This window comes from Coturnix japonica, chromosome Z (assembly GCF_054131305.1).
Source record: "Coturnix japonica strain WE chromosome Z, WE-NBRP24, whole genome shotgun sequence".
Lineage (NCBI taxonomy): Eukaryota > Metazoa > Chordata > Aves > Galliformes > Phasianidae > Coturnix > Coturnix japonica.
The window spans coordinates 3,663,594-3,907,857 of NC_140702.1; the positions used below are offsets into that span (position 1 = coordinate 3,663,594).

General features: G+C 47.3%; 15 protein-coding genes and 6 long non-coding RNA genes across 24 annotated transcripts; 6 read left to right on the top strand and 15 right to left on the bottom strand.

Moving 5' to 3' along the window:
- Positions 1-2,035: 2,035 nt before the first annotated feature.
- Positions 2,036-4,229, top strand: LOC146753555 (uncharacterized). The gene is made up of 6 exons (XM_085530615.1): positions 2,036-2,155; positions 2,322-2,399; positions 2,584-2,665; positions 2,936-3,062; positions 3,260-3,405; positions 3,725-4,229. The coding sequence occupies exons 1-6, from the start codon at positions 2,042-2,044 to the stop codon at positions 4,153-4,155; spliced, it is 978 nt and encodes a 325-aa protein (XP_085386741.1). The 5' UTR covers positions 2,036-2,041; the 3' UTR covers positions 4,156-4,229.
- Positions 4,230-10,381: 6,152 nt separating this feature from the next.
- Positions 10,382-12,721, top strand: LOC146753556 (obscurin-like). The gene is made up of 2 exons (XM_085529384.1): positions 10,382-11,962; positions 12,363-12,721. The coding sequence occupies exons 1-2, from the start codon at positions 11,752-11,754 to the stop codon at positions 12,719-12,721; spliced, it is 570 nt and encodes a 189-aa protein (XP_085385510.1). The 5' UTR covers positions 10,382-11,751.
- Positions 12,722-18,306: 5,585 nt separating this feature from the next.
- Positions 18,307-145,507, top strand: LOC146753557 (uncharacterized). Its single transcript, XR_014940050.1, has 3 exons — positions 18,307-18,464; positions 145,234-145,306; positions 145,434-145,507. It is a non-coding gene; the product is annotated as an uncharacterized LOC146753557 (long non-coding RNA).
- On the bottom strand, positions 40,409-70,370 carry LOC146753558 (uncharacterized). Its single transcript, XM_085529251.1, has 5 exons — positions 69,264-70,370; positions 68,113-69,063; positions 66,394-66,480; positions 41,801-42,791; positions 40,409-40,476 (listed from the first exon to the last, which is right to left on the bottom strand). Exons 1-5 carry the CDS (start codon positions 69,993-69,995, stop codon positions 40,409-40,411), a joined length of 2,829 nt encoding a protein of 942 aa, XP_085385377.1. The 5' UTR covers positions 69,996-70,370.
- On the bottom strand, positions 72,747-79,023 carry LOC146753559 (uncharacterized). Its single transcript, XR_014940037.1, has 3 exons — positions 78,881-79,023; positions 74,376-74,514; positions 72,747-73,347 (listed from the first exon to the last, which is right to left on the bottom strand). It is a non-coding gene; the product is annotated as an uncharacterized LOC146753559 (long non-coding RNA).
- Positions 100,477-103,360, bottom strand: LOC146753560 (uncharacterized). Its single transcript, XM_085530614.1, has 5 exons — positions 102,884-103,360; positions 102,619-102,700; positions 102,222-102,348; positions 101,879-102,024; positions 100,477-101,559 (listed from the first exon to the last, which is right to left on the bottom strand). Exons 1-5 carry the CDS (start codon positions 103,121-103,123, stop codon positions 101,135-101,137), a joined length of 1,020 nt encoding a protein of 339 aa, XP_085386740.1. The 5' UTR covers positions 103,124-103,360; the 3' UTR covers positions 100,477-101,134.
- LOC146753561 (rho GTPase-activating protein 32-like) lies at positions 119,607-122,843 on the bottom strand. Of its 2 annotated transcripts, XR_014940032.1 has the most exons (3): positions 122,592-122,843; positions 121,291-122,272; positions 119,607-120,429 (listed from the first exon to the last, which is right to left on the bottom strand). XR_014940032.1 is itself a non-coding variant. In XM_085530619.1 (2 exons), exons 1-2 carry the CDS (start codon positions 122,755-122,757, stop codon positions 121,842-121,844), a joined length of 597 nt encoding a protein of 198 aa, XP_085386745.1. In that variant the 5' UTR covers positions 122,758-122,843; the 3' UTR covers positions 121,180-121,841. The 2 variants fall into 2 exon arrangements, 1 of the variants encoding a protein (XP_085386745.1); XM_085530619.1 differs by lacking the exon at positions 119,607-120,429 and having other exon boundaries at positions 121,180-122,272.
- LOC146753562 (rho GTPase-activating protein 32-like) lies at positions 122,896-123,956 on the bottom strand. Its single transcript, XM_085529252.1, has 4 exons — positions 123,843-123,956; positions 123,599-123,676; positions 123,333-123,414; positions 122,896-123,062 (listed from the first exon to the last, which is right to left on the bottom strand). The coding sequence occupies exons 1-4, from the start codon at positions 123,954-123,956 to the stop codon at positions 122,914-122,916; spliced, it is 423 nt and encodes a 140-aa protein (XP_085385378.1). The 3' UTR covers positions 122,896-122,913.
- Positions 124,335-127,029, bottom strand: LOC146753563 (uncharacterized). Its single transcript, XR_014940049.1, has 3 exons — positions 126,899-127,029; positions 125,682-125,788; positions 124,335-124,587 (listed from the first exon to the last, which is right to left on the bottom strand). It is a non-coding gene; the product is annotated as an uncharacterized LOC146753563 (long non-coding RNA).
- LOC146753564 (obscurin-like) lies at positions 139,199-140,113 on the top strand. The gene is made up of 2 exons (XM_085529253.1): positions 139,199-139,532; positions 139,743-140,113. The coding sequence occupies exons 1-2, from the start codon at positions 139,199-139,201 to the stop codon at positions 140,048-140,050; spliced, it is 642 nt and encodes a 213-aa protein (XP_085385379.1). The 3' UTR covers positions 140,051-140,113.
- A 348-nt stretch (positions 145,508-145,855) lies between the features above and the next one.
- LOC146753565 (rho GTPase-activating protein 32-like) lies at positions 145,856-150,464 on the top strand. Its single transcript, XM_085530611.1, has 12 exons — positions 145,856-145,974; positions 146,087-146,164; positions 146,342-146,423; positions 146,694-146,837; positions 147,263-147,365; positions 147,526-147,658; positions 148,155-148,237; positions 148,345-148,452; positions 148,704-148,840; positions 149,029-149,221; positions 149,583-149,728; positions 149,952-150,464. The coding sequence occupies exons 1-12, from the start codon at positions 145,861-145,863 to the stop codon at positions 150,371-150,373; spliced, it is 1,743 nt and encodes a 580-aa protein (XP_085386737.1). The 5' UTR covers positions 145,856-145,860; the 3' UTR covers positions 150,374-150,464.
- Positions 150,465-157,381: 6,917 nt separating this feature from the next.
- Positions 157,382-162,094, top strand: LOC146753566 (rho GTPase-activating protein 32-like). The gene is made up of 5 exons (XM_085530618.1): positions 157,382-157,505; positions 159,244-159,389; positions 159,891-160,092; positions 160,267-160,412; positions 160,655-162,094. The coding sequence occupies exons 2-5, from the start codon at positions 159,365-159,367 to the stop codon at positions 160,987-160,989; spliced, it is 708 nt and encodes a 235-aa protein (XP_085386744.1). The 5' UTR covers positions 157,382-157,505; positions 159,244-159,364; the 3' UTR covers positions 160,990-162,094.
- Positions 162,095-168,203: 6,109 nt separating this feature from the next.
- On the bottom strand, positions 168,204-179,325 carry LOC146753567 (rho GTPase-activating protein 32-like). 2 transcript variants are annotated; one of them, XM_085530626.1, is made up of 7 exons: positions 179,200-179,325; positions 178,628-178,707; positions 178,158-178,265; positions 177,753-177,892; positions 177,067-177,268; positions 176,560-176,705; positions 168,204-168,684 (listed from the first exon to the last, which is right to left on the bottom strand). In XM_085530626.1, the coding sequence occupies exons 1-7, from the start codon at positions 179,317-179,319 to the stop codon at positions 168,263-168,265; spliced, it is 1,218 nt and encodes a 405-aa protein (XP_085386752.1). In that variant the 5' UTR covers positions 179,320-179,325; the 3' UTR covers positions 168,204-168,262. The 2 variants fall into 2 exon arrangements, 1 of the variants encoding a protein (XP_085386752.1); XR_014940034.1 differs by lacking the exons at positions 176,560-176,705; positions 177,067-177,268; positions 177,753-177,892; ... (1 more) ...; positions 178,628-178,707; positions 179,200-179,325 and adding an exon at positions 175,252-176,230 and having other exon boundaries at positions 168,595-168,684.
- Positions 179,326-179,488: 163 nt separating this feature from the next.
- LOC146753568 (rho GTPase-activating protein 32-like) lies at positions 179,489-181,011 on the bottom strand. The gene is made up of 5 exons (XM_085529385.1): positions 180,893-181,011; positions 180,703-180,780; positions 180,437-180,518; positions 180,017-180,160; positions 179,489-179,595 (listed from the first exon to the last, which is right to left on the bottom strand). The coding sequence occupies exons 1-5, from the start codon at positions 181,004-181,006 to the stop codon at positions 179,489-179,491; spliced, it is 525 nt and encodes a 174-aa protein (XP_085385511.1). The 5' UTR covers positions 181,007-181,011.
- A 542-nt stretch (positions 181,012-181,553) lies between these two features.
- On the bottom strand, positions 181,554-187,946 carry LOC146753569 (uncharacterized). Its single transcript, XR_014940038.1, has 5 exons — positions 187,786-187,946; positions 184,156-184,251; positions 183,268-183,397; positions 182,716-182,822; positions 181,554-181,633 (listed from the first exon to the last, which is right to left on the bottom strand). It is a non-coding gene; the product is annotated as an uncharacterized LOC146753569 (long non-coding RNA).
- Positions 187,947-195,527: 7,581 nt separating this feature from the next.
- LOC146753570 (obscurin-like protein 1) lies at positions 195,528-231,217 on the bottom strand. Its single transcript, XM_085529386.1, has 4 exons — positions 230,932-231,217; positions 196,793-197,077; positions 195,943-196,209; positions 195,528-195,541 (listed from the first exon to the last, which is right to left on the bottom strand). Exons 1-4 carry the CDS (start codon positions 231,047-231,049, stop codon positions 195,528-195,530), a joined length of 684 nt encoding a protein of 227 aa, XP_085385512.1. The 5' UTR covers positions 231,050-231,217.
- Positions 202,897-206,027, bottom strand: LOC146753571 (obscurin-like protein 1). Its single transcript, XM_085530620.1, has 2 exons — positions 205,722-206,027; positions 202,897-203,670 (listed from the first exon to the last, which is right to left on the bottom strand). Exons 1-2 carry the CDS (start codon positions 205,858-205,860, stop codon positions 203,222-203,224), a joined length of 588 nt encoding a protein of 195 aa, XP_085386746.1. The 5' UTR covers positions 205,861-206,027; the 3' UTR covers positions 202,897-203,221.
- Positions 213,280-215,354, bottom strand: LOC146753572 (uncharacterized). Its single transcript, XM_085530616.1, has 5 exons — positions 215,052-215,354; positions 214,808-214,889; positions 214,436-214,562; positions 214,093-214,238; positions 213,280-213,773 (listed from the first exon to the last, which is right to left on the bottom strand). Exons 1-5 carry the CDS (start codon positions 215,100-215,102, stop codon positions 213,364-213,366), a joined length of 816 nt encoding a protein of 271 aa, XP_085386742.1. The 5' UTR covers positions 215,103-215,354; the 3' UTR covers positions 213,280-213,363.
- LOC146753573 (uncharacterized) lies at positions 215,706-217,465 on the bottom strand. 2 transcript variants are annotated; one of them, XR_014940051.1, is made up of 3 exons: positions 217,255-217,465; positions 216,066-216,138; positions 215,706-215,938 (listed from the first exon to the last, which is right to left on the bottom strand). It is a non-coding gene; the product is annotated as an uncharacterized LOC146753573 (long non-coding RNA). The 2 variants fall into 2 exon arrangements; XR_014940052.1 differs by lacking the exon at positions 217,255-217,465 and adding an exon at positions 216,503-216,804.
- On the bottom strand, positions 223,263-226,217 carry LOC146753574 (uncharacterized). Its single transcript, XR_014940045.1, has 3 exons — positions 225,156-226,217; positions 224,438-224,532; positions 223,263-223,541 (listed from the first exon to the last, which is right to left on the bottom strand). It is a non-coding gene; the product is annotated as an uncharacterized LOC146753574 (long non-coding RNA).
- Positions 231,218-232,179: 962 nt separating the features above from the next.
- Positions 232,180-235,811, bottom strand: LOC146753575 (obscurin-like protein 1). The gene is made up of 3 exons (XM_085530622.1): positions 235,568-235,811; positions 233,378-233,653; positions 232,180-232,481 (listed from the first exon to the last, which is right to left on the bottom strand). The coding sequence occupies exons 2-3, from the start codon at positions 233,463-233,465 to the stop codon at positions 232,186-232,188; spliced, it is 384 nt and encodes a 127-aa protein (XP_085386748.1). The 5' UTR covers positions 233,466-233,653; positions 235,568-235,811; the 3' UTR covers positions 232,180-232,185.
- Positions 235,812-244,264: the final 8,453 nt, after the last annotated feature.

Genomic DNA, 244,264 nt, shown 5'->3' on the forward strand with positions numbered 1-244,264 from the left:
CCCCCTCCCGTGTTGGATTTTCTGGGCTTTGAGACACGTCTTCCAGATGCACTTTGTGTTATTTCTGATGTGTTGACCTGTTAAGCTGCAGCCCCAAATGAGGATTCAAGTACTACCATTGGGACTGTAGTATTTCTTGCTAAACAGAATTCGTGTGCACCCTTGTCTTTCGTCTGCACAAAGGATCTTGTAATCATCTCTGTCTGTGTTTCTTTTAGACCCAGAGATGGAGCAGAGTGGAACACAGACTTGGGTGGATCTTCATTCAGGAGCAGGGACACGTCATGCTCATCTGAGGTGTCTGGCTGACAACAAGAGCAGTGAGGTAAGTTTCATAGGGTCGCGTGCCCATTTTATTTTATTTTTAATTCATGATGCATAGAGGCGTTCCCCAGACAAAGTGAGCATTTCTCAACTGGACTTTCTAGAAATGAGCTAGGCAGTGAAAATGGGCTTGAAGCATTCCTAAGAGCCCCGCAAGAGAATGCTGAGAGTTAATCTGGCACCCTCGTTTGGAAACGTCCGTTGTCTGTCAGCTCTTCAGCTGTGCCCTAACACCTCCCATTGCGCTGCCACACCAGGATAGAATTCCAAGCCCACACTGAGTCCTGGAATGTTGTGGTGCCGTGTTGGAATCAGACGTGACCACGTGGTCTTGGCTCCCCGCCTTGTGGGGGGTCATGGTGGACCAGGCTGTTGGCCGTTGGAGATGTCATAAGCGGCTGGAATGAGGGGAGGAGCGGTGCGTTCTGTGTTCCTTTGTGTGTGAGCTAGTGGTCGGAGTGGTTGGTTGCGTTGTGGTTCTTGTGCCTTTAGTGCCGTTAGTGCTGTTAGTTAGTGTTGTTAGTTAGTGTTGTTAGTTAGTGTTGTTAGTTAGTGTTGTTAGTTAGTGTTGTTAGTTAGTGCCGTTAGTTAGTGTTGTTAGTTAGTGTTGTTAGTTAGTGTTGTTAGTTAGTGTTGTTAGTTAGTGTTGTTAGTTAGTGCCTTTAGTTATTGCATTTAGTGCCTTTTTCTTCTCACTGTCGTGTGCAGCAGCTTGTAGGTAAGTTGAGCTGGCGTGGGATGGATGGGTGGGCAGTGAGGTGTTGAGAACTGCTGGCTGTTTGAGCTCACAGCACCATATTGCTTACTCTTGACCATCAGATGTAATTTTCCCCTGGTACACACGTTCCAAAGGGGGTATCAGTAAAGTTGGCACCTGTCCCGTGCTTCTTCCATTGTCTTTGCTCAGTAGTGGAAGCATTGTAAAGTTGCTGGGTGGACAGGCATCACGTAGCCTGAGACTCAGCATGTCTTGCAGCAAGTGGATGGGACGGTTGTGCTGTGTGTGTTATTCCATGGCTGTCTTAGCCCTGCTCACTGACCTGCTCTTTCTCTCTCCTCTCCTCGCCCTCCACCCACTGCCTCGGTGCAGCTTTTGCTCTCATTCCATCTGAGCAAAGCGACAAGGAACTGCTGCAGAGAGCTTGAGGTGATCTCACTGCCAGGTACGTGCCATGATGTGTCCCCCCGCATGGTTTTGCCGCATGGTATGTGAATGTAGTTCTGAAGAAGTCTGTCCATACTGTGCTGTGTGAATAGAGAAAACAGAAGTGTGTTTCTGCTCTGTTCCAGCTGTTCACACTTGCTGTGATGGGTGCTGCGTGCAGTGAGATCAGCCGTGAGCCTGAGGTGGCGGCGACGGAGGTACAGTATGAAGCTCTGTCTGGTCTTTGTTCCCTGTGTTGAGCCATTAGAAGGAGCTGCAGATGTACTCTCCTGCAGGAAAGAATGGGCCAAAAAGGGCCTGGCCAGCTGTCTGCGCCAGTGTCATTGCTGATTAGTCTGGGTAGAGAGAGATGCATCTTTGCATGGCCTAGCAATGCACGCCAGAAAGGGAAATAACTGTGATGAGATGTGCAGCTCCTTCTGAAGTGCTCCTGATAAGGACGGAGCACATTTGCTGCAGCTTTCTTTGCAGATGTGCTCCTCACCTTGAAATCTTCCTGGTTTGTCCTCAGCTCCTGACCACGGCCTGTTCTCTGTTTTGCAGGCTGATAACATGCGGAAGCCGCAGCTGGTGCGTGCTGTGTCATCTTTAAACGTACCAGCAATTGCGGCAGCCCATGTTATCAAGAGCCACGTCGCCCAGGGGCGGGATGAGCTCTCTCTGGAGGTAAGCAGTTCCAGGCATTCCTTGTTGTTGTGCACAGAGAGTATTATAGGGTGTGAATACCTCGGGAATACTCGCATATTTTTTGTCGTAGAAGGCCGCCGTTGTTTTACCTGTGCTTTCCTTCCAGCTGTGCTGAAGCTGGGATTGATGTTTCAATCTTTTGCAGGTTGGAGACATCGTGTGCGTTGTCGATATGCCACCAAAGGAGATGAGCCCCTTTTGGAGAGGCAAGCGTGGCTTTGAGGTAGGCACACATTTTTGACTAGAGAGCACAGCTTCAGTAGAGTCGGGAATCTCCGGTTGGAGCTGCTCTGCCTGCACAGGATGGCTGCTGGACGCAAACGGTTGCCCTGTGTCGGTGTCAGAGGACCTTCCCTTTGGCTCTGGGCTTGGGCTAATGCCCACCTGTCTTTTTGTTCTTATTACAGGTTGGTTTTTTCCCTGGTGAGTGCGTGGAACTCATCAGGGGAAAACTGCCCGAGTCCATCCTCAATTCCATGCCAAAGCCAGGTGTGTATTTTACATTTGACATCGAGGGTTAGTATAATGGGGTCTGAACGTGGCTTTCAGGGGGTTCGTTAATGCTCAAGTTCAGCAAGCATAGCAAGAGAACTGCATTAAGCTCCTTGGGCACCTCCAGGGATGGGGAAAATCCGTTCTTGCGTGTCCTTGTTGCGAACAAGCTTTCTGTTGTTACGTGCTCTGTTGAATGTGTTGCACTCGGCCTCGTCCAATCGAGCCAGGGCTGAAATGAACTTGTTTTTTTGTTTTGTTTTGCAGAGCCAAAGAAACGGGGCAAGTTCATCTCCTGCCTTCGTTCCGTGTTGAAGGCATGCCCCAGGAGAGCGAAGCAGCCTGAGCCTCCAACATTCTCGGGATCCATGTCCCTGCTTGACATCGTTGAGAGGTACTTAGCCAACAGGACTTGAGGGCTGAGCTGTAGGAATGGAAGCATCCTCTGCTGTTTGAAACAGAGCGCGTTTCTAAGCTGTGTTTCAGCAGAAAGCAGGCATTGCCAGGAACAGGCAACTATTGGCAAGGGTTCGGTGCAGCTCTTCCCTCACCCTGCACCACGACTGACAGCATGCTCTGTTTTCTCTGCAGAATGAGTTCTCCCAGTAAGAGGGCAGAGTCAGCAGCTTGCAGTTGGCGTTCCTGCTTCTGCCTGGGCAAACCATCCCCTGTGGCCAAACGCCAACTGCAGCGCAGTGCCAGGGAGCCCTCTGAAGCTGAAGTCTTGGTCCTGGCAGGTAAGGGTGCAAATCCAGCTTTCAAAACACTGCTTGTCAGCAACACAGGTAGAATTCATGCTTTCAGTGGGCTTGTACATTATTCTGGCGTTCAAGCCTGTGCCTGACATCTTCAGTTTATCCCAGTCTTTCCCAAATGAGTCTCTTGTCAACACAAGAGGTGGAGCTGCACGAGGATCACTTTCAAGACAGTGACTCTGTTGCTAGAAGCCTATTTGCTTCTGCCCACCACTACTACATAGCTAAATGGCAAGAACCTCCTTCATGGTTCATCTTGTGAAACTTCGACACTAACCGCTGTGCATCTATTCCTTCCTAGGTGACCCAAGCCCCTGTATATCTCCAAGACGCCAGGCATGTTACGATGCAGCATCCTGTGCTTCCATCAATGAAGAACTGTTACTAAGCACAGGATGCTACAGTTCAGATGAGAGCCTTCCGTATAACATCAGTTATAAAGAGAAGAATGCCATCATCGTTGAAGCCCTCGTTCATCCCATACCTGCTGAAGCTGCTGACCTGAGCCTGCCAGACTCCACAGGCACCAGCCTGGACCCAGTGCCTTTCGAGGACACCCCAGCCCAAGCACAGCCCGAGTGCCCCGACAGCAGCACCACCATGCAGGCTCACGTCAGCATTACAGAGGAGAAGCCAAACATCTTGGAGGGGGAGGTAGAATCAGGCCAAGAGTCCCAGGCTCCGGGCAACAGCACGACTTCTGAGACAGTCTCGTCAGACAACAGAGAATGAGTCCCATCTTTCCTCCAGACCTCACACCCCCTCCTTTTTCCTATTGAATAAAGGCACGCTCGTGCTCAATCAACGCCTTGACTGAATTCTGAGTTTTCATTCGCAGAGATTGGGATGAGTACAAGAAACGTCAAGGCAGCTCAGCTTGCAACACTCTGGCTGTGGGCTGCGTGCAGGGACACTGTAACCATACAGGGAAAGGCATCCACTGCTTCCTAAAGCTGTAGTCCAGCCCTGCTACTGCTCTGTGGCACAAAGCCCTGAGGGATGTTCCATATTGTTAACCTAAGTGAAGCCAGCTTCATGCACTGTGTTTTGTTGTTGCTGGGTGAGAGGGGGATGCACGTTGGTGAGAAGATGAGCATTGCTGGATCTGCCACGAGTGTCCCTTCTGCCTCTAAGAATATGTCCTAAGTAGGATGTGAACACTGCTGGCACTTCCTCATTGCATGTGCTTGGAGGATCTTCAGTTCTTGCACATTTCAGGATGTCTGTCAGTGACTACGAGGAAATTCTCAAGTACTAGGAATTCCATGAAACAGTTGGAACGGGTAAGTGTCATCTTTGTACAGAAACAGCACGCCTAACAGTCTGTCTCAGCACTCTAGAATTAATCTGAGAATAGATTAACAGCTCTTGTCAGTTCTCTAAGTCAGGTTTCATTTGGATAAACTTGAAATTGGATTTTTGAAACCAGTTGGAAATTGATGGTGCTGATTACCTCTTCCTCTAATTAAAGCATTACACACAGTGTATGCTAGGTACTCTGCTTTACCTGTAATATTATATTAGAGAAGAATTCACACTCAACTGTAAGCATCTGTGTTTTGATTTGTAGGTGGTTTTGCAAAGGTAAAATTTGGGCAGCTTTTTATTACTGGTGAAAGAGTTGCACTAAAAGTCATGGAGAAAATTACTTTAGGGGTAAGTGAAAATGCATTTAGATATGATAATATCTTCTGTTGGAGTTGTGGAGTTCTCAAGAACACGGGGGCAGGTGGGATGGTACATAGGAATGCAGCCTACTGGTCCCATTGCCTTTTGAAAGATGCTGTAGAGCTGGAAAAAGTTTAACGGAGCACCACAAATCTTGTTCCTTGTTGTTCAGAGGGCAGTATTCTCTGGCTTTAAAATGGAAAAAGTTATTACATCATTACATTACATTATTGCTACATTATTCCATTATTACAGCAACTTTACCAAAATACCAATGAAAATGCTGAATGTTTTACTTTTCATTTTTCACAGCTCTGTTTCAGAATTTCTATGGGAGTGATGTCAGTCATTGCTGAGTTGATGTTGAATTGTGTACTGTCCCATATGTGCTTGTTCTGTTCCACAGCAGTCAGATGTGGTACCTGGTATATCACAGTAGTTAGCGATTTCATCGCTTGCTTTTATGGTCTCTTAAGGATGACTTGCCTCATGCTAAAACAGAAATTGATGCCATGAAGAACTGAAGTCATCAACGTGTTTGCCCATTGTATCATGTAAGAGAGTCATCAAAGAAATATTTATAGTCTTAGAGGTAAGAAATAGTTTCTGCTTTCTGTGCTGTCTTTCTTACTTATCTTTCTCTGATACTCTCTAAATGCATTTTCAGATAACCTTATCTTACAGGGAAGCTGTTTGATTGCATTGTTTCTAAGGACCGCCTTTCAGAAGAGGAAGCTCCAGTCTTTTTTTGACAGACTGTTTCAGCAATTGCTGATGTTCACAGTCAGGGTTATGCCCAGAGACCTCAAACCAGTGAGCATGAACTGCAGTCAGTCTTCCATAAATAATAATGAATCTGTTTTTATTTTTCTTTTGGGGGAGAAAGCTACAGTTCTCCACTCCATTCCAGTGGATTGCAGGAGAGAACTGAAGTGGGGAGAAGTAACACAAAGTAGAACTCATGGGTTGAGATAGAATTTGGTACTGAGATAGAGAAAAGGATAATAGTTATGATGAATGCAAAAGCAATTGCTCGCCACCTACCAATCAGTGCCCAGTTAGCCTCCTAGTAGTGGAAGAGATTTACATAATGTACTACCCCTTCAAAACTCCTTCCACAATATGTCATATAGTATGGAATATCCTTTGGCCAGTTTAAGTCAGCTGTCCTAGTTCTGTTCCTTCTCACTTCCTTGGGCTCTCAGCTGAGATTGACTGTGGCTCTGTACAACGCTGCCTGGCAGCAGCTGTAAGCATCACTGCGCTATCTCCATTGTTTCTCTAGAATGAAAACGTTGTATTGTATCAGACACTGAAGAAGATAATTCAGTCCCAGCTGAAGCTCAGACATCCTTCATTATCTTGTGCTTAGGATTCTTTCCCTACAGGAAATGTTAGATAATTATTGCTATTTGGTACTGTGTTGTGTAGCTGAGCTGGATTTTGTTATCCTTGAAGAAGTATCTTCCTCTGAAAGGGGAGTAAAACATGATGCTCCTAATGAGCGGAGCAGAGACACAGATCTGATCTGAGTGTTGGTTTCACATTTTTGTGATGCTCTTTGCTGCAGTTTGTATCTAGAGAGAAGCCCTTGTGGTGTCAGTCTGTTGTGTAACCTGCTCTAGTTTTGTGCCTCAAGGAAGAGTGATCCTTTAAACAAATGGTGGCTGTACAGAGGGAATGGGGTGAGATGCATTCCTCTGGCCCCATCCAATGGATTTTCTGTCACTGAAGACTTGAAGCACAGGTTAGGTACTGGAAGGCTTGAATATTTCCTCACCAATAGGTTAGAGCTTGGCATTTTGTAAGCTGCTGGTATCTCTCAGTAAAGCAAATCATTACAGCACGAGCATTTTCCTAGGCATCTTATGAAATCCCTCTATCTAAGGCTACTGGATGGCACTCTATACAAACATCTTTCTCCCCAGCTTCTCTTCTCTGAGTGGGAGCTTCAGCCCCCTGCACAGGCTGGAGGTCATCCACAGAACTTGCTTCAGGTTGTTATCCTTCCTGGCCAAAAACCAGATACAGTATTGTAGATGTGGTGCAATGAGTGTTGAAGCAGGAATGACTTGTCCTGGTCTGGTTGTGCTGCTTTTTAATGCAGCTGATGATCTTGTTGTACTTCTTTTCTGTCAGAGCACACTGCTGGCTTGCATTCAGCCTGTGGTCTCTCACCACTTGTCCTCCTAGTCCCCAGGTCCTTTCCAACAGATACAAGCTAGTATTTCCCACCTGGGATATTGGAAGATGGGAACTTGCCAGCAGTCAGTGAAGATCTCTGAGACAGCGAGAGCGAGCGAGCTTTGAGTAGACTGGGAACCACTGTCCACAGCAGGAAAGAAGAGAAAATATGTTTCCTTGGGCACTTGGGTGGAAATCATTCCTGACTGCTTTCTCATCCACCAGGAAAATCTGCTGATTGACAATTTGAAGCTGATAGACTTTGGACTCTGTGCAAAGCCAAAGGTAAGAGGATGTGTTAAATCAAATACAATGTGCCCCCAAGTAATGCATGTTTGAGCACCGTATGCAACAGGGGCTTGTCCAAACAAACACCCTAAAATCAAGCTGTTTCTGTGGCTGACATGTCATTGCATCTTGTTTGGAATGGCCTGAACTGTGTGAGAGTGGTTAACAGATTGCTCAGAAGCACAGGTAGATAATTTTCTCTAGCTAGGCTCCCTGTATTCATAGTCTAAGCTGTAGATAATCTTGTAGGTATATCACCTGTCTTATGCAAGGGTCTGCAATAGGAGCATGAGGTTGGTGTGCCTAAGGGACCTTCTAAGGAACTGTATGTAGGATGAGATTGTGGATAGAATTAAATGACTTTTGCAGGTGATGTACGGATCCTGTGATTGCATATGCTTGAACTGAATTGTTTCTTGATCTTAAAACTGATTTCCAGAAGCCTTTATTAACATGTAAGATGGGTGCTGGTAAGAAAGAATGGGAAGACTACCTTACTGATTCCAAGAGAATTACTTATCCTCAAATGATTTTTCCAGGCCAAAGTTAGAGCCTCACACAGGTAATCGAGACCAACAGGCTGTTGTTGCACAATCAACAGGCACAATCTAGATGATCAGCTGAGGAAGATAAAGCATCATGCCAAGGGTACTAGATAAGTGAGCAGCTTGAGATCTGCACATTTATGTGATGCTATTGGTCTTAGACAATATTTGCTTAGTGAGATCACATTGAATGAAAGCAAAATAGAAGATGAATGAAAATATACACAAGAGAAGAAGCCTCTGAGGATTCTGAAGTGTTATGACCAGAAGACATAAACTCTGTTAAAGCAAACGTTTCTCTCTCTTCTTTGTGTTCTTCCAGGGAGGCCTTGATTACCGCCTGAACACATGCTGTGGAAGCCCAGCTTATGCAGCACCAGAGCTAATCCAGGGCAAAGCGTCTATTGGCTCAGAGGGATGTAGAGCGGTGTTTGTTTTCCCCTCTTTCCCTTCCCTCTCCACAGAGCATTGAAAGGCAGTGGAGCTCAGGTAGGCTCTCTTGGTTTCCCTTCTGAATTCTGCTAGGTTGCATTGCTTGGTAGCTCTCAGAAGCTGTCAGTGGCCACAGACTAGAAAAGTGCAATTGGTCTCAGTTCACACAGCTGGCTGGTTTGTCTCTGGCTAATCCTGAACTGCCTCAAGCGACTGCTTTGGGGCTCTACAGAACAGCAGCTTCAGAGATCTCTTTCTATGACTAAGTTTTTGAAAGAGCAATTTGCTCTGTTAATTATCCATCATTTTTGTGCAGTCTGTTTTGTCAGACTTGTCTTTAGCTTCCAAGTTGTATGTGAAGACTTGTTTGCACTGTAATGCACAATGTACTAAAAATTGAGAGATGAAAATGTGAAGAGTTTTTCCAGCTTTGATTTCATGTCTGGAATTTTGGAACCCACTACTTGCAGTTGTTAATCTGTCCAAACTGGTCTGGTTTGGAATGCCCTCATCTTTTTTGAATCGCTCTGCTGTTAAAGGCGGAGCAATTCCTACAAGTGCCATGGCCCCACTGTTGTTCTAATTCTTGTTTCTTTGTTTTCCACACACTGCTTTTCAAGCCTCATTTTTCATTACAGTCGATGTGAGAATTGCACTATGAGGTGTTTAAACCTTGTTGTGCCTCTACATAAAGAGAACAGCAGCAAAGCCTGACAGGTGACTGTGCTGACAGCTTTCGTAGCCAGTAACACGTAACTGTGCTAAATCCCTTGTGACAGATTTGATTTCATTTTTGCCAGTGAAATCCTTGTAAAAGAAACTGCAGCAGTGTGATGAGCTAAGGTGAAGATGCTGGTTTTAGTAGTGCTCTAAGCTGAGTGGAATGGCAATTGAATTAGGGTTATATGCTTTCTCTGGGACAATAACATTGTTGAGATGTTGGGTTGGGTCCAGAGGAGGGCCACTGTGATGATCAGAGGGCTGGAGCATCTCTCCTATAAGGAAAGGTGGAGGGATCTGGGCTTGTTTAGCCTGGAGAAGAGCAGGCTGCGGGGAGACCTCATTTTGGCCTTTCAGTACTTGAAGGGAGCATATAAACAGGAGGGGGAATGGCTGTGTATGAGGGTGGATAGTGATAGGACAAGGGGGAATGGTTTTAAACTGAGACCGCAGAGGTTTAGGTTGGATCTTAGGAGGAAGTTGTCCACCCAGAGGGTGGTGACGCACTGGAACAGGTTGCCGAAAGAGGCTGTGGATGCCCCATCCCTGCAGGCATTCAAGGCCAGGCTCTATGTGGCTCTGGGCGGCCAGGTATGATGGTTGGCAACCCTGCACATAGCAGGGGGTTGGAACTGGATGATCTTTGAGATTCTTTTCAACCCAGGCCATTCTATGACTGTACAGTTCCATACTGGAACAAATATAAAATGCTAACTATGTAAAACATGGAGTCAAACCTGTGTGATTTGTCCACACCAGGAGGTGATTAGAAAACAATTTGTAAGCTACAAAGCTGCTTGCATGAAAGGAAAAGAAAATAAAACTACAAGAAAAAGGGAAAACCTTTCTTCCTGAAAATAGGAAGAATAATGGACCTGACATGAAATTTGGGTGAAGCTGCCTGATTTTATGAAGCTATTGCCATTATTTTCTTGGTGCTGTGTTTCCCAAATGAGTGGTTTCTGGCTCTGCTGCAGCACCAGTCTGCATGTGAACATCAGGTCTATTCACCATCTGGGAAGATTAGAACTTCCCTTCTCCCACCAGCACCACTGAATTACAGTTATTCAGTGGTTAAACAAAGGAATCCTGAAAGAAGGGTTTACAGCTGTCATGTTATCTGAAGTGCTTGGGGCATTCTGATGCTATTAAGCTCTATGTATTAACACGTTCAGAAAGAAAAGGTAGGCATCTGATTGTTGTGACAGTTTCTAAGTGATTTGGAAAGCTGTACCACCCAACCACTCCTTCTATTTGATGGAGGTGACAAAGCTCAGTTTAATTTCTGACTGCTGTTTAAATTCTGAAGCTGGAGCTGGTTCCTGGAGCAGAAGAAGCTCGGAAGCTGTCCCTCCTACAAGCAGGCACCTCTGAGCAAAATATGACATCTCAATTTCTGATGGTAAGGTCAGGAGATCTGATTCCAGCATCTAGCTTTCGGCTTCATGCTATGTTAGTGGGACCTTTGGCACCTAGCACTGACCAACAGCAACTGACAGGCTGGTAACAGTGCACCCCAAAACAGTTATGCGTCTATTTATGTAATGAGGGAAAACTGTATCGCATTGAGATTTCCTATTTTTACTCTTTGCAGATCTAACTAGCTGCTGGAAGAATGCTGTACGCCATGTTCACACCATCTTCAATGAGTTGGATGAGTCTGTTGTTGGCATTTTAATACCATTGACCAGGCAGGCAATATGTATGGAGTATTTGGCTCTCTCTACAGTCATGAATATTTGAGTATCTTCAACATGTGGCACATTGCTTCCATTTCAGGCTGCCCAGAGAAGCTGTGGATGCCTGTCCTTGGTGTTGAAGGCGAGGTTGGATGGGTGATGGGCAGCCTGAGCTGGTTAGTGGGCAGCCAGCCCATGGCAGGGTGTTTAGAACTGGATGATCTTGAAGGTTTCTTCCAACCCAAGCCCTCCCATGATCCTATGATTCTGTGATTTCATTCAGGTTTATTAAGATGAGATGAGTTCTCCTAAATGTGCTGTTCTCCATATGCTTATAATTGGAGTCTAGATGGGTGACTTAAACCAGACACCAGACTTTCTGGTGGCCAAAATGAAATGAAATCAATCCTTTACTGTGTCAGTAGTCTGTAACTAGAGCCCATCAGGTAATTCCCAGCCTCCTGCCTGTATCAGTGGCTGCACACAGTGAAAAAGTCTGATGGGATTTTAACCTGTAAAATGTTCCAAAGCAACCAGAGGGTGAATATATTCACTATGCAAATACCTGCAGGAATAAGCTTGTCATGTATGTCCTCAGGTAGCACAGTAGTTAATGGTGGGACTCAGTAGGTCATGCTGCAAGTTGTGTCTGCTGATCTTGAAGGTCTTTTCCAGCCTAAATGACCTTATGCTAATATTTCTGTATTTATTTCTGTTCAGCTCCCAGAAAACCTCCCACCCAGCCCCCAGCTGACCCCGTGGTGAAAAATAAAACAGAAACCTCAGTGACGCTGGCATGGTCCCCTCCGAAGATGCACCGCCCCATTCCAATCGATGGCTACATTGTGGAAGGCAATAAACTAACTGGCTTCACCTGGGTGAGGTGCCACGAGTCTCATGTCCCCGTCCCAGAGTTCACGGTGAGCAATCTGTCTGAAGAGGCTGATGATCAGTTCCGAGTGTCTGCAGTCAATGCGCATGGACAGAGCCCGTCTCTGGAATTCCCAGGGAGCGTGCACCTTGGTAAGCACAAAAACCCCAATGGAAATTGGGTCAGTGTGTGCTGAGCAGATGTGTTGGTTCCCTAAAGATGTTTCCTTTGACTTGAAGGATAGTAGTGCATTAACACACCAAAGGCTTTCCCTTATTCCTAGTTCTCCTATCTCCTATCAACCTCCAGCTACCACTAAAGTGATACAAGTTCTGTTTCTGTGACAGAGACATGAATATCCTTATCTTTTGATATCTCACATGTGCAAGAGGCAGAACTTTCTGTAACAGATCTTAAGCACAGAAGTGCTTCTTCCAGCACTCATGCAAAGGGAGAAGTAGAAATGTCCCTATGATTTAATCTTCCATCTCTAAATGAGATACCAGACTTGCATCTAAAGAGCATTAAGACATCCATGTTGTTCTTCCTCAGACCCAGTCCTGGCTGTGAAATCCCCCCTAACAACTGGTGAAGCTGTACCTGGAGGGGATGCCATGTTTACTATTGACCTTACAACAACGTGTTGCGGCACTTGGTACCTCAGTGGTAAAGTCTTACAGGAAAGCGAGACCTGCATCATCAAGAGAACCCAAACTACTCACAGCCTAATCATAAAGAACGTCACCAAGAACGATGATGGAGCAGAAGTGAAATTTGTTGCCAAAAATGTTGATGTCAGCAGCAAGATGAGAGTGAGAGGTATTTGCTTTGATCCTTCTCCTTTTCTCTTCCAGTCAAGGCATAGTTGCTGTGATCTGATGATTAGAACTGGGGCTGCAGGCATTCACTGACTGTACCAAATACCTGAAATTGCATCCCATGGACTGACCTGAGTCCTGGTAATGACCTAAACATGATAGCACTGAGTGTAGGGTAAGCCAGTCTACCCAGCTGCTTGGTATCTGAACCAGATTGCTTCATGCCAGCTGATGAATGTCTGCAGTTCACAGCTATTGGCCGGAGCATTCAGTCACCAGGTTTACCACTGCATCACCATAGAGCAGTACTTTCAGCTCCAGGTTCAGACAGCCTTTCTGATTGCACTGGAATAGTTTAGAAGTAGGGGAGCAATCATTCCAATAATATCAATCAGCTTTGCATGACCAAATATAACAAATAAACATTCGTGATGGGAGGACCTGTTTGTCATTCGGTGGAAACCTCTGCAGAAGCATGTTTAGAGCATTCTTAATCAGTAGAAGGAGATGTTTGGTTGATTTTTACTTAGTAAATCAGGCAAGAAGACCAAATGAAATATCTTGAATTGCTCAGCACTGACATGTAGAAGAGACCTGTGAAGAGTCACAGGGATGTTTACTTAGCTGTCATTCCATGGTGGGCTTTTTCTTACACAGATGTAGAGAGAAACTGAACTTTCCCACACAGGTCTCTGTTTTGCTGCAGGGTGTAGGTCTGATCTCTGAGATCCACACGCTGGGCCTTGATTGCAATAAATGAGAGCCCTTTGTTTGCTCCAGTGGAAGACTTTCCATTTCTGCAGTACCCTCTGCAGATGACACAAATGCAAATGCACCTTCTTCCCAGCAACAATTGACTTTTTTTTTCACACTGAGTGTGCATGAGGCTCTTCATCATATTCTGCTGGCTTGTCACCCTTGTTGATCCATGGGGAAACAACAAAGCCCTAGAGTAGTGTATGCAGTTTGGCATTGGAGAGCTTACTTAATTGCTTCTTCTCAAAGAACAAACTCCAGAGAGGCATGGAGACAGCTCCAAACAGAATTGAATAATGGGTATAAATTTAAGGAGAGCAGAACACCCTGCCAAGGCTTGTCAGCTAGTCTTAATTTTGCTTTTCTTCTCTTTCTTTGTCACGATAGCATAATATTTCATACTGGCAGTTCTGCCCACAGAATTAACTGGCACAGGCTGCCCGGGGAGGTGGTGGGATCCCTGGAGGTGTTCAGGACCAGTTCTTGGGACCAGTGCTTTTTTACATGGTTATCAGTGACGCCAATGATGCAATGGAGTGCACCCTCTGCTGTTTGCTGAGTGGTGCGGCTGATGCAGTGGAAGGAAGGGATGCCATTCAGAGGGAGCTCAACTGAGAGGTTGGCCTAGGTGAATCTAAAGAGGTGGAACACAGCAAAGTGCAAGTTTTGCACTTGGGCTGGAGGAATCCCAGGCATTTCTACAGCCTGGGAGGAGCAGTCCTTAAGAGAAGCCCCGCAGAGAAGGACCTGGGGGTCCTGGTGGATGAAAAACAGAACGTGAGCCATCAGCGTGCTCTTGCAGCTCAGAGAGCAAATGGTCCCCTGGGCTCCATCAGAAGAGGGGATGGCCAGCAGAGACAGGGAGGTGAGTGATCTTCATGATCCTTGAGGTCCCTTCCAACACGGGCCATTCTATGATTCTGTGATTACACTTGCTGTCAGAAATAACGGCAGCTGTACAGAAGCTGGATATATTGTGGGACAGTTCTTGTAACCAGCTGATTTTAAGACTCTGCCAGAGTTGAGAGTCTAAATTGCATGTCAGAAGAAAACTGGGAAAGTGGTTATTGCTCATTCTTTTTCATTTGCTGATTCTTTCTTTAGGGTTCCTTTTCCAAAGGAGATTCTGGTGATGGAAGCAGTTGAAGAAAGAACCAAAGCAGCTCTTGCCAAGAGTGCTTGAAGTCCCTCTGGAGAGAAGCAAAGAACTTGGGCTTCCTCTGGGATGCTCCCCACCATGTCTCAGGAAGGAGACAACTTCTGTTCCACTTTCTGCTCTGTGTGTGGAAAGGTACGTCTGGGTTTCTTCTGCTTGTTTTTTCTTTCTTTTTCTGGCTTTGAAGGAGAAGGGGTGGAGCAAGGGGAGACCCACTGGTCATTTGTCACCTCAAGAACAGGATGGATTCTGCATTGACTGTGAAAAACCTGGGCTAGTAGCATGGGCATGTTTCAGGCTGGACTCTTCCTTTTGCTGCTTGGTTTCCTTTTGGCTACAGGGAGACAGCTGTCTAAAGGTGTGTTTTCAAACCCACTCTCCAAAACCATGTTTCACTGTTGCAGGTGGTTCAGTGTGCTCTTGCAGTGCAGATGCTGTAGTTTGCTGTAGAATCTGACTGGTTTCTGTTCCTAGGGGAGGACTGGGAGGAGGTAGTGAGAAGAGAATTCAATGCCTGAGGTGTATCTTAGTGGGAAATGTTGGCATGAGGTGCTGAAAGTCTTGAGCTGTCAAAGGCCAGTGAGGCTCAGACTCCTTAACCTGCTGGAGCAGGGTGGAAGCAAGGAGTGGGCACTGCCGTCCCACCAGCTGCACTTGGTTCTGGTCTGCCAGGTCTGTGCTGGCCTGGATTTCTTCTGAGAAGTTTGTTGGAGCTGCTTGGAGTAGTGAAGGGTGGGGAAGAAGTGCTGCTCAAGAGCTAAGGCTCCGCTTGATCATTTTGGATGGATTTAACCATGATATCTGAAGACATAGTTTTCATCAGAATGATCCCAGCATTGTGCAAGTGTCTCAGCTGAAGCCCCTGAGCAGATGTGTGAGAGCACCCTCCTACTCCAGCTGAGCCATAGGAAAGCTGACTGTGCCCAGTAATTACAGCTTCTGCAGATTGAATGTGCTTCCAAGTGTTTTCCTTAGTGATCAATCATGTCCCAGCACTGTGATATTCCATCTCTGGCTCAATCTGGAGCATCTCTGCAAACCTTGGGTGCTGGAGGGCACATGGTGAGTGCGTGGACAGGGTGGCACAAACGTGTGCGTGTGCTGAGGAGTTGGGTTGCACACAGGTGCACACAAAGGGGTGTTTGTGGAAGGTGTAGGCACGTACGTGTTCCCAGGGGTGGTTTGCACACGTCTGTGAATGCAAAGGAGGGCACATGATGCGGTGCGTGCATGGGGGTGTGCAAAGCAGGCAGGGTGGCACACGGGTGTGCATGTGCACGTGGATAGGGAAAGGCGGGGGATACAGGTTGACCTGTGCTGAGGTGAGTGGGGGCTCACGGTGTTGCTCAGTGGTAGATTCGTTCACACTGAGTGCTAACAGGAAACTCGCACACCCTTTTTGTTTCAGCTGTGCCAGCGCTGTGATCCCTTGCTGCTGGGATGGGGTGTTGGAAGGACGGTGTGCGTGCTGAGCTCCCATCTCTTGCAGGAATCAAGTGTAGAGCAAAAGGGATGTTTGGGCCAGGTGACTGTAAGAAGGCAGGCTGCTTTGGATGGTGGCAGCTGATGGAAACAGGTGCTCTGGGAACCATTCAGCTTTTAACAGAAGTCAGGGGTCATGCAGCAAGAGCAACTAAATTTTCAAATGGCTTCAGATGTGCACACCAAGTACGTCTGCCCTGCCGTGCCATCTCTGCATCTCTTTGATGAAAGCATTTTCATGACCACGTGTTGGGCCTGTTTGCTTGTAGAAGGAGGGATGTTAGGTGCAGTTCTCACTGAGAACTTCTGCTAGGATTTCTGTGTAATTTGAATCATGAGTGTTAGCACAGTGAGTTGAAGGAGGGCCCCGGAAGCAAATTTGGTGCTGTTGAAGCTCTGTGCAATGAGCAGGTGGGAGGTAACACGTGCTGGCAGGTGTGGAAACAACTTTGGGATTGAGGTGTGGAGGAAAGGGAAGGGAAGGGAAGGGAAGGGAAGGGAAGGGAAGGGAAGGGAAGGGAAGGGAAGGGAAGGGAAGGGAAGGGAAGGGAAGGGAAGGGAAGGGAAGGGAAGGGAAGGGAAGGGAAGGGAAGGGAAGGGAAGGGAAGGAAAAGGAAAAGGAAAAGGAAAAGGAAAAGGAAAAGGAAAAGGAAAAGGAAAAGGAAAAGGAAAGGACAAAGCGGATGGCAAAGAGCTTCCTGGGGAGGCTTGGTGCTTGCTTGGGGTTGGATCTGATCAACTTCTTGTTTGCTGGTGTCCATCTGGTGTTTGTGGAGTAGTTTTCATCCCAGGGTCTGTATGGTAGGATTGGGGCTTGAGCCAGGCCAGGGCAAATCCAGTGTGCTTTGCTCTCGTTCTTAGTGCTTGTTTTTGCTCAGGAGGGCAGGTGGAATCCTCACGGAGCAAGGCCTGCAAATGGGGTTTATGGAGGAAGGTCCTGCAGGCCTTGTGTGAGACCCATGGAGCTGCAGCGAGGCTGCATCTTTGTAAAACAAGGGAAATGCACAGAGATCTGAAGGTGGGTTTTTATGCTGGAGGGGATGTGCATGCTCGATTACATGTGTGTTGTCCGCCTACTGTAGGTGGGTTGGCTTGGAAAGGTGGTACCGTGTTTCTGTTGTCGGGAGAAGCGGATATCAACTCTTCTCTCTATTGAAAGATTTAACAAAAGAGCCTCTCCGTGCTTCTTAGCGTATGAATCACAGAATCATTTCCCAGGATTGGGAAAGACCTAAAAGATCATCTAGTCCAACCGTTCTCCTATTACCACTAGCTCCCACTAATACACGTACCTCAACACAACATCCAGTCATTCCTTGAACACCCCCAGGGTGGGTGACTCCACCACCTCCCTGGGCAGTCCATTCCAGTGCCTGGCCACCCTTTCTGAGAAGTAATATTTCCTAATGTCCAGCCTGAACCTCTCCTGCTGCAGCTTAAAACCATTCCCTCTAGTTCTATCAATAATGACACGAGAGAAGAGGCCGACCCCCAGCTCACTGCAACCTCCCTTCAGGAAGTTATAGAGAGCAATGAGGTCTCCCCTGAGCCATCTCTTCTCCAGGCTGGACATTCCCAGCTCCTGCAGCATCTCCTCATATGGCCCCATTGTGCTCCAGACCCCTCACCAGCTTTGTTGCCCTTCTTTGAACACGTTCCAATGCCTCAGTGTCTTTTTTGCAGTGAGGGGCCACAAACTGGACACAGAACTCGAGTTGTGGCCTCACCAGTGCTGAGTACAGGGGGACAGTCACCTCTCTGCTCCTGCTGGCGTCACTGTTTCTGATGCAAAATGTATGTAAGTGTCACATGTGTGACATCCTTTTTGATGGAGTTCTGTGACTGGAGTTCAATGGATTTGAGAGCTGACTTGAAGCCTGTGGGCATCACCCAGGAGTTGGGGTGAGAGGATGAGGCGCAGGAACAGGAACCTCTTTGGTCGTTATTAACTCCCAATTTTTTGGTCAGGAATCTCTGTGTGTTTCTTTATCATGTAAAGAACAGAGTCATTGTGCAGCTTGTGAATGAATTGATTCACGCCTACTGATTGGTGCTGTTCTCTACAGGGAGCTGCAATGGAAATGGACACTTGTGGTCCACTGTCCAGCCCCCTCCCGTGTTGGATTTTCTGGGCTTTGAGACACGTCTTCCAGATGCACTTTGTTTTATTTCTGATGTGTTGACCTGTTGAGCTCCAGCCCCAAATGAGGATACAAGTACTACCACCACAGTCCATTGGGACTGTAGTATTTCTTGCTAAACAAAATTCGTGTGCACCCTTGTCTTTCGTCTGCACAAAGGATCTTGTAATCATCTCTGTCTGTGTTTCTTTTAGAGCCAGAGATGGAGCAGAGAGGAACACAGACTTGGGTGGATCTTCATTCAGGAGCAGGGACACGTCATGCTCATCTGAGGTGTCTGGCTGACAGCAAGAGCAGAGAGGTAAGTTTCATAGGGTCGCGTGCCCATTTTATTTTATTTTTAATTCATGATGCATAGAGGCGTTCCCCAGACAAAGTGAGCATTTCTCAACTGGACTTTCTAGAAATGAGCTAGGCAGTGAAAATGGGTTTGAAGCATTCCTAAGAGCCCCGCAAGAGAATGCTGAGAGTTAATCTGGCACCCTCCTTTGGAAACGTCCGTTGTCTGTCAGCTCTTCAGCTGTGCCCTAACACCTCCCATTGCGCTGCCACACCAGGATAGAATTCCAAGCCCACACTGAGTCCTGGAATGTTGTGGTGCCGTGTTGGAATCAGATGTGACCACGTGGTCTTGGCTCCCCGCCTTGTGGGGGGTCATGGTGGACCAGGCTGTTGGCCGTTGGTGATGTCATAAGCGTCTGGAATGAGGGGAGGAGCGGTGCGTTCTGTGTTCCTTTGTGGGTGAGCTAGTTTTTACCCAGACGCTTGCCGAGTGCTCCAAGTTGCTCTGAAGCTTCTGGCACGCTTAATCACCATCACTTTCTTCCCCTCTCCTGCTGCCTGGTCTCTCTTCGTCATCGGTATCCAGCAGGAGATCACGAAGCCCTGGAGGCACGGTGGTATCCAGCTCATCATCTGAAACTTCTTCCACCAGATTGGAAGGAACCAGTCCTCTTGTGCCGTCTGTCAGCTCTCCCAGAAACCAGCCATCCTCATCCATGTCTCCACAGATGTAAACGTATTGTCCAGCTGTCAGTGGAAGCACGTTTTCTGGGTCCTCATTCAGGCCCTCAAAAGCATTGTAGCTGTGACGAGCTATGAATCTTCGTATTGGTGGTGATGGTCTGCGACAATGCATGATGCAGACTGCCGCTGTCCAAACGTTCGGCTCCCCCAGCTTTTCCTGGGGGTTGGAGCATTCCCGTTTGGGATTTCCGTGCGGCCTCAGCTTTGTCCCCATCTCCTGGAGCTGTGTGCAGTTTTCCTCCAGACGCTTGCCGAGTGCTCCAAGTTTGATGTCAGCCTGCTGGACACTCTGCAGCTTCTGGCACGCTTCATCACCATCACTTTCTGCCCCACTCCTGCTGCCTGGTCTCTCTTCGTCATCGGTATCCAGCAGGAGATCACGAAGCCCTGGAGGCACGGTGGTATCCACGCCATCATCCGAAACTTCGCATATATATATATCATTTATATTATTTTATATAGTACATAATATATAGTATTATGTATATAGTATACTTATACATAAAGTATATGTATATATATATGCAGACTGCCACTGTCCAAACGTTCGGCTCCCCCAGCTTTTCCTGGGGGTTGGAGCATTCCCGTTTGGGATTTCCTTGTGGCCTCAGCTTTGTCCCCATCTCCTGGAGCTGTGTGAAGTTTTTACCCAGACGCTTGCCGAGTGCTCCAAGTTGCTCTGAAGCTTCTGGCACGCTTCATCACCATCACTTTCTGCCCCTCTCCTGCTGCCTGGTCTCTCTTCGTCATCGGTATCAAACAGGAGATCACGAAGCCCTGGAGGCACGGTGGTATCCAGCTCATCATCTGAAACTTCTTCCACCAGATTGGAAGGAACCAGTCCTCTTGTGCCGTCTGTCAGCTCTCCCAGAAACCAGCCATCCTCATCCATGTCTCCACAGATGTAAACGTATTGTCCAGCTGTCAGTGGAAGCTCGTTTTCTGGGTCCTCATTCGGGCCCTCAAAAGGATTGTAGCTGTGACGAGCTATGAATCTTCGTATTGGTGGTGATGGTCTGCGACAATGCATAATCAGACTGCCGCTGTCCAAACGTTCGGCTCCCCCAGCTTTTCCTGTGGGTTGGAGCATTCCCGTTTGGGATTTCCGTGCGGCCTCAGCTTTGTCCCCATCTCCTGGAGCTTTGTGCAGTTTTCCTCCAGACGCTTGCCGAGTGCTCCAAGTTTGATGTCAGCCTGCTGGACACTCTGCAGCTTCTGGCACGCTTCATCACCATCACTTTCTGCCCCTCTCCTGCTGCCTGGTCTCTCTTCGTCATCGGTATCCAGCAGGAGATCACGAAGCCCTGGAGGCACGGTGGTATCCAGCTCATCATCTGAAACTTCTTCCACCAGATTGGAAGGAACCAGTCCTCTTGTGCCGTCTGTCAGCTCTCCCAGAAACCAGCCATCCTCATCCATGTCTCCACAGATTTAAACGTATTGTCCAGCTGTCAGTGGAAGCTCGTTTTCTGGGTCCTCATTCGGGCCCTCAAAAGGATTGTAGCTGTGACGAGCTATGAATCTTCGTATTGGTGGTGATGGTCTGCGACAATGCATGATGCAGACTGCCGCTGTCCAAACGTTCGGCTCCCCCAGCTTTTCCTGGGGGTTGGAGCATTCCCGTTTGGGATTTCCGTGCGGCCTCAGCTTTGTCCCCATCTCCTGGAGCTGTGTGCAGTTTTCCTCCAGACGCTTGCCGAGTGCTCCAAGTTTGATGTCAGCCTGCTGGACACTCTGCAGCTTCTGGCACGCTTCATCACCATCACTTTCTGCCCCTCTCCTGCTGCCTGGTCTCTCTTCGTCATCGGTATCCAGCAGGAGATCACGAAGCCCTGGAGGCACGGTGGTATCCAGCTCATCATCTGAAACTTCTTCCACCAGATTGGAAGGAACCAGTCCTCTTGTGCCGTCTGTCAGCTCTCCCAGAAACCAGCCATCCTCATCCATGTCTCCACAGATGTAAACATATTGTCCAGCTGTCAGTGGAAGCTCGTTTTCTGGGTCCTCATTCGGGCCCTCAAAAGGATTGTAGCTGTGACGAGCTATGAATCTTCGTATTGGTGGTGATGGTCTGCGACAATGCATGATGCAGACTGCCGCTGTCCAAACGTTCGGCTCCCCCAGCTTTTCCTGGGGGTTGGAGCATTCCCGTTTGGGATTTCCGTGCGGCCTCAGCTTTGTCCCCATCTCCTGGAGCTGTGTGCAGTTTTCCTCCAGACGCTTGCCGAGTGCTCCAAGTTTGATGTCAGCCTGCTGGACACTCTGCAGCTTCTGGCACGCTTCATCACCATCACTTTCTGCCCCTCTCCTGCTGCCTGGTCTCTCTTCGTCATCGGTATCCAGCAGGAGATCACGAAGCCCTGGAGGCACGGTGGTATCCAGCTCATCATCTGAAACTTCTTCCACCAGATTGGAAGGAACCAGTCCTCTTGTGCCGTCTGTCAGCTCTCCCAGAAACCAGCCATCCTCATCCATGTCTCCACAGATGTAAACGTATTGTCCAGCTGTCAGTGGAAGCTCGTTTTCTGGGTCCTCATTCGGGCCCTCAAAAGGATTGTAGCTGTGACGAGCTATGAATCTTCGTATTGGTGGTGATGGTCTGCGACAATGCATGATGCAGACTGCCGCTGTCCAAACGTTCGGCTCCCCCAGCTTTTCCTGGGTGTTGGAGCATTCCCGTTTGGGATTTCCGTGCGGCCTCAGCTTTGTCCCCATCTCCTGGAGCTGTGTGCAGTTTTCCTCCAGACGCTTGCCGAGTGCTCCAAGTTTGATGTCAGCCTGCTGGACACTCTGCAGCTTCTGGCACGCTTCATCACCATCACTTTCTGCCACTCTCCTGCTGCCTGGTCTCTCTTCGTCATCGGTATCCAGCAGGAGATCACGAAGCCCTGGAGGCACGGTGGTATCCACGCCATCATCCGAAACTTCGCATATATATATATCATTTATATTATTTTATATAGTACATAATATATAGTATTATGTATATAGTATACTTATACATATAATATATGTATATATATATGCAGACTGCCACTGTCCAAACGTTCGGCTCCCCCAGCTTTTCCTGGGGGTTGGAGCATTCCTGTTTGGGATTTCGGTGTGGCCACAGCTTTGTCCCCATCTCCTGGAGCTGTGTGAAGTTTTTACCCAGACGCTTGCCGAGTGCTCCAAGTTGCTCTGAAGCTTCTGGCACGCTTAATCACCATCACTTTCTGCCCCTCTCTTGCTGCCTGGTCTCTCTTCGTCATCAGTATCCAGCAGGAGATCACGAAGCCCTGGAGGCACGGTGGTATCCAGCTCATCATCTGAAACTTCTTCCACCAGATTGGAAGGAACCAGTCCTCTTGTGCCGTCTGTCAGCTCTCCCAGAAACCAGCCATCCTCATCCATGTCTCCACAGATGTAAACGTATTGTCCAGCTGTCAGTGGAAGCTCGTTTTCTGGGTCCTCATTCGGGCCCTCAAAAGGATTGTAGCTGTGACGAGCTATGAATCTTCGTATTGGTGGTGATGGTCTGCGACAATGCATGATGCAGACTGCCGCTGTCCAAACGTTCGGCTCCCCCAGCTTTTCGTGGGGGTTGGAGCATTCCCGTTTGGGATTTCCGTGCGGCCTCAGCTTTGTCCCCATCTCCTGGAGCTGTGTGCAGTTTTCCTCCAGACGCTTGCCGAGTGCTCCAAGTTTGATGTCAGCCTGCTGGACACTCTGCAGCTTCTGGCACGTTTAATCACCATCACTTTCTGCCCCTCTCCTGCTACCTGGTCTCTCTTCGTCATCGGTATCCAGCAGGAGATCACGAAGCCCTGGAGGCACGGTGGTATCCACGCCATCATCCGAAACTTCACATATATATATATCATTTATATTATTTTATATAGTACATAATATATAGTATTATGTATATAGTATACTTATACATATAATATATGTATATATAAATGCAGACTGCTACTGTCCAAACGTTCGGCTCCCCCAGCTTTTCCTGGGGGTTGGAGCATTCCCGTTTGGGATTTCGGTGTGGCCACAGCTTTGTCCCCATCTCCTGGAGCTGTGTGAAGTTTTTACCCAGACGCTTGCCGAGTGCTCCAAGTTGCTCTGAAGCTTCTGGCACGCTTAATCACCATCACTTTCTGCCCCTCTCCTGCTGCCTGGTCTCTCTTCGTCATCAGTATCCAGCAGGAGATCACGAAGCCCTGGAGGCACGGTGGTATCCAGCTCATCATCTGAAACTTCTTCCACCAGATTGGAAGGAACCAGTCCTCTTGTGCCGTCTGTCAGCTCTCCCAGAAACCAGCCATCCTCATCCATGTCTCCACAGATGTAAACGTATTGTCCAGCTGTCAGTGGAAGCTCGTTTTCTGGGTCCTCATTCGGGCCCTCAAAAGGATTGTAGCTGTGACGAGCTATGAATCTTCGTATTGGTGGTGATGGTCTGCGACAATGCATGATGCAGACTGCCGCTGTCCAAACGTCCGGCTCCCCCAGCTTTTCCTGGGGGTTGGAGCATTCCCGTTTGGGATTTCCGTGCGGCCTCAGCTTTGTCCCCATCTCCTGGAGCTGTGTGCAGTTTTCCTCCAGATGCTTGCCGAGTGCTCCAAGTTTGATGTCAGCCTGCTGGACACTCTGCAGCTTCTGGCACGCTTCATCACCATCACTTTCTGCCCCTCTCCTGCTGCCTGGTTTCTCTTCGTCATCGGTATCCAGCAGGAGATCACGAAGCCCTGGAGGCACGGTGGTATCCAGCTCATCATCTGAAACTTCTTCCACCAGATTGGAAGGAACCAGTCCTCTTGTGCCGTCTGTCAGCTCTCCCAGAAACCAGCCATCCTCATCCATGTCTCCACAGATGTAAACGTATTGTCCAGCTGTCAGTGGAAGCTCGTTTTCTGGGTCCTCATTCGGGCCCTCAAAAGGATTGTAGCTGTGACGAGCTATGAATCTTCGTATTGGTGGTGATGGTCTGCGACAATGCATGATGCAGACTGCCGCTGTCCAAACGTTCGGCTCCCCCAGCTTTTCCTGGGGGTTGGAGCATTCCCGTTTGGGATTTCCGTGCTGCCTCAGCTTTGTCCCCATCTCCTGGAGCTGTGTGCAGTTTTCCTCCAGACGCTTGCCGAGTGCTCCAAGTTTGATGTCAGCCTGCTGGACACTCTGCAGCTTCTGGCACGCTTCATCACCATCACTTTCTGCCCCTCTCCTGCTGCCTGGTCTCTCTTCGTCATCGGTATCCAGCAGGAGATCACGGAGCCCTGGAGGCACGGTGGTATCCAGCTCATCATCTGAAACTTCTTCCACCAGATTGGAAGGAACCAGTCCTCTTGTGCCGTCTGTCAGCTCTCCCAGAAACCAGCCATCCTCATCCATGTCTCCACAGATGTAAACGTATTGTCCAGCTGTCAGTGGAAGCTCGTTTTCTGGGTCCTCATTCGGGCCCTCAAAAGGATTGTAGCTGTGACGAGCTATGAATCTTCGTATTGGTGGTGATGGTCTGCGACAATGCATGATGCAGACTGCCGCTGTCCAAACGTTCGGCTCCCCCAGCTTTTCCTGGGGGTTGGAGCATTCCCGTTTGGGATTTCCGTGCGGCCTCAGCTTTGTCCCCATCTCCTGGAGCTGTGTGCAGTTTTCCTCCAAACGCTTGCCGAGTGCTCCAAGTTTGATGTCAGCCTGCTGGACACTCTGCAGCTTCTGGCACGCTTCATCACCATCACTTTCTGCCCCTCTCCTGCTGCCTGGTCTCTCTTCGTCATCGGTATCCAGCAGGAGATCACGAAGCCCTGGAGGCACGGTGGTATCCACGCCATCATCCGAAACTTCGCATATATATATATCATTTATATTATTTTATATAGTACATAATACATAGTATTATGTATATAGTATACTTATACATATAATATATGTATATATATATGCAGACTGCCACTGTCCAAACGTTCGGCTCCCCCAGCTTTTCCTGGGGGTTGGAGCATTCCCGTTTGGGATTTCGGTGTGGCCACAGCTTTGTCCCCATCTCCTGGAGCTGTGTGAAGTTTTTACCCAGACGCTTGCCGAGTGCTCCAAGTTGCTCTGAAGCTTCTGGCACGCTTAATCACCATCACTTTCTGCCCCTCTCCTGCTGCCTGGTCTCTCTTCGTCATCAGTATCCAGCAGGAGATCACGAAGCCCTGGAGGCACGGTGGTATCCAGCTCATCATCTGAAACTTCTTCCACCAGATTGGAAGGAACCAGTCCTCTTGTGCCGTCTGTCAGCTCTCCCAGAAACCAGCCATCCTCATCCATGTCTCCACAGATGTAAACGTATTGTCCAGCTGTCAGTGGAAGCTCGTTTTCTGGGTCCTCATTCGGGCCCTCAAAAGGATTGTAGCTGTGACGAGCTATGAATCTTCGTATTGGTGGTGATGGTCTGCGACAATGCATAATCAGACTGCCGCTGTCCAAACGTTCGGCTCCCCCAGCTTTTCCTGGGGGTTGGAGCATTCCCGTTTGGGATTTCCGTGCGGCCTCAGCTTTGTCCCCATCTCCTGGAGCTGTGTGCAGTTTTCCTCCAGACGCTTGCCGAGTGCTCCAAGTTTGATGTCAGCCTGCTGGACACTCTGCAGCTTCTGGCACGCTTCATCACCATCACTTTCTGCCCCTCTCCTGCTGCCTGGTCTCTCTTCGTCATCGGTATCCAGCAGGAGATCACGAAGCCCTGGAGGCACGGTGGTATCCAGCTCATCATCTGAAACTTCTTCCACCAGATTGGAAGGAACCAGTCCTCTTGTGCCGTCTGTCAGCTCTCCCAGAAACCAGCCATCCTCATCCATGTCTCCACAGATGTAAACGTATTGTCCAGCTGTCAGTGGAAGCTCGTTTTCTGGGTCCTCATTCGGGCCCTCAAAAGGATTGTAGCTGTGACGAGCTATGAATCTTCGTATTGGTGGTGATGGTCTGCGACAATGCATGATGCAGACTGCCGCTGTCCAAACGTTCGGCTCCCCCAGCTTTTCCTGGGGGTTGGAGCATTCCCGTTTGGGATTTCCGTGCGGCCTCAGCTTTGTCCCCATCTCCTGGAGCTGTGTGCAGTTTTCCTCCAGACGCTTGCCGAGTGCTCCAAGTTTGATGTCAGCCTGCTGGACACTCTGCAGCTTCTGGCACGCTTCATCACCATCACTTTCTGCCCCTCTCCTGCTGCCTGGTCTCTCTTCGTCATCGGTATCCAGCAGGAGATCACGAAGCCCTGGAGGCACGGTGGTATCCAGCTCATCATCTGAAACTTCTTCCACCAGATTGGAAGGAACCAGTCCTCTTGTGCCGTCTGTCAGCTCTCCCAGAAACCAGCCATCCTCATCCATGTCTCCACAGATGTAAACGTATTGTCCAGCTGTCAGTGGAAGCTCGTTTTCTGGGTCCTCATTCGGGCCCTCAAAAGGATTGTAGCTGTGACGAGCTATGAATCTTCGTATTGGTGGTGATGGTCTGCGACAATGCATGATGCAGACTGCCGCTGTCCAAACGTTCGGCTCCCCCAGCTTTTCCTGGGGGTTGGAGCATTCCCGTTTGGGATTTCCGTGCGGCCTCAGCTTTGTCCCCATCTCCTGGAGCTGTGTGCAGTTTTCCTCCTGACGCTTGCCGAGTGCTCCAAGTTTGATGTCAGCCTGCTGGACACTCTGCAGCTTCTGGCACGCTTCATCACCATCACTTTCTGCCCCTCTCCTGCTGCCTGGTCTCTCTTCGTCATCGGTATCCAGCAGGAGATCACGAAGCCCTGGAGGCACGGTGGTATCCACGCCATCATCCGAAACTTCACATATATATATATCATTTATATTATTTTATATAGTACATAATATATAGTATTATGTATATAGTATACTTATACATATAATATATGTATATATAAATGCAGACTGCTACTGTCCAAACGTTCGGCTCCCCCAGATTTTCCTGGGGGTTGGAGCATTCCCGTTTGGGATTTCGGTGTGGCCACAGCTTTGTCCCCATCTCCTGGAGCTGTGTGAAGTTTTTACCCAGACGCTTGCCGAGTGCTCCAAGTTGCTCTGAAGCTTCTGGCACGCTTAATCACCGTCACTTTCTGCCCCTCTCCTGCTGCCTGGTCTCTCTTCGTCATCAGTATCCAGCAGGAGATCACGAAGCCCTGGAGGCACGGTGGTATCCAGCTCATCATCTGAAACTTCTTCCACCAGATTGGAAGGAACCAGTCCTCTTGTGCCGTCTGTCAGCTCTCCCAGAAACCAGCCATCCTCATCCATGTCTCCACAGATGTAAACGTATTGTCCAGCTGTCAGTGGAAGCTCGTTTTCTGGGTCCTCATTCGGGCCCTCAAAAGGATTGTAGCTGTGACGAGCTATGAATCTTCGTATTGGTGGTGATGGTCTGCGACAATGCATGATGCAGACTGCCGCTGTCCAAACGTTCGGCTCCCCCAGCTTTTCCTGGGGTTTGGAGCATTCCCGTTTGGGATTTCCGTGCGGCCTCAGCTTTGTCCCCATCTCCTGGAGCTGTGTGCAGTTTTCCTCCAGACGCTTGCCGAGTGCTCCAAGTTTGATGTCAGCCTGCTGGACACTCTGCAGCTTCTGGCACGCTTCATCACCATCACTTTCTGCCCCTCTCCTGCTGCCTGGTCTCTCTTCGTCATCGGTATCCAGCAGGAGATCACGAAGCCCTGGAGGCACGGTGGTATCCAGCTCATCATCTGAAACTTCTTCACCAGATTGGAAGGAACCAGTCCTCTTGTGCCGTCTGTCAGCTCTCCCAGAAACCAGCCATCCTCATCCATGTCTCCACAGATGTAAACGTATTGTCCAGCTGTCAGTGGAAGCTCCTTTTCTGGGTCCTCATTCTGGCCCTCAAAAGCATTGTAGCTGTGACGAGCTATGAATCTTCGTATTGGTGGTGATGGTCTGCGACAATGCATGATGCAGACTGCCGCTGTCCAAACGTTCGGCTCCCCCAGCTTTTCCTGGGGGTTGGAGCATTCCCGTTTGGGATTTCCGTGCGGCCTCAGCTTTGTCCCCATCTCCTGGAGCTGTGTGCAGTTTTCCTCCAGACGCTTGCCGAGTGCTCCAAGTTTGATGTCAGCCTGCTGGACACTCTGCAGCTTCTGGCACGCTTCATCACCATCACTTTCTGCCCCTCTCCTGCTGCCTGGTCTCTCTTCGTCATCGGTATCCAGCAGGAGATCACGAAGCCCTGGAGGCACGGTGGTATCTAGCTCATCATCTGAAACTTCTTCCACCAGATTGGAAGGAACCAGTCCTCTTGTGCCGTCTGTCAGCTCTCCCAGAAACCAGCCATCCTCATCCATGTCTCCACAGATGTAAACGTATTGTCCAGCTGTCAGTGGAAGCTCGTTTTCTGGGTCCTCATTCGGGCCCTCAAAAGGATTGTAGCTGTGACGAGCTATGAATCTTCGTATTGGTGGTGATGGTCTGCGACAATGCATGATGCAGACTGCCGCTGTCCAAACGTTCGGCTCCCCCAGCTTTTCCTGGGGGTTGGAGCATTCCCGTTTGGGATTTCCGTGCGGCCTCAGCTTTGTCCCCATCTCCTGGAGCTGTGTGCAGTTTTCCTCCAGACGCTTGCCGAGTGCTCCAAGTTTGATGTCAGCCTGCTGGACACTCTGCAGCTTCTGGCACGCTTCATCACCATCACTTTCTGCCCCTCTCCTGCTGCCTGGTCTCTCTTCGTCATCGGTATCCAGCAGGAGATCACGAAGCCCTGGAGGCACGGTGGTATCCAGCTCATCATCTGAAACTTCTTCCACCAGATTGGAAGGAACCAGTCCTCTTGTGCCGTCTGTCAGCTCTCCCAGAAACCAGCCATCCTCATCCATGTCTCCACAGATGTAAACGTATTGTCCAGCTGTCAGTGGAAGCTCGTTTTCTGGGTCCTCATTCGGGCCCTCAAAAGCATTGTAGCTGTGACGAGCTATGAATCTTCGTATTGGTGGTGATGGTCTGCGACAATGCATGATGCAGACTGCCGCTGTCCAAACGTTCGGCTCCCCCAGCTTTTCCTGGGGGTTGGAGCATTCCCGTTTGGGATTTCCGTGCGGCCTCAGCTTTGTCCCCATCTCCTGGAGCTGTGTGCAGTTTTCCTCCAGACGCTTGCCGAGTGCTCCAAGTTTGATGTCAGCCTGCTGGACACTCTGCAGCTTCTGGCACGCTTCATCACCATCACTTTCTGCCCCTCTCCTGCTGCCTGGTCTCTCTTCGTCATCGGTATCCAGCAGGAGATCAAGAAGCCCTGGAGGCACGGTGGTATCCAGCTCATCATCTGAAACTTCTTCCACCAGATTGGAAGGAACCAGTCCTCTTGTGCCGTCTGTCAGCTCTCCCAGAAACCAGCCATCCTCATCCATGTCTCCACAGATGTAAACGTATTGTCCAGCTGTCAGTGGAAGCTCGTTTTCTGGGTCCTCATTCGGGCCCTCAAAAGGATTGTAGCTGTGACGAGCTATGAATCTTCGTATTGGTGGTGATGGTCTGCGACAATGCATGATGCAGACTGCCGCTGTCCAAACGTTCGGCTCCCCCAGCTTTTCCTGGGGGTTGGAGCATTCCCGTTTGGGATTTCCGTGCGGCCTCAGCTTTGTCCCCATCTCCTGGAGCTGTGTGCAGTTTTCCTCCAGACGCTTGCCGAGTGCTCCAAGTTTGATGTCAGGCTGCTGGACACTCTGCAGCTTCTGGCACGCTTCATCACCATCACTTTCTGCCCCTCTCCTGCTGCCTGGTCTCTCTTCGTCATCGGTATCCAGCAGGAGATCACGAAGCCTTGGAGGCACGGTGGTATCCACGCCATCATCCGAAACTTCACATATATATATATCATTTATATTATTTTATATAGTACATAATATATAGTATTATGTATATAGTATACTTATACATATAATATATGTATATATATATGCAGACTGCCACTGTCCAAACGTTCGGCTCCCCCAGCTTTTCCTGGGGGTTGGAGCATTCCCGTTTGGGATTTCGGTATGGCCACAGCTTTGTCCCCATCTCCTGGAGCTGTTTGAAGTTTTTACCCAGACGCTTGCCGAGTGCTCCAAGTTGCTCTGAAGCTTCTGGCACGCTTAATCACCATCACTTTCTGCCCCTCTCCTGCTGCCTGGTCTCTCTTCGTCATCAGTATCCAGCAGGAGATCACGAAGCCCTGGAGGCACGGTGGTATCCAGCTCATCATCTGAAACTTCTTCCACCAGATTGGAAGGAACCAGTCCTCTTGTGCCGTCTGTCAGCTCTCCCAGAAACCAGCCATCCTCATCCATGTCTCCACAGATGTAAACGTATTGTCCAGCTGTCAGTGGAAGCTCGTTTTCTGGGTCCTCATTCGGGCCCTCAAAAGGATTGTAGCTGTGACGAGCTATGAATCTTCGTATTGGTGGTGATGGTCTGCGACAATGCATGATGCAGACTGCCGCTGTCCAAACTTTCGGCTCCCCCAGCTTTTCCTGAGGGTTGGAGCATTCCCGTTTGGGATTTCCGTGCGGCCTCAGCTTTGTCCCCATCTCCTGGAGCTGTGTGCAGTTTTCCTCCAGACGCTTGCCGAGTGCTCCAAGTTTGATGTCAGCCTGCTGGACACTCTGCAGCTTCTGGCACGCTTCATCACCATCACTTTCTGCCCCTCTCCTGCTGCCTGGTCTCTCTTCGTCATCGGTATCCAGCAGGAGATCACGAAGCCCTGGAGGCACGGTGGTATCCACGCCATCATCCGAAACTTCACATATATATATATCATTTATATTATTTTATATAGTACATAATATATAGTATTATGTATATAGTATACTTATACATATAATATATGTATATATATATGCAGACTGCCACTGTCCAAACGTTCGGCTCCCCCAGCTTTTCCTGGGGGTTGGAGCATTCCCGTTTGGGATTTCGGTGTGGCCACAGCTTTGTCCCCATCTCCTGGAGCTGTGTGAAGTTTTTACCCAGACGCTTGCCGAGTGCTCCAAGTTGCTCTGAAGCTTCTGGCACGCTTCATCACCATCACTTTCTGCCCCTCTCCTGCTGCCTGGTCTCTCTTCGTCATCAGTATCCAGCAGGAGATCACGAAGCCCTGGAGGCACGGTGGTATCCAGCTCATCATCTGAAACTTCTTCCACCAGATTGGAAGGAACCAGTCCTCTTGTGCCGTCTGTCAGCTCTCCCAGAAACCAGCCATCCTCATCCATGTCTCCACAGATGTAAACGTATTGTCCAGCTGTCAGTGGAAGCTCGTTTTCTGGGTCCTCATTCGGGCCCTCAAAAGGATTGTAGCTGTGACGAGCTATGAATCTTCGTATTGGTGGTGATGGTCTGCGACAATGCATGATGCAGACTGCCGCTGTCCAAACGTTTGGCTCCCCCAGCTTTTCCTGGGGGTTGGAGCATTCCCGTTTGGGATTTCCGTGCGGCCTCAGCTTTGTCCCCATCTCCTGGAGCTGTGTGCAGTTTTCCTCCTGACGCTTGCCGAGTGCTCCAAGTTTGATGTCAGCCTGCTGGACACTCTGCAGCTTCTGGCACGCTTCATCACCATCACTTTCTGCCCCTCTCCTGCTGCCTGGTCTCTCTTCGTCATCGGTATCCAGCAGGAGATCACGAAGCCCTGGAGGCACGGTGGTATCCACGCCATCATCCGAAACTTCACATATATATATATCATTTATATTATTTTATATAGTACATAATATATAGTATTATGTATATAGTATACTTATACATATAATATATGTATATATATATGCAGACTGCCACTGTCCAAACGTTCGGCTCCCCCAGCTTTTCCTGGGGGTTGGAGCATTCCCGTTTGGGATTTCGGTGTGGCCACAGCTTTGTCCCCATCTCCTGGAGCTGTGTGAAGTTTTTACCCAGATTCTTGCCGAGTGCTCCAAGTTGCTCTGAAGCTTCTGGCACGCTTCATCACCATCACTTTCTGCCCCTCTCCTGCTGCCTGGTCTCTCTTCGTCATCAGTATCCAGCAGGAGATCACGAAGCCCTGGAGGCACGGTGGTATCCAGCTCATCATCTGAAACTTCTTCCACCAGATTGGAAGGAACCAGTCCTCTTGTGCCGTCTGTCAGCTCTCCCAGAAACCAGCCATCCTCATCCATGTCTCCACAGATGTAAACGTATTGTCCAGCTGTCAGTGGAAGCTCGTTTTCTGGGTCCTCATTCGGGCCCTCAAAAGGATTGTAGCTGTGACGAGCTATGAATCTTCGTATTGGTGGTGATGGTCTGCGACAATGCATGATGCAGACTGCCGCTGTCCAAACGTTCGGCCCACCCAGCTTTTCCTGGGGGTTGGAGCATTCCCGTTTGGGATTTCCGTGCGGCCTCAGCTTTGTCCCCATCTCCTGGAGCTGTGTGCAGTTTTCCTCCAGACGCTTGCCGAGTGCTCCAAGTTTTATGTCAGCCTGCTGGACACTCTGCAGCTTCTGGCACGCTTCATCACCATCACTTTCTGCCCCTCTCCTGCTGCCTGGTCTCTCTTCGTCATCGGTATCCAGCAGGAGATCACGAAGCCCTGGAGGCACGGTGGTATCCAGCTCATCATCGGAAACTTCTTCCACCAGATTGGAAGGAACCAGTCCTCTTGTGCCGTCTGTCAGCTCTCCCAGAAACCAGCCATCCTCATCCATGTCTCCACAGATGTAAACGTATTGTCCAGCTGTCAGTGGAAGCTCGTTTTCTGGGTCCTCATTCGGGCCCTCAAAAGCATTGTAGCTGTGACGAGCTATGAATCTTCGTATTGGTGGTGATGGTCTGCGACAATGCATGATGCAGACTGCCGCTGTCCAAACGTTCGGCTCCCCCAGCTTTTCCTGGGGGTTGGAGCATTCCCGTTTGGGATTTCCGTGCGGCCTCAGCTTTGTCCCCATCTCCTGGAGCTGTGTGCAGTTTTCCTCCAGACGCTTGCCGAGTGCTCCAAGTTTGATGTCAGCCTGCTGGACACTCTGCAGCTTCTGGCACGCTTCATCACCATCACTTTCTGCCCCTCTCCTGCTGCCTGGTCTCTCTTCGTCATCGGTATCCAGCAGGAGATCACGAAGCCCTGGAGGCACGGTGGTATCCAGCTCATCATCTGAAACTTCTTCCACCAGATTGGAAGGAACCAATCCTCTTGTGCCGTCTGTCAGCTCTCCCAGAAACCAGCCATCCTCATCCATGTCTCCACAGATGTAAACGTATTGTCCAGCTGTCAGTGGAAGCTCGTTTTCTGGGTCCTCATTCGGGCCCTCAAAAGGATTGTAGCTGTGACGAGCTATGAATCTTCGTATTGGTGGTGATGGTCTGCGACAATGCATGATGCAGACTGCCGCTGTCCAAACGTTTGGCTCCCCCAGCTTTTCCTGGGGGTTGGAGCATTCCCGTTTGGGATTTCCGTGCGGCCTCAGCTTTGTCCCCATCTCCTGGAGCTGTGTGCAGTTTTCCTCCAGACGCTTGCCGAGTGCTTCAAGTTTGATGTCAGCCTGCTGGACACTCTGCAGCTTCTGGCACGCTTCATCACCATCACTTTCTGCCCCTCTCCTGCTGCCTGGTCTCTCTTCGTCATCGGTATCCAGCAGGAGATCACGAAGCCCTGGAGGCACGGTGGTATCCAGCTCATCATCTGAAACTTCTTCCACCAGATTGGAAGGAACCAGTCCTCTTGTGCCGTCTGTCAGCTCTCCCAGAAACCAGCCATCCTCATCCATGTCTCCACAGATGTAAACGTATTGTCCAGCTGTCAGTGGAAGCTCGTTTTCTGGGTCCTCATTCGGGCCCTCAAAAGGATTGTAGCTGTGACGAGCTATGAATCTTCGTATTGGTGGTGATGGTCTGCGACAATGCATGATGCAGACTGCCGCTGTCCAAACGTTCGGCTCCCCCAGCTTTTCCTGGGGGTTGGAGCATTCCCGTTTGGGATTTCCGTGCGGCCTCAGCTTTGTCCCCATCTCCTGGAGCTGTGTGCAGTTTTCCTCCAGACGCTTGCCGAGTGCTCCAAGTTTGATGTCAGCCTGCTGGACACTCTGCAGCTTCTGGCACGCTTCATCACCATCACTTTCTGCCCCTCTCCTGCTGCCTGGTCTCTCTTCGTCATCGGTATCCAGCAGGAGATCACGAAGCCCTGGAGGCACGGTGGTATCCAGCTCATCATCTGAAACTTCTTCCACCAGATTGGAAGGAACCAATCCTCTTGTGCCGTCTGTCAGCTCTCCCAGAAACCAGCCATCCTCATCCATGTCTCCACAGATGTAAACGTATTGTCCAGCTGTCAGTGGAAGCTCGTTTTCTGGGTCCTCATTCGGGCCCTCAAAAGGATTGTAGCTGTGACGAGCTATGAATCTTCGTATTGGTGGTGATGGTCTGCGACAATGCATGATGCAGACTGCCGCTGTCCAAACGTTTGGCTCCCCCAGCTTTTCCTGGGGGTTGGAGCATTCCCGTTTGGGATTTCCGTGCGGCCTCAGCTTTGTCCCCATCTCCTGGAGCTGTGTGCAGTTTTCCTCCAGACGCTTGCCGAGTGCTTCAAGTTTGATGTCAGCCTGCTGGACACTCTGCAGCTTCTGGCACGCTTCATCACCATCACTTTCTGCCCCTCTCCTGCTGCCTGGTCTCTCTTCGTCATCGGTATCCAGCAGGAGATCACGAAGCCCTGGAGGCACGGTGGTATCCAGCTCATCATCTGAAACTTCTTCCACCAGATTGGAAGGAACCAGTCCTCTTGTGCCGTCTGTCAGCTCTCCCAGAAACCAGCCATCCTCATCCATGTCTCCACAGATGTAAACGTATTGTCCAGCTGTCAGTGGAAGCTCGTTTTCTGGGTCCTCATTCGGGCCCTCAAAAGGATTGTAGCTGTGACGAGCTATGAATCTTCGTATTGGTGGTGATGGTCTGCGACAATGCATGATGCAGACTGCCGCTGTCCAAACGTTCGGCTCCCCCAGCTTTTCCTGGGGGTTGGAGCATTCCCGTTTGGGATTTCCGTGCGGCCTCAGCTTTGTCCCCATCTCCTGGAGCTGTGTGCAGTTTTCCTCCAGACGCTTGCCGAGTGCTCCAAGTTTGATGTCAGCCTGCTGGACACTCTGCAGCTTCTGGCACGCTTCATCACCATCACTTTCTGCCCCTCTCCTGCTGCCTGGTCTCTCTTCGTCATCGGTATCCAGCAGGAGATCACGAAGCCCTGGAGGCACGGTGGTATCCACGCCATCATCCGAAACTTCGCATATATATATATCATTTATATTATTTTATATAGTACATAATATATAGTATTATGTATATAGTATACTTATACATATAATATATGTATATATATATGCAGACTGCCACTGTCCAAACGTTCGGCTCCCCCAGCTTTTCCTGGGGGTTGGAGCATTCCCGTTTGGGATTTCGGTGTGGCCACAGCTTTGTCCCCATCTCCTGGAGCTGTGTGAAGTTTTTACCCAGACGCTTGCCGAGTGCTCCAAGTTGCTCTGAAGCTTCTGGCACGCTTAATCACCATCACTTTCTGCCCCTCTCCTGCTGCCTGGTCTCTCTTCGTCATCAGTATCCAGCAGGAGATCACGAAGCCCTGGAGGCACGGTGGTATCCAGCTCATCATCTGAAACTTCTTCCACCAGATTGGAAGGAACCAGTCCTCTTGTGCCATCTGTCAGCTCTCCCAGAAACCAGCCATCCTCATCCATGTCTCCACAGATGTAAACGTATTGTCCAGCTGTCAGTGGAAGCTCGTTTTCTGGGTCCTCATTCGGGCCCTCAAAAGGATTGTAGCTGTGACGAGCTATGAATCTTCGTATTGGTGGTGATGGTCTGCGACAATGCATGATGCAGACTGCCGCTGTCCAAACGTTCGGCTCCCCCAGCTTTTCCTGGGGGTTGGAGCATTCCCGTTTGGGATTTCCGTGCGGCCTCAGCTTTGTCCCCATCTCCTGGAGCTGTGTGCAGTTTTCCTCCAGACGCTTGCCGAGTGCTCCAAGTTTGATGTCAGCCTGCTGGACACTCTGCAGCTTCTGGCACGCTTCATCACCATCACTTTCTGCCCCTCTCCTGCTGCCTGGTCTCTCTTCGTCATCGGTATCCAGCAGGAGATCACGAAGCCCTGGAGGCACGGTGGTATCCAGCTCATCATCTGAAACTTCTTCCACCAGATTGGAAGGAACCAGTCCTCTTGTGCCGTCTGTCAGCTCTCCCAGAAACCAGCCATCCTCATCCATGTCTCCACAGATGTAAACGTATTGTCCAGCTGTCAGTGGAAGCTCGTTTTCTGGGTCCTCATTTGGGCCCTCAAAAGGATTGTAGCTGTGACGAGCTATGAATCTTCGTATTGGTGGTGATGGTCTGCGACAATGCATGATGCAGACTGCCGCTGTCCAAACGTTCGGCTCCCCCAGCTTTTCCTGGGGGTTGGAGCATTCCCGTTTGGGATTTCCGTGCGGCCTCAGCTTTGTCCCCATCTCCTGGAGCTGTGTGCAGTTTTCCTCCAGACGCTTGCCGAGTGCTCCAAGTTTGATGTCAGCCTGCTGGACACTCTGCAGCTTCTGGCACGCTTCATCACCATCACTTTCTGCCCCTCTCCTGCTGCCTGGTCTCTCTTCGTCATCGGTATCCAGCAGGAGATCACGAAGCCCTGGAGGCACGGTGGTATCCACGCCATCATCCGAAACTTCGCATATATATATATCATTTATATTATTTTATATAGTACATAATATATAGTATTATGTATATACTATACTTATACATATAATATATGTATATATATATGCAGACTGCCACTGTCCAAACGTTCGGCTCCCCCAGCTTTTCATGGGGGTTGGAGCATTCCCGTTTGGGATTTCGGTGTGGCCACAGCTTTGTCCCCATCTCCTGGAGCTGTGTGAAGTTTTTACCCAGACGCTTGCCGAGTGCTCCAAGTTGCTCTGAAGCTTCTGGCACGCTTAATCACCATCACTTTCTGCCCCTCTCCTGCTGCCTGGTCTCTCTTCGTCATCAGTATCCAGCAGGAGATCACGAAGCCCTGGAGGCACGGTGGTATCCAGCTCATCATCTGAAACTTCTTCCACCAGATTGGAAGGAACCAGTCCTCTTGTGCCGTCTGTCAGCTCTCCCAGAAACCAGCCATCCTCATCCATGTCTCCACAGATGTAAACGTATTGTCCAGCTGTCAGTGGAAGCTCGTTTTCTGGGTCCTCATTCGGGCCCTCAAAAGGATTGTAGCTGTGACGAGCTATGAATCTTCGTATTGGTGGTGATGGTCTGCGACAATGCATGATGCAGACTGCCGCTGTCCAAACGTTCGGCTCCCCCAGCTTTTCCTGGGGGTTGGAGCATTCCCGTTTGGGATTTCCGTGCGGCCTCAGCTTTGTCCCCATCTCCTGGAGCTGTGTGCAGTTTTCCTCCAGACGCTTGCCGAGTGCTCCAAGTTTGATGTCAGCCTGCTGGACACTCTGCAGCTTCTGGCACGCTTCATCACCATCACTTTCTGCCCCTCTCCTGCTGCCTGGTCTCTCTTCGTCATCGGTATCCAGCAGGAGATCACGAAGCCCTGGAGGCACAGTGGTATCCAGCTCATCATCTGAAACTTCTTCCACCAGATTGGAAGGAACCAGTCCTCTTGTGCCGTCTGTCAGCTCTCCCAGAAACCAGCCATCCTCATCCATGTCTCCACAGATGTAAACGTATTGTCCAGCTGTCAGTGGAAGCTCGTTTTCTGGGTCCTCATTCGGGCCCTCAAAAGGATTGTAGCTGTGACGAGCTATGAATCTTCGTATTGGTGGTGATGGTCTGCGACAATGCATGATGCAGACTGCCGCTGTCCAAACGTTCGGCTCCCCCAGCTTTTCCTGGGGGTTGGAGCATTCCCGTTTGGGATTTCCGTGCGGCCTCAGCTTTGTCCCCATCTCCTGGAGCTGTGTGCAGTTTTCCTCCAGACGCTTGCCGAGTGCTCCAAGTTTGATGTCAGCCTGCTGGACACTCTGCAGCTTCTGGCACGCTTCATCACCATCACTTTCTGCCCCTCTCCTGCTGCCTGGTCTCTCTTCGTCATCGGTATCCAGCAGGAGATCACGAAGCCCTGGAGGCACGGTGGTATCCACGCCATCATCCGAAACTTCACATATATATATATCATTTATATTATTTTATATAGTACATAATATATAGTATTATGTATATAGTATACTTATACATATAATATATGTATATATATATGCAGACTGCCACTGTCCAAACGTTCGGCTCCCCCAGCTTTTCCTGGGGGTTGGAGCATTCCCGTTTGGGATTTCGGTGTGGCCACAGCTTTGTCCCCATCTCCTGGAGCTGTGTGAAGTTTTTACCCAGACGCTTGCCGAGTGCTCCAAGTTGCTCTGAAGCTTCTGGCACGCTTAATCACCATCACTTTCTGCCCCTCTCCTGCTGCCTGGTCTCTCTTCGTCATCAGTATCCAGCAGGAGATCACGAAGCCCTGGAGGCACGGTGGTATCCAGCTCATCATCTGAAACTTCTTCCACCAGATTGGAAGGAACCAGTCCTCTTGTGCCGTCTGTCAGCTCTCCCAGAAACCAGCCATCCTCATCCATGTCTCCACAGATGTAAACGTATTGTCCAGCTGTCAGTGGAAGCTCGTTTTCTGGGTCCTCATTCGGGCCCTCAAAAGGATTGTAGCTGTGACGAGCTATGAATCTTCGTATTGGTGGTGATGGTCTGCGACAATGCATGATGCAGACTGCCGCTGTCCAAACGTTCGGCTCCCCCAGCTTTTCCTGGGGGTTGGAGCATTCCCGTTTGGGATTTCCGTGCGGCCTCAGCTTTGTCCCCATCTCCTGGAGCTGTGTGCAGTTTTCCTCCAGACGCTTGCCGAGTGCTCCAAGTTTGATGTCAGCCTGCTGGACACTCTGCAGCTTCTGGCACGCTTCATCACCATCACTTTCTGCCCCTCTCCTGCTGCCTGGTCTCTCTTCGTCATCGGTATCCAGCAGGAGATCACGAAGCCCTGGAGGCACGGTGGTATCCAGCTCATCATCTGAAACTTCTTCCACCAGATTGGAAGGAACCAGTCCTCTTGTGCCGTCTGTCAGCTCTCCCAGAAACCAGCCATCCTCATCCATGTCTCCACAGATGTAAACGTATTGTCCAGCTGTCAGTGGAAGCTCGTTTTCTGGGTCCTCATTCGGGCCCTCAAAAGCATTGTAGCTGTGACGAGCTATGAATCTTCGTATTGGTGGTGATGGTCTGCGACAATGCATGATGCAGACTGCCGCTGTCCAAACGTTCGGCTCCCCCAGCTTTTCCTGGGGGTTGGAGCATTCCCGTTTGGGATTTCCGTGCGGCCTCAGCTTTGTCCCCATCTCCTGGAGCTGTGTGCAGTTTTCCTCCAGACGCTTGCCGAGTGCTCCAAGTTTGATGTCAGCCTGCTGGACACTCTGCAGCTTCTGGCACGCTTAATCACCATCACTTTCTGCCCCTCTCCTGCTGCCTGGTCTCTCTTCGTCATCGGTATCCAGCAGGAGATCACGAAGCCCTGGAGGCACGGTGGTATCCAGCTCATCATCTGAAACTTCTTCCACCAGATTGGAAGGAACCAGTCCTCTTGTGCCGTCTGTCAGCTCTCCCAGAAACCAGCCATCCTCATCCATGTCTCCACAGATGTAAACGTATTGTCCAGCTGTCAGTGGAAGCTCGTTTTCTGGGTCCTCATTCGGGCCCTCAAAAGGATTGTAGCTGTGACGAGCTATGAATCTTCGTATTGGTGGTGATGGTCTGCGACAATGCATGATGCAGACTGCCGCTGTCCAAACGTTCGGCTCCCCCAGCTTTTCCTGGGGGTTGGAGCATTCCCGTTTGGGATTTCCGTGCGGCCTCAGCTTTGTCCCCATCTCCTGGAGCTGTGTGCAGTTTTCCTCCAGACGCTTGCCGAGTGCTCCAAGTTTGATGTCAGCCTGCTGGACACTCTGCAGCTTCTGGCACGCTTCATCACCATCACTTTCTGCCCCTCTCCTGCTGCCTGGTCTCTCTTCGTCATCGGTATCCAGCAGGAGATCACGAAGCCCTGGAGGCACGGTGGTATCCACGCCATCATCCGAAACTTCGCATATATATATATCATTTATATTATTTTATATAGTACATAATATATAGTATTATGTATATAGTATACTTATACATATAATATATGTATATATATATGCAGACTGCCACTGTCCAAACGTTCGGCTCCCCCAGCTTTTCATGGGGGTTGGAGCATTCCCGTTTGGGATTTCGGTGTGGCCACAGCTTTGTCCCCATCTCCTGGAGCTGTGTGAAGTTTTTACCCAGACGCTTGCCGAGTGCTCCAAGTTGCTCTGAAGCTTCTGGCACGCTTAATCACCATCACTTTCTGCCCCTCTCCTGCTGCCTGGTCTCTCTTCGTCATCAGTATCCAGCAGGAGATCACGAAGCCCTGGAGGCACGGTGGTATCCAGCTCATCATCTGAAACTTCTTCCACCAGATTGGAAGGAACCAGTCCTCTTGTGCCGTCTGTCAGCTCTCCCAGAAACCAGCCATCCTCATCCATGTCTCCACAGATGTAAACGTATTGTCCAGCTGTCAGTGGAAGCTCGTTTTCTGGGTCCTCATTCGGGCCCTCAAAAGGATTGTAGCTGTGACGAGCTATGAATCTTCGTATTGGTGGTGATGGTCTGCGACAATGCATGATGCAGACTGCCGCTGTCCAAACGTTCGGCTCCCCCAGCTTTTCCTGAGGGTTGGAGCATTCCCGTTTGGGATTTCCGTGCGGCCTCAGCTTTGTCCCCATCTCCTGGAGCTGTGTGCAGTTTTCCTCCAGACGCTTGCCGAGTGCTCCAAGTTTGATGTCAGCCTGCTGGACACTCTGCAGCTTCTGGCACGCTTCATCACCATCACTTTCTGCTCCTCTCCTGCTGCCTGGTCTCTCTTCGTCATCGGTATCCAGCAGGAGATCACGAAGCCCTGGAGGCACGGTGGTATCCAGCTCATCATCTGAAACTTCTTCCACCAGATTGGAAGGAACCAGTCCTCTTGTGCCGTCTGTCAGCTCTCCCAGAAACCAGCCATCCTCATCCATGTCTCCACAGATGTAAACGTATTGTCCAGCTGTCAGTGGAAGCTCGTTTTCTGGGTCCTCATTCGGGCCCTCAAAAGGATTGTAGCTGTGACGAGCTATGAATCTTCGTATTGGTGGTGATGGTCTGCGACAATGCATGATGCAGACTGCCGCTGTCCAAACGTTCTGCTCCCCCAGCTTTTCCTGGGGGTTGGAGCATTCCCGTTTGGGATTTCCGTGCGGCCTCAGCTTTGTCCCCATCTCCTGGAGCTGTGTGCAGTTTTCCTCCAGACGCTTGCCGAGTGCTCCAAGTTTGATGTCAGCCTGCTGGACACTCTGCAGCTTCTGGCACGCTTCATCACCATCACTTTCTGCCCCTCTCCTGCTGCCTGGTCTCTCTTCGTCATCGGTATCCAGCAGGAGATCACGAAGCCCTGGAGGCACGGTGGTATCCAGCTCATCATCTGAAACTTCTTCCACCAGATTGGAAGGAACCAGTCCTCTTGTGCCGTCTGTCAGCTCTCCCAGAAACCAGCCATCCTCATCCATGTCTCCACAGATGTAAACGTATTGTCCAGCTGTCAGTGGAAGCTCGTTTTCTGGGTCCTCATTCGGGCCCTCAAAAGGATTGTAGCTGTGATGAGCTATGAATCTTCGTATTGGTGGTGATGGTCTGCGACAATGCATGATGCAGACTGCCGCTGTCCAAACGTTCGGCTCCCCCAGCTTTTCCTGGGGGTTGGAGCATTCCCGTTTGGGATTTCCGTGCGGCCTCAGCTTTGTCCCCATCTTCTGGAGCTGTGTGCAGTTTTCCTCCAGACGCTTGCCGAGTGCTCCAAGTTTGATGTCAGCCTGCTGGACACTCTGCAGCTTCTGGCACGCTTCATCACCATCACTTTCTGCCCCTCTCCTGCTGCCTGGTCTCTCTTCGTCATCGGTATCCAGCAGGAGATCACGAAGCCCTGGAGGCACGGTGGTATCCAGCTCATCATCTGAAACTTCTTCCACCAGATTGGAAGGAACCAGTCCTCTTGTGCCGTCTGTCAGCTCTCCCAGAAACCAGCCATCCTCATCCATGTCTCCACAGATGTAAACGTATTGTCCAGCTGTCAGTGGAAGCTCGTTTTCTGGGTCCTCATTCGGGCCCTCAAAAGGATTGTAGCTGTGACGAGCTATGAATCTTCGTATTGGTGGTGATGGTCTGCGACAATGCATGATGCAGACTGCCGCTGTCCAAACGTTCGACTCCCCCAGCTTTTCCTGGGGGTTGGAGCATTCCCGTTTGGGATTTCCGTGCGGCCTCAGCTTTGTCCCCATCTCCTGGAGCTGTGTGCAGTTTTCCTCCAGACGCTTGCCGAGTGCTCCAAGTTTGATGTCAGCCTGCTGGACACTCTGCAGCTTCTGGCACGCTTCATCACCATCACTTTCTGCCCCTCTCCTGCTGCCTGGTCTCTCTTCGTCATCGGTATCCAGCAGGAGATCACGAAGCCCTGGAGGCACGGTGGTATCCACGCCATCATCCGAAACTTCGCATATATATATATCATTTATATTATTTTATATAGTACATAATATATAGTATTATGTATATAGTATACTTATACATATAATATATGTATATATATATGCAGACTGCCACTGTCCAAACGTTCGGCTCCCCCAGCTTTTCATGGGGGTTGGAGCATTCCCGTTTGGGATTTCGGTGTGGCCACAGCTTTGTCCCCATCTCCTGGAGCTGTGTGAAGTTTTTACCCAGACGCTTGCCGAGTGCTCCAAGTTGCTCTGAAGCTTCTGGCACGCTTAATCACCATCACTTTCTGCCCCTCTCCTGCTGCCTGGTCTCTCTTCGTCATCAGTATCCAGCAGGAGATCACGAAGCCCTGGAGGCACGGTGGTCTCCAGCTCATCATCTGAAACTTCTTCCACCAGATTGGAAGGAACCAGTCCTCTTGTGCCGTCTGTCAGCTCTCCCAGAAACCAGCCATCCTCATCCATGTCTCCACAGATGTAAACGTATTGTCCAGCTGTCAGTGGAAGCTCGTTTTCTGGGTCCTCATTCGGGCCCTCAAAAGGATTGTAGCTGTGACGAGCTATGAATCTTCGTATTGGTGGTGATGGTCTGCGACAATGCATGATGCAGACTGCCGCTGTCCAAACGTTCGGCTCCCCCAGCTTTTCCTGAGGGTTGGAGCATTCCCGTTTGGGATTTCCGTGCGGCCTCAGCTTTGTCCCCATCTCCTGGAGCTGTGTGCAGTTTTCCTCCAGACGCTTGCCGAGTGCTCCAAGTTTGATGTCAGCCTGCTGGACACTCTGCAGCTTCTGGCACGCTTCATCACCATCACTTTCTGCTCCTCTCCTGCTGCCTGGTCTCTCTTCGTCATCGGTATCCAGCAGGAGATCACGAAGCCCTGGAGGCACGGTGGTATCCAGCTCATCATCTGAAACTTCTTCCACCAGATTGGAAGGAACCAGTCCTCTTGTGCCGTCTGTCAGCTCTCCCAGAAACCAGCCATCCTCATCCATGTCTCCACAGATGTAAACGTATTGTCCAGCTGTCAGTGGAAGCTCGTTTTCTGGGTCCTCATTCGGGCCCTCAAAAGGATTGTAGCTGTGACGAGCTATGAATCTTCGTATTGGTGGTGATGGTCTGCGACAATGCATGATGCAGACTGCCGCTGTCCAAACGTTCTGCTCCCCCAGCTTTTCCTGGGGGTTGGAGCATTCCCGTTTGGGATTTCCGTGCGGCCTCAGCTTTGTCCCCATCTCCTGGAGCTGTGTGCAGTTTTCCTCCAGACGCTTGCCGAGTGCTCCAAGTTTGATGTCAGCCTGCTGGACACTCTGCAGCTTCTGGCACGCTTCATCACCATCACTTTCTGCCCCTCTCCTGCTGCCTGGTCTCTCTTCGTCATCGGTATCCAGCAGGAGATCACGAAGCCCTGGAGGCACGGTGGTATCCAGCTCATCATCTGAAACTTCTTCCACCAGATTGGAAGGAACCAGTCCTCTTGTGCCGTCTGTCAGCTCTCCCAGAAACCAGCCATCCTCATCCATGTCTCCACAGATGTAAACATATTGTCCAGCTGTCAGTGGAAGCTCCTTTTCTGGGTCCTCATTCGGGCCCTCAAAAGGATTGTAGCTGTGACGAGCTATGAATCTTCGTATTGGTGGTGATGGTCTGCGACAATGCATGATGCAGACTGCCGCTGTCCAAACGTTCGGCTCCCCCAGCTTTTCCTGGGGGTTGGAGCATTCCTGTTTGGGATTTCCGTGCGGCCTCAGCTTTGTCCCCATCTCCTGGAGCTGTGTGCAGTTTTCCTCCAGACGCTTGCCGAGTGCTCCAAGTTTGATGTCAGCCTGCTGGACACTCTGCAGCTTCTGGCACGCTTCATCACCATCACTTTCTGCCCCTCTCCTGCTGCCTGGTCTCTCTTCGTCATCGGTATCCAGCAGGAGATCACGAAGCCCTGGAGGCACGGTGGTATCCAGCTCATCATCTGAAACTTCTTCCACCAGATTGGAAGGAACCAGTCCTCTTGTGCCGTCTGTCAGCTCTCCCAGAAACCAGCCATCCTCATCCATGTCTCCACAGATGTAAACGTATTGTCCAGCTGTCAGTGGAAGCTCGTTTTCTGGGTCCTCATTCGGGCCCTCAAAAGGATTGTAGCTGTGATGAGCTATGAATCTTCGTATTGGTGGTGATGGTCTGCGACAATGCATGATGCAGACTGCCGCTGTCCAAACGTTCGGCTCCCCCAGCTTTTCCTGGGGGTTGGAGCATTCCCGTTTGGGATTTCCGTGCGGCCTCAGCTTTGTCCCCATCTTCTGGAGCTGTGTGCAGTTTTCCTCCAGACGCTTGCCGAGTGCTCCAAGTTTGATGTCAGCCTGCTGGACACTCTGCAGCTTCTGGCACGCTTCATCACCATCACTTTCTGCCCCTCTCCTGCTGCCTGGTCTCTCTTCGTCATCGGTATCCAGCAGGAGATCACGAAGCCCTGGAGGCACGGTGGTATCCAGCTCATCATCTGAAACTTCTTCCACCAGATTGGAAGGAACCAGTCCTCTTGTGCCGTCTGTCAGCTCTCCCAGAAACCAGCCATCCTCATCCATGTCTCCACAGATGTAAACGTATTGTCCAGCTGTCAGTGGAAGCTCGTTTTCTGGGTCCTCATTCGGGCCCTCAAAAGGATTGTAGCTGTGACGAGCTATGAATCTTCGTATTGGTGGTGATGGTCTGCGACAATGCATGATGCAGACTGCCGCTGTCCAAACGTTCGACTCCCCCAGCTTTTCCTGGGGGTTGGAGCATTCCCGTTTGGGATTTCCGTGCGGCCTCAGCTTTGTCCCCATCTCCTGGAGCTGTGTGCAGTTTTCCTCCAGACGCTTGCCGAGTGCTCCAAGTTTTATGTCAGCCTGCTGGACACTCTGCAGCTTCTGGCACGCTTCATCACCATCACTTTCTGCCCCTCTCCTGCTGCCTGGTCTCTCTTCGTCATCGGTATCCAGCAGGAGATCACGAAGCCCTGGAGGCACGGTGGTATCCACGCCATCATCCGAAACTTCGCATATATATATATCATTTATATTATTTTATGTAGTACATAATATATAGTATTATGTATATAGTATACTTATACATATAATATATGTATATATATATGCAGACTGCCACTGTCAAAACGTTCGGCTCCCCCAGCTTTTCCTGGGGGTTGGAGCATTCCCGTTTGGGATTTCGGTGTGGCCACAGCTTTGTCCCCATCTCCTGGAGCTGTGTGAAGTTTTTACCCAGACGCTTGCCGAGTGCTCCAAGTTGCTCTGAAGCTTCTGGCACGCTTAATCACCATCACTTTCTGCCCCTCTCCTGCTGCCTGGTCTCTCTTCGTCATCAGTATCCAGCAGGAGATCACGAAGCCCTGGAGGCACGGTGGTATCCAGCTCATCATCTGAAACTTCTTCCACCAGATTGGAAGGAACCAGTCCTCTTGTGCCGTCTGTCAGCTCTCCCAGAAACCAGCCATCCTCATCCATGTCTCCACAGATGTAAACGTATTGTCCAGCTGTCAGTGGAAGCTCGTTTTCTGGGTCCTCATTCGGGCCCTCAAAAGGATTGTAGCTGTGACGAGCTATGAATCTTCGTATTGGTGGTGATGGTCTGCGACAATGCATGATGCAGACTGCCGCTGTCCAAACGTTCGGCTCCCCCAGCTTTTCCTGGGGGTTGGAGCATTCCCGTTTGGGATTTCCGTGCGGCCTCAGCTTTGTCCCCATCTCCTGGAGCTGTGTGCAGTTTTCCTCCAGACGCTTGCCGAGTGCTCCAAGTTTGATGTCAGCCTGCTGGACACTCTGCAGCTTCTGGCACGCTTCATCACCATCACTTTCTGCCCCTCTCCTGCTGCCTGGTCTCTCTTCGTCATCGGTATCCAGCAGGAGATCACGAAGCCCTGGAGGCACGGTGGTATCCAGCTCATCATCTGAAACTTCTTCCACCAGATTGGAAGGAACCAGTCCTCTTGTGCCGTCTGTCAGCTCTCCCAGAAACCAGCCATCCTCATCCATGTCTCCACAGATGTAAACGTATTGTCCAGCTGTCAGTGGAAGCTCGTTTTCTGGGTCCTCATTCGGGCCCTCAAAAGGATTGTAGCTGTGACGAGCTATGAATCTTCGTATTGGTGGTGATGGTCTGCGACAATGCATGATGCAGACTGCCGCTGTCCAAACGTTCGGCTCCCCCAGCTTTTCCTGGGGGTTGGAGCATTCCCGTTTGGGATTTCCGTGCGGCCTCAGCTTTGTCCCCATCTCCTGGAGCTGTGTGCAGTTTTCCTCCAGACGCTTGCCGAGTGCTCCAAGTTTGATGTCAGCCTGCTGGACACTCTGCAGCTTCTGGCACGCTTAATCACCATCACTTTCTGCCCCTCTCCTGCTGCCTGGTCTCTCTTCGTCATCGGTATCCAGCAGGAGATCACGAAGCCCTGGAGGCACGGTGGTATCCAGCTCATCATCTGAAACTTCTTCCACCAGATTGGAAGGAACCAGTCCTCTTGTGCCGTCTGTCAGCTCTCCCAGAAACCAGCCATCCTCATCCATGTCTCCACAGATGTAAACGTATTGTCCAGCTGTCAGTGGAAGCTCGTTTTCTGGGTCCTCATTCGGGCCCTCAAAAGGATTGTAGCTGTGACGAGCTATGAATCTTCGTATTGGTGGTGATGGTCTGCGACAATGCATGATGCAGACTGCCGCTGTCCAAACGTTCGGCTCCCCCAGCTTTTCCTGGGGGTTGGAGCATTCCCGTTTGGGATTTCCGTGCGGCCTCAGCTTTGTCCCCATCTCCTGGAGCTGTGTGCAGTTTTCCTCCAGACGCTTGCCGAGTGCTCCAAGTTTGATGTCAGCCTGCTGGACACTCTGCAGCTTCTGGCACGCTTCATCACCATCACTTTCTGCCCCTCTCCTGCTGCCTGGTCTCTCTTCGTCATCGGTATCCAGCAGGAGATCACGAAGCCCTGGAGGCACGGTGGTATCCAGCTCATCATCTGAAACTTCTTCCACCAGATTGGAAGGAACCAGTCCTCTTGTGCCGTTTGTCAGCTCTCCCAGAAACCAGCCATCCTCATCCATGTCTCCACAGATGTAAACGTATTGTCCAGCTGTCAGTGGAAGCTCGTTTTCTGGGTCCTCATTCGGGCCCTCAAAAGGATTGTAGCTGTGACGAGCTATGAATCTTCGTATTGGTGGTGATGGTCTGCGACAATGCATGATGCAGACTGCCGCTGTCCAAACGTTCGGCTCCCCCAGCTTTTCCTGGGGGTTGGAGCATTCCCGTTTGGGATTTCCGTGCGGCCTCAGCTTTGTCCCCATCTCCTGGAGCTGTGTGCAGTTTTCCTCCAGACGCTTGCCGAGTGCTCCAAGTTTGATGTCAGCCTGCTGGACACTCTGCAGCTTCTGGCACGCTTCATCACCATCACTTTCTGCCCCTCTCCTGCTGCCTGGTCTCTCTTCGTCATCGGTATCCAGCAGGAGATCACGAAGCCCTGGAGGCACGGTGGTATCCAGCTCATCATCTGAAACTTCTTCCACCAGATTGGAAGGAACCAGTCCTCTTGTGCCGTCTGTCAGCTCTCCCAGAAACCAGCCATCCTCATCCATGTCTCCACAGATGTAAACGTATTGTCCAGCTGTCAGTGGAAGCTCGTTTTCTGGGTCCTCATTCGGGCCCTCAAAAGGATTGTAGCTGTGACGAGCTATGAATCTTCGTATTGGTGGTGATGGTCTGCGACAATGCATGATGCAGACTGCTGCTGTCCAAACGTTCGGCTCCCCCAGCTTTTCCTGGGGGTTGGAGCATTCCCGTTTGGGATTTCCGTGCGGCCTCAGCTTTGTCCCCATCTCCTGGAGCTGTGTGCAGTTTTCCTCCAGACGCTTGCCGAGTGCTCCAAGTTTGATGTCAGCCTGCTGGACACTCTGCAGCTTCTGGCACGCTTCATCACCATCACTTTCTGCCCCTCTCCTGCTGCCTGGTCTCTCTTCGTCATCGGTATCCAGCAGGAGATCACGAAGCCCTGGAGGCACGGTGGTATCCAGCTCATCATCTGAAACTTCTTCCACCAGATTGGAAGGAACCAGTCCTCTTGTGCCGTCTGTCAGCTCTCCCAGAAACCAGCCATCCTCATCCATGTCTCCACAGATGTAAACGTATTGTCCAGCTGTCAGTGGAAGCTCGTTTTCTGGGTCCTCATTCGGGCCCTCAAAAGGATTGTAGCTGTGACGAGCTATGAATCTTCGTATTGGTGGTGATGGTCTGCGACAATGCATGATGCAGACTGCCGCTGTCCAAACGTTCGGCTCCCCCAGCTTTTCCTGGGGGTTGGAGCATTCCCGTTTGGGATTTCCGTGCGGCCTCAGCTTTGTCCCCATCTCCTGGAGCTGTGTGCAGTTTTCCTCCAGACGCTTGCCGAGTGCTCCAAGTTTGATGTCAGCCTGCTGGACACTCTGCAGCTTCTGGCACGCTTCATCACCATCACTTTCTGCCCCTCTCCTGCTGCCTGGTCTCTCTTCGTCATCGGTATCCAGCAGGAGATCACGAAGCCCTGGAGGCACGGTGGTCTCCAGCTCATCATCTGAAACTTCTTCCACCAGATTGGAAGGAACCAGTCCTCTTGTGCCGTCTGTCAGCTCTCCCAGAAACCAGCCATCCTCATCCATGTCTCCACAGATGTAAACGTATTGTCCAGCTGTCAGTGGAAGCTCGTTTTCTGGGTCCTCATTCGGGCCCTCAAAAGGATTGTAGCTGTGACGAGCTATGAATCTTCGTATTGGTGGTGATGGTCTGTGACAATGCATGATGCAGACTGCCGCTGTCCAAACGTTTGGCTCCCCCAGCTTTTCCTGGGGGTTGGAGCATTCCCGTTTGGGATTTCCGTGCGGCCTCAGCTTTGTCCCCATCTCCTGGAGCTGTGTGCAGTTTTCCTCCAGACGCTTGCCGAGTGCTCCAAGTTTGATGTCAGGCTGCTGGACACTCTGCAGCTTCTGGCACGCTTCATCACCATCACTTTCTGCCCCTCTCCTGCTGCCTGGTCTCTCTTCGTCATCGGTATCCAGCAGGAGATCACGAAGCCCTGGAGGCACGGTGGTATCCAGCTCATCATCTGAAACTTCTTCCACCAGATTGGAAGGAACCAGTCCTCTTGTGCCGTCTGTCAGCTCTCCCAGAAACCAGCCATCCTCATCCATGTCTCCACAGATGTAAACGTATTGTCCAGCTGTCAGTGGAAGCTCGTTTTCTCGTCCTCATTCGGGCCCTCAAAAGGATTGTAGCTGTGACGAGCTATGAATCTTCGTATTGGTGGTGATGGTCTGCGACAATGCATGATGCAGACTGCCGCTGTCCAAACGTTCGGCTCCCCCAGCTTTTCCTGGGGGTTGGAGCATTCCCGTTTGGGATTTCCGTGCGGCCTCAGCTTTGTCCCCATCTCCTGGAGCTGTGTGCAGTTTTCCTCCAGACGCTTGCCGAGTGCTCCAAGTTTGATGTCAGCCTGCTGGACACTCTGCAGCTTCTGGCACGCTTCATCACCATCACTTTCTGCCCCTCTCCTGCTGCCTGGTCTCTCTTCGTCATCGGTATCCAGCAGGAGATCACGAAGCCCTGGAGGCACGGTGGTATCCACGCCATCATCCGAAACTTCGCATATATATATATCATTTATATTATTTTATATAGTACATAATATATAGTATTATGTATAAAGTATACTTATACATATATTATATGTATATATATATGCAGACTGCCACTGTCCAAACGTTCGGCTCCCCCAGCTTTTCCTGGGTGTTGGAGCATTCCCGTTTGGGATTTCGGTGTGGCCTCAGCTTTGTCCCCATCTCCTGGAGCTGTGTGAAGTTTTTACCCAGATGCTTGCCGAGTGCTCCAAGTTGCTCTGAAGCTTCTGGCACGCTTAATCACCATCACTTTCTGCCCCTCTCCTGCTGCCTGGTCTCTCTTCGTCATCGGTATCCAGCAGGAGATCACGAAGCCCTGGAGGCACGGTGGTATCCAGCTCATCATCTGAAACTTCTTCCACCAGATTGGAAGGAACCAGTCCTCTTGTGCCGTCTGTCAGCTCTCCCAGAAACCAGCCATCCTCATCCATGTCTCCACAGATGTAAACGTATTGTCCAGCTGTCAGTGGAAGCTCGTTTTCTGGGTCCTCATTCGGGCCCTCAAAAGGATTGTAGCTGTGACGAGCTATGAATCTTCGTATTGGTGGTGATGGTCTGCGACAATGCATGATGCAGACTGCCGCTGTCCAAACGTTCGGCTCCCCCAGCTTTTCCTGGGGGTTGGAGCATTCCCGTTTGGGATTTCCGTGCGGCCTCAGCTTTGTCCCCATCTCCTGGAGCTGTGTGCAGTTTTCCTCCAGACGCTTGCCGAGTGCTCCAAGTTTGATGTCAGCCTGCTGGACACTCTGCAGCTTCTGGCACGCTTCATCACCATCACTTTCTGCCCCTCTCCTGCTGCCTGGTCTCTCTTCGTCATCGGTATCCAGCAGGAGATCACGAAGCCCTGGAGGCACGGTGGTCTCCAGCTCATCATCTGAAACTTCTTCCACCAGATTGGAAGGAACCAGTCCTCTTGTGCCGTCTGTCAGCTCTCCCAGAAACCAGCCATCCTCATCCATGTCTCCACAGATGTAAACGTATTGTCCAGCTGTCAGTGGAAGCTCGTTTTCTGGGTCCTCATTCGGGCCCTCAAAAGGATTGTAGCTGTGACGAGCTATGAATCTTTGTATTGGTGGTGATGGTCTGTGACAATGCATGATGCAGACTGCCGCTGTCCAAACGTTTGGCTCCCCCAGCTTTTCCTGGGGGTTGGAGCATTCCCGTTTGGGATTTCCGTGCGGCCTCAGCTTTGTCCCCATCTCCTGGAGCTGTGTGCAGTTTTCCTCCAGACGCTTGCCGAGTGCTCCAAGTTTGATGTCAGCCTGCTGGACACTCTGCAGCTTCTGGCACGCTTCATCACCATCACTTTCTGCCCCTCTCCTGCTGCCTGGTCTCTCTTCGTCATCGGTATCCAGCAGGAGATCACGAAGCCCTGGAGGCACGGTGGTATCCAGCTCATCATCTGAAACTTCTTCCACCAGATTGGAAGGAACCAGTCCTCTTGTGCCGTCTGTCAGCTCTCCCAGAAACCAGCCATCCTCATCCATGTCTCCACAGATGTAAACGTATTGTCCAGCTGTCAGTGGAAGCTCGTTTTCTCGTCCTCATTCGGGCCCTCAAAAGGATTGTAGCTGTGACGAGCTATGAATCTTCGTATTGGTGGTGATGGTCTGCGACAATGCATGATGCAGACTGCCGCTGTCCAAACGTTCGGCTCCCCCAGCTTTTCCTGGGGGTTGGAGCATTCCCGTTTGGGATTTCCGTGCGGCCTCAGCTTTGTCCCCATCTCCTGGAGCTGTGTGCAGTTTTCCTCCAGACGCTTGCCGAGTGCTCCAAGTTTGATGTCAGCCTGCTGGACACTCTGCAGCTTCTGGCACGCTTCATCACCATCACTTTCTGCCCCTCTCCTGCTGCCTGGTCTCTCTTCGTCATCGGTATCCAGCAGGAGATCACGAAGCCCTGGAGGCACGGTGGTATCCACGCCATCATCCGAAACTTCGCATATATATATATCATTTATATTATTTTATATAGTACATAATATATAGTATTATGTATAAAGTATACTTATACATATATTATATGTATATATATATGCAGACTGCCACTGTCCAAACGTTCGGCTCCCCCAGCTTTTCCTGGGTGTTGGAGCATTCCCGTTTGGGATTTCGGTGTGGCCTCAGCTTTGTCCCCATCTCCTGGAGCTGTGTGAAGTTTTTACCCAGATGCTTGCCGAGTGCTCCAAGTTGCTCTGAAGCTTCTGGCACGCTTAATCACCATCACTTTCTGCCCCTCTCCTGCTGCCTGGTCTCTCTTCGTCATCGGTATCCAGCAGGAGATCACGAAGCCCTGGAGGCACGGTGGTATCCAGCTCATCATCTGAAACTTCTTCCACCAGATTGGAAGGAACCAGTCCTCTTGTGCCGTCTGTCAGCTCTCCCAGAAACCAGCCATCCTCATCCATGTCTCCACAGATGTAAACGTATTGTCCAGCTGTCAGTGGAAGCTCGTTTTCTGGGTCCTCATTCGGGCCCTCAAAAGGATTGTAGCTGTGACGAGCTATGAATCTTCGTATTGGTGGTGATGGTCTGCGACAATGCATGATGCAGACTGCCGCTGTCCAAACGTTCGGCTCCCCCAGCTTTTCCTGGGGGTTGGAGCATTCCCGTTTGGGATTTCCGTGCGGCCTCAGCTTTGTCCCCATCTCCTGGAGCTGTGTGCAGTTTTCCTCCAGACGCTTGCCGAGTGCTCCAAGTTTGATGTCAGGCTGCTGGACACTCTGCAGCTTCTGGCACGCTTCATCACCATCACTTTCTGCCCCTCTCCTGCTGCCTGGTCTCTCTTCGTCATCGGTATCCAGCAGGAGATCACGAAGCCCTGGAGGCACGGTGGTATCCAGCTCATCATCTGAAACTTCTTCCACCAGATTGGAAGGAACCAGTCCTCTTGTGCCGTCTGTCAGCTCTCCCAGAAACCAGCCATCCTCATCCATGTCTCCACAGATGTAAACGTATTGTCCAGCTGTCAGTGGAAGCTCGTTTTCTGGGTCCTCATTCGGGCCCTCAAAAGGATTGTAGCTGTGACGAGCTATGAATCTTTGTATTGGTGGTGATGGTCTGTGACAATGCATGATGCAGACTGCCGCTGTCCAAACGTTTGGCTCCCCCAGCTTTTCCTGGGGGTTGGAGCATTCCCGTTTGGGATTTCCGTGCGGCCTCAGCTTTGTCCCCATCTCCTGGAGCTGTGTGCAGTTTTCCTCCAGACGCTTGCCGAGTGCTCCAAGTTTGATGTCAGCCTGCTGGACACTCTGCAGCTTCTGGCACGCTTCATCACCATCACTTTCTGCCCCTCTCCTGCTGCCTGGTCTCTCTTCGTCATCGGTATCCAGCAGGAGATCACGAAGCCCTGGAGGCACGGTGGTATCCAGCTCATCATCTGAAACTTCTTCCACCAGATTGGAAGGAACCAGTCCTCTTGTGCCGTCTGTCAGCTCTCCCAGAAACCAGCCATCCTCATCCATGTCTCCACAGATGTAAACGTATTGTCCAGCTGTCAGTGGAAGCTCGTTTTCTCGTCCTCATTCGGGCCCTCAAAAGGATTGTAGCTGTGACGAGCTATGAATCTTCGTATTGGTGGTGATGGTCTGCGACAATGCATGATGCAGACTGCCGCTGTCCAAACGTTCGGCTCCCCCAGCTTTTCCTGGGGGTTGGAGCATTCCCGTTTGGGATTTCCGTGCGGCCTCAGCTTTGTCCCCATCTCCTGGAGCTGTGTGCAGTTTTCCTCCAGACGCTTGCCGAGTGCTCCAAGTTTGATGTCAGCCTGCTGGACACTCTGCAGCTTCTGGCACGCTTCATCACCATCACTTTCTGCCCCTCTCCTGCTGCCTGGTCTCTCTTCGTCATCGGTATCCAGCAGGAGATCACGAAGCCCTGGAGGCACGGTGGTATCCACGCCATCATCCGAAACTTCGCATATATATATATCATTTATATTATTTTATATAGTACATAATATATAGTATTATGTATAAAGTATACTTATACATATATTATATGTATATATATATGCAGACTGCCACTGTCCAAACGTTCGGCTCCCCCAGCTTTTCCTGGGTGTTGGAGCATTCCCGTTTGGGATTTCGGTGTGGCCTCAGCTTTGTCCCCATCTCCTGGAGCTGTGTGAAGTTTTTACCCAGATGCTTGCCGAGTGCTCCAAGTTGCTCTGAAGCTTCTGGCACGCTTAATCACCATCACTTTCTGCCCCTCTCCTGCTGCCTGGTCTCTCTTCGTCATCGGTATCCAGCAGGAGATCACGAAGCCCTGGAGGCACGGTGGTATCCAGCTCATCATCTGAAACTTCTTCCACCAGATTGGAAGGAACCAGTCCTCTTGTGCCGTCTGTCAGCTCTCCCAGAAACCAGCCATCCTCATCCATGTCTCCACAGATGTAAACGTATTGTCCAGCTGTCAGTGGAAGCTCGTTTTCTGGGTCCTCATTCGGGCCCTCAAAAGGATTGTAGCTGTGACGAGCTATGAATCTTCGTATTGGTGGTGATGGTCTGCGACAATGCATGATGCAGACTGCCGCTGTCCAAACGTTCGGCTCCCCCAGCTTTTCCTGGGGGTTGGAGCATTCCCGTTTGGGATTTCCGTGCGGCCTCAGCTTTGTCCCCATCTCCTGGAGCTGTGTGCAGTTTTCCTCCAGACGCTTGCCGAGTGCTCCAAGTTTGATGTCAGGCTGCTGGACACTCTGCAGCTTCTGGCACGCTTCATCACCATCACTTTCTGCCCCTCTCCTGCTGCCTGGTCTCTCTTCGTCATCGGTATCCAGCAGGAGATCACGAAGCCCTGGAGGCACGGTGGTATCCAGCTCATCATCTGAAACTTCTTCCACCAGATTGGAAGGAACCAGTCCTCTTGTGCCGTCTGTCAGCTCTCCCAGAAACCAGCCATCCTCATCCATGTCTCCACAGATGTAAACGTATTGTCCAGCTGTCAGTGGAAGCTCATTTTCTGGGTCCTCATTCGGGCCCTCAAAAGGATTGTAGCTGTGACGAGCTATGAATCTTCGTATTGGTGGTGATGGTCTGCGACAATGCATGATGCAGACTGCCGCTGTCCAAACGTTCGGCTCCCCCAGCTTTTCCTGGGGGTTGGAGCATTCCCGTTTGGGATTTCCGTGCGGCCTCAGCTTTGTCCCCATCTCCTGGAGCTGTGTGCAGTTTTCCTCCAGACTCTTGCCGAGTGCTCCAAGTTTGATGTCAGCCTGCTGGACACTCTGCAGCTTCTGGCACGCTTCATCACCATCACTTTCTGCCCCTCTCCTGCTGCCTGGTCTCTCTTCGTCATCGGTATCCAGCAGGAGATCACGAAGCCCTGGAGGCACGGTGGTATCCAGCTCATCATCTGAAACTTCTTCCACCAGATTGGAAGGAACCAGTCCTCTTGTGCCGTCTGTCAGCTCTCCCAGAAACCAGCCATCCTCATCCATGTCTCCACAGATGTAAACGTATTGTCCAGCTGTCAGTGGAAGCTCGTTTTCTGGGTCCTCATTCGGGCCCTCAAAAGGATTGTAGCTGTGACGAGCTATGAATCTTCGTATTGGTGGTGATGGTCTGCGACAATGCATGATGCAGACTGCTGCTGTCCAAACGTTCGGCTCCCCCAGCTTTTCCTGGGGGTTGGAGCATTCCCGTTTGGGATTTCCGTGCGGCCTCAGCTTTGTCCCCATCTCCTGGAGCTGTGTGCAGTTTTCCTCCAGACGCTTGCCGAGTGCTCCAAGTTTGATGTCAGCCTGCTGGACACTCTGCAGCTTCTGGCACGCTTCATCACCATCACTTTCTGCCCCTCTCCTGCTGCCTGGTCTCTCTTCGTCATCGGTATCCAGCAGGAGATCACGAAGCCCTGGAGGCACGGTGGTATCCAGCTCATCATCTGAAACTTCTTCCACCAGATTGGAAGGAACCAGTCCTCTTGTGCCGTCTGTCAGCTCTCCCAGAAACCAGCCATCCTCATCCATGTCTCCACAGATGTAAACGTATTGTCCAGCTGTCAGTGGAAGCTCGTTTTCTGGGTCCTCATTCGGGCCCTCAAAAGGATTGTAGCTGTGACGAGCTATGAATCTTCGTATTGGTGGTGATGGTCTGCGACAATGCATGATGCAGACTGCCGCTGTCCAAACGTTTGGCTCCCCCAGCTTTTCCTGGGGGTTGGAGCATTCCCGTTTGGGATTTCCGTGCGGCCTCAGCTTTGTCCCCATCTCCTGGAGCTGTGTGCAGTTTTCCTCCAGACGCTTGCCGAGTGCTCCAAGTTTGATGTCAGCCTGCTGGACACTCTGCAGCTTCTGGCACGCTTCATCACCATCACTTTCTGCCCCTCTCCTGCTGCCTGGTCTCTCTTCGTCATCGGTAACCAGCAGGAGATCACGAAGCCCTGGAGGCACGGTGGTATCCAGCTCATCATCTGAAACTTCTTCCACCAGATTGGAAGGAACCAGTCCTCTTGTGCCGTCTGTCAGCTCTCCCAGAACCAGCCATCCTCATCCATGTCTCCACAGATGTAAACGTATTGTCCAGCTGTCAGTGGAAGCTCGTTTTCTGGGTCCTCATTCGGGCCCTCAAAAGGATTGTAGCTGTGACGAGCTATGAATCTTCGTATTGGTGGTGATGGTCTGCGACAATGCATGATGCAGACTGCCGCTGTCCAAACGTTCGGCTCCCCCAGCTTTTCCTGGGGGTTGGAGCATTCCCGTTTGGGATTTCCGTGCGGCCTCAGCTTTGTCCCCATCTCCTGGAGCTGTGTGCAGTTTTCCTCCAGACGCTTGCCGAGTGCTCCAAGTTTGATGTCAGCCTGCTGGACACTCTGCAGCTTCTGGCACGCTTCATCACCATCACTTTCTGCCCCTCTCCTCCTGCCTGGTCTCTCTTCGTCATCGGTATCCAGCAGGAGATCACGAAGCCCTGGAGGCACGGTGGTATCCACGCCATCATCCGAAACTTCGCATATATATATATCATTTATATTATTTTATATAGTACATAATATATAGTATTATGTATATAGTATACTTATACATATATTATATGTATATATATATGCAGACTGCCACTGTCCAAACGTTCGGCTCCCCCAGCTTTTCCTGGGGGTTGGAGCATTCCCGTTTGGGATTTCGGTGTGGCCTCAGCTTTTTCCCCATCTCCTGGAGCTGTGTGAAGTTTTTACCCAGACGCTTGCCGAGTGCTCCAAGTTGCTCTGAAGCTTCTGGCACGCTTCATCACCATCACTTTCTGCCCCTCTCCTGCTGCCTGGTCTCTCTTCGTCATCGGTATCCAGCAGGAGATCACGAAGCCCTGGAGGCACGGTGGTATCCAGCTCATCATCTGAAACTTCTTCCACCAGATTGGAAGGAACCAGTCCTCTTGTGCCGTCTGTCAGCTCTCCCAGAAACCAGCCATCCTCATCCATGTCTCCACAGATGTAAACGTATTGTCCAGCTGTCAGTGGAAGCTCGTTTTCTGGGTCCTCATTCGGGCCCTCAAAAGGATTGTAGCTGTGACGAGCTATGAATCTTCGTATTGGTGGTGATGGTCTGCGACAATGCATGATGCAGACTGCCGCTGTCCAAACGTTCGGCTCCCCCAGCTTTTCCTGGGGGTTGGAGCATTCCCGTTTGGGATTTCCGTGCGGCCTCAGCTTTGTCCCCATCTCCTGGAGCTGTGTGCAGTTTTCCTCCAGACGCTTGCCGAGTGCTCCAAGTTTGATGTCAGGCTGCTGGACACTCTGCAGCTTCTGGCACGCTTCATCACCATCACTTTCTGCCCCTCTCCTGCTGCCTGGTCTCTCTTCGTCATCGGTATCCAGCAGGAGATCACGAAGCCCTGGAGGCACGGTGGTATCCAGCTCATCATCTGAAACTTCTTCCACCAGATTGGAAGGAACCAGTCCTCTTGTGCCGTCTGTCAGCTCTCCCAGAAACCAGCCATCCTCATCCATGTCTCCACAGATGTAAACGTATTGTCCAGCTGTCAGTGGAAGCTCGTTTTCTGGGTCCTCATTCGGGCCCTCAAAAGGATTGTAGCTGTGACGAGCTATGAATCTTCGTATTGGTGGTGATGGTCTGCGACAATGCATGATGCAGACTGCCGCTGTCCAAACGTTCGGCTCCCCCAGCTTTTCCTGGGGGTTGGAGCATTCCCGTTTGGGATTTCCGTGCGGCCTCAGCTTTGTCCCCATCTCCTGGAGCTGTGTGCAGTTTTCCTCCAGACGCTTGCCGAGTGCTCCAAGTTTGATGTCAGGCTGCTGGACACTCTGCAGCTTCTGGCACGCTTCATCACCATCACTTTCTGCCCCTCTCCTGCTGCCTGGTCTCTCTTCGTCATCGGTATCCAGCAGGAGATCACGAAGCCCTGGAGGCACGGTGGTATCCACGCCATCATCCGAAACTTCGCATATATATATATCATTTATATTATTTTATATAGTACATAATATATAGTATTATGTATATAGTATACTTATACATATAATATATGTATATATATATGCAGACTGCCACTGTCCAAACGTTCGGCTCCCCCAGCTTTTCCTGGGGGTTGGAGCATTCCCGTTTGGGATTTCGGTGTGGCCACAGCTTTGTCCCCATCTCCTGGAGCTGTGTGAAGTTTTTATCCAGACGCTTGCCGAGTGCTCCAAGTTGCTCTGAAGCTTCTGGCACGCTTAATCACCATCACTTTCTGCCCCTCTCCTGCTGCCTGGTCTCTCTTCGTCATCGGTATCCAGCAGGAGATCACGAAGCCCTGGAGGCACGGTGGTATCCAGCTCATCATCTGAAACTTCTTCCACCAGATTGGAAGGAACCAGTCCTCTTGTGCCGTCTGTCAGCTCTCCCAGAAACCAGCTATCCTCATCCATGTCTCCACAGATGTAAACGTATTGTCCAGCTGTCAGTGGAAGCTCGTTTTCTGGGTCCTCATTCGGGCCCTCAAAAGCATTGTAGCTGTGACGAGCTATGAATCTTCGTATTGGTGGTGATGGTCTGCGACAATGCATGATGCAGACTGCCGCTGTCCAAACGTTCGGCTCCCCCAGCTTTTCCTGGGGGTTGGAGCATTCCCGTTTGGGATTTCCGTGTGGCCTCAGCTTTGTCCCCATCTCCTGGAGCTGTGTGCAGTTTTCCTCCAGACGCTTGCCGAGTGCTCCAAGTTTGATGTCAGCCTCCTGGACACTCTTCAGCTTCTGGCACGCTTCATCACCATCACTTTCTGCCCCTCTCCTGCTGCCTGGTCTCTCTTCGTCATCGGTATCCAGCAGGAGATCACGAAGCCCTGGAGGCACGGTGGTATCCAGCTCATCATCTGAAACTTCTTCCACCAGATTGGAAGGAACCAGTCCTCTTGTGCCGTCTGTCAGCTCTCCCAGAAACCAGCCATCCTCATCCATGTCTCCACAGATGTAAACGTATTGTCCAGCTGTCAGTGGAAGCTCGTTTTCTGGGTCCTCATTCGGGCCCTCAAAAGGATTGTAGCTGTGACGAGCTATGAATCTTCGTATTGGTGGTGATGGTCTGCGACAATGCATGATGCAGACTGCCGCTGTCCAAACGTTCGGCTCCCCCAGCTTTTCCTGGGGGTTGGAGCATTCCCGTTTGGGATTTCCGTGCGGCCTCAGCTTTGTCCCCATCTCCTGGAGCTGTGTGCAGTTTTCCTCCAGACGCTTGCCGAGTGCTCCAAGTTTGATGTCAGCCTGCTGGACACTCTGCAGCTTCTGGCACGCTTCATCACCATCACTTTCTGCCCCTCTCCTGCTGCCTGGTCTCTCTTCGTCATCGGTATCCAGCAGGAGATCACGAAGCCCTGGAGGCACGGTGGTATCCACGCCATCATCCGAAACTTCGCATATATATATATCATTTATATTATTTTATATAGTACATAATATATAGTATTATGTATATAGTATACTTATACATATAATATATGTATATATATATGCAGACTGCCACTGTCCAAACGTTCGGCTCCCCCAGCTTTTCCTGGGGGTTGGAGCATTCCCGTTTGGGATTTCGGTGTGGCCACAGCTTTGTCCCCATCTCCTGGAGCTGTGTGAAGTTTTTACCCAGACGCTTGCCGAGTGCTCCAAGTTGCTCTGAAGCTTCTGGCACGCTTAATCACCATCACTTTCTGCCCCTCTCCTGCTGCCTGGTCTCTCTTCGTCATCGGTATCCAGCAGGAGATCACGAAGCCCTGGAGGCACGGTGGTATCCAGCTCATCATCTGAAACTTCTTCCACCAGATTGGAAGGAACCAGTCCTCTTGTGCCGTCTGTCAGCTCTCCCAGAAACCAGCTATCCTCATCCATGTCTCCACAGATGTAAACGTATTGTCCAGCTGTCAGTGGAAGCTCGTTTTCTGGGTCCTCATTCGGGCCCTCAAAAGCATTGTAGCTGTGACGAGCTATGAATCTTCGTATTGGTGGTGATGGTCTGCGACAATGCATGATGCAGACTGCCGCTGTCCAAACGTTCGGCTCCCCCAGCTTTTCCTGGGGGTTGGAGCATTCCCGTTTGGGATTTCCGTGTGGCCTCAGCTTTGTCCCCATCTCCTGGAGCTGTGTGCAGTTTTCCTCCAGACGCTTGCCGAGTGCTCCAAGTTTGATGTCAGCCTCCTGGACACTCTTCAGCTTCTGGCACGCTTCATCACCATCACTTTCTGCCCCTCTCCTGCTGCCTGGTCTCTCTTCGTCATCGGTATCCAGCAGGAGATCACGAAGCCCTGGAGGCACGGTGGTATCCAGCTCATCATCTGAAACTTCTTCCACCAGATTGGAAGGAACCAGTCCTCTTGTGCCGTCTGTCAGCTCTCCCAGAAACCAGCCATCCTCATCCATGTCTCCACAGATGTAAACGTATTGTCCAGCTGTCAGTAGAAGCTCGTTTTCTGGGTCCTCATTCGGGCCCTCAAAAGGATTGTAGCTGTGACGAGCTATGAATCTTTGTATTGGTGGTGATGGTCTGCGACAATGCATGATGCAGACTGCCGCTGTCCAAACGTTCGGCTCCCCCAGCTTTTCCTGGGGGTTGGAGCATTCCCGTTTGGGATTTCCGTGCGGCCTCAGCTTTGTCCCCATCTCCTGGAGCTGTGTGCAGTTTTCCTCCAGACGCTTGCCGAGTGCTCCAAGTTTTATGTCAGCCTGCTGGACACTCTGCAGCTTCTGGCACGCTTCATCACCATCACTTTCTGCCCCTCTCCTGCTGCCTGGTCTCTCTTCGTCATCGGTATCCAGCAGGAGATCACAAAGCCTTGGAGGCACGGTGGTATCCAGCTCATCATCTGAAACTTCTTCCACCAGATTGGAAGGAACCAGTCCTCTTGTGCAGTCTGTCAGCTCTCCCAGAAACCAGCCATCCTCATCCATGTCTCCACAGATGTAAACGTATTGTCCAGCTGTCAGTGGAAGCTCGTTTTCTGGTTCCTCATTCGGGCCCTCAAAAGGATTGTAGCTGTGACGAGCTATGAATCTTCGTATTGGTGGTGATGGTCTGCGACAATGCATGATGCAGACTGCCGCTGTCCAAACGTTCGGCTCCCCCAGCTTTTCCTGGGGGTTGGAGCATTCCCGTTTGGGATTTCCGTGCGGCCTCAGCTTTGTCCCCATCTCCTGGAGCTGTGTGCAGTTTTCCTCCAGACGCTTGCCGAGTGCTCCAAGTTTGATGTCAGCCTGCTGGACACTCTGCAGCTTCTGGCACGCTTCATCACCATCACTTTCTGCCCCTCTCCTGCTGCCTGGTCTCTCTTCGTCATCGGTATCCAGCAGGAGATCACGAAGCCCTGGAGGCACGGTGGTATCCAGCTCATCATCTGAAACTTCTTCCACCAGATTGGAAGGAACCAGTCCTCTTGTGCCGTCTGTCAGCTCTCCCAGAAACCAGCCATCCTCATCCATGTCTCCACAGATGTAAACGTATTGTCCAGCTGTCAGTGGAAGCTCGTTTTCTGGGTCCTCATTCGGGCCCTCAAAAGGATTGTAGCTGTGACGAGCTATGAATCTTCGTATTGGTGGTGATGGTCTGCGACAATGCATGATGCAGACTGCCGCTGTCCAAACGTTCGGCTCCCCCAGCTTTTCCTGGGGGTTGGAGCATTCCCGTTTGGGATTTCCGTGCGGCCTCAGCTTTGTCCCCATCTCCTGGAGCTGTGTGCAGTTTTCCTCCAGACGCTTGCCGAGTGCTCCAAGTTTGATGTCAGCCTGCTGGACACTCTGCAAGAGAAGGGCTTCATAGAGCAGCAGCTGTGGAGGGAGCAGGAGAAACAGCATGAGAACCAAGGACACCTCTAGGAAAAGAATGAGTAGCTCGAGGCTTTCAAAGTAGGTCTTTGACCAGGAACTGTTATTGCAGTAGCTTTCCTCCAATTGGTGTGTATGGTTTATAAACGCCCTCGTCTGTCTGCTATAAAAGCATGGCTTTTCGGGCAGTCGATCGACGCCGCCGTATTTAACCATATTGCTGTCTGGCTGTTTGTCCTAGCGCGCTGACCTTTTGCCTTCAGGTTTGCAAACTACTGTCTCAGGAACCAGAGTTATTAGGCATTATCCAGGTTATCGTGTGCTTCTTATTGTTAATAGATTGGATGTGAAACCAATAGGTTCTAATGGTACCAATGGTGCTGGAATCTGCGGGATTAATCATTGAATGTATTAGTAATGCTCGGTTATGATGCTATTAGCCTATCTTAATTTAAAGCCTTTTCTTAATTTGCAAAGGCAAAACCTGGAAAGGAATCTCAGGCAAAGGGATGACCCCGTATCACAGAATGGTGATTACATCTTACTCTTCCACCCAGCTAACAGGGATTTTTCCAATAGGACCGCTCATCTCTTGAGAGGAAGGCGCACGCTCATAGAACTGAATGGGAGAGTTGATTTCATTTTCCAAGCAGGTGTTCCACTTGGGCTCTGTATCACGCACTGGCCATGCGGATATGGAGTCCAATGGGAAGAAATCGTTCAGAGCCTGAATGCAGGAGAGAATGTGTGGTGGGTGAGAGAGGAAAGGTGCACTTTGAAGCAGGGGACGCCCTGCTGGCACTGCCTGTCGCATCCACCACCAACACGGTTTGCTCTTTCTCCTGCTCCACAGCTGCTGCTCTGTCAAGTCCTTCTCTTGATCCATGGCTGCTGCCATTCTTCTGGGATTACAACAGGGGGCTGGGAGGGAGGTTTTGGGCAGAGGGAGGGAGGGAGGGAAGTTGATTGGGGGTGGGAGTTGGAGGGGGTGGGATCAGAAAGGATTGTTAGGGTGGGAAATGGTTGGGTGGGAATACTGTCATTTCTTGACTGTTTGCTACGTTCCATGATTAAATGTCTTTGCCATATTTCTGCCTGCCTGCCTGCGGCCGTTCCTTCAGTTCCAAAGCCCACCTCCCCAGGCCCCCGGGCCCACCTTCAGGGCAATGTGGCTTCAGGGCAGCAGAAAGGGCAGTGTCCCAGATCTGCCACCACCATTGGACCCATCCCTCCCCTCCTCAGTCAGTTCTGCGTGGGAATGGAGGGATGAGAAAGGGGGATGGATGGCAATTCTAATTAAGGGAGAGCTGAGTGGCTCAGCCTGGAGTGGAGGAGGCTCACTGCCATCCCAGACACAGCCATCAGTCCCCAGGTGCAGAGAGGACTGAGCCAGGCTGCACCCTGCAGCACCCAGCAGCAGGAGCAGAGTCTGAGGCCTGCCTAGGTCGTGTGGCTGCGCTGCAGGCTGAGCTATGGAGAAAGCCCCACTTGGAGATTTCTTCGCTCCCTGAATGTTCCCCCCTTTCTCCATCTTGCTCTGCTCCATCCCCAGCCGCAGCCCGGCGTCCCCGACATGTTGCTGTGCTTGCAGAGCTGGACTTGGCCCTTGACCTGTACAGGCCCCTGTCCCCACCTGTCGGATATCCACCTTGCCTTCTCACCCCTCTCTCTAGATCCAGTTCATGCCCCATCTATCTCACCTCCATGTCCCACCTACGTCCTCTCTACGTCTTTTGCTCTCCCCCAAACCACCCTCACGGTGCCTTACCTCCTGGCAGCCTCAGGGAAGGAGCACCCGGTGCCCTGAGCCCACAGGCCCAGCCCTGCACAGCACTGCACACACCACTGTCATGGCGGCGCCCGGGGCTGCCGCACAGCATCCTGGGAGTGGTAGTTCCTGCAGCTCCCAGCAGGCCCAGGCGAGGGCAAAGGGGAGCAGTGCTGTCAGCCGGGAGCTCGCCCAGAGAGCCCGATGTTCGGAGCACTTCACACCAGGAACTTTGGACTCGGCTGCTTCTGGCCACAACGTCCCTGAGCTGCTCAGGAAGCACAACTGTCTCACCCTCTGAGAGCTGGGCTGTGCAAAGGAGGCTGCAGTTGCAGGCTCAGCTCTGCCCTGTTCCAGCAATGCACTTCCTTACAACTGGAGCACTGGCACGCTTGCTTCTTGCTTCAACGGAGCAATCGCCCACCGCTTTGCACACCTCTGTGCTCGTGACAATGGACACCACCCCATCCCTGCACACACACACACACACACACACACACACGGAATCACAGAATCACAGAATGACCCGGGTTGGAAGGGACCTCAAGGATCATGTAGTTCCAACCCCCCTGCCTAGCAGGGCCACCAAACATACACCTTTACTAGATCAGGTTGCCCAGGGCCCCGTCCAACCTGGTCTTTAACACCTCCAAGGACGGGGCATCCACAACCTCCCTGGGCAGCCTGTTCCAGGGCCTAACCACTCTCCTAGTGAAGAACTTCCTCCTAACATCCAACCTAAATCTTCCCTCTTTTAACTTAAAACCATTTCCCCTAGTCCTGCTATTATCAGCCCTTTCAAAGAGTTTACTCCCCTCCTAGGAGTAAGTTCCCTTCAGGTATTGAAAGGCTGCAATGAGGTCACCCCGCAACCTTCTCTTCTCCAGGCTGAACAAACCCAACTCCCTCAGCCTGTCCTCATAGGGGAGGTGCTCCAGCCCCCTGATCATCTTCGTGGCCCTCCTCTGGACCCATTCCAAAATCTCCATGTCATTCTTGTACTGAGGGCTCCACACCTGGACACAGTACTCCAGATGGGGCCTCACAAGAGCAGAGTAGAGAGGGACAATCAACTCCCTTTACCTGCCGACCACCCCTCTCCTGATGGAGCCCAGGATCCCGTTTGCTTTCCGGGTTGCCAGAGCGCACTGCTGGCTCATGTTAAGTTTCTCATCTATCAGGACCCCTAGGTCTTTTTCAGCCGAGCTGCTCTCAAGGACAACTCCTCCCAGCCTGTACAGGTGCCTGGGGTTCTTCCGGCCCAAGTGCAAAACCTTGCACTTTGCCGTGTTGAACCTCATTAGGTTCACCCGAGCCCAGCTTTCCAGCCTGTCAAGGTTCCTCTGAATTGCATCCGTTCCCTCCACCGAATCGACTGCACCACTCAGCTTGGTGTCATCAGCAAACTTGCTGAGGGTGCACTCCATTCCCTCATCGATGTCATTAAAGATGTTAAAGAGCACCGGTCCCAAGACAGACCCTTGAGGGACACCGCTCGTTACCAGCCTCCACCTGGACATAGAGCCATTGACCACCACCCTCTGTCTGCGTCCTTTCAACCAATTGCTTATCCATCTAGTTGTCCACCCATCAATTCCACTTCCCTCCAATTTGGAGATGAGGATGAGATGGGGGACCATGTCAAAGGCCTTGCTCAGGTCCAGGTAAATGACATCGGTCGCCTTCCCTTCGTCCACCAACGCCATCACTCCATCATAGAAGGCCACAAGATTAGTTAAGCATGACCTTCCCCTGGTGAAGCCGTGCTGGCTGTCTAGGATTACGTGCTCGTTCTTTATGTGATCAAGCCTGTTGTCCAGGAGGATCTGTTCCATAATCTTCCCAGGCACGGAGGTGAGACTCACCGGCCTGTAGTTACCTGGGTCCTCCCTGCTCCCCTTCTTGTAAATGGAAGTGACGTGACCCTTCCTCCAATCGTCCGGGAACTCACCTGACAGCCACACACACTTACCACCGCGTCCTTGCACACCCTCTTCCCACAGAGTCCAGAGCACATTAATGTCTTCTGACACTCACACTCAGAGAGAAAATGTCAAGGGGGAGCATGAGCATGTACATAAAGGATGTACGGACCTACAGTTAAGGATGTGGTTGTGCATCTGAGTCTGTGCCTGCAGACAATGCAAGCGCTATGCATTGTCAACCAATGGAAATGATCAAACAGCTGCTTTGGGACAGACTGTCTGTAGGGCTCAGGCAGTGTGGCCTTCCAAGGTACTTCAGGTGTCTCAAAGAACAGAGGCAAGCAGTGATGATTCCTTTCTCTCTCGATTTTAATACTTGAAGGTAGAGCGCTTGAGAAAGACTTTGGAGGCTTTCCTCAGCCTCCTCCTTTCCTTGTACCTTTACAAAAGCGGACTGCCAAAAACCAAGAAGACTGGACACACTTTTTGGGTTTGGTTGTTTTTATTTTTTTTAGAATATTATAATATATATAATATATATTATATATTATACATAATATATATATAGTATATAGTACATAATTATATACTATATATATATAATATATAATATTTGTTGTTGTTGTTTTGGTGTATTTTGTGAATTTTTTTGTTTTTTTTTTTTTTTAATCCAGTCCAATGTAATAAATCCTCAGTCATACAAGGGATGAATTTTTAAGGTCTTGCTGCTGATGGACCACACTCCACTTGAACATCAAGTGGAGCAGGAGGTAGCCTTCATCCAGAAAGGTGGAATCTTGATAAGATGTTGATGTCTTATGGAGAGGAATTTCGGTGTCCCCCAGGCTAAGCCAACACACAGGCACAGATTTCTGGATGGTGACCATCACTTTCTGCCCCTCTCCTGCTGCCTGGTCACTCTTCGTCATCGGTATCCAGCAGGAGATCACGAAGCCCTGGAGGCACGGTGGTATCCAGCTCATCATCTGAAACTTCTTCCACCAGATTGGAAGGAACCAGTCCTCTTGTGCCGTCTGTCAGCTCTCCCAGAAACCAGCCATCCTCATCCATGTCTCCACAGATGTAAACATATTGTCCAGCTGTCAGTGGAAGCTCGTTTTCTGGGTCCTCATTCAGGCCCTCAAAAGCATTGTAGCTGTGACGAGCTATGAATCTTCGTATTGGTGGTGATGGTCTGCGACAATGCATGATGCAGACTGCCGCTGTCCAAACGTTCGGCTCCCCCAGCTTTTCCTGGGGGTTGGAGCATTCCCGTTTGGGATTTCCGTGCGGCCTCAGCTTTGTCCCCATCTCCTGGAGCTGTGTGCAGTTTTCCTCCAGACGCTTGCCGAGTGCTCCAAGTTTGATGTCAGCCTGCTGGACACTCTGCAGCTTCTGGCACGCTTCATCACCATCACTTTCTGCCCCTCTCCTGCTGCCTGGTCTCTCTTCGTCATCGGTATCCAGCAGGAGATCACGAAGCCCTGGAGGCACGGTGGTATCCAGCTCATCATCTGAAACTTCTTCCACCAGATTGGAAGGAACCAGTCCTCTTGTGCCGTCTGTCAGCTCTCCCAGAAACCAGCCATCCTCATCCATGTCTCCACAGATGTAAACGTATTGTCCAGCTGTCAGTGGAAGCTCGTTTTCTGGGTCCTCATTCGGGCCCTCAAAAGGATTGTAGCTGTGACGAGCTATGAATCTTCGTATTGGTGGTGATGGTCTGCGACAATGCATAATCAGACTGCCGCTGTCCAAACGTTCGGCTCCCCCAGCTTTTCCTGGGGGTTGGAGCATTCCCGTTTGGGATTTCCGTGCGGCCTCAGCTTTGTCCCCATCTCCTGGAGCTGTGTGCAATTTTCCTCCAGACGCTTGCCGAGTGCTCCAAGTTTGACGTCAGCCTGCTGGACACTCTGCAGCTTCTGGCACGCTTCTGGGCCTTCAGGGTGGTTGTGGGCCTTCAGGGCCTGGCACTGCCTCTCCAGGTTGCTCAGGGCCTCTTGTTGCTCTGCAGCCTGAACACCCACCTCTGCTACAGCCCGACGGCAGGCCCTGGCCCCGCTGCAGGAGGCGGGTGGCTGCCCCTCCACGTGCTCCAGGATGTAGTGCAGGAAGCGCCTTCTCTGCTCCTGCAGCTCACACTGGAGGTGCTTGCTCTCCACGGCCTGCTCTCCACGGGACTTCCAGCAGAGCTGCCGCTGGACTTGCTGCTGCATTCTGCGCTCCGCTCTGCTGCTGCCGCTCCTCAGCAGCGCCTCCGCCAGCTGCCGCTGCAGATGCCATGCGTGGCGGATGGTGTCGTTGCGCCGCTTCTGCAGCAGCTCCGTCATCTGGCGCAGCTGGGCCTCCTTCTCCCGCAGCAGTTGGCGAATCTCTGCTTCCCACTGCCTCAAGCTCTGCTCCCGCAGGCGCTGCAGCTTTGACACCCGCACCCGCTCCCACTTGGAGCGCAGTTTGTCGGCCAGCAGCTGCCGCTCCCGCTCTGCCGCCTCCTGCCGCTCACGTCTCTCAGCAGCGCAGCGGCGCTGCAGCTCCTGGGAGCGGAGCCACTCACCCTCCAGCTGGGCCTGCAGTGCCTTCAGCTCCTGCCTCTTCTCCTCCCGCTGCGCAGGGCAGGCGGGGGGCTGTGCCGGGCCCCGGCGGGGTGAGGGCCGGCTTCCAGGGAGCCCCAGGTCTTCCTTGGCTGTCTCTGGCACCTAGAACCAGAAAATCATACCATAACAGAATGGTCTGTGTAGGAAGGGGCCTTCAAGACTCTCCCGTTCCAAGCCCATGCCAAGGGCAGGGACAGCTTCCACTAGCTCACGTTGCCCAGAGGTGCCTCCAGTGGTGTCCGCGGAGCCTCCCCTCCCTCCCCAGGCTGAACAATCCCCACTCTCTCAGTGTGTCATCTCACCTGGACGTGAGCGTCCTTCATGGCCGGTCGACTGGAGCCCTGCTCTGCACAGTGGCGGCGCAGAGCTCCTTCTCCGTCCTGGGAGCAGGACATTCCGTTGCGGAGCTCGTCTTCCAAGCTGCCCACGACGTACTGGTTGAAGAGCCTCCTCTCCAGCTCCAGCTGCTGCTGGAGGTGGCGGCTGCAGGCGGGCTGCTCCCCATCCGTCTCCCAGCGCAGCTTGCTGAGGACGTCCTGCAGCTGGGCATGGGCCGCCTCGCTGCGGCTGGGGGGGTTCCTCAGCACCTTGGCCAGCTGCTGCTGCAGCTCCCGAGCCTGGCGCAGGGCTGCATCGCACTCCCGCTGCAGCAGCTCCTTTGTGGCGCGCAGCTCGGCCTCCTTCCAGCGCAGCAGCTGCCGGGTCACCGTCGCCCGCTGCCGCTGCTCCCACTCCTTCAGCTGCTGCTCTTCCTGGGCCTGCTGCTTCTCCCAGGCACAATGCAGTTGGTCGGCCAGCAGCTGCCGCTCCCGCTCTGCCGCCTCCTGCAGCTCACATCTCTCGGCAGCCCAGCGGCGCTGCAGCTCCTGGCAGTGGAGCCGCTCGCCCTCCAGCTGGGCCTGCAGCACCTCCAGCTCCCAGCTCTTCTCCTCCTGCTGCGCAGCGCAGGCTGCGGGCTGTGCCGGGCCCCGGCGGGGAGAGGGCCGGCTGCACTTGCCTTGTCCCCGTCCCGCACTGCCTCGCAGCACGGCCATGGCAAGATCTGAAGCTGAAGAGACCTTCGGCCTCCAAAAGCTCTGGCCAAAGGCCACCAACAATCGCTCTGCTCTCACTCGTGGGGTCTGCAAGGACAGCTGCCCCTGACCCCGTAGCGCCCACTGCCTCTCGTCCCTGTCGCAAGGGTGTGCAGACAGTGAATGCCTTGGGTGTGCTGCGCCAGCACCTTCTGTGCTGTGTGCTGGCCCAGCTCATAGTGGAGGGCGGGGCAGTGGCCTTCAGCTATTGGACAGTGAGGCCTTCTGGCCCAGCTCATAGTGGAGGGCGGGGCAGTGGCCTTCTGTGCTAGATTCTGCTCATAGATTCCACGTGTGAGAGGTAGATGTGTTTTTGCGGCGGAATTTGTCAGTATTATCAAGCTCATCTGGAGTTATATGTTCAGTGGTGCCACGCTTATTTGGAATTGTTTTAATTATTTTTTAAAGAAACTAAGGAGTATTTAAAAACCAAACAGATGGAAACACACACAAAGATGAAAGGAAACAAACAACAACAACAACAAATCCTTCCCTCCCCAACCAATCCAGACTCCGATCTTTCACTGGAATCACTTGATAAGCATTAACCCTTGGCAGCTGGCTTTGCCGTAATTGCTTCCCAGAGCTTGGCCTGCGTGCTTCTTAACAATATTATCTCTGGGTGGCTGTGGGTGGTGATGTCAGTCCTGAGATCGGTTCAACTTCACACTGGGGTTAACACAGTTTGTACAGGTCGTCCTGGCTCACCAGCACTCCCTGCACTGTGGTACCATTCCTTTTGACACCTTCATTCCTTGCTTTTATCCACCTGATGATGACTGACGTGTAACTATCCATGGTATCTCCAACTTCCTAACAAACTGGGATTTGAATCAAGGGACCTATCTGCTATCAGTTAGATGTGGTCACAGAAGAAACCCATCATAAAGCCCTTTGCAACGTGATGTAGTGTCATGGAGTCATTGATTGTAACACCAGTCCAGAAGGCCCATTGGGAACACGGTTGTTGGAAAGTGTCTAAGTTTTGATGAGAGATGTGAATGTGCTGGGGTCACCCTCTTGTAATTTATATGGTGGGGTGCCCTACGCACTCTGTTCTCTGAAATTTCTATAGACTATATCAATACCTGAACTGGCCAAATCAGTCTTTATCCTGAACCATTTGGATTGCCTTCGAGATGCTCAAATGGAAAATTCTATTTGTATTTAGCCTTGGAGCAATGTTCAGAGTTGTAGCGTGGTATAGTGATAGTGCTGCCCAAATCGAGTGTTCAGCTCAGTTCAGAGCTGACTGCTGGACCGAGAATCTCTACGATATTAGAGAACATATTTGCTCTATAAATTGTCCTGGCAAAACATAAAGTCATCTTTGAAAACACCACCTGGCAAGTCCACATGTTGTCAAACTGGACTAGACATGCTTTTGAAGAATTAAACTCACAAGTGCAACAAGCATTGCAAATGGCACTGCAACAACACTTAGTGCTTGATATGTTAAAACTTAACAGAGTGCATGTGGCATGCAAAGTGTAATCAAAGGGTAATGTATTTCTGTTCGTAATGCTACAGCCTTCCTAGAAGAAGCTTGAAGACAAGAGATCATAGAGCAAACATCTGAACTGTTCCACTCGGACCATCCTCTGACATTCTGGATGCTTCTCCTAACCAGGATTTCCTGCATATTGCACTTTAAAAAGCACTATGTTCTGGGAATGAACACTGACGTCACTCGACACCATGTGCAGCGGATGGGTGATCACCGTGTGAGCTGTGGAGGCTGCTGTGCAGGGCTGGGGATGGCACCTCCCCCATCTTAACTTAGAGGCCAGATGGGGATTGATTGGGAAATAAATTCCAAACTCACATTAAAATAAGTTTTGTATTGGCTCTGGTGTTCCGAACAATGTATATCTGGCAGTAACCTCCACCTGTGGTGCAGCAGTTTGGGCAGTGATGTTGGCAGTGTTTGGCAGATGCTGCTAGTGAGCTGTGTCTGCAGGGGCAGCACGAGTGCCACTCTGCTCTGCTCCCAGATTTATAAAAACGATGGAACTCAGGTTGGAACAGATGGAAGAATTCACTGGGTCTGACGTCTTCTGCAGATCTGCAGTCGGTTCATGGAGCTGAAACAATTCATCTCCTCATTGCTCCTGAAAAAGATTTTGCATAAAACAGTTGATATGTGATCACTGAAAATTGGAGAGTTACAGCAACACAGGAAAGAATTTACAGAAAATGGCTTATTTTATGAGGAAAAACTTGCATTACTTCAGGAGTTTGGTGTAATTCTGTCTCCCGGCAGAAAGTTCCCAAGGTACAGACAGAAAAATCTTGGCAAAAATCATCAGGTACTGCACTTTCACTTGACTAAGTGCTATTGAGACATTGTATAGTGGAATCTGCAGGAAAGGTTGTGAGGGGATTTCCCCAAGGAGAAGTGAGATTTCAGGAACGGGACACACTCAGAAAACCCAGAATGATATTGAGGCAAATGTAAAAACGGCTGCTACAAAGCCAGTGATAACAAGAAAGAATTCACTTCCAGGAGTTTTTCAGAGCCCAGTTAAAAAGATTCACGGCACTGGCTGTAGGATCCTCTTTATTTCAAACAATCTGGATTTCTGAGCTAATTTTAGTTTACTTCCAATGAGAGCTGTGATTCAAACCAAGGTATTTCACAAGAAAACACCACTTTCCCAGAGTTCAGATTTGTTCCTAAGAAATCCCAACAAATCCCGGAGCTCTGGAAATAAGGAACTATAAGGGAAACAATGGCTGAGCTCGTATGTCTGCTTTGGGAAACCAAACAATCCCATTAAGTAACGCCCCCATGAAAGCCAGCAGCACTCTTCCACTGACGCAGTAAAGATCCCTGTTGCATACTGGTGATGGATTGGCTGCAATGGAAACCTCTTTTCTAAAGGTTAACAATCCCCCCAAAGCCTGGACTGCCTCATGGCTGTAACTCGTTATCTATCTGGAAAATGTCAGGTTGGCCGGTGTCCATTGTCACATGCAGCATTAAGTGTCCCGAGGTCTTTACCAAGGAAAATGTTTGTCACAGACAGGTAACTGCCAGCAAAGAACGTCCAGCATTGTCTGCACTGGAGCAAGCAAACAGCAAAGCAGAGCTTTTGACAAAGGACAAAGAGAAAAGTTCCCATGTGTACTGATCTCTACAAGAACCAACAGAATAATGGCAAGAAGGGATTACCTTATATCAGAGAGGTGTTGCAGTACAACAGGAGCTTCTCTGTATTTTGAATGTCCAGCCTGCAGTAACAAAGCAAGGTGGCACAGCGATGGAAAAAGGACTCGTTACTGCAGGCTGCCAGGACGGGCTGCAAGGGACCTGCAAAAGAAAAGGGTTTTTAAATGGCTGCACAGATGTTGGGGCAGAACAAATAAACTGGTGACTGATGGCTTTTCAGGGCTTTATATGCAACCGGAATAACTGGGTTGGTTCTGGGCACATGGTGCACAACTCAGGTAGAACTAGGAATGGCGTGGCATTGACTGCACCTACAAACCACCGAGTGCCGTCCTCCTGAAGTGGAGTACATCTCATCAAGCATTATACGACACACTGAAGGCAACAGTATTTGTGGGCACCTGCTAGATGACACTGTCAGGTGAACAAACTGACCAACAGCAAATGCCTTCAGTGCAGAAGTGGCACCGTGTGAAGAGGCAGCAGCCCGTGCAGCCTCTGTCTGCAGCGTGTGCACCAAAAAGCCATCCTGAACACAGTCCTGCCTGTCAGTAAGACCCCAGAGATAGAGTCAGCAACTAAAGAGACCAAGTGACAGAAAGCATACTATGGATTTACAGTCCAGCTCGTGTCTAGCAGTTTGAGGCATGTTTTGTCAGAGCAGCCCAATGCTTTGGTCCATTAGTGCTTCAGAACAGAAGCAGACAGCAACTTGTCTATAGGCAACTGATTCTACCAAAGAGAAAAGCACTGCAGAAAGTCTTATCTCCAGCTGCTGAGAAATCAATTCCCAGTCCTACCTCCATTCAATTAAGCATGACTCCTCCTTCTCCAAGGAGGATCCTCTATGAGGAGCAACATGGCAAAACGTGACCCTCTCACGTTACTCCACTATCCTTCAAACCAAGGCATCTAGCATCTCAAGCTTGGATTCTGGCAGGCAACAGGTTAGGAGGCAGTGGGTTCTTTCCTCACCAATCAGATCTTACAGCCGCACTGACCTTCCTATTTAGCAAAGCCAGACCCAAATCTCTCTTGTGCAATATTATGGCTGGTTTTGAAACTTGCAGCACATCCCTGTAATGGGGGCCGTGTGTTTCCCACATAGCTGGATTTGGGCTTTGGCATGAAAATTTGCAGTTGCTTTCTTTGGAACAGCAACAACCTACCTGTTAAGGGAGCTTGATGAAGATTTTCCACTCTCTGAGTACGATCTGACACAGCATCTGTTCCACAGCTTTTAGCAGGCCACTGGTGAGATGATACACTCACATTGGAGTTATTACATTTCATTTCTCAAATTTCATTCTGTTAAAGACAGTGTTTCAATTAAGAGAATGTACAGGTATTCCATAGGTACTTGAAGGAAATCTAAGCAATGATCCCTACAGTCTCGCTGTATAAAACTCCGCTGAGAGTCTGAAAAAAAATTCAGGAGTTAACTGCTGGAATAATTCAAGATCTGCCCACGCTGTACAGAACACTGAGTCTGTTCTTTTGCACTTTACTTGGAGAATGTTCCATCCTATAACTTCTGCTCTCAATTGTAACACATGATTTTTTATAAAAAGAAAGATAACAAGTCAGCTCTTCAGTGTGCACATTGATGAAACTTGGTGAAATACAACTTTAAGAAAAGGTAATTTGAAAACTTCAATATTCTTATCAGAATCTCTGCTATTAGTTACCGTTCCAATGTTCTGATCTGATGATGATTCTCTCAGAGCTGTTTTGTCACTCCCCCCCTCAAATGCACTTCAAGTGCTTTAGGAGCATCACTGGAATTTTGAATAAACTCGATATATCTTAGCAAAGCTGCTACAGCTGCACAACTGAAGTACTTTGGAAAAAAAAGAAATCTTTAATGAACGCTGAACAGTGTTATTTAATTATAATCCAGGTAATTAAATTAATTAAACCAAGGAAATCACCTTCCAGTCAGTCAGCTCTCACCAGGGAAATTGCTTCCCTGCCAAGCAGATGCAACCAACACAAGCTGCTACATCACTCTAGGGCCCCACTGAGTCTTCCCAAGGGGTCTCCAAAGGCTTCCCTGTTGACTTCTGGGAACCTGGGAACACTCACATGGAAGCCAGTGCCCCCTAATGTGCCCCAGACGTTTCTCAGGGCCCCACAATTAGCTCTACAGACATCCAGACATGCCCCAGAGCAAGTATGTGTGCTGTAGGGAGCCCAAGAGACATTCCAGAGCACCCTAGTACTCCTCAGTGCACTCATGGATGCTTCACCTGTCTCTAAATATGCCCTACTGGACTTTGTTTTCTCTTCTGGAGCTTTCCTTAGTTCTCAGCTTTGCTTTCTCATGCCATTTATTTCGCTCCACAGCTTTTGCTCGCAATATTCTCTCTTGCATTCCCACCTTCCAACAGAATCACAGAATTGTAGGGGTTGGAAGGGACCTCTAGTGATCATTGAGTCCAACCCCCCTGCCATGGCAGGTTCCCTACACCACGTTGCACAGGTAGGTGTTCAGGCGGGTCTTGAATATCTCCAGAGAAGGAGACTCCACCACCTCCCTGGGCAGCCTGTTCCAGTGCTCCGTCACCCTCACCGTAAAGAGGTTCTTGCACACATTTGTGCGGAACTTCCTATGCAGAAGTTTCAGCCCATTACCCCTAGTCCTGTCCCCACGCACTACTGAAAAGAGACCAGCCGTGCCACTATGGCCCCCACACCTCAGGTATTTATAAACCTGGATCAAATCCCCTCTCAGCACCGCCAACGACAACCCTCTGCACTCTGCCAGTCAGACAGTTCACGACCCACTTCACTGTCCACTCATCTATCCCATGCTTCCTCAGCTTTGTTATAAGGATGTCATGGGGGACAATATCAAAAGCCTTTCTTAAATCAAGGTAGACTACATCTGCCACTCTCCCCCTATCCACCCAGCCAGTGACATCTTCATAAAAGGCCACCAGGTTGGTCAAGCACGACCTCCCCTTGGTGAACCCATGCTGAGTACTCCTGATAACCTGCTTTACTCCCAGTTCTCTGGAGATGGCAACCAGCACAAGCTGTTCCATCACCTTCCCTGGGATAAAGGTGAGGCTGACTGGCCTATAGTTACCTGGGTCCTCCTTCTTGCCATTTTTTAAAGACCGGAGTGACACTGGTCATCCTCCAGTCTTCAGACACCTCCCCAGTTTCCAAGGCCTCTGAATGACTACAGAGAGCGGCTCAGCAATGACCTCCACCAGCTCTCTCAGCACCCGTGGATGCACCCCATCAGGTCCCATGGATTTATGGAACTTAATGTTTCCTAGGCACTCACGGACCACCTCTTCCCTGACTAAAGGGAAATCTCCCATTCCCCAGACTCTCTCATTAACCTCCAGGTTCTGGGATTCCTCAGGGAATGCCTTTTCACTAAAGACAGAAGCAAAGAAAGCATACAGTATTTCCGCCTTCTCAGCATCCTCTGTTACCAGAACCCGTTCCTCTGTTACCGACCCCTCCAACCCCCCCTTGTTTTTTGTTTATTAGCAAACTATTAACATACTACAAAATAATAGCACTAATTACATAAGTAACATCATCATGCCAGCATCCCGACCACCTGCTTTAGAGATTTCTCCTTCATTTTGTGTAACACTTCAAACACTGCAAAGAAACAAAGCAAGTGCAGAAACAGGACGCCACTTCCCTCAGGATTTTACAGTCTCACTCATGTCTGACAGATGGAGGCCCTGACAACAAGAGCTGTGTCTGTCCATAACAAGGACTCACCTCTGCAGGTGCAGGGGCAGCTCTCAGAGAAGCCTTCTTCATTTCTGCTTTCTTCTCTTTTTGTCTTTTGACTGGGAGCTGGTGTCAATCTGCCTGAGGGAAGGGAGGCCCCTTCAGAGGGATCTAGATAAGCTGGATCAACCTCACTGGGCTGAGGTGAATGGGATGAGGTTCAGTGAGGCCAAATGCCAGGTCCTGCACTTTGGCCACAATAACCCCATGCAGCGCTATAGGCTTGGGGCTGAGTGGCTGCAGGACTGTGCAGAGGAAATGGACCTGGGGCTGTTGGTCGATGCTCAGCTGAACATGAGCCAACAGTGTGCCCAGGTGGCCAAGAAGGCCAACGGCATCCTGGCCTGTATAAGAAATAGTGTGGCCAGCAGGAGCAGAGAGGTAATCATCCCCTTGGACTCAACACTGGGGAGGCTGCGCCTCAAGTCTTATGTTCAGTTTTGGGTTCCTCGCTACAAGAAAGTCATTGAGGCACTGGAACTTGTATGTGGAAGTCTGTCCCTTGAGCAGCTCCCATTCATCATCAGCTCCCATTCTGAACCCCACTGTGCAAAACAGCAAAACTTCTACTGCAAATGGCTGCAGTCACCAAAGCTCAGCCCACGATCCAGGTATCAGCCTTCTCCCTTCTGTTTTCCATCTTAGCCCATAGTTTTGCTTCCAGAAATGGAACTCCTCTTTAACAGCCAAAACACAAACTAATACATCACTTTCACTGCTCCTTCCTGCACCCCCAAATTAATGGTTACCTGACATCCCCTACAGCACAGCACCTGCTCACAAGTATCATTCAAACTCTATTCTTTCATACTTCTTGATAGAGGACAGTAAAAACTCCCTTCTGCATGGCGGTAAGGACAGTCTGTCCCCATCACATCCCTCTGTGTGCTGAAAGCTGCCATTGGATCTCTTGCAGCCTGCTGGCTGCTGCTCACTAACACAGGGAACTGCACCACACTGATTCTAAAGAGAGAAAGGAAGAAACTCTGGTGGGAATGGGCACCCAAGGATTGCAGAGATGCTGCAGATTGTGACAGAGATGGAATATCACAGTGCTGGGACATGATTGATCACTAAGGAAAACACTTGGAAGCACATTCAATCTGCAGAAGCTGAAATAACTTGGCACAGTCAGCTTTCCTATGGCTCAGCTTGAGGAGGCGGGTGCTCTCAGACATCTGCTCAGGGGCTTCAGCTGAGACACTTGCACAATGCTGGGATCATTCTGATGGAAACTATGTCTTCAGATATCATGGTTAAATCCATCCAAAATGATCAAGCAGAGCCTTAGCTCTTGAGCAGCACTTCTTCCCCACCTTTCACTACTCCAAGCAGCTCCAACAAACTTCTCAGAAGAAATCCAGGCCAGCACAGACCTGGAAGACCAGAACCAAGTGCAGCTGGTGGGACGGCAGTGCCCACTCCTTGCTTCCACCCTGCTCCAGCAGGTTAAGGAGTCTGAGCCTCACTGGCCTTTGACAGCTCAAGACTTTCAGCACCTCATGCCAACATTTCTCACTAAGATACACCTCAGGCATTGAATTCTCTTCTCACTACCTCCTCCCAGTCCTTCCCTAGGAACAGAAACCATTCAGATTCTACAGCAAACTACAGCATCTGCCCTGCAAGAGCACACTGAACCACCTGCAACAATGAAACATGGTTTTGGAGAGTGGGTTTGAAAACACACCTTTAGACAGCTGTCTCCCTGTAGACAAAAGGAAACCAAGCAGCAAAAGAAGAGTCCAGCCTGAAACATGCCCATGCTACTAGCCCAGGTTTTTCACAGTCAATGCAGAATCCATCCTGCTCTTGAGGTAACAAATGACCAGTGGGTCTCCCCTTGCTCCACCCCTTCTCCTTCAAAGCCAGAAAAAGAAAGAAAAAACAAGCAGAAGAAACCCAGACGTACCTTTCCACACACAGAGCAGAAAGTGGAACAGCAGTTGTCTCCTTCCTGACACATGGTGGGGAGCATCCCAGAGGAAGCCCAAGTTCTTTGCTTCTCTCCACAGGGACTTCAAGCACTCTTGGCAAGAGCTGCTTTGGTTCTTTCTTCAACTGCTTCCATCACCAGAATCTCCTTTGGAAAAGGAACCCTACAGAAAGAATCAGCAAATGAAAAAGAATGAGCAATAACCACTTTCCCAGCTTTCTTCTGACATGCAATTTAGACTCTCAACTCTGGCAAGGTCTTAAAATCAGCTGGTTACAAGAACTGTCCCACAATATATCCAGCTTCTGTACAGCTGCCGTTATTTCTGACAGCGAGTGTAATCACAGAATCATAGAATGGCCCGGGTTGGAAGGGACCTCAAGGATCATGAAGATCAATCACCTCCCTGTCCCTGCTGGCCATCCCCTCTTCTGATGGAGCCCAGGGGACCATTTGCTCTCTGAGCTGCAAGAGCACGCTGATGGCTCACGTTCTGTTTTTCATCCACCAGGACCCCCAGGTCCTTCTCTGTGGGGCTTCTCTTAAGGACTGCTCCTCCCAGGCTGTAGAAATGCCTGGGATTCCTCCAGCCCAAGTGCAAAACCTTGCACTTTGCTGTGTTCTACCTCATTAGATTCACCTAGGCCAACCTCTCGGTTGAGCTCCCTCTGAATGGCATCCCTTCCTTCCACTGCATCAGCCGCACCACTCAGCAAACAGCAGAGGGTGCACTCCATTGCATCATTGGTGTCACTGATAACCATGTAAAAAAGCACTGGTCCCAAGACAGACTCCTGCATGACACCACTTGTTATCAGCCTTCACCTGGACATCGAACCATGAATCACCACCCTCTGTCTGTGGCCTTTCAACCAATCCCTTATCCACCAGGTGGTCCACCTGTCAAATCCACATCCCTCCAGTTTAGAGATAAGGATGTGGTGGAGGGCCATGTCAAAGATCTTGCTCAAGTTCATGTCAATGACATCAGTTTCCTTCCTTTTGTCCACAAATGCTGACACTCCATCATAGAAGGCCACCAGATTGGTTAGGCATGGCCTTCCCCTGCTAAAGCCACGCTGGCTGTCTTGGATCACATGCTCATTCCTTATGAGATCAAGCATGTCTTTGAGGCAGATCTGTTCTTCACCCTCTTCATTACAGTTACACATTTGAATCAAATAATTGGTGTTGCTGTCACAAAGAAAACCTCTTTGTCTTCTACTCCTGCTGCACTTCTGTGCTTTCACCAGCAGCAAAGGGAGAGGCCACCTCCTAGATCCAAATTTTAAGAAACCAACACCCAATAGGTGTCATCTGAAGTAAAATAGCAGAGAAATTAAGATGACTCTTCTGCATCCAGCTTGGATCACTCCCTCACTCAGGCACTCCACCATCAGATCAAGGAGATGCTGCCTTCAGCTTAGAGAATGTATGGGAAATCACAGCCTGAACCTCTGATTAATCAGCTGAGGCAAGTGTTGGGTCAGCTGCGGGAGCACAGGTGAGAGTAATCTAGCTGTGCTCCCAGAAGGGGTGGACCTCGACTGCACCTCCTCTGAGACCTCATTTAAGGGCTGACCACCACTGAGGCAGCATCTCTTGGAGATTGCTCCCCAGTTGAGACTGCCTCAGCTTTCTGGTCAAGGCATCAACATTGGTGAGTTTTCCTTTGCTAACAACCTTTGACTATTTACCACCACCTTGGTTAACATCTTTTTATTAGCCACCCTTACAGAGACCATAAGGGTTTGGGCTTCCAAACTCTCAGCAAGCATTTGGATCAGCCAGCTTCCTGCTGGGGAGCCCCCTGCATCACTGCTGCCTCCTTTGGTACCGTACCCGCAGATGCTCCAGAGCTCATTAGCATGGGCTTCCTTCCTCCCCTCAGCAGCTGCTCCTGCACTCACCTTCATTCCTGCTCAGATACCGGCCACTTCCAGCACCAGCTGACCTGCAAGACACAGAAAGGAAAGGTGGGAGTCATGCAAATCCCCATGAAGCCCAAGGCTGCATCACCACCACGTATGGCAGCCTCGGAAGTCAGCTGCAACTACATCCTTTGTCAGAATGGAAACAGGAATCGTCAGTTAAGTGTGACCTCTGAACTCATTGCCACCATCAGAAACAGGCACTGAAATCGCTCACTTCACTGACTCTGGTACCTCCAAATTCTTTTACTTTTAGGAAAATGCGGACACGGAATTGAAGGACACTAGAAAAGTGACATCTACTTCCCCGTAGGTGGTTAAACTTGGAAGCAGGACTTGAGCAAGAAAAGCTTCTCAGCTCAGAATCACGGAATTATCAAGATTGGAAAAGACCTAGAAGATCATCTGGTCCAACCATTACCAATACTTCCCGGATAAATCATATTCCATACACCACATCCAAACGTTTCTTGAACACTCCCATGGTCGGTGACTCCACCACCTCCCTGGCAGTGCATTCCAATGCCTGACTACCCTTTCCGAGAAGTAATATTTCCTAATGTCCAGCCTGAATCTTCCCTGGCACAGCTTAAAACCATTCCCTCTAGTTCTATCACTGATTACTCGAGAGAAGAGGCCAAACCCCAGCTCACTACAACCTAACTTCAGGAAGTTACAGAGAGTTATAAGGTCTCTCCTGAGCCTCCTCTTCTACAGGCTGAACAATCCCAACACCTTCAGCTGCTCCTTGTAAGCTTTGTGCTCCAGACCCCTTACTACCTTCGTAGCTGAAGATGTTCCAGAACCGTAAGGTTTTCTTGCATGGAGGGGCCAAAAACTGAGTAGGTCAGACCTCCTTCTCTCCATCATTGCTGTCATGTGGAAGGGTGTCCTTGGAACTGCAGTGACTCATGCATCCTAACTGCACTCCATTGATGGAAGGACACCGTGCATCATTGCAACTTGCCGGTGGGTTCCTGAGTTGGCAAGGGCTCGATTCGCCTGGAAGAAGTAGACACACAGCAGTTAGTGTAAACTTTAACTATCCAAGAGGGCAAAGGCTTGGTGCTGCCGGTCAAGCAGGTTTTAAGCAGCTTGCGAGACTCATTTGAGAAAGACAGGAGTCAACCAAAGATGTCAGGCACGGGCTTGAACGCAGGAATACAGAAGGAGGTACAAGCCCACTGAAAGCATGAATTCTACCTGTGTAGCTGACAAGCAGTGTTTTGAAAGCTGGGTTTGCACCCTTACCTGCAGGACCAAGACTTCTGCTTCGGAGGGCTCCCTGGCACTGCTCTGCAGTTGGTGTTTGGCCACAGGGGATGGTCTGTGCAGGCAGAAGCAGGAACGCCAACTGCCAGCTGCTGACTCTGCCCTCTTACTGGGAGAACTCAGTCTGGAGAGAGAAAACAGAGCATGCTGTCAGTCATGGTGCAGGGTGAGTGATGAGCTGCACCGAGCCCTTGCCTATATTTGCCTGTTCCCGGCACTGCCTGCTTTCTGCTGAAACACAGCTTAGAAACACGCTCTGTTTCAAACAGCAGAGGATGCTTCCATTCCTACAGCTCAGCCCTCATGTCCTGCTGGCTACATTCCTCTCAACCATGTCAAGCAAGATGCGGAGCATGTATGTGAGCAAAGTCTCAGCAGCAGGAAAGGACAGGAGCCGGCAGGTGTAACTGCTTTCTGAGGAAACGGTGCTCACAAGTCATCACTGAATGCTCTCTTGTGGGTCAGCTTCGGAGAAGGTAAAAAGTCCTTCACAGAGCGCTCCATGGACAGACTGCTGTGTCTGCTGGGGGACCTGGTTAGGTCTCTGATTCTTACGTTAAAACCTCCTCGGCCTCAGCTCACTGCCATCTTTAATTTCTAGTGCCAGCAAGTCCAACCAACAGCTCTGCTTACAGGAGAAGCACAATTGGTTTCATGTGCGTGGCCCTGAAATCTGGAAAACCCCAATGTTTCCAGGTACAGCCAGCACAGACCAGGATAGACACCAGCGTGGCTCTCTGCATCTCATGAGTGCCTGCCAATCAGGAAGGAAATGCACCTTGTGTGGCTCCACTGAGCCCGTAGGACAACTGTTTTTTAGTTGAGTGCTTGGAGATACAATGGACAAAAAATAAACCAATAGAAATCACCTGAACAATGATGATAGCGGCTGGAAAGGGAATTCCTCTTTCTTTACCTTTCAGATGGAAAATCAATGATTGCGTCGAAGTTCCTCAGTACAGCTGCAGGCCCTTCCTCCACTTGTATCTTGCTGCTCCGTGTTGCAACAGGAGAGCTGCTCTGGCCTCTCCTCTCAGCCTGTGCCTCCTGCACGGTGAGCAGCTTTGTGGATGGAGGAGACACCAACACAGACTTGGGCCCTGCCAGAGAACTGTGCTCTGCAAGGGAAAACCACAGGTAAGACAGAGGATCAGAAAGCAGCAGCACAACCATCCCAGTTCTGCATTTCTCTCAGACTTGCTTATCTGAGACATTGGAAGAAGAGGACCTCAAAATAACCATGTGCTCAGATGTATGCTCGTGGCAAAGGACACAGCCACAATTAAGAGCAACTCACTATACTGAAACAGGCAAACAAAAACCCTAGAAAAACTAGGGGGCAGGGATCTCAGAAAGCTTTGCTGCAACATTTCAATCAAGCTTCACCTGCTTGCAAAAAATCTTAACAGCAGTGACCGTTTTCTCCATGTAAGGTTTAGGTTTGGACACACTAAGGATCCAGGAATGGGGCACCATATTCTAATCTAAGCCCAGAAGCCTGCTGTCTCCTCGAGAGTAATAGAATTTTCAAAGGTCTTGGCGAAGCCCTGGATTGGATGAAGCTGTCAGATCAAGATCAAGCTAATGGAGGAAGACACTCACCTGCTCACTCTCCCACGGCTGGTGTGGATTTGGAGCAGAAGATGACATCTGTGTGGCTGATGAGGTATTCCACAACATATGACTGTCTGCAGCTCCATGCAGGCAGCTTCATCACTGGCGCAGGAAGATTGGCTCTGCTGGGATCTGAAGAAAAGGCAGATCTTACAAGGCATTTCCCCAAGGTCATTTCCCCAAGTCTGAATTTCTGTAGCCAAAAACTGGGCTCTGGAGACTTCCGCAGTGGGCAAACAGCGATGCCACTGACAAAATTCTCCTGGATGATCAGGGACACAGCAGTCCCAGCTAAACAAGTGAGTAGAAACTGTCATCTAGAAATTGTGCACCTGGGGTTGGGGGAGAGCAGAACTAAGCATCGTGTTGAAACGGAAAAAGAAGTTTACCTTACTATGTGGACATGCAGAGAGAGATGGGGCTCTGCAGCCTGGAGAAGACTCCAAGGAGACCTTAGAGTGGCCTTCCAGTATCTGAAGAGGGCCTACAGGGAAGGCTGGGGAGGGACTTTTCATCCGGGCAGGTAGCAACAGAATGAGGGCAAATGGCTTTAAATGGGAAGAAGGTAGATTTGGATTGGATATTAGGAAGAAATTCTTTACTGTGGGTTTGGTGAGACACCAGAGCAGGTTGCCCAGCAAGGTTGTGAATGCCTCCTCCCTGGAAGCATTCAAAGCCAGGCTGGGTAGGACGTTCCAGCAACCTGGTCTACAGGGAGGTATCCCTGCCTATAGCTTGGGTGTGGGACTACGTCATCTTCAAGAACCCTTCCAATCCAAGCCATTCTATGCTTCTATTTTCATGAGGCTATTTTTGTTCTCTGATTTGTTGTGCTTCCTGAGTAGAATAATCTTGCCCAGAACTTGCCTAGAAGATGCAGTTAAACTTGCTGAAGCCCAATGCCACAGACTGCTGGACTTTAGCCCAGCTGAGAGTAAGGAAGGCCACAGAGCTTACTCTAACTGCAAGAGAAGGAAGTCAGAAAGAAGAAATGGACAGACTCTGCAAGCACTGACAGATCTTACAGCCCTGATGACTGGAGAAAAGAGATAACACCACCAAGAGATAACAAAAGGAATCCATCCAGAGCAGAAAAATCTCAAACCTCAATAGTACTATTGGTCTACGTGGCTGAGCGAGAGGTTGGGAACATGCAGCCAAAGGGACAGGATCAAAGGCCTCCCTGAAATCTAGAAAGATTACATCCTTTGCCTTCATACACTGAGTGGGTGGCCTTATCATAGAACAAGATTTGATGACCAAGACTGGTTGCACACATGCTCCCTCACCGATGTTTAGGCCACCAGACTGTTTACCCGGGCAGAGCTTCAGCACACAGAGGCATTTTGACCAGAACCTTGTGCTGAACTCTAAAACTTACCCCCAGGCTTCCTGACTCTGTGGTACTGGCACGTCCTGTTTGGGATCGAAATCTCAAGGGAATGTGCTTGCCACGAGCCTTCTTAGACTGAAGCAAGAGATAGGTTGCCACAACTGGTCGTAATTCCGCTAGAAAACAAGAGGATTTAGATCTCTTCAGAAACATTGTCAGAACAAAGAAAATTTCTGCATGTCTGCCATATTTTCCCCTTGATGTGCAACCTTCACGTCTGATCACATTAGGGTAGTTTCAGGCGTCAGATGATTCTTACAATATGTCTGAGATCAAGAAGCAGACTATTCTCGTTTCTGCTTGAAAGTCAGTGTATTGTACAATTGCTGGAAGTGAAAACTAAAGCTGGTGCCAGAATCTCTCTACTGAAGTGAATGGCAAAGCTCCTACTAATTCAGTTTGTACAGCATTTCAGCTGGACTCCCATTTCTGGGGGCAAGTTTCAGCCCAGCTCCAAGGAGCATCGACATTCAGCTGGATTTTCAGCAGCTTTTTGACTACTATGAGAACCGTGGGTACAATGCTTGACAGACTCAGTGTAGTATAAAAAGCTTGAATTACTTATCAGGCATTAGAAGTCCTTTGAGTTAAGACTGTGAAAATATCACAGACTTGAACTGAAGAACTTTTTCCCCTTGTAGGTCGATTGTTCTCTTTATTCCCTGTACCTAAAGAAAAGTAACAGTGACTCCACAAATGATCTCGCCTACATAAAACTTACATTTTACATCTAGTCTTGCTAAGGTTATATGGAAATCTTAACAATCCTTCAAATGCTACCACTTTCTATTTAATAGAAAGACAACTCAATTGCAAGAGACAACTTTCAGATTCAGGTTAAAGCCAGAGTACCCATCATGTTTTAAATCTCTTCTACACCTTGGAATGTTATTATTGACATTTATACAGCATCTCTAGCAGCACTCAGTTCAGCTTTTCCCATTTATTTTTTAAAGTTACTGGAATTAATTTCTTTCCTGAAGTATTTGTGAACTGTAATTCCCCAAATTTATTTGGTTGTCTTACCTGATGTGTTGATATTTTCCACCTATTAGTGAAATATTTCAAAGCAGTGAGTAAAGCCAGCATGTGACATCTGCTGTTCATCCATCAGTTTCTGTTTTGAGTCTGCCTGGACTTCCAGAGATTCATAAGGATTTCAGCATGGTAAAACATAGCTGAAAGGCTGAGAAACAAAATTAATGGAGAAAAAAGGAATAAATGTGAACTTCAGAAATGTAGTTATTAGGTAGACTACGATGTTCTGCAGTGGTACCTTGCCTCTGAAAGGTTTGAAATATTTCATGTTTGAGAATATGTGAGTGTTAGAGTCTGTTCATACAGTAAGGTTATTTACTGCAGGAGTGGGCTTAAATACAGAGAATTACTGACATACGTTTCTTACCTCTGATGTTAATGCTGATCTACTCTCTCTTCTCTTGTTGTGAAACACAGAAAGCTGTTACACAGTCTTCATCAAGGTGTCCCAGCTGCAAGAATAAGACCTATACTGAGGAAACAGCTTTCAAGTCATCTCACAGCCCAATCTCACCGTGGTAGTGTTCTGCTGTGCAGCAGTCAATAATTAGCCATGATTTCAGATTCTTTTTAAAATAGTTAGTGTTATGGCTACATATTACAAGGAGTAAACAGAAAGAGTCGTCCAACTTCAGCAACTAGTCCCTCTGTGGCAATAGGTCCTGAGTTCTGAATTCAAGCAGAAAAGCCTGTCAGCAGATGAGACCTTTTACTAGAGCAGAAGTGACGCTTCTCTCTCTTCTTGATTCCTAGTTCCATGGCGTGCACAGCATGCTGTGCTGCATGCACAGCACAGCTGTTCTGCAGAGCAACAGTGGCACCCAGTGACCAACAGCAGCCATTGTCTGCAAATACACAGCAACTTCCCAGGATCTGCAGCAACAATCTCCCCACACACTCCACTTCACACAGACACTATGACCCTGATTAGACTCGAGCAGCAGACTGAAAACAAGTCAGAGTTTTAGATTCCAGGATATTTGAGGTTCTATAATGTGTGAAATTCAGTTACACAACAGTGCCTAGGCAGCACTGATACCCTCTGGTATCCTCCTGTAGAGTGCCATCATATTGTCATCATCCAAAGGAAAAACCCACACAGCAGAGCATACAGCAGTACACCCATGCTCCAAATATCTGCCTGAAAAAGACAAGCTTACACACCTGAAGCACCTCAAATGGCTTCCTGACAGACCGGATTGTCTGCCCTTGCCAAAGTCCACATATAGCCCATGAAAAGCTGGCTCTTTCCCTCAGGAAAAAAAAACCTTATCATCCCAGAGAAAGCATATAACCCTCATTCAATTGCCCTTCCACTCAGCTTAGAGCACTACTAAAACCAGCATCTTCACCTTAGCTCATCACACTGCTGCAGTTCCTTTTACAAGGATTTCACTGGCAAAAATGAAATCAAAGCCGTCACAAGGGATTTAGCACAGTTACGTGCTACTGGCTACAAGAGCTGTCAGCACAGTCACCTGTCAGGCTTTGCTGCTGTTCTCTTTACGTAGAGGCACAACAAGGTTCAGACACTTCACAGTGCAATTCTCACTTGGACTGTAAAGAAAAAGGAGGCTTGAAAAGCAGCGTGTGGAAAACAAAGAAACAAGAATTAGAACAACAGTGGGGCCATGGCACTTGTAGGAATTGCTCCGCCTTTAACAGCAGAGCGATTCAAGAAGGATGAGGGCATTGCAAACCAGACCAGTTTGGACAGATTAACAACTGCAAGTAGTGGGTTCCAAAATTCCAGACATCTCTCAGTTTTTAGTACACTGTGCATTACAATGGAAACAAGTCTTCACCTACAACTTGGAAGCTAAAGACACGTCTGACAAAACAGACTGCACAAAAATGATGGATAATTAACAGAGCAAATTGCTCTTTCAAAAACTTAGTAATAGAAAGAGATCTCTGAAGCTGCTGTTCTGTAGAGCCCCAAAGCAGTCGCTTGAGGCAGTTCAGGATTAGCCAGAGACAAACCAGCCAGCTGTGTGAACTGAGACCAATTGCACTTTTCTAGTCTGTGGCCACTGACAGCTTCTGAGAGCTACCAAGCAATGCAACCTAGCAGAATTCAGAAGGGAAACCAAGAGAGCCTACCTGAGCTCCACTGCCTTTCAATGCTCTGTGCAGAGGGAAGGGAAAGAGGGGAAAACAAACACCGCTCTACATCCCTCTGAGCCAACAGACGCTTTGCCCTGGATTAGCTCTGGTGCTGCATAAGCTGGGCTTCCACAGCATGTGTTCAGGCGGTAATCAAGGCCTCCCTGGAATAACACAAAAAAGAGAGAGAAACGTTTGCTTTAACAGAGTTTATGTCTTCTGGTCATAACACTTCAGAAGCCTCAGAGGCTTCTTCTCCTGTGTATATTTTCATTCATCTTTGATTTTGCTTTCATTCAATGTGACCTCACTAAGCAAATATTGTCTAAGACCATGAGTATCACATGAATGTGCAGATCTCAAGCTGCTCACTTATCTAGTACCCTTGGCATGATGCTTTATTTTCCTCAGCTGATCAAACAGCCTGTTGGTCTAAATTACCTGTGAGAGGCTCTAAGTCTGGCCAGGAAAACTCATTTGATGACAAGTAACTCTTTTGGAATCAGTAAGTCAGACTTCCCATTCTTTCGTACCCATCTTACATGTTAATAAAGGCTTCTGGAAATCAGAACAATTCAGTTCAAGCATATGCAATCACAGGATCCGTACGTCACCTGCAAAAGTCATTTTATTCTATCCAACCCCATGCTCCTATTACAGAACCTTGCATAAGACAGGTGATATACCTACAAAATTAGCTACAGTTCAGACTTTGCAAAACTGGGACTCTATGTATAGAAAATAATCTACCTGTGCTTCTGAGCAATCTGTTAACCACTCTCACACAGTTCAGGCCATTCCAAACAAGATGCAATGACATGTCAGCCACAGAAACAGCTTGATTTTAGGGTGTTTGTTTGGACAAGCCCCTGTTGCATACGGTGGTCAAACATGCATTACTTGGGGGCACATTGTATTTGATTTAACACATCCTCTTACCTTTGGCTTTGCACAGAGTCCAAAGTCTATCAGCTTCAAATTGTCAGTCAGCAGATTATCCCGGTGGATGAGAAAGCAGTCAGGAATGATTTCCACCCAAATGCCCAAGGAAACATCTTTTCTCTTCTCTTATTTCCTGCTGTGGACAGTGGTTCCCAGTCTACTCAAAGCTCGCTCGCTCTCGCTGTCTCAGAGATCTTCACTGACTGCTGGCAAGTTCCCATCTTCCAATATCCCAGGTGGGAAATACTAGCTTGTATCTGTTGGAAAGGACCTGGGGACTAGGAGGACAAGTGGTGAGTCTTCAGAACTGCTCATATCAGGGGCCTTTTCATTGTTGACAGTGGCCCAGGGGGCATCTCTCACCACAAAGCCCTTGGATGGGGCCTTGGACTCTTCATGGGAGGAGGGCTTCATATACACTTGCATTGCCTCATTGTCCACCACATCTGCAAGATATTCTTTTTCCAAGTTCAGGATGTGATCAATAGCTTCTTCCACATTCTCAGGGAGTCCTGTCACAGTCACGCAGTTGGGGTCAGGAGCTCCGCTCTGGGGAAAACGAATATCCACCTTGAACTCGTCCATGATTTTGCGGATGGCTTTGCGTGGGTTATGATGAACTCCACAATATCTGTCTGTGTCTGCAGCTCCACGCAGGCAGCTTCATTGCTGGCGCAGGCAGAAGGGCTCTGCTGGGATCTGAAGAAAAGGCAGATCTTACAAGTCATTTCCCCAAGATCATTTCCCCAAGTCTGAATTTCTGTAGCCAAAAACTGTCAAGCTGGGCACTGGAGACTTCCGCAGTGGGCAAACAGCGATGCCACTGACAAAATTATCCTGGATGATCAGGGACACAGCAGTCCCAGCTAAACAAGTGAGTAGAAACTGTCATCTAGAAATTGTGCCCCTGGGGTTGGGGGAGAGCAGAACTAAGCATCGTGTTGAAACGGAAAAAGAAGTTTACCTTAAGAGGTTTGGAGCCCACACAATTGCTAAGTTCTTAGCGTCCATGCTGGTGACGGAGCAGTTCCTGGCCAGAGATGCAAGGTGCCTCATTAAATACTGCAGAGTCCTGGAAAACAAGAGAGGCACCAAAAAGGAAGCCGTGCTGCAGTGCACAAAACAAACCTCACTTCCTGCTGGTTGTTGTCATTGCTACCATCCCTGAATATGAAGTACATAAAACATTCCCAGTGCCACCACGCTGCAGCACCAAGCCCTGCAAAGCACAGCCGCAGCCATCGGCTGCACCAACCGTGCTCTCGTGCCAAGGAACTGACCCAATCAATTGACCCAATGCAGCCTTCAGCCGCTGCAGCGTGCACAGGCATGAGGTTGCAGGTGTGAGACAACACCTGGAATCGCATCATCGCCCTCTGAAAGGCAGCAGGGCTGAGCTCAGCAGATCGAGTGCAGCACTGACCTGTAGTGAGGAGCGGGCAGCTGCTGGATGGCATCCTTCATTCTGTGCACCCGCTCCTCCTCTGCAGCACCAGCAGTGTCCTGGAAAAAGGCAGGAAGGGATTTAGACACCAGTCAGGCTGGAGAGCTGCCACAGGTTTGGGAAATGTGGGGACAGCGCGCTGGTGGTCAGCACCGAGGCAGACTCGATGCCTTCCAAGAAGCATCAGTGGAACACAGCAACACGCAGCCTGTGCCATCAAGGCCAAGCAGTGCAAGCTCTGGGGGGCTTTACAGCCTGATTGCGCAGTGCAGCTTCTTACAGCAGCCATTTGTCTTCAATTTGCTGTTAACCCCATTCTCGCTTATAAAGCCAAGTGTACTTTCACCATTTGTGGAAACAGGTCTTATATTAGGAAGATTATTAGAAATGTCATCCCAAATATTTGTTTTTAAACAGTGTCTCAGGGAATACTCAGGACTTCTCTCTACATTCCTACTAATCCCATCCTCATTTTCTTCCATTTCCTCTGCGTTTGATAGATGTACTTTTGTATCATCTGTGTAATTAGTGCAGCCTTCTTCATCTGGTATTCTCCAGGTATTTTCCACACTCGCATTTAAGTTATTGTGATCAGGAAGGACACAGAGACTTGGAAGAACAATTTCAGGTTTGGGTTCTTTTAGGTCGACGTTAAGTTCCACATCTCCAAATTCACCTTTACTTTCTAACTTATTACTTGATTCTGTCACACAAGATGAAACACAAAGACTCTTCAATTCTTCACTGAGGTCATCTTCTGACACTTCTGCCACAACGGATGGAGCTTTCGCAGATTCATTAATTTCACCAAACAGCTGCTTCAGCTCTGCTAAAATGTTTTTAAAATTTGTTTCCAACTCCCGTTTCTCTTTTTCAATCCACATCCTTTCGTATCTTTCTTCCCACGGCTTTAGACTTAACTGCTTGTCAGCACTGTGGGATTCCTCATTTTCTTCTAGGGCTTCCTGATGAGAAATTTCTGCTTTGTCAGTCTGCTTTTCATGTGCTGTATTTTCTATCAAGTTGGTAGTTTCTAAAATATATTTATCCTTAAATAAGCAGATAAAGACAGAAAAATTGCCATGAAAAATGAAATTACCGTTAAGCCATATAATTTACATTGCAAACTCATCCCCCCATACAACAACAACAACAACAAAAAAACCAAAAAAACTAAAAAACACCAAAAAACCCCAAAAAGAAACAACAAGAATTTGACTTTACTCTTGATTTGTCAACTTCATTCTCCATTTCAGAATACCTGTTTAAATTGGGAGCCTCTTTCTTTGGCTTCCTGCATCTTCAGTTTTTTCACAGCTTTCTTAAGAAGCCTCTTGAACCTGCACAACAAATCAGTCAAGAAAATAAGCAAAGGAACTAGGTATCTATTTGTCATGCTTGTACAAGAAAAGCATAGCTATGGCTTGCTTCATTTTTAACATGCTCAACAGGCCAGAAGTTAATAAGAAAAACCAGCATTTCAATGCAATAGATCACCTGGAGGGTCCAAATTTCACCTCAACAGAGGAAAAAAAGACTTCCCTCCCCGAAGTGCAAGGCAGCCTACATTTGCTCTTCTTATGGCAGCTACAGAAAATCATAGGCTCATGTACCAGAACTGTCTTGCAAGAACTGATGTGAGATCTGAATTTGTTCAGAGAGTTAAACACACCTACTTTTACATTCAAGTTCCTTAAAGCCTGACTTCTAACTTACACGAGCTCTCTTTCAAATACTAGTGAACCATACCTGTCACATTCCTGCCGCAGTTCAGTATTTCTTTCCATTTCCTCGTCAAGATATGCTTCAAGCGATCGTTTCAATTCCATCAGCGTCTTCACTTTCTTTCCTTCATCCTTACACTTTCAAAAAACAAACAAATAAAAATACATGATACACTCAGCACAGGACAGTACACATAGCAACTGCAGATAGCACATATCCATCCCTTTGCCACATTCAGCAGAACACTGAGGCACAGGATTCTTGTGAACATTTAAATCACTTCAGGCTTCACACAAGCGGGCCAATACCTAGGGATACCAATTAACGCCCCTGCTGAAGCAAATGCTCCTCTGCCTTTTTATTGGGCTTCGTGCCATATAGCTGGAAAAAAGATGCTAGAGAACAGCTTCCGCAGTTCCTCTGCTAATAGGTCAGCTTGCACAGGTAGCCACAGCCCTGGAGAACACTGCACACTCTACAGCATTCATTCCAATGACCAGCAGGCTCTTGTGGAAGAGTCTGCTTTTCTGGAATTCACCAGTGTCTTCTCAGTCATTACATATTTGTGCATATCTTATTTGTGGGTGTTTACTAATTTAGTTGCTGTTCCTCGTGGTGTTTTTTCAGACAAACCACAGGAGAGCTGGCAACTAGTTCTGTAGTTTGCATTTGCACCTTATTTATTCTGCAAGGGTTTTAAGCTCCTGTTATTCTGAAAACCTGCAGCAGTTCCTCCATACACTGCTCTGAAAATAAGGGGTGTTTTAATCCTGCTTGGAAATCAAGGGGTCAGACAATAACCAGAAGGAAATCAAATAAAGAACACAGGAACTGCTGTGTTGCTCCATGTGCTCAACTGGTATCAAACCACACAGTCTTTCTGATAGCACAACTCCGAGATATACTCTTGGCTTTTATTCAATTCCTTCATGACTCCCAAATCACAATAGTACTCAGGGCCTGAGTAGCAGGGATATAAAATCAGAGTATGTAAGAACTCAAGAAAATGTCAGCATTGCTCTGATTCCAATTCATTCAAGCCTTCATTTCTCTTAGCAAATGAACAATAACAGATGATATTTCATCATCTGTGACACTGGCCTCTCCCATATGTACAAAGGATTTTCTATAACACCATTATGAGCATTGACACTGCCAATCCTACCTTCTCAGTGACTTGTTGAAGCTTGGAAGTTAGCATTGCAGATTCTGTCTTGAGTAAATTCAGCTGTCCATTGTACTGAAATACTGTCTGTGTTAAGGTTTCCTCACTCAGTTTAAGTTCCTTCTGAAGATAATCATCATCATTTCCCTTCCTGGCGTGCATTGCCAGGCCATGCAAAGATGCATCTCTCTCTACCCAGACTAATCAGCAATGGCACTGGCGCAGACAGCTGGCCAGGCCCTTTTTGGCCCATTCTTTCCTGCAGGAGAGTACATCTGCAGCTCCTTCTAATGGCTCAACACAGGGAACAAAGACAAGCCAGAGCTTCATACTGTACCTCCGTCACCGCCACCTCAGGCTCACGGCTGATCTCACTGCACGCAGCACCCATCACAGCAAGTGTGAACAGCTGGAACAGAGCAGAAACACACTTCTGTTTTCTCTATTCACACAGCCATGGAATAACGCACACAGCACAACCATCCCATCCACTTGCTGCATGACATGCTGAGTCTCAGGCTACGTGATGCCTGTCCACCCGGCAACTTTACGATGCTTCCTCAACTCAGCAAAGAAAACAACGGAAGAAGCACGGGACGGGTGCCACCTTTACAGATATCCCCTGCCTGCTTTGCACACCCCCATGCACGAACTGCATCGTGTGCCCTCCTTTGCATTCACAGACGTGTGCAAACCATCCCTGGGAACACCTACGTGCCTACACCTTCCACAAACACCCCTTTGTGTGCACCTGTGTGCAACCCAACTCCTCAGCACACGCACACGTTTGTGCCACCCTGTCCACGCACTCACCACGTGCCCTCCAGCATCACTGCTGCCTCCTCTGGTACCGGACCCGCAGATGCTTCAGAGCTCATTAGCACGGACTCAGCTGGGCCCTGTGCTGTGCAGTGTCTGTATTGATGAGCTGGATGAGGGCACTGAGGGCACCTCAGTAAGTTCGAGATTACACCAAAGTGGCTGCGAGTGTGGATCTGCCTGGAGGTAGCGAGGCCCTACTGAGGGACAGACTGGAGAGCTGGGCTGAAGACAATGGGATGAGGTTCAACAAGAACAAATGCCAGGTCCTGCACTTTGTCCACAATAACCCCATGCAGCGCTATAGGCTTGGGGCTGAGTGGCTGCAGGGCTGTGCAGAGGAAATAGACCTGGGGCTGTTGGTCGATGCTCAGCTGAACATGAGCCAACAGTGTGTCCAGGTGGCCAAGAAGGCCAACGGCATCCTGGCCTGTATAAGAAATAGTGTGGCCAGCAGGAGCAGAGAGGTAATCATCTCCTTGGACTCAACACTGGGGAGGCTGTGCCTCAAGTCTTATGTTCAGTTTTGGGCTCCTCGCTTCAAGAAAGTCATTGAGGCACTGGATCTTGTACGTGGAAGTCTGTCCCTTGAGCAGCTCCCATTCATCATCAGCTCACATTCTGAACCCCACTGCGCAAAACAGCAAAACTTCTACTGCAAATGGCTGCAGTCACCAAAGCTCAGCCCACGATCCAGGTATCAGCCTTCTCCCTTCTGTTTTCCATCTTAGCCCATAGTTTTACTCCAAAAAATGGAACTCCACTTCAACAGCCAAAACACAAACGGTGGCGCAGTGGTAGTTATACCACATTGCAACACCAGGGCCCGGGGTTCGAATCCCCCTTGTGGCACAAGTGGTAGAAGTGCCGCTCTGCTACACAGGGGCTCGAATCCCGGGAGTTGGACTCGATGATCTCTAAGGTCCCTTCCAACACGCACGAGACTATTACTATTGCTATTACAAACTAATACAACACTTTTCACTGCTCCTTCCTTCACCCCCAAATTAATGGTTACCTGACCTCCCCCACCCGCTCTGGCGACAGTGTTGTGAGGCGGCCCCGCGCTGACTGCAGCTCGGCCCCTCTGCAACCCGCACCTGGTGGAGGCTCTGAGGTTTTCTCATGGAAGATCTGGCAGCATAAGGGCCCTCAGCTCTCAACACTGGGAAAGCAGAAAAATGGCATCGGAAGACATTGCTAAGCTTGCAGAATCACTTACTTCTTTACTGTGGGTGTGGTGAGACACCGGAGCAGGTTGCCCTGCAAGGTTGTGAATGCCTCCTCGCTGGAAGCATTCAAAGCCAGGCTGGGTAGGACTTCGTAGAATGGCTTGAGTTGTGGACAGAGTTACCCAGGGCTGTGAGAACAGCTGAATGATTGTTGAGAACTGGTCAACTCGTGAGCCTGAGACCTGGGATCCTCCATCCTAGGGTGGAACTTTACTGGAGCACGTGGATGCCACCAAAACAAAAGGACTGTGTACAATAGACTGAGAGTTTGCTGAGTTTCTTGGTTAACAGAAAGCACAACTAACTCAGCAGCAAGTGACGTATTTGGGATAGGAGATGACAGCTGGACTTTGAACCTTAAGGACTGCCAAGAAAGAAGCCATCTGCTCAACCCCTGAGCTGCAAACTCTTTCCTTAGCAGAAATGTAGAGATCCAGAGAATCGTAGAATGGCTTGAGTTGGAAGGGACCTTCAAGACCATCAAGTTCCAAGTCGCAAAGTTGCAACTCACCAGATCCAACTGTCCAGGGCCTCACTCGACCCAGCCTTGAATACAAGCAGGGATGAGGCATCCCTACCTCCTGTCTTATCCACTGCCCCTCTCTCCTCAGTTGGCTGCAAACTTCCTGAAGGTGCGCCCAGTTCCATTCTCTTGGTCACTAAGAAAGATGTTGAAGTGCACTGGTCCCCAGGTGGACCCCTGAGAGACACCACTTGTCAGCAGCCTCTGAAGAAATGGATTATCACTTCCATTCTGCGAGGATGCCAGTGGTCCAGGAAAGATTTCAGAAAATACTTAGGCTTCTTTGGGTACATGCACTTAAATAACCAGTGAACGGCATCAGAAGAACCTCGTACGAGACAAGAGTGACTTAACAGTTGTTTCACTGGAATCCGCTTCTTTGGGTCTACCTAGTGGGCAGCAACACTTGAGCTGTTACTGATATCATTGAAAAGAACTGGAGACAATTGTTCTATTCCTAAGAGCTTCAAGGTACCTAGAAGCACAAATAGAAACCAGCAGTATTTCATCACTTCACCAAAAGGAAGGTCAAACACCTGAGCTGTGAAGAGCAGTTACAGAACCCATGGTTACAGCAAATGTTCCACCAGCATTTTGTATTTATGTGACTGCCTAGATGTATCTGAAATGCATACTTAGCATGTTCAGCTTTCTTTAGGAGACATCTTTTGCTTACAGATCGGTTTTAGTTATACAGTACAATTAAGAACATTCAAGTGCAAGCTGCTTGAAGACTAAGTAATTATTAAAATATTAATTGTTTCCAATACCTGTGAAAAGGTGATAACAGAGGATTGCTTAAAGGTGGCTAATATAGAGATATTGACCAAGATGGTGAGAAACAGTCAAAGGTTATTAACAAAGAAAACTCACCAATGATGATGCCTGGACAGGATAGCTGAGGCAGTTTCCACTGGGGAGCAGTCTCCAACAGATGCTGTCTCTGTGGTGGTCAGCCCTTAAATGAGGTCTCAGAGAGGGTGGAGTCAAAGTCGACCCCTTCTGGGAGCACAGCTAGATTACTCTCACCTGTGCTCCCACAGCTGACCCAACAATTGCCTCATCTGATTAATCAGTGGTTCAAGCTGTGATTTCCCATACAACCTGTCACTAGTACCATGTTTTTATTTGAGAATTTTCAGCACATGGCAACGCTAACCTTTTCTTCAAGGATTCAAGGCATGAAACAATTTAACTTATTTAAGCCCTGAATATTTTCTAAGTACTGCATCAGTGTTTTGAGCTTATGCAGCAGCATTTTGTAGATCACTCTGAGTAGAAGCAGCTCTTTTACCTGTAGCAGTTGGTTAAATAGTAGGGCACTGCCAGGTAAAATCCATTTTGGACAGTGTATTTTCCTCTCTGCAATAAAAATAAAATAAAATATAATAACTAAAATAAAAGAGGATTTAGAATGAACACTGAAAAATTATTTGGACGATACTGACATTACTTTCCACATGTAGGAACAGACATATGCAAAATCAGCCTTAAGAATCACTTGGATAAATTCAATGGTAAAATTAACATGTGCTTGGCTGACGGCAATGCTGGAAGGCAAATTGCTAACATGAGCTACAAAACGCATAAGATCACACCAGACACACTTTGTTCTAACAACAGTTATGGCATATAGTCCATTTCCTTCAGTATTCTGCTGAATACAAAGTCCTGCTTACAAATGGACCAAGTTTCAGTGTACAGCAGAGATTGTACCAGACTAAAAAGCCCCGTCATTCAATTCATGTGCTCAGGTTGTTATGCACTCAGAAAGGAAAAAGAACTAACTGTTGAATTCTGAAGGCAATCTGTGGGGTCCTACATTACCTCCTGATTCTGGAAGAGGAAATTCTAATAGCAAATGCAGAACTTTGCTCTTTGTAGACATGAGAAGTGCTGGCATTTAGTAACATTCATTTCTGGGAAATCAAATGTTGTGTCTCTATTTTTACTACAGATAGTATAGGGAGCAGCCAGTTAGAGAACCAGATACAAAAAATCCAGCCCATTGGCAAGAAAATACTTCTCCTTAAATTCTGCATGCTATCATGGTATAGAATCAGGCTACAGTGCCACATAGGCCAACCAAGCATAGAACCAAATCCACAAAATACTGGCAGACAAAGCAGCAAAAACAGGGACAATATTCAGCAGACAGGCCTTTCTACCCACAGCTCAGCATGTATGCAATCATAGGATCCTGCAAAATCATTTTATTCTATCCACAATCTCATCCTACATACAGTTCCTTAGAAGGTCCCTTAGGCACACCAACCCCATGCTCCTATTACAGACTCTTGCATAAGACAGGTGATATACCTACAAAATTATCTACAGCTTAGACTACGAAAACAGGGAGTCTAGCTACAGAAAATAATCTACCTGTGCTTCTGAGCAATCTGTTAACCACTCTCACACAGTTCAGGCCATTCCAAACAAGATGCAATGACATGTCAGCCACAGAAACAGCTTGATTTTAGGGTGTTTGTTTGGACAAGCCCCTGTTGCATACGGTGGTCAAACATGCATTACTTGGGGGCACACTGTATTTGATTTAACACATCCTCTTACCTTTGGCTTTGCACAGAGTCCAAAGTCTCTCAGCTTCAAATTGTCAATCAGCAGATTATCCCGGTGGATGAGAAAGCAGTCAGGAATGATTTCCACCCAAGTGCCCAAGGAAACATATTTTCTCTTCTCTTCTTTCCTGCTGTGGACAGTCGTTCCCAGTCTACTCAAAGCTCGCTCGCTCTCGCTGTCTCAGAGATCTTCACTGACAGCTGGCAAGTACAACAAGATCATCAGCTGCATTAAAAAGCAGCACAACCAGACCAGGACAAGTCATTCCTGCTTCAACACTCATTGCACCACATGTACAATACTGTATCTGGTTTTTGGCCAGGAAGGATAACAACCTGAAGCAAGTTCTGTGGATGACCTCCAGCCTGTGCAGGGGGCTGAAGCTCCCACTCAGAGAAGAGAAGCTGGGGAGAAAGATGTTTGTTCAGAGTGCAGAGGAACCTCATGGCAGCTTCTCAGTGCCTACGGGGTGGGGAGAGGGGGTGCGTATGAAGATTGACTGAGGCTCTGGCCAGCAGGTCACGATGGGATAGTGACAGGAAACAGTCATACACCAAAACAGCAGACTAGATAGAAGGAAATAGCTTTCCAAGCACTGAACATATTACCCAGAGAGAACATGCAGTCTCATCCCTCGGGCATGTGCTTTTTTTTCAGTGGGGAAAGGTTCTATAGATATAGGGATTTCCTAAGACGCCTTGGAAAATGCACATGTTGTAATGATTTGCTTTACTGAGAGATACCAGAAGCTTTCAAAATGCCAAGCTCTAACCTACTGGTGAGGAAACATTCAAGCCTTCCAGTACCTAACCTGTGCTTCAAGACTTCAGTGACAGAAAATCCATTGGATGGGGCCAGAGGAATGCATCTCACCCCATACCCTCTGTACAGCCACCATTTGTTTAAAGGATCACTCTTCCTTGAGGCACAAAACTAGAGCAGGTTACACAACAGACTGACACCACAAGGGCTTCTCTCTAGATACAAACTGCAGCAAAGAACATCACAAAAATGTGAAACCAACACTCAGATCAGATCTGTGTCTCCGCTCCGCTCATTAGGAACATCATGTTTTACTCCCCTTTCAGAGGAAGACACTTCTTCAAGGATAACATAATCCAGCTCAGCTACATGACACAGTACCAAGTAGCAGTAATTATCTAACATTTCCTGTAGGGAAACAATCCTAAGCACAAGTTATTGTCTGAGTTTCGGCTGGAACTGAATGATTTTCTTCAGTGTCCGATTTAATACTACGTTTTCATTCTAGAGAAACAATGGAGATAGCGCAGTGATGCTTACAGCTGCTGCCAGGCAGCGTTGTACAGAGCCACAGTCAATCTCAGCTGAGAGCCCAAGGAAGTGAGAAGGAACAGAACTAGGACAGCTGACTTAAACTGGCCAAAGGATATTCCATACTATATGACATATTGTGGAAGGAGTTTTGAAGGGGGTAGAACTTCATGTCAATCTCGACCACTACTAGGAGGCTAACTGGACACTGATTGGTAGGTGGTGAGCAATTGCTTTTGCATTCATCATAACTATTATCCTTTTCTCTATCTCAGTAAATAATTCTATCTCAACACATGAGTTCTACTTTGTGTTTTTTTTTCCCCCTTCAATTCTCTCCTGCAATCCACTGGAATGGAGTGGAGTACTGTAACTTTCTCCCCCAACAGAAAATGCGTAATGCTTTAATTAGAGGAAGAGGTAATCAGCACCATCAATTTCCAACTGGTTTCAGAAATTCCATTTCAAGTTTATCCAAATTAAACCTGACTTAGAGAACTGACAGGAGCTGTCAATCTATTCTCAGATTAATTCTAGAGTGGTGAGACAGACTGTTAGGCGTGCTGTTTCTGTACAAAGATGACACTTACCCGTTCCAACTGTTTCATGGAATTCCTAGTACTTGAGAATTTCCTCGTAGTCACTGACAGACATCCTGAATGTGCAAGAACTGAAGATCCTCCAAGCACGTGCAATGAGGAAGTGCCAGCAGTGTTCACATCCTACTTAGGACATATTCTTAGAGGCAGAAGGGACACTCGTGGCAGATCCAGCAATGCTCATCTTCTCACCAACGTGCATCCCCCTCTCACCCAGCAACAACAAAACACAGTGCATGAAGCTGGCTTCACTTAGGTTAACAATATGGAACATCCCTCAGGGCTTTGTGCCACAGAGCAGTAGCAGGGCTGGACTACAGCTTTAGGAAGCAGTGGATGCCTTTCCCTGTATGGTTACAGTTTCCCTGCACGCACCCCACAGCCAGAGCGTTGCAAGCCGAGCTGCCTTGCTGTTTCTTGCATTCATCCCAGTCTTTGTGAATGAAAACTCGGAATGCAGTCAAGGCGTTGATTGAGCACGAGTGTGCCTTTATTCAATAGGAGAAAGGAGGGAATGAAAGGTCTGGGGTAAAGATGGGACACGTCCTCTGATGTTAAGGGGAAAGTGGCTCAGAGCTTGAGCTGCTGCCTGGTGCCTGGGACTGGAGGCCTGACTCCAAGTCCCCCTCCATGAGGCTCGGCTGCTCTTCAGTAACGCTGTCCTGGTCCTGCTTGGAGGTGTTGCTGTCGAGGCAGTCGGGCTGCACTTGGGCTGGGCTGTCCTGGAAAGGCACCAGGCCACAGTCCAGGCTTGTAACTGTGGCATCTGGTAGGCTCAGGTCAGGAGCTTCTGGAGGGATGGGATGAATGAGGGCTTCAACAACGATGACATTCTTCTCTGCATAACTGATGTTATATGGAAGGCTTTCATCAGAACTGCAGCATCCTGTGCTTCTCAACAGCTCTTCATTGATGGAATCACTGGATGCATGATCGTAACATGCCCTGCGTCTTGGGGATATACAAGGGCTCGGGTCACCTAGGAAGGAGTAGATGCACAACGGTTAGTGTCGAACGTTCACAAGATGAACCATTAAAGAGGTTCTTGACACTTGGCTATGTAGTGGTGGTGGGGAGAAGCCAATAAGCTTCTAGCAACAGTGTCACTGTCTTGAAAGTGATCCTCGTGCAGGCCCAGCTCTTGTGTTGACAAGAGACTCATTTGGGAAAGACAGGGGTCAACCAAAGATGTCAGGCATGGGCTTGAACGCCAGAAGGAAGTACAAGCCCACTAAAAGCATGAATTCTACCTGTGTTGCTGACAAGCAGTGTTTTGAAAGCTGGATTTGCACCCTTACCTGCCAGGACCAAGACTTCTGCTTCAGAGGGCTCCCTGGCACTGCTCTGCAGTTGGCGTTCGGCCACAGGGGATGGTTTGCCCAGGCAGAAGCAGGAACGCCAACTGCAAGCTGCTGACTCTGCCCTCTTACTGGGAGTACTCATTCTGCAGAGAAAACAGAGCATGCTGTCAGTCATGGTGCAGGGTGAGGGAAGAGCTGCACTGAGCCCTTGCCAATTGTTGCCTGTTCCTGGCACTGCCTGCTTTCTGCTGAAACACAGCTTAGAAATGCGCTCTGTTTCAAACAGCAGAGGCTGCTTCCATTCCTACAGCTCAGCCCTCAAGTCCTGCTGGCTAAATACCTCTCAACGATGTCAAGCAAGGACATGGATCCAGAGAATGTCGTTGGTTCCGGCTGCTTTGCTCTCCTGGGGTGGGCCTTCACCAGGGAACGAAGGCGGGTGATGAGTTTGCCCCGTTTCCTTGCCACTGAGCAACAAAACAAAGAAACCAGTTCATTTCAGGCTTGGCTCAGTTGGACGTGGCTGAGTGCAATGCATTCGACAGAGCACGTAACAACAGGAATTACATTCCCAACAAGGACACACGAGAACGGATTTTCCTCATCCCTGGAGGTGCCCAAGGAGCTTAATGCAGTTCTCTTGCTAAGCTTGCTGAACTTGGGCATTTACAAACCCCCTGAAAGCCACATTCTGTCTACATTTTACTAACCCGCGTTGACAAATGTAAAATACGTACCTGGAATTGGCAAGGAATTCACCAGTGACTCGGGAAGTTTTCCCCTGATGAGTTCCACGCACTCACCAGGGAAAAAACCAACCTGTAATAAGAACAAAAAGACAGGTGGGCATTAGCGCAAGCCCAGAGCCAAAGGGAAGGTCCTCTGACATCGGCACAGGGCAACTGTTTGTGGCAAGAAGCCATCCTGTGCAGGCAGAGCAGCTCCAACTTGAGATTCCCAATTCTGCTGAAGTTGAAATTATAGTCGGAAGCGTGTGCCTACCTCAAAGCCACGCTTGCCTCTCCACCAGGGGCTCATCTCCTTTGGTGGCATATCAACAATGCACACGATGTCTCCAACCTGCAAAAGATGAAACATCAATCCCAGCTTCAGCACAGCTGGCAGGAAAGAACAGCTCAAATAACTGCCTTCTTGTGTGCTGCAGAATATCCTCAAGCTTGACAGCAAACTCCTCCCAACCCAGAACAAGTCTAAGCTGCAACAGAACCTTCGAATCTTCATCTCACATGATATACTAAAGGTGTCTGAGACTATTCCTGCTGTGTTCACAGCTTATGCTACTTTCCCATGCATGACAACAAGGAACGCTTGGAACTGCTTACCTCCAGAGAGAGCTCATCCGGCCCCTGGGCGACGTGGCACTTGATAACATGGGCTGCCGCAATCGCTGGTATGTTAACAGATGAAATAGCACGCACCAGCTGCGGCTCCCGCATGTTATCAGCCTGCAAAACAGAGCACAGGCCGTGGTCAGGAGCTGAGGACAAACCAGGAGGATTTCAAGGTGAGGAGCACATCTGCAGAGAAAGCTGAAGCAAATGCGCTCTATCCTTATCAGGAGCACTTCAGAAGGAGCTGCATGTCTCATCACAGTTATTTCTCTTCCTGGCGTGCATTGCCAGGACATGCAAAGATGCATCTCTCTCTACCCAGACTAATCAGCAACGGCATTGGCGCAGAAAGTTAGCCAGGCCCTTTTGGGCCCATTCTTTCCTGCAGAAGATTACACCTGCAGCTCCTTCTAATGGCTCAACTCGGAAAAAAGAACAGCCAGAGCTTCATACTGTACCTCCGTCGCCGCCACCTCAGGCTCACGGCTGATCCCACTGCACGCGACGCCCATCACAGCAAATGTGAAGAGCTGGAACAGAGCAGAAACACACTTCTGTTTTCTCTATTCACACAGCACAGTATGGACAGACTTCCTCAGAGCTACCCGCACATACCCTGCAGCAAAACCATGCGGGGGGACAAAACATGGCACGTACCTGGCAGTGAGATCACCTCAAGCTATCTGCAGCAGTTCCTTGTCGCTTTGCTCAGATCGAATGAGAGCAAAAGCTGCACCGAGGCAGTGGGCGGAGGGCGAGGAGAGGAGAGAGAAAGAGCAGGTCAGTGAGCAGGGCTAAGACAGTCATGGAATAACACACACAGCACAACCGTCCCATCCACTTGCTGCAAGACATGCTTAGTTTCAGGCTACGTGATTCCTGTCCGCCCAGCAACTTTACGATGCTTCCAAAATTGAGCAAAGAAGACAATGGAAGAAGCACGGGACAGGTGTCAACTTTACTGATACCCCCTTTGGAACGTGTGTACCAGGGGAAAATTACGTCTGATGGTCAAGAGTAAGCAATACGGTGCTGTGAGCTCAAACAGCCAGCAGTTCTCAACACCTCACTGCCCACCCATCCATCCCACACCAGCTCAACTTACCTACAAGCTGCTGCACACGATGGTGTGAAGAAAAAGGCAATAAAGTCACTAACTAACTAACTAACTAACTAACTAACTAACTAACTAACTAACTAACTAACGGCACTAACTAACTAACGACTCTAACTAACTAACGTCACTAACTAACAACACTAACAACACTAACTAACAACACTAACTAACAACACTAACAACACTAACTAACAACACTAACTAACAACACTAACTAACAACACTAACTAACAACACTAACTAACTAACAACACTAACTAATTAACGACACTAAAGGCACAAGAACAACAAGTCAACAACCACTCCGACCACTAGCTCACCCACAAAGGAACACAGAGCGCACCGCTCCTCCCCTCATTCCAGACGCTTATGACATCACCAACGGCCAACAGCCTGGTCCACCATGACCCCCCACAAGGCGGGGAGCCAAGACCACGTGGTCACATCTGATTCCTACACGGCACCACAACATTCCAGGACTCAGTGTGGGCTTGGAATTCTATCCTGGTGTGGCAGCGCAATGGGAGGTGTTAGGGCACAGCTGAAGAGCTGACAGACAACGGACGTTTCCAAAGGAGGGTGCCAGATTAACTCTCAGCATTCTCTTGCGGGGCTCTTAGGAATGCTTCAAACCCATTTTCACTGCCTAGCTCATTTCTAGAAAGTCCAGTTGAGAAATGCTCACTTTGTCTGGGGAACGCCTCTATGCATCATGAATGAAAAATAAAATAAAATGGGCACGCGACCCTATGAAACTTACCTCTCTGCTCTTGCTGTCAGCCAGACACCTCAGATGAGCATGACGTGTCCCTGCTCCTGAATGAAGATTCACCCAAGTCTGTGTTCCTCTCTGCTCCATCTCTGGGTCTAAAAGAAACACAGGCAGAGATGATTACAAGATCCTTTGTGCAGACGAAAGACAAGGGTGCACACGAATTCTGTTTAGCAAGAAATACTACAGTCCCAATGGACTGCTGTGGTAGTACTTGAATCCTCATTTGGGGCTGGAGCTCAACAGGTCAACACATCAGAAATAACACAAAGTGCATCTGGAAGACGTGTCTCAAAGCCCAGAAAATCCAACACGGGAGGGGGCTGGACAGTGGACCACAAGTGTCCATTTCCATTGCAGCTCCCTGTAGAGAACAGCACCAATCAGCAGGCGTGAATCAATTCATTCACAAGCTGCACAATGACTCTGTTCTTTACATGATAAAGAAACACACAGAGATTCCTGACCAAAAAGTTGGGAGTTTAATAACGACCAAAGAGGTTCCTGTTCCTACGCCTCATCCTCTCACCCCAACTCCTGGATGATGCCCACAGGCTTCAAGTCAGCTCTCAAATCCATTGAACTCCAGTCACAGAACTCCATCAAAAAGGATGTCACACATGTGACACTTACATACATTTTGCATCAGAAACAGTGACGCCAGCAGGAGCAGAGAGGTGACTGTACCCCTGTACTCAGCACTGGTGAGGCCACAGCTCGAATTCTGTTTCCAGTTTGTGGCCCCTCACTGCAAAAAAGACACTGAGGCATTGGAACGTGTTCAAAGAAGGGCAACAAAGCTGGTGAGGGGTCTGGAGCACAATGGGGCCATATGAGGAGAGGCTGCAGGAGATGGGAATGTCCAGCCTGGAGAAGAGATGGCTCAGGGGAGACCTCATTGCTCTCTATAACTTCCTGAAGGGAGGTTGCAGTGAGCTGGGGGTCGGCCTCTTCTCTCGTGTCATTACTGATAGAACTAGAGGGAATGGTTTCAAGCTGCGGCAGGAGAGGTTCAGGCTGGACATTAGGAAATATTACTTCTCAGAAAGGGTGGCCAGGCACTGGAATGGACTGCCCAGGGAGGTGGTGGAGTCACCCACCCTGGGGGTGTTCAAGGAACGTCTGCAGAAATCCCTGCTGAAATCCTGACCTCTGCCACAGGTGGCTGAGTGACACAAAAGCTGTGTCCTTGGTTCCCGGCCTTACCTTCCCATGCTGTTCATCTTGCTCTGCAGCTCCTGCTCTGAATAGTCTTCTTATATTCCCATGTGATGTACCCTGAAATACATCATTTAGTGAGTCTGAACAAAACAGAAGACATTAATTGGAACTGTGAAGAAATGTTTTTTGCACTTTACTTGGAGAATGTTACATGCTATACCTTCTTTTCTCAATTGTAACACATGATTTTTTATAAAAAGAAACATAGCAAGTCAGCTTTTCAGTGTGCACATTGATGAAACTTGGTGAAATACAACTTCAGAAAAAGGTAATTTGAAAATATAAATATTCTTTTCAGAATCTCTGCTATTAGTTACCGTTCCCATGTTCTGATTTGATGATGATTCTCTCAGAGCTGTTTTGTCACTCCCCCCCTCAAATGCACTTCAAGTGCTTTAGGAGCATCACTGGAATTTTGAATAAACTTGATATATTTTAGCAAAGCTGCTACAGATGCATGACTGAAGTACTTTGGAAAAATATAATCTTGATTGAACAATGAACAGTGTTATTTAATTATAATCCAGGTAATTAAATTAATTAAACCAAGGGAATCACCTCCCAGTCAGTCAGCTCCCACCAGGGAAATCGCTTCCCTGCCAAGCAGATGCAACCAACACAAGCTGCTACATCACTCTAGGGCCCCACCGAGTCTTCCCAAGGGGTCTCCAAAGGCTTCCCTGTTGACTTCTGGGAACCTGGGAACACTTACATGGAAGCCAGTGCCACCTAATGTGCCCCAGAGGTCTCTCAGGGCCCCGCAATTAGCTCTACAGACATCCAGACATGCCCCAGAGCAAGTATGTGTGCTGTAGGGAGCCCAAGAGACATTCCAGAGCACCCTAGTACTCCTCAGTGAGCTCAAGGGTTCTTCACCTGTCTCTAAATATGCCCTACTGGACTTTGTTTTCTCTTCTGGAGCCCTCCTTGGTTATCAGCTTTGCTTTCTCATGCCATTTATCTCACTCCACAGCTTTTGCTCAGAATATTCTTTCTTGCATTCCCACATTCCAACAGAATCACAGAATTGTAGGGGTTGGAAGGGACCTCTAGAGATCATCGAGTCCAACCCCCCTGCCAATGCAGGCTCCCTACACCACGTTGCACAGGAAGGTGTTCAGGCGGGTCTTGAATATCTCCAGAGAAGGAGACTCCACCACCTCCCTGGGCAGCCTGTTCCAGTGCTCCGTCACCCTCACCATAAAGAAGTTATAGTGCACATTCATGTGGAACTTCCTATGCACAAGTTTCACCCCATTACCCCTAGTCCTGTCCCCACGCACTACTGAAAAGAGACCAGCCGTGCCACTATGGCCCCCACACCTCAGGTATTTATAAACCTGGATCAAATCCCCTCTCAGCACTGCCAACGACAACCCTCTGCACTCTGCCAGTCAGACAGTTCTTGACCCAATTCACTGTACACTCATCTATTCCATGCTTCCTCAGCTTTGTTATAAGGATGTCATGGGGGACAATATCAAAATCCTTTCTGAAATCAAGGTAGACTACATCTGCCACTCTCCCCCTATCCACCCAGCCAGTGACATCTTCATAAAAGGCCACCAGGTTGGTCAAGCACGACCTCCCCTTGGTGAACCCATGCTGAGTACTCCTGATAACCTGCTTTACTCCCAGTTCTCTGGAGATGGCATCCAGCACAAGCTGTTCCATCACATTCCCTGGGACAGAGGTGAGGCTGACTGGCCTATAGTTACCTGGGTCCTCCTTCTTGCCATTTTTTAAAGACCGGAGTGACACTGGTCATCCTCCAGTCTTCAGACACCTCCCCAGTTTCCAAGGCCTCTGAATGACTACAGAGAGCGGCTCAGCAATGACCTCCACCAGCTCTCTCAGCACCCGTGGATGCACCCCATCAGGTCCCAAGGATTTATGGACCTTAATGTTTCCTAGGCACTCACGGACCACCTCTTCCCTGACTAAAGGGAAATCTCCCATTCCCCAGACTCTCTCATTAACCTCCATGTTCTGGGATTCCTCAGGGAGAGCCTTTTCACTAAAGACAGAAGCAAAGAAAGCATACAGTATTTCCGCCTTCTCAGCATCCTCTGTTACCAGAATGCCTTCCTCCCCCCCTTGTCTTTTGTTTATTAGCAAACTATTAACATACTACAAAATAATAGCACTAATTACATAAGTAACATCATCATGCCAGCATCCCGACCACCTGCTTTAGAGATTTATCCTTCATTTTGTGTAACACTTCAAACACTGCAAAGAAACAAAGCAAGTGCAGAAACAGGACGCCACTTCCCTCAGGATTTTACATTCTCATTCATGTCTGACAGATGGAGGCCCTGACAACAAGAGCTGTGTCTGTCCATAACAAGGACTCACCTCTGCAGGTGCAGGGGCAGCTCTCAGAGAAGCCTTCTTCATTTCTGCTTTCTTCTCTTTTTGTCTTTTGTCTGGGAGCTGGTGTCAATCTGCCTGAGGGAAGGGAGGCCCCTTCAGAGGGATCTAGATAAGCTGGATCAACCTCACTGGGCTGAGGTGAATGGGATGAGGTTCAGTGAGGCCAAATGCCAGGTCCTGCACTTTGGCCACAATAACCCCATGCAGCGCTATAGGCTTGGGGCTGAGTGGCTGCAGGGCTGTGCAGAGGAAATGGACCTGGGGCTGTTGGTCGATGCTCAGCTGAACATGAGCCAAAAGTGTGCCCAGGTGGCCAAGAAGGCCAACGGCATCCTGGCCTGTATAAGAAATAGTGTGGCCAGCAGGAGCAGAGAGGTAATCATCCCCTTGGACTCAACACTGGGGAGGCTGCGCCTCAAGTCTTATGTTCAGTTTTGGGCTCCTCGCTTCAAGAAAGTCATTGAGGCACTGGATCTTGTACGTGGAAGTCTGTCCCTTGAGCAGCTCCCATTCATCATCAGCTCCCATTATGAACCCCACTGTGCAAAACTTCTACTGCAAATGGCTGCAGTCACCAAAGCTCAGGCCACGATCCAGGTATCAGCCTTCTCCCTTCTGTTTTCCATCTTAGCCCATAGTTTTGCTCCCCAAAATGGAACTGCACTCCAACAGTCAAAACACAAACTAATACATCACTTTCACTGCTCCTTCCCGCACCCCCATAGGAATGGTTACCTGACATCCCCTACAGCACAGCACCTGCTCACTAGAAATATTCAAACTCTATTCTTTCATACTTCTTGAGACAGGACGGTAAAAACTCACATCTGCATGATAGTAAGGACAGTCTGTCCCCATCACATCCCTCTGTGTGCTGAAAGCTGCCATTGGATCTCTTGCAGCCTGCTGGCTGCTGCTCACAAACACAGGGAACTGCACCACACTGATTCTAAAGAGAGAAAGGAAGAAACGCTGGTGGGAATGAGCACCCAAGGTTTGCAGAGATGCTCCAGATTGTGCCAGAGATGGAATATCACAGTGCTGGGACATGATTGATCACTAAGGAAAACACTTGGAAGCACATTCAATCAGCAGAAGCTGTAATTACTGGGCACAGTCAGCTTTCCTATGGCTCAGCTGGAGTAGGAGGGTGCTCTCACACATCTGCTCAGGGGCTTCAGCTGAGACACTTGCACAATGCTGGGATCATTCTGATGGAAACTATGTCTTCAGATACCATGGTTAAATCCATCCAAAATGATCAAGCGGAGCCTTAGCTCTTGAGCAGCACTTCTTCCCCACCCTTCACTACTCCAAGCAGCTCCAACAAACTTCTCAGAAGAAATCCAGGCCAGCACAGACCTGGCAGACCAGAACCAAGTGCAGCTGGTGGGACGGCAGTGCCCACTCCTTGCTTCCACCCTGCTCCAGCAGGTTAAGGAGTCTGAGCCTCACTGGCTTTTGAGAGCTCAAGACTTTCAGCACCTCATGCCAACATTTCTCACTAAGATACACCTCAGGCATTGAATTCTCTTCTCACTACCTCCTCCCAGTCCTTCCCTAGGAACAGAAACCAGTCAGATTCTACAGCAAACTACAGCATCTGCACTGCAAGAGCACACTGAACCACCTGCAACAATGAAACATGGTTTTGGAGAGTGGGTTTGAAAACACACCTTTAGACAGCTGTCTCCCTGTAGCCAAAAGGAAACCAAGCAGCAAAAGAAGAGTCCAGCCTGAAACATGCCCATGCTACTAGCCCAGGTTTTTCACAGTGAATGCAGAATCCATCCTGTTCATGAGCTAACAAATGACCAGTGGGTCTCCCCTTGCTCCACGCCTTCTCCTTCAAAGCCAGAAAAAGAAAGAAAAAACAAGCAGAAGAAACCCAGACGTACCTTTCCACACACAGAGCAGAAAGTGGAACAGCAGTTGTCTCCTTCCTGAGACATGGTGGGGAGCATCCCAGAGGAAGCCCAAGTTCTTTGCTTCTCTCCACAGGGACTTCAAGCACTCTTGGCAAGAGCTGCTTTGGTTCTCTCTTCAACTGCTTCCATCACCAGAATCTCCTTTGGAAAAGGAACACTAAAGAAAGAATCAGCAAATGAAAAAGAATGAGCAATAACCACTTTCCCAGCTTTACTCTGACATGCAATTAAGACTCTCGACTCGGGCAAGGTCTTAAAATCAGCTGGTTACAAGAACTGTCCCACAATATATCCAGCTTCTGTACAGCTGCCGTTATTTCTGACAGCGAGTGTAATCACAGAATCATAGAATGGCCCGGGTTGGAAGGGACCTCAAGGATCATGAAGATCAATCACCTCCCTGTCCCTGCTGGCCATCCCCTCTTCTGATGGAGCCCAGGGGACCATTTGCTCTCTGAGCTGCAAGAGCACGCTGATGGCTCACGTTCTGTTTTTCATCCACCAGGACCCCCAGGTCCTTCTCTGCGGGGCTTCTCTTAAGGACTGCTCCTCCCAGTCTGTAGAAATTCCTGGGATTCCTCCAGCCCAAGTGCAAAACCTTGCACTTTGCTGTGTTCAACCTCATTAGATTCACCTAGGCCAACCTCTCGGCTGAGCTCCCTCTGAATGGCATCCCTTCCTTCCACTGCATCAGCCGCACCACTCAGCAAACAGCAGAGGGTGCACTCCATTGCATCACTGGTGTCACTGATAACCATGTAAAAAAGCACTGGTCCCAAGAACTGGTCCTGAACACCTCCAGGGATCCCACCACCTCCCTGGGCAGCCTGTGCCAGTTAATTCTGTGTGCAGAACTGCCAGTATGAAATATTATGCTATCGTGACAAAGAGAGAGAAGAAAAGCAAAATTAAGACTAGCTGACAAGCCTTGGCAGGGTGTTCTGCTTTCCTTAAATTTATACCCATTATTCAGTTCTCCTTGGAGCTGTCTCCATACCTCTCTGGAGTTTGTTCTTTGAGAAGAAGCAATTAAGTAAGCTCTCCAATGCCAAAGTGCAGACACTACTCTAGGGCTTTCTCATCTCTCCATGGATCAACAAGGGTGACAAGCCAGCAGAATATGATGAGGAGACTCATGCACACTCAGTGAAAAAAAAACAACACAATTGTTGCTGGGAAGAAGGTGCATTTGCATTTGTGTCATCTGCAGAGGGTACTGCAGAAATGGAAAGTCTTCCACTGGAGCAAACAAAGGGCTCTCATTTATTGCAATCAAGGCCCAGCGTGTGGATCTCAGAGATCAGACCTACACCCTGCAGCAAAACAGACTTTCCCTGTGTGGGAAAGTTCAGTTTCTCTCTACATCTGTGTAAGAAAAAGCCCACCATGGAATGACAGCTAAGTAAACATCCCTGTGACTCTTCACAGGTCTCTTCTACATTTGGGATCACTGCTACAAAAAGAGTTGTTGACATCATCTCTCGTGGCCACCCTGAGAGAAGAGCAGGAAGGCTGGGATGCTCTTTTTCCTATCTTTCCCTTGATTTCCTCTATATCCCAGGGACAAATCACAGGACAGAACACAGAAATCAAATGGCTCTACAAAGCAGATTGGCCAGTTCAAGTCAAAACAGCCACTGAAAACACCCCAGATGCTGTCTGACAACAGCTGGACTGTCGGGGAGTCAGGTGAATGCAGTCTGCTGGCCCTGGGCAGGAAGAGGACAGCCCAGACTGTCACATACCTTTCACTGAAAGATGATAGAGCATTTTATCCCCTCACAGATGCACTGACAACTTCCAGCATCATCCATTGAGACGCTGTGAATTTTCAGGGTGTGTTTCTTCCCCACAATGTGCAGTTCATATTTTTCACTGGCCTTGAGCTCCTTCCCATCCTTCATCCACTCCACAGTAGCGCCTGTGTCTGAAAGCTCAGCCTGCAGTTTGGCTTCCTCACGCAGCCGAGCGGAGATCTTTTCTACATCTTTGCTCTTATTGGTAAATCTCACTGCAGCACCTGTCAGGAGCAAAGGCCTCGTTATTTCAATTGCTATCAGGCTAACCTGGTCAATGTTTGCTGCAACACCTCTGAAAATGTATCACCTTCTGTTCCTGCACTCATCATTGAGTCAGTGCTGAGCAATTCAAGATATTTCATTTGGTCTTCTTGCCGGATTTACTAAGTAAAACTCAACCAAACATCTCCTTCTACTGATTAAGAATTCTCTAAACATGCTTCTGCAGAGGTTTCCACCCAATGACAAACAGGTCCTCCCATCATGAATGTTTATTTGTTCTATTTGGTCATGCAAATCTGATTGAAAGAGTTATTATTGGAATGATTGCTCCCCTACTTCTAAACTATTCCAGTGCAATCAGAAAGGCTGTCTGAACCTGGAGCTGAAAGTACTGCTCTATGGTGATGCAGTGGTAAACCTGCTGACTGAATGCACTGGCCAAGAGCTGTGAACTGCAGACATTCATCAGCTGGCATGAAGCAATCTGGTTCAGATACCAAGCAGCTGGGTAGACTGGCTTACCCTACACTCAGTGCTATCATGTTTAGGTCATTACCAGGACTCACGTCAGTCCATGGGATGCAATTTCAGGTATTTGGTACAGTCAGTGAATGCCTGCAGCCACAGTTCTAATCATCAGATCACAGCAACTATGCCTTGAATGGAAGAGGAAAGGAGAAGGATCAAAGCAAATACCTCTCACTCTCATCTTGGTGCTGACATCAACATTCTTGGCAACAAATTTCACTTCTGCTCCATCATCGTTCTTGGGGACGTTCTTTATGATTAGGCTGTGAGTAGTTTGGGTTCTCTTGATGATGCAGGTCTCGCTTTCCTGTTAGACTTTACCAATGAGGTACCAAGTGCCGCAACACGTTGTTGTAAGGTCAATAGTAAACGTGGCATCCCCTCCAGGTACAGCTTCACCAGTTGTTAGGGGGGATTTCACAGCCAGGACTGGTTCTGAGGAAGAACAACATGTTTGTCTTAATGCTCTTTAGATGCAAGTCTGGTATCTCATTTAGAGATGGAAGATTAAATCATAGGGACATTTCTATTTCTCCCTTTGCATGAGTGCTGGAAGAGGCACTTCTATGCTCAAGATCTGTTACAGAAAGTTCTGCCTCTTGCACATGTGAGATATCAAAACATAAGTATATTCATGTCTCTCTCACAGAAACAGAAATTGTATCACTTTAGTGGTAGCTGGAGGTTGATAGGAGAACTAGGAAGAAGGGAAAGCCTTTGGTGTGTTAATGCACTACTATCCTTAAAGTCAAAGGAAACATCTTAAGGGAACCAACACAGCTGCTCAGCACACACTGACCCATTTCCATTGGGGTTTTTGTGCTTACCAAGGTGCACGCTCCCTGGGAATTCCAGAGACGGGCTCTGTCCATGCGCATTGACTGCAGACACTCGGAACTGATCATCAGCCTCTTCAGACAGATTGCTCACCATGAACTCTGGGACGGGGACATGAGACTCGTGGCACCTCACCCACGTGAAGCCAGTTAGTTTATTGGGTTCCACAATGTAGCCATTGATTGGAATGGGGCTGTGCATCTTCGGAGGGGACCATGCCAGCGTCACTGAGCTTTCTGTTTTATTTTTCACCACGGGGTCAGCTGGGGGCTGGGTGGGAGGTTTTCTGGGAGCTGAACAGAAATAAATACAGAAATATTAGCATAAGGTCATGTAGGCTGGAAAAGACCTTCAAGATCAGCAGACTCAACTTTCAGCATGACCTAGTGAGTCCCACCATTAACTACTGTGCTACCTGAGGACATACATGACAAGCTTATTCCTGCAGGTATTTGCATAGTGAATATATTCACCCTCTGGTTGCTTTGGAACATTTTAGAGGTTAAAATCCCATCAGACTTTTTCACTGTGTGCAGCCACTGATACAGGCAGGAGGCTGGGAATTACCTGATGGGCTCTAGTGACAGACTACTGACACAGTAAAGGATTGATTTCATTTCATTTTGGCCATCAGAAAGTTTGGTGTCTGGTTTCAGTAATCCAATTATAATTTAAGTCTGCAATTATAATCATATGGAGAACAGCGCATTTAGGAGAACTCATCTCATCTTAATAAACCTGAATGAAATCACAGAATCATAGGATCACGGGAGGGCTTGGGTTGGAAGAAACCTTCAAGATCATCCAGTTCTAAACACCCTGCCATGGGCTGGCTGCCCACTAACCAGCTCAGGCTGCCCATCACCCATCCAGCCTCGCCTTCAACACCAAGGACAGGCATCCACAGCTTCTCTGGGCAGCCTGAAATGGAAGCAATGAGCCACACGTTGAAGACACTCAAATATTCATGACTGCAGATAGAGCCAAATACTCCATGCATATTGCCTGCCTGGTAAATGGTATTAAAATGCCAACAATAGACTCATCCAGCACATTGAAAATGGTGTGAACATGGCGTACAGGATTCTTCCAGCAGCTAGTTAGATCTGCAAAGAGTAAAAATAGGAAATCTCAATGGGATACAATTTTCCCTCATAACATAAAGAGACACGTAACTGCTTTGGGGTGCACTGTTACCAGCCTGTCAGTTGCTGTTGGTCAGTGCTGGATGCCAAAGGTCCCACTAACACAGCATGAAGCCGAAAGCTAGACGCTGGAATCAGATCTCCTGACCTTACCATCAGAAATTGAGATGTCATATTTTGCTCAGAGGTGCCTGCTTGTAGGAGGGACAGCTTCCGAGCTTTTTCTGCTCAAGGAACCAGCTCAAGCTTCAGGATTTAAACAGCAGTCAGAAATTAAACTGAGCTTTGTCACCTCCATCAAATAGAAGGAGTGGTTGGGTGGTACAGCTTTCCAAATCACTTAGAAACTGTCACAACAATCAGATGCCGACCTTTTCTTTTTGAACTTGTTAATACATAGAGCTTAATAGCATCAGAATGCCCCAAGCACTTCAGATAACATGACAGCTGTAAACCCTTCTTTAAGGATTCCTTTGTTTAACCACTGAGTAACTGTAATTCAGTGGTGCTGGTGGGAGAAGGGAAGTCCTAATCTTCCCAGATGGTGAATAGAGTTGATGTTCACATGCAGACTGGTGCTGCAGCACAGCCAGAAACCAATCATTTGGGAAACACAGCACCAAGAAAATAATGGGAATAGCTTCATAAAATCAGGCAGCTTCACCCAAATTTCATGTCAGGTCCATTATTCTTCCTATTTTCAGGAAGAAAGGTTTTCCCTTTTTCTTGTAGTATCATTTTCTTTTCCTTTCATGCAAGCAGCTTTGTAGCTTACAAATTGTTTTCTAATCACCTCCTGGTGTGGACAAATCACACAGGTTTGACTCCATGTTTTACATAGTTAGCATTTTATATTTGTTCCAGTATGGAACTGTACAGCCATAGAATGGCCTGGGTTGAAAAGGATCTCAAAGATCATCCAGTTCCAACCCCCTGCTATGTGCAGGGTAGCCAACCATCATACCTGGCTGCCCAGAGCCACATCCAGCCTGGCCTTGAATGCCTGCAGGGATGGGGCATCCACAGCCTCCTTGGGCAACCTGTTCCAGTGCGTCACCACCCTCTGGGTGGAAAACTTCCTCCTAAGATCCAACCTAAACCTCCGCGGTCTCAGTTTAAAACCATTCCCCCTTGTCCTATCACTATCCACCCTCATACACAGCCATTCCCCCTCCTGTTTATATGCTCCCTTCAAGTACTGAAAGGCCACAATGAGGTCTCCACGCAGCCTGCTCTTCTCCAGGCTAAACAAGCCCAGATCCCTCCACCTTTCCTTATAGGAGAGATGCTCCAGCCCTCTGATCATCACAGTGGCCCTCCTCTGGACCCAACCCAACATCTCAACAACGTTATTGTCCACAGAAAGCATATAACCCTCATTCAATTGCCATTCCACTCAGCTTAGAGCACTACTAAAACCAGCATCTTCACCTTAGCTCATCACACTGCTGCAGTTCCTTTTACAAGGATTTCACTGGCAAAAATGAAATCAAAGCCGTCACAAGGGATTTAGCACAGTTACGTGTTACTGGCTACGAGAGCTGTCAGCACAGTCACCTGTCAGGCTTTGCTGCTGTTCTCTTTATGCAGAGGCACAACAAGGTTCAGACACTTCACAGTGCAGTTCTCACTTGGACTGTAAAGAAAAAGGAGGCTTGAAAAGCAGTGTGTGGAAAACAAAGAAACAAGAATTAGAACAACAGTGGGGACATGGCACTTGTAGGAATTGCTCCGCCTTTAACAGCAGAGCGATTCAAAAAGGATGAGGGCATTGCAAACCAGACCAGTTTGGTCAGATTAACAACTGCAAGTAGTGGCTTCCAAAATTCCAGACATGAAATCAAAGCTGGAAAAACTCTTCACATTTTCATCTCTCAAGTTTTAGTACATTGTGCATTACAGTGCAAACAAGTCTTCACATACAACTTGGAAGCTAAGGACAAGTCTGACAAAACAGACTGCACAAAAATGATGGATAATTAACAGAGCAAATTGCTCTTTCAAAAACTTAGTAATAGAAAGAGATCTCTGAAGCTGCTGTTCTGTAGAGCCCCAAAGCAGTCGCTTGAGGCAGTTCAGGATTAGCCAGAGACAAACCAGCCAGCTGTGTGAACTGAGACCAATTGCACTTTTCTAGTCTGTGGCCACTGACAGCTTCTGAGAGCTACCAAGCAATGCAACCTAGCAGAATTCAGAAGGGAAACCAAGAGAGCCTACCTGAGCTCCACTGCCTTGAAATGCTCTGTGGAGAGGGAAGGGAAAGAGGGGAAAACAAACACCGCTCTACATCCCTCTGAGCCAATAGACGCTTTGCCCTGGATTAGCTCTGGTGCTGCATAAGCTGGGCTTCCACAGCATGTGTTCAGGCGGTAATCAAGGCCTCCCTGGAAGAACACAAATAAGAGAGAGAAACGTTTGTTTTAACAGAGTTTATGTCTTCTGGTCATAACACTTCAGAAGCCTCAGAGGCTTCTTCTCTTGTGTATATTTTCATTCATCTTCTATTTTGCTTTCATTCAATGTGATCTCACTAAGCAAATATTGTCTAAGACCAATAGCATCACATAAATGTGCAGATCTCAAGCTGCTCACTTATCTAGTACCCTTGGCATGATGCTTTATCTTCTTCAGCTGATCATCTAGATTGTGCCTGTTGATTCTGCAACAACAGCCTGTTGGTCTCGATTACCTGTGTGAGGCTCTAACTTTGGCCAGGAAAAATCATTTGAGGATAAGTAATTCTCTTGGAATCAGTAAGGCAGTCTTCCCTTTCTTTCTTACCAGCACCCATCTTACATGTTAATAAAGGCTTCTGGAAATCAGTTTTAAGATCAAGAAACAATTCAGTTCAAGCATATGCAATCACAGGATCCGTACATCACCTGCAAAAGTCATTTTATTCTATCCACAATCTCATCCTACATACAGATCCTTAGAAGGTTCCTTAGGCACACCAACCTCATGCTCCTATTGCAGACCCTTGCATAAGACAGGTGATATACCTACAAGATTATCTACAGCTTAGACTATGAAAACAGGGAGTCTAGCTAGAGAAAATAATCTACCTGTGCTTCTGAGCAATCTGTTAACCACTCTCACACAGTTCAGGCCATTCCAAACAAGATGCAATGACATGTCAGCCACAGAAACAGCTTGATTTTAGGGTGTTTGTTTGGACAAGCCCCTGTTGCATAGGGTGGTCAAACATGCATTACTTGGGGGCACATTGTATTTGATTTAACACATCCTCTTACCTTTGGCTTTGCACAGAGTCCAAAGTCTATCAGCTTCAAATTGTCAATCAGCAGATTTTCCCGGTGGATGAGAAAGCAGTCAGGAATGATTTCCACCCAAGTGCCCAAGGAAACATATTTTCTCTTCTCTTATTTCCTGCTGTGGACAGTGGTTCCCAGTCTACTCAAAGCTCGCTCGCTCTCGCTGTCTCAGAGATCTTCACTGACTGCTGGCAAGTTCCCATCTTCCAATATCCCAGGTGGGAAACACTAGCTTGTATCTGTTGGAAAGGACCTGGGGACTAGGAGGACAAGTGGTGAGAGACCACAGGCTGAATGCAAGCCAGCAGTGTGCTCTGACAGAAAAGAAGTACAACAAGATCATCAGCTGCATTAAAAAGCAGCACAACCAGACCAGGACAAGTCATTCCTGCTTCAACACTCATTGCACCACATCTACAATACTGTATCTGGTTTTTGGCCAGGAAGGATAACAACCTGAAACAAACTCTTTGGATGACCTCTAGCCTGTGCAGGGGGCTGAAGCTCCCACTCAGAGAAGAGAAGCTGGGGAGAAAGATGTTTGTTCAGGGTGCCTTCCAGTAGCCTTAGATAGAGGGATTTCATAAGATGCCTAGGAAAATGCTCGTGCTGTAATTATTTGCTTTACTGAGTGATACCAGCAGCTTACAAAATGCCAAGCTCTAACCTATTGGTGAGGAAATATTCAAGCCATCCAGTACCTAACCTGTGCTTCAAGTCTTCAGTGACAGAAAATCCATTGGATGGGGCCAGAGGAATGCATCTCACCCCATACCCTCTGTATAGCCACCATTTGTTTAAAGGATCACTCTTCCTTGAGGCACAAAACTAGAGCAGGTTACACAACAGACTGACACCACAAGGGCTTCTCTCTAGATACAAACTGCAGCAAAGAGCATCACAAAAATGTGAAACCAACACTCAGATCAGATCTGTGTCTCTGCTCCGCTCATTAGGAGCATCATGTTTTACTCCCCTTTCAGAGGAAGATACTTCTTCAAGGATAACAAAATCCAGCTCAGCTACACAACACAGTACCAAATAGCAATAATTATCTAACATTTCCTGTAGGGAAAGAATCCTAAGCACAAGATAATGAAGGATGTCTGAGCTTCAGCTGGGACTGAATTATCTTCTTCAGTGTTTGATACAATACAACGTTTTCATTCTAGAGAAACAATGGAGATAGCGCAGTGATGCTTACAGCTGCTGCCAGGCAGCGTTGTACAGAGCCACAGTCAATCTCAGCTGAGAGCCCAAGGAAGTGAGAAGGAACAGAACTAGGACAGCTGACTTAAACTGGCCAAAGGATATTCCATACTATATGACATATTGTGGAAGGAGTTTTGAAGGGGTAGAACATTATATAAATCTCTTCCACTACTAGGAGGCTAACTGGACACTGATTGGTAGGTGGTGAGCAATTGCTTTTGCATTCATCATAACTATTATCCTTTTCTCTATCTCAGTACCAAATTCTATCTCAACCCATGAGTTCTACTTTGTGTTGTTTTTTCCCCCTTCAGTTCTCTCCTGCAATCCACTGGAATGGAGTGGAGAACTGTAGCTTTCTCCCCCAAAAGAAAAATAAAAACACATTCATTATTATTTATGGAAGACTGACTGCAGTTCATGCTCACTGGTTTGAGGTCTCTGGGCATAACCCTGACTGTGAACATCAGCAATTGCTGAAACAATCTGTCAAAAAAAGACTGGAGCTTCCTCTTCTGAAAGGCGGTCCTTAGAAACAATGTCATCAAACAGCTTCCCTGTAAGATAAGGTTATCTGAAAATGCATTTAGAGAGTATCAGAGAAAGATAAGTAACAATGACAGCACAGAGAGCAGAAACTATTTCTTACCTCTAAGACTATAAATATTTCTTTGATGACTCTCTTACATGATCCAATGGGCAAACACGTTGATGACTTCACTTCTTCATGGCATCAATTTCTGTTTATCATGAGGCAAGTCATCCTTAAGAGACCATAAAAGCAAGCGATGAAATCGCTAACTACTGTGACACACCAGGTACCACATCTGACTGCTGTGGAACAGAACAAGCACATATGGGACAGTACACAATTCAACATCAACTCAACAATGACTGACATCACTCCCATAGAAATTCTGAAACAGAGCTGTGAAAAATGAAAAGTAAAACATTCAGCATTTTCATTGGCATTTTGGTAAAGTTGCTGTAATAATGGAATAATGTAGCAATAATGTAATGTAATGATGTAATAACTTTTTCCATTTTAAAGCCAGAGAATACTGCCCTCTGAACAACAAGGAACAAGATTTGTGGTGCTCTGTTAAACTTTTTCCAGCTCTACAGCATCTTTCAAAAGGCAATGGGACCAGTAGGCTGCATTCCTATGTACCATCCCACCTGCCCCCGTGTTCTTGAGAACTCCACAACTCCAACAGAAGATATTCTCATATTTAAATGCCTTTTGGCTTACCCCTAAAGTAACTTTCTACATGATTTTTATTGCAACATTTTCACCAGTAAGAAGATGCCGCCCGAGTTTTACCTTTGCAAAACCACCTACAAATCAAAACGCAGATGCTTACAGTTGAGTGTGAATTCTTCTCTAATATAATATTACAGGTAAAGCAGAGTACCTATCATACACTGTGTGTAATGTTTTAATTAGAGGAAGAGGTAATCAGCACCATCAATTTCCAACTGGTTTCAAAAATTCAATGTCATGTTTATACAAATGAAACCTGACTTAGAGAACTGACAAGAGCTGTCAATCTATTCTCAGATTAATTCTAGAGTGGTGAGACAGACTGTTAGGCGTGCTGTTTCTGTACAAAGATGACACTTACCCGTTCCAACTGTTTCATGGAATTCCTAGTACTTGAGAATTTCCTTGTAGTCACTGACAGACATCCTGAAATGTGCAAGAACTGAAGATCCTCCAAGCACGTGCAATGAGGAAGTGCCAGCAGTGTTCACATCCTACTTAGGACATATTCTTAGAGGCAGAAGGGACACTCGTGGCAGATCCAGCAATGCTCATCTTCTCACCAATGTGCATCCCCCTCTCACCCAGCAACAACAAAACACAGTGCGTGAAGCTGGCTTCACTTAGGTTAACAATATGGAACATCCCTCAGGGCTTTGTGCCACAGAGCAGTAGCAGGGCTGGACTACAGCTTGAGGAAGCAGTGGAAGCCTTTCCCTGTATGGTTACAGTGTCCCTGCATGCACCCCACAGCCAGAGCGTTGCAAGCTGAGCTGCCTTGACGTTTCTTGTACTCATCCCAATCTCTGCGAATGAAAACTCAGAATTCAGTCAAGGCGTTGATTGAGCACAAGCGTGCCTTTATTCAATAGGAAAAAGGAGGGGGCGTGAGGTCTGGAGGAAAGATGGGACTCATTCTCTGTTGTCTGACGAGAGTGTCTCAGAAGTCGTGCTGTTGCCCAGAGCCTGGGACTCTTGCCCTGATTCTACCTCCCCCTCCAAGATGTTTGGCTTCTCCTCTGTAATGCTGACCTGAGCCTGCATGGTTGTGCTGCTGTCGGGGCACTCGGGCTGTGCTTGGGCTGGGGTGTCCTCGAAAGGCACTGGGTCCAGGCTGGTGCCTGAGGAGTCTGGCAGGCTCAGGTCAGCAGCTTCAGCAGGTATGGGATGAACGAGGGCTTCAACGATGATGGCATTCTTCTCTTTATAACTGATGTTATACGGAAGGCTTTCATCTGAACTGCAGCATCCTGTGCTTAGTAACAGTTCTTCATTGATGGAAGCACAGGATGCTGCATCGTAACATGCCTGGCGTCTTGGAGATATACAGGGGCTTGGGTCACCTAGGAAGGAATAGATGCACAGCGGTTAGTGTCGAAGTTTCACAAGATGAACCATGAAGGAGGTTCTTGCCATTTAGCTATGTAGTGGTGGTGGGCAGAAGCAAATAGGCTTCTAGCAACAGAGTCACTGTCTTGAAAGTGATCCTCGTGCAGCTCCAGCTCTTGTGTTGACAAAAGACTCATTTGGGAAAGACTGGGATAAACTGAAGATGTCAGGCACAGGCTTGAACGCCAGAAGGATGTACAAGCCCACTGAAAGCATGAATTCTACCTGTGTTGCTGACAAGCAGTGTTTTGAAAGCTGGATTTGCACCCTTACCTGCCAGGACCAAGACTTCAGCTTCAGAGGGCTCCCTGGCACTGCGCTGCAGTTGGCGTTTGGCCACAGGGGATGGTTTGCCCAGGCAGAAGCAGGATCGCCAACTGCAAGCTGCTGACTCTGCCCTCTTACTGGGAGAACTCAGTCTGGAGAGAAAACAGAGCATGCTGTCAGTCGTGGTGCAGGGTGAGGGAAGAGCTGCACCGAACCCTTGCCAATAGTTGCCTGTTCCTGGCAATGCCTGCTTTCTGCTGAAACACAGCTTAGAAACGTTGCTCTGTTTCAAACAGCAGAGGATGCTTCCATTCCTACAGCTCAGCCCTCAAGTCCTGTTGGCTAAGTACCTCTCAACGATGTCAAGCAGGGACATGGATCCCGAGAATGTTGGAGGCTCAGGCTGCTTCGCTCTCCTGGGGCATGCCTTCAACACGGAACGAAGGCAGGAGATGAACTTGCCCCGTTTCTTTGGCTCTGCAAAACAAAACAAAGAAACAAGTTCATTTCAGCCCTGGCTCGGTTGGACGAGGCCGAGTGCAACACATTCAACAGAGCACGTAACAACAGAAAGCTTGTTCGCAACAAGGACACGCAAGAACGGATTTTCCCCATCCCTGGAGGTGCCCAAGGAGCTTAATGCAGTTCTCTTGCTATGCTTGCTGAACTTGAGCATTAACGAACCCCCTGAAAGCCACGTTCAGACCCCATTATACTAACCCTCGATGTCAAATGTAAAATACACACCTGGCTTTGGCAAGGAATTCAGGATGGACTCGGGCAGTTTTCCCCTGATGAGTTCCACGCACTCACCAGGGAAAAAACCAACCTGTAATAAGAACAAAAAGACAGGTGGGCATTAGCCCAAGCCCAGAGCCAAAGGGAAGGTCCTCTGACACCGACACAGGGCCACTGTTTGCATCCAGAAGCCATCCTGTGCAGGCAGAGCAGCTCCAACCGGAGATTCCCGACTCTACTGAAGCTGTGCTCTCTAGTCAAAAATGTGTGCCTACCTCAAAGCCACGCTTGCCTCTCCACCAGGGGCTCATCTCCTTTGGTGGCATATCAACAACGCACACGATGTCTCCAACCTGCAAAAGATTGAAACATCAATCCCAGCTTCAGCACAGCTGGAAGGAAAGCACAGGTAAAACAACGGCGGCCTTCTACGACAAAAAATATGCGAGTATTCCCGAGGTATTCACACCCTATAATACTCTCTGTGCACAACAACAAGGAATGCCTGGAACTGCTTACCTCCAGAGAGAGCTCATCCCGCCCCTGGGCGACGTGGCACTTGATAACATGGGCTGCCGCAATCGCTGGTATGTTAACAGATGAAATAGCACGCACCAGCTGCGGCTCCCGCATGTTATCAGCCTGCAAAACAGAGCACAGGCCGTGGTCAGGAGCTGAGGACAAACCAGGAGGATTTCAAGGTGAGGAGCACATCTGCAGAGAAAGCTGAAGCAAATGCGCTCTATCCTTATCAGGAGCACTTCAGAAGGAGCTGCACATCTCATCACAGTTATTTCCCTTTCTGGCGTGCATTGCCAGGCCATGCAAAGATGCATCTCTCTCTACCCAGACTAATCAGCAATGGCACTGGCGCAGACAGCTGGCCAGGCCCTTTTTGGCCCATTCTTTCCTGCAGGAGAGTACATCTGCAGCTCCTTCTAATGGCTCAACACAGGGAACAAAGACCAGACGGAGCTTCATACTGTACCTCCGTCGCCGCCACCTCAGGCTCACGGCTGATCTCACTGCACGCAGCACCCATCACAGCAAGTGTGAATGAACAGCTGGAACAGAGCAGAAACACACTTCTGTTTTCTCTATTCACACAGCACAGTATGGACAGACTTCTTCAGAACTACATTCACATACCATGCGGCAAAACCATGCGGGGGGACACATCATGGCACGTACCTGGCAGTGAGATCACCTCAAGCTCTCTGCAGCAGTTCCTTGTCGCTTTGCTCAGATGATATGAGAGCAAAAGCTGCACCGAGGCAGTGGGCGGAGGGTGAGGAGAGGAGAGAGAAAGAGCAGGTCAGTGAGCAGGGCTAAGAGAGCCATGGAATAACACAAACAGCACAACTGTCCCATCCACTTGCTGCAAGACATGCTGAGTCTCAGGCTACGTGATGCCTGTCCGCCCAGCAACTTTACAATGCTTCCACTACTAAGCAAAGACAATGGAAGAAGCACGGGACAGGTGCCAACTTTACTGATACCCCCTTTGGAACGTGTGTACCGGGGGAAAATTACATCTGATGGTCAAGAGTAAGCAATACGGTGCTGTGAGCTCAAACAGCCAGCAGTTCTCAACACCTCACTGCCCACCCATCCATCCCACGCCAGCTCAGCTTACCTACAAGCTGCTGCACACGACGGTGAGAAGAAAAAGGCACTAAAAGCAATAACTAAAGGCACTAACTAACAACACTAACTAACAACACTAACAACACTAACTAACAACACTAACAACACTAACTAACAACACTAACTAACAACACTAACTAACAACACTAACTAACAACACTAAATAACAACACTAACTAACAACACTAACTAACAACACTAACTAACAGCACTAACAGCACTAAAAACACAAGAACAACAACGCAACCAACCACTCCGACCACTAGCTCACCCACAAAGGAACACAGAACGCACCGCTCCTCCCCTCATTCCAGCCGCTTATGACATCACCAACGGCCAACAGCCTGGTCCACCATGACCCCCCACAAGGCGGGGAGCCAAGACCACGTGGTCACATCTGATTCCAACACGGCACCACAACATTCCAGGACTCAGTGTGGGCTTGGAATTCTATCCTGGTGTGGCAGCGCAATGGGAGGTGTTAGGGCACAGCTGAAGAGCTGACAGACAACGGACGTTTCCAAAGGAGGGTGCCAGATTAACTCTCAGCATTCTCTTGCGGGGCTCTTAGGGATGCTTCAAACCCATTTTCACTGCCTAGCTCATTTCTAGAAAGTCCAGTTGAGAAATGCTCACTTTGTCTGGGGAACGCCTCTATGCATCATGAATGAAAAATAAAATAAAATGGGCACGCGACCCTATGAAACTTACCTCTCTGCTCTTGTTGTCAGCCAGACACCTCAGATGAGCATGACGTGTCCCTGCTCCTGAATGAAGATCCACCCAAGTCTGTGTTCCTCTCTGCTCCATCTCTGGCTCTAAAAGAAACACAGACAGAGATGATTACAAGATCCTTTGTGCAGACGAAAGACAAGGGTGCACACGAATTCTGTTTAGCAAGAAATACTACAGTCCCAATGGACTGCTGTGGTAGTACTTGAATCCTCCTTTGGGGCTGGAGCTCAACAGGTCAACACATCAGAAATAACACAAAGTGCATCTGGAAGACGTGTCTCAAAGCCCAGAAAATCCAACACAAGAGGGGGCTGGACAGTGGACCACAAGTGTCCATTTCCATTGCAGCTCCCTGTAGAGAACAGCACCAATCAGCAGGCGTGAATCAATTCATTCACAAGCTGCACAATGACTCTGTTCTTTACATGATAAAGAAACACACAGAGATTCCTGACCAAAAAGTTGGGAGTTAAGAACGACCAAAGAGGTTCCTGTTCCTACGCCTCATCCTCTCACCCCAACTCCTGGCTGATGCCCACAGGCTTCAAGTCAGCTCTCAAATCCATTGAACTCCATTCACAGAACTCCATCAAAAAGGATGTCACACATGTGACACTTACATACATTTTGCATCAGAAACAGTGACGCCAGCAGGAGCAGAGAGGTGACTGTACCCCTGTACTCAGCACTGGTGAGGCCACAACTCGAATTCTGTTTCCAGTTTGTGGCCCCTCACTGCAAAAAAGACACTGAGGCATTGGAACGTGTTCAAAGAAGGGCAACAAAGCTGGTGAGGGGTCTGGAGCACAATGGGGCCATATAAGAAGAGGCTGCGGGAGCTGGGAATGTCCAGCCTGGAGAAGAGGTGGCTCAGGGGAAACCTCATTGCTCTCTATAACTTCCTGAAGGGAGGTTGCAGTGAGCTGGGGGTCGGCCTCTTCTCTCGTGTCATTACTGATAGAACTAGAGGGAATGGTTTCAAGCTGCGGCAGGGGAGGTTCAGGCTGGACATTAGGAAATATTACTTCTCAGAAAGGGTGGCCAGGCACTGGAATGGACTGCCCAGGGAGGTGGTGGAGTCACCCACCCTGGGGGTGTTCAAGGAACGTCTGCAGAAATCCCTGCTGAAATCCTGACCTCTGCCACAGGTGGCTGAGTGACACAAAAGCTGTGTCCTTGGTTCCCGGCCTTACCTTCCCATGCTGTTCATCTTGCTCTGCAGCTCCTGTTCTGAATAGTCTTCTTATATTCCCATGTGATGTACCCTGAAATACATCATTTAGTGAGTCTGAACAAAACATAAGACATTATCATCAAATCAGCTCTTCAGTGTGCACATTGATGAAACTTGGTGAAATACAACTTTAGGAAAAGGACATTTGAAAATCTAAATATTCTTATCAGAATCTCTGCTATTAGTTACCGGTCCAATGTTCTGATTTGATGATGATTCTCTCAGAGCTGTTTTTTCACTCCCCACCTCAAATGCACTTCAAGTGCTTTAGGAGCATCACTGGAATTTTGAATAAACTCAATATATTTTAGCGAAGCTGCTACAGCTGCACAACTGAAGTACTTTGGAGCTGCACAACTGAAGTACTTTGGAAAAAAAGTAATCTGTAATGAATGCTGAACAGTGTTATTTAATTATAATCCAGGTAATTAAATTAACTAAACCAAGGAAATCACCTCCCAGTCAGTCAGCTTCAAACCGGGAAATCGCTTCCCTGCCAAGCAGATGCAACCGACACAAGCTGCTACATCACTCTAGGGCCCCACTGAGTCTTCTCAAGGGGTCTCCAAAGGCTTCCCTGTTGACTTCTGGGAACCTGGGAACACTCACATGGAAGCCAGTGCCCCCTAATGTGCCCCAGAGGTTTCTCAGGGCCCCGCAATTAGCTCTACAGACATCCAGACATGCCCCAGAGCTAGTATGTGTGCTGTAGGGAGCCCAAGAGACATTCCAGAGCACCCAAGTACTCCTCAGTGCGCTCAATGGTTCTTCACCTGTCTCTAAATATGCCCTATTGGACTTCGTTTTCTCTTCTGGAGCCCTCCTTGGTTATCAGCTTTGCTTTCTCATGCCATTTATCTCACTCCACAGCTTTTGCTCAGAATATTCTTTCTTGAATTCCCACAATCCAACAGAATCACAGAATTGTAGGGGTTGGAAGGGACCTCTAGAGATCATCGAGTCCAACCCCCCTGCCAATGCAGGCTCCCTACACCACGTTGCACAGGTAGGTGTTCAGGCGCGTCTTGAATATCTCCAGAGAAGGAGACTCCACCACCTCCCTGGGCAGCCTGTTCCAGTGCTCCGTCACCCTCACCATAAAGAAGTTATAGTGCACATTCATGTGGAACTTCCTATGCACAAGTTTCACCCCATTACCCCTAGTCCTGTCCCCACGCACTACTGAAAAGAGACCAGCCGTGCCACTATGGCCCCCACACCTCAGGTATTTATAAACCTGAATCAAATCCCCTCTCAGCACCGCCAACGACAACCCTCTGCACTCTGCCAGTCAGACAGTTCTCGACCCACTTCACTGTCCACTCATCTATCCCATACTTCCTCAGCTTTGTTATAAGGATGTCATGGGGGACAATATCAAAAGCCTTTCTGAAATCAAGGTAGACTACATCTACCACTCTCCCCCCATCCACCCAGCCAGTGACATCTTCATAAAAGGCCACCAGGTTGGTCGAGCACGACCTCCCCTTGGTGAACCCATTCTGAGGACTCCTGATAACCTCCTTTTCTCCCAGTTGTCTGGAGATGGCAACCAGCACAATCTGTTCCATCACATTCCCTGGGACAGAGGTGAGGCTGACTGGCCTATAATTACCTGGGTCATCTTTCTTGCCCTTTTTGAAGTCCGGAGTGACACTGGTCGTCCTCCAGTCTTCAGGCACCTCCCCAGTTCTCAAAGACCTCTGGAAGATTACAGAGAGCGGCTCAGCAATGACCTTTACCAGCTCTCTCAGCACCCGTGGATGCAACCCATCAGGTCCAATGGATTTATGGACCTTAATGTTTCCTAGGCACTCACGGACCACCTCTTCCCTGACTAAAGGGAAACCTCCCATTCTCCAGACTCTCTCATTAACCTCCAGGATCTGGGATTTCTGAAGGAGAGCCTTTTCACTAAAGACAATAGCAAAGAAGGCATTCAGTATTTCCGCCTTCTCGGCATACTCTATTACCAGAACACCTTCCTCCCCCCCTTGTTTTTTGTTTATTAGCAAACTATTAACATACTATAAAATAACAGCACTCATAACACAAGTAATATCATCATGCCAGCATCCCGACCACCTGCTATAGAGATTTCTCCTTCATTTAGTGCAACACTTCAAACACTGCAAAGAAACGAAGCAAGTGCAGAAACAGGACACAACTTCCCTCAGGATTTTACATTCTCATTCATGTCTGACAGATGGAGGCCCTGACAACAAGAGCTGTGTCTGTCCATAACAAGGACTCACCTCTGCAGGTGCAGGGGCAGCTCTCAGAGAAGCCTTCTTCATTTCTGCTTTCTTCTGTTTTGGTCTTTCGACTGGGAGCTGGTGTCAATCTGCCTGAGGGTAGGGAGGCCCCTTCAGAGGGATCCAGATAAGCCGGATCAACCTCACTGGGCTGAGGTGAATGGGATGTGGTACACCCAGGCCAAGTGCCAGGTCCTGCACTTTGGTCACAATAACCCCATGCAGCGCTATAGGCTTGGGGCTGAGTGGCTGCAGGACTGTGCAGAGGAAATGGACCTGGGGCTGTTGGTCGATGCTCAGCTGAACATGAGCCAACAGTGTGCCCAGGTGGCCAAGAAGGCCAACGGCATCCTGGCCTGTATAAGAAATAGTGTGGCCAGCAGGAGCAGAGAGGTAATCATCCCCTTGGACTCAACACTGGGGAGGCTGCGCCTCAAGTCTTATGTTCAGTTTTGGGCTCCTCGCTACAAGAAAGTCATTGAGGCACTGGAACTTGTATGTGGAAGTCTGTCCCTCGAGCAGCTCCCATTCATCATCAGCTCCCATTATGAACCCCACTGTGCAAAACAGCAAAACTTCTACTGCAAATGGCTGCAGTCACCAAAGCTCAGCCCACGATCCAGGTATCAGCCTTCTCCCTTCTGTTTTCCATCTTAGCCCATAGTTTTGCTCCCAAAAATGGAACTGCACTCCAACAGTCAAAACACAAACTAATACATCACTTTCACTGCTCCTTCCTGCACCCCCAAATTAATGGTTACCTGACATCCCCTACAGCACAGCACCTGCTCACAAGTAACATTCAAACTCTATTCTTTCATACTTCTTGAGAGAGGACAGTAAAAACTCCCTTCTGCATGGCGGTAAGGACAGTCTGTCCCCATCACATCCCTCTGTGTGCTGAAATCTGCCATTGGATCTCTTGCAGCGTGCTGGCTGCTGCTCACAAACACAGGGAACTGCACCACACTGATTCTAAAGAGAGAAAGGAAGAAATGCTGGTGGGAATGGGCACCCAAGGATTGCAGAGATGCTCCAGATTGTGCAAGAGATGGAATCTCAGAGTGCTGGGACATGATTGATCACTAAGGAAAACACTTGGAAGCACATTCAATCTGCAGAAGCTGTAATTACTGGGCACAGTCAGCTTTCCTATGGCTCAGCTGGAGTAGGAGGGTGCTCTCACACATCTGCTCAGGGGCTTCAGCTGAGACACTTGCACAATGCTGGGATCATTCTGATGGAAACTATGTCTTCAGATACCATGGTTAAATCCATCCAAAATGAACAAGCGGAGCCTTAGCTCTTGAGCAGCACTTCTTCCCCACCCTTCACTACTCCAAGCAGCTCCAACAAACTTCTCAGAAGAAATCCAGGCCAGCACAGACCTGGCAGACCAGAACCAAGTGCAGCCTGTGGGACGGCAGTGCCCACTCCTTGCTTCCACCCTGCTCCAGCAGGTTAAGGAGTCTGAGCATCACTGGCCTTTGACAGCTCAAGACTTTCAGCACACCATGCCAACATTTCTCACTAAGATACACCTCAGGCATTGAATTCTCTTCTCACTACCTCCTCCCAGTCCTCTCCTAGGAACAGAAACCATTCAGATTCTACAGCAAACTACAGCTTCTGCACTGCAAGAGCACACTGAACCACCTGCAACAATGAAACATGGTTTTGGAGAGTGGGTTTGAAAACACACCTTTAGACAGCTGTCTCCCTGTAGCCAAAAGGAAACCAAGCAGCAAAAGAAGAGTCCAGCCTGAAACATGCCCATGCTACTAGCCCAGGTTTTTCACAGTGAATGTAAAATCCATTCTGTTCTTGAGGTAACAAATGACCAGTGGGTCTCCCCTTGCTCCACCCCTTCTCCTGCAAAGCCAGAAAAAGAAAGAAAAAACAAGCAGAAGAAACCCAGACGTACCTTTCCACACACAGAGCAGAAAGTGGAACAGCAGTTGGTCTCCTTCCTGAGACATGCTGGGGAGCATCCCAGAGGAAGCCCAAGTTCTTTGCTTCTCTCCACAGGGACTTCAAGCACTCTTCGCAAGAGCTGCTTTGGTTCTTTCTTCAACTGCTTCCATCACCAGAATCTCCTTTGGAAAAGGAACACTAAAGAAAGAATCAGCAAATGAGAAAGAATGAGCAATAACCACTTTCCCAGCTTTCTTCTGACATGCAATTAAGACTCACGACTTGGGCAAGGTCTTAAAATCAGCTGGTTACAAGAACTGTCCCACAATATATCCAGCTTCTGTACAGCTGCCATTATTTCTGTCAGTGAGCGTAATCACAGAATCATAGAATGGCCTGGGTTGGAAGGGACCTCAAGGATCATGAAGATCAATCGCCTCCCTGTCCCTGCTGGCCATCCCCTCTTCTGATGGAGCCCAGGGGACCATTTGCTCTCTGAGCTGCAAGAGCACGCTGATGGCTCACGTTCTGTTTTTCATCCACCAGGACCCCCAGGTCCTTCTCTGCGGGGCTTCTCTTAAGGACTGCTCCTCCCAGGCTGTAGAAATGCCTGGGATTCCTCCAGCCCAAGTGCAAAACCTTGCACTTTGCTGTCTTGAACCTCATTAGATTCACCTAGGCCAACCTCTCGGTTGAGCTCCCTCTGAATGGCATCCCTTCCTTCCACTGCATCAGCCCCACCACTCAGCAAACAGCAGAGGGTGCACTCCATTGCATCATTGGTGTCACTGATAACCATGTTAAAAAGCACTGGTCCCAAGACAGACTCCTGGATGACACCACTTGTTATCAGCCTTCACCTGGACATCGAACCATGAATCACCACCCTCTGTCTGTGGCCTTTCAACCAATCCCTTATCCACCAGGTGGTCCACCTGTCAAATCCACATCCCTCCAGTTTAGAGATAAGGATGTGGTGGAGGGCCATGTCAAAGACTTCGCTCAAGTCCAGGTCAATGAAATCTGTTACTTTCCTTTTGTCCACAAATGCCGTCACTCCATCATAGAAGACCACCAGATTGGTTAGGCATGGCCCTCCCCTGCTAAAGCCACGCTGGCTGTCTTGGATCACATGCTCATTCCTTATATGATCAAGCATGTCTTTGAGGCAGATCTGTTCTTCAGCATTTTCATCACAGTTCTACATTTGAATCAAATAATCGGTGTTGCTGCCACCAAGAAAACCTCTTTGTCTTCTACTCCTGCTGCAGCTTTCACCAGCAGCAAAGGGAGAGGCCACCTCCTAGATCCAAATTTTAAGAAACCAACACCCAATAGGTGTCATCTGAAGTAAAATAGCAGAGAAATCAAGATGACTCTTCTGCATCCAGCTTGGATCACTCCCTCACTCAGGCACACCACCATCAGATCAAGGAGATGCTGCCTTCAGCTTAGAGATTGTATGGGAAATCACACCTTGAACCTCTGATTAATCAGCTGAGGCAAGTGTTGGGTCAGCTGCGGGAGCACAGGTGAGAGTAATGGAGCTGTGCTCACAGAAGGGGTGGACCTCGACTCCACCTCCTCTGAGACCTCATTTAAAGGCTGACCACCACTGAGGCAGCATCTCTTGCAGATTGCTCCCCAGTTGAGACTGCCTCAGCTTTCTGGTCAAAACATTGACATTGGTGAGTTTTCCTTTGCTAACAACCTTTGACTATTTACCACCATCTTGGTTAACATCTTTTTATTAGCCACCCTTACAGAGACCATAAGGGTTTGGGCTTCCAAACTCTCAGCAAGCATTTGGATCAGCCAGCTTCCTGCTGCGGAGCCCCCTGCATCACTGCTGCCTCCTTTGGTACCGTACCTGCAGATGCTTCAGAGCTCATTAGCATGGACTTCCTTCCTCCCCTCAGCAGCTGCTCCTGCACTCACCTTCATTCCTACTCAGATACCGGCCGCTTCCAGCACCAGCTGACCTGCAAGACACAGAAAGGAAAGGTGGGAGTCATGCAAATCCCCAAGAAGCCCAAGGCTGCATCACCACCACGTATGGCAGCCTCAGGAAGTCAGCTGCAACTACAGCCTTTGTCAGAATGGAAACAGGAATCGTCAATTAAGTGTGACCTCTGAACTCATTGCCACCATCAGAAACAGGCACTGAAATCGCTCACTTCACTGCAGCTGGTTACCTCCAAATTCTTTTACTTTTAGGAAAATGCGGACACGGAATTGAAGGACACTAGAAAAGTGACATCTACTTCCCCATAGGTGGTTAAACTTGGAAGCAGGACTTGAGCAAGAAAAGCTTCTCAGCTCAGAATCACAGAATTATCAAGGTTGGAAAAGACCTAGAAGATCATCTGGTCCAACCATTGCCAATACTTCCCGGATAAATCATATTCCATACATCACATCCAAACGTTTCTTGAACACTCCCATGGTCGGTGACTCCACCACCTCTCTGGGCAGTTCATTCCAGTGCCTGACTACCCTTTCTGAGAAGTAATATTTCCTAATGTCCAGCCTGAATCTTCCCTGGCGCAGCTTAAAACCATTCCCTCTAGTTCTATCACTGATTACTCGAGAGAAGAGGCCAACCCCCAGCTCACTACAACCTCCCTTCAGGAAGTTATAGAGAGTTACAAGGTCTCCCCTGAGCCTCCTCTTCTACAGGCTGAACAATCCCAACACCTTCAGCTGCTCCTTGTAAGGCCTGTGCTCCAAATCCCTCACTACCTTCGTAGGTGAAGACATTCCAGAACCGCAAGGTTTTCCTGCATGGAGAGGCTCAAAACTGAATAGGTCAGACCTCCTCCTCTCCATCATTGCTGTCACGTGGAAGGCTGTCCTTGGAACTGCAGTGACTCATGCATCCTAACTGCACTCCATTGATGGAAGCACACCGTGCATCATCGCTACTTGCCGGGGTGTTCCTGCACTGGCAAGGGATGGATTCACCTGGAAAGAGTAGATACACAGCAGTTAGTGTGAACTTTCACTATCCAAGGAGGCAAAGGCTTGGTGCTGCCTGTCAAGCAGGTTTCAAGCAGCTTGCGAGACTCATTTGGGAAAGACAAGTGTCAACCAAAGATGTCAGGCATGGGCTCGAACGCAGGAATACAGAAGGAGGTACAAGCCCACTGAAAGCATGAATTCTACCTGTGTTGCTGACAAGCAGTGCTTTGAAAGCTGGATTTGCACCCTTACCTGCCAGGACCAAGACTTCAGCTTCAGAGGGCTCCCTGGCACTGCTCTGCAGTTGGTTCTCGGCCACAGGGGATGGTTTGCCCAGGCAGAAGCAGGAACGCCAACTGCCAGCTGGTGACTCTGCCCTCTTACTGGGAGAACTTGGTCTGTAGAGAGAAAACAGAGCATGCTGTCAGTCGTGGTGCAGGGTGAGGGAAGAGCTGCACTGAGCCCTTGCCAATAGTTGCCTGTTCCCAGCACTACCTGGTTTCTGCTGAAACACAGCTTAGAAACGCGCTCTGTTTCAAACAGCAGAGGACGCTTCCATTCCTACAGCTCAGCCCTCAAGTCCTGCTGGCTACATTTGCTTTTCTCTGGGGCTGGATTCTATATGAATTTGGTCTTGTCCCACATAACACAGCCAAACAACTTCTCAGCCTGACATTTTATTGAGTCTGGCCCTCCAGAATAATTGGTGCACTAACAAGCTCGCAACATGCTTGATTAAAGCACGGAATTAAAAAGAAAGTCAGCCAAACAGAGGGTCACATAGAACAAGAAATGACAAATAAACACTCCTGAAAGGCAACGTTCTGCAAACAGAGGGAACGGTGCGGAACAGGCTGGGTAGGGTTTATTCCACATCGAGCACAACAAAATCTGCACTAAAATGGGATGGGGGAATTCCATTCCACCACCAAATACAGGTGTCTCCAAGAGGCAAAAAAGAAAAAAAGAAAAAGAAAAAAAACAACCCAGAAGTTTGAACTTCAGAAGTTCAGTTCCTTTTCCCATTTCTGTTACTGTGAAGAAAATAATGCCATTTGTGTCCAAACTAAGGGCAAAAGAAATAAGTAACTCACATGACAAATGCACAGGTGTTGAATCTTCAGCATCCATTAAATCCAAGTTCCTTGTTTTTGTGGGTTTTTGTGTGTGTGTTCTGCTTTGTGTTGTGGCATTTATTTATTTATTTTTTTTGTTATTTTTTAGTCAAAAGTTATTAGCAAAGGAAAACTCACCAATGTCGATGCCTTGACCAGAAAGCTGAGGTAGTCTCAACTGGGAAGCAGTCCCCACGTCCCCCTCTGCCCCCCCCACAACGGCCACTCCCACGCACTGCGGCTCAGCCAATCGGGGCCGGCGGAGCTGCCGCTGCCCAATGGGAGGCCGGGGGAGGCCGGCGCTGGGACGGGGAGAGGAGAGAAGAGACAGAGGCAGCACTGAGGTGGGATGGGCTGATGGGGAGTGCGGGGAGGACAGGGGGGTGTGGGGCTGTGGGGGGGCAGAGGGGGATGTGGGGCTGCAATGTGTCAGCGTCAGGAGCACAGGTGAAGGCAGCTGAGCTGTGTGAGCAGTTGTGTTTGAGTCTGGCTGCAGCTCTCTTAGACCCCACTGAAGGGCTGAGTGCCACTGGGAAAGGATCTCTGTGTGGAGATTGCTTCTACTAGAGGTAGTTCTATCAGACTGTTCTATAGAGCTGTGCAGGGGCTGTAAAAGGAGCTGAGGGGGACTCTAGTGGGGATATGGGGCTGTGGTGGGCCATAGGAGGACTAGGGGCTCTAGGGGGCTGTGAGGGTGTGTAGGGGTTGTGGGGAGCTATTGGAGGATATGGGCAGGTATGGGGCTTTAAGGGGTGGTGTATGGAGAGATAGAGGGTTGTGGGGGCCTTAGGGTGATATGGGGCTACTGGGGGCTGTCGGGGGCAAGTATGGGGAGGAATATGGAGTTGTAACAGATTGTGGGGGTGTAGGTGTGGTATATATATATCTATATATATAGATCTGTCATTGTCTTCATTCAAAGAAATCTGAAAATTAGGAGTCCCAGCTGATAGTAAAGACTACCCAGAGGGATGGGATGACCATATGGACTGTGCTGAGGATGCTTTATAATGTGTGATAAACACTGTGAAGCAGTGTTGCTCCAGGAAATGGCCCAATACGACACAGAAGCAACTTTAAATATCTTCCAGTCACAAGCTGTTCATATCTAATGTCTATTTTACCCAATGTTTTCCAGTTCCAGAAGCAGAGGATGCCTTTATCAACAAGCAGAAGGTGCAGAAGGAGGTGAAGGCTGCACCAACAGAAAATGCCACGCTGAACTGCGAGGTGGCCCAGGAGAAGACGGAGGTGAAGTGGTACAAGGAGGGGAAACTGATCACCTGGTGCAAGAAGTTCAGGGTGGAGTCAGAGGGCAAACAGCGTCGGCTGGTGGTGAGCCAGGTGGAGAAGAAAGATGCAGGGGAGTACAGCTGCGAGGCTGCTGGCCAGAAACTCACCTTCAAGATTCATGTCACAGGTAAGACAGGTGTTGTCTGAAATACAGCAGAGAACAGTAAAGTAAAATCTAGTTTCTATTATACAGTGATCCAGTTGCAGTAGTCTGTGCTGAGGATTTTTCCCTATACTTGATTGCCTGGGTTTCTAGAAAGTATTTGGTTTTAGTATGGCACAAAGACCTGTTTCAGTCTGTCTGTAGAATAATAATTACTGATATATGTACAGTGGAAGCAATATTCAAGATATTATTCAAATCTCTCCTGTGCCTGTGATCCCAAACTGTAATTCTTGTTCACCGAAACATTTGACTAAGATAAGTATGTGCAGTGAGGCTGGAGTGCATGTTGTACGTGCAGCCTTTCATGGCAGGAGAAGCAGGAACTTCTCCTAGTAGTACACTGACTTTTTCCTATGCCTTTATGTTGGAGGCTGCATCTGGATAGGTGAGTCTGCTACTCACAGTAAGAGACCTGGTAGAGCTGATTATTCCCAGAACTCAAAGTAAAATAGATATCTGCAAATCACACACAAAGAAGAAAGGACTGCGTTGGTGAGCATATTTCCTTTGTGCCTTTGACAGTCACAGTTGTGGCAATGGTAGAGGCCATGAGGAGTCTGTTCAGGAAGCCAGGAGTACTGTTCTGGGTCATGAAAAGGCAGCCAGTGGTTTGACTATCACACGTTTATGTGTTTTGATGTTTCACAGTGGGTCTTAAGTAAAAGGAACTCAGGTTTTGGTTGCCTGCAGGACAGATGTTCTTTTGGGTTCAATATGTTTGCATAGTGACTTGCAACCATGGGACTGGTGTTCAAGGACCCTCTTGGTTCCTTCAGTTCCTCGGTTCTTTCTTGCCTAGATTTGACACTTAGTTTTAACAGAAGAGCTGATATTCTCTAGTGAAGGCTATTAGTTTGGGCACAAGTGGTAACCTAAACCTGTTCCAACCTGTACATACAAAGCTGCAAGATGGTCTCATTTCAGTCCCTCAGTCAATACTTTTTCTTTTCTTCCCTCAGAGCCAAAACCTGTGTTTATAAACCAGGAGAAGGTGCAGAAAGAGGTGAGTGCTGCCCTGGCAGCAAGTGCCTCCCTGAGCTGTGAAGTAGCACAGGATCCAACCGAAGTAAAATGGTACAAGGATGGAAGACTGCTTGCCTCCTCCAGAAAGTTCAGAATGGAATCTGTGGGCAAAACACGGCGTCTGGTTGTGGAGCAGCTGGAGAAGAAAGATGCTGGAGAATACATCTGCGAGGCTGCTGGCCAGAAGATGACCTTCAAGTTGGAAACAACTGGTGAGCATTCGCTTTGGGAGCACTAAGCAGCTTTGGTGGGATGTGGATGTGAGGGAATGGGTGGTTTCATTGACATGAGAGAACAGGCAGTGATGCTGTGAAACCAGTTGGATGATGCTCAGCCTGGCCATGTGCCTCAGAGCTCTTTGCTCAAGGAAGCCAAGTGTGGTTGTGGGTTTGCTCTCAAGAGCACAGTTTGGTAGGGATGAGTTGGCGGTTGGACTAGATGACCTTAGTGGTCTTTTCCAGCCTTAGTGCATTTTTTTTTTCTATTATTTTTTAATGATGTTTTAAGGCATTTTGAGGTGATAGGTGTAGTGTTCATGTGCAGTAATGCTGACGTGAGTAAGTAGGGTGATAATGTAAGGGTTTTTTACATTCCTTCTAAATCTCTGCTTTCTCTCCTTCCATCCTTCTTAAAGAGCAATCCATTAATCTAGTAAAGGAGCTGTGTGATGAGGATGTGACTGAGCCTGAAGAAGCCAAATTTGAATGTGAGATATCCATTCCTTCTGTGAAACCTCCCAAGTGGTATCTACGTGGGGAAGTCTTACAGGCTGGTGGAAACTTGATTATGCAGCAAGAAGGCACCATCCACCGGCTGACCATACTGAAAACCACCACTGATATGACAGGCACCATTCAGTTCTCAATTGGCAAATCCAAATCCACAGCCAATCTGCTCGTCAGAGGTAACATATCCTGGCTTGGTTTACATCATGAAGATGGAGAATTAATTAATGTACAGTACCCCTTCACTGGGGTCTTTGAAATATTGTGTGTGTGTCTGGAGGGTCTGCTCTATTTCCAGTTCAAAGTCGTTGGACACTAAATGAGACAGCTGCATCTCAGTAAAAGATCTGTATGAATAGTTGTGATGTGCTTACTATTCAGATCTACAGAGCTGAGGTTTTGTCCTTAGCTATAGCAAAGAAGTCAAATCAGGTGAAATTAATTGTATTTCTGAAGTAGACAAGTTGAAGTTTGGTAGCACCTAAATTTGATGCAGTTTGTCATTGATTTCATCTGAAAGAAACTTCCAGGCTTTTTATCTGCTGTTGTCCCCAGTGTAAGAGTCTCCATTCACATCCTAAAGTACTTGTTATATTTTCAGCTCACTCTTATTTGAATAAAAGCCTCAAAAATTGGGAGCAATTTAATAAGCACAGAACAAGAGCTGGACCTTGCATTTGGTAGTTAATATACAATATTACTTTATAGAAATGTAGTCAATGGCATTCCCTATAGGCAATCATTTGTTTTATCTTTAGAGTGGTTCAAAGAACCACTTTGAACCTGACATTAATTGGAGTGGAATAGATGCAAGAGACTTTCCTCTTCTTCCAATTGTCCTCATCCTTTCTTCTCTTCCACCCCTGCTTTGCAGATTACCATATACAAATCACCAGGAAGTTGGAGGACAAGACAGCTTTGGAATGTCATTCTGTCATCCTGTCCTGTGACTTCAGGCCTTCTCCAAAGGTTGTGAAATGGTTCAAGGGCCACACACCCATCGAGCCCTCTGAGAAGTACAAGATCAAGAGGGATAAGCATTCAGCAGAGCTCAAGATTCTGAAGCTGAAGCCCGATGATGCTGGTGTGTACAAGTGCAAGGCAGGAATTGCAGAGACTGAGGCCACGCTGACAGTTGAAGGTATGAGCAGGGAGGGTGGCCTCTTCCATGTCCTATTTCACCTCAGATTTCTCTTCTTGAGGTTGATTTCTGCCGTTCTCTCCTGCTAACTTTATAAATGTATAATCTTCACTGAGAAGATTACACAAAGATCATCTAGTCCAACCATTCTACCACATCCCAGTATGATTTATAGTAACAGTGGTAACAGTTCACCTTGTTTCCCCACAGCCCGCAATGTAGAAGTGACGAAGCACCTGCAGGATGTGGAAATTGAACAAGAGAGCTCTGCTGTCTTCTCCTGCGAGCTGTCCCATGATGACGAGGATGTGGAATGGTTCCTGAATGGCAACCTCCTTTACACCAACAATTACAATGACATCAAGAACGTTGGCAATTGCTGCACACTGACAATGAGTCAGGTTAAGCCTGAGGATGCTGGCACAGTGACAGTGAAGTCAGACAAGGTGTCAGAAAGCGCGCGCCTGAAGGTGAGAGGTGGGTCTGATCACACCCCTCCTGGATGTAAGAGATGCTAAGGAGCTCCAGTTCATTCTGTTGTGCAGCAGTCCTGCTTCTAAAGCTCACCTCTCTGGGGTGACAAGTCATCAGGGGCTTCTTCCAGTGGAAGGTTCCATTGCAGCAGATATCAACGAAGGAGGATGGTTTTGGTGTCCTGCCAAAGCATTCCATTGCTTTTTATCATCGTTTTACTTAACACAAGGAGAGTTACAAGAGCAGTTTCTTTTACTGCTTCAGTAACATGCAGTGTCAATGCTGTTGCCCCAAGGATTTATGACTGCTGGGAGAGATCATTCAGTGTGTGTTTTGCCTCTGGAATGACTAATGACCAGGCTGTGAACAACCTGATCTAGCTGTGAATGTCCCTGTTTATTGCAGGGGAGCTGGGCTAGATGGCCTTTAAGGGTCTCGTCCAATTCTAAGGATACTGTGATTCTAATCTGCTCTCCCCAGCAATTAAGCTCTTTTATTCTATGCGCTCAGAGTTTGAAGGATTTCCTCTTTCTCCTTTCCTTTGCATTTGGTGGATGTTTTTTCCCCAGTATAAACATCTGATGTGTGAAATAGAAGATAGATAAAAGGAGTCAATAAAAGAGGAAAATCAAAAGTGTTCAGCAGCTTATCCTCTTAATCCTGTGGCCTGCTGTATGAGCTCTGCTCCATGTGAGGGCAATGCCAGCTCTCCAGCTTTAGAAGAGCTGCATCCCAATTACTTCATATGATATCAGTCCCACCCACAGCAATGCAGGCTGTCCCTCCTGTTCCCTGTATTCTCCTACTGATTAGTTCAGAATTCCTTAAAGCGCATTCTGTCAAGAGACATGAAACCGCTTTAGGTTCTATATTGGTGTTGTCAGTACTGGTAAAGATTTATTGATCTCTCCTTAAAAAGCTGAAAGCAACTGGAAATGTCTCAACTTCTGTATCACATTGTTGTGTTTTGCCTGTTTAATTGCAGAGAAGCCTGCTGTCTTCATGAAGTCCTTGGATGATGTTTTTGGTGAGGAGCGGGGTGTGATTAAATTGGAATGTGAAGTCTCTAAAGAGAAGGTCAAACCAGTGTGGAAAAAGGACGGTGTTGTGCTCACTTCTGGCAACAAGTATGAGCTGCTACAGTCTGGGAAGACCCTATGTCCCCTTATCAATGACCTCGAGAAGCCAGATGCAGGTTTATATACCTGTGATATTGGCACAGATGTTGCCAAGTCAAAGGTCGGCGTTCAGGGTAAGTACTGTGGAAAGTAAAGGAGTGCTGAAAGCACATTCAGTGTGGTCACTATGTCTTACACCTATTCCCCCACGAGCCTTAATAGTTTCTACAATAGAACTGTATTTCTGCAATTTAGCACAGTGATGTCTGCAAAATTCCCATTGCTTTTGATGTAAATGTATCTCCTTTTGCCATGAAAATCACCAAACACATCAAGAATGTCCTGGAAATGTTTCCTTTCTAAACATCCCTAAAATGTAGAAATGGTTTGAACATCAGTAGGGGTAGGATGGTAACAAATGAGCTAATAGAAACATTTAATTTCTTGTCATAGGCAAAACCCTTTTCCTCACGCAGCATCCTAGAGTTGTCCTCTCTGTTAGGTTTTTCCCTCTGTAGCTCATTGAATCTTCATTCTGCTCCATGGACTGAGCTGCTCTAATTGTAGTTCTTCCAGAGCAAAGCCAAGAGATTCACGTCTCTTTTTTTTATAGCTTTCTGGTAATTCTGAGTGGAGAATATCTTAGAGAATACATCAGTAAGGAACGCAGCCATGTTCTGCAAATCCTGAGTTAAAACACCAGTACTGCTACTCACGTCAATCACACATGCCTTTTCTCCATATAAACCTCATACTAACCTATCTCTTATCTTCCAGAGCGGAATATTGGCATTACCAAACGGCTGAAAAACACTGAAATCCAGGAGGGAGAAGAGTGTACTTTTGAATGCATTCTGTCCCATGAAAGCATTGATGAGTTCAAGTGGACACTGAATGGAAGCAGAGTGGAAAGTGGTGGGCGATTTAAAGCTTCTAACGTGGGTTGGTAAGAGACTCTCCTTATCAAAAGTGTGACTCCTACTGATGCTGGGGAAGTCGTTTTTATTGCCCATGGTCTAACCTCCACATCCTCTCTGTCTGTGAAAGGTAATGAGATGGGAGAGATTCTGGGGTCTGATTCCTTCAACTGTCTTCTGATAAGATTGTCATGAGAGCTAACTCATAATATGGTTAAAGTGAATAGCAACCTTCTACTTGAACCTTGAAGCACTGAGAATTTCTCTTAAAAATAAGTAAAAGGAGGAACCACTTTACACAAATGTGAGAACTACCCAAAGCACTGGGGTAGTGTTGGAAATGGGCATCTCACTACAGCTTGTTCCATTACCAGTAAATCAGGAATGATCTGTTGAGGGAACTGTGGGAGCAAATATCCTCTAAGTATAAGCTGAAGCGATGGCCTTCACATCATCTAGCTGTACGTCAAATTCCTATCTAGAACATGTACATCTGAGAGCATCCTCTGAGGCTCCCATTGTGATGAGTGGAGAGAAGGAAGAGGCAGTTTTCAGACATGGTTCCATCCTCAATGGGGTAGATTTAAGAGAGAATTAATGGTGCCTGGAATTCTATTGTCTGTACTTTACAGATTACTGCTGGCTGTAGGATGGCCTCTGTTGCAAGTGCCTCTCTAACTTATCTCCAGAATGTAGTTGCTTGTATTTTGAGAGAGGTATTCTACCCTAAGTGTATGTTACTCAAAAAGCATGTTTTCTTTCAGAAAAACCTACTGAGGTAACAAAACAGCTGGAGGATAAGACAGCAGCAGCAGGGCAGGACATCAGCCTGAGCCGTGAGCTGTCGAAACCTGATGTGAACATCAGGTGGTACAAGGATGGCAAAGCACTCAGAAAAAGCCAGAAGCCGGGAACCAAGGACACAGCTTTTGTGTCACTCAGCCACCTGTGGCAGAGGTCAGGATTTCAGCAGGGATTTCTGCAGACGTTCCTTGAACACCCCCAGGGTGGGTGACTCCACCACCTCCCTGGGCAGTCCATTCCAGTGCCTGGCCACCCTTTCTGAGAAGTAATATTTCCTAATGTCCAGGTTCCTGAACCTCCCCTGCCGCAGCTTGAAACCATTCCCTCTAGTTCTATCAGTAATGATATGAGAGAAGAGGCCGACCCCCAGCTCACTGCAACCTCCCTTCAGGAAGTTATAGAGAGCAATGAGGTCTCCCCTGAGCCATCTCTTCTCCAGGCTGGACATTCCCATCTCCTGCAGCCTCTCCTCATATGGCCCCATTGTGCTCCAGACCCCTCACCAGCTTTGTTGCCCTTCTTTGAACACGTTCCAATGCCTCAGTGTCTTTTTTGCAGTGAGGGGCCACAAACTGGAAACAGAATTTGACTTGTGGCCTCACCAGTGCTGAGTACAGGGGGACAGTCACCTCTCTGCTCCTGCTGGCGTCACTGTTTCTGATGCAAAATGTATGTAAGTGTCACATGTGTGACATCCTTTTTGATGGAGTTCTGTGACTGGAGTTCAATGGATTTGAGAGCTGACTTGAAGCCTGTGGGCATCACCCAGGAGTTGGGGTGAGAGGATGAGGCGTAGGAACAGGAACCTCTTTGGTCGTTATTAACTCCCAACTTTTTGGTCAGGAATCTCTGTGTGTTTCTTTATCATGTAAAGAACAGAGTCATTGTGCAGCTTGTGAATGAATTGATTCACGCCTGCTGATTGGTGCTGTTCTCTACAGGGAGCTGCAATGGAAATGGACACTTGTGGTCCACTGTCCAGCCCCCTCCCGTGTTGGATTTTCTGGGCTTTGAGACACGTCTTCCAGATGCACTTTGTGGTATTTCTGATGTGTGACCTGTTGAGCTCCAGCCCCAAATGAGGATTCAAGTACTACCACCGCAGTCCATTGGGACTGTAGTATTTCTTGCTAAACAGAATTCGTGTGCACCCTTGTCTTTCGTCTGCACAAAGGATCTTGTAATCATCTCTGTCTGTGTTTCTTTTAGACCCAGAGATGGAGCAGAGAGGAACACAGACTTGGGTGGATCTTCATTCAGGAGCAGGGACACGTCATGCTCACCTGAGGTGTCTGGCTGACAGCAAGAGCAGAGAGGTAAGTTTCATAGGGTCGCGTGCCCATTTTATTTTATTTTTCATTCATGATGCATAGAGGCGTTCCCCAGACAAAGTGAGCATTTCTCAACTGGACTTTCTAGAAATGAGCTAGGCAGTGAAAATGGGTTTGAAGCATTCCTAAGAGCCCCGCAAGAGAATGCTGAGAGTTAATCTGGCACCCTCCTTTGGAAACGTCCGGTGTCTGTCAGCTCTTCAGCTGTGCCCTAACACCTCCCATTGCGCTGCCACACCAGGATAGAATTCCAAGCCCACACTGAGTCCTGGAATGTTGTGGTGCCGTGTTGGAATCAGATGTGACCACGTGGTCTTGGCTCCCCGCCTTGTGGGGGGTCATGGTGGACCAGGCTGTTGGCCGTTGGTGATGTCATAAGCGGCTGGAATGAGGGGAGGAGCGGTGCGTTCTGTGTTCCTTTGTGGGTGAGCTAGTGGTCGGAGTGGTTGGTTGTCTTCTTGTTCTTGTGCCTTTAGTGCCGTTAGTTAGTTAGTTCTGTTTGTTAGTTAGTTCCGTTAGTTAGTTAGTGACTTTAGTTAGTTAGTGCCGTTAGTTAGTTAGTGTTGTTAGTTAGTTAGTGTTGTTAGTTAGTTAGTGTTGTTAGTTAGTTAGTGTTGTTAGTTAGTTAGTTAGTTAGTTCCGTTAGTGTTTTTTTCTTCACACCATCGTGTGCAGCAGCTTGTAGGTAAGTTGAGCTGGCGTGGGATGGATGGGTGGGCAGTGAGGTGTTGAGAACTGCTGGCTGTCGGAGCTCACAGCACCGTATTGCTTACTCTGGACCATCAGACGTAATTTTCCCCTGGTACACACGTTCCAAAGGGGGTATCAGTAAAGTTGGCACCTGTCCCGTGCTTCTTCCATTGTTTTTGCTCAGTAGTGGAAGCATTGTAAAGTTGCTGGGTGGACAGGCATCACGTAGCCTGAGACTCAGCATGTCTTGCAGCAAGTGAATGGGACGGTTGTGCTGTGTGTGTTATTCCATGGCTGTCTTAGCCCTGCTCACTGACCTGCTCTTTCTCTCTCCTCTCCTCGCCCTCCGCCCACTGCCTCGGTGCAGCTTTTGCTCTCATATCATCTGAGCAAAGCGACAAGGAACTGCTGCAGATAGCTTGAGGTGATCTCACTGCCAGGTACGTGCCATGTTTTGTCCCCCCGCATGGTTTTGCCGCAGGGTATGCGCGGGTAGTTCTGAGGAAGTCTGTCCATACTGTGCTGTGTGAATAGAGAAAACAGAAGTGTGTTTCTGCTCTGTTCCAGAGTCTTCACACTTGCTGTGATGGGCGTCACGTGCAGTGGGATCAGCCGTGAGCCTGAGGTGGCGGCGATGGAGGTACAGTATGAAGCTCTGGCTGGTCTTTGTTCCCTGTGTTGAGCCATTAGAAGGAGCTGCAGGTGTACTCTCCTGCAGGAAAGAATGGGCCAAAAGGGCCTGGCCACCTGTCTGTGCCAGTGCCATTGCTGATTAGTCTGGGTAGAGAGAGATACATCTTTGCATGGCCTGGCAATGCACGCCAGAAAGGGAAACAACTGTGATGAGACGTGCAGCTCCTTCTGAAGTGCTCCTGATAAGGACGGAGTGCATTTGCTGCAGCTTTCTCTGCAGATGTGCTCCTCACGTTGAAATCCTCTTGGTTTGTCCTCATCTCCTGACCACGGCCTGTGCTCTGTTTTGCAGGCTGATAACATGCGGAAGCCGCAGCTGGAGCGTGCTATGTCATCTTTAAACGTACCAGCGATTGCGGCAGCCCATGTTATCAAGAGCCACGTCGCCCAGGGGCCGGATGAGCTCTCCCTTGAGGTAAGCAGTTCCAGGCGTTCCTTGTTGTCATGCATAGAAGAAGGCAGTCGTTTGAGCTGTGTTTTCCTTCCAGAATTGCTGAATGTGGGATTTATGTTTCAATCTCTTGCAGGTTGGAGATTTGGTGAGCATTATTGATATGCCACCAAAGGAGCAGAGCCCCTTTTGGAGAGGCAAGCGTGGCTTTGAGGTAGGCACACGTTTCCGACTAGAGAGCACAACTTGAGTAGAGTCAGGAATCTCAGGTTGTAGTTGCTCTGCCTGCACGGGATGGCATCTGGATGCAAACAGTTGCCCTGTGTTGGTGTCAGAGGCTTTGGCTCTGGGCTTGGGCTAATGCCCACCTGTCTTTTTGTTCTTGTTACAGGTTGGGCTTTTCCCTAGTGAGTGCGTTGAACTCATCAGGGGAAAAGTTCCCGAGTCCCTCCTCAACTCATTGCCAGAGCCAGGTACGTATGTTACATTTGATAATTTGGGTTAGTAAAATGGGATCAAAATGTGGGTTTCAGGGGATTTGTTAATGCCCAAGTTCAGCAAGCTTAGCAAGAGAACTGCATTAAGCTCCTTGGGCACCTCCAGGGATGGGGAAAATCTGTTCTTGAGTGTCCTTGTTGGGAATGCACTTCCCGTTGTTACATGCTCTGTCAAATGCATTATGTTTGGCCTCGTCCAACCGATCCAAGCCTGAAATGAACTGGTTTCTTTGTTTTGTTGTGCAGTGCCAAGGAGACGGGGCAAGCTCCTCCCCTTCCTTCGTTCCCTGGTGAAGGCCCGCCCCAGGAGAGCGACGGAGCCGGAGCCGAAGAAGGAAGGGGTGTTTGGGTGTGACCTGGGGGAGCACCTTCTGCGCTCTGGGCATGATGGTAAGATTCCTGAGATCTTCCTCCGTTGGGCATCTAAAGGTGAAAGGGAGATCATATTTAGCAATTGTTTCAGCCTGAAAATGCAGGAAGCCTTCTGGCCACAGAGAGCATCCTGCATCCTTTTCCTAGCTCTTCTGGTCATGAGATTGGACTCCTCAATTTCCCAGGGAGCTGTGATGGGTCATGCAGTGTCTGTGGCTTTGCCAGAATTACTTTCTCCAGGCTGCTGATAGGTCATGCCATTTCTGTATAGCCAGGAACATGTCTTTGTGCATTTTCCTCTCAGCTGTCTCTGCCAGCTTTCTCCTCTAAGGAGGAAGCAAGGGGTAGCCTGGCTGGGCTTAGAGGATGGGACGTGCGAAGGTCACGGCTTGAAGCAGGACTTGAGTAAGAAGCTGAGCTAACCGCTGTCTCTTGTTCTTTAGTCCCCCAGGTCCTGCAGAGCTGCTCTGAATTCATTGAGCAGCATGGCGTAGTCCAGGGGATATACCGCCTGTCCGGCGTGGCGTCCAAGATCCAGCGACTACGGTAAGAGTGCTGTGACTGACACAGCTGTCAGTAGGGGCCCGTGCCATGCTGCGGGTGCTCAGTGGAACCCCTTCCTTTTCTTGACTGTTTTTTGTGTGGCTGTGGACTTGTTTTCATCTTTCTCAAAGCCCTCTGCCCAATTCTGTGTCCTTCTCTGCAGCCATGAATTCGATACAGAGCAGGTGCCTGAGCTCAGCGTCCGAGAAATTCACAGTGTGAGCTCCCTCTGTAAGATGTACTTCAGGGAGCTCCCGAACCCTCTCCTGACTGAGCAGCTGTATGGGAAGTTCTCGGTAAGCACAGGGCAACGTTTTGGAAATGACACGTACCTGTTCCCTGTGCATCCTGGCTAGTGGTTGCAGCAGTGCCCCAGCTCTGAGGTCTTCTTTCTGTTAGCCCCATGAGGCATGTCTTTGCCACATCCTGCCTCTCACTGATGGCACTTGTGGTGGTGCCAGGAGGTGCTTATTTAAGCTGTTCACAATGGTTGTGATAATTCCCTTTCCTTTGCTGTTCCCAATCTATTGGTAGAATGGGGTTAATAGCATCTTGGAGACAAATGCCTGTTGCAAGGAGCTGCGCTGCACAATCAGGCAGTAAAGCCCCCCATAGCTTGCACTGCTTGGCCTTGATGGCACAGGCTGCGTGCTGCTGTGTTCCCCTGATGCCTCTTGGAAGGCATCGAGTCTGCCTCGGTGCTGACCACCAGCGTGCTGTCCCCATGGTTCCCAAACCTGTGGCAGCTATCTATGCTGACTGGTGTTTGAATCCCTTCCTGTCTTTTTCCAGGACGCTGTTTGCGCTGCTGCAGAGGAGGAGCGGGTGCAGAGAATGAAGAACACCATCCAGCAGCTGCCCGCTCCTCACTACAGGTCAGTACTGCGCTCGGTCTGCTGAGCTGGATGAAGTGATGTTTGTTTTGTGCACTGCAGCACGGCTTGCTTTTTGATGCTGAACATCTGCCTCTCTTGTTTTCCAGGACTCTGCAATATTTAATGAAACACCTGGCATCTCTGGCAGGCAGCTGCTCAGTCACCAGCATGGACGCTAAGAACTTAGCGATTGTGTGGGCTCCAAACCTCTTAAGGTAAACTTCTTTTTCCATTTCAACACAATGCTTAGTTCTGCTCTCCTCCAACCCCAGGGGCACAATTTCTAGATGACAGTTTCTACTCACTTGTTTAGCTGGGACTGCTGTATCCCTGATCATCCAGGAGAATTTCGTCAGTGGCTTCACTGTTTGCCCACTGCGAAAGTCTCCAGAGCCCAACTTGACAGTTTTTGGCTACAGAAATTCAGACTTGGGGAAATGACTTGTAAGGTCTGCCTTTTCTTCAGATCCCAGCAGAGCCCTTCTGCCTGCGCCAGCGAAGCTGCCTGTAAGGAGCTGCAGACACAGACAGATATTGTGGAGTTCATCATAACCCACGCAGATGTCCTCTTCAGCTCCAAATCCACATCAGCCGTGGGAGAGGGTGAGCGTCTTCCTCCGTTAGCTTGATGTTGATCTGACACCTTGATCCAATACAGACCTTCTCCAAGACCCCTGAAAATGCTTTGCTGTCGAGGAGACAGGATGAGCAAGTGTGAAGGAAATGCAGAACTGGGATGGCTGTGCTGCTGCTTTCTGATCCTCCGTCTTACCTGTGGTTTTCCCTTGCAGGGCACATTTCTCTGGCCGGGCCCAAGTCTGTGCCTCCTGCTACAAAGCTGCTCACGCTGCAGGAAGCACAGGCTCAGAGGAAAGGCCAGAGCAGCTCTCCCACTGTGACATGGAGCAGCGAGATTGAAGTGGAAGAAGGCCCCGAAGCTGTACCGGGGACCTTCCACACAGTCATTGATTTTCCATCTAAAAGGTAAAGAGGACTTCCCTTTCCAGCCCCTATCTTCATTGGTCGGGTGGGTTTTACTGGTTTAATTTTTGTCCATTATATATATATGAGCCTGCCAGCTCCTGTCCTGTCTGGCTGTGTAGCCTTTACTCACATGCTCTGCATCTTGATTGACATCATTGAGAGGAATGTAGCCAGCAGGACTTGAAGGCAGAGCTGTAGGAATGGAAGCATCCTCTGCTGTTTGAAACACAGCGCGTTTCTAAGCTATGTTTCAGCAGAAAGCAGGCATTGCCACGAACGGGCAACAATTGGCAAGGGCTCAGTGCAGCTCTTCCCTCACCCTGCACCACGACTGACAGCATGCTCTGTTTTCTCTCTCCAGACCAAGTTCTCCCAGTAAGAGGGCAGAGTCACCAGCTGGCAGTTGGTGTTCATGCTTCTGCCTGCACAGATCATCCCCTCAGGCTGAACACCAACTCCAGAGCAGTGCCAGGGAGCCCTCTGAAGCAGAAGTCTTGGTCCTGGCAGGTAAGGGTGCAAACCCAGCTTTCAAAACACTACTTGTCAGCAACACAGGTTGGACTAGGGCCCTGGGCAACCTGATCTAGTAAATGTGTATGTTTGGTGGCCCTGCTAGGCAGGGGGGTTGGAACTACATGATGCTTGACATCCCATTCAACCCGGGTCATTCTGTGATTCTGTGATCTTGTGAACGTATGACACTAACCCCTGTGCATCTACTCCTTCCTAGGTGACTCGAGCCCTTGTCTACCCCGAAGCTGCAGGGCATTTGATGATGGCGCATCCTGTGCTTCCATCAATGTGGAGCTGTTAGGAAGCACAGGATGCTACAGTTGTACTGACAGCCTTCCATATGTAATCAGCAATGGAGAGAAGAACATCATCGTCGTCCAAGCTCTCATTCATCCCATCCCACCTGAAGCTGCTGACCTGAGCCTGCCAGACAATACAAGCACCAACCTGGATTGTGACCCAGTGCCTTTCAAGGACAGCACAGCCCAAGCACAGCCCGAGTGCCCCGAAAGTGACACCACCATGCAGGCTCAGGTCAGCGTCACAGAGGAGAAGCCGAGCATCTTGGAGGGGGGCATAGAATCAGGCCAAGAGACAGAGGATCCGGGCAACATCACGATCTCTGAGCAACTCTCATGATGACAAAAGAGGATGAGTCCCTTCTTTCCACCAGACCTCACACCCCCTCCTTTGTCCCATTGAATAAAGGCACGCTTGTGCTCAATCAACACCTTGACTGAATTCTGAGTTTTCATTCGCAGAGATTGGGATGAGTGCAAGAAACATCAAGGCAGCTCAGCTTGCAACGCTCTGGCTGTGGGGTGTGTGCAGGGACACTGTAACCATACAGGGAAAGGCTTCCACTGCTTCCTAAAGCTGTAGTCCAGCCCTGCTACTGCTCTGTGGCACAAAGCCCTGAGGGATGTTCCATATTGTTAACCTAAGTGAAGCCAGCTTCATGCACTGTGTTTTGTTGTTGCTGGGTGAGAGGGGGATGCACGTTGGTGAGAAGATGAGCATTGCTGGATCTGCCACGAGTGTCCCTTCTGCCTCTAAGAATATGTCCTAAGTAGGATGTGAACACTGCTGGCACTTCCTCATTGCACGTGCTTGGAGGATCTTCAGTTCTTGCACATTTCAGGATGTCTGTCAACGACTACGAGGAAATTCTCAAGTACTAGGAATTCCATGAAACAGTTGGAACGGGTAAGTGTCATCTTTGTACAGAAACAGCACGCCTAACAGTCTGTCTCACCACTCTAGAATTAATCTGAGAATACATTGACAGCTCTTGTCAGTTCTCTAAGTCAGGTTTCATTTGGATAAACTTGAAATTGGATTTCTGAAACCAGTTGGAAATTGATGGTGCTGATTACCTCTTCCTCTAATTGAAGCATTACATACAGTGTATGCTAGGTACTCTGCTTTACCTGTAATGTTATATTAGAGAAGAATTCACACTCAACTGTAAGCATCTGTGTTTTGATTTGTAGGTGGTTTTGCAAAGGTAAAACTCGGGCGGCATCTTCTTACTGGTGAAAAAGTTGCACTAAAAATCATGGAGAAAGTTACTTTAGGGGTAAGCCAAAAGGAATTTAAATATGATAATATCTTCTGTTGGAGTTGTGGAGTTCTCAAGAACACGGGGGCAGGTGGGATGGTACATAGGAATGCAGCTTACTGGTCCCATTGCCTTTTGAAAGATGCTGTAGAGCTGGAAAAAGTTTAACAGAGCACCACAAATCTTGTTGCTGGTTGTTCAGAGGGCAGTATTCTCTGGCTGTAAAATGGAGGAAGTTATTACATCATTACATTACATTACATTATTATTGCACATATTATTTCCACAATATGTCATATAGTATGGAATATCCTTTGGCCAGTTTAAGTCAGCTGTCCTAGTTCTGTTCCTTCTCACTTCCTTGGGCTCTCAGCTGAGATTGACTGTGGCTCTGTACAACGCTGCCTGGCAGCAGCTGTAAGCATCACTGCGCTATCTCCATTGTTTCTCTAGAATGAATCGTAGTATTATATTAGACACTGAAGAAGATAATTCAGTCCCAGCTGAAACTCAGACAATAACTTGTGCTTAGGATTCTTTCCCTACAGGAAATGTTAGATAATTATTGCTATGTGGTACTGTGTTCTGTAGCTGAGCTGGATTTTGTTATCCTTGAAGAAGCATCTTCCTCTGAAAGGGGAGTAAAACATGATGCTCCTAATGAGTGGAGCAGAGACACAGATCTGATCTGAGTGTTGGTTTCACATTTTTGTGATGCTCTTTGCTGCAGTTTGTATCTAGAGAGAAGCCCTTGTGGTGTCAGTCTGTTGTGTAACCTGCTCTAGTTTTGTGCCTCAAGGAAGAGTGATCCTTTAAACAAATGGTGGCTGTACAGAGGGTATGGGGTGAGATGCATTCCTCTGGCCCCATCCAATGGATTTTCTGTCACTGAAGACTTGAAGCACAGGTTAGGTACTGGAAGGCTTGAATATTTCCTCACCAATAGGTTAGAGCTTGGCATTTTGTAAGCTGCTGGTATCTCGGAGTAAAGCAAATCATTAAAGCACGAGCATTTTCCTAGGCATCTTATGAAATCCCTCTATCTAAGGCTACTGGAAGGCACTCTGAACAAACATCTTTCTCCCCAGCTTCTCTTCTCTGAGTGGGAGCTTCAGCCCCCTGCACAGGCTGGATGTCATCCACAGAGTTTGTTTCAGGTTGTTATCCTTCCTGGCCAAAAACCAGATACAGTATTGTAGATGTGGTGCAATGAGTGTTGAAGCAGGAATGACTTGTCCTGGTCTGGTTGTGCTGCTTTTTAATGCAGCTGATGATCTTGTTGTTCTTTTCTGTCAGAGCACACTGCTGGCTTGCATTCAGCCTGTGGTCTCTCACCACTTGTCCTCCTAGTCCCCAGGTCCTTTCCAACAGATACAAGCTAGTATTTCCCACCTGGGATATTGGAAGATGGGAACTTGCCAGCAGTCAGTGAAGATCTCTGAGACAGCGAGAGCGAGTGAGCTTTGAGTAGACTGGGAACCACTGTCCACAGCAGGAAAGAAGAGAAGAGAAAAGATGTTTCCTTGGGCACTTGGGTGGAAATCATTCCTGACTGCTTTGTCATCCACCGGGAAAATCTGCTGATTGACAATTTAAAGCTGTTTTCATAGTCTGAGCTGTAGATAATCTTGTAGGTATATCACCTGTCTTATGCAAGGGTCTGTAATAGGAGCATGGGGTTGGTGTGTCTAAGGAACCTTCTAAGGAACTGTATGTAGGATGAGATTGTGGATAGAATAAAATGACTTTTGCAGGTGACATACGGATCCTCTGATTGCATATGCCTGAACTGAATTGTTCCTTGATCTTAAAACTGATTTCCAGAAGCCTTTATTAACATGTAAGATGGGTGCTGGTAAGAAAGAACAGGAAGACTGCCTTACTGATTCCAAGTGAATTACCTATCCTCAAATGATTTTTCCTGGCCAAAGTTAGAGCCTCTCACAGGTAATCGAGACAAACAGGCTGTTGTTGCACAATCAACAGGCACAATCTAGATGATCAGCTGAGGAAGATAAAGCATCATGCCAAGGGTACTAGATAAGTGAGCAGCTTGAGATCTGCACATTTATGTGATGCTCATGGTCTTAGACAATATTTGGTTAGTGAGGTCACATTGAATGAAAACAAAATCTAAGGTGAATGAAAACATACACAGGAGAAGAAGCCTCTGAGGCTTCTGAAGTGTTATGACCAGAAGACATAAACTCTGTTACAGCAAACATTTCTCTCTATTTTTTGTGTTCTTCCAGGGAGGCCTTGATTACCGCCTGAACACATGCTGTGGAAGCCCAGCTTATGCAGCACCAGAGCTAATCCAGGGCAAAGCGTCTATTGGCTCAGAGGGATGTAGAGCAGTGTTTGTTTTCCCCTCTTTCCCTTCCCTCTCCACAGAGCATTTCAAGGCAGTGGAGCTCAGGTAGGCTCTCTTGGTTTCCCTTCTGAATTCTGCTAGGTTGCATTGCTTGGTAGCTCTCAGAAGCTGTCAGTGGCCACAGACTAGAAAAGTGCAATTGGTCTCAGTTCACACAACTGGCTGGTTTGTCTCTGGCTAATCCTGAACTGCCTCAAGCGACTGCTTTGGGGCTCTACAGAACAGCAGCTTCAGAGATCTCTTTCTATTACTAAGTTTTTGAAAGAGCAATTTGCTCTGTTAATTCTCCATCATTTTTGTGCAGTCTGTTTTGTCAGACTTCTCTTTAGCTTCCAAGTTGTATGTGAAGACTTGTTTGCACTGTAATGCACAATGTACTAAAAACTGAGAGATGAAAATGTGAAGAGTTTTTCCATCTTTGATTTCATGTCTGGAATTTAGGAACCCACTACTTGCAGTTGTCAATCTGTCCAAACTGGTCTGGTTTGGAATGCCCTCATCCTTCTTGAATCGCTCTGCTGTTAAAGACGGAGCAATTCCTACAAGTGCCATGGCCCCACTGTTGTTCTAATTCTTGTTTCTTTGTTTTCCACACACTGCTTTTCAAGCCTCCTTTTTCTTTACAGTCCAAGTGAGAATTGCACTGTGAGGTGTCTGAACCTTGTTGTGCCTCTACATAAAGGGAACAGCAGCAAAGCCTGACAGGTGACTATGCTGACAGCTCTCGTAGCCAGTAACACGTAACTGTGCTAAAAATCCCTTGTGACGGCTTTGATTTCATTTTTCCAGTGAAATCCTTGTAAAAGGAACTGCAGCAGTGTGATGAGCTAAGGTGAAGATGCTGGTTTTAGTAGTGCTCTAAGCTGAGTGGAAGAACAATTGAATGAGGGTTATATGCTTTCTCTGGGACAATAAGGTTTTTTTTTCCTGAGGGAAAGAGCCAGCTTTTCATGGGCTATATGTGGGCTTTGGCAAGGGCAGACAATCCAGTCTGTCAGGAAGCCATTTGAGGTGCTTCAGGTTTGTAAGCTTGTCTTTTTGTTTTTCAGGCGGATATTTGGAGCATGGGTGTACTGCTGTATGCTCTGCTGTGTGGGTTTTCCCTTTGGATGATGACAATATGATGGGACTCTACAGGAGGATACCAGTGGGTATCAGTGGTGCTAGAATACACTGAGAAGGGAAATAGCTGAGCTTGACAAGAGGCCTTGCTTTTCGGATGGCAGAACATGCTGAGCTGTGGGTAGAAAGGCCTGTCTGCTGAATATTGTGCCTGTTTTTGCTGCTTTGTCTACCAGTATTTTGTGGATTTGGTTCTACGCTTGGTTGGCCTATGTGGCACTGTAGCCTGATTCTATACCATGATAGCATACAGAATTTAAGGAGAAGTATTTTCTTGCCAATGGGCTGGATTTTTGGTATCTGGTTCTTCAACTGGCTACTCCCTGTACTATCTGTAGTAAAAATACAAACACAACATTTGATTTCCCAGAAATGAATGTTACTAAATGCCATCTCTTCTCATGTCTACGAAGAGCAAAGTTCTGCATTTGCTATTAGAATTTCCTCTTCCAGAATCAGGAGGTAATGTAGGACCCCACAGATTGCCTTCAGAATTCAACAGTTAGTTGTGTTTCTTTTCGGAGAACTTAATCAGAATGCAGTATAAAAATTGATAATCTCATGGGTATTAAGTTACAGGCTTGCTATTTCTGCACTGAATTTGTTTTTATTTTACATGGCCGTGATCTGAAAGTTGCTTGAAACGCAGGCACCTCGGCACTGTTGTGTAACTGAATTTCACACATTATAGGTCCTGAAATATCCTGGAATCTAAAACTCTGACTTGTTTTCAGTCTGCTGCTTGAGTCTATTCAGGGTCATAGTGTCTGTGTGCAGTGGAGTGTGTGGGGAGATTGTTGCTGCAGATCCTGGGAAGTTGCTGTGTATTTGCAGACAATGGCTGCTGTTGGTCACTGGGTGCCACTGTTGCTCTGAAGAACAGCTGTGCTGTGCATGCAGCACAGCATGCTGTGCACGCCATGGAACTAGGAATCAAGAAGAGAGAGAAGCGTCACTTCTGCTCTAGTAAAAGTTCTCATCTGCTGACAGGCTTTTGTACTTGAATTCAGAACTCAGGACCTGTTGCCACAGAGGGACTAGTTGCTGAAGTTGGATGACTCTTTCTGTTTACTCCTTGTAATATGTAGCCGTAACACTAACTATTTAAAAAAGAATCTGAAATCATGGCTAATTATTGACTGCTGCACAGCAGAACACTACCATGGTGAGATTGGGCTGTGAGATGACTTGAAAGCTGTTTCCTCAGTATAGGTCTTATTCTTGCAGCTGGGACACCTTGATGAAGACTGTGTAACAGCTTTCTGTGTTTCACAACAAGAGAAGAGAGAGTAGATCAGCATTAACATCAGAGGTAAGAAACGTATGTCAGTAATTCTCTGTATTTAAGCCCACTCCTACGGTAAATAACCTTACTGTATGAACAGACTCTAACACACACTTATTCTCAAACATGAAATATTTCAAACCTTTCAGAGGAAAGGTACCACTGCACAACTTCATAGTCTACCTAATAACTACATTTCTGAAGTTCACATTTATTCCTTTTTTCTCCTTTAGTTGTGTTTTCTCCTTTAATTGTGTTTTCTCAGCCTTTCTGTTATATTCTACCATGCAGAAATCCTTATGAATCTCTGCAACTGATGAACAGCAGATGTCACATGCTGGCTTAACTCACTGCTTTGAAATGTTTCACTGATAGGTGGAAAATATCAACATGTCAGGTAAGACAACCAAGCAAATTTGGGGAGTTACTGTTCACAAATACTTCAGAAAATAAATTAATTCCAGTAACTTTTGAAAATAAATGGGAAAAGCTGAACTGAGTGCTGCTAGAGATGCTGTATAAATGTCAATAATAACATTCCAAGGTGTAGAAGAGATTTAAAACATGATGGGTACTCTGGCTTTATCCTGAATCTGAAAGTTGTCTCTTGCAATTGAGTTGTCTTTCTATTAAATAGAAAGTGGTAGAATTTGAAGGATTGTTAAGATTTCCATATAACTTTAGTAAGACTAGATGTAAAATGTAAGTTTTATCTAGGCGAGATTATTAGTGGGGTCACTTTTCTTTAGGTACAGGGAATAAAGAGTACTATCGACCTACAAGTGGAAAAAGTTCTTCAGTTCAAGTCTGTGATATTTTCACAGTCTTAACTCAAAGGACTTCTAATGCCTGATAAGTAATTCAAGCTTTTTATACTACACTGAGTCTGTCAAGCATTGTACCCACGGTTCTCATAGTAGTCAAAAAGCTGCTGAAAATCCAGCTGAATGTCAATGCTCCTTGGAGCTGGGCTGAAACTTGCCCCCAGAAATGGGAGTCCAGCTGAAATGCTGTACAAACTGAATTAGTAGGAGCTTTGCCATTCACTTCAGTTGAGAGATTCTGGCACCAGCTTTAGTTTTCACTTCCAGCAATTGTACAATACACTAACTTTCAAGTAAAAACGAGCGTAGTCTGCTTCTTTATCTCAGACATATTGTGTGAATCAGCTGAGGCCTGAAACTACCCTAATGTGATCAGACGTGAAGGTTGCACATCAAGGGGTAAATATTGTAGATATGCAGAACTTTTCTTTGTACTGACAGTGTTTCTGAAGAGATCTAAATCCTCTTGTTTTCTAGTGGATTTACAACCAGTTGTGGCAACCTATCTCTTGCTTCAGTCTAAGAAGGCTCGTGGCAAGCACATTCCCTTGAGATTTCCATCCCAAACAGGACGTGCCAGTACCACAGAGTCAGGAAGCCTGGGGGTAAGTTTTAGAGTTCAGCACAAGGTTCTGGTCAAAATGCCTCTGTGTGCTGAAGCTCTGCCCGGGTAAACAGTCTGGTGGCCTAAACATGGGTGAGGGAGCATGTGTGCAACCAGTCTTGGTCATCAAATCTTGTTCTATGATAAGGCCACCCACTCAGTGTATGAAGGCAAAGGATGTAATCTTTCTAGATTTCAGGGAGGCCTTTGATCCTGTCCCTTTGGCTGCATGTTCCCAACCTCTCGCTCAGCCACGTAGACCAATAGTACTATTGAGGTTTGAGATCTTTCTGCTCTGGATGGGTTCCTTTTGTTATCTCTTGGTGGGCTGTTTTCTCCAGTCTTCAGGACTGTAAGATCTGTCAATGCTTGCAGAGTCTGTCCATTTCCTCTTTCTGACTTCCTTCTCTTGCAGTTAGAGTAAGCTCTGTGGCCTTCCTTACTCGCAGCTGGGCTAAAGTCCAGCAGTCTGTGGCCTTTGGCTTCAGCAAGTTTAACTGCATCTTCTAGGCAAGTTCTGGGCAAGATTATTCTACTCAGGAAGCACAACAAATCAGAGAACAAAAATAGCCTCATGAAAATAGAAGCATAGAATGGTTTGGATTGGAAAGGTCTGTGTTTTAGTGTTATAAGATCAAATGTTTAGTAAGTTGGTCTGGTCCTACAAAGTAGTATGACTGCAGTAAGCAGTGTACATGGTGCGCTGTGAGTACTGCACACATTCCTCTTGGCAGCTTGTGGAACAGAAATTGTGCACTGTTTGGATTGTGTAAGCATTCCTGTTGGTCTCTTGTGATGCTTACCTTCTTAGAGCACCTTTCCTCGTTTGGCTCTACATATTTTGGTACCTTACTTGTTCTGTTTGGCTTAGCAGGGAAGGTCTTCTTCTGAAGCATCCTCAGTCTTGGTCTGGGCAGCATACTTAGAAATGACATGGATGTTACATGAGTGGGTGGTCAAAGGAGGGAAGATCTCACCTTTCTGATCTGTTTCCTTTTAGAACACAGTCCTGGAGAGGATTTGCTTTCCTTGTTTCCTGGAGACTTGGATTCTTAGATGGTTTTGACTGCAGCTATTTCTGATGTTCATTCCCTTTTCTGTACTTTAGTAGCCAAGTGCAAGTGGAGTGCTTTGGGAATTGTCTGAAGTTGCCAGGTTGCTTGTGATCACATACGTAATGTGAAATTATATGTGGTGCCAGTGATAATTCAGTGTGATGAACTTGAAGGCTTTCATTAGAATTGCAGCCCTAATATAAACAATGACTTGATCTCTGGAATTCTGTGTAAAATCATTAGCTAGCTTGTGGTCCAGGTCTTCAAACCAAAGGCTGTGAGGTGCTGCTCTTGTTTACACAGGCTGTGAAAGATGACTTGAGCTCTAAGAGTAATTTCCCTTCTGCTCTTGATATGAACGTCAAGTCCACAATTACAGTATTAAGAACATAATATAAAAGTTGGTGCTGCTGGCTTGTGGACTTCCATTAGCTGTTAGCCATAGTTTGGAACTTGCAAAGCAATCATATTTAGATTTTAGTGATGAAATCTTCTGATGAAATCTTCTCTTGTTTAGCTGGGACTGCTGTGTCCCTGATCATCCAGGAGAATTTCGTAGGTGGCGATGCTGATTGCCCACTGCGGAAGTCTCCAGAGCCCAGTTGGACTGCTTTGGGCTGCAAAAATTCAGACCTGGGGAAACAGTCTTGGAGGAATGACTTGTAAAATCTGCCTTTTCTTCAGATCCCAGCAGAGCCAGTCAGCCTGCGCCAGTGGAAGAGCTGCCGCCTTGGAAGTGCAGACGCAGACAGCAGAGGTGGAGTTCATCATTAGCCACACAGACGGCCTCTTTGGCTCCAAATCCATGTCAGCCATGGGAGAGGGAGCAGGTGAGCGTCTTCCTCCATTAGCTTGATCTTGATCCAATCCAGGCCTTCTCCCAGATCTTTCAAATACGCTTTGACTCTCAACGGGACAGGAGGCTTCTGGTCTTAGATGAGAACATGGCACCCTGTTGCTGGGTCCTGAGAATGTGCGAGGCCAGACTTTACATGGAGAAAACCATCCCTGCCTTTATGATGTTTTGAATGGGGGTGAAGCATGATTGAAGTGTGGCAGCAAAGATTTCTGAGTTCCCGGACCTGTTTTCTAGGGTTTTTGTTTTTTTGTTTGTTTGTTTGTTTGTTTGTTTTTAATGCCTGTTTCAATACAGTGAGCTGCTCTTAATTATGACTGTGTCCTTTGCAACGAGCATACCTTTGAGCACCCAGTTACTTTGAGCTCCTCTTCTTCCAGTGGCTCGGATATGCAAGTCTCAGAGAAATGCAGAACTGGAATGGTTGTGCTGCTGCTTTCTGATCCTCCGTCTTACCTGTGGTTTTCCCTTGCAGGGCAAAATTCTCTACCTGGGCCCAAGTCTGTGCTGGAGTCTCCTCCTGCTGCAAAACTGCTCACTTTGCAGGAGGCACAGGCTCTGATAAGAGGCCAGAGCAGCTCTCCTGCTGTGATTCAAAGCATTGAAATCGAAGTGGAGGAAGGCCCCACAGATGCACCAGGGAGATTCCACACAATCATTGATTTTCCATCTGAAAGGTAAAGAGGACTTCCCTTTCCAGCCCCTATCATAACTGGTCAGGTGGGCTTTATTTGTTTACTTTTTGTCCATTATATCTTTGAGGATTCAACTAACACCGATTCATAGGCTCGGTGCAGCTCTTTCCTCACCCTGCACCATGACTGACAGCATGCTCTGTTTTCTCTCTCCAGACCAAGTTCTCCCAGAAAGAGGATGGAATCACCAGCTGGCAGTTGGTGTTCCTGCCTCTGTCTGCGCAGATCATCCCGTATGGCAAAACACCAACTGCAGAGCAGTGCCAGGGAGCCTTCCGAAGCAGAACTCGTAGTGCTGGCAGGTAAGGGTGCAAATCCAGCTTTCAAAACACTACTTGTGAGCAACACAAGTAGAATTCATGTTTTCAGTGGCTTGTACCTCCTTCTGGCATTCAAGCCCATGCCTGACATCTTCAGCTGACCCCTGTTTTCCCAAAGGAGCCTCTCAAGCTGTTTGAAGCCTATTTGATAGGCAGCACCAAGCCTTTGCCTCCATGGGCAGAGAAAGTTGGACGCCAACCCCTGTGTATCCACTCCTTCCTAGGTGAATCCAGCCCTTTTGAACCCACAAGAGCCAGACCAAGTGCTGATTGCTCTGGGAGTGCTTCCATAAATGGAGAGCTCGTGGGAAGCACAAACTCCAAACTGAACTGCAGTTCAAATTACAGCCTTCCATGTGACAGCAGTGATGGAGTGAAGGAGGTCATCAGTGTTCAGGCACTTATTTCTTCCAGCTCTGCTGAAGGGGGTGCCCTGAGCCTGCCAGAAACCACAGTCACCAGCCTGGACTGTGACCCGATACCTTCACAGTGCAGCCCAGCCCAAACACAGCCAGAGTGCCCTGACAGCAGCACCTCTGAGCAGGACCTGTGTCACTGAGGAGGAGCCAAGCCTCTTGCAGGGGGACTTGGAGTCAGACCTCCAGTCCCAGGAACCAGGCAGCAGCATGACCGCTGAGCCACTCTCTCCTCAACAACAGAGGATGATTCCCATTGTTCCCATGGACCTCTCCTGTCCTTCTTTCTCCGAGTGACTCAAGGCACACTCATTCTCAATCAACAGGATGGGGTTTCGGAAGAAGAAGTGCTTAGAAGAGAAAATTTCCAGTGTTCATTTACAAAGAACAGCAGCAGAATTATCATCATCCTGCTGCCAGTCTTCGGTGTTGCTGCTTGAAGGTTGAAAGAGCAGAGTGTTTCTTTCAAGAAAAATTGTTGGGCTTATTTGTATTTGTAAGCAAGCGGTTCAGAATGTGGGTGTCACCATTTCTTTTCCAGTGAAAATAACACGGCAAAAGTTACACTACGAGTTCCCACATTTTGGAAGGGCATGTATGGTCTTACCAGATTATCCAAGTGAAATAACATATGACCAAACACTGCTCCTACTTTAGAATATATCCTGAGTTCATCCCAGCTAATACAGACAGAATCATCTTATGCTCTGTTATTAGAGTATGAGAGATGGTTTGCACCGTTGACTAAACATACTTTTAGCATCATAAGAACCATAGAATATCCCAGTTTGGAAGGAACCCAAAAAGATCATCAAGTACAACTCCTGGATCCACACAGGACTACCCAAAAATCAGACCCTGTGTCTGAGAGCACTGTCCAAAATACTTGTTGAAATCTGGCAAGCTCAGTGCTGTGACTACTTAATCTGGGGAGGCTGTTCCAGGGCCCAATCACCCTAAATCTTACTTCACTGATTCCTGAGAATTTCTTGGATGACCACGTTCCTATGTCATATGTATCCAGGTTAGATTGCATGAACCAAGCAGATGAATGTGATCTCATCCTCAACAATTTTGCATAAACCTAAAAGCACTGAGTTTTGTAAATGGGAAAGAAACACAGAACAGACACAGTTCTTATTCAAACTATAAAATGTCTAGATGTTTCATGGGAAAAATAAATTTATATTGAATATATTTATATGTAAATTTAATTGTACTGTAGAAATAAAAGAACATCAAAAATAATGAGAAAATGTGCTGTTGTTTTATTCATCTTCACAATGATGATGAAGAAAATTAAGTACAGAAGGATTTGGCCCAATATTCACTGACTTGCGTTGTCCCAGATTAGACTTCTCTAAGTGTAAACTCAGAGACCAAAACTACTGTCTTGATGTTCAGATGTCCTTTGCCCAAACCAGTGGGGTTGCTCAGGTGTGTGTAGGTCAGTGGGTATGTGTGCAAGGACGAGCATGCACATATATGTGCGTGCACAGGGGTGTGCAGAGTGTTGGAGCTGCACAAGGACATTGTGGTACCGGTGTGTGCGTGCACTTTGGGAGTGAAAGGAAGGGGTTACACATGTGTGTCTAATGTCTGGACTGTGGAAGCAAAGAGGCTGCAGTGTTGTTCTCTGTAGGAAGAGGCCAGTAGTTGCCCCATGTCAGACAGAACCAGTTCAAGTGCTGGCCAAAGCTGAGTCAAGGAGTGATGCTGCTGGCACTTCTGTGATAACTTTGTTAAGGAAGGTTCAAACCACTGCATAGCATATGTGAGAGCTATGAGCAAGAATGATGTAAGTCCTTACACAGACTACAGTGTACAGCAATAAAGGGCACACACAGCAACATGCAAGACATTCATTCAGCCTCCAAACACTTCTCCCTGATGACCAATTCAGAACATATTAAACCATTAAAGAAGGGCATTAAGCTTTAGAGTAGATGAAACGTTTTATACCTTGTAGTTTTCTCCAGCTCCCATAGTAAGCAAGGAAAAACAGAACAATAATAATAAAAACATACACACACAAAACAAACAAACATACAAGGAAAAAACACTGACAGAAAAAGAATATACCTCCCAAGGTGTCAGGATCCTTTATATCTAATCCTCAAGGCAGAGGATGAAAGCTTTGTCTTTTCTAGGTAACTTGTGGCTAAGACTGGGAGCTGGGAGGACTTTATACTTTCCCTGACCAGGTGCTATGTAAACTAAATACAGAAGGTAGTCAAATAACTATAACATATATAACATATATATTTATATGTAGGTATCTTAAAATCCCAGACCTTAAGCCTGAAGTTCCTTGAATGACTGGAGATTTTAAATAGTGATTTGATAGGAATTCTCTCAGCTGTCTAAGAGTGCAGCTGGTCAAATTCACAAGCAAGCACGAACGATAAGCTTCATTTATAAGAGCAAACACATAAGAACAACATGGAGGGAATAGTTCTTAGTTTCTTGAGTGAACTAACCCAGGCACCGTGTAGCCTCTACTATTGCTGTTCCTGAAGGAGAATCTGTTCCTCCCTTTATTTCTGAGCTTCACCCACCTCTACCACCTCTCACAAGAAGTGTGTTTTGGGGGAATATTCATATGGAGTCGAAAGGAGCTGGCTGTTCTATCCAATCAAGAATGGGAAGGCATATGACCTGTAGATTAGAAGATAATCCAAATATGTCACAAGAAATCTCTCCATTTATTTTAACAGCTCACTTGGAAGCTGTGGAAGAATTATCACCTATTTACAAACAAGACAGTGAGAGATAAAATTCCATTGTACAGTGAAATCCATGAGATAACAAAGACAGAAAGTCAGTAAGTCCATCTGCCACAGCAAGCTCTGAGCTGGAAGCACTGATCTCAGACGCATATCAGCTACCATTTAGTTATGCTAACTGCATGTTTATACCACCTGTGCATATAGACCTGTTATGGCTGAGTCCCCAAGCATTAGCAGGGAGAGCGAAAATGACTTTGTAATATTATATTGGCGCTTAGAAATTCAATTTGAATATTGCTCCCAACATTTATCTAGTTCCTTCCTTTGCTCCTTGTGGGGCATATTCTCCAAGCCCTTCACAAGCCTTGTTCAAGTCATTAATCTCTGGACAACTACATGCCTGCAGCTCCCCTCAGGAATTCCTTAAAGCTGCAGTGAGACAAGGCACACAAGAGAAACTTTGCTATGCACAGCAGGCTGAGCCCTCCTGCAGTCCCAGCTATGGAGTGCTCTGCACAATCTGTCTCTTTTTGTTCCCGATGTGCAGAGGTTTGATCTGCTTTTGCACCAGCAAGAGAGAAGTGGCACCTCACACTTATATTTCTGAATATTCTTGCTGCATTCAGTGGGATGTAAGCAATAAATAAAGAAACAAAATAAAAATATTACTGATTTGGTTAAAAATAAATAAATAAATAAATGTGAGGGCTCCAAAACAGAAAGGCAATAAACAGACCAGTATTGTGATCAATAGAACTTGAGGAAGAAATTCATCTTTCATGAGGAGCTCCTCTTTGCACAGCACCAGGAACTAAGACAGGTGTTTGATTATTTCCTGCTATGAGGCAAAGATGGATCAGCAGATACAGCTGGAATCTATCTCTCTCCTCCCCACTTTATTCCCCACCTTCAGTTCTTTTTGGAAAGGAAATGCTGCAAATCTGGACTTATTTGGGAAATCACCGTGCACACAATGAAGTGAGAAAGCACCGTGCACATGAACTAGGCAAGATCCTGGATCAAGCTTTCAGTGGAAGGGAAATGCCTGAAAGGACTGAGCAAAGTCCTGGCGAAAAATCCCTGGGGTTCCTGTTGGTGGGAAGCTGAACATGAGCCAGCAGTGTGCTCTCACAGCACAGAAAGTTAACCATATCCTGGGCTGCATCAAAAGAAGCACGGCCAGCAGGGCAAAGGAGGCGATCCTGCCCCTCTACTCTGTGCTGATGAGGCCTCATCTGGAGTACTGCATCCAGATGCAGAGTCCTCAGTACAGGAGAGACATGGACCTGTTGGAGCATGGACAGGTCACTGATACATGCCATAGAACTGATTCAAGGGCTGGAACACCTCTCCTATGAGGACAGGCTGAAAGAGCTGGGGCTGTTCAGCCTGGAGTACAAAAGGCTCCACGGTGACCTGAGAGCAGCCATGAAATCCTTAACAGGGGAAAGTAGAAAGAAATACAAATAAAAGAGCGAGCTTAAGTATTGGATGAAACAATTAAGTGCAGGGCTCAGTTGTATGCACTGGGACTACTGTGGGCTTATATATATCTGAAGACTTTCTGGCTCCAGACTGGAAATTTCCAGTAATACAGGGCAACTAGTTGGGGGTTCTCATTCTTCTGAGAAATCCTTCTGGTCCAAGCACTTATAAGGAGCTCAGGACTTATGAAGCTGTTTGCAGAAGGGAGAGGCACAGAATCATAGAATCACCCAGTCACAGAGTAAGAACTACACTGCTGACCGGACAAGCTTGTGAGAGCTTCTGACACCCACAGATCTGATCCACATCCCTTCACTACAGAGTCACCCTCAGTCTCACAGTGGTTGATCCTCAGCTTCAGGAAATCTCTCCCTCCTTCCACAGGTCTACTTTTCTTTATAGACAGAAACAGCTGAAGTCAAGATGTCATTGCTCTCGTTACCCCTGAAGGCAGGAAATTACTTCTTGTGATGGTGCATGTGGTAAAACGGCATTTCTCTCATTCAGTGCTTTGCATTTACTTTACCTTTCTGTGGCTTTATATACTGCTATGGCCAATATTTAATGAAGTCTGGCACAGAGGCAGACCAATTTTCTTTCTGCTTCTATCATTTATAATTCAATCACTTCTTACATTTTGCATGTAGGAAAATGGAGAAGTCACAAAAAAACTGAGCTTGTTTTGTTTTATTTCTCAACTCCAAGGAATCTCTACAATATTTCTTTGTTTCCAGTGCTCTCATCCCCAAAGGCTCTCTATCTCCAACCACTCCAATGTTAATTTTATTAGACTATGCTGTACATAGGATTACTCTCTTATAATCCATTTGCTACTTGTTTATCTCATGTATGATTAGTGTTTCTCTCCTGATTCTTATCTAACACTTACTAAGTATAAGGGTAATCTCGGTACTGGGGTGAATGACTACCCTCAAATTCCCCAAGGGATTAGAATACCATGATTGCTTCGTGATACAAATAGAGAAATGAGACCTGCAGGTTCTTTATTGCTATTTTGCCAGCAAATTTGATTCCAGATAGATCAAGAGGCTTATGATGTGTTTGCTGCAGATGTGACCAGGATGAGAATAGAACCAGTATTTCCTGGGGCTAAGTCCTGCTGCCGCCTGCATTGAACAGGCAATGGGACTGCCCAGCATGTGCAAGGCAGCACCTCTGTCACACCACCAGAATGTTTAAGGCTGTCGGGATTGTTGTTAGCGTCCCATTAACACTGAGGCTAGAGATACCCTTAGGACTGACATTACTATTAGCATTACTTTGATGGTGCCCTATCTGGGTCATTTCCAGGGGATGTCAGGAGTAAGGCACAGTGTCAGGAGAAAAAGAACAGACTCTGTTACTTTATAAACGTGATAATAGAGAGAGTTCATTGGAAAAAATACAACTCTTAAATAATGCAAAGCATGCTTCTGATTGGATGCAGGCATCATCTGGGCTCTGATTAATATTACTTTTAAGGTAAAGATTATTGTTACCTTAATGATTGTTTTTTGGATTATGATCAGGGTTAAGGCTCCTTTTGCTACAAACTTGTAGCATCATTTTTGTTGTTACATTTGGAGTTAGAGACGATTTTAGAATCAGGGTAAGGGTTAGGATTAGAGTTACATTGCGGGTTAATGCTGTTGTCTTTACAGCTCCTGTGAGGGTTGTGGTCTGGGTCAGGTGTTTAAAAAATGAAATGAAAAAAGAATAAAAAAAATGTATTGAAAGCTTCAGATTTCCTTAATCTTTGTGGGAATCATATAATGTGCAACTCAAATCTACCTCTTCATGCAGTGACTGCCTGTAAATTTGCTAGAGCCTGATATAATATGGCCTTGTGCCATAGTCCTCCAGACTGTTACTAGGATTCCTTTCCATAGAAGGTCAATTACCAACCTCTTGTTTTTAGGTCTGCCTTGTACTTATCTGCGGACAGAGCAGGGCAATGTTTCCAACAGTCAGTACATTCATTCTGTGCTGTGCTGGGCTCTACCCACCCTGCGTATTTATCTTGTGCTTGTCTCAATTCTACCCATGTCAGAATGTCCCCAGTCTGAACTTAACTCTGTTCAGCAACTTTCTAGGTGGAAAAACTACTTATACAGCTGTTTTACAAGAGGGTTATACATTCAGTTAGGGCCTACACTGTGTACTGAAAATACTGGAAACTTCCACTGCAAAAACACAATCTACCTCTCCCATCTGTGCAGCCTTGCAGACCCAGAGCACGCCAGGTTATTTCTGCTTTCATAGCATTTGCATGCTGTAGGGTGAGCAAAAGGTTCTGCTGCTTGATTCTTCTGCAAGAGCTGCCTACCGGCAAATGGTTGCAGGGATGGAGGATGTGACAGAAAGCATTTGTCTCCACAAGAGCAGAGTTACATTCAGTGCAGAGTGTGAGAGTCAGGTTGGTGTGGAAAAGCACTGACACGCTGGGGATGATGCAGTGCTCACATGTCTAACACTCACAGACATTACTGTCAGAAGGATGGTGCTGTGTTGTGCTTCTACCTTTGGCAGCCCCTGGAGAAATGCTGTGGCACACAGAACACCTTTGTATTGCACTGACTGCTGCCATGCAGCATGGATTTAACACACCAAATCCAGAGGAGCATGACTGCATCTAACTGCCCTGAGAAAAACTCCTGTAGCTGAAGAGATGAGGAGGCAGCTGCTCATCTGCAGAACAAGCAGCACTGCCAGACACTGGGCCAGGTGAGCACCTCCTGCTGCAGCGTGATGATGACAGGGCTGGAGATGATCTGCAAAGCCAGCTTCAAAGTGGGAGACATGAGTCAACATGGCAGGAGGACAGAGGTGTTAGGGAGCAGCCAAGGCATCAGAGAGTATCAAAAGGCTTTGAAAGGTATCACAAAGCGACAGCCAGGAAGACTGGGATTATCATGAGCAGCAACCTGGATGCTAGAGATTATTTGCTCCCATACAAAATGGTAGAGATCTTGCTGCAGACATCCCAAAGCCAGGCAAAATGGGCACCCAGAGCTCTGCCTGCACGAACCCCACAGCCATAGCATTGCAAGCTGAGCTGCCTTGCTGTTTGTTGCATTCATCCCAATCCCTGTGAATGAAGACTCGGAATGCAGCCAAGGCGATGATTGAGCATGAGAGTGACTTTATTCAATAAAAGACAGGAGGGCTTGAGAGGTCAAGGGTGAAGATGGGACTTCTCTTGTCAAGATGAGAGTGGCTCAGAGCTGGTGCTGCTGCCTGGTGCCTGGGACTGGCAGCCTGACTCTAAGTCCCCATCTAAGATGCTCAGCTTCACCTCACTGATGCTGCCCTGCTCCTGCATGGTGGTGCTGCTGTTGGGGCACTCGGGCTGTGCTTGGGATGGGCAGCACTGCAAAGGCGCTGGGTCACAATCCAGGCAGGTGACTGTGGTGTCTGGCAGGCTCAGGTCAGGAGCTTCAGCAGAGCCAGGAGATATGAGAGCATGAACGTGGATGAGCCCCTTGTGTCCATCACTGTTACCATGTGGAAGGCTGTCATCCGAATTGCAGCGATTCGTGCTTAATAAGAACTCTCCATTGATGGAAACACACTGCACATCACTACTTGGTTTGGATCTTTGGGTTTGACAAGGGCTCGAATCACCTGGGAAGGCACAGAAACACAAGGGTTAGTGTCAAACGTTTTAAAGTTGAATCATGAAAGAGGTTGCTGATATTTGGTAATAGAATGGTGGCAGGAAGAAGCAAATAGGCTTCTAGTAACAGAGCCACTGTCTTGAAAGTGATCCTCGTGCAGGTCCAGCTCTTCTGTTGTTTCACTGGAATCTGCTTCTTTGGGTCTACCTAGTGACCAGCAGCACTTGAGCTGATACTGATACCACTGAAAAGAACTGGAGACAATTGTTCTATTCCTAAGAGCTTCAAGGTGCCTAGAACCACAAATAGAAACCAGAAGTATTTCATCATTTCACCAAAAGGAAGGTCAAACACCTGAGCTGTGAAGAGCAGTTACAGAACCTATGTATAAGATCACACCAGGCATAGTTTGTTCCAACAACAGTTATGGCACATAGACAATTTCCTTCAGTATTCCCAAAATGAAATGATGTGGAGCGTTACAGGGAAAGAAACACTTCACACAGACACTATGACCATGATTAGACTCAAGCAGCAGCCTTAAAACAAGTCAGAGTTTTAGATTCCAGGATATTTCAGGATCTATAATGTGTGAAATTCAGTTACACAACAGTGCCGAGGTGCCTGCGTTTCAAGCAACTTTCAGATCACAGCCATGTAAAATAAAAACAAATTCAGTGCAGAAATAGCAAGCCTGTACCTTAATACCCATGAGATCATCCATGTTATACTGCATTCTGATTAAGTTCTAAAACTTGCTCATCCCAGTTCACTTCAACAAGTTCCACCAGTTCAAGCAATGCAGTTCTGAGATCCTGTGTATGTTAGGCAGATAGAACTGAACAGTGCAGAAATAATCTCTGACAGCTTTAAGAGCTCCGTTCTGCTTACAAACTCGCAGTCCAAAACTATTCTCAGTTTTAAGGCAATGAATACCTGAAGCAGTTGGATCATCTGCCATTTGCCGCATTCTGCTTCTTGGCATCATGATTAGCACAAAGGGTTTTCTGCTGTCCTGCAGAGATGGACAAAGTCCTGCTTACAAATGGACCAAGTTTCAGTGTACAGCAGAGTTTGTACCAGACTAAAAAGCCACGTCATTCAATTCATGTGCTCAGGTTGTTATGCACTCCCAAAGGAAACAGAACTAACTGTTAAATTCTGAAGGCAATCTGTGGGGTCCTACATTACCTCCTGATTCTGGAAGAGGAAATTCTAATGGCAAATGCAGAACTTTGCTCTTTGTAGACAAGAAGAGCTGGCATTTAGGAACATTCATTTCTGGGAAATCAAATAAGCAGGAAAATACTTCTCCTTAAATTCTGTATGCTATCATGGTATAGAATCAGGCTACAGTGCCACATAGGCCAACCAAGCGTAGAACCAAATCCACAAAATACTGGCAGACAAAGCAGCAAAAACAGGGACAATATTCAGCAGACAGGCCTTTCTACCCACAGCTCAGCATGTTCTGCCATCCGAAAAGCAAGGCCTCTTGTCAAGCTCAGCTATTTCCCTTCTCAGTGTATTCTAGCACCACTGATACCCACTGGTATCCTCCTGTAGAGTCCCATCATATTGTCATCATCCAAAGGGAAAACCCACACAGCAGAGCATACAGTAGTACACCCACGCTCCAAATATCCGCCTCAAAAAACAAAAAGACAAGCTTACAAACCTGAAGCACCTCAAATGGCTTCCTGACAGACTGGATTGTCTGCCCTTGCCAAAGCCCACATATAGCCCATGAAAAGCTGGCTCTTTATCTCAAGAAAAAAAAACCTTATTGTCCCAGAGAAAGCATATAACCCTCATTCAATTGCCCTTCCACTCAGCTTAGAGCACTACTAAAACCAGCATCTTCACCTTAGCTCATCACACTGCTGCAGTTCCTTTTACAAGGATTTCACTGGCAAAAATGAAATCAAAGCCGTCACAAGGGATTTAGCACAGTTACGTGTTACTGGCTACGAGAGCTGTCAGCACAGTCACCTGTCAGGCTTTGCTGCTGTTCTCTTTATGTAGAGGCACAACAAGGTTCAGACACCTCACAGTGCAATTCTCACTTGGACTGTAAAGAAAAAGGAGGCTTGAAAAGCAGCGTGTGGAAAACAAAGAAACAAGAATTAGAACAACAGTGGGGCCATGGCACTTGTAGGAATTGCTCCACCTTTAACAGCAGAGCGATTCAAGAAGGATGAGGGCATTCCAAACCAGACCAGTTTGGACAGATTAACAACTGCAAGTAGTGGGTTCCTAAATTCCAGACATGAAATCAAAGATAGAAAAACTCTTCACATTTTCATCTCTCAATTTTTAGTACATTGTGCATTACAGTGCAAACAAGTCTTCACATACAACTTGGAAGCTAAAGACAAGTCTGACAAAACAGACTGCACAAAAATGATGGATAATGAACAGAGCAAATTGCTCTTTCAAAAACTTAGTCATAGAAAGAGATCTCTGAAGCTGCTGTTCTGTAGAGCCCCAAAGCAGTCGCTTGAGGCAGTTCAGGATTAGCCAGAGACAAACCAGCCAGCTGTGTGAACTGAGACCAATTGCACTTTTCTAGTCTGTGGCCACTGACAGCTTCTGAGAGCTGCCAAGCAATGCAACCTAGCAGAATTCAGAAGGGAAACCAAGAGAGCCTACCTGAGCTCCACTGCCTTGAAATGCTCTGTGCAGAGGGAAGGGAAAGAGGGGGAAACAAACACCGCTCTACATCCCTCTGAGCCAATAGACGCTTTGCCCTGGATTAGCTCTGGTGCTGCATAAGCTGGGCTTCCACAGCATGTGTTCAGGCGGTAATCAAGGCCTCCCTGGAAGAACACAAAAAAGACAGAGAAACGTTTGCTTTAACAGAGTTTATGTCTTCTGGTCATAACACTTCAGGAGCCTCAGAGGCTTCTTCTCCTGTGTATGTTTTCATTCATTAGATGTTTTTTTCATTCCGTGTGACCTCACTAAGCAAATATTGTCTAAGACCATGAGTATCACATGTATGTGCAGATCTCAAGCTGCTCACTTATCTAGTACCCTTGGCATGATGCTTTATTTTCCTCAGCTGATCATCTAGATTGTGCCTGTTGAAGGTGCAACAACAGCCTGTTGGTCTCGATTACCTGTGAGAGGCTCTAACTTTGGCCAGGAGAAATCATTTGAGGATAAGTAATTCTCTTGGAATCAGTAAGGTAGTCTTCCCATTCTTTCTTACCAGCACCCATCTTACATGTTAATAAAGGATTCTGGAAATCTGTTTTAAGATCAAGAAACAATTCAGTTCAAGCATATGCAATCACAGGATCCCTATTTCACCTGCAAAAGTCATTTTATTCTATCCACAATCTCATCCTACAGACAGTTCCTTAGAAGGTCCCTTAGGCACACCAACCCCATGCTCCTATTACAGAGCCTTCCATAGGACAGGTGATAAACCTACAAGATTATCTACAGCTTAGACTACGAAAACAGGGAGTCTAGCTAGAGAAAATAATCTAACTGTGCATCTGATCAATCTGTTAACCACTCTCACACAGTTCAGGCCATTCCAAACAAGATGCAATGACATGTCAGCCACAGAAACAGCTTGATTTTAGGGTGTGTGTTTGGACAAGCCCCTGTTGCATACAGTGGTCAAACATGCATTACTTGGGGGCACATTGTATTTGATTTAACAGATACTCTTACCTCTGGCTTTGCACAGAGTCCAAAGTCTATCAGCTTCAAATTGTCAATCAGCAGATTTTCCCGGTGGATGAGAAAGCAGTCAGGAATGATTTCCACCCAAGTGCCCAAGGAAACATCTTTTCTCTTCTCTTATTTCCTGCTGTGGACAGTGGTTCCCAGTCTACTCAAAGCTCGCTCGCTCTCGCTGTCTCAGAGATCTTCACTGACTGCTGGCAAGTTCCCATCTTCCAATATCCCAGGTGGGAAATACTAGCTTGTATCTGTTGGAAAGGACCTGGGGACTAGGAGGACAAGTGGTGAGAGACCACAGGCTGAATGCAAGCCAGCAGTGTGCTCTGACAGAAAAGAAGTACAACAAGATCATCAGCTGCATTAAAAAGCAGCACAACCAGACCAGGACAAGTCATTCCTGCTTCAACACTCACTGGACCACATCTACAATACTGTATCTGGTTTTTGGCCAGGAAGGATAACAACCTGAAACAAACTCTGTGGATGACCTCCAGCCTGTGCAGGGGGCTGAAGCTCCCACTCAGAGAAGAGAAGCTGGGGAGAATGATCTTTGTTCAGAGTGCCTTCCAGTAGCCTTAGATAGAGGGATTTCATAAGATGCCTAGGAAAATGCTCGTGCTGTAATGATTTGCTTTACTGAGAGATACCAGCAGCTTACAAAATGCCAAGCTCTAACCAATTGATGAGGTTAGAGCTTATTCATATTCAATATGAATAAGCATATTCAAGCCTTCCAGTATCTAACCTGTGCTTCAAGTCTTCAGTGACAGAAAATCCATTGGATGGGGCCAGAGGAATGCATCTCACCCCATACCCTCTGTATAGCCACCATTTGTTTAAAGGATCACTCTTCCTTGAGGCACAAAACTAGAGCAGGTTACACAACAGACTGACACCACAAGGGCTTCTCTCGAGATACAAACTGCAGCAAAGAGCATCACAAAAATGGGAAACCAACACTCAGATCAGATCTGTGTCTCTGCTCCGCTCATTAGGAGCATCATGTTTTACTCCCCTTTCAGAGGAAGACACTTCTTCAAGGATAACATAATCCAGCTCAGCTACAGAACACAGTACCAAATAGCAATAATTATCTCACATTTCCTGTAGGGAAAGAATCCTAAGCACATGACAATGAAGGATATCTGAGTTCCAGCTGGGACTGAATTATTTTCTTCAGTATCTGATATAATACTACATTTTCATTCTAGAGAAACAATGGAGATAGCGCAGTGATGCTTACAGCTGCTGCCAGGCAGCGTTGTACAGAGCCACAGTCAATCTCAGCTGAGAGCCCAAGGAAGTGAGAAGGAACAGAACTAGGACAGCTGACTGAAACTGGCCAAAGGATATTCCATACTATATGACATATTGTGGAAGGAGTTTTGAAGGGGGTAGAACTTCATGTAAATCTCTTCCACTACTAGGAGGCTAACTGGACACTGATTGGTAGGTGTTGAGCAATTGCTTTTGCATTCATCATAACTATTATCCTTTTCTCTATCTCAGTACATAATTCTATCTCAACCCATGAGTTCTACTTTGTGTTACTTCTCCCCCCTTCAGTTCTCTCCTGCAATCCACTGGAATGGAGTGGAGTACTGTAACTTTCTCTCCCAACAGAAAAATAAAAACACATTCATTATTATTTATGGAAGACTGAATGCAGTTCATGATCACTGGTTTGAGGTCTCTGGGCATAACCCTGACTGTGAACAGAAGCAATTGCTGAAACAATCTGTCAAAAAAAGACTGGAGCTTCCTCTTCCGAAAGGCGGTCCTTAGAAACAATGACATCAAACAGCTTCCCTGTAAGATAAGGTTATCTGAAAATGCATTTAGAGAGTATCAGTGAAAGATAAGTAACAGTGACAGCACAGAAAGCAGAAACTATTTCTTACCTCTAAGACTATAAATATTTCTTTGATGTCTCTCTTACGTGATCCAATGGGCAAACACGTTGATGACTTCAGTTCTTCATGGCATCAATTTCTGTTTTAGCATGAGGCAAGTCATCCTTAAGAGACCATAAAAGCAAGCGATGAAATCGCTAACTACTGTGACATACCAGGTACCACATCTGACTGCTGTGGAACAGAACAAGCACATATGGGACAGTACACAATTCAACATCAACTCAGCAATGGCTGACATCACTCCCATAGAAATTCTGAAACAGAGCTGTGAAAACTGAAAAGTAAAACATTCAGCATTTTCATTGGCATTTTGGTAAAGTTGCTGTAATAATATAACAATAATGTAATGTAATGTAATGATGTAATAACTTCCTCCATTTTACAGCCAGAGAATACTGCCCTCTGAACAACGAGGAACAAGATTTGTGGTGCTCTGTTAAACTTTTTCCAGCTCTCCAGCATCTTTCAAAAGGCAATGGGACCAGTAGGCTGCATTCCTATGTACCATCCCACCTGCCCCCGTGTTCTTGAGAACCCCACAACTCCAACAGAAGATATTATCATATTTAAATGCTTTTTCGCTTACCCCTAAAGTAACTTTCTCCATGATTTTTAGTGCAACTTTTTCACCAGTAAAATTAAGCCGCCCAAGTTTTACCTTTGCAAAACCACCTACAATTCAAAACACAGATGCTTAAAGTTGAGTGTGAATTCTTCTCTAATATAATATTACAGGTAAAGCAGAGTACCTAGCATACACTGTGTGTAATGCTTTAATTAGAGGAAGAGGTAATCAGCACCATCAATTTCCAACAGGTCTCAAAAATCCAATTCCAAGTTTATACAAATGAAACCTGACTTAGAGAACTGACAAGAGCTGTCAATCTATTCTCAGATTAATTCTAGAGTGGTGAGACAGACTGTTAGGCGTGCTGTTTCTGTACAAAGATGACACTTACCCGTTCCAACTGTTTCATGGAATTCCTAGTACTTGAGAATTTCCTCGTAGTCACTGTCAGACATCCTGAAATGTGCAAGAACTGAAGATCCTCCAAGCACGTGCAATGAGGAAGTGCCAGCAGTGTTCACATCCTACTTAGGACATATTCTTAGAGGCAGAAGGGACACTCGTGGCAGATCCAGCAATGCTCATCTTCTCACCAACGTGCATCCCCCTCTCACCCAGCAACAACAAAACACAGTGCATGAAGCTGGCTTCACTTAGGTTAACAATATGGAACATCCCTCAGGGCTTTGTGCCACAGAGCAGTAGCAGGGCTGGACTACAGCTTTAGGAAGCAGTGGAAGCCTTTCCCTGTACGGTTACAGTGTCCGTGCACGCACCCCACAGCCAGAGCGTTGCAAGCTGAGCTGCCTTGATGTTTCTTGCACTCATCCCAATCTCTGCAAATGAAAACTCAGAATGCAGTCAAGGCGTTGATTGAGCACGAGCGTGCCTTTATTCAATAGGAGAAGGGAGGGGTCGTGAGGTCTGGTGGAAAGATGGGACTCATCATCTTTTGTAATCATGACAGTGGCTCAGAGCTCGTGCTGTTGCCTGGAGCCTGGGACTGGTGGCCTGATTCTGCGCCCCCTTCCGAGATGCTCGGCTTCTCCTCTGTTATGCTGACCTGAGCCTGAATGGTGGTGTCGCTTTCGGGGCACTCGGGCTCTGCTTGGGCTGGGCTGTCCTGGAAAGGCTCTGGGTCACAATCCAGGCTGGTTCCTGAGTTGTCTGGCAGGCTCAGGTCAGCAGATTCATCAGGGATGGAATGAATAAGAACTTCAACGAGGATGACATTCTCCTTTTCATCGTTGCTGTCATATGAAACTGTGTCACTTGAACTGCCGCATCCTGTGCTTCCTAACAGCTCTATATTGATGGAAGCACAGGATGCGGCATCATCATATGCGCTGAGTCCTTGGTTTACAATAGGGCTGGAGTCACCTAGGAACAAGTAGATACACAGTGGTTAGTGTCGAACGTTCAGAAGATGAATCATGAAAGAGGTTCTTGACATGTGGCTATGTAGTGGTGGTGGGCAGAAGCAAATAGGCTTCTAGCAACAGTGTCACTGCCTTGAAAGTGATCCTCGTGCAGGCCCAGCTCTTGTGTTGACAAGAGACTCATTTGGGAAAGACAGGGGTCAACTGAAGATGTCAGGCACGGGCTCGAACGCCAGAAAAATATACAAGCCCACTGAAAGCATGAATTCTACCCATGTCGCTGACAAGCAGTGTTTTGAAAGCTGGATTTTCACCCTTACCTGCCAGGACCACGACTTCTGCTTCAGAGGGCTCCCTGGCGCTGCTCTGCAGTTGGTGTTCGGCCACACTGGATCTTCTGTGCAGGCAGAAGCACGAACACCAACTGCCAGCTGGTGACTCTGCCCTCTTACTGGGAGAACATGGTCTGGAGAGAGAAAACAGAGCATGCTGTCAGTCGTGGTGCAGGGTGAGGGAAGAGCTGCACCGAGCCCTTGCCAATAGTTGCCTGTTCCTGGCAATGCCTGCTTTCTGCTGAAACACAGCTTAGAAACGCGCTCTGTTTCAAACAGCAGAGGACGCTTCCACTCCTACAGATCAGCCCTCAAGGCCTGCTAGCTAAATTCCTCTTAACCATGTCAAGCAAGGTGCGGAGCATGTGAGTTAAGGCTACACAGCAGGACAGGACAGGAGCTGGCAGGCTCATATATATGTAATGGACAAAAAATAAATCAATAAAACCCATATGACCAATGAAGACAGGGGCTGGAAAGGGAAGTCCTCTTTACCTTTTAGATGGAAGATCAATGACTGTGTGGATGCTGCCCGGTACAGCTGCGGGGCCCTCATCCAGTTCTATCTCGCTGCTCCCTGTCGCAGTAGGAGAGCTGCTCTGGCCTCTCATCTGAGCCTGTGCCTCCTGCACAGTGAGCAGCTTGGTGCATGGAGGAGACACCCACACAGACTTGGGCCCAGGTAGAGAACTGTGCCCTGCAAGGGAAAACCACAGGTAAGACAGAGGATCAGAAAGCAGCAGCACAGCCATCCCAGTTCTGCATTTCTCTCAGACTTGCATATCCAAGCCACTAGCAGAAGAGGAGCTCAAAATAACTGTGTGCCCAGAGGTATGCTTGTGGCAAAGGACACAGTCACAATTAAGACCAACTCACTATACTGAAACAGGCAAACAAAAACCCTAGAAAAACTAGGGGGCTGGGAACTCAGAAAGCTTTGCTGCCACAATTCAATCAAGCTTCACCTGTTTGCAAAACATCTTAATTACAGTGATGGTTTTCTCCAAGTAAAGTTTGGGTTTGGACACACTAAGGACCCAGCAACAGGGCACCATATTCTAATCTAAGCCCAGAAGCCTGCTGTCTCCTCGACAGCAAAAGCATTTGCAAAGGTCTTGGAGAAGTCCTGGATTGGATCAAGGTGACAGATCAAGATCAAGCTAATGGAGGAAGACGCTCACCCTCTCCCACGGCTGGTGTAGATTCTGAGCTGAAGAGGACGTCTGCGTGAGTTATGATGAACTCAACCAGAGCTGACTGCTTCTGCAGCTCCATGCAGGCAGCTTCATTACTGGCACAGGCAGACGGGCTCTGCTGGGATCTGAAGAGAAAGCAGATCTTACAAGTCATTTCCCCAAGATCATTTCCCCAAGTCTGAATTTCTGTAGCCAAAAACTGTCAAGTTGGGCTCTGGAGACTTTCGCAGTGGGCAAACAGCGATGCCACTGACGAAATTCTCCTGGATGATCAGGGACACAGCAGTCCCAGCTAAACAAGTGAGTAGAAACTGTCATCTACAAATTGTGCCCCTGGGGTTGGGGGAAAACAGAACTAAGCATCATGTTGAAATGGAAAAAGAAGTTTACCTTAAGAGGTTTGGAGCCCACACAATCGCTAAGTTCTTAGCGTCCATGCTGGTGACTGAGCAGCTGCCTGCCAGAGATGCCAGGTGTTTCATTAAATACTGCAGAGTCCTGGAAAACAAGAGAGGCACATGTTCAGCACCAAAAAGCAAGCCGTGCTGCAGTGCACAAAACAAACATCACTTCATGCTGGTTGTTGTCATTGCTACCCTCCCTGAACATGAAGTACATAAAACGTTCCCAATGCCACCACGCTGCAGCACCAAGCCCTGCAAAGCACAGCCGCAGCCATCGGCTGCACCAACCGTGCCCCCGTGCCAAGGAACTGACCCAATCAATTGACCCAATGCAGCCTTCAGCCGCTGCAGCGTGCACAGGCATGATGTTGCAGGTGTGAGACAACACCTGGAATCGCATCATCGCCCTCTGAAAGGCAGCAGGGCTGAGCTCAGCAGACCGAGTGCAGCACTGACCTGTAGTGAGGAGCGGGCAGCTGCTGGATGGTGTCCTTCATTCTCTGCACCCGCTCCTCCTCTGCAGCACCAGCAGCATCCTGGAAAAAGGCAAGAAGGGATTCAGACACCAGTCAGGCTGGAGAGCTGCCACAGTTTTGGGAAATTTGGGGACAGCGCGCTGGTGGTCAGCACCGAGGCAGACTCGATGCCTTCCAAGAGGCATCAGGGGAACACAGCAGCACGCAGCCTGTGCCATCAAGGCCAAGCAGTGCAAGCTATGGGGGCTTTACTGCCTGATTGCACAGCGCAGCTCCTTGCAGCAGGCATTCGTCTCCAATTTGCTATTAACCCCATTCTACCAATAGCTGGGGAACAGGAAAGGAAAGGGAATACTCACAAGCATTGTGAATAGCTTAAATAAGCACCTCCTGGCACTACAAGTGCCATCAGTGAGAGGCAGGATGTGGCAAAGACATGCCTCATGGGGCTAACAGAAAGAAGACCTCAGAGCTGGGGCACTGCTGCAACCACTAGCCAGGACGCCCAGGGAAGACGCACATATCTTTTCCAAGACATTCCCCTGTGCTTACCAAGAACTTGTCATACAGCTCCTCGGTCAGCAGAGGGTTCGGGAGCTCCCTGAAATACATTTTACACAGGGAGCTCACACTGTGAATGTCTTGGACGCTCAGCTCAGGATGCTGCTCCATATCGAATTCATGGCTGCAGAGAAGGACACAGAATTGGGCAGAGGGCTTTGAGAAAGACAAAAACAAGTCCACAGCCACACAAAATACAGTCAAGAAAAGGAAGAGGTTCCTCTGAACACCCACAGCATGGCATGGGCCCCTACTGACAGCTGTGTCAGTCACAGCACTCTTACCGTAGTCGCTGGATCTTGGACATGACGCCGGACAGGCGGTATATGCCCCGCACTACGCCATTCTGCTCAATAAACTGAGCACAGCTCTGCAGGACCTGGGGGACTACAGAACAAGGGACACTGGTTAGCTTAGCTTCTTACTCAAGTCCTGGATCAGGCCGTGCCCTTCTCACATCCCATCCTCTAAGCCCAGCCAAGATACTGCTTGCTTCCTCCAGAGGGGAGAAAGCTGGCAGAGACAGCTGTGAGGAAACTGCACAGAGATGTGTTCTTGGCTTTCCAGAAATGCCACGACCTATCAACAGCCTGGAGAAAGTAATTCTGGCAAAGCCACAGACACTGCAAGTCCCATCACAGCTCCCTCGGGAATCTAAAGACCAGAAGAGCTACAAAAAGGATGCAGGATGCTCTCTCTGGCCAGAAGGCTTCCTACGTTTTCAGGCTGAAACAATTGCTGGCTATGATCTCCCTTTCACCTTTAGATGCCCAATGGAGCAAGATCTCAGGAATGGGCTGTTCCTTACCATCACGGCCAGAGCGGAGAAGGTGCTCCCCCAGGTCACACCCAAACACCCCTTCCTTCTTTGGCTCCGGCTCCGCCGCTCTCCTTGGACGGGCCTTCACCAGGGAACGAAGGAAGGGGATGAGCTTGCCCCGTCTCCTTGGCACTGCACAACAAAACAAAGAATCCAATTCATTTCAATTTCAGGCTTGGCTCAGTTGGACAAGGCCAAACATAATGCATTCAACAGGGCATGTAACAACGGGAAGAGCATTCCCAACAAGGACATGCAAGAACAGATTTTCCCCATCCCTGGAGGTGCCCAAGGAGCTTAATGCAGTCCTCTTGCTAAGCTTGCTGAACTTGGGCATTAACAAATCCCCTGAAACCCACATTTTGATCCCATTTTACTAACCCGAATTATCAAATGTAACATACGTACCTGGCTCTGGCAATGAATTGACGAGGGAATCGGGAACTTTTCCTCTGATGAGTTCAACGCACTCACCAGGGAAAAGCCCAACCTGTAATAAGAACAAAAAGACAGGTGGGCATTAGCCCAAGCCCAGAGCCAAAGGGAAGGTCCTCTGACACCGACACAGGGCAACCGTTTGTATCCAGACGCCATCTTGTGCAGGCAGAGCACCTCCAGCCTGAGATACCCGACTGTACTGAAGTTCTGCTCTCTAGTCAGAAACGTGTGCCTACCTCAAAGCCACGCTTGCCTCTCCAAAAGGGGCTCAGCTCCTTTGGTGGCATAGAAACAATGCTCACCAGATCTCCGACCTGCAAGAGATTAAATCGTCAATCCCACATTCAGAAAATCTGGTAGGAAAACACATCTCAAACGACTGCCTCCTTCTATGCATGACAACAAGGAACGCCTCTAACTGCTTACCTCAAGGGAGAGCTCACCCGGCCCCTGGGCGACGTAGGACTTAATAACATGGGCTGCCGCAATCGCTGGAACGTTAATCGATGACACTACACGCTCCAGCTGTGGCTTCCGCATGTTATCAGCCTGCAAAACAGAGAACAGACCGTGGTCAGGAGCTGAGGACAAACCAGGAGGATTTGAAGATGAGGAGCACATCTGCAGAGAAAGCTGCAGCAAATGCACTCCGTCCTTATCAGGAGCACTTCAGAAGGAGCTGCACGTCTCATCACAGTTATTTCTCTTCCTGGCGTGCATTGCCAGGCCATGCAAAGATGCATCTCTCTCTACCCAGACTAATCAGCAATGGCACTGGCGCAGACAGCTGGCCAGGCCCTTTTTGGCCCATTCTTTCATGCAGGAGAGTACATCTGCAGCTCCTTCTAATGGCTCAACACAGTGAACAAAGACCAGCCAGAGCTTCATACTGTACCTCCGTCGCTGCCACCTCAGGCTCACGGCTGATCCCACTGCACGCGACGCCCATCACAGAAGCTGTGAAGAGCTGGAACAGAGCAGAAACACACTTCTGTTTTCTCTATTCACACAGCACAGTATGGACACACTTCTTCAGAGCTACCCGTGCATACCCTGCGGCAAAACCATGCAGGGGGACAAAACATGGCACGTACCTGGCAGTGAGATCACCTCAAGCTATCTGCAGCAGTTCCTTGTCGCTTTGCTCTGATGGAATGAGAGCAAAAGCTGCACCGAGGCAGTGGGCGGAGGGTGAGGAGAGGAGAGAGAAAGAGCAGGTCAGTGAGCAGGGCTAAGACAGTCATGGAATAACACACACAGCACAACCGTCCCATCCACTTGCTACAAGACATGCTGAGTCTCAGGCTACGTGATGCCTGTCCACCCAGCAACTTTACAATGCTTCCACTACTGAGCAAAGACAATGGAAGAAGCACGGGACAGGTGTCAACTTTACTGATACCCCCTTTGGAACGTGTGTACCAGGGGAGAATTACGTCTGATGGTCAAGAGTAAGCAATACGGTGCTGTGAGCTCCGACAGCCAGCAGTTCTCAACACCTCACTGCCCACCCATCCATCCCACACCAGCTCAGCTTACCTACAAGCTGCTGCACATGATGGTGTGAAGAAAAAAACACTAAAGGAACTAACTAACGGCACTAACTAACTAAAGGCACTAACTAACTAAATGCACTAACTAAAGTCACTAACTAACAAACAGAACTAACTAACAAACAGAACTAACAAACAGAACTAACTAACTAACAGAACTAACTAACTAACAGAACTAACTAACTAACAGAACTAACTAACAGCACTAAAGGCACAAGAACAACAAAGCAACCAACCACTCCGACCACTAGCTCACCCACAAAGGAACACAGAACGCACCACTCCTCCCCTCATTCCAGACGCTTATGACATCACCAACAGCCAACAGCCTGGTCCACCATGACCCCCCACAAGGCGGGGAGCCAAGACCACGTGGTCACATCTGATTCCAACACGGCACCACAACATTCCAGGACTCAGTGTGGGCTTGGAATTCTATCCTGGTGTGGCAGCGCAATGGGAGGTGTTAGGGCACAGCTGAAGAGCTGACAGACACCGGACGTTTCCAAAGGAGGGTGCCAGATTAACTCTCAGCATTCTCTTGCGGGACTCTTAGGAATGCTTCAAACCCATTTTCACTGCCTAGCTCATTTCTAGAAAGTCCAGTTGAGAAATGCTCACTTTGTCTGGGGAACGCCTCTATGCATCATGAATGAAAAATAAAATAAAATGTGCACGCGACCCTATGAAACTTACCTCTCTGCTCTTGCTGTCAGCCAGACACCTCAGATGAGCATGACGTGTCCCTGCTCCTGAATGAAGAACCACCCAAGTCTGTGTTCCACTCTGCTCCATCACAGGGTCTAAAAGAAACACAGACAGAGATGATTGCAAGATAATTTGAGCAGACAAATAGGAAGGGTGCACATGAATTCTCTTTAGCAAGAAATACTACTTGAGAATCCACAGACAGTTTTTTGAGAGGTAGTATGAATGATGAACAGAAAGAAAATAGATTCATTAAAATAACCTAGTTAATTATCTCCCCATCAAAAAAGCAAGCTTTCTGGGCACTGTTACCAGCAGCTCCTAGAACACCTTGCACCACAAACTGCGGCACATACATTTTCTTCCCACAGGTCCCTCCCCTTTCTCATTACTGTCAGATTCACTCAGGTTAAAATACATGGATCAGAACAGCCATTCAGTTCTGATGAGGCAGGATCCCACCACCGGGATGTCCCCCAGTCCCATTCCCTGCTTTTCCCAGCATGGGTTGGGAAATCAACAGCAACTGACATCACCTACCCAGACTTCTGCAGGGCCTTCCATTTGGTCTCACATCACAGCGAGAAGCAGGAGAGCTCTCGTGGCACAAAGCTCGGGGCTGCAGAAATCAAGGCTGCCTCTAAGATGTTGTTTGAAGCACCATGTGGAACTGGACATGAGACATGAAAGACAGGGCTGCATGTGCAACATCAGCGCTTCCTGCAGAGCACATCGCACAGCTTTAGGCACACTGCAGAAGACTCACACAGCACCTGAGAGGTAACAGCTCAGGAAGGAAAACCTTACCCCGTGAACACAGCCACAAGCTACTCTCTTCTTCGTGGCCTTCCTTCACACTCAGTATTTCCCTCAAGAGTGCTGCTCAAGGTGATGCTGTCTCCAGCTGTCGGCCACTTGCACTGCTGGATGCTGCACCCACAGCTCATTCTGCTTGGGGCAAAGCCTGCTGGCTTCACTGCAAACCACAGGCACAGGCCACAGCCTGATCCACCTGCTTTGTCTGAAAGGCTTCTAAGGCTGCTCTCATGGGATCCCTTCTGCTGCTCCTTCTCTCTGGGCAGGAAGCTCTACTCTCTCAGCAACAGCCAAGAGCTGGAAGGCTGGAAACGCCTCCAATCCCCACGGATGATTCTGTCTACAAACACAACAGCTGCCTGCTCTTCAGCAGGGGGATGCTCACCCAGCAAAGCGCTCACCCACCAGATACCTTTTCCATAATCTCAGAGCTGTCACAACAGTGCAACCCTCTGCACTGCATTTCCAATCAAGGTAAACATAGATCTAAACTACTCCTTCTGTGTTCATACATAGATCCAGTTTGGGCTGGAGATCGAGAGCTCAATACAACAGATATAATGTGAGGTGCAACTGGAAGACGTTTCTCCAAGCCAACAAAAGCCAACTCACCAACCATCAGCCAGGTCTTGCTAATTCGGATGATCGGAGCATGACGGAGGGGGTCGGACATCGGACCACAAGTGTCCATTTCCACTGCAGCTCCATCTAGAGAAGAGCATCAATCAGCAGGTGAGAATGAATTCATTCACAGGCTGCACAATGAGTCTGTTCTTGACACAAAAAAAACCACACTGATCCCCCACCAAAAAAGGGAACGGCAGGAGCTAATACGGACCAAAGAGGTTCTTGTTCCTACGCCTCATCCTCTCACCACAGGTCTCAAATCCATTGGACTCCAGTCACTGGATTCATCCTGGCCTGGCCCAAGACCCGGTCCTACCATAGAATCATAGAATTACCCAGGTTGGAAAAGACCTGGAAGATGATGAAGTATAACCACAGCCTACCCTAACTCTAAAAACACTACACTAAATCATATCCCTGAGTACCACATCCAAACGGCTCTTAAACACAACCAGGAATGGCGATTCAACCACCTCCCTGGGGAGCCTATTCCAGTACCTAACTACCCTTTCTGTAAAGAAGTGCTTCCTAATATCCAACCTAAACTTGCCCTGCTGCAACTTGAGGCCATTTCCCCTTGTCCTCTCACTTGTCACTAGTGAGAAGAGACCTGCCCCACTCTCACTGTAAGAGTATTTCAGGTACTGGAAGAGGGCTTTAAGGTCTCCCCTCAGCCTCCTTTTCCCCAGACTAAACAGCCCCAGCTTCCTCAGCCTCTCCTCATAGGGATGATTCTCCAAGTTTTCCATGAGCCTTGTTGCCCTTCTCTGGACCTGCTCCAGTAACTCCATGTCTTTCCTGTGCTCAGCTCCCCAAAACTGAACACAGTACTCGAGGTGAGGCCTCACCAATGCCGAGTACAGGGGCAGGATGACTTCCCTAGTCCTGCTCACCACACCTTTCCTGATAAAAGACAGGATGCCATTGGCCCTCTTGGCCACCTGGGCACACTGCTGGCTCATATTCAGCCGACTGTCCATCAGCACACCAAGGTTCCTTTCCATCTGGGAGCTTTCCAGCCACACCAGTGACCAAAATGCAGGACCCGACTCTTGGCCCTATTGAAACTCATGCCGTTAGCATGAGTTAACCAGACAGACCCTGGGATGCAGACTGCTCTCCAAAGCCCAGCTGCACACCAGCAAACAAGAAGTTGATCAGATCCAACCCCAAGCAAGCACCGAGCCTCCCCAGGAAACTTTGCCATCAGCTCCGTCATCGCTTTTCCTTTCCTCCACACCTCAATCCCAAAGTACTTCCCATGTCTGCCAGCATGTGTTACCTCCCACCTTCTCATCGCACAGTGCTTCAACAGCTCCAAATTTGCTTCTGGGGCCCTCCTTCACCTCACTGTTCTAACACTCAGCTGTCGTCATGATTATACCACATCCTCCTCAAAATAAACTGATTCTCAGACTAGAGGAATAGAAGGCTGAATCTGAGACATCCTCGGTCTGCAAAATAATATACTGCTTGGAAGCAAAGCTGTGTGCCAAGGAGCGCAGCTGCAAGATGCAGAAGAAAACTCACCATGCTGCCCTTCTCCTTTAGAACAGAAGGAAACACCACAGAAAGACAGAGCAGGCTTCACAAGCTCAAAATCCAGCACATCAAGCTGGCAAGAGATGATTCTGAACTGCTGTCGTTTACACTTGTCTCCACAGTGGGGTCCGTCCAAGAGAGCTGAGAAGGAACTTACTGGTAGTGGCAGGGCCCTTCCTTGCAGCACTCCTTCTGGTAGTTCAGATTCAAATTACACAGAAATCCTAGCACAAGTTCTCAGTGAGAACTGCACCTAACATTCCTCCTTCTACAAGCAAACAGGCCCAACACGTGGTCATGAAAATGCTTTCATCAAAAAGAAGCAGAGATGGCACGGCAGGACAGACGTACTCGGTGTGCACGTTTGAAGCCATTTGAGAACCTAGTCGTTCTTGCTGCAGGACCCCTGACTTCTGTTAAAAGCTGAATGGTCCCCAGAGCACCTGTTTCCATCAGCTGCCACCATCCAAAACAGCCAGCCTTCTTGCAGTCACCTGGCCCAAACATCCCTTTTGCTCTACACTTGATTCACAGAATCACAGAATTGTAGGGCTTGGAAGGGACCTCTAGAGATCATCAAGTCCAACCCCCCTGCCAAAGCTGGCTCCCTACACCATGTCACACAGGTAGGCGTCCAGGCAGGTCTTGAATATCTCCAGAGAAGGAGACTCCACCACCTCCCTGGGCAGCCTGTTCCAGTGCTCCGTCACCCTCACTGTAAAGAAGTTCTTTACGAATGTGCGGAACTTCCTATGCTGTACTTTCATCCCATTACCCCTAGTCCTATCCCCACACACTACTGAAAAGAGACCAGACTCACCACTATGGCTCCCACACCTCAGGTATTTATAAACCTGGATCAAGTCCCCTCTCAGCCTTCTTTTCTCAAGGCTAAACAGACCCAGTTCCCTAAGTCTCTCCTCATAGGGGAGATGCTCCAGACCCTTCACCATCTTCGTGGCCCTCCGCTGGACTTTTTCCAAGAGATCCCTGTCTTTTTTGTACTGGGGAGCCCAGAACTGGAAACAATATTCCAGATGAGGCCTCACCAGGGCAGAGTAGAGGGGGACGATCACCTCCTTCAACCTGCTGGACACGCTCTTCTTAATGCACCCCAGTATGCCATTGGCTTTTTTGGCTACAAGGGCACACTGCTGGCTCAAGGTCAATCTGTCGTTCACCAGGACGCCCAGGTCCCTCTCAGCAGAGCTCCTCTCCAGCAGCTCTTCCCCCAGCCTGTACTGGTGCATGCAATTATTTCTACCCAGGTGCAAGACTCTACACTTGCTTTTGTTAAACCTCATCTGGTTTCTTACTGCCCAGCTCTCCAGCCTGTCCAGGTCTCGCTGAATGGCAGCACAGCCTTCAGGTGTGTCAGCCAATCCTCCCAACTTCGTATCATCAGCAAACTTGCTGAGGGTGGTCACTATTCCCTCATCAAGGTCGTTGATGACGACGTTGAACAAGACCGGACCCAGAACAGACCCCTGGGGGACGCCGCTAGTTACAGGCCTCCAGCCAGACACCGCACCGCCAACAACAACCCTCTGCACTCTGCCAGTCAGCCAATTCTCAACCCATTTAACCGTCCACTCATCTATCCCATACTTCCTCAGCTTTGTTATAAGGATGTCATGGGGGACATTCCTGCAAGTGATGGGAGCTCGGCATGCACACCATCCTTCCAACAGCACATCCCTGCAGCAAGGGATCACAGCGCTGGCACAGCTGAAACAAAAAGGGTGTGTGGCATTTTGTTAGCACTCAGTGTGAACAAATCTACCACTGAGCAACACCGTAAGGCCCCACTCACCTCAGCACAGGTGAACCTGTAACCCCAGCCTTCCCCTATCCATGTGCACATGATCACCCGTGCGCCACCCTCCGTGCTTTGCACACTCCCATGCACGTACTGCATCTTCTGCCCTCCTTTGCATTCACAGACGTGTGCCAACCATCCCTGGGAACACGTACGTGCCTACACCTTCCACAAACACCCCTTTGTGTGCACCTGTGTGCAACCCAACTCCTCAGCAAACGCACGCCTTTGTGCCACCATATCCACGCACTCACCACGTGCCCTCCAGCATCACTGCTGCCTCCTCTGGTACCGGACCCGCAGATGCTTCAGAGCTCATTAGCATGGACTTCCTTCCTCCCCTCAGCAGCTGCTCCTGCACTCACCTTCATTCCTACTCAGATACCGGCTGCTTCCTGCACCAGCTGACCTGCAAGACACAGAAAGGAAAGGTGGGAGTCATTCAAACGCACAAGCCCAAGGCTGCGTCACCACCACGTATGGCAGCCTCGGGAAGTCAGCTGCAACTACAGCCTTTGTCAGATTGGAAACAGGCACCGTCAGTTAAGTGTGACCTCTGAACTCACTGCCACCACCTGAAGTAGGCACTGAAATCGCTCACTTCACTGCAGCTGGTTACCTCCAAATTCTTTTGTTTTTGGGAAATGATGGACATGGAATTAAAGGACTCCAAAAAAATGACATCTACTTCATTGTAGGTGGCACAGGTGGGTGAGTGACACAAAAGATGTGTCCTTGGTTCCCAGCCCCTCTATTGGTTACCTCGGTGGCTTGCAGTAAATAGAACTTTCCCCCTTTTGGAAGAGTTCACCTGGTGGTTGTTTTGCATTGCTTTTTGAGTAACATACACTTAGGGTAGGATGCCGCTCTCAAAATACACGCATCTACATGCTGGAGATAAGTTAGAGAGGCACTTGCAGCAGAGGCCATCCTACAGCCAGCAATAATCTGTAAAGTACAGGCAATAGAATTCAAGGCACCATTTATTCTCTCTTAAATCTACCCCATTGAGGATGATGAACCATGTCTGAAAACTGCCTCTTCCTTCTCTTCACTGATCACACTGGGAGCCTCAGATGATGCTCTCAGATGCACATGTTCTAGATAGGAATTTGTTGTACAGCTAGATGATGTGAAGGCCATCCCTTCAGCTTATACTTAGAGGATATTTGCTCCCACAGTTCCCTCAACAGATCATTCCTGATTTACTGTTAATGGAACAAGCTGGAGTGAGATGCCCGTTGCCAACACTACCCCAGTGCTTTGGGTAGTTCTCACATTTGTGAAAAATGGTTCCTCCTTTTACTTAATTTTAAGAGAAATTCTCAGTGCTTCAAGGTACAAGTAGAAGGTTGCTATTCACTTTAACCACATTATAAGTTAGCTCTCACAATAATCTTATCAGGAGACAGTTGAAGGAATCAGACCCCAGAATCTCTCCCATCTCATTACCTTTCACAGACAGAGAGGCTTTGGAGGTTAGACCATGGGCAGTAAAAATGACTTCCCCAGCGTCAGTAGGAGTCACACTTTTGATAAGGAGAGTATATTTCCAACCCACGTCAGAAGCTTTAAATCACCCACCACTTTCCACTCTGCTTCCATTCAGTGTCCACTTGAACTCATCAATACTTTCATGGGACAGAATGCATTCAAAAGTACAATCTTCTCCCTCCGGGATTTCAGTGTTTTTCAGCCGTTTGGTAATGCCAATATTCAGCTCTGGAAGATAAGAGATAGGTTAGTATGAGGTTTATATGGAGAAAAGGCATTTGTAACCGATGTGAGTAGCAGTCCTGGTGTTTTAACTCAGGATTTGCAGAACATGGCTGTGTTCCTTACTGATGTATTCTCTAAGACATTCTCCAATCAGAATTACCAGAAAGCTATTAAAAAAAGAGACGTGAATCTCTTGGCTTTGCTCTGGAAGAACTACAAGGAGAGCAGCTCAGTCCATGGAGCAGAATGAAGATTCAATGAGCTACAGAGGGAAAAACCTAACAGAGAGGACAACTCTAGGATGCTGCGTGAGAAAAAGGGTTTTGCCTATGACAAGAAATGTTTCTATTAGCTAATTTGTTTCCATCCTACCCCTACTGGTGTTCAAACCATTTCTCCATTTTAGGGATGTTTAGAAAGGAAACATTTCCAGGACATTCTTGACGTGTTTGGTGATTTTCATGGCAAAAGGAGATACATTTACATCAGAAGCAATTGGAATTTTCCAGACTTCATGAAGACAGCAGTCTTCTCTGCAATTAAACAGGCAAAACAGAACAACGTGATACAGAAGTTGAGACATTTCCAGTTGCTTTCAGATTTTTAAAGAGGGATAAATAAATCTTTACCAGTACTGACAACACCAATATAGAAACTAAAGCGGTTTCATGTCTGTTGAATGAATACGCTTTATGGAATTCTGAACTAATCAGTAGGAGAATACAGGGAACAGGAGGGACAGCCTGCATTGCCATGGGTGGGACTGATATCATATGAAAAAATTGGGATGCAGCTCTTCTAAAGCTGGAAAACTGGCATTACCCTCACATGGAGCAGAGCTCATACAGCAGGCCACAGTATTAAAAGGATAAGCTGCTGAACACTTTTGATTTTCCTGTTTTATTGACTCCTTTTATCTATCTTCTATTTCACACATCAGATGTTTATACTGGGGAAAAAACATCCACCAAATGCAAAAGAAAGGAGAAAGAGGAAATCCTTCAAACGCTGAGCGAATTGAGTAAAAGAGCTTAATTGCTGGGGAGAGCAGATTAGAATCACAGTATCCTTAGAATTGGAAGAGACCCTTAAAGGCCATCTAGCCCAGCTCCCCTGCAATAAACAGGGACATTCACAGCTAGATGAGGTTGCTCACAGCCTGGTCATTAATCATTCCAGAGTCAAAACACTCATTGAATGATATGCGTTCGAATCCCCCCCTGTGGTGCAAGTGGTAGAAGTGCCGCTCTGCTACAGAAGAGGTTCGAACCCCTGTGTTGGACTTGATGATCTCTAAGGTCCCTTCCAACCCGCACGAAACTATGATACTATGATAAAACAGCCAGTACTGAAACAGCAACCCAACCTGGTTGCAGACTGAGAGAGAAAATGAGAGTTCACCAAAGTCATGGGACAGGACACATGTTCATGTTCATGCAAACACTGAACCCAAGTGGCCACATGAGGACAGCATCTAGTAGGAAATCAGAAAAAAGAATCCTTTCAGACGTCCCTTTGGAAGGTGGCATCTACCAGGGCACAGCAGACCCGTGTGTTCAGTAACCAGTCTGATGCTTCAGAGCCCGCTGATGAGCTACAAACTGGGGTTTAAACAATGCAACACATGGTGGGAAAATCTGTCTTGAGCATAAAGAAGAAAGAGAAAGGTATCCAAAATGACTAATCAAGAAATGCCCAAACTGCCCATGAAGCATTTCTTCCTGTGGTGCAAAATACCACAAAAGGATTTATTTGCTCTTTCAGTTAAACTTACCATGAACATTTAGGGTAGCTGGTGTCTTGTCTTCAGCTGCTTGGCATGTGGATGTTTCCTGATCTTCATATTCACACTTGTGAATCATGAGACTTCTCTTATTTCCCTGGGAAGTAATGCACACATTTTTACTTTGACGCAGCTCCTTCCCATCCTAGAAGGGAAAATATCAAGTCAGATCTCCATTAGTCCTTCCATCTCTGCACTGAGCAAAGGGAGCCTTCAGATCTATGCTTAATTCACCCACTCCCCTAGAATTAATGGAACTGTGCTTACTGGAACATATGCTGAAGCTTAAGCACAGTGCAGTGTTTTCAACATGTAGGAATGGCTATAGAACACGCATAAATTCTGGCTGACCTATGACAGCTTAAAGCACTGTGGAAAACTGTTAACAAGCCTGTTTGGACATCACCTTGAATAAATGACGTTATCCCCAAGTAAGGGAAGGAACAGCTGAGCACCGGGGAGGTACACAAAGTGCCAGAGCAAATTCTCACACTGTCAGGTGCAAAGAAAACTGAGATTTCACCCTAAAACCCAGTTCACAACAAGGCTACAAAATCCTGGCTGAGAATTTCTGTGTTAGAGTTGAAGCTCAAGACTGTACTCCAACCAACAATACTTTGTGCAGCAAGACCTCAGGAGTTCACAAGAAACCCAAAACAAACTTCCATTTTGTCATGGTTTTGTAATTTTGCTATCAGTATCAGTATTCCACATCATAACATCATGTAAAGTATGGATACTTCTATTGAATGTGCAGTCCACAGAAGAAGACTACATATCCCAGAGAACAACAGGGTTAATGATAAGTCACGGGACCAGGACGCTGTATAATCTCGTTCCCAGGCTGGAGTGCCCTCCTTCTTCTCTCGAACTTCTCGGAGAGTGGGAAGCGTTCCAGCCGTGTCGCCTAGAGTTCACAGTAGGCCTCTCGGTTTTCGGGGACTCTCTCTCTCTGTTTCGTTCAATTTGTTAGCCTCAATTATATTATATTGTGTTATCTTGTATTTCGGTATCATATTTAGTAAAATAAGTTTTTCCTCCTTAGATTGTCGCTGTTTTATCCCACTCCCTTTTTCCCCCTCCTTTCCGGGCCCCGGGAGGGGGGCCCATGGGGTGGCTTCCCCTGTCACGGGCATAGGTAAATCTAAGTAACCCGTGACACATTTCAACTTGATAAATGAACTCAGGACATAATAACAAAGAGTGCTGATCTGGGCAAGTGAAAGAGCATAAAGAAAAGAGAGCACTGCAAAAGCTATCAAGCAACAGCTCAGACTCGCATCCCTTGGAAGTGAAATTAAAGGCTCTCATTCATTTCCAGAGAAGTCAGAAAGGAAAATACCATTACATGCCATACCTTGAACCACTTGACGTCCACCTTGGGCCTGGACAGCTCACACTCAAATGTGACCTTGTACTTCTGAGTGATGCTAAAGTCTGCCAATGGTTTGCTGATTTTCACAGGCAATTCTGAGAAGGAGAAAGAAGGATGTGGATTTAGTTGGGAATGAGGTCTCTAGGAGCATCTGGCATAAGGAATAATGAAAGGCAGTGCCTACTCTCCATGTTTACTAGAACTTGTCATTAACAACAAAAAAACCTATTGTTTTGAGTACATTATCATTACTTGTGCTAGGGACAATCATGTTACCACAATCCTCTTGATATTTCAGGGATACTCTGGTGGCAATGGCCCAGTGCATAACATTCTTTGCAGCTGGAAGGAAAGCTGGTTCTGCTATTCAAGTAATCTGGGACAGGAGCAGATAATCACACCTTGCACCAACCAATACCTGTCACAGTGAGCCTCCTCGATGAATTCATGCCTTCTGCTTTAAAGGAAATGAGTCCTGCATCTTCAAGGGTCACAGAAGAAAGTGTCAAGGAATGTTTCTTCCCCTGGAAACCCATCGTGATATTTGGTGCAGGCTTCAGCCGCACGCCGTCCTTCTGCCAAGTCCCTTCCACATCCTCATGGGACACCTCCACCAAAAAGGTGACAGTTCCCTTCTCAGGGAATTCCAGGGGCTGCAGACCTTTCACCAGCTTCATCTGCCGCACTGAAAGACAACGGGGACAGGTTGGAGATCTCACACCAGCAGTTAAGAAATAGAATCATCAAAGGAATCAGAGAAAGGTTTAGGTTGGAAGGGACCTTTGAGATCATCCAGTTCCAACCCCCCTGCTGTAGGCAGGGATGCTTCCCTCTACACCAGATTGCACAAAGCCCCATCCAGCCTGGCCTTGAATGCTTGAATAGCATCAGGACTTCCAAAACAAGTTACTTCCCTCTTCCTCTCCCAGGTACACTATCTGCCAATTAAGCAACAGCCTTTGCAAAGAAGAAATCTTGTTCATAACCAGGTCCATGGGTGCTCTTAAATCGATCCTTCCAGATGGAAAAAACATTTCAGGTGGCCTCCTAGATTTTACCCCTTTTTGTGTTGCACGCAAGACTGAAAAAAAAAATTACTTTTTCAAAGTTCTTCTTCTCATAAGCAAACAAACATTTGGGGAATGGCAGAACCAGGTAAAATTTTCCTTCACATCAAGAAAGTATAAATTTCACTCTCATGTTCTTGGTGTGGTTTCTGCTACAATTATTTGGACTAATTAAGCTTTTCCCTGATGAAAGCCTAGAAGTATATCACAAGAAGGACCAACTTACCCATGACCTTTTATTTGTCTTACTCAAGCATCTCCTCCTGACCAGAACTGACAATAAAATATTCAGCCAGACTACAGGTTTGAGCAGCTGAGTTGTTTCTAGGATCTCCTGCAATCTCAAGCTTGGAACACACACTTGTCTTTTGAATAAGTGTCTTTTATAGTGCAGTAAAACAACAGGTTTTCACATGGCTATTCCTCATTTACCTTGCTCTGAAATCATTCTCAAACCATACACAGTGAGGGTGGGCTGGGGTTGGACTCAGCTATCTCAGTGGTCTTTTCCAGCCTTGGGTCCAACTTGCAAGAGGGAATGAAGCAGCAAACTGCCCAGCACTGAGCTGCATTCTTCTGACACATGGTATCAATGAACTGCTGTATTTCCCTATCTTCTCTGGAGCTATTCATCTAACCTAACTGAAACAGTAAGCCTGAACCTAGATATAAATCAGGATCATAGTCACCTGTGGTTCCTTATATATTCAGAAAGACACTCTAGAGGGTAATTCGTTGCATGTAGAAATTAAAGTAGTCTCTGAAGGTCTTTGTATTTTCCAATGTCTGTTGGCCGCAGAAGGATGTGAAGTGATGCACATGGCCCAACGATCAGCACTGACAATCAGCTGCAAGTTAATATCTGCGGGTTGTTTGGTTTGTTTGCTTGTCTGTTTTATTTCCTACAACCATTCAGTTTGGAGAAAACATGAGCAACTGCCAATACAAGTGATAAGTGCACATTTTGGGATACAGAAGCAGAATTTTGTGACAACTGTCAGCCCGGAATATGTTGATGATGAAGTTGTCCTAACAGTGCATGCCAGTGATTTGACAAACCCTGCTCTGTATGACACAGTTCGTCTTCAGTTTTTGGTATCTTTGATTCCCAGTTGGCTCTTAAGAAAAAAAAAAAAATCCACCCAAACAACCTAGTCCTCATCTCATCCTTCCCATCCAGCTGCTGCCTCACAGAAGGGGTAAAATAAAAACTCTCTTGTACTAGCAGAGAGATTTGCAACGGAGTAACATAAGTAAGGATGGGAGACTGAAGGTGTTGGGGAAGACATCCAGGCTTTAGCTACAGGGCATGCATGCAGAACCACAAAACAAAGGCCAGTCAGAGAAATCAGAGCTTCGTCAGAATTAATGGGGTTGTTTCTACATGCCCATTCTATCTGCCAGTGTAAACCGTTCCAGTGAAAAAAAGGAAAGCTACATATAGGTGGGGAGAATTGTTGGTGAAATTATTTGTGATATTTTTGCTAAGAATATGCCCAAAATCCTGGAGCAAGACTTCAAGTTAAGCAACTCATTCTGTGTAAGTAGACTTACAGAAGGGAACCATAAAGCTTATGGAAGGGAACTGTCAAGTTAATCCACAGCTAAAACAGAGTAGAGACGAATTGCAGGAGCTTGTTTACTTTGCACAAGTGTGAGCTTTAACCACTGCAGAGCTCCTAGTACAAAAGTCTGAACCAATGCAACAAACCAACCCGTCCACGTTGTACGAAAGAATGTACTGACACCACCAGAACACAAAATTCTATGGCTGAAAATACGCGCAAAAATCATCCAGCCCTTCTCCATTGCTCCAGGACATGCTCAGCTCTTTGTGCCCCAGATATTTCACTAACCTTTTCTGAATCCCACAGTGAAGGCTTCAAAGCCCCTCCAAATGACTTATCCAGTCATCCAACCATTAAAAAACTTTTCTGTTGTAGAACTTGCATCTTTGTCATTGCAATTGAAGTCCCTTATTTCTGCACAGAGAACAGATTTTTTGCTTCCACTTTCTAAGAGCCTTTTATATACTCAAAACCTGCTATCATATTATATATGAGCACCTTCAAAGAGCCAACAGAGTCAATGATTTTATTGGAAGCATCAGATTTTATGACTCGCAGGAAGTGATCACCATAACTCACACTCACATCTCCTGCCTGTAGAGGAGATCCTCCTTGCATCTACAAAGATGCAAGAAGAAAAGAGGCAAAGAAGGGGTAAAATAAATCCCATCTTACATTTGGGATGCTTAATTCCAGCCTTGAAGGCTGATTTAACAGCTGTGCTCTTCAGAAGCAGCTGTTCCACAGCTATTTAGAAAGAAAGACAAGTTTTGTACTTGGTTGTTAACACAGAGAACAGCATAAACACACAATTAAACTCAGCTTTGCAGTGTTGTAATGGCTGATGAGGGAAGCCAAGGATCCTTCCTCACTGTCAGCCTTCATTTCCAGAGACATACCTTTGGGAGTGATGGTAATGCTGCTCTTGTCATCTCTGGACTCACAGAAGTACTCTCCCTCATCCTCAGCCCGGATCCCTGTTATTGTCAGGGTTCTTCTGACCCCTTCCTCATCAATCTGGAAACGTTTGCTGGGTTTGATCTCAACTGCATTCCTGCACCACACCACCTTCCCTTTGGCATGGCTTACTTCACAGGTTAAAGTGACACTGCCTCCAATCTCAGCATTAACAGCTTCGAGCTTCTTGGTGAACTTCACTGGGATTTCTAAGATGCAGAGCAAAGAAAAGAACTATGAGAATGCACAAGTTAAGAACCGTGTTCTACAAAACCAAATAAAAAACCCCATGAACAGACAGAGTCAGGGATCAGGGCAGGCTGAAAGAAACCCAAAAGAGATAAATCTGGAGATATTATTAGCATGGAATTATCATTATATTTCTGCAATGTAAGAACAGCGCCTTAAAGAGGCTTAAAGACTACCTTCCAATGTTTTAGCAGAGCCAGGAAGAGCTGAGGCTCTGAACACACCCTACCAACTGCTTTAGGAAGAGATAGAAACTGGGTGATGACTGGGAGATAGAAACTGGGTTGAAGAGCAAACACCAGAAAAGAACCCACCATAGTCCCTGAGCTCTCAAGTGGCCAGCAGAGGACAAACTTGGATCTCTGGAGGCAAGAAGGTCTTTTCTGGTCTATGCTGGGGATGCTACAGCAGCTGCAACAGCAATTCAAGTGTCAAGCTTTTAAGAACAGCTGTTAAGAGAGACCAATCTTCTTCACTTCATCCTCCCATAAGAAAAGAGCAGCTGTAAAGAAGGACACAACATGCGGGCTTCTATCTGCTCACCTTTCACTTCTACTTCCAATTCCTGCTTGTCATTCTTTGTCTTATGCGTATGGCAAGCATACACAGCAGTGTCTGTGCTCTCTGCCAGGATCACCGTCAGAGTCCTGGATGCCCCGTCACTCTTGATCTCATACTTCTTGCTCGTCTTGATTTCCTTTCCATCTTTGTACCACTTCACTGCAGCAGATTCAGGTGTTACTGAGATAGTCAGAGTGATGCTTTCATGCTCTTGAACAACGAGTGCCTCCTTCTGGACAAATTCCTTTTCAAATTTAGCCTCTGGTTCTGAGAAAGACATTGAAACAGGAAAATTAGTAACTTCTCAAATCCTTAAAGTCAGCAGTTTTCAGTTTCTATGCCTCACAATTCTATAACAGCTCATCCATCATCTGTTACAACATAAAGAATATGGCTAATAGAATCTTTTGCTGAGCGGGAAGGAAGGAAATGATCCAACAAGAAATCCAGAGCTTCTGCTTAGAAGAGAAGCAAAGGCATGGAAATTAAAATAGATATTTTATCTGCTTGTACCATTTTACTTCAGTTGGATCCTGTGCTACTTCACAGCTGAGGGAGGCACTTGATGCCAGGGCAGCACTCACCTCTTTCTGCACCTGCTCCTGGTTTATAAACACAGGTTTTGGCTCTGAGGGAAGAAAAGAAAAAGTATTGACTGAGGGACTGAAATGAGACCATCTTGCAGATTTGTATGTACAGGTTGGAACAGGTTTAGGTTACCACTTGTGCCCAAACTAATAGCCTTCACTAGAGAATATCAGCTCTTCTGTTAAAACAAAGTGTCAAATCTAGGCAAGAAAGAACCTAGGAGCTGAAGAAACCAAGAGGGTCCAAATACGCCTAGTATTTGAAATGTAGGAGAACAGATAAACCCTAAATAAATGGGCTCCCACTTCTATTAAATGGTTTGCCCTACAAAAGGCTGTAGAAGTGCAGAATATTTCTGACGCACTTACATCATGGACTTCTCTAGTGCTAGCCAGCTTCTAACAGCAGCCCAATTTTGAAGAAGCTTCCTATGCTTGTCTGGGTCCCAGGAAAGATCCCAGGGTCCTGATGTTGATACCAAGACGGAGGCTCCAAGGATGAATGCAGGACTAGTAGGTGTGAGGGGGACTGACATTGTCTTTTATTTGCAGTGGAGACATGGAAGACCACTCATTCAGATCATTCGTGCAAGCATATTCAGGCATACCCAGCTCAGGTGACCGGGAAGGCTCCTGCTCCCCAGCAGTCATGGCAAACCCTTCCAGGACCTGTCCCCTATCTCCTCCCTCCCCGCTGTCACTCTGTGAAGCCTTCTGCTGCCATCCCTTTCCCTTCCTTCATGACTTTCTCCTCTGCATGCTGTCTGAATTCTGAGTGGCAGCAGCTGCCCAGGAGGGTAAGTTCAGCTCAAGTTGCTGTGCTGCTGACCGTTGCAGTACGTGCAATCCCAGGATTCACACCACAGCTCTACCACCAGCACTGCAGTCCACTGAAGGCCAGGGAGCAGGGCAGCAAGCCAATGCAAGAATGCAGTTGATACACTCTACATTTGATCTCCCTGCTTGTATTGACTGTAGAAGCATCATTCTCTCCGCCCATCTCCAACAGCCCCTGTTTTGACTGATGGTTTTCAGGGGAGGTTCAAGTTGGATGTTAAGAAAAACTTCTTCTGAAGAGGAATGGTGATGTGGTGGCACAGCTTTGCAGGGAGCTGGTGGGGTCACCATCCCTGGAAGTGTTCAATAACCATGGAGATGTGGCACTGAGGGACGTGGGCAGTGTGCATGGTGGGATGGGTTGAGGCTGGATGTGGGGATCTTTGTGGTCTTTTCCAACCGCAATGATGAAGATCAGAAGGCTTGCTTATTAGCAAGACAACAAACATGGCCTAGACCAACCAGGTGATGCAAAACTTCTCACAAATGCAATGGAGCTTTGGCCCACTTCAAGTAAGGATTTCAGCGTGCACCACAAATACTGAGAGAATGAGATGGCAGAATCAGCCCTTTTTACTCTAGTTTTCTATAGGTTTCCAAGGTGTGCAGCACTTGTTTCTTTTAAGCAAGAAGGTCTAATCTGCATTCCCTAACACTCAACACTGAGTACCTAATATTCAACATGTCCTTAAAATAGGATTGTTCTGTGCTACCATTGGAACCCTGGGGTAGAGGAACCCTGAAAAGCTTTCTGAGTGCAATGGGAAGAGGATCAATTAAGACTCAGGACTCCATTCCACTTTGGGCGAAGCTAGTAAGATGAGGATTCCTGTAGTGAAAGAGCCAACCACTCCAAGAGTACTCATAATCCCTCCTGACTTTCACACCACATCATTTTGCAGTGAGGGCTGGACTGGCACGTCATGTTACAGTGGTACACATGAGAAATACAGCAACGGTAGCTAGGCAAGCACTCTCCACGTATGGCAGAGGAGGAGGTATTACATTACCCTGTGCAGCCATGAGCTCATCCGGTCTGAAAGAGAACAGAAAACCCTTGGTTTCTGAGGCAAACAGCTAATAATAGCCCTCAGCTAGTAAAATTCAAGTGGAAAAGCACTACATTTCTGGGTTTTCTCCCTACACCTCTGCAATAAGACGTGGGCTGGCTTTGGCTGCTGAGGATTAACTTGGTTGATTCCAGCTGTTGCCATAGTCTTTCTGTCAACGTTCATGTTTCATTTGCTCTGACAGATACCTCCCAAATCTATCCTTTCTGTAATCCACTCTTTGCTGAAACTGCCAATTTCCTGAGCCAAAAGCATGAGCTACACAACTCATGGAACAGATCCAAAGGCCACAGAATCACATCCACGTGGTGTGGGAACAGTAAGAGCTGATAGTTTAGAGTCTACACCACAGGCAGCAGCAAAACTGTCTACTACAGGAGCAGAGATATATTGCACACCAGGGACTGAAGGAGCAGAATGACCCAAGACGGAGAGAGCAAAGACTGCAACCTTTACAAGGGAACAGAACGCAAGCTATGCCCTGCAAGGACACCAGGTCTGTGTGAGCAGAAAGGCAGTAGACTCCCAGTACAGTTGCTCCTCCACAGAGCTGATCAAATGCCAAACCTTGACCAGGATTAAGCTCCAATGTGTTCACTGCCATAAGAAAGAACAGGAGAAAACAGATTCCCTGTCCTGATCAGCTCAGAATACAAGACGAGAACTGTAAAGTTAACAGAGAACAAGCTGACTTATGAGCAAAAACCAGTAGAGTGCAGCTACAAATAAAACAGAAGACAAACCCTCGTCATCAGCCAGCTCACTAATGGTCACTCAGAATGCAGCTGATGTGCCCACGGCTATCTGGAGTCTAAGTTAAAATTTACCGGATCTTGTGCAAAATATACTGACACCAGAGCAATCTCTACTGCAGCTGGAGTGAGAGATCTACCTCCGTGCTAAACTCTCAGACTAATGAGAAACGTACAATTAGAAAGGTATCAATGGATTCACGACTGATCATTACATTTACAGAACATGGAACGAATGGTCGTCAACGTGGGATTCAACAAGCCAAAGGCAAGTGCAATGCCTCTGACTAAAGGTTCTTAGGACACTGACAACCAAACCTTCTCAGTGCAGCCACAGTAGAGATCTGTAACTACTACTGTTGAAATATCAACTGGTAGAGCAGTGTTGCACATTGTACAAATCACAGTTGGACATCCATGGACAGATGATGATAAAAGTAGTTGTAGGGGAAGAGCTGGATGAAACATTGTTAAAAGCAAATAATCATTTTACCTGCACGTTTGTAAGCAATTCTTTTCATCCTCCCCAAAAGTTTCATGGCAGAATCAAGAGGACACGTTCACACAGATGTTTCCACAGTCAGACTATGGAATAATCAAAGAATATCAAGCAAAACGTGTTTCCTACCAGTTACATGAATCTTGAAGGTGAGTTTCTGGCCAGCAGCCTCGCAGCTGTACTCCCCTGCATCTTTCTTCTCCACCTGGCTCACCACCAGCCGACGCTGTTTGCCCTCTGACTCAGCCTTGAACTTCTTGCTCCAGGTGATCAGTTTCCCCTCCTTGTACCACTTCACCTCAGTCTTCTCCTGGGCCACCTCACAGCTCAGCGTGGCATTTTCTGTTGGTGCAGCCTTCACCTCCTTCTGCACCTTCTGCTTGTTGATAAAAGCATCTTCTGCTTCTGGAATTGAAGGCAAATGGGCACATTTAAGACATGAATCTTTTCTACACAGCCTTCCCCAAATGCCCAAATTAGTCTTTGGACTGTACTGTTGAGGACAGCTTTCCCACTCACATTTCCTGACAGTGCTATGAACTGAATGAGAACATCTGAACTATATCAATTGCCAGTGAAGAACTTCCTCCCTGACAGACCAAAACAGCTTAGATAGCCCTAAACTTGTTTTCATTTCCACCAGTATCATGTTCCAAAATCTTCAAAAAGAAAAAAACACCCCTTTCCCCACTGTCCAGCAGCACAGCAGCATACGCAGTCATTGAAAAGTCTGTTTCATACAAGGGGACAGGCATTAAATGGTCCAAACAAGCTGACAGCTGTAAGTTGCTTTGCCAGCAAAAGCCAGGTGAGGGTCAAGGTTAAATTCTGTTTGTGATTAAGTCATAGTGAGGAAATGTATTTTTCTCACCTACTTATTTCTGAAAACAGTTCTAATATCGCCTGAGTTTTCAGAGGCAGTAATAAAATGGTTTCCCCTATGGAATCATAGAACGGTTTGGGTATAGAAGGAAGCTTTAAAGATCATCCAGTCCAACCTCTTGCCGCGGTCAGGGACATCATTCACTAAATGAGGCTGCCCAGGGTCCCCATCCAGCCTGGCCTTGGACACTCCAATGATGAGTCACCCACAACCTTCACTGGACAATCTGTTCCAGTGTATCACCACCCTCATCATAAAGAACTTTTCTCATGTCCAAACTGAGTCTACCCTCTTAACTTTTGAAACCATTGCCCCTTCTTATGTTGCTATAGACCCTAGGAAAAAAGCCTTTTTCCACTTTCTTATCAGACTCTCCTAATAAATAGAACGCCTGTCTTCCTCCATTTCTGGAAAGAAAAGCACCGGCTTGAAGCCTTCCTATTTTTAAGCATTTCTTTTGCACCTCTTATAGAGAAGAAAACAAAAGAAAATATGGGAAAGCCTTTTTAGTTGCAGGTTTCTTTAATTTAATACAAACCATTAATGCCGCCTTCAAGCATTGTGACCAAATGCTGTCTCTAAGACTATCGAGGAAGTAGCATTTGCAGGGGTGTGCTTGTGCCCTAAAGATATCTTTAATATTCTTTAATTTCCCCTGTAATTATTGACTTCTCATTTTGCTACCATTGCATCTACTTGAGATCCCCAGGGAAATTCCCCAATTATTTCCAGCCTGTCTTAAGCTGAGGCTACCCAAGTCCTCTGTGTTCATAGCTTCAGAAGGCAAACAGAAAAGTACACGAATTAAACAGAATTTAAGCACCATCTGCATCACTGAATGCTGGGGTTGCACATGTCAAACCACTTAACTTTCCCCTCCTTCTTTGTTGGAGGGTTCAATACAATCAAAACAATTTCTCTCACCTGTGACATGAATCTTGAAGGTGAGTTTCTGGCCAGCAGCCTCGCAGCTGTACTCCCCTGCATCTTTCTTCTCCACCTGGCTCACCACCAGCCGATGCTGTTTGCCCTCTGACTCCACCTTGAACTTCTTGCTCCGGGTGATCAGTTTCCCCTCCTTGTACCACTTCACCTCCGTCTTCTCCTGGGCCACCTCGCAGCTCAGCGTGGCATTTTCAGTCAGTACAGCCTTCACCTCCTTGTCTACCTTGTCCTTGTTTGTAGACTCAACTTGGGAAATGATAGGCATATCATATCATATCATATCATATCATATCATATCATATCATATCATATCATATCATATCATATCATATCATATCACAAAGCTAAACGTTTTGCAGTCTAATAGCAGATTTGGACATGAGATTTAGAACACCTGCATGCACTGCTGAACCTCCTCCCTTCTCTTTTTTTCTTCTCATGTCTCTCTACATTTCCAGTAAATCAGAAGGGAACGGCCCTCTAGAACAGGTTGCCCAAGGAGACTGTGGATGCTCCATCCCTGCAGGCATTCAAGGCCAGGCTGGATGTGGTTCTGGGCAGCCTGGGCTGCTGCTTGGCAACCCTGCACATGGGAAGAAGGGGGTTGGAACTGGATGAGCACTGTGGGCCTTTGCAACCCAGGCCATTTATCAGTCTGATTATTGGCATTTTCCACCTCATTGTGTCATTCAAATTTTGTAACCAGATCTCTTCAAACACCTCCCCTTTTCTCACTCCTTGCATGCCTGGTGTACTCCTGCACTGTAACCCTGCAGACACCAGCTGACTACAAGAGCTGCACAAGTTACCCTCCTTGCCTATTGTTTGTTGCAGTAATTCATCCCTGGATGGAAAAGCACAAGTTGAAAAGTGTTGCTATGACACTAGATGACAAAGAAAGACCTATAGCCAAAATGTTTTGCACCAGAGAGGCTGTAAGTTGATCCTCCAAATGCAAGACACACAAAATGAAGCGTTCCTTTATCTCTGGGATTCCAAGCATTTTCTCACCTCTGATTTTCACTTGGAATGTTGCTTTGTCATCTTTTGTTTCACAGCTGTAGCTCCCTTGGTCTTTCAGGGTCACATTTTTGACCATGAGCTTGCGGTGCGTCCCCTGGGAGATGATGGTTGTCCTCTGGTCCTGCTTCACCTCTGTTTCATCTTTCTTCCATACGACAGCTCCGCTTGCAGCTGACACCTCACACACCAGCTCCAGGTCTTCAGAAGGACTGACTGATATTTCTGGAGTCGTTTTGGGCTTGTTGACAACATTACTGGCTTCATCTGAAGAAAAAAAGAGAAAGTGGTTTACATCCTGACTCAGGCTTATTCAGCACAGCATGAAGACACAGTTAGAACTGATTGTAATGTCTCTGCTCATTACATTTGGGTGATCGAGTTTCACCTCTGGAGGTACTCACATACAAACATGTGCTTGATTCTCCTGTGTAAGAAAAGAGTAGGTTCTATGCAGACAGTTCTTAATTCTTTTAATCAAGTCTGTATTCTGCACATGTTCTCCTGAAGCTAAAATGAAGGCAGCTAAGTAACGTGTTTGCAATACATGAACAAACCTATTCAACACCTTGTCTCTAAGCTAACAAGCAGCGTTTGATGAGCACATCAGTATTTCATGCCCTTCATTCCATCCAGACAGAACCTGCCTGAGGAGCAAGCTGATGGCTGTCAGCTACAGGCAGACCCAGCTTAGTATTGCATTTCTTAGAGCAACAACTGTTGCTTTCAGTCACTGAATATACCAAGGCCAATTGCTATGCCAGGCACATTTATGGCATCAGTGAACAAATAATGCATTAAAAATTGTAATAGACAGGAGCCATCTATTCTTTTAAAACTAGGTGACCAAAGAAGAACAGTCCCTCTAGAGTCAAGCTGTTAAGAACTAACAGCATCAATCAATATCACTTAGATAGATTATTTCCCTGCCCTAAGACCATCTTGTGACCATTTGGTGCTCCTAATTAAGCCCTCTTGATGGCTTTTTTGTCTGAGCCATGTGACATTTTGTGATAGGAGTTACTGCTAGTGCTCCCTTAACCCTACACCAAAGTAGGAGGTATCCATTCTCAGGGAATCATGCAGGCTTCCTCTGGATTTGATGCTCAGAGACAGCCCCAGAACTTTTTAAATCTTAGCTTAGCTCTCATCCAATAATGTTCATCAAACAGTGCAACTTGTCCTTTGGGGATGCCTTTGTTCTGCATCAACCAGTTCCAATGGAGTCTTCTCGGCTTGTTTTAGATCAGTTTTTTAACAGATAAAGAAAGGGGCTTTGAATTACAAAGTGAAATTGCAGAATGCATGATTCTCAACCAAACAGAACGGGAGGTGGGATGCAGGGTGAATACCTGAGCCAACACCACCTGCAAGCAATCCTTCAATATCTTAGGAATCTCTAGCCATCCCAAATCCAGTGTTGGGCTTGATCTATCATCTCTGCTGAGTTTTTAGCTAGCTGATGGTGAGCATCATGGTGGTGATGGGTGAGTAGTCGGACTAGAGGGTCTTAATCAACCTTAAGGATCCTGTGATCAGAGGAACGTGAATGTGCTGTTAGAGGTCACAAGCGCTGCACTGCAGCATGAGCATACACAGCGAAAGGCTTTCAGTAGAGCTTCAGTTCATAAATGAGGACTGGGTTATGGAAAATAGGCTCAAGAAATAAACAAGAAAACAGATCTTAACGCCAGGTTCTGTGATTGCAGCCAGCTGAATTTCACAGATATTGAATTTCAATGACAATTTCTTGTGTTATTTTACCCTCCAGCTCCACCCTGAACAGGAACATGTCAGTGACAAGCATTACTCCTCCAGGCTTGACCTGACAGTGCTTTACTTGCACTATGAGCTAATGGCTGTGCTTACAGCACCTCAGGGAGACACCTCGGAGATCACAATGTCCTTCGCGTACAGCAGGAGACACTCAACTCTCCAAATGTGGAGTTTAATTTGTCAAAAGAGGAGACAGGATTCCCATGCTAAGAACCTAGGACCATTTCAGTCATAGGTTTAAAGATGATGTAAGTGCTGAGGCAATTCATGAACTGGAAGAATGAAGCCCAGATGTCAGGGCTCAAGTCATGACTCCAGCCCCAGCTGGAGATAAGGCTGTCCTGAATTCATCACAACACAGTTACATTATTTGCTCGTACTGTGGATTTGCATAGGGGCAACAGGAAGGTCAGAATTGCTTCAATAGAGCTATGCAATCTTTGTCCTAAATACTGGAAACCCACAGGGTTGGACATATAAAATGAATTAAGTCTGAAGTGCTTTACATGGATTGTGATCCCATGTTTGCCTCACAAACTTACCTGAGACTTTCCAATCAAAAATCAGAGTGTCATCTCCAATTTTGCAGATGTATGTTTCCTCATCTTCTTTCGTTACAGGTGAAGCCAGAAGATTATGCAGTTTCCCTTTATCTTCCATTGTGAACTTGTTACTAGTCATGATTTCTTTGCCATTTTTGTACCACTTCACCAGGACATTGCAAACAAATTGAGCCTAAAAGATGGAGATATCATTCAGGACCGAAAAGAAAAAAAGAATTCCTTTATGGAAATTAATTGGAGCTCAAAAGTTAGATGATGAAACTGGCCCCTATTAACACACACTGGAATAATTGACTTCAAAGATTCAAAATCTCACCACTTTCTTAGCCAAAAGTTTAAGCCTAAGGCCACGGTCCTATTTTACTGCGGGTAATGGAGTTTGTTTTCCAACTTCTTGTTAACATATCATTTCAAAACAGCGCATACAACTGAGTTGGGTCTGTTGAGAAAGCGCAGTCAGAGCTGCTAAAATCAAAGTCTGGATTATGCATGATTTGTTCAGCAGTTCCAAGAACACGCATGTATAATACAAATTCAACAATGTTTTACAGAACGCCTGTCTTTTAGGAGCTTGAGAGCCAGCTGATGGACACTGGGATGCCTGAGATCCTGTCAATACATTTAACTCCATCCTATCATACAGTCAAATTTCGTTCATTTTTTCAGGAACTGTCTCTTATCATTGTTGTTCCCTCACCGCTGCTGGATGTGAGCCCAGCCACACAAAAGCAGCTGCTGGTTTTCACTGCAGATACTGCAGGAAGGAGGAACAGCCTCCGGACTGGACCAGCTGAGCGTGGCCCTACCAGGATTTGCTCCAAAGGTCTTATTACCAGTAGTGCTTCCTGCTGAAATACATGGGGGTCCTCCTTTGATTCCAACCCCAACCCACCCCACCATGCCCCCTGATAACATCCATCAGGGCCACATCTCGACAGCTCCTGAACACCTCCAGGGATCCCACCACCTCCCCGGGCAGCCTGTGCCAGTTAATTCTGAGGGCAGACCTGCCAGTATGAAATATTATGCTAACATGACAAAGAGAGAGAAGAAAAGCAAAATTAAGACTAGCTGACAAGCCTTGGCAGGAAGTTCTGCTCTCCATAAGTTTAGTCCCGTTATTCAATTCTGTTTGGAGCTGTCTCCATGCCTCTCTGGAGTTTGTTCATTGAGAAGAAGCAATTAAGTAAGCTCTCCAATGCCAAAGTGCATACACTACTCTAGGGCTTTGTTGTTTCTCCATGGATCAACAAGGGTGACAAGCCAGAAGAATATGATGAAGAGCCTCATGCATACTCAGTGTAAAAAAGAACAAGGCAATTGTTGCTGGGAAGAAGGTGCATTTGCATTTGTGTCTTCTGCAGAGGGTACTGCAGAAATGGAAAGTCTTCCACTGGAGCAAACAAAGGGCTCTCATTTATTGCAATCAAGGCCCAGCGTGTGGATCTCAGAGATCAGACCTAAACCCTGCAGCAAAACAGAGACCTGCGTGGGAAAGTTCAGTTTCTCCCTACATCTGTGTAAGAAAAAGCCCACCATGGAATGACAGCTAAGTAAACATCCCTGTGACTCGTCACAGGTCTCTTCTACATGTCAGTGCTGAGCAATTCAAGATATTTAATTTGGTCTTCTTGCCTGATTTACTAAGTAAAACTCAACCAAACATCTCCTTCTACTGATTAAGAATGCTCTAAACATGCTTCTGCAGAGGTTTCCACCCAATGACAAACAGGTCCTCCCATAATGAATGTTTATTTGTTCTATTTGGTCATGCAACGCTGATTGATATTATTGGAATGATTGCTCCCCTACTTCTAAACTATTCCAGTGCAATCAGAAAGGCTGTCTGAACCTGGAGCTGAAAGTACTGCTCTATGGTGATGCAGTGGTAAACCTGGTGACTGAATGCACTGGCCAATAGCTGTGAACTGCAGACATTCATCAGCTGGCATGAAGCAATCTGGTTCAGATACCAAGCAGCTGGGTAGATTGGCTTACCCTACACTCTGTGCTATCATGTTTAGGTCATTACCAGGACTCACGTCAGTCCATGGGGTGCAATTTCAGGTATTTGGTACAGTCAGTGAATGCCTGCAGCCCCAGTTCTAATCAGCAGATCACAGCAACTATGCCTTGACTGTAAGAGGAAAGGAGAAGGATCAAAGCAAATACCTCTCACTTTCATCTTGGTGCTGACATCAACATTTTTGGCAACAAATTTCACTTCTGCTCCATCATCGTTCTTGGGGACGTTCTTTATCATTAGGCTGTGAGTAGTTTGGGTTCTCTTGATGATGCAGGTCTCGCTTTCCTGTAAGACTTTACCATTGATGTACCAAGTGCCGCAACACGTTATTGTAAGGTCAATAGTAAACATGGCATTCCTTCCAGGTACAGCTTCACCAGTTGTTAGTGGGGATTTCACAGCCAGGACTGGTTCTGAGGAAGAACAACATGGATGTCTTAATGCTCTTTAGATGCAAGTCTGGGATCTCATTTAGAGATGGAAGATTAAATCATAGGTACATTTCTACTTCACCCTTTGCATGAGTGCTGGAAGAAGCACTTCTATGCTTCAAATCTGTTACAGAAAGTTCTGCCTCTTGCACATGTGAGATATCAAAAGATAATAATATTCATGTCTCTCTCACAGAAACAGAACTTGTATCACTTTAGTGGTAGCTGGAGGTTGATAGGAGAACTAGGAAGAAGGGAAAGCCTTTGGTGTGTTAATGCACTACTATCCTTTCAGTCAAAGGAAACATCTTTAGGGAACCAACACAGCTGCTCAGCACACACTGACCCATTTCCATTGGGGTTTTTGTGCTTACCAAGGTGCACGCTCCCTGGGAATTCCAGAGACGGGCTCTGTCCATGCGCATTGACTGCAGACACTCGGAACTGATCATCAGCCTCTTCAGACAGATTGCTCACCGTGAACTCTGGGACGGGGACATGAGACTCGTGGCACCTCACCCAGGTGAAGCCAGTTGGTTTATTGGGTTCCACATGTAGCCATGGATTGGAATGGGGCGGGGCATGTTCGGATGGGACCATGCCAGCGTCACTGAGGTTTCTGTTTTATTTTTCACCATGGGGTCAGCTGGGGGCTGGGTGGGAGGTTTTCTGGGAGCTGAACAGAAATAAATACAGAAATATTAGCATAAGGTCATGTAGGCGGGAAAAGACCTTCAAGATCAGCAGACTGAACTTTCAGCATGACCTACTGAGTCCCACCATTAACTACTGTGGTACCTCAGGACATACATGACAAGCTTATTCCTGCAGGTATTTGCATAGTGAACATATTCACCCTCTGGTTGCTTTGGAACATTTTAGAGGTTAAAATCCCATCAGACTTTTTCACTGTGTGCAGCCACTGATACAGGCAGGAGGCTGGGAATTACCTGATGGGCTCTAGTGACAGACTACTGACACAGTAAAGGATTGATTTCATTTCATTTTGGCCATCAGAAAGTTTGGTGTCTGGTTTCAGTCATCCAATTATAATTTAAGTCTCCAATTATAATCATATGGAGAACAGCACATTTAGGAGAACTCATCTCATCTTAATAAACCTGAATGAAATCACAGAATCATAGGATCACGGGAGGGCTTGGGTTGGAAGAAACCTTCAAGATCATCCAGTTCTAAACAACCTGCCTTGGGCTGGCTGCCCACTAACCAGCTCAGGCTGCCCATCACCCATCCAACCTCGCCTTCAACACCAAGGACAGGCATCCACAGCTTCTCTGGGCAGCCTGAAATGGAAGCAATGAGCCACACGTTGAAGATACTCAAACAGTCATGACTGCAGATAGAGCCAAATACTCCATACATATTGCCTGCCTGGTAAATGGTATTAAAATGCCAACAACAGACTCATCCAGCACATTGAAAATGGTGTGAACATGGCGTACAGGATTCTTCCAGCAGCGAGTTAGATCTGCAAAGTGTAAAAATAGGAAATCTCAATGGGATACAATTTTCCCTCATAACATAAAGAGACACGTAACTGCTTTGGGGTGCACTGTTACCAGCCAGTCAGTTTCTGTTGGTCAGTGCTGGATGCCAAAGGTCCCACTAACATAGCATGAAGCTGAAAGCTAGACGCTGGAATCAGATCTCCTGACCTTACCATCAGAAATTGAGGTGTCATATTTTGCTGAGAGGTGCCTGCTTGTAGGAGGGACAGCTTCCGAGCTTCTTCTGCTCCAGGAACCAGCTCCAGCTTCAGAATTTAAACAGCAGTCAGAAATTAAATTGAGCTTTGTCACCTCCATCAAACAGAAGGAGTGGTTGGGTGGTACAGCTTTCCAAATCACTTAGAAACTGTCACAACAATCAGATGCCTACCTTTTCTTTCTGAACGTGTTAATACATAGAGCTTAATAGCATCAGAATGCCCCAAGCACTTCAGATAACACGACAGCTGTAAACCCTTCTTTCAGGATTCCTTTGTTTAACCACTGAGTAACTGTAATTCAGTGGTGCTGGTGGGAGAAGGGAAGTCCTAATCTTCCCAGATGGTGAATAGAGTTGATGTTCACATGCAGACTGGTGCTGCAGCACAGCCAGAAACCACTCATTTGGGAAACACAGCACCAAGAAAATAATGGGAATAGCTTCATAAAATCAGGCAGCTTCACCCAAATTTCATGTCGGGTCCATTATTCTTCCTATTTTCAGGAAGAAAGGTTTTCCCTTTTTCTTGTAGTTTTATTTTCTTTTCCTTTCATGCAAGCAGCTTTGTAGCTTAAAAAATTGTTTTCTAATCACCTCCTGGTGTGGACAAATCACACAGGTTTGACTCCATGTTTTACATAGTTAGCATTTTATATTTGTTCCAGTATGGAACTGTACAGCCATAGAATGGCCTGGGTTGAAAAGAATCTCAAAGATCATCCAGTTCCAACCCCCTGCGATGTGCAGGGTCGCCAACCACCAGACCAGGCTGCCCAGAGCCACAATCCAGCCTTTCCTCATAGGAGAGCTGCTCCAACCCTCTGATCATCACAGTGGCCCCTCCTCTGGACCCACCCCAACAGCACCACAACCTTATTGTCCACAGAAAGCATATAACCCTCATTCAATTGCCCTTCCACTCAGCTTAGAGCACTACTAAAACCAGCATCTTCACCTTAGCTCATCACACTGCTGCAGTTCCTTTTACAAGGATTTCACTGGCAAAAATTAAATCAAAGCCATCACAAGGGATTTAGCACAGTTACGTGTTACTGGCTATGAGAGCTGTCAGCACAGTCACCTGTCAGGCTTTGCTGCTGTTCTCTTTATGTAGAGGCACAACAAGGTTCAGACACCTCACAATGCAATTCTCACTTGCACTGTAAAGAAAAAGGAGGCTTGAAAAGCAGCGTGTGGAAAACAAAGAAACAAGAATTAGAACAACAGTGGGGCCATGGCACTTGTAGGAATTGCTCCGCCTTTAACAGCAGAGCAATTCAAGAAGGATGAGGGCATTGCAAACCAGACCAGTTTGGACAGATTAACAACTGCACGTAGTGGGTTCCAAAATTCCAGAGATCTCTCAATTTTTAGTACATTATAAATCACAATGCAAATTAATCTTCACATACAACTTGGAAGCTAAAGACAAGTCTAAACAAAACAGACTGCACAAAAATGATGGATAATTAACAGAACAAATTGCTCTTTTAAAAACTTAGTAATAGAAAGAGATCTCTGAAGCTGCTGTTCTGTAGAGCCCCAAAGAAGTCGCTTGAGGCAGTTCAGGATTAGCCAGAGACAAACCAGCCAGCTGTGTGAACTGAGACCAATTGCACTTTTCTAGTCTGTGGCCACTGACAGCTTCTGAGAGCTACCAAGCAATGCAACCTAGCAGAATTCAGAAGGGAAACCAAGAGAGCCTACCTGAGCTCCACCGCCTTTAAATGCTCTGTGGAGAGGGAAGGGAAAGAGGGGAAAACAAACACCGCTCTACATCCCTCTGAGCCAATAGACGCTTTGCCCTGGATTAGCTCTGGTGCTGCATAAGCTGGGCTTCCACAGCATGTGTTCAGGCGGTAATCAAGGCCTCCCTGGAAGAACACAAAAAAGAGAGAGAAACGTTTGCTTTAACAGAGTTTATGTCTTCTGGTCATAACACTTCAGAAGCCTCAGAGGCTTCTTCTCCTCTGTATATTTTCATTCATCTTCTTTTTTGCTTTCATTCAGTGTGACCTCACTAAGCAAATATTTTCTATAACCATGAGTATCACAGAAATGTGCAGATCTCAAGCTGCTCACTTATCTAGTACCCTTGGCATGATGCTGTATTTTCCTCAGCTTATCATCTAGATTGTGCCTGTTGATTGTGCAACAACAGCCTGTTGGTCTCGATTACCTGTGAGAGGCTCTAACTTTGGCTAGGAAAAATCGCTTGAGGATAAGTAATTCTCTTGGAATCAGTAAGGAAGTCTTCCCATGCTTTCATAACAGCGGAGATACACACACACACAAACTCATGGAATCCCACTGCTTTGCACAATCCTGTGCACACTCACGTGTGTCATGCACTGCTTTCCCAGCCAGTCCTCGTGGGTTCTCTTATTTAGGACGGGAGTGCAGGGGAGCAGCCAGAAGCTGTTTGCATTCCCTGCTGTCTGCTGGGCAGCTTTGCTGGAGATGCTTGGGATGCTTTGCTTTTCCTTGGGAGGTGGGAAGGAGCTTTGGGTTGGAGGCACATCCCGTGCCAGAGCACCCCGATGGCACGTGTGGGGCACTGATCTGCAGCAGAGGAAGGGGAGGAGGTCCCAGCACAGCTCTGCACCATGCTCTGCCACACTGGGCAGCTTGTTCCTGGCTCAGCAGTGCCATCAGACAAGAAGCAGGGAAGGAAATCAAGGATGGGGGGTACCATCAAACGCAGACGGTTCATGCCTTTGCAAGACAAACAGACCCAGAGCTTGAGGGTTGTTTCTGCTTTTGTAGCATTCGTGTGCTGTAGCTGAGCAAAAGGTTCTGTTGCTTGAATCTTCTGCAAGAGCCGCCTACCAGTAAATGTCTGCAGGGATGGAGGATGTGACAGAAAGCATTTGTCTCCACGACAGTGTAGTTACACTTGGTCTAGAGAGTGAGAGAGGCAGGCAGCACTGCCTGATGTTGGTCAGGGTGAGCTCCTCCTGCTGCAGCGCGATGATGGCAGGGCTGGAGATGATCTGCAGGGACAGCTCACAGGTGGGAGCCAGGAATGGAAACGGTGGGAGGACAGAGGTGTTAGGGAGCAGCCACGGCGTCCAAGAGCATCAAAAGGCCCTGAAAAGCATCACAGAGCCACAGCTGGGAAGCTTGGGGTTTTCATGAGCAGCATCCGGGATGCTAGAGTTTATTTGCTGCCATACACAGCAGCAGCAGAGCTCTCACTGCAAGCATCCCAAAGTCACGCAAATGGGAACACACCCAGATCTCAGCCGCATGCACACCACAGACAGAGCGTTGCAAGCTGAGCTGCCTTGATGTTTCTTGCACTCATCCCAATCTCTGCGAATGAAAACTCAAAATGCAGTCAAGGCGCAGATTGAGCAGAAGCGTGCCTTTATTCAAAAGGAGAAAGGAGGGTGTGTGAGGTCTGGAGGAACGGTGGGACTCATCCTCTGTTGTCTCACGAGAGTGGCTCAGAAGTCGTGCTGTTGCCTGGAGCCTGGGACTCTTGGCCTGATTCTACCTCCCCCTCCAAGATGTTTGGCTTTTCCTCGGTCACGCTGACCTGAGCCTGCATGGTGGTGCTGCTGTCAGGGCACTCGGGCTGCAAGTGGGCTGGGCTGCACTGCAGAGGCACTGAGTCCAGGCTGGTGGCTGAGGTGTCTGGCAGGCTCAGGTCAGCAGCTTCAGTAGGGATGGGATGGATGAGGGCTTCAACAATGATGACATTCTTCTCTTGAAAGCTGATGTTATATGGAAGGCTTTCATCCGAACTGCAGCATCCTGTGCTTAGTATCAGCTCTTCATTGATGGAAGATTCATCATCGTAACATGCCCTGCGTCTTGGGGATATACAAGGGCTTGGGTCACCTAGGAAGGAATAGATGCACAGCAGTTAGTGTTGAACGTTCACAAGATGAATCATGAAAGAGGTTCTTGCCATTTGGCTATGTAGTGGTGGTGGGCAGAAGCAAATAGGCTTCGAGCAACAGTGTCACTGTCTGGAAAGTGATCCTCGTGCAGGTCCAGCTCTTGTGTTGACAAGAGACTCATTTGGGAAAGACTGGGGTCAACCAAAGATGTCAGGCATGGGCTTGAACGCCAGAAGGAGGTACAAGCCCACTGAAAGCATGAATTCTACCTGTGTTGCTGACAAGCAGTGCTTTGAAAGCTGGATTTGCACCCTTACCTGCCAGGACCAAGACTTCTGCTTCGGAGGGCTCCCTGGCACTGCTCTGCAGTTGGCGTTTGGCCACAGGGGATGGTTTGCCCAGGCAGAAGCAGGAACGCCAACTGCCAGCTGCTGACTCTGCCCTCTTACTGGGAGAACTCATTCTGCAGAGAAAACAGAGCATGCTGTCAGTCGTGGTGCAGGGTGAGGGAAGAGCTGCACCGAACCCTTGCCAATAGTTGCCTGTTCCTGGCACTGCCTGCTTTCTGCTGAAACACAGCTTAGAAACGCGCTCTGTTTCAAACAGCAGAGGATGTCTCAATTCCTACATCTCAGCCCTCAATTCCTGTTGGCTAAATACCTCTCAACGATGTCAAGCAGGGACATGGATCCGGAGAGTGTCAGAGGCTCCGGCTGCTTCTCTCTCCTGGGCCGGGCCTTTACCAGAGAACGAAGGCGGGTGATGAGCTTGCCCCGTTTCTTTGACACTGCACAACAAAACAAAGAAACCAGTTCATTTCAGGCTTGGCTCGGTTGGACGAGGCTGAGTGCATGGGAAGAACGTTCCCAACAAGGACACGCAAGAACGAATTTTCCCCATCCCTGGAGGTGCCCAAGGAGCTTAATGCAGTCCTCTTGCTAAGCTTGCTCAACTTGGGCATTAACGAAACCCCTGAAAGCCACATTCTGACCCCATTTTACTAACCCGTGTTGTCAAATGTAACATACGTACCTGGCTCTGGCAAGGAATTGAGGATGGAATCGGGAAGTTTTCCCCTGATGAGCTCCACGCAGTCACCAGGGAAAAAACCAACCTGTAATAAGAACAAAAAGACAGGTGGGCATTAGCCCAAGCCCAGAGCCAAAGGGAAGGTCCTCTGACACCGACACAGGGCAACTGTGCAGGCAGAGCAGCTCAAACCTGAGATTCCCGACTCTACTGAATTTGTGCTCTCTAGTCAAAAACGTGTGCCTACCTCAAAGCCAAGCTTGCCTCTCCACCAGGGGCTCATCTCCTTTGGTGGCATATCAATGATGCACACCAGATCTCCAACCTGCAAGAGATTGAAACGTCAATCCCAGCTTCAGCACAGCTCAAACGACTGCCTTTTTCTACGACACAAAATACCTGAGAGTATTCCTGAGGTGTTAACACCCTATACAGCAAACTCCTCCCAACCCAGAACAAGTCTAAGCTGCAACAGAACCTTCGAAGCTTCATCTCACGAGATATTCTAAAGGTCTCTGAGACTATTCCTGCGGCGTTCACACCGTATACTAATCTCCCGTGCACAACAACAAGGAACACCTGGAACTGCTTACCTCCAGAGAGAGCTCATCCGGCCCCTGGGCGACGTGGCTCCTAATAACATGGGCTGCCGCAATCGCTGGTACGTTTAAAGATGACATAGCACGCACCAGCTGCGGCTTCCGCATGTTATCAGCCTGCAAAACAGAGCACAGGCCGTGGTCAGGAGCTGAGGACAAAGCAGGAGGATTTCAAGGTGAGGAGCACATCTGCAGAGAAAGCTGCAGCAAATGCGCTCTGTCCTTATCAGGAGCACTTCAGAAGGAGCTGCACATCTCATCACAGTTATTTCCCTTTCTGGCGTGCATTGCCAGGCCATGCAAAGATGCATCTCTCTCTACCCAGACTAATCAGCAATGGCACTGGCACAGACAGGTGGCCAGGCCCTTTTTGGCCCATTCTTTCCTGCAGGAGAGTACACCTGCAGCTCCTTCTAATGGCTCAACACAGGGAAAAAAGACCGGCCAGAGCTTCATACTGTACCTCCGTCGCCGCCAACTCAGGCTCACGGCTGATCCCACTGCACGCAGCACCCATAACAGCAAGTGTGAAGAGCTGGAACAGAGCAGAAACACACTTCTGTTTTCTCTATTCACACAGTACAGTATGGACAGACTTCTTCAGAACTACATTCACATACCATGCGGCAAAACCATGCGGGGGGACACATCATGGCACGTACCTGGCAGTGAGATCACCTCAAGCTCTCTGCAGCAGTTCCTTGTCGCTTTGCTCAGATGATATGAGAGCAAAAGCTGCACCGAGGCAGTGGGCGGAGGGTGAGGAGAGGAGAGAGAAAGAGCAGGTCAGTGAGCAGGGTTAAGACAGTCATGGAATAACACACACAGCACAACCGTCCCATCCACTTGCTGCAAGACATGCTGAGTCTCAGGCTATGTAATGCCTGTCCGCCCAGCAACTTTACAATGCTTCCACTACTGAGCAAAGACAATGGAAGAAGCACGGGACAGGTGCCAACTTTACTGATACCCCCTTTGGAACGTGTGTACCAGGGGAAAATTACGTCTGATGGTCAAGAGTAAGCAATACGGTGCTGTGAGCTCCGACAGCCAGCAGTTCTCAACACCTCACTGCCCATCCCACGCCAGCTCAACTTACCTACAAGCTGCTGCACACGACGGTGTGAAGAAAAAGGCAATAAAGGCAATAACTAAAGGCACTAACTAAAGGCACTAACTAACAACACTAACTAACAACACTAACTAACAACACTAACTAACAACACTAACTAACAACACTAACTAACAACACTAACTAACAACACTAACAACACTAACTAACGGCACTAACTAACAACACTAACTAACAACACTAACTAACAACACTAACTAACAACACTAACTAACAACACTAACAGCACTAAAGGCACAAGAACCACAAGACAACCAACCACTCCGACCACTAGCTCACCCACAAAGGAACACAGAACGCACCGCTCCTCCCCTCATTCCAGCCGCTTATGACATCACCAACGGCCAACAGCCTGGTCCACCATGACCCCCCACAAGGCGGGGAGCCAAGACCACGTGGTCACATCTGATTCCAACACGGCACCACAACATTCCAGGACTCAGTGTGGGCTTGGAATTCTATCCTGGTGTGGCAGCGCAATGGGAGGTGTTAGGGCACAGCTGAAGAGCTGACAGACAACGGACGTTTCCAAAGGAGGGTGCCAGATTAACTCTCAGCATTCTCTTGCGGGGCTCTTAATGATGCTTCAAACCCATTTTCACTGCCTAGCTCATTTCTAGAAAGTCCAGTTGAGAAATGCTCACTTTGTCTGGGGAACGCCTCTATGCATCATGAATGAAAAATAAAATAAAATGGGCACGCAACACTATGAAACTTACCTCTCTGCTCTTCCTGTCAGCGAGACACCTCAGATGAGCATTATGTGTCCCTGCTCCTGAATGAAGATCCACCCAAGTCTGTGTTCCTCTCTGCTCCATCTCTGGGTCTAAAAGAAACACAGACAGAGATGATTACAAGATCCTTTGTGCAGACGAAAGACAAGGGTGCACACGAATTCTGTTTAGCAAGAAATACTACAGTCCCAATGGACTGCTGTGGTAGTACTTGAATCCTCCTTTGGGGCTGGAGCTCAACAGATCAACACATCAGAAATAACACAAAGTGCATCTGGAAGACATGTCTCAAAGCCCAGAAAATCCAACACAAGAGGGGGCTGGACAGTGGACCACAAGTGTCCATTTCCATTGCAGCTCCCTGTAGAGAACAGCACCAATCAGCAGGCGTGAATCAATTCATTCACAAGCTGCACAATGACTCTGTTCTTTACATGATAAAGAAACACACAGAGATTCCTGATCAAAAAGTTGGGAGTTAATAACGACCAAAGAGGTTCCTGTTCCTACGCCTCGTCCTCTCACCCCAACTCCTGGGTGATGCCCACAGGCTTCAAGTCAGCTCTCAAATCCATTGAACTCCAGTCACAGAACTCCATCAAAAAGGATGTCACACATGTGACACTTACATACATTTTGCATCAGAAACAGTGATGCCAGCAGGAGCAGAGAGGTGACTGTCCCCCTGTACTCAGCACTGGTGAGGCCACAACTCGAATTCTGTTTCCAGTTTGTGGCCCCTCACTGCAAAAAAGACACTGAGGCATTGGAACGTGTTCAAAGAAGGGCAATAAAGCTGGTGAGGGGTCTGGAGCACAATGAGGCCATATGAGGAGAGGCTGCAGGAGATGGGAATGTCCAGCCTGGAGAAGAGATGGCTCAGGGGAGACCTCATTGCTCTCTAGAACTTCCTGAAGGGAGGTTGCAGTGAGCTGGGGGTCGGCCTCTTCTCTCGTGTCATTACTGATAGAACTAGAGGGAATGGTTTCAAGCTGCGGCAGGAGAGGTTCAGGCTGGACATTAGGAAATATTACTTCTCATAAAGGGTGTCCAGGCACTGGAATGGACTGCCCAGGGAGGTGGTGGAGTCACCCACCCTGGGGATGTTCAAGGAACGTCTGCAGAAATCCCTGCTGAAATCCTGACCTCTGCCACAGGTGGCTGAGTGACACAAAAGCTGTGTCCTTGGTTCCCGGCCTTACCTTCCCATGCCGTTCATCTTGCTCTGCAGCTCCTGCTCTGAATAGTCTTCTTATATTCCCTTGTGAAGTACCCTGAAATACATCATTTAGTGTATCTGAACAAAACCTAAGACATTAATTGGAACTGTGAAGAAATGTTTTTTGCACTTTACTTGGAGAATGTTCCATGCTATACCTTCTTTTCTCAATTGTAACACATGATTTTTTATAAAAAGAAACATAGCAAGTCAGCTCTTCAGTGTGCACATTGATGAAACTTGGTGAAATACAACTTTAGAAAAAGGTAATTTGAAAATTTAAATATTCTTGTCAGAATCTCTGCTATTAGTTACCGTTCCCATGTTCTGATTTGATGATGATTCTCTCAGAGCTGTTTTGTCACTCCCCCCCTCAAATGCACTTCAAGTGCTTTAGGAGCATCACTGGAATTTTGAATAAACTTGATATATTTTAGCAAAGCTGCTACAGATGCATGACTGAAGTACTTTGGAAAAATATAATCTTGACTGAACGCTGAACAGTGTTATTTAATTATAATCCAGGTAATTAAATTAATTAAACCAAGGAAATCACCTCCCAGTCAGTCAGCTCCCACCAGGGAAATCGCTTCCCTGCCAAGCAGATGCAACCAACACAAGCTGCTACATCACTCTAGGGCCCCACTGAGTCTTCCCAAGGGGTCTCCAAAGGCTTCCCTGTTGACTTCTGGGAACCTGGGAACACTCACATGGAAGCCAGTGCCCCCTAATGTGCCCCAGACATTTCTCAGGGCCCCGCAATTAGCTCTACAGACATCCAGACATGCCCCAGAGCAAGTATGTGTGCTGTAGGGAGTCCAAGAGACATTCCAGAGCACCCTATTTGTTGTACAGCTAGATGATGTGAAGGCCATCCCTTCAGCTTATACTTAGAGGATATTTGCTCCCACAGTTCCCTCAACAGATCATTCCTGATTTACTGGTAATGGAACAAGCTGGAGTGAGATGCCCATTGCCAACACTACCCCAGTGCTTTGGGTAGTTCTCACATTTGTGTCAAATGGTTCCTCCTTTTACTTATTTTTAAGAGAAATTCTCAGTGCTTCAAGGTTCAAGTAGAAGGTTGCTATTCACTTTAACCATATTATGAGTTAGCTCTCATGACAATCTTATCAGAAGACAGTTGAAGGAATCAGACCCCAGAATCTCTCCCATCTCATTACCTTTCACAGACAGAGAGGCTTTGGAGGTTAGACCACGGGCAATAAAAACGACTTCCCCAGAGTCAGTAGGAGTCACACTTTTGATAAGGAGAGTCTCTTACCAACCCACGTTAGAAGCTTTAAATCGCCCACCACTTTCCACTCTGCTTCCATTCAGTGTCCACTTGAACTCATCAATGCTTTCATCGGACAGAATGCATTCAAAAGTGCAATCTTCTACCTCCTGGATTTCAGTGTTTTTCAGCCGTTTGCTAATGCCAATATTCAGCTCTGGAAGATAAGAGATAGGTTAGTATGAGGTTTAGATGGAGAAAAGGCATTCGTGACCAATGTGAGTAGCAGTACTGGTGTTTGAACTCAGGATTTGCAGATCATGGCTGCGTTCCTCACTGATGTATTCTCTAAGACATTCTCCTCTCAGAATTACCAGAAAGCTATAAAAAAAAAGAGACGTGAATCTCTTGGTTTGCTCTGGAAGAACTACAAGGAGAGCAGCTCAGTCCATGGAGCACAATGAAGATTCAATGAGCTACAGAGGGAAAAACCTAACAGAGAGGACAACTCTAGGATGCTGCGTGAGAAAAAGGGTTTTGCCTACGACAAGACATTAAATGTTTCTATTAGCTAATTTGTTACCATCCTACCCCTACTGGTGTTCAAACCATTTCTCCATTTTAGGGATGTTTAGAAAGGAAACATTTCCAGGACATTCTTGACGTGTTTTGTGATTTTCATGGCAAAAGGAGATACATTTACTTCAAAAGCAATGGGAATTTTCCAGACATCACTGCGCTAAATTGCAGAAATACAGTTCTATTGTAGAAACTATTAAGGCTCGTGGGGGAATAGGTGTAAGACATAGTGACCACACTGAATGTGCTTTTAGCACTCCTTCACTTTCCACAGTACTTACCCTGAACGCCGACATTTGACTTGGCAACATCAGTGCCAATATCACAGGTATATAAACCTGCATCTGACTTCTCGAGGTCATGGAGAAGGAGACATAGGGTCTTCCCAGACTGTAGCAGCTCAAACTTGTTGCCAGAAGTGAGCACAACACCGTCCTTTTTCCACACTGGTTTGACCTTCTCTTTAGAGACTTTGCATTCCAATTTAATCACACCCCACTCCTCAACAAAAGCATCATTCAAACACTTCATGAAGACAGCAGGCTTCTCTGCAATTAAACAGGCAAAACAGAACAACGTGATACAGAAGTTGAGACATTTCCAGTTGTGTTCAGATTTTTAAAGAGGTATCAATAAATCTTTACCATTACTGACGACACCAATATAGAACCTAAAGTGGTTTCATGTCTGTTGACTGAATACGCTTTATGGAATTCTCAAGTATTCAGTAGGAGAATACAGGGAACAGGAGGGACAGCCTGCATTGCCGTGGGTGGGACTGATATCATATGAAAAAATTGGGATGTAGCTCTTCTAAAGCTGGAGAGCTGGCATTGCCCTCACGTGGAGCAGAGCTCATACAGCAGAGCTCAGTATTAAGAGGATAAGCTGCTGAACACTTTTGATTTTCCTGTTTTATTGACTCCCTTTATCTATCTTCTATTTCACACATCAGATGTTTATACTGGGAAAAAAAGATCCACCAAATGCAAAAGAAAGGAGAAAGAGGAAATCCTTCAAACTCTGAGCGCGTAGAGTAAAAGAGCTTAATTACTGGGGAGAGCAGATTAGAATCACAGTATCCTTAGAATTGGAAGAGACCCTTAAAGGCCATCTAGCCCAGCTCCCCTGCAATAAACAGGGACATTCACAGCTAGATCGGGTTGCTCACAGCCTGGTCATTAGTCATTCCAGAGGCAAAACACACACTGAATGATCTCTCCCTGCAGTCATAAATCCTTGGAGACAACAGCATTGACACTGCATGGCACTGAAGCAGTAAAAAAATTTGCTCCTTAACTCTCCTTGTGTTAAGTAAAATGATGATAAAAAGCAATGGAATGCTTTGGCAGGACACCAAAACCATCCTCCTTCGTTGATATCTGCTGCAATGGAACCTTCCACTGGAAGAAAGCCCCTGATGACTTGTCACCCCAGAGAGGTGAGCTTTAGAAGCAGGACTGCTGCACAATAGAATGAACTGGAGCTCCTTAGCATCTCTTACATCCAGGAGGGCTGTGATCAGACCCACCTCTCACCTGCAGGCGCGCGCTTTCTGACACCTTGTCTGACTTCACTGTCACTGTGCCAGCATCCTCAGGCTTAACCTGCTTCACTGTCAGTGTGCAGCAGTTGCCAACGTTCTTGATGTCATTGTAATTGTTGGTGTAAAGGAGGTTGCCATTCAGAAACCATTCCACATCCTCGTCATCATGGGACAGCTCGCAGGAGAAGACAGCAGAGCTCTCTTCTTCAATTTCCACATCCTGCAGCTGCTTCGTTACTTCTACATCGTGGGCTGTAGGGAAACAAGGTGAACTGTTACCACTGTTACTATAAAGCATACTGGGATGTGGTAGAATGGCTGGACTAGATAATCTTTGTGTAATCTTCTCAGTGAAGTTTATACATTTGCAAAGTTAGCAGGAGAGAACGGCAGAAATCAACCTCAAGAAGAGAAATCTGAGGTGAAATAGGACATGGAAGAGGCCATCCTCCCTGCTCATACCTTCAGCTGTCAGCGTGGCCTCAGTCTCTGCAATTCCCGCCTTGCACTTGTACACACCAGCATCATTGGGCTTCAGCTTCAGAATCTGGAGCTCTGCTGAATGCTTATCCCTCTTGATCTTGTACTTCTCAGAGGGCTCGATGGGTGTGTGGCCCTTGAACCATTTCACAACCTTTGGAGAAGGCTTGAAGTCACAGGACAGGATGACAGAATGACATTCCAAAGCTGTCTTGTCCTCCAACTTCCTGGTGATTTGTATATGGTAATCTGAAAAGCAGGGGTGGAAGAGAAGAAAGGATGAGGACAATTGGAAGAAGAGGAAAGTCTCTTGCATCTATTCCATTCCAATTAATTTCATGTTCACAATGGTTCTTTGAACAACTCTAAAGATAAAACAAACGATTGTCTATAGGGAAGGCCATTGATTACATTTCTATAAAGTAATACTGTATAGTATCGACCAAATGCAAGCTCCAGCTCTTGCTCTGTGCTTATTAAACTGCTCCCAGTTGAGGCTTTTATTCAAATAAGAGTGAGTTGAAAATATAATAAGTACTTTAGGATGTGAATGGAGACTCTTACACTGGGGACAACAGGAGATAAAAAGCCTGCAAATTTCTTTCAGATAAAATCAATGACAAACTGCATCAAATTTAGGTGCTACCAAACTTAAACTTGTCTACTTCAGAAATACAATTAATTTCACCTGATTTGACTTCTTTGGTATAGCCAAGGACAAAACCTCAGCTCTGTAGATCTGAACAGTAAGCACATCACAACTATTCATACAGATCTTTTACTGAGACGCAGCTGTCTCATTTAGTGTCCAATGACTTTGAACTGGAAATGGAGCAGAACCTCCAGACACACACACAATATTTCAAAGATCCCAGTGTAGGAAGACTGGACATTAATTAATTCTTCATCTTCATGATGTAAACCAAGCCAGGATATGTTACCTCTAACAAGCAGATTGGCTGTGGATTTGGATCTGCCAATTGAGAACTGAATGGTGCCTGTCATATCAGTGGTGGTTTTCAGTATGGTCAGCCGGTGGATGGTGCCTTCTTGCTGCATAATCAAGTTTCCGCCAGCCTGTAAGACTTCCCCACGTAGATACTACTTGGGAGGTTTCACAGAAGGAATGGATACCTCGCATTCAAATTTGGCTTCTTCAGGCTCAGTCACATCCTCATCACACAGCTCCTTTACTAGATTAATGGATTGCTCTTTAAGAAGGATGGAACAAGAGAAAGCAGAGATTTAGAAGGAATGTAAATAACCCTTACATTATCACCCTACTTACTCACGTCAGCATTACTGCACATGAACACTACACCTATCAGCTCAAAATGCCTTAAAACATCATTAAAAAATAATAGAAAGAAAGGAATGTTGTTAAGAAGTCAGAAAATAAGACTGACAACCTGAAGAGAGCCCAGATCTTCTGATTCCCAGTCCAACATCCAAATCAAACCATGACCTTCCCATCCCGATATCAAAATCCTCGCATTACGAAATGGAAAAGAGGTTCAATGAAACATGGACATTGATAATTACTTTGGTTAAATACAGCAACTTAGCTCTGAACAACAAGTTTTCTCCTAGTAAAGGTCTCTGTAGCTCAAATGTAATGACTCAACTTAGGAGAAATTCATTTTCCAGGATGTTCTTGCCCTTATAATTGTAACACTGGCAAAGCTGGGGACTGAACTCTTGAGTACTGTGCTAACTCAAATGTCTCCCTTTTCTTTATCACACTTAACATCATATATATACCCTAACATTGTATATATTAAAAAAAACAAAACTGTGCTCTTTTCAAACAGACAGAGAAAATGAAGAAAAAGTCAAGCTATGTTTTTCTCCCTCAACGTTCAAACACAAATCTGAAGTCTAGAGGTAGAAAATCAACCTCCTAAGAAAATAATCTGTTTTACTTAGCAAAAGTAAATCCCAAAAGACAAGCTGCATATTTTGTGGGCAGAAAGGTAGGTAGCTAGGAGTTTTTATTTCTGTGAAAGGTTCTGGTGGTGTTTAACTTCCTTGACATTAAAGCAAAAGTTGTTGGCTGGTTTATAACATAAGATAATTTAAGCAAAATCGTCATCAGAAGCATAATTACCTTTCACTGTAAGATGGGCACTTTTTCGGCTACAGATTTTATTTCTGCTGCATCCTTGACTTGGACACGTGTGTAAGTCAGCGAGTAGGTCCTTCCTGAAGCAGAGAACCACAGAGTCACTAAGGCTGGAAAAGACCACTAAGGTCATCTAGTCCAACCGCCAACTCATCCCTACCAAACTGTGCTCTTGAGAGCAAACCCACAACCACACTTGGCTTCCTTGAGCAAAGAGCTCTGAGGCACATGGCCAGGCTGAGCATCATCCATCTGGTTTCACAGCATCACTGCCTGTTCTCTCATGTCAATGAAACCACCCATTCCCCCATATCCACATCCCCACCAAAGCAGAATCTAAACATGGCTTCTACAAGGACTGACCGAATGCGGCCGCCGTCACCTTCAAAGTACCTGATACAGAAGGATCACACTCACTGTCAGACAAAACCTCTTTGGAGAGGTGAACTGACTGACCTGTTCACCCCCACTTTGGAAAGAACTGCACTCATTTCCTACCTGCTCCTGGCAGTGTGGGATGGTGGGATAGCATCACACTTCCCACACTAAGCTTCCCACCTGTCACTTGTTCCACCCTAACCTCAGTCCCAAAACAAAAGGGGAACTCCCTTCTGAACCTTCTTCACTTCATTTCAGATGTCCTTTCTGTTTGATCTCCAACCAACCCCCCACTCAGGAGAAAGATCCCCCTCTTACACCCTACCATCTTGCCGCATTCTGATGTTGTCATCAGCCTTCAGCTTGTTGTCATCTTTGTACCACTGGCTCTGAACCTCATCGTGTGAAATCTCACAGACAAAAGATGCACTCCCATACTCATTCACTTCCACATCTTCCACTGGTTTCACAATCTTGATATCTCCAGCTGTGAAACAGTAGAGATATATTTGTCAGGGTATTTCCAGAACTGAGTCAAGCATCTTTTCCTTACACATACTTGCATAGAAAATAAGTAGGATTATGTTTTATTCTAAACCATCATCCATTCCTGCGTCATTTCTCTCTTCAACACAGTAAAAGCATTATTGGCCTTGAACTTAAACATAGACTTACTAGCTACAATGGAGCTCCCTGCAAACAGTTTTCATGGAAACCAGAATCTCATTTATTCTAAAACCTTTCAAGCAAAATTAAGGGTAGAAAAACAATAGAATGGAATGAATCTTTAAGGTCATTTAGTTCCAATCCCACTGCTATAGGCAGGGACACCTCCCTCCAGACCAACTCTTCTCCTCAGGGTCAAGGCTTCTCTCAAATCATTCTCCTCTAAGCCTGTGCCTGTGCTTGGGATTGCCCTGACCCAGGTGCAGGGCCTTGGACTTGGCCACACTCAAGTTCATGAGGCTGCCAAGGGCCCACCTCTCCAGCCTGTCCAGGTCCCTCTGGGTAGCATCCCTTCCCTCTAGCACATCAACAGCACCGCTCAGCTTGGTGTCATCTGCAGACTTGCTGAGGGTGCATTTGATTCCACTGGCCATGTTGCCTACAAAAATGTTAAAGAAAACTGGTAACAACACCACCTTCCACCATGGAAAACTAGGCAGAACTCTACAATGTCATGTCACTACAAACCTGTCTGAACCATTGGCTTCTCTGCATGCTCATCACTAGTCTCTCCTTAGCTTGTGTGCCCACAATGTATGGGGAATGTCAGCCAGAAATCTTACCTAGGGGACATTTTTGCTTCAAAATCCCTTGAACATCACACAATCCCTTTTAACTCTCCAGGTCTGCACTTCTTTATGTCAGAATCAGCTCATATTTCTGTGCTACTATTTCCCTGTCCTTCTGAAGGGCCTGGATACAACTTGGATAAACCTCTGGGGCAGAATTCTTGCATAAAACAGCCAGTACTGAAACACCAACCCAACCTGGTTGCAGACTGAGAGAGAAAATGAGAGTTCACCAAAGTCATGGGACAGAACAGATGTTCATGTTCATGCTAACACTGAACCCAAGTGGCCACATGAGGACAGCATCTAGTAGGAAATCAGATAAAAGCATCCTTTCAGACGTCCCTTTGGAAAGTGGCATCTACCAGGGCACAGCAGACCCGTCTGTTCAGTAACCAGTCTGATGCTTCAGAGCCAGCTGATGAACTACAAACTGGGGTTTAACCAGTGCAACACATGGAGGGAAAATCTGTCTTGAGCATAAAGAAGAAAGAGAAAGGTATACAAAATGACTAACCAAGAAATGCCCAAACTGCCCATGAAGCATTTAATCCTGTGGTGCAAAACACCACAAGAGGATTTATTTGCTCTTTCAGTTAAACATACCATGAACCTTTAGGGTAGCTGATGTCTTGTCTTCAGCTGCTTGGCACGTGGGTGTTCCCTGACCTTCATATTCACACTGGTGAATCATGAGACTTCTCCTATTTCCCTGGGAAGTAATGCCCTCTTTTTTACTATGATGGAGCTCCTTCCCATCTAAGAAGGGAAAGTATCAAGTCAGATCTCCACGAGTCCTTCCATCTCTGCACTGAGCATAGGCAGCCTTCAAATCTATGCTTAATTCACCCGCTTCCCTAGAATTAATGGAACTGTGCTTACTGGAACATATGCTGAAGCTTAAGCACAGTGCAGTGTTTTCAACATGGAGGAATGGCTACAGAACATGCATAAATTCTGGCTGACCTATGACAGCTTAAAGCACTGTGGAAAACTGTTAACAAGCCCGTTTGGACATCATCTTGAATAAATGACGTTATCCCCAAGTAAGGGAAGGAACAGCTGAGCACCGCGGAGGTACACAAAGTGCCAGAGCAAATTCTCACACTGTCAGGTGCAAAGAAAACTCAGATTTCACCCTAAAACCCAGATCACAACAAGGCTACAAAATCCTGGCTGAGAATTTCTGTGTTAGAGTTGAAGCTCAAGACTCTACACCAACCAACAATATTTTGTGCAGCAAGACCTCAGGAGTTCACAAGAAACACAAAACAAACTTCCATTTCAACTTGATAAATGAACTCAGGACATAATAACAAAGAGTGCTGATCTGGGCAAGTAAAAGAGCATAAAGAAAAGAGAGCAGTGCAAAAGCTATCAAGCAAAAGCTCAGACTCGCATCCCTTGGAAGTGAAATTAAAGGCTCTCATTCATTTCCAGACAAGTCAGAAAGGAAAATACCATTACATGCCATACCTTGAACCACTTGACGTCCACTTGGGCCTGGACAGCTCACACTCAAATGTGACCTTGTCCTTCTGAGTGACGCTAATGTCTGCCAATGGTTTGCTGATTTTCACAGGCAGTTCTGAGAAGGAGAAAGAAGGATGTGGATTTAGTTGGGAATGAGGTCTCTAGGAGCATCTGGCATAAGGAATAATGAAAGGCAGTGCCTACTCTCCATGCTTACTAGAACTTGTCATTAACAACAAAAAAACCTATTGTTTTGAGCACATTATCATTACATGTGCTAGGGACAACAATGTTACAACAATCCTCTTGATATTTCAGGGATACTCTGGTGGCAATGGCCCAGTGCAAAACATTCTTTGCAGCTGTAAGGAAAGCTGGTTCTGCTGTTCAAGTCATCTGGGACAGGAGCAGATAATCACACCTTGCACCAACCAATACCTGTCACAGTGAGCCTCCCCGATGAATTCATGCCTTCTGCTTTAAAGGAAATGAGTCCTGCATCTTCAAGGCTCAGAGAAGAAAGTGTCAAGGAATGTTTCTTCCCCTGGACACCCATCATGATATTTGGTGCAGGCTTCAGCCGCACGCCGTCCTTCTGCCAAGTCCCTTCCACATCCTCATGGGACACCTCCACCGAACAGGTGACAGTTCCCTTCTCAGGGAATTCCAGGGGCTGCAGACCTTTCACCAGCTTCATCTGCCGCACTGAAAGACAACGGGGACAGGTTGGAGATCTCACACAAGCAGCTGAGAAATAGAATCATCAAAGGAATCAGACAAAGGTTTAGGTTGGAAGGGACGTTTGAGAAAAAAAAAGCCACCCAAACAACCTAGTCTTCACTCATCTCACCCTTCCCATCCAGCTGCTGCCTCACAAAAGGGGTAAAATAAAAACTCTCTTGGACTAGCAGAGAGATTTGCAATGGAGTAACTTAAGTAAGGATGGGAGACTGAAGGTGTTGGGGAAGACATCCAGGCTTTAGCTACAGGGCATGCATGCTGAATCACAAAACAAAGGCCAGTCAGAGAAATCAGAGCTTTGTCAGAATTAATGGGGTTGTTTCTACATGCCCACCCTATCTGCCAGTGTAAAACCTGCCAGTGAAAAAAAGGAAAGCTACATATAGGTGGGGAGAATTGTTGGTGAAATTATTTGTGATATTTTTGCTAATAATATGCTCAAAATCCTGGAGCAAGACTTCAAGTGAAGCAACTCAGTCTGTGTAAGTAGACTTACAGAAGGGAACCATAAAGCTTATGGAAGGGAACTGTCAAGCTAATCCACAGCTAAAACAGAGTAGAGACGAACTGCAGGAGCTTGTTTACTTTGCACAAGTGTGAGCTTTAACCACTGCTGAGCTCCTAGTACAAAAGTCTGAACCAATGCAACAAACCAACCCGTCCATGTTGCACGAAAGAATGTACTGACACCACCAGAACACAAAATTCTATGGCTGAAAATACCCGCAAAAATCATCCAGCCCTTCTCCATTGCTCCAGGACATGCTCAGCTCTTTGTGCCCCAGATATTTCACTAACCTTTCCTGAAACCCACAGTGAAGGCTTCAAAGCCCCTCCAAATGACTTATCCAGTCATCCAACCATTAAAAAGCTTTTTTGTTGTAGAACTTGCATCTTTGTTATTGCAATTGAAGTCCATTATTTCTGCACAGAGAACAGATTGTTTGCTTCCACTTTCTAAGAGCCTTTTATGTACTCAAAGCCTGCTATCAAGCCTTTCAGTACCTGTTGATGACCTACACAGCAGCAATTGGTGGCAGGGGCTTTGTAGACAAAAATCAGATAGACCTTCAATTCTGTCCTTGTCCATTCCGTAGCAAACATGACAAAAGGATGCAGGAAATAGGACAGAAGTACAGGGCTACAGCTGAGACACCGTTAGCTTACTTGAAAGGAAAGCATCCATAGATAGATGCACTGTTGTGTTTTTATTTTTATTTTTTCATTTAACTCTGACTGCTTATAAAGAGATGCTTTGAAAGACATGCTTTGTAGAGAAGAACAGATGGATAAGCAGGGAATAGGTTGCTAATAGCCTTACAGATGAAGAAAAACAGACTGCACCAGAGTGAGAAATTCCAGAGGAGAATCAGCTAAGAGCTTATGTCAATGACATGGCTGAGGGCTGCTGGGAAGACCGCCCTCTCTTTCACCTTATTTCAAGCATTACAATGGTGTCCAAGCCCAGGGCTGTGTCTCCCTGCCCCCATGGCATGTAGGGCTGGCAGTAGCCACTGTGATCATAGAGAAGACCTGAATCCAAGTTCAAATCACATCCAGTGTCTTTACAGACCTTGCAATCATTCCACTTGCTTTCCATATTGATCTTGGCTTGGCTCTTGTCGTCAGGACTCTCGCAGCAGTAAAAGTCCCTGTCTGCAAAGGAGATGTCCTTAACTATCAAGATATACTTTGTTCCCTCAGCTTTGATCTCTGTTTTTTCACTGGCCTTCAATACAATGCTGTTCCTCATCCACTTGACTTCTGCAGGCTTGGTCAGCTCTACCTCCAGGGTCACTGTGTCTCTCTCTCTTCAACAGTTTTAGGCTCCAGTTTCTTCTTGAATGAGACTGAGGCCTCTGATCAGTGAGAAAAAATAACAGTAAGAACACAGTGAATCCACCAAACAGTTTTTTTAGAAAGAATATAAACAGTGGTTCCAGTCCCAGTGCATTCAGGGGAACCCTATTTAAGGAAGCAAAATTCCATATCGTCACCATAATCAGAGGAAAGGCAACATGTGAAACCCACAAACCACAGCACCAGTGACAGCCTATCAATGGGGCATTACAGCCCCTTACCTCGGACTCTGAGATTGGCTGTGCTTTCTACGCCCTCAGCACTGGCAGAGATTTCAGCTGCATCTTCCAGTGTCAGATCGGTGATGGTGAGGCTGTGGTTGGTGTCCTACTGTGAGATCACGAGTTTCTTACTGGCTTCAATCTTGACGCCATTCCTGAACCAGGGGACCACAGCATCACTAGGAGAAACAGTGCACTTGAACACAGCCTCTTTGCCTTCTTCAGAAGCCACGTGGTTGAGACGCGTAACAAATTTCACCACCCTGTGAGATGATGGAGAAGAAGAAACCACTTAGCAGCACATAAAAGATGTGTCCCTAAGTGTATGAGCTCCTTTAAGTTTGAGCACCTTCAAAGAGCCAACAGAGTCCATGATTTTATTGGAAGCATCAGATTTTATGACTCGCAGTAAGTGATCACCATAACTCACACTCACATCTCCTGCCTGTAGAGGAGATCCTCCTTGCATCTACAAAGATGCAAAGAAGGAATAAAAAAATTCCCATCTCACCAGTTGTTTCCAACTTGAAGGTCATCTTCTGGCCAGCAGCCTCGCAGATGTATTCTCCAGCATCATTCTTCTCCAGCTGCTCCACAACCAGACGCCGTGTTTTGCCCACAGATTCCATTCTGAACTTTCTGGAGGAGGCAAGCAGTCTTCCATCCTTGTACCATTTTACTCCAGTTGGATCCTGTGCTACTTCACAGCTGAGGCAGGCACTTGCTGTCAGGGCAGCACTCACCTCTTTCTGCACCTGCTCCTGGTTTATAAACACAGGTTTTGGCTCTGAAGGAAGAAAAGAAAAAGTATTGACTGAGGGACTGACATGTGAGCATCTTGCAGGTCTTTATATACAGGTTGGAACAGGTTTAGGTTACCACTTGTGCCCAAACTAATAGCCTTCACCAGAGAATATCAGCTCTTCTGTTGAAACTAAGTGTCAAATCTAGGCAAGAAAGAACCTAGGAACTGAAGGAACCAAGAGGGTCCTTGAACACCAGTCCCATGGTTGCAAGTCACTATGCAAACATATTGAACCCAAAAGAACATCTGTCCTGCAGGCAACCAAAACCTGAGTTCCTTTTACTTAAGACCCACTGTGAAACATCAAAACATATAAACATGTGATAGTCAAACCACTGGCTGCCTTTTCATGACCCAGAACAGTACTCCTGGCTTCCTGAACAGACTCCTCATGGCCTCTACCATTGCCACAACTGTGACTGTCAAAGGCACAAAGGAAATATGCTCACCAAAGCAGTCCTTTCTTCTTTGTGTGTGATTTGCAGATATCTATTTTACTTTGAGCTCTGGGAATAGTCAGCTCTACCAAGTCTCTTACTGTGAGTAGCAGACTCACCTATCCAGATGCAGCCTCCAACATAAAGGCATAGTAAAAAGGCAGTGTACTACTAGGAGAAGTTCCTGCTTCTCCTACCATGAAAGCCTGCACGTACAACATGCACTCCAGCCTCACTGCACATACTTATCTTAGTCAAATGTTTCGGTGAACAAGAATTACAGTTTGGGATCTCAGGCACAGGAGAGATTTGAATAATATCTTGAATATTGCTTCCATTGTACATATATCAGTAATTATTATTCTACAGACAGACTGAAACAGGTCTTTGTGCCATACTAAAACCAAATACTTTCTACAAACCCAGGCAATCAAGTATACGGAAAAATCCTCAGCACAGACTACTGCAACTGGATCACTGTATAATAGAAACTAGATTTTACTTTACTGTTCTCTGCTGTATTTCAGACAACACCTGTCTTACCTGTGACATGAATCTTGAAGGTGAGTTTCTGGCCAGCAGCCTCGCAGCTGTACTCCCCTGCATCTTTCTTCTCCACCTGGCTCACCACCAGCCGACGCTGTTTGCCCTCTGACTCCACCCTGAACTTCTTGTTCCAGGTGATCAGTTTCCCCTCCTTGTACCACTTCACCTCCGTCTTCTTCTGGGCCACCTCGCAGCTCAGCGTGGCATTTTCTGTTGGTGCAGCCTTCACCTCCTTGTCTACCTTGTCCTTGTTTGTAAACACGTCTTCTTTCTCTGCAGGGACATCACAACAGTCACACCGTTTTGCTGTAGTCTGTGGCAGAGCTTACTCCAGTTCCCTGTTTTCACTATACTTGCCCTTCACAGGGAGCATCGTGATGCCTCATTAAGAAAGGAAAATACCTTCCCTTCTATTTTGCCTTGGGAAATGATAGGCATATCATATCATATCATATCATATCATATCATATCATTTCATATCATATTACATCATATCACAAAGCTAAACATTTCGCAGTCTGATAGCAGATTTGGACATGAGATTTAGAACACCTGCATGCACTGCTGAACCTCCTCCCTTCTCTTTTTTTCTTCTCATATCTCTCTACATTTCCAGTAAATCAGAAGGGAACGGCCCTCTAGAACAGGTTGCCCAAGGAGACTGTGGATGCTCCATCCCTGCAGGCATTCAAGGCCAGGCTGGATGTGGTTCTGGGCAGCCTGGGCTGCTGCTTGGCAACCCTGCACATGGGAAGAAGGGGGTTGGAACTGGATGAGCACTGTGGGCCTTTGCAACCCAGGCCATTTATCAGTCTGATTATTGGCATTTTCCACCTCATTGTGTCCTTCAAATTTTGTAACCAGATCTCTTCAAACACCTCCCCTTTTCTCACTCCTTGCATGCCCGGTGTGCGCTTGCACTGTAACCCTGCAGACACCACCTGACTACAAGAGCTGCACAAGTTACCCTCCTTGCCTATGGTTTGTTGCAGTAATTCATTCCTGGATGGAAAAGCACATGTAGAAAAGTGTTGCTATGACACTAGATGACAAAGAAAGTCCTATAGCCAAAATGTTTTGCACCAGAGAGGCTGTCAGTTGATCCTCCAAATGCAAGACACACCAAATGAAGCGTTCCTTTATCTCTGGGATTCCAAGCATTTTCTCACCTCTGACTTTCACTTGGAATGTTGCTTTGTCATCTTTTGTTTCACAGCTGTAGCTCCCTTGGTCTTTCAGGGTCACATTTTTGACCATGAGCTTGCGCTGCGTCCCCTGGGAGATGATGGTTGTCCTCTGGTCCTGCTTCACCTCTGTTTGATCTTTCTTCCATACGACAGCTTCACTTGCAGCTGACACCTCACACACCAGCTCCAGGTCTTCAGAAGGACTGATGGATATTTCTGGAGTCGTTTTGGGCTTGTTGACAAAATTAATGGATTCATCTGAAGAGAAAAAGAGAAAGTGGTTTACATCCTGACTCAGGCTTATTCAGCACAGCATGAAGATACAGTTAGAACTGATTGTAATGTCTATGCTCATTACATCTGGGGGATCGAGTTTCACCTCTGGAGGTACTCACATACAAACATCTGCTTGATTCTCCTGTGTAAGGAAAGAGTAAGTTCTATGCAGACAGTTCTTATTTCTTCTAATCAATTCAGTATTCTGCACATGTTCTTCTGAAGCTAAAATGAAGGCAGCTAAGTAACGTGTTTGCAATGCATGAACAAACCTATTCAACACCTTGTCTCTAAGCTAACAAGCAGCGTTTGATGAGCACATCAGTATTTCATGCCCTTCATTCCATCCAGACACAACCTGCCTGAGGAGCAAGCTGATGGCTGTCAGCTACAGGCAGACCTAGCTTAGTATTGCATTTCTTAGAGCAACAACTGTTGCTTTCAGTCACTGAATATACCAAGGCCAATTGCTATGCCAGGCACATTTATGGCATCAGTGAACAAATAATGCATTAAAAATTGTAATAGACAGGAGCCATCTATTCTTTTAAAACTAGGTGACCAAAGAAGAACAGTCCCTCTAGAGTCAAGCTGTTAAGAACTAATAGCATCAATCAATAACACATAGATAGATAACTTCCCTGCCCTAAGACAGGTGCTGCCTGTGACCATTAGGTGCTCCTAATTAAGCCCTCTTGATGGCTTTTTTGTCTGAGCCATGTGACATTTTGTGATAGGAGTTACTGCTAGTGTTCCCTTCACCCTACACCAAAGTAGGAGGTATCCATTCTCAGGGAATCATGCAGGCTTCCTCTGGATTTGATGCTCAGAGACAGCCCCAGAACTTTTAAAATCTTAGCTTAGCTCTCATGCAATAATGTTCATCAAACAGTGCAACATGCCCCCTGGTAAAATCCATCAGGGCCACATCTCCACAGTTCCTGAACATCTTCAGGGATCCCACCACCTCCCTGGGCAGCCTGTGCCAGTTAATTCTGTGGGCAGACCTGCCAGTATGAAATATTATGCTAACATGACAAACAGAGAGAAGAAAAGCAAAATTCAGACTAGCTGACAAGCCTTGGCAGGAAGTTCTGCTCTCCATCAATTTAGTCCCATTATTCAGTTCTCTTTGGAGCTGTCTCCATGCCTCTCTGGAGTTTGTTCTTTGAGAAGAAGCAATTAAGTAAGCTCTCCAATGCCAAAGTGCATACACTACTCTAGGGCTTTGTTGTTTCTCCATGGATCAACAAGGGAGACAAGCCAGCAGAATATGATGAAGAGCCTCATGCATACTCAGTGTAAAAGAAAAAAAGGCAACTGTTGCTGGGAAGAAGGTGCATTTGCATTTGTGTCATCTGCAGAGGGTACTGCAGAAATGGAAAGTCTTCCACTGGAGCAAACAAAGGGCTCTCATTTATTGCAATCAAGGCCCAGCGTGTGGATCTCAGAGATCAGACCTAAACCCTGCAGCAAAACAGAGACCTGCGTGGGAAAGTTCAGTTTCTCTCTACATCTGTGTCAGAAAAAGCCCACCATGGAATGACAGCTAAGGAAACATCCCTGTGACTCTTCACAGGTCTCTTCTACATTTGGGATCACTGCTACAAAAAGAGCTGTTTACATCATGTCTCGTGGCCACCCTGAGAGAAGAGCAGGAAGGCTGGGATGCTCTTTTTCCTATCTTTCCCTTCATTTCCTCTATATCTTAGGGACGAATCACAGGAGACAACACAGAAATTAAATAGCTATACAAAGCAGATTGGCCAGTTCAAGTCAAAACAGCCACTGAAAACACCCCAGATGCTGTCTGACAACAGCTGGACTGTCGGGGAGTCAGGTGAATGCAGTCTGCTGGCCCTGGGCAGGAAGAGGACAGCCCAGACTGTCACATACCTTTCACTGAAAGCTAATAGAGCATTTTATCCCCCTCACAGATGCACTGACAACTTCCAGCATCATCCATTGAGACGCTGTGAATTTTCAGGGTGTGTTTCTTCCCCACAATGTGCAGTTCATATTTTTCACTGGCCTTGAGCTCCTTCCCATCCTTCATCCACTCCACAGTAGCGCCTGTGTCTGAAAGCTCAGCCTGCAGTTTGGCTTCCTCACGCAGCCGAGCGGAGATCTTTTCTAGATCTTTGCTCTTATTGCTAAATCTCACTGCAGCACCTGTCAGGAGCAAAGGCCTTGTTATTTCAATTTAGATCAGGCTAACGTGGTCAATGTCTGCTGCAACATCTCTGAAAAAGTATCACCTTCTGTTCCTGCACTCATCATTGTGTCAGTGCTGAGCAATTCAAGATATTTCATTTGCTCTTCTTGCCGGATTTACTAAGTAAAAATCAACCAAACATCTCCTTCTACTGATCAGTAATGCTCTAAACATGCTTCTGCAGAGGTTTCCACCCAATGACAAACAGGTCCTCCCATCATGAATGTTTATTTGTTCTATTTTGTCATGCAAATCTGATTGAAAGAGTTATTATTGGAATGATTGCTCCCCTACTTCTAAACTATTCCAGTGCAATCAGAAAGGCTGTCTGAACCTGGAGCTGAAAGTACTGCTCTATGGTGATGCAGTGGTAAACCTGGTGACTGAATGCACTGGCCAATAGCTGTGAACTGCAGACATTCATCAGCTGGCATGAAGCAATCTGGTTCAGATACCAAGCAGCTGGGTAGACTGGCTTACCCTACACTCAGTGCTATCATGTTTAGGGCAAAACCAGGACTCACGTCAGTCCATGGGATGCAGTTTCAGGTATTTGGTACAGTCAGTGAATGCCTGCAGCCCCAGTTCTAATCATCAGATCACAGCAACTATGCCTTGACTGTAAGAGGAAAGGAGAAGGATCAAAGCAAATACCTCTCACTCTCATCTTGTTGATGACATCAACATTTTGGGAAAAGGCAAATAACATAAGGATATTCATGTCTCTGTCACAGAAACAGAACTTGTATCATTTTAATGGTAGCTGGAGATTGATAGGAGATATGAGAACTAGGAATAAAGGAAAGCCTTTAGTGTGTTAATGCACTACTATCCTTAAAGTCAAAGGAAACACCTTTAGGGAACCAACACAGCTGCTCAGCACACACTGACCCATTTCCATTGAGGTTTTTGTGCTTACCAAGGTGCACACTCCCTGGGAATTCCAGAGACGGGCTCTGTCCATGCGCATTGACTGCAGACACTCGGAACTGATCATCAGCCTCTTCAGACAGATTGCTCATCGTGAACTCTGGGACGGGGACATGAGACTCGTGGCACCTCACCCACGTGAAGCCAGTTAGTTTATTGCCTTCCACAATGTAGCCATCGATTGGAATGGGGCTGTGCATCTTCGGAGGGGACCATGCCAGCGTCACTGAGGTTTCTGTTTTATTTTTCACCACGGGGTCAGCTGGGGGCTGGGTGGGAGGTTTTCTGGGAGCTGAACAGAAATAAATACAGAAATATTAGCATAAGGTCATGTAGGCTGGAAAAGACCTTCAAGATCAGCAGACTCAACTTTCAGCATGACCTACTGAGTCCCACCATTAACTAGTGTGATACCTGAGGACATACATGACAAGCTTATTCCTGCAGGTATTTGCATAGTGAATATATTCACCCTCTGGTTGCTTTGGAACATTTTAGAGGTTAAAATCCCATCAGACTTTTTCACTGTGTGCAGCCACTGATACAGGCAGGAGGCTGGGAATTACCTGATGGGCTCTAGTTACAGACTACTGACACAGTAAAGGATTGATTTCATTTCATTTTGGCCATCAGAAAGTTTGGTGTCTGGTTTAAGTCACCCAATTATAATTTAAGACTCCAAGTATAATCATATGGAGAACAGCACATTCAGGAGAACTCATCTCATCTTAATAAACCTGAATGAAATCACAGAATCATAGGATCACAGGAGGGCTTGGGTTGGAAGAAACCTTCAAGATCATCCAGTTCTAAACACCCTGCCATGGGCTGGCTGCCCACTAACCAGCTCAGGCTGCCCATCACCCATCCAACCTCGCCTTCAACACCAAGGACAGGCATCCACAGCTTCTCTGGGCAGCCTGAAATGGAAGCAATGAGCCACATGTTGAAGATACTCAAATATTCATGACTGTAGAGAGAGCCAAATACTCCATACATATTGCCTGCCATATCACCTCCTGGTCTGGACAAATCACACAGGTTTGACTCCACGTTTTACATAGTTAGCATTTTATATTTGTTCCAGTATGGAACTGTACAGTCATAGAATGGCCTGGGTTGAAAAGTATCTCAAAGATCATCCAGTTCCCACCCCCTGCGATGTGCAGGGTCACCAACCACCAGACCAGGCTGCCCAGAGCCACATCCAGCCTGGCCTTGAATGCCTGCAGGGATGGGGCATCCACAGCCTCCTTGGGCAACCTGTTCCAGTGCGTCACCACCCTCTGAGCGAAAAACATCTTCCTAAGATCCAACCTAAACCTCCCCTGTCTCAGTTTAAAACCATTCCCCCTTGTCCTATCACTATCCACCCTCATACACAGTCATTCCCCCTCCTGTTTATACGCTCTCTTTCATACTGCATACTGTTATCATTTTCATGACATTTTATTGTGCAGCACCTTGCACAATGTGGTCTTAATTATATGTGACCATACAGATAATGTTACTAGTGCTGATAATCAGTGTTTATGTTTGTTGTTTCCTACCCTAGAGCAGGATCACATAGCACACTGCACTGTTCAGCTAGATCTTGTGTTGGGCTATTTTCAACTCTGTTTACCTATTTTTAGATTCTCATGGTGTGCTTCTACCTACACCAGTTTCTTTCTTTCTAAAGCTGATAGGCTTGCTTTTCTCAAATAAATAAATAAATAAATAAAAATTCTTGAATTCAGCTCAGCCTCAAAAACAAGCATTAACAGGTGTTACACATGGTAGGAAAAGAAACATTTTTCCAAGGCTGTACAGGAGGACTTCTGAGGCAAAATTCAGCTCATATGTGTATTATCAAACCTATGTGTTCTAGTTTTAAAAGGGCATTTTTAGAAGCCTGGTGAGTTATTTTACATTTTATCCTTTGTACCATATTCCTTCTCCCCAGAGCAAAATATTACCTGAACATATAAAAGATCTGTTATTTTTTAAAAACAAAAGCATTTTGTTCTTCTGGATTACTAGTTAATCTGTTTACTTGTTTCTCTACTGAAAGAATCTGGATGTTGCTCGCCTTCATTCTTTGTGGTAGCATCAGTAACGGAAGGATGGTTGGACTTAGAAGATCTTGTAGGTCCTTTCCAACATAGTGATTCTATGATTCATGACTGGCATTGGCAAGACTATCTGCATGGAGCAAAAAAGAATAATCAGTTGTGTCATTGACAAAGCATAAAAAGGTGTAGGAGACAACTCTTGTAATGCACAGAGTGATGACATGTACCAAAACTGAATTTTGAGGTTCTTCTGGACCTTACACAAAGTACAGAACAAAATTGGTCTTATCTATTTTGAAAAATTACAAAACAGCAAGGTTCATGACAGAAGTTGACTGCATTGGTATTAAAATAAACATGAAGTCATTATAACTCAGTCTTAAAGTATTACTCTTTCTCCCCCCGTAATTATTTATCAAATTAAGTAGGTGCAAATATTCTTTCCTCATTCCACAATTTCTTATTAAACACACTCTCAAATTGTCTTCTGCCAGAGACATACAAACAGAACTAAGAGAGAATGGCATGTACTCTACAGAATTTGGGGGGCAAAGGAAGGAAAGATCTTTCAGCTGAGACCATATCCATCTTGTAAGGAAGTCCCTTGAATGGAAGAGTTCCATTTAAAAAAGTCCTTTCCCATCTTTCCTTTAGATCCCCATCAGGTGCTGGAAGATTCCCCCTGAGATATCTCTTCCCCAGGCTCAAGATCCCCAACTATCTAAGCCTATCCTCTTAGGGATGGTGTTCCAGCCCTCTTACCCTCTCTGCAGCCCTCCTCAGCACCTGCTCCAACACCTTAGTGTCCTTTTGTTGAGAACCCGCAAGTATCCCAGGTGGTGTCTCACAAGAGCAGAGCAGAGGGGCAGAATCACCTCCCTTGACCTGCTGGCCACACTTCTTTGATGCAAGCCAGGTATGGCATATCATTGATCTTCTGGGCTGCAAGTACACACTGATGGTCGTGTTGAGTCTTTTATCCACCAGCATTCCTAAATCCTCCTTCTCAGGGCTGATTTCAAGCCATTCACCATCCAACCTACATCTTTGGGATTGCCCCCAGCTCATGTGCAGGACTTCCTAATTGGTCTTGTTGAATCACAGAATCACAGAATTATCCAGGTTGGAAGGGACCTCAAGGATCATGTAGTTCCAGCCCCCCTGCCTAGCAGGGCCACCAAACATACACATTTACTAGATCAGATTGCCCAGGGCCCCATCCAACCTGATCTTGAACATCTCCAAGGACGGGGCATCCACAACCTCACTGGGCAGCCTGTTCCAGGACCTAACCACTCTTCTAGTAAAGAACTTTCCCCTAACATCCAACCTAAATCTTCCCTCCTTCAACTTAAAACCATTTCCCCTAGTCCTGCTATTGTCAGCCCTTTCGAAGAGTTTACTCCCCTCCTGGGAGTAAGTTCCCTTCAGGTATTGAAAGGCTGCAATGAGGTCACCCCGCAACCTTCTCTTCTCCAGGCTGAACAAACCCAACTCCCTCAGCCTGTCCTCATAGGGGAGGTGCTCCAGCCCCCTGATCATCTTCGTGGCCCTCCTCTGGACCCTTTCCAAAATCTCCATATCTTTTTTGTACTGAGGGCTCCACACCTGAATCTCACGAGGTTGGCATGGCTCACCTTTTAAGCCTGCCTGTGTCCTACTGGATGGGATCCCTTTGCTCTTGTAAGTCAACCACACCACTCAGTTTTCCCTTCAGGGTGCTGACTAGTGTTGAACTGTTGAACATGGCTCTGTAGGCATAGGCATGTTGCAATGATTCGTGTCTCTCTAGAAATGCCAGAGTGGCAGCATACATTTTCCAAATATTTTACTAGTTTCTCAGGATTTTGTTCTAGGTGCCTGCCTATACCATCTCAAACTCCTTGCCACTCATAAATATCTAGCTACAGGGCAGATTCCTAGAAGAGATTTGTTAATAGTTGTTTAATCTTATGCAAATTCTGAAACACATTTAGTAGGCATAGAAACATTAGTGTACTGGCTTGAACACTCCTGTTCATCACTCCCACACCCTGCTACAAGATTCCTCAAGCCTGAAGATGACTGCAATACTAAATACTAACACCAGACTAGCTTCATGGTCAGTGTTATACCATGCAGAAAAATGATAACCTTAATTTATCTCTCAGAAATAATACATAATGCAGCAGGGATCATATATATAGTGAGTAAGGTATCAAATAACAGGTTTCCATGAAAGAGCTCTGACTGATCTCTGAAAATGAAAAATGTAACATTGTGACCAGTAACTATTAAACTAATACAACTCTTATAGCAATTTACTTTTAACACATTCTGACCAGATCTCAACCCCTCCAGCCCCAAAAGGACTGTCATGACTCAGCCTAGCCAGGCAGCCATTCACTTACTTCCCTGCAAGTGGCTTGAGAGAGAAAGCTGAAACTATTCACTAAGTCAGAAAAGGAGAATGGAAACTAAAATTTATATATACACATGAATATATATATATACATACATATATATATATATACACACAAACCAACTGTACAATTACTCACCATCCTCTGACCAGCACCCAGTTAACGATATAACTTTTTGCAGACCAACACCCCATTGGTGATGCAAAGTCTTACCATCCACCAAGCACTTCCCAGTGAACTCCTCCACAGATTTATAGCCTTCTGCATGCTGTCATGTAGTATCAAATAACTCCCTGCTTAATTGAGGCCAGCTGTCTTGGCTCTACCCTAACCCCTGCCCTGTACTGTAAAGGCAGCAGCTCTTCCCCTGTAAGAAGACTGGCTTGGTCCCAAGAGCTCTCCCAACACTTAGCATTAACAAAAACATCACTGTGCTATCAACAGCTGAAACCAGAACACAGAACTAACAGCACTCGTCTGAAAAGCTATACTTGGGAAGTACAAAGCAAGATAACCACTCAGAACTGACTGTAATTCTCTGGTTTCTGGACAATTTTCATTTAACCTTATCTTACAGTTTGCTGTAATTATAACGATGAAGTTCAGAGGTACAGACAAACACATAACTGGTAGCACCTCTGGAGTCAGTACAGGAAAATGTTGGACAGAATTAACTGTAAGTTTAAAGAGGTACCAAAGGCAAGAAGTCATCTAGCATGGGCACCTCAGGCAAGAATGAACTCACTAGGACAAGACCACATCCAATTTACTGATGCTACGACTACTTCAGCTTCACCTGTGGGGTGCACATGGAGAAAAGATATCAGAAATGCAAGGAAACGTTTTGTGTTTTTGTGGGCACTGTTTAACTAAGTGTACCTGTATTAAATCATGTTTCTCACCATGAAAACTGAGCTTTAGAATTGCTTTCACAGTAAGACTTTGCCTTTGGTTTGGATGAAATATGTTCTCACCTATTTCTGCAACTTAGATCCCTAATATTCAGATTTTAAAAGTAAGCTATTTTACTGTAATCTTAACATCATACTCAGTATTATGGACACACTGTGGAACACACTAGTACTCCTTAGGTCATTTGTGCTGATAATGCATAATTGATAACACAAGTAGATTGAAGTGGCAGAAATTTCAAATGATTTTTCAGTGCAAAATGTTTCCTGACACTACTTCTGTTCAAAAATAATCCATGCAAGCTGGAAAAAAATTCTATGCATGTAGAATTAAATTGCCAAGAAACTTCAAGACAAAGTAAAATAACTTTTTTAAATTATGCAAGCCCATAAAAGATATAATCAGCTGATGTCTTAAGATCAGTAAAAGTTATAATTTCAGAGCTTTGGTGATCACGTAAATAGTATCTGTTTTCTCACTTTCATTTATTTATTTGTTTGTTTGTTTGTTTTGGACTGAGAAATCCCAACTGGCAAAAATCTTGCCTACAGCTGATTTAACTTAGCAAATGTCTTTGAGCATTAACTATTTTATAATAAATAACAAAGGAGTTGCAAAAAGGACAGAGAAGTGTGAACATACATCTCTTCAAGAAAGGTGTGCTTAATTTTTCTGCATGTGCTGAATTTCCTAAGAACTTTCTTCCAGTCTTTCTCTGTACTTGACAAAGAATAAAATTATCGTTTCTGACCCCCCACTGTAGGTACTTCAAAGGAGATAAAAGAATTTTGTCAAAAATGGCTGCTCATTCTTGTGAACAAATTGCACCACCTCCTTCCACAGGTCTCACTAATTCCTTCTGGAAACACAGTCCGAAGTCTCATACAACATTGCCATCTAGTGATGAAGTACTTGACTTACACTAAAAGAATATTAGACAGTCTTTGTGAAAAGAAAACTAATCAGGTTGTCTATCTTACCCACTCGGGACTACCTTTGAGAACTCTGTAAGCAACAAAGAAGTGATGAGTGTCACTTTTCTTCCCTGCATTCTTTGTACCACCCACTGCAATGAAAATGTGTTTTGAGATTAAAAATGTGTGTTCACACTCTGGAAATCTGCATCTATGTCTGCGTTATCATGCATAGAGTAACCTTCATCAGAGCGGAGGAAGAAGCTGCAGTATACAGGTTCAGAAGAAATAACCATGACTTGTACAAGAATTTTACCAGTGAGGTAGAAAAAAGGAAGTATTATCACAAGAGATAAGGAAAAAAGAAATTCCATTGATTTTGAAATAGAAAAGTTACTAGAGGCCAAAAAATAAATGAATCATTATATCTAACTCAAAATATTTTTGCATGTATATCTTAGTGTTATTAGGCCACTGTATTGCAAAATACAAGGTTAAATTATTTTCCCCTCCAAATATATTTGAATGCAAATGAATGTTATTAAAGAAATATCAATAGCTTCCCAAACCCTCAATTAGATTTGTTACATACAAGAAACAAACTGCACAAATATGGTACCAAATTTGTAGAAGGCATTCATGCAGTACGAAATTATTTTCAGAAATAACTGAGAAAAAAAGCATAAAAAATTGCACCTTTTTATTTTCTTTTTAAATCTAATGTTGGTGTTTTTCTTTGATCCGATAAGGGGATTAGGCTCATTTCTGCCAGTGACTTCCCTGTAACCTTGGAATAACGTAAACTACTCTTGATGGACTCAGAAATAAGCAAGCTCCTGCAAATCAAAGACAAAGGTCTTCTACAGGAACGGCACACCTATTTCCTAACACTATATATTTTGTTTATTGACAGACAACAAGCTAAGATATCAGCACGAACAGATTGTGTAAAATACCCAACGCACTGGAAAGAGCATTCCAAAAGTGATGAACACAGAATGGAGAAAGAGGAGATGTTGTGAGAGTAAGCTGAGAGGACAAGCCCATAGCAACCTTCAGTCCTAGGGTCAGCTGACAGGCTTTGTAATATTTCTGTTAATACAGAAAGAGTAATAATTAAGTAAATTTTAGATGAGGAACCTTTCTGGCCTCAAGACAGTCACACA

Bases quoted from the DNA above. Each gene is read 5' to 3' on its own strand.
- LOC146753555 (XM_085530615.1), top strand. From the start codon at position 2,042: ATGCGGAAGCCGCAGCTGGTGCGTGCTGTGTCATCTTTAAACGTACCA. The intron at 3,063-3,259 runs GTACTTAGCCAA...TTTTCTCTGCAG, and splicing joins CTGCTTGACATCGTTGAGAG to AATGAGTTCTCCCAGTAAGA. The intron at 3,406-3,724 runs GTAAGGGTGCAA...ATTCCTTCCTAG, and splicing joins TGAAGTCTTGGTCCTGGCAG to GTGACCCAAGCCCCTGTATA.
- LOC146753556 (XM_085529384.1), top strand. From the start codon at position 11,752: ATGCACCGCCCCATTCCAATCGATGGCTACATTGTGGAAGGCAATAAA. The intron at 11,963-12,362 runs GTAAGCACAAAA...GTTCTTCCTCAG, and splicing joins CCCAGGGAGCGTGCACCTTG to ACCCAGTCCTGGCTGTGAAA.
- LOC146753558 (XM_085529251.1), bottom strand. From the start codon at position 69,995: ATGGCCGTGCTGCGAGGCAGTGCGGGACGGGGACAAGGCAAGTGCAGC. The intron at 69,064-69,263 runs GTGAGATGACAC...TTCTGGTTCTAG, and splicing joins TGAAGGACGCTCACGTCCAG to GTGCCAGAGACAGCCAAGGA. The intron at 40,477-41,800 runs GTGGAGACATGG...AACTTCACACAG, and splicing joins TGGACAATACGTTTACATCT to CTCCAGGAGATGGGGACAAA.
- LOC146753560 (XM_085530614.1), bottom strand. From the start codon at position 103,123: ATGAAGATTCGAAGGTTCTGTTGCAGCTTAGACTTGTTCTGGGTTGGG. The intron at 102,701-102,883 runs GTAGGCACACGC...TTCTTATTACAG, and splicing joins GAGGCAAGCGTGGCTTTGAG to GTTGGTTTTTTCCCTGGTGA. The intron at 102,025-102,221 runs GTATTTAGCCAG...TTTTCTCTGCAG, and splicing joins TTGCTTGACATCGTTGAGAG to AATGAGTACTCCCAGTAAGA.
- LOC146753561 (XM_085530619.1), bottom strand. From the start codon at position 122,757: ATGCTCTGTTTTCTCTCCAGACTGAGTTCTCCCAGTAAGAGGGCAGAG. The intron at 122,273-122,591 runs GTAAGGGTGCAA...ATTCCTTCCTAG, and splicing joins TGAAGTCTTGGTCCTGGCAG to GTGACCCAAGCCCCTGTATA.
- LOC146753562 (XM_085529252.1), bottom strand. From the start codon at position 123,956: ATGCGGGAGCCGCAGCTGGTGCGTGCTATTTCATCTGTTAACATACCA. The intron at 123,415-123,598 runs GTAGGCACACAT...TTCTTATTACAG, and splicing joins GAGGCAAGCGTGGCTTTGAG to GTTGGTTTTTTCCCTGGTGA. The intron at 123,063-123,332 runs GTGTGTATTTTA...TTTGTTTTGCAG, and splicing joins GAATTCCTTGCCAAAGCCAG to AGCCAAAGAAACGGGGCAAG.
- LOC146753564 (XM_085529253.1), top strand. From the start codon at position 139,199: ATGCAAGAGACTTTCCTCTTCTTCCAATTGTCCTCATCCTTTCTTCTC. The intron at 139,533-139,742 runs GTATGAGCAGGG...GTTTCCCCACAG, and splicing joins GGCCACGCTGACAGTTGAAG to CCCGCAATGTAGAAGTGACG.
- LOC146753565 (XM_085530611.1), top strand. From the start codon at position 145,861: ATGCGGAAGCCGCAGCTGGAGCGTGCTATGTCATCTTTAAACGTACCA. The intron at 147,659-148,154 runs GTAAGCACAGGG...GTCTTTTTCCAG, and splicing joins AGCTGTATGGGAAGTTCTCG to GACGCTGTTTGCGCTGCTGC. The intron at 149,222-149,582 runs GTAAAGAGGACT...TTCTCTCTCCAG, and splicing joins ATTGATTTTCCATCTAAAAG to ACCAAGTTCTCCCAGTAAGA.
- LOC146753566 (XM_085530618.1), top strand. From the start codon at position 159,365: ATGTCAGCCATGGGAGAGGGAGCAG. The intron at 159,390-159,890 runs GTGAGCGTCTTC...TTTCCCTTGCAG, and splicing joins AGCCATGGGAGAGGGAGCAG to GGCAAAATTCTCTACCTGGG. The intron at 160,093-160,266 runs GTAAAGAGGACT...TTCTCTCTCCAG, and splicing joins ATTGATTTTCCATCTGAAAG to ACCAAGTTCTCCCAGAAAGA.
- LOC146753567 (XM_085530626.1), bottom strand. From the start codon at position 179,319: ATGGAGCAGCATCCTGAGCTGAGCGTCCAAGACATTCACAGTGTGAGC. The intron at 178,708-179,199 runs GTAAGCACAGGG...GCCTTTTTCCAG, and splicing joins AGCTGTATGACAAGTTCTTG to GATGCTGCTGGTGCTGCAGA. The intron at 178,266-178,627 runs GTCAGTGCTGCA...CTTGTTTTCCAG, and splicing joins CTGCCCGCTCCTCACTACAG to GACTCTGCAGTATTTAATGA.
- LOC146753568 (XM_085529385.1), bottom strand. From the start codon at position 181,006: ATGCGGAAGCCACAGCTGGAGCGTGTAGTGTCATCGATTAACGTTCCA. The intron at 180,161-180,436 runs GTACGTATGTTA...TTTGTTGTGCAG, and splicing joins CAATTCATTGCCAGAGCCAG to TGCCAAGGAGACGGGGCAAG. The intron at 179,596-180,016 runs GTAAGGAACAGC...CTTGTTCTGTAG, and splicing joins TCTCCGCTCTGGCCGTGATG to TCCCCCAGGTCCTGCAGAGC.
- LOC146753571 (XM_085530620.1), bottom strand. From the start codon at position 205,860: ATGACTAGTAACAAGTTCACAATGGAAGATAAAGGGAAACTGCATAAT. The intron at 203,671-205,721 runs GTAAGTTTGTGA...TTTTTTCTTCAG, and splicing joins TTTTGATTGGAAAGTCTCAG to ATGAAGCCAGTAATGTTGTC.
- LOC146753572 (XM_085530616.1), bottom strand. From the start codon at position 215,102: ATGCCACCAAAGGAGATGAGCCCCTGGTGGAGAGGCAAGCTTGGCTTT. The intron at 214,563-214,807 runs GTACGTATGTTA...TTTGTTGTGCAG, and splicing joins CAATTCCTTGCCAGAGCCAG to TGTCAAAGAAACGGGGCAAG. The intron at 214,239-214,435 runs GTATTTAGCCAA...TTTTCTCTGCAG, and splicing joins CTGCTTGACATCGTTGAGAG to AATGAGTTCTCCCAGTAAGA.
- LOC146753570 (XM_085529386.1), bottom strand. From the start codon at position 231,049: ATGGAATCTGTGGGCAAAACACGGCGTCTGGTTGTGGAGCAGCTGGAG. The intron at 197,078-230,931 runs GTGAGATGGGAA...TGTCTTTCTCAG, and splicing joins CTTCAAGTTGGAAACAACTG to AACCAGAGGCTAAATTTGAA. The intron at 196,210-196,792 runs GTGAGCAGATAG...TCTGCATCTTAG, and splicing joins ATTGGAAGTAGAAGTGAAAG to AAATCCCAGTGAAGTTCACC.
- LOC146753575 (XM_085530622.1), bottom strand. From the start codon at position 233,465: ATGGTCAAAAATGTGACCCTGAAAGACCAAGGGAGCTACAGCTGTGAA. The intron at 232,482-233,377 runs GTGAGAAAATGC...ATGTCCCTGCAG, and splicing joins ATTCCAAGTGAAAGTCAGAG to AGAAAGAAGACGTGTTTACA.